This window comes from Ranitomeya variabilis, chromosome 2 (assembly GCF_051348905.1).
Source record: "Ranitomeya variabilis isolate aRanVar5 chromosome 2, aRanVar5.hap1, whole genome shotgun sequence".
Taxonomy (NCBI): Eukaryota; Metazoa; Chordata; class Amphibia; order Anura; family Dendrobatidae; genus Ranitomeya; species Ranitomeya variabilis.
The window spans coordinates 486180462-486468819 of NC_135233.1; the positions used below are offsets into that span (position 1 = coordinate 486180462).

At 45.5% G+C, this 288358-nt stretch overlaps 1 protein-coding gene across 1 annotated transcript; it reads right to left on the reverse strand.

Annotated features, from left to right (window-relative positions):
- Positions 1–52907: 52907 nt before the first annotated feature.
- On the reverse strand, positions 52908–181165 carry TSPAN32 (tetraspanin 32). Its single transcript, XM_077292687.1, has 8 exons — positions 180582–181165; positions 142938–143052; positions 137920–138017; positions 98959–99033; positions 68280–68381; positions 65249–65329; positions 63418–63501; positions 52908–54099 (listed from the first exon to the last, which is right to left on the reverse strand). The coding sequence occupies exons 1-8, from the start codon at positions 180645–180647 to the stop codon at positions 53947–53949; spliced, it is 774 nt and encodes a 257-aa protein (XP_077148802.1). The 5' UTR covers positions 180648–181165; the 3' UTR covers positions 52908–53946.
- Between the last annotated feature and the right edge of the window lie 107193 nt (positions 181166–288358).

Below are 288358 nucleotides of genomic sequence, written 5' to 3' on the forward strand. Positions count from 1 at the left end.
TTCCGTATCCCACCTGCTGGCTGCCACCGCCTCCAGTCCCGTGAAAGGACTGCCCATGTCTAGCTGGGGCCATAACCTTCAGCCAAAGGCCTATATCCTTCTGGTCCCACCTAATCTCCGGCCTTACCGCCTTTCTCTGCCTAAACTGCTCATCATACCGCAGCCACGTCTGGCCGCCATAAGTACGATGCGCCTCCCCAATTGAGTCCAGATAGCAAAACAAACCCGAGCAATTCTCGGGCGCCTTCTCCCCCACCACACTCGCCAATATTGCAAATGCTTGCAACCAATTTACAAATGTCTGCGGAATTAACCGCCACCTCCGCTTTTCTTCCTCCTCCTTCTTGCTATCGTCTTTTTTCCCTTTATCTAAGTTAAACTTCTCTAGCGGAAGAAGGGAAAAAATTTCCACGTACTCATCCCGCCAAATCTTCTCCTTCACCTCTTTTTTCAAATGCGCTCCCAGCGGCCCTTCAAAACACACATAAACTTCCCCTTTCGCTCTGTCATCTAATTTAACCGTATCGCTTTTTTCCTTCTCCGTCTGAACTGAAACCGATACACCAGACGATGCTACCTCCAACGCCCGACCAGGGCTTAACAACCCGCTCCCAGACGGGGGCTCCAACCCCCGCCCAGACACCCACGCCTCAACCGGCGATGCGGCGACACCTGAAGCTGATCCTCCGTCTAGTCTACGCAAAATTTGCGACATACTCTGCAATAAATCCTGCAGACCTGGCACCTGCCCCCCCCAGCTTCCTGAATCCCAGCCCCTGCGGGCGACACACCAGACATAGACTCATACTCACACTGCTGCGCAGGTGCTGTGTCCCCGCCAGCCGGACCTCCGGATCCCTGTCGCTCCGTCCCTTCGTGACGATTGCTGCTGCAAGCTGGCACCTCTTTGCTGCGTCGCTGCCCCAGGCCCGCGCCCCTGGCCTCCTCGTCACCAGGGGGACCCGAGCGTGCTGGGACCTCTGCGCCTCTAGCCTCCTCTGCCCCAGGCCCGCGCCCCTGGCCTCCTCATCACCAGGGGGGACCCGAGCGTGTTGGGACCACTGCGCCTCTAGTCTTCTCTGCCCCAGGCCGGCGCCCCTGGCCTCCTCGTCACCAGGGGGGACCCGAGCGTGGAGTACCTGGTGAACCGACCCGCTCCTCCGGGTACGTGCTGGACTCTGCTCAGGAGACCTCCTAGGTGACCTCGACCGATCCCCGTGCTCAAACCCGGGCGAGCCCGCCCGGTCGTGTAGACTTCCTCGCTCCCGTGCAGGCAGCTCGACACTGCTGCCTGCGTCTCCATCTCCAGCGCACCGTGCCCTGGATCCGCGTCGCTGACAAGCTCCCTGCCGCTGACCGCCTGCCGCCTGTGTACTCCTGGTGGTCATCCCAGCAGGCACCCTGGGAGGAGATGGGCTGGAGGTGCCTGCCGCCGGTAAAGGGTCCGCATTCCTCACCGCTGCCACTGCTCGTCCTAGACGTCCGCTTCTTCCGCCCGCTGCTGCACGCCCCCTGGGCGCCGTGGACCCGATGGAGGAAGGGGGAGCGGCGGCTGCGCGCCCGCTGGGCGCCGGGGACCTGGTGGAAGCAGGTGGCCCGGCTGCTGCGCGCCCTCTGGGCGCCGGGGACCTGTTAACAGCAGGGGAAGCGGCGGCTGCTCTCTGCCTGCATCGCGCCGGCCGCACTTCCGGTCCGGCGCTCACCGCTGCAGCGGCGGTGTCCTGGGCCTGACTACTGGCGCCTGCAGGCCCGGTGTGTGGATTCCTGCCGGAACGGGGGCGCCTGGAAGGGGCAGCGCCGCACGACTCACCGCCCGCAGGGTCCCTGGAGGGGCTCCGGAGCCTGCGCCTGCCACGCGCCGCAACTTCGGGGGAGAGTCTTTCTGGGGGCCTGGTCCTCCTGCCCCGTGCACTAAGTCCAGATCCGGCTGCAGCTCCAATAATCGAGGACAGCTGGGCCTCAAGCCAGCCTCCCCTCCTGGACCTAGCCATCTCCCGCAAACGGGAGATCATGGATTCGGCCGACTCCATAGCACGCGTCTTCCTCGGCCTGTATTAAGGTAGGAAATGGCGGTTTCCCGCACTTTCCCTACCAACTCCCCCTTCTCAAGCTCCTCCCCCCCCCTTGCTAATCTCCTATCACCACCATTGCATTATTTAAAAAAGAGCGCCAGGCTCAACGCAGTCATGGGGGCCTCCGCCCATCTGCGCTTTGCTCCTGCCCCATCTGGAAAGCACAAACCTCACAAACTGAATGTACGTCTGGCAGTGGTCTGGGAGAAGCTGCTCAGTTAAAGTATGCAAGACAATCACCGGGGATAGTGAACACCTGGAGACAGCCGACACCTCCCAGTCACAGATTCGATAGTCGAGCTGTCAGTTAACACACTTTCAGCATGTCCCTGTTCCAGGTTGGATGGCCATGCTATCCATCAAAGTATTGACAGCTTCAGCACGCCCCTGTACTGGATTGGATGGCCAAGCTGTCAGTAACTGCATCCCAGTCACCCCGAGGAGTGGAACCGTGACACTGTGCTTTTTAATCATAATTGCTTTACTTAAATTTGCTTACTGGTTTCAGAAAATTAAAAAACAAACAAACAAAAAAATATATGCAGTACTCAATCTCACCAGGTCCAACACTGAATCTCTACCGCTGCTCTCACTGTCCGATATTGTCTGCTGCTATTATACATACAGTGCTGCAACCAACAACTGAACTCAGTGACTATAACGGCTCATGACGCCAACTCTGGCAGAGCCGCTGTTCTCACTGATTGACTGCAGTGCTATTGACATGATGTAAGTGAGCAGACAATCACAGAAACCGGGAGCCGCAGTGGCAGTGGAAACTTAACACTGACCCTGGAGAGGTAAGTAAGGCAGCTTTTTTTAAGCAAATTGCAGCTAGTGCACAGATTTTTTTTCAAACCAGCAGAACCCCTTTAAAGTGATTGAATACTTTTAAATGTTAATGCTACATAGGTGCTGCCTCCCTGCTGCTGCCACCAGTCTTTATTTTGTTCAAAACCACAAAAAGGAAGACAAACATGCGTATAATGATGCAAGATATGAAGAATAGGTTTCATTAGGCTAACACCCACATTGACCCCTCTCCTACATGGCTTGTGGTCCTCAAGACTACTTTCTGATAGTTATTCAAATAGGGAAGTGCAGCTCAGGACTCGGTGCAGGTACTGGGAGGAGTGCCTTACAGTCTGGCGTACAAGAGACTATGGATGCAGAACCGCGTGAAGCAGATCCTGGGTGCACTGCGGGACTCTTCAGAAAATCCTTGTTGCAGACAAGAATAGTCAATGTAGGTATAGTCCAGGAGTATTTAGTGATGAGCGAGTGTACTCGTTGCTCGGGTGGTCTCCGAGTATTTATGACTGCTCGGAGATTTAGTTTTCATCGCAGCAGCTGAATGATTTACAGCTACTAGGCTGAGTACATGTGGGGGTTGCCTGGTTGCTAGGGAATCCCCACATGTAATCAAGATGGCTAATATCTGTAAATCATTCAGCTGCGGCGTTGAAAACTAAATCTCCGAACACTAACAAATACTCGGAGACCACCCAAGCGTGCTCGGGAAAACCCGAGCAACAAGAATATTCGCTCATCACTAGTAGTAATTTTGGAAGCGGACTGTGTTAAGGAACAAGAAGTGTTGTGCCCGATACGGCGTGTCACAATCTGATGAACTTGAACTGTCCATTAAACTTTTTGGTTAATCCGAATTGTGTTTCCCCTGAGTTGTGTGCGTCAGCTCTGGAAGATGGAAGCCTGCAAATAGTGGAGGCCTATGAAATACATGTGAGTGTGTTGTACTCCACACTGGGTAGCACATTGGGACTGGGACATGATTTTCCTGTAAAGTGCCGGGGCGATGTGAAGCAGCAGCTCAAACCTGCCCGTAGTGGGTTTTGGCAGATTATAAGTGGGCAAATACCCATCCCGCCTGAAAAGGGTTCAGTCTTGAGGAGGCGGCGCATAGTGAGTGGTGACCGTCCTTTCTGGGCACAGCGAGAGAAAACGAACCACGCCTGTTGGAGCAAACCAAGGGAGAATGGGCAGACCCTCCCAAGAAATGGGAAGGGAAACCATAAGTAGTCCCAAGCCAAAACGGGCGGAGTGATAGGAGAGTACACCAATGGGAGAGCGGGCCGGCGCCTTTATTGGTGAGGAAGGATTGTGAGCAGGAATCAATGAAGCAGTATGGACGGTGCTATAGCATCATGCTCCGCGGTGAGCCCGGATGGGCTGAGTGGAAGAGGAGGATGGTCCAGCTGGAGGAAGAGATATGGCCTGGAGGATTGCAAGCAATGGCTTTTCCTGTGGGGGCCACAGTCAAGGCCTCATCAAAGGCTCAGGATTTAGAGCCAGGTCCCAAGACGGAGGGTCCATCAGAGGTCCTGAAATCTTATATGAAACGAGAGTTGACCATGTTGATGTGGCCAAGGCCCTACTGCTGGGAGGAGCGGCGAAACCCATGGTGGTGTTAATTGCGGTGAGTCCACCTTAACCGCCTAAAGAGGCCCCGGCCTGGGAAACAGCTCTATTCCCCTGCCATGGATGTACAAGGAGGAGACCCCAGCCCCAAACCCCGAGAAGGCCAGATGGGTAGCCAGAGTGATTCAGGGAAAGAGGGAGTGGAACCCAGCTGAACCTTCCCGGAGAGGGAGAGGTTGGTGACTGGATGACCATAGGTTGCACCATGTATTTTGATGGAAAGGAGGTGCACGGCATTGTGCACGGGATGGCCACCACATGTATCTGAATGCCGGTTCCCTATGGTATGAGCCCACCCTACAACAAGGGGTACTGTATCAGCTTTGTAAAGGAAGATGGGACGCGTGGATGGTCGGAGAGATGAATCCCTTGGTGGCCACCCAATCCCAGCAGAGGGAACCAACAGTCAGGGCCCCCACCTCTCCATGCCCTAAGTTCTTGGGTCCCACAGAACGTACCCGGAAGAGCAGCAGGGAAACCATCACCAGCTCTGCGTCTTCCATGGGTAGCACCCAGACCTAACGGAAACTGGCCAATGCTCTGGCCGCCATGCTTGTGTCATAAAGCTCCTACTCGACCACCTATGTGGGGAAGTATGGCTTTAGAAATACATGGGTGTGAGAGCATCTGCCACGCGCAACATGGCGACATAGAGGTGACTGGTCAACTTTGGCCAAATTGTGATTGTGCTAGTTGCACATAGGAGAGGAACAGTTCCGCATTCCTGTTGCAGAAGGCCAGATAATGACCGGGATGCCCAGTGTTGGCGAGGACAGCCAAAGAAGTTTGTGTTCCCCCTCCCAGTTTTGTTTGACCACGTTTGCTCATCCCCCTGCTGGATTCATGGACTGTGGATGACCAAAGGGGTCTCGAACCCTTTTCTGTCCCTAATTACTGTTTACTTTGCCCCAAGGACTCTGTCCCATCTCAACATAAATTTTGACCACAAGGGACATCGAGCCTGGTGCATGGGTGGCATTGTGTATTTGAAAGGACTGTTGTTCAAAAAAGGGGGAGGGGAAGAAATAGATGACCCAATCTTACAGCCGGATCAGGACTTTTTTGTTGACAGTGCCTTGTTGACAGTGTCTGGAGGACTGACGAGGGACCTATGGACCGTGCTCATGGACTAATGGGCCGTTGTTGTGTTGGCCTAAGGGCCTCTATGTTTGAAGAAAAAAAATGGACTCAGATGTACATAAGTTCTACAGCCCTATCTGAGAGGACCAGTTGCTCTAAGTAATGTGCAGGGGGGGTAACAGGACATGCCTATGGACTATTGGATAAACTATTGTGTGTTGGGCTATGGTCCCAAGGAACTAGGACTCTGCATTTCAAAATCAGTGCATCTCAGGCAATGGACACTATATACTCCTGGAGACTCTTGGTTTTATGCGTTTTCCAGGTTTTAAATGTATGGGTGACTGCCAGGTTCCAGAATCGTTGAGGACGACTATTGTTTAAGAGTGGAGGAATATATGAATGGTGGATTGTGCTATCGCTTTCCTACCATAAAGACGTCAATCACATTATATTAGAGTGTGAATAATTTATGCAGTTTTCATATATAGTATTATAGGACGTGTTAGAGAAAGGTATATCTTGATAATGTGTCGTAAATGAGTAATGTAGAGGAAATATGCAGCGCCCCAGAGTCCTGGTCGTTGCAGTACTGATGCTCCGCCGCTAAGGGGGGTGTTGGTACGTCTGATGGCACTGAAGGAGTTCACCTGACCAGGTATCACAGACACCAATACACTTCACAGTCTGGCCTCCAGGGGGAGCTAAGAGTGCTATGTATTAGGCCACTCCTCACAATCTGGTAAAACTGGGGGTTAGATAGGAAGTTAGACAGAAAGCTGACTGGGTTGGAACCAGGCAACATCCTGTGGCAGAGGGTGTTGCAGGGGAAGATTCAGGGGGGTCCCTGTCAGGGGTGGGATCCTGACAGAGGCCTAGCGAACAGAGAGAACGTGACGGGACCTCGCCTGCACTTCATTGCGGCGGTACCCCAAGAAAGGACAAGAAGCGAGGTTTATTGTGAAGAGTGAGAAACGAGATCAACGCAACAAGGAGATAACACCAGTAGGAGTCGTGCTGTAAGACCGAGGCAACATCCTACTGAGGCGCACAGCCGGTGGCCGGAAACGCCGAGGAAGTATTGAGCTCCAGGCCTTACTTCAAACCTACGGCAGGACAGTCAGTTATAGGCGGGCTGTCTCACCCAAATCACCTAATAGGGGGCAACAGTTGGAGAGGGGCAACTCTAGGGTCCCGGAAGAACTCCAGGCCTACCCGTCATACGGGTGCATCCTAGCACAACAGTTGTGAGGACTATTCCGTGGTGCTAAGCAGGGAAGGACTACAACACACAAGCGCTAGAAGGAAGGCACAGATTTCCACCTGTAAAGGGAACTCTGGAGGTGCCATCGGACCGGCCGGTCTCAGACAGCCTTGTTAACCGTACTCCGGATTGAGGATCCTGAAGCCTTCGGTAACGAGGTAAAGAGACTGCAACCTGGTGTCCTCGTTATTCATTGCGACCTGCACCACACCACATCATTCTTAACTTTCACTGGACGCCCCTCAGCAGGGTCACGGACCGGGTCTAGCCACCGTGACAATCCCAGAACCGAGACAGAGAGGCCCGGTACCGGGTACCCCTCGGCCCTGCGGCAGGGGGGGCGCTCCAACTACATAAGTGCAACATGTACTGTATATTGTGAATAGGCTGTGATACTGTAGTGTAAAGCATAGGGTAAGATATAGATTAACATTAAGGACAGTAGGCTTAGTACATACCGATATGAGATAGTAAATGTAGTTAGTTGGAAACATAGGATAAGGTACAGTTAATGTTTGGGACTAGCCTACAATGGCATGGGGATAATGATAATGATACCCAATGACAGACTACTTCCTGATAGTCAGATAGGGAAGTACAGTAACCAAGGTAAAGTTCAAGGGCAGTAGACTGCTGACAGCAGCAAGGGACTATCGTCCATGGCAGTGGGAGGCCTTAGTGGAATCTCTTGCAACGTTCCTGCAACATCCAGAGCTCAGGACTCGGTCCAGATATTGGAAGGAGTACCTTATACTCTAGCATACAGAGGACGATGGATGTGCAACCATGAGAAGGGAAGGTAATGGATCCTGGTGCACTGCGGGACTGTAAAGTGCCAAGATGATGTCTTGGCCAGGGCCAGACTGGCCATTTGGCAATTCTGGCCTGTCTGGTCATGGGCTGCCTTGTCTGCTACGTTGTTAACAGAATCAATGTTCTCATGATACCCATGCTGGGCAGCACGGTGGCTCAGTGCAGCCTTGCAGCGCTGGGGTCCTGGGTTCTAATCCCACCTTGGACAACATCTGCAAGGAGTTTGTATGTTCTCCACGTGTTTGCGTGGGTTTCCTCCGGGTACTCCGGTTTCCTCCCACATACCAAAGACACACTGATAGGGAATTTAGATTGTGAGCCCCATCGGGGACAGTGATGATACTGTGTGCAAACTGTAGAGCGCTGCGGAATATGTTAGCGCTATATAAAAATAAAGATTATTTATTTAATTAAGATTACTGTTAAGAGTTATAATGGAGCACAAAGTTGCTGACTCCGTCACTTATCACAGCAGGCCACGGGTATCATTAGAAATATTTGAAAAATTACCATTCTCAATAGGCTGGTCTATGTCTGTGTATAGCAATCTTTAAATGGGTTATCCACTACTAGGACAACCCCTTCTTAAACTAAATGTTCTGCCCCGATAAAATAAATAAACCTATACTAACTTCCCATACCAGCACCGTTCCCGCGGTGTTGGCATTGGCTCTCCCTAGGGCTGTAATGCGGTGTTGTGACACGTGACTCTGGCGCCCAATCAGTGCTGTGTCACTGTCTCTGACTTTGCACGAACTGAACATGAAGTGGAAGCCAGGGATCAGCTGCAGCCTAGATTTTCTTTTCATGTTCAGTTTGTCCAAAGGTGGAGTCAGTGATGCCAGCGCTGAATGGACGTCGGGCATCTCATGTCATTCCACCACATCACAGCCCCAAGACAGCGAGAGAAGACACCACTGGAACAGAGTCGGCACGGGAGGTGGGTGTGGGTGTTATTATTTTTGCAAATTACATGCCGCTATGACAATACACCTGTCATGGCACAGTTGCAGGATATCCTGGGGCTAGGGGCTCCTTCCCTATCCCTAAAACCAGGGGGCTCTAGCTATCCCCACTCCCCATATTACTTCTGATGGGGAAGATGCCAGTGCCTCATGCCTTGCTCCTAAATGAGCCCTTATCTGTCCCCTGCCCCACCCAGGGAAGTGGGGAGTAGTAATGTATAAGAATACACAAACCAGACTAACAAGGAAAAACATACAGGGATAAATGAAAATATCAATCATACAAATATTCACTCACAAACAACAAAGTTTAACATCAGGAAGTAACGGAAGGAAAAAACAAATAGGAGAAAATGAGGATATAAATGCAGACATATCACCAAGCAACAGTCTTCTGAACAACCCTCCAAATGCCTAATCAAACAACCAACACCTCTAACTCCAGTACCAGGCAGTATGAAACTAACACTGGCAGTCCCTGATTGCCAGATGCAAGTATATTTAGCAGAGAGGAGTGGCCAACTCTGAACACCTGAGACCATCAAAGCAGGAAAGCTCCAGGAGAGCTCAACTGAACTGATTGCACTGCTAGCATAAACCTGCACTGTTTAATATGATGGTGAATTGCTTCTAATTAGAGCAGGAGTAGATGAAATCATACACCGCTGTCTTCTGGCCCTTGTCTGTGGTGGTAAACCCATGACAAACCCATGACGCTGACGATCTGGCCAATTACTTCAAAGAAAAAATTGACCACATTCGACAGGAAATCATCTCCCAATCTCTTCATACCATGCACTGTCCTCCCTCCCCCACTGCATCTAGTTCACTCTCTGACTTTGAACCAGTTACAGAAGAAGAAGTAAACAGGCTCCTTGCATCTTCTCGCCCGACCACTTGCACCAGTGACCCCATTCCGTCACATCTCCTCCAGTCCCTTTCCCCGGCTGTCACCTCTCACCTAACAAAAATATTCAACCTTTCCCTCACTTCCGGCATTTTTCCCTCCTCATTTAAGCATGCCATCATACATCCATTACTTAAAAAACCCTCCCTCGACCAAAATTGTGCCGCTAATTATAGACCTGTCTCTAATCTTCCCTTCATCTCTAAACTCCTCGAACGCCTGGTCCACTCCCGTCTTACCCGCTATCTCTCAGATAACTCTCTTCTCGACCCACTTCAATCTGGCTTCCGCTCTTTACACTCTACTGAAACTGCCCTCACTAAAGTCTCTAATGACCTACTAACAGCTAAATCTAATGGTCACTACTCCATGCTAATTCTCTTGGATCTCTCCGCAGCATTCGACACTGTGGATCATCAGCTCCTCCTCACTATGCTCCGCTCCATCGGCCTCAAGGACACCGTTCTCTCTTGGTTCTCCTCCTATCTCTCTGACCGATCCTTCACTGTATGTTTTGCTGGTTCCTCCTCCTTTCACCTTCCCCTTACTGTTGGGGTTCCTCAAGGATCAGTCCTAGGCCCCCTCCTCTTCTCTTTGTATACTGCCCCTATTGGACAAACAATCAGTAGATTTGGTTTCCAGTACCATCTCTATGCTGACGACACCCAATTATACACCTCTTCTCCTGTTATCACGCCGACCTTTTTAGAAAACACCAGTGATTGTCTTACCGCTGTCTCTAACATCATGTCCTCTGTCATGAATCCCAATGGCTAGGGATAGCACAGGACAAGCAAGGTACAAATATATAACGGACGAGCTCTAGGGTGATGGAACCTGGGCTGACCGCTGCCCTACGCCTGACAAACGCAACTAGAGATAGCCAGGGAGCGTGCCTACGTTGGTTCTAGACGCCACGCACCAGCCTAAGAGCTAACTAGCACTGCAGAGAAATAAAGACCTCACTTGCCTCCAGAGGAATGAACCCCAAAAGGTTTAGTTGCCCCCCACATGTATTGACGGTGAAATGAGAGGAAGGCACACACATAGAGATGATATATATAGGTTTAGCAAATAGAGGCCCGCTGTAAACTAGAAAGCAGAACGATACAAAAGGGGTCTGAGCGGTCAGCAAAAAACCCTAATCAAAAAACCATCCTGAGATTACAAGAACCCATGTGCCAACTCATGGCACATGGGGAGAACCTCAGTCCACTAGAGCTACCAGCTAGCATAGAGACATAATAAGCAAGCTGGACAAAAAACCAAACAACTGAAAATCAGCACTTAGCTTATCCTGAAAGATCTGGGAGCAGGTAGGCAGGAACAAAACAGAGCACATCTGAATACATTGATAGCCGGCAAGGGAATGACAGAAAGGCCAGGTAAAATAGGAAATACCCAGCCTCTGATGGACAGGTGGAAACCAAAGGCCGCAACCCACCAAAGTCACCCAGTACCAGCAGTAACCACCAGAGGGAGCCCACAAACAGAATCCCCAACAGTACCCCCCCCTTGAGGAGGGGTCACCGAACCCTCACGAGAACCCCCAGGGCGATCAGGGTGAGCTCTATGGAAGGCGCGGACCAAATCAGTCGCATGAACATCGGAGGCGACCACCCAGGAATTATCCTCCTGACCATAACCCTTCCACTTAACCAAATACTGGAGTTTGCGTCTGGAAACACGAGAATCCAAGATCTTCTCAACAACATACTCCAATTCTCCCTCCACCAGCACCGGAGCAGGAGGCTCAACCGAAGGAACAACGGGCACCTCATACCTCCGCAACAACGACCGATGGAACACATTATGAATAGCAAACGATGCTGGGAGATCCAAACGAAAAGATACAGGGTTAAGAATCTCCGAGATCCTATAAGGACCGATGAACCGAGGCTTGAACTTAGGAGAAGAGACCTTCATAGGGACAAAACGAGAAGACAACCACACCAAATCCCCAACAAGAAGTCGGGGACCCACGCGGCGACGGCGATTAGCAAACTGCTGAGTCTTCTCCTGAGATAACTTCAAATTGTCCACCACCTGATTCCAAATCTGATGTAGCCTGTCCACCACCATGTCCACTCCAGGACAATCCGAAGACTCCAACTGACCAGAGGAAAAACGAGGATGAAACCCCGAATTACAAAAAAAAGGAGAGACCAACGTGGCAGAACTAGCCCGATTATTAAGAGCAAATTCGGCCAGTGGCAAAAAAGCAACCCAGTCATCTTGATCAGCAGAAACAAAACACCTCAAATAAGTTTCCAAGGTCTGATTAGTTCGCTCCATCTGGCCATTCGTCTGAGGATGGAATGCAGACGAGAAAGACAAATCAATGCCCATCTTGGCACAAAACGTCCGCCAAAATCTAGACACAAACTGGGATCCCCTGTCAGAAACGATATTCTCCGGAATCCCATGCAAACGAACCACGTTCTGAAAAAATAAAGGGACCAACTCAGAGGAGGAAGGCAACTTAGGCAAGGGCACCAAATGAACCATCTTAGAAAAGCGGTCACACACAACCCAGATAACGGACATTTTCTGTGAAACCGGGAGATCAGAAATAAAATCCATGGAAATGTGCGTCCAAGGCCTCTTCGGGATGGGCAAGGATAACAACAACCCACTGGCCCGAGAACAGCAAGGCTTAGCTCGAGCACACACTTCACAAGACTGCACAAAGGTACGCACATCCCTAGACAAGGAAGGCCACCAAAAAGACCTGGCCACCAAGTCTCTAGTACCAAATATTCCAGGATGACCAGCCAACACAGAAGAATGGACCTCGGAGATGACTCTACTGGTCCAATCATCCGGAACAAACAGTCTTTCTGGTGGACAACAATCCGGTTTATCCACCTGAAACTCCTGCAATGCACGTCGCAAGTCTGGGGATACGGCGGACAATATTACCCCATCCCTAAGGATACCAGTAGGCCCAGCGTCTCCAGGAGAGTCAGGCACAAAACTCCTGGAAAGAGCATCTGCCTTCACATTCTTTGAACCTGGCAGGTATGAAACCACGAAATTGAAACGAGAAAAAAACAACGACCAACGAGCCTGTCTAGGATTCAAACGCCTGGCAGACTCAAGGTAAATGAGATTCTTGTGATCAGTCAAGACCACCACACGATGTTTAGCACCCTCAAGCCAATGACGCCACTCCTCAAATGCCCACTTCATGGCCAAAAGCTCCCGATTACCCACATCATAATTGCGCTCGGCGGGCGAGAATTTTCTAGAGAAGAATGCACATGGCTTCATCACCGAGCCATTAGAACTTCTCTGTGACAAAACCGCCCCCGCTCCAATCTCGGAAGCATCAACCTCAACCTGAAAAGGAAGTGAAACATCTGGTTGACACAACACAGGAGCAGAAGAAAACCGGCGCTTAAGTTCCTGAAAGGCCCCCACGGCCGCAGGAGACCAATCAGCAACATCAGCACCCTTTTTAGTCAAATCAGTCAAAGGTTTAACAATACTGGAAAAATTAGCAATGAACCGACGATAAAAATTAGCAAACCCCAAGAACTTCTGTAGGCTCTTAACAGATGTAGGTTGTGTCCAGTCACAAATTGCCTGAACCTTGACGGGATCCATCTCAATAGTAGAAGGAGAAAAAATGTACCCCAAAAAAGAAATCTTCTGGACTCCGAAGAGACACTTTGAGCCCTTCACAAACAGAGAATTGGCCCGCAGAACCTGAAACACCTTCCTGACCTGTAGAACATGAGACTCCCAGTCATCAGAAAACACCAAAATATCATCCAAATACACAATCATAAACTTATCCAGATATTCACGGAAAATATTGTGCATAAAGGACTGAAAGACTGACGGAGCATTGGAGAGTCCAAAAGGCATTACCAAATACTCAAAATGGCCCTCAGGCGTATTAAATGCGGTTTTCCACTCATCACCCTGTTTTATCCGCACCAAATTATACGCACCGCGAAGATCTATCTTAGTGAACCACCTAGCCCCCTTAATGCGAGCAAACAAATCAGTCAATAATGGCAATGGATACTGATATTTGACTGTAATCTTATTCAGAAGGCGATAATCTATACAAGGCCTCAGGGAACCATCTTTTTTTGCCACGAAAAAAAAAACCTGCTCCCAGAGGGGACGAAGATGGACGAATATGTCCCTTTTCCAAGGACTCCTTAATATAATTCCGCATAGCAGTATGCTCTGGCAGTGACAGATTAAATAAACGACCCTTAGGGAACTTACTGCCAGGAATCAATTCTATAGCACAGTCACAATCCCTATGAGGAGGGAGCGAATTGAGCTTAGGCTCCTCAAAAACATCCCTATAGTCAGACAAAAACTCAGGGATCTCAGAAGGAGTAGATGAAGCGATTGAAATCGGAGGTGCATCATCATGAACCCCCTGACATCCCCAGCTTAACACAGACATTGTTTTCCAGTCCAGGACAGGATTATGAGTTTGTAACCATGGCAGACCCAGCACTAGTACATCATGTAAATTATACAGTACAAGGAAGCGAATCACCTCCTGATGAACGGGAGTCATGCGCATGGTCACTTGTGTCCAATACTGCGGTTTATTCATAGCCAATGGTGTAGAGTCAATTCCCTTCAGAGGAATAGGAACTTCCAGAGGCTCCAGACTAAAACCGCAGCGTTTAGCAAATGACCAATCCATAAGACTCAGGGCAGCGCCCGAATCCACATAGGCATCAACGGAAATGGAAGACAGTGAAAAAATCAGAGTCACAGACAAAATGAACTTAGGCTGCAGAGTACCAATGGCAAAAGATTTATCAAGCTTTTTTGTGCGTTTAGAGCATGCTGATATAACATGAGCTGAATCACCACAATAAAAACACAATCCATTTTTCCGCCTATAATTTTGCCGTTCACTTCTGGACTGAATTCTATCACATTGCATAGTCTCAGGTGCCTGTTCAGAAGACACCGCCAACTGGTGCACGGGTTTGCGCTCCCGTAAACGCCGATCAATCTGAATGGCCATAGCCATAGACTCATTCAGACCTGTAGGCGTAGGGAACCCCACCATAATATCCTTAATGGCCTCAGAAAGACCATTTCTGAAGTTTGCAGCCAGGGCGCACTCATTCCACTGAGTAAGCACCGACCATTTCCGAAATTTTTGACAATATATTTCCGCTTCATCATGCCCCTGAGAGAGGGCTAACAAAGCCTTTTCAGCCTGAATCTCCAGGTTGGGTTCCTCATAGAGCAATCCCAATGCCAGAAAAAACGCATCCACACTGAGCAATGCAGGATCCCCTGGTGCCAATGCAAATGCCCAATTCTGAGGGTCGCCCCGCAGGAAAGATATTACAATCCTGACCTGTTGAGCAGGGTCTCCAGAGGAGCGTGATTTTAAAGAAAGAAACAATTTATAATTGTTCCTGAAATTCAGGAAGGTAGATCTATCTCCAGAGAAGAACTCTGGAATAGGAATTCTAGGTTCAGACATGGGAGTGTGAACAACAAAATCCTGTATGTTTTGAACTTTTGCCGCGAGATTACTCAGGCTGGAAGCCAAACTCTGGACATCCATGTTAAACAGCTAAGATCAGAGCCATTCAAGGGTTAAGAGGAGGTAAGAAGCAGCTAGACAGCAATTAAGGGCTAGGCAGCAAAACTCTGAAGGAAAAAAAAAAAAAAAAATTTCCCTTAAACACTTCTTTTTCTCCTGCTTCAGCCCCAACAATTAACACCTTGTGGGCCGGCTATACTGTCATGAATCCCAATGGCTAGGGATAGCACAGGACAAGCAAGGTACAAATATATAACGGACGAGCTCTAGGGTGATGGAACCTGGGCTGACCGCTGCCCTACGCCTGACAAACGCAACTAGAGATAGCCAGGGAGCGTGCCTACGTTGGTTCTAGACGCCACGCACCAGCCTAAGAGCTAACTAGCACTGCAGAGAAATAAAGACCTCACTTGCCTCCAGAGGAATGAACCCCAAAAGGTTTAGTTGCCCCCCACATGTATTGACGGTGAAATGAGAGGAAGGCACACACATAGAGATGATATATATAGGTTTAGCAAATAGAGGCCCGCTGTAAACTAGAAAGCAGAACGATACAAAAGGGGTCTGAGCGGTCAGCAAAAAACCCTAATCAAAAAACCATCCTGAGATTACAAGAACCCATGTGCCAACTCATGGCACATGGGGAGAACCTCAGTCCACTAGAGCTACCAGCTAGCATAGAGACATAATAAGCAAGCTGGACAAAAAACCAAACAACTGAAAATCAGCACTTAGCTTATCCTGAAAGATCTGGGAGCAGGTAGGCAGGAACAAAACAGAGCACATCTGAATACATTGATAGCCGGCAAGGGAATGACAGAAAGGCCAGGTAAAATAGGAAACACCCAGCCTCTGATGGACAGGTGGAAACCAAAGGCCGCAACCCACCAAAGTCACCCAGTACCAGCAGTAACCACCAGAGGGAACCCACAAACAGAATCCACAACAGTCCTCCCTCTTTCTGAAACTGAACCTGTCAAAAACTGAACTCCTCGTGTTCTCTCCCTCTACTAGCCTATCTTTGCCTGACATTGCCATGTGTGGTTCCACCATTACTCCAAAGCAACATGCCCGCTGCCTTGGGGTCATCCTTGATTCCGAGCTTTCATTCACCCCCCACATCCGATCACTGGCTCGCTCTTCTTATCTGCATCTCAAAAATATTTCTAGAATTCGCCCTTTTCTTACTTTCGACTCTGCAAAAACTCTTACTGTCTCACTTATTCATTCTCGTCTGGACTATTGTAACTCTCTCCTAATCGGCCTCCCTCTTACCAAACTCTCCCCGCTCCAATCTGTCCTGAATGCTGCTGCCAGAATCATATTCCTCACCAACCGTTACACCGATGCCTCTACCTTGTGCTAATCATTACACTGGCTACCAATCCACTCCAGAATCCAGTACAAAACTACTACCCTCATCCACAAAGCACTCCATGGCTCAGCACCACCCTACATCTCCTCTCTGGTCTCAGTCTACCACCCTACCCGTGCCCTCCGCTCCACTAATGACCTCAGGTTAGCATCCCCAATAATCAGAACCTCCCATTCCCGTCTCCAAGACTTTACACGTGCTGCACCGATTCTTTGGAATGCACTACCTAGGTTAATGCGATTAATCCCCAATCCCCACAGTTTTAAGCGTGCCCTAAAAACGCATTTGTTCAGATTGGCCTACCGCCTCAATGCATTAACCTAACTATCCCTGTGTGGCCTATTAAAAATAGAAAAAAAACCAAAACACATAATCAGGTTCCTTGCATCGTGTTCTCATACACTTTATGCAGATAATAGCCCTGTGTCTGTACTGCTACATACTTAGGCAGTTAACTGGTTCATGCAGCTTTACATGAACACCCGAGCCTTACACTATGGCTGGTCCAAATAACTAAAGCAATTGTTACCATCCACCTCTCGTGTCTCCCCTTTTCCTCATAGTTTGTAAGCTTGCGAGCAGGGCCCTCATTCCTCCTGGTATCTATTTTGAACTGTGATTTCTGTTATGCTGTAATGTCTATTGTCTGTACAAGTCCCCTCTATAATTTGTAAAGCGCTGCGGAATATGTTGGCACTATATAAATAAAAATTATTATTAGATTATTATTATGACAACACTTTAATAAGTCAGATCCCCAAAATGTCTAATGTTGGAAAAATGCTGAGGGGTTTCTGGAAAATGTAAAAGCTATTCTGGACATTGCAGTTTTCCTCCTGTGTAACACTACATTCATTGAGACCTGGATTCTATAATGAAATCTTTGCATCTGACATCATCTTTGTAGGAAAAGGACGGGGTGGGGGTTCACTGTGGAAAAATGAAAATGAGCTTAGGCAGGGAGAAGGAAGGATGAATGACATTTAGAAAGAAAGTGAGAGAACACAGGAGGGGTAAGAAAATGTGAGGATGGTATGAAAATAACACAGACATGGCTGACTGTATGAAGTGGCCAAGAAGAGCAAAATATGAGAAAGCTAGGGAGATCTGAAGGAGGATGAGTGCACTGTATAGTAGCAATAACAATGAGAAGTTTGCACATTAGGTACTCCATTCATTGACTATGGGACCCCCATTCATCGTCAATAGAATGACAGAGCTACCCTAGTAGTTTAGCGATCCCCTGTCAGTTATTGGACTGCACATCACTGCTCCATCTGTTCTGATATTTTAATTTATTAGATATTATGAACCCTATAACTAATATACTAGAGGGCAGTAAGATAACTAATTGAAGTTGGTTGTCCCATGAACAAACTACAGATGTGGCAATTCCCAACTTAACACAAGTACCATGATGCAGTGAGACATCCTATAGACCTACACAAAAGATGGAGACTCCACATAAATGTAAAATATCCATACTTTATAAAATATCAAACATTAAAATAGGTACTCAGATCATACTAACATGTTAACCATAACAAACACAAATGTCACTGTGTAGCCCTAGCCTAATGAACATGAGAATAACACCTTAAAGGAAATTTGTCAGCAAGTTATTACTATGTAATCATAAAATAGAGGGGCAGAGACCCTGATTCCAGGGATGCATCACTTACTTGGCTGTGTGATGCGCTTCAATAAAATCAGTATTTTATCAGCTGGGGATTATCACTACAGGACTAGGCGTTTCATGCCTCCTAGTCAACCTGATCTGTGTAACCCCTTCCCCACAACAGACTAACAGCTTCCTGCCTATGCACAGTGTACACAGAAAGCTGCCAATCAGTGGTATTGGCGGGGCTATACATGGGCTCAGTAATATGAGCACTTCTAGAGAAGAAAACTGTGATTGTATCAAAATCACAGCATTCAGACCAACAAGTGACTCATCGCTGGAATCAGGATCTTGTGCTGATCTCAAATTCCATTTCCAAAACCTCGTGACAAATTCCCTTTAATTGTCCAGATGCAGATGCAGTGCCCCAGGGTCCTGGTCATGGCAGTAATGTCGTTCTTCCACCAGGGGGAGTGATGTTACGTCTGAAGGCAATAAAGGAGATCTCTTTATCAGGTAACAATGCATGCAACATATTCACACTCCAGATCAGAAGGGGGAGCTCTAAGCCATTTTAAGGTGAACTCCCCTATAAAAACATCCTGATCTGGAGGGAAAGAGAGTTCAGAGTTCAGTTCCTGTCAGGAAGACAGAAGGAGAGGAAGGAGTCCTGGAGCCTAAAGTGCTGCAGCTCCTGGAAGAAGACACTAAAGTGAACATATTGCAGGGAGTGTGCAGGAAAGCAGAGCACAGGAGAGGAATATCAGAGGGAGACCAGCCAGGAGCAGGCTGCTTCCTTCCGAGGCGCAGAAATCCGGTAGCCAGAATACAGAGGGAGTAAGGATCTCCACGCTTTACTTCAAAGACAGGCAGGACAGCTAATTCCACGATACCTGCCCAACCTATATCCAGGAGGCACGGTGGCAACTTGTGGGGGCCGGGGCGTGCTAGAGTCCCTGTAAAAAGCCTCAGGCTATCAGTCATACGGGTTTGTCCTATCCTTACCATCAGGGGGACAGAGAGAAAGACATAACATCTAGAACATCTACAACAGTTGTGAGGACCTTATGAGAGGCTCAGCAGTAAGGTACTACAACATCCAGGCGCTAGAGGAAGGCTACTGATTTCCACCTGGATAAGGGGACTCTGGATTTGCCTGCAGACCGGCCGGACTCTGCCTGCCCTGTGTCATCCGAGTATCTCGGGCATGCTCGTATATTATGTCCAAGTCCCTGCGGCTGCATGATTCATGGCTGTTAGACAGACACAACACATGTGAGGGTTGCCTGTTTGTTAGGGAATCCCCACATGTGTTGATGCTGTCAAACAGCCACAAATCATGCAGCCGCGGGGACTCGGACATAATATATGAGCATGCCCAAGATACTCGGATGACAAAATACCCGAGCACACTCAGGTAAGACGTTATCCCAGAGCGTTTGTTTATCACTAATGGTCGCACGTGATCATTACGACTATAGATACCGCACTGCTAGTGGGACCACAGCCTTCGAGCATACGCCATTACAGCTTACACAGCATCGGTCCTAGCAGTTCAGTACTCCATCTCCTGCCATTTGGTGCCTCTATTAAAGAGAAGAGGACACACAGCGCACCACCCCACGTATCTGAATTTTTATAATGAAGGTGAAGGTGAAGACTTCTTTGTGCTGGCGATGTGCTATGTACAGACACCCAGTTTACAAGAACCACTTGATGTTTGAAGTTTGAGACTATTTATAATGTAGCGGCACCACCACAAATTCCAGTATTGATGTCACCACCCAAAGGTGAAGGAGAGTTATCATTTTATTAATTCGAAAGGACATTTTTTATGGTAATGTCAGATATGAGCATGCAGGAAATCTCTCTTTCATCTTAATTTCCTGACAGAGCGTCTTCAAGCATAAATTACAGTAATTTAACAAATCCTTCTCATTCATAAATCACTGGCCGCACATAAAACTGCTGTCGAGCTGGCTCCTTGCTAGGTCAAATCCTTTAATATATGACCACAGCGAGAAGCTGCCTGTTTGCGCTTTTCCACTTTCGCTAAGTGATGGAAGAAGCTAGAGGTAAGAGCTTGATTACTTGGTAATACCTCATGAGCTCCCCGGACGGCCAATGCTGAGGCTTCAAACGCATCAATCAGTCAGTTGTGTAATGTGAAAATTAGTCACTGGTTACACAGGACGATATAGAGCCTAGATTACGGCAAGAATTCCATTCTAGACATCAAAATGTTCTGCTTTTCACTTCTTTTTTTTCTGGAGCCCTACCAGCCACATCTGAACTTTGTTGAACCTTATATTTGATTGTGGAGCTGCTCCATAGACCCTAAGAACATAAATCTCCTTCAAGGAACTGATTCAATTATTCATGTTGGAAAAATGTCATAGTGTGTACTCTACTATACAAGGTAGGAATATAAGAAGTCTCCAAAGAGCTTGGAAGCCATGTAAATCATACATTCGGGGGACGTGTGGTTCCACTGTTTTGGTGGATGGTGATCATCAGATTCTTCTGTCCTACTGCAAACTAGGCTATTTAATTTTTTATGGAGTTAGGGGAGCAATGTCCTACTGAGGTTTACTGAGTCAATCCCCAAAAAACATTTCCTCCATCTATTAACTCTGGCCAATTCTGGGATTTGCACTTTAGTTTTTACCTCAACCTTCTTCCAAGAGCCATAGCTTCCTTACCTACCTGTTGCCACAGTCGTACGTAGACTTGTTTTTCCACCAGACGGATTGGGTATTTATTTTAAATTATACCATTAATTTTAGTGGAAAAAGGAAAAAACAAAACCAAGTGTGCTGAAATGGTGAAAAAACAAAATGCAATTTTGCCAAACTTGTATATGCAGCGCCCCAGAGTCCTGGTCGTTGCAGTATTGTTGCTCTTCCACGAGGGGGAGTGATGGTACGTCTGATGGCACTTAAGGAGTTCACCTGACCAGGTATCACAGTCACACACTACACTTCACACTCCGGCCACCAGGGGGAGCAAAAGGTTCTATGTATTAGGCCACTCCTCACACTCTGGTAAAACTGGGGGTCGGATAGGAAGTTAGGGAGAAGCTGACTGGGTTTTGCCCAGGTAACATCCAGTGAGAGGGGAGCGTTGCTTGGGAGGTCCCTGTCAGGGGTGGGATCCTGGCAGCGGCCTAGCACGAGACAGATCGTTACGGAGCTGCGCCTGCACTTCCTTGCGGCAGCATCCTAAGAAAGGACAAGAAGCGAAGTATTTTGTTGAGAAGTGAGAAACGAGATCACAACACAAAGGAGATAGAACCAGGAGGAGTCGTGCCCCAAGATCGGCAACATCCTTCTGAGGCGCGTAGCCGGCGGCCGGAACGCCGAGGGAGTAATAGGCTCTACGCATTACTCTGAACTATGGCAGGGCAGTTAACTTTAGGTTGGCTCTCTCACCTTTACACCTAATGAAGACAACGGAGGCAATTGTGAGAGAGGGGCGTCTCTAGGGTCCCTATAAAATAACTCCAGGCCTACCCTGTCATACGGGTGCGTCCTATCCAAACCATCTGGGGGACGGAGAGAGAGAACAGAAACATACATGACAGTTGTGAGGACTATCCCGTGGTGCTCAGCAGGGAGGTACTACAACACCCAGGCGCTAGTAGGTAGGCTACTGATTTCCACCTGCAAAGGGAACTCTGGATGTGCCTTCGGACCGGCCGGTCTCAGCCAACCCTGTTAGCAGTGCTCTGGATTGCGGATGCCGAAGCCTTCAGTAAAAAGGTAAAGAGACTGCAATCCTGTGTCCTCGTCATTTACTTCGACCTACACCATCACCATCTACTCATCAAAGGAAGCCCTGGGGACATACCTCACCTGTGGGAAGTTACACCATCTAGCTGCCATTCCATCACCCCAGCGGACCCCTAGCAGCGTCAGTCACTCTGACCGAACACCACAGGTGGCGTCACGAACACTTGACAAACTTTCACCTACACCTTTAATTGGGCGCCCCTTAGCAGGGCCACGGACCGGGTCGGGCCACCGTGACATCCCCAGAACCGAGACAGAAGGACCCTGCCCTGCGTTTGGGGGCCGCTCCATATATATTTTTGTTTATTCAAAACTCCAACATTTATTTTTATATATGTCAGTGCGGGAGTGGTGCTACTAGGCAAGTTCCTTGCCCCTATAATTACCAGCCATTGTTCATCTGTTCTCAGCACCACTCCAGTCATCATCACCAGTTTGTGACTCGCTGAATCGCTCCACTTTTTGTTCGGCAACCTGGAAGTCACAACTCAATGTCATATCTATGAATCTATGAGAGCCAGAACGAGACTCTCAAAGACTTACACTGAGAGTTTGTGACCAGTTCCTCTGTTTTCTGACCAGTCACAAGTTGCAGTTGCAAAATGGCGGATCGATAACGGAGCATTGCGAGGAAGAGCTGAAGACGGCAGCTGGAAAGTATAAGACTAGTGTAACACCCCAGGGGGCCGGTTGTTACAGTGATGTTGCCTTCCTTTCGGGGAGGGCGATGTCATGTGTGAAGGCAATGGGAACTTCCTTTTACCAGGTAAAGCACTCACATGCAACACATTCCAAATCTAGGCCAGGAGGGGGAGCTCAGGACCTGGATTAAGGGGAGGTTCCCTGAGCTTTAAGCATCCTGGTTTAGAGGAGGAGTAAGGGACAGTTGGAGAGAGACACTGAGACGGAAAGATGTCTGGAATGGACGGAGAGGCTTGGCAGCCACGTGGGAGCTGCAGCCTCTGGAAAGAGAGAGGACCTGAAGGGTCGAATGTGGTGGAGCTACAGAGGAAACAAGTAGAGGAGAAATAGAGGGCTCAGAGGGGAACAGCGGGGAGGACACCCTCAGAGCCATAGCGTGGAATCCAGGTACTGGGAGCCCAAGGCCTTAGTGGAACTGCAGGACACTTGGCAGAAGCGGAGGGCTAAAAACTGTAGTGATCAGCCTGCACCACACCTGAGACACAGCAGCACCTGAGGAGCCTGGGGCATGATAGAGTCCCTGTAAAACGGGTCAAGCTATCCGTCATGCAGGTACCTGTTCCAGGACAGGAGAAAAGAGGACCTTGCTAGTAGGCTTCAAGCAGCAGGGGTCTCACATACAATAGCACTGGTAGGAAAGGCTTACGGACCTCAACTGGGTAGAGGAGTTCCCTATTGCCTCCAAGCCGACTGGACCCTATCTACACCTGGACCTGGTATCTTGGACTAAGGCCTGTTAGAGCTACAGTAAACCAGGTAAAGGCTATCATACTGTGTCCTCCACTTATTCGTCGGCATATAACACCCTTGCCACACACCTTGGTAGCCCTGGGGACCCCACTTCACCTGTGGGAAGCGTCACCATCATTGCTGCAACAACATTCCCCAGAATACCCCTTTAAAGCAGCGTCGGTCTCCCTATTGACCGAACTCCACAGGTGGCGTCATGACAGACTTTACCACAATTCCCCTTTAAAGACCTTTCCCTTTTTATTGGACGCCCATGGCCAGGGACCGGGTCGCAGCCACCGTGACATCCCTTTTAAGAGCCACCGGACCCAGTACCGAGTACCCTGCTGTCCTGCTAGGGCGCTCCACTAGAGTCATGGAACTTAGATTAGTAGCATCACTGGAGTGGTGGTTTAAGTAGCAGAAAAATGTGGAAATTTGTAAAAAAAAAAATTAGTTTTTTGTCACCATTTTTGAGACTTTATACATTTCTGTCGATAGAGCTACAGTATATCGGTGCTTGATTTTTCCGTGGCTAGTTTATCTTTTAACTTAAATTATTTTGAATTATGTACAATGTTTTGATAATTTTTTTAGGGAGGTGTGTCAATTGAAAAACCACAATTCTGGAGTTTTGACTTTGGTTTTCTTTTTACAGCGTATTTGTAATGTATTTGTAGTGTATATGTAAATACATTTTTTATTTTCACAAAGCAAAGTTTTGTTGACTTGCCTTTACCAAATATGTTTATTTCTTTAATTGTAAAATGGGGGAAAAGCATTGATTTGAATTGTTTTTTTTTTTAATTTTTAGAAACTTGTTTGCACAATCCCCGACGTCACCCTTCTTCAGCAATGAGATAAAAACTGATATTTTTTAAGTCGTTTGGTCATATGCTGGTCCTCCAGATCTTCCGGCTAAGGCTATGTCTCCACGTTCAGGATGGCCGGCGGGATCGCCGCAGCGGCGAAGCCGCTCGGCGCTAAGCCCCGCACCCTTTCTGGGACGCGATCATGCCGGATGTGTTAACTCTTCACATCCGGGATGATCGCTCGCTCCCATAGGGCCCTGTGATATGCCTTGCGGGGACGCTGCGTCCCCGCAAGGTGTACGGACATGCTGCGATCTGAAAAGACGCGCAGCATGTCCGGAGTCGCAGGGCCGCCGCGTGCGGGTTTCCACGCATAGTGGAGATGGGATTTCATAAAATTCCCTCCACTATGCTGGAACATCTGGACGCTGCTTTTTTGACGCTGCAGCTCTGCGCAGCGTCAAAAAAGCAGCGTTTCCTGACCGTGGAAACATACCCTTAGTGCTGTCAACGAGGCTCTCGGGACTGGTTTGAGCAGCTCCGTAGGTATGTCATCAATGCCAGGTGCATTGTTTATGGGCAGGTGACTGAGCACCCAATCCACTTCACTTTCTAATAGGTCTGGTTCTGGTTCCTCTTGTCTCATGTGCACCTCATGATAGTCAGTGCTGGCACTATCATATAATTCCTTCTCATATTCCTTCTTTACTAGATGTCCTTCTGACCATGACGGGAATGAATGATGATAGCTAAAACCAGATTTGGAACTTGTATTTTTGGAGCTGTGGGTACAAGATATTCTTACATCCTTATAGGATAAAGGTTTTCCAACATTCTTTCTCTGTTCATTTCTCCACAGCCCATACACTGACAAAACAATTGCATTTTGGTTATCCTGGTTGAACAGTAATGTCTCATTTTGATTGGAAAGATATGATCAGTCCAAATGGAAATGGTAGACATAGGCCAGGAGCTGAGGACAGGGCCCAGACAGGAAGAAATAGCCTACAATCTGTTTTGATGGCATGAAAAAAACTTGTCAAATGGCCTATCATCGGGTCCTCCTTAACATTCTCATTTTACTTTGGTAAAAGGAGGGCCTTAAAACTTCACAGAAAAATAATAAAAGGCAGAGGTAGCTCAGGTGCAAACTACTGATGAAGAACCACTCACACCCCTCACACCCTTATCACCCATGGGAGGTGGTTACTTGGTGTCATAGATACTCATGCATATGGCGTTTGTCTAAGGTGCCAGTCACACAGTCAGCTTTCCTTATCACGGAACACAGCTCTGTAGCTCTCACCCCCAGGCACACTCAATGCTGAATGAGCCAGAAGGTTGTGTATTTATCTTCAGGACTCCACCCTGGGGTGGATGGAAATATGGTGAACGGCCTCCCACCCACTCTTCAGCTGTTAAGTAAAACCTAGCCCTTAACATGGCAGATTAACCTCTCTCAGCACTTAGTGTGCTGCAGCATTTACCTAGGTTCATATCACTGAAGCTAACAACTTCAGTGACACAAATCTCCCCTCCAGTACTTTACCAGTGACTTTGTCACAGTCCCTACACTAAAGTTAAAAGCAATTAACTGAAAAGAGCATCAAATCCAAAAACATTACAAAAAAAGAGGCCATATTTACCAACACCTGGTCACAATACCAGTATTCTGCAGGATGTATATTGTTCATTTTTATTTTTTGTAGGAGGCAGCCAGGCCCTGTATTGGTGGTGGGGTTAATTAGGGTGTACTGCATTCCACAAACGTGTCTATCATCTCATGACTCCCCCTGCATAAACCCCAAAATACCATTTTAATTTTTCCTGTGCTGTATGTCAATGAGGATAGTCCGGTCCGATGGCGTCCTCGCTGTGTTGTCTTGGGTGAGGCATCTCTGCCACCTCTCTGCTTCTATTCACCATCCTCCAGCTTTTCTTGACGTGGATGACATGTTCTGCGCCATACACATAGTGAAACCAAATCTCGTGCCTGCGCAGTAGCCTTGCATGCCTGAGCAGGCGCACTTTGCGCTACCCCCATTGCTGGCAGAGTATAAAACATCACCACGCGAGCCCAGAATGACCTTATTCCAGTCATTTCCAGTGCAGGGAAAAAAAACAATGAGTTCAAAAACTTATGTTGGAGCCAGAATGACGTCGCTATCCATGTGATGTTTTATAATCTGCCCACAGTAGGGCTGAGCAAAGTGCGCGGGCCGATGATGCTACTGCGCGGGCACGAGATCTCGTTTCACTATGTGGATGGCGCAGGATGCATCATCCACGTCAATCAAAGCCGAAGGATGGCGATTAGGAGGCACAGACGCCGCAGGGAGGTCGCCCATTACACTAGAACATCCTCATTTACACAGCGAGGGAGCAAATTAAAATGGTATTTTGGGAGGTGTATGGGGGGGAGTCCGGAGATGACAGGCACCTTTTTGGCTTTCAGTAAAGGAGCAGATATAGGTGGTGGCTTTTGTCCAGAGACTGCAAAACTGGTGACAGGTTCCCAATAAAATTGTGATAGATGACCCAACACATTTTGCCCTATTCTATCTTCGCCCAGACAAGTCCATCTAGCTGATAGATTGCTATACTTTACCCAAATGTGGCACACATGACCACCATGTTACTACAGAAAGAATACCTCTTACCACAGCTGTATAATACTATAATGTCTGCTTCCTGACCATCTTATGTGAAGAAGAAGCGAAACCACTGCTGAGTATAAACCTCACTGCTAAATAATGCACTAATGGAAAAGAGGGAGAGCGACGTTTGTTCCATTGTTTATAATCAGCCACAGTTATATATTGATAGTACTGCAGCCAAAAACACTGTCCAAAACGTTACTTGTATGTTCCTGCCATTGCTCAAGTGAAAATGTAACAAGCAAGGGAAATATTAGAGAACCTGTCAGACGGCCATCTTAGGGTTACATAGTCTTAATCCAACACATAAAGGGGAATCTGTCAATGGGTTTTTGATGTTTAATCTGAGAGCAGCATGATGTAGGGGCATGGACTCTGATTCCAGTGATGTGTCACTTACTGGTCTGGGGGTTGTTTAAAAGAAAAATGACTACAGGACTAGGTGTCTTATGTCAACTAGGTGTCCTCCTGCTCTGTCTAACCAAGCCTCCACCAATGATTGGCTGCTTCCTGTGTACAATCAGTGGTGTGGGCGGGGTCATACAGAGCTCAGCATTCAGAGAACTGCTAGATCTGCAGCAGAGAATATGTGATTTTATCAAAACTGCAGCAAGCAGCCCTGTAAGTGACATATCACTGGAATCAGAGTCTCTGCCTTTACATTACACTGCTCTCAGATGGGGTGGGAAAAACCTGGGAAACAGGCTGGCAATCAAAGATCTGGGGAGTGATTACAGCGTGCTCACTGTATAATGAGCAGTGACTATCAGCTTCCTGCACCACCCCGATGAATAGAAGTCTGGTAGGCTGCAGCTGCAGGGAGGATATAACTTCATTTTCTTCCAGTAGCCGCAGTTACAGTAGGCTGACTGCACAGGATTTACACAGTGTTTACTGGCTGATTAGCCCTATATCTGCAGATAAAGTGTTTATTGAGGTGACAGGTTCCCTTTAATAAGTTCAGTTCTGCACTAAAACAACTTTTAGGCTATATGCACACGTCCGGAATTGCCGTGGGTAAAATGCATGCAGAATTGGCATGCGTTTACCCGCTAAACATTAGCGTTTTCCAAGCGTAATTAGCTTTCAGAATGCTAGCACTTTCAAAGCGATCTGTAGCATCCCTTGGAAAACTGATTGACAGGTTGGTCACACTTGTCAAACATAGTGTTTGACACGTGTGACCAACTTTTTACTATTGATGCTGCCTATGCAGCATTAATAGTAAAAGATAGAATGTTAAAAATAATTTAAAAAAATAAAAAATTGTGATATTCTCAACTTCCAGCGGCCCTGGCAGCCTTCCCGCTCCCCGCGATGCTCCTGTTCCCAATAATGCCTCGCAGCAATGACCCCAGATGACGTAGGGGTCTCGCGAGACCACTATGTCATCACAGGTCATTGCCGCAAAGCATCCATGGGAACGGGAGCATCGCGAGGAGCGGGAAGGCTGCCAGGGCCGCTGGAAGTTGAGAATATCACAATTTTTTATTTTAACTTTTTTTTTTTTAACAATTATATGGTTCCCAGGACCTGGAGGAGAGTCTCCTCTCCTCCACCCCAGGTACCAACCGCACATGATCCGCTTACTTCCCGCATGGTGGGTATAGCCACATGCGGAAAGTAAGCGGATCAATGCATTCCTATGTGTGCGGAATCCCCGCGATTCCGCACAGAGAATGAACATGCTGCATTTTTTTCCGAAATATGATTCCGCCGCAGAAAAAAAGGCTTGTGCACAAAAATTGCGGATTGCATTCTAATAATAGGATGCTTAATGTATGCATTTTTTTCACGGTTTTATCGCGTTTTTATAGCGAAAAAACGCGTAAAAAACGCAAAAAATCCTGAACGTGTGCACATAGCCTTAATGTACCGCTCATCATATGGTAATTAGCCAGAACTAGATAACTTTAGATGCTGAACTCACGCCCAGGGAACGTGACTGACATCCTCCTCACTGGCCATGGTATCTTAGAAACATTACTATGCCTTCCTGGGCAAGCACTGATGATGTTGCGGAGACTACAGCCGACTTCACTGTGCTTGTTCAGAAAGGCATAGTGAAAGTTATTTCTTTGTCCATGGAACGTCTCAATTGTTCCAGCTCCGTCCAATTTAAATGCTGTTGCATTTTTTATTTTGCAGATTTTCTGCACCTATTAGCTAAACTTGTTAACCTGCATTTTTTCATAGCTTTTTTTTTTTTAATACATTTTTATTAAGCTTTTGAAGCTGCGTTTTTTTTTCCATATGCATTGTTTTAAGCTAATTTGCTTTGTTTTTGATACTTTCTGGTATTTGGGTTTGACAAAACTTTATTGACACAGTCATGTGCAGGTTACAAGCGTTTTTTAAATTTATTTTATTAAGGACACTGCTCTCTCCTGGTTCTCCTCCTATCTTTCTGACCGCTCCTTCAGTGTTCTGTTCTCCGGCTCCACTTCATCTCCTCTTCCTCTCACTGTCGGGGTACCTCAGGGCTCAGTCCTTGGCCCCCTTCTCTTCTCTCCCCACACGGCCCCAATTGGACAGACCATCAGCAGATTTGGCTTTCAGTACCATCTTTATGCTGATGACACACAACTATACACGTCATCCCCTGACCTTACCCCCGCTGTACTACAGAACACCACTGACTGTCTGCAGTCTCTGACATCATGTCCGCTCTCTATCTGAAACTCATCCTTTCCAAAACTGAACTTCTCCTGCTCCCGCCTTCTACTAGCCTCCCTATATCTGACATTTCCCTCTCCGTGGGTGGCACCATAATATCACCCCGGCAGCAGGCGCGCTGTCTGGGTGTTTGACTCCGATCTCTCCTTCAGATCCCATTTACAATCTCTTGCCCGCTCTTGCCGCTTACATCTAAAGAACATCTCTAGAATCTGCCCTTTTCTCACCATGGAAACAACAAAAACCCTCACTGTCGCCCAGATCCACTCCCGCCTGGACTACTGTAACACTCTATTAATTGGCCTCCCCCGTTACTCAACTTTCCCCTCTCCAGTCTATCCTTAATTCAGCAGCTAGGGTCGTCCATCTGGCTAATCGTTACTCGGACGCGTCCGCTCTTTGCCAGTCGTTACACTGGCTGCCCATTCATTACAGGATACAATTCAATGTACTTGTTCTCACCCACAAAGCTCTCCATAGTACAGCACCGCCTTACATCTCCTCCCTCATTTCTGCCTATTGACCTAACCGACCTCTGCGCTCTGCAAATGACTTTCGACTAACCTCTGCACTAATCCGTACCTCCCACTCCCGACTCCAAGACTTCTCCCATGCTGCGCCAATCCTCTGGAATGCTCTACCCCAAGATATTATGACCATCCACAACTTGCATACTTTTAGGCCATCGCTCAAAACACATTTGTTCAGAGCGGCCTATCACGTTCACTAATCAAAGTAATTTTAGATTTGTGTGTGTAGCCCATTCACTATCCCCATCTATCCCCCACTCCCTGAAGATGGCTGGACCATCATTGTAAATACATCATTGTAAATACACACCTGTACTTTGTATCTCCCCCACCTCATTGTAGATTGTAAGCTCTCACGAGCAGGGTCGTCTTATTTTGCTTTAATTATTGTATTGTTAAAGGGAACCTGTCACCCCCAAAATCAAAGGTGAGCTAAGCCCACCGGCATTCTGTAATGCTGTAGATAAGCCCCCAATGTAACCTGAAAGATGAGAAAAAGAGGTTAGATTATACTCACCCAGGGGCGGTCCCAGTACGATGGGCGTCGCGGTCCGGTCTGGGGCCTCCCATCTTCTTACGATGACGTCCTCTTCTTGTTTTCACGCTGCGGCGCAGGCGTACTTTGTCTGCCTTGTCGAGGGCAGAGCAAAGTACTGCAGTGCGCAGGTGTCGGGAAAGGTCAGAGAGGCCCAGCACCTGCGCACTGCAGTACTTTGCTCTGCCCTCAACAGGGAAAATAAGGTAGGCCTGAAGCCTATCTTTCAGGATACATCGGGGGCTTATCTACAGCATTCCAGAATGCTGTAGATAAGCTCCTGATGCCGGTGGCCTTAGCTCATATACGATTTTGGGGGGTGACAGGTTCCCTTTAACATTGTTACTTATGACTGTTGTGTTTGAAACTGTTAAACTGTGAAGCGCTGCGGAATTTGGTGGCGCTATATAAATAAAGATTATTATTATTATTTTATTTCCCAGAAACATTTTAGTGAATTGGCCAAAGCAATAAGGTAAATATGACATTTGTATAGAAAAAGGGGCTACTTTGGTGGTTACCTAGGAGTAGCTGCTTCTCAACAGGTTCAAGGGTAACCCACAGCAAACAACAAAGGATGTATCAGTCCTGGAAGCTGAAACACAGAATATTTTGGCATAAGTTCTTATTTGTTATAAGAGGGTGGTAGACTCATGTTAAACCCTAAAAACTACAAGAGAAAAAAGTAAACAAAAACCCTGATATAACTAAGTAAAAAAGCAAAAGTGCATTTAAATAACACAGAGTTTTTAGTAATGTTTTTTTTTTATCAAAAAATAGCACAAAAGCCATCCCACCACGTCAAGGTAACTCTGATTGGGACAGTCCTACACTGTCTAATATTAAAACCTTACTTTTTTCTCTTGTAGTTTTTAATTTTTTGTGGCCAATGTAAACATGGGTTTAACTTCTGCATGTGTACCAACTCAAGTTAAGCTCAATTTTTGTGTTTTTTTCATGTTAAACCCTGCTATATGCTCTGCTATTTGTCACACTTCTGCAATGTCGCTGTGAATAGACACCCTCCTAAGATGTACTGACTGTTATCTTGAAGACATGTTGCCGATTTTGAAAGTTTGGTTAGGGTGTTTAAAGATGGTTCTTACATCTGAAATATCCATTTCAGTTTCCCGTCATTAATGCTGGTGAATTAGTGCCCCATTTTACTTCCTTAAAGCGGTGTCCCCTATGTTAGAAATTATTGTATATCGTATGCTAAATGCTCTTTAAGGTGCTTTCACAGACAGTGTTTTTTCTTTTTTTAAATGCCACTTTTTGATGCATTGGCTTATTTTCCAAAAACTCTTTGTGAAACCTCCATAATGCAGCAGAAACACTAGAATCACAATATGTTACATATAGCAAGATTAAATGAAATATAAAAGTATTGTAACTGTAAAATATGAGACAGAGGGACACATAGTGCGGGGCATAACTATGAACTTCTCAAAGCAGCTCACCACATTCAGGACTGTCTCTTGGGAGGTAGATATTGTGTATTATTAAACATGCACTATTACAGATGGCAGACATTTCCTAGATCAACAGTTTTACCTCCATATTTTCTTGAGATAAAGCAGATAACTGGGGAGTGCAAAGTTATTAAGCTGGCAAGAGTCCACACCCAAAAATCAATGGTGGAATGTGACATTTTTATGAGTAGTTCTAACATTAGAAGTAGAAGAGCGCAGGCAGTGCGGTTACCAGACGCGATGTCACATATCAGGGCCGCTGTAAAGCGATGTCACATATCAGGGCCGCTGTAATGCCATGTCACATATCAGGGCCGCTGTAATGCCATGTCACATATCAGGGCCGCTGTAATGCCATGTCACATATCAGGGCTGCTGTAATGCCATGTCACAAATCAGGGCCGCTGTAATGCGATGTCACATATCAGGGCCGCTGTAATGCCATGTCACATATCAGGGCCACTGTAATGTCATGTCACATATGAGGGCTGCTGTAATGTCATGTCACAAATGAGGGCCGCTGTAAAGCGATGTCACATATCAGGGCTGCTGTAATGCGATGTCACATATCAGGGCTGCTGTAATGCGATGTCACATCAGGGCTGCTGTAATGCGATGTCACATATCAGGGCCGCTGTAATGCGATGTCACATATCAGGGCCGCTGTAATGTGATGTCACATATCAGGGCCGCTGTAATGCGATGTCACATATCAGGGCCGCTGTAATGCGATGTCACATATCAGGGCCGCTGTAATGCGATGTCACATATCAGGGCCGCTGTAATGCCATGTCACATATCAGGGCCGCTGTAATGCCATGTCACATATCAGGGCTGCTGTAATGCGATGTCACATATCAGGGCTGCTGTAATGCGATGTCACATATCAGGGCTGTTGTAATGCGATGTCACATATCAGGGCTGCTGTAATGCCATGTCACATATCAGGGCCGCTGTAATGCCATGTCACATATCAGGGCTGCTGTAATGCAATGTCACATATCAGGGCTGCTGTAATGCGATGTCACATATCAGGGCTCCTGTAATGCGATGTCACATATCAGGGCTGCTGTAATGCGATGTCACATATCAGGGCTGCTGTAATGCGATGTCACATATCAGGGCTCCTGTAATGCGATGTCACATATCAGGGCTGCTGTGATGCGATGTCACATATCAGGGCTGCTGTAATGCGATGTCACATATCAGGGCTGCTGTAATGCGATGTCACATATCAGGGCTGCTGTAATGCGATGTTACATATCAGGGCTGCTGTAATGCCACGTCACATATCAGGGCTGCTGTAATGCGATGTCACATATCAGGGCAGCTGTATTTTGATGTCACATATCAGGGCTGCTGTAATGTGATGTCACATATCAGGGCTGCTGTGATGCGATGTCACATATCAGGGCTGCTGTAATGCCATGTCACATATCAGGGCTGCTGTAATGCGATGTCACATATCAGGGCTGCTGTAATGCGATGTCACATATCAGGGCTCCTGTAATGCGATGTCACATATCAGGGCTGCTGTGATGCGATGTCACATATCAGGGCTGCTGTAATGCCATGTCACATATCAGGGCTGCTGTGATGCGATGTCACATATCAGGGCTTGCTGTGATGCGATATCACATATCAGGGCTGCTGTATTTCGATGTCACATATCAGGGCTGCTGTAATGCGATGTCAAATATCAGGGCTGCTGTGATGCGATGTCACATATCAGGGCTGCTGTAATGCGATGTCACATATCAGGGCTGCTGTAATGCGATGTCACATATCAGGGCTGCTGTATTTCGATGTCACATATCAGGGCTGCTGTGATGCGATGTCACATATCAGGGCTGCTGTAATGCGATGTCACATATCAGGGCTGCTGTATTTCGATGTCACATATCAGGGCTGCTGTAATGCGATGTCACATATCAGGGCTTGCTGTGATGCGATATCACATATCAGGGCTGCTGTAATGCGATGTCAAATGTCAGGGCTGCTGTAATGCGATGTCACATATCAGGGCTGCTGTGATGCGATGTCATATATCAGGGCTGCTGTGATGCGATGTCACATATCAGGGCTGCTGTAATGCTATATCACATATCAGGGCCACTGTAATGCGATGTCACATATCAGGGCCGCTGTAATGCCATGTCACATATCAGGGCTGCTGTAATGCGATGTCACATATCAGGGCTACTGTAATATGATGTCACATATCAGGGTTGCTGTAATGCGATGTCACATATCAGGGCTGCTGTAATGCGATGTCACATATCAGGGCTGCTGTAATGCGATGTCACATATCAGGGCTGCTGTAATGCGATATCACATATCAGGGCTGCTGTAATGCGATGTCAAATGTCAGGGCTGCTGTAATGCGATGTCACATATCAGGGCTGCTGTGATGCGATGTCATATATCAGGGCTGCTGTGATGCGATGTCACATATCAGGGCTGCTGTAATGCTATATCACATATCAGGGCCACTGTAATGCGATGTCACATATCAGGGCCGCTGTAATGCCATGTCACATATCAGGGCTGCTGTAATGCGATGTCACATATCAGGGCTACTGTAATATGATGTCACATATCAGGGTTGCTGTAATGCGATGTCACATATCAGGGCTGCTGTAATGCGATGTCACATATCAGGGCTGCTGTAATGCGATGTCACATATCAGGGCTGCTGTAATGCGATGTCACATATCAGGGCTGCTGTGATGCGATGTCACATATCAGGGCTGCTGTAATGCCATGTCACATATCAGGGCTGCTGTAATGCGATGTCACATATCAGGGCTGCTGTAATGCGATGTCACATATCAGGGCTCCTGGAATGCGATGTCACATATCAGGGCTGCTGTGATGCGATGTCACATATCAGGGCTGCTGTAATGCCATGTCACATATCAGGGCTGCTGTAATGCGATGTCACATATCAGGGCTTGCTGTGATGCGATATCACATATCAGGGCTGCTGTATTTCGATGTCACATATCAGGGCTGCTGTAATGCGATGTCAAATATCAGGGCTGCTGTGATGCGATGTCACATATCAGGGCTGCTGTAATGCGATGTCACATATCAGGGCTGCTGTAATGCGATGTCACATATCAGGGCTGCTTTATTTCGATGTCACATATCAGGGCTGCTGTAATGCGATGTCACATATCAGGGCTTGCTGTGATGCGATATCACATATCAGGGCTGCTGTAATGCGATGTCAAATGTCAGGGCTGCTGTAATGCGATGTCACATATCAGGGCTGCTGTGATGCGATGTCACATATCAGGGCTGCTGTGATGCGATGTCACATATCAGGGCTGCTGTAATGCTATATCACATATCAGGGCCACTGTAATGCGATGTCACATATCAGGGCCGCTGTAATGCGATGTCACATATCAGGGCTGCTTTATTTCGATGTCACATATCAGGGCTGCTGTAATGCGATGTCACATATCAGGGCTTGCTGTGATGCGATATCACATATCAGGGCTGCTGTAATGCGATGTCAAATGTCAGGGCTGCTGTAATGCGATGTCACATATCAGGGCTGCTGTGATGCGATGTCACATATCAGGGCTGCTGTGATGCGATGTCACATATCAGGGCTGCTGTAATGCTATATCACATATCAGGGCCACTGTAATGCGATGTCACATATCAGGGCTGCTGTAATGCGATGTCACATATCAGGGCTACTGTAATATGATGTCACATATCAGGGTTGCTGTAATGCGATGTCACATATCAGGGCTGCTGTAATGCGATGTCACATATCAGGGCTGCTGTAATGCGATGTCACATATCAGGGCTGCTGTAATGCGATGTCACATATCAGGGCTGCTGTGATGCGATGTCACATATCAGGGCTGCTGTAGTGCCATGTCACATATCAGGGCTGCTGTAATGCGATGTCACATATCAGGGCTTGCTGTGATGCGATATCACATATCAGGGCTGCTGTAATGCGATGTCAAATGTCAGGGCTGCTGTAATGCGATGTCACATATCAGGGCTGCTGTGATGCGATGTCACATATCAGGGCTGCTGTGATGCGATGTCACATATCAGGGCTGCTGTAATGCTATATCACATATCAGGGCGACTGTAATGCGATGTCACATATCAGGGCTGCTGTAGTGCCATGTCACATATCAGGGCCGCTGTAATGCCATGTCACATATCAGGGCTGCTGTAATGCGATGTCACATATCAGGGCTACTGTAATATGATGTCACATATCAGGGTTGCTGTAATGCGATGTTACATATCAGGGCTGCTGTAATGCGATGTCACATATCAGGGCTGCTGTAATGCGATGTCACATATCAGGGCTGCTGTAATGCGATGTCACATATCAGGGCTGCTGTGATGCGATGTCACATATCAGGGCTGCTGTAATGCCATGTCACATATCAGGGCTGCTGTAATGCGATGTCACATATCAGGGCTGCTGTAATGCGATGTCACATATCAGGGCTCCTGTAATGCGATGTCACATATCAGGGCTGCTGTGATGCGATGTCACATATCAGGGCTGCTGTAATGCCATGTCACATATCAGGGCTGCTGTAATGCAATGTCACATATCAGGGCTTGCTGTGATGCGATATCACATATCAGGGCTGCTGTATTTCGATGTCACATATCAGGGCTGCTGTAATGCGATGTCAAATATCAGGGCTGCTGTGATGCGATGTCACATATCAGGGCTGCTGTAATGCGATGTCACATATCAGGGCTGCTGTAATGCGATGTCACATATCAGGGCTGCTTTATTTCGATGTCACATATCAGGGCTGCTGTAATGCGATGTCACATATCAGGGCTGCTGTGATTCGATGTCACATATCAGGGCTGCTGTAATGCGATGTCACATATCAGGGCTGCTGTATTTCGATGTCACATATCAGGGCTGCTGTAATGCGATGTCACATATCAGGGCTTGCTGTGATGCGATATCACATATCAGGGCTGCTGTATTTCGATGTCAAATGTCAGGGCTGCTGTAATGCGATGTCACATATCAGGGCTGCTGTGATGCGATGTCACATATCAGGGCTGCTGTGATGCGATGTCACATATCAGGGCTGCTGTGATGCGATGTCACATATCAGGGCTGCTGTAATGCTATATCACATATCAGGGCCGCTGTAATGCGATGTCACATATCAGGGCCGCTGTAATGCCATGTCACATATCAGGGCTGCTGTAATGCGATGTCACATATCAGGGTTGCTGTAATGCGATGTCACATATCAGGGCTGCTGTAACTAACATTCCCTTTCTATTGTAAGAATTCAAGTCAAGGACCCTTCACTGTGACCCTATACAATGGCAAGGCGCAATTTCCAGCCTGACATGTTTAATAGACAATTGTCATGTTTGTGTAAATATTGATACATTACAATTCTAAACCAGGACAATTAAAAAAGCTTGATTTACTTCCAAGCAAAAAGGAAATCCTGTGACTGTCACCAGTTCTGTTCCCTAAGTCACGGCGTTCTCGGTGGTATTTGTATTCCACTGGGGGATATTTACTACGACTCTCAGTCTTCTGTTATGTGTCACAATTCCATTAGTCATACAGAGGATACAACACGCGCTGTGATTTTATTTACTTTAATGTATCACCTTATACCATATCTATTCCGTATTTTTGTATTAATTAAAGCGAGATGATGACACATTCTTTTTTCTAATTTCATTTTTTTCTATTTTTTTTTATAGACCTTTTTTATTCCAGTTTTTACATGATTACAGGGCAGCCATCATTCCGAGATAAGCTTTACGGCAGCCGTATGGACCGTAGGAGACATTAGACTGGAGATGTGCATTGGCTTCAGTGATGGGTGCAGTGGTCATTGTGCAGGGAGGATGAGGAGGTGAGCTGTGACCATCACCTATTGTGAATGGAGGATAACATGATAGCTATACATAGTGTACAGTAGGTGTTATCATTCATTGTGGAAAAAAGATGAGTGATGGAAATAAGGTCTCTATAGAACCGGAATTGGCACCATATTATGAATTTCATTGGCTAGAGTGAAAATAGTGCAGAAATTACCATTAGAGTATCACGCAGTGCTTAAAGGGTTTGTCTGAAACCAAATATGAAATTCATAGTAATGACGTTTTGTTTTAATATTCCAGCATGCACTAGGAATTCTCAAATGGGACGTCATCAGTCCCTGTTCCAGTTGTTGTCACCGCCATGAAACAAAGTGTCATTAGTGACGTCAGATGCAGGGGCTAGTCCCTGCGCTATTGAGTATGTATCGGTTGTCAATTGCGCTCCCTGCGCTGTATTTCTTTGAATGATTACTGACATTGCTCTTCCTCGCCGGGTCTAAAGACAAATAACGAGCCAACAAAAGAGTGCACTGTCAGTGTGCATTGGAAAGACGAGAACACAGCAAGCAAGGAGAACAGAGACCAACCCAGCCTCTGGTATGGACGTCACCATCCTCAAAGGGAATCTGTCACTAGGTTTTTGTTAGCTGATATGAGAGCAGCATAATGTAGGAAAATAAATACTGATTCCGATGATGTATCACTTAGTGTAGTGCAGCAGAGCTGAGATAGCTGCTCACGCCCAAACCACAGCTGACCTCATCCAAACCACAGCTGACCCGCCCAAACCACAGCTGACCCCGCCCAAACTACAGCTGACTCTGCCCACACCACAGCTGACCCTGCCCACACCACAGCTCACCACGTCCAAACCACAGATGACCACACCCAAACCACAGCTGGTCCCGCCCAAACCACAGCTGACCTCGTCCAAACCACAGCTAACCCGCCCAAAACACAGCTGACCCCGCCCAAACCACAGCTGGTCCCGCCCAAACCACAACTGACCCTGCCCAAACCACAGCTGACTGCTCCCAAACCACAGCTGACCTCGCCCAAACCACAACTGACCTCACCCAAACCACAGCTGACCACACCCAAACCACAGCTACCCCGCCCACACCACAGCTGACCCCACCCACAGCACAGCTGACCTCACCCACACCAAAGCTGACCCCGCCCACACCACAGCTGACCCTGCTCACACCACAGCTGACCCTGCCCACACCACAGCTGACCCTGACCGGTTTTTGTTAGCTGAAATGAGAGCAGCATATTGTAGGAAAAGAGATACTGATTCCGATGATGTATCACTTAGTGTACTGCAGCAGAGCTGAGAGAGCTGCTAATGCCCAAACCACAGCTGACCTCGTCCAAACCACAGCTGACCCGCCCAAACCACAGCTGCTCCCGCCCAAACCACAGCTGACCTCTCCCTAACCACAGCTGGCCTTGCCCAAACCACAGCTGACCTCACCCAAACCACAGCTGACCACACCCAAACCACAGCTGACCACACAAACCACATCTGACCTCGCCCAAACCACAGCTGACCCCACCCACACCACAGCTGACCCCGCCCACACCACAGCTGACCTCACCCCCACACCACAGCTGACCCCACCCTCACCACAGCTGACCTCGCCCACACCACAGCTGACCCTGCCCACACCACAGCTGACCCAGCCCAAACCACAGCTGACCTCACCCAAACCACAGCTGACTTCACCCCAACCACAGCTGACCTCGTCAACACCACAGCTGACCCCGCCCAAACCACAGCTGACTCTGCCCACACCACAGCTGACCCCGCCCACACCACTGCTCACCACGTCCAAACCACAGATGACCCCACCCAAACCACAGCTGACCCAGGCTATACAACAGCTGACCTCTCCCACACCACAGCTGATCTCGCCCACACCACAGATGACCCCACCCAAACCACAGCTGACCTCACCGACACCAGGCTTTGTATGTACACTTAATCCTAAATATCCCCAACAAAATAAATGCTAGACACTTTACTAATTAACTCACAACCTATATCTGTTACATCAAGTAAATGAGCTGTCAGATATAAAGAGATACCAGCTAGATTATTAAAAATATGATTTTTATAGGTAGATATATAAAAACAAATAAAATCAATTAATAATGACAGGGCAAATAAAACTAAAAAAAAAGGAGACACAGGCAGTGAATTATCAATCCCAGTAGTAAAATAGGCTTTATATATATATATATATATATATATATATATATATATATATATATATATACATATATATATATATATATATATATATATATATATATAAGAATATCCAAAACATAATAAACAACAAAGTGTAAATGCAAAAGTGTAAGAAGATTCATAAGAAACGATTTGTTAGGCAATCCCTGCATGTGTTGTGGCTGTTGAAATCCGCGAGACATGCAGCTGCAAGGACTCGAAAATATTTTTCGAGCACGCTGAAGACACTCAGTTAGCACCCGAGCATGCTTAGATAACACCTTATCCGAGCACGGTCTGTCATCACTAATTATTAGTTTCACAACGCTGGGCCACTGTACACTTATTATCATTGATTATCTGGCAGCTACATATGTAAAGCAGGATTGTAGTGAGTGGTACAGAACATGAGGAATTGTGCACAGATAAGATCTTACAGGATCATTTGTCTATTTGTCTTGGCAAATTGAACAAGTAATGGCCCCGTCTCACTAAGCGATTTACCAACGATCACGACCAGCGATACGACCTGGCCGTGATCGTTGGTAAGTCGCTGTGTGATTCCCCAGGGCAATCCTGCTAACCTGTTCACCTGTCAACAGAACCCAGGCTATGGTTTATGGCAGCCTTGATGTTGTAAGTGGACATGCAAGTTCTGAAAACAGGCGAAATCCGCTGATGGTCAGGCAGGAGAGCGGTGAAACCATAGGGAGTGGTACTGGAGGGCCGGGGGAGGGCCGTGATGGGCAGTGAGGCTGGAATTGTGACACCTTTATAGAGTCCACATTTTCTGCTTATCTCTTACATAAATTATTAATATTAAAAATAATAAAAATATAAAGATGTAAAACTCTAGGGAAATCTGCAAAACGTGAATAGAGGGGATGTTCTGTATTTAATGTAGCTTATCTACAGTAAATGTGACCCTGTAGAAGAGAGACTGCACTTTACTTGTTCTTTTTGTACTGTTGTTAGTGCTTTTTTTCCCTTGCAGCCCTGTCCGGGGCACATTTCCTTCCTGTAGTGTGTATATTGAATGTACAGCAGGGTGTGTGACATGGTAAATTGAAATAGTTTCATCTCTTCCTGTCCACATTTCTATCTGCCTGCATTATCTAGCCCCAACCTGCCCACCTTCTGACAATAATGAAACAACTCTTTTCGTTCTGTCCCAAGGTATACAGCAAAGCTGACAACTGAGCTGCAGAGATCAGGTAGTGCCAGCCTATTGTGACAGATAAAGTAGACAGTGTAAAAATACAAATATTTCAATATTTTTAATAAGATAAGCAAAAAATATATATATAAAAAAAAACAGCAAATAATAAATAAGGTGTTAATAAAAATTTCATTTTCTGATGATAAATTCCTTTTAAGAGTTGGATTCAGGACCAAATATATGGGTTATCTGCAATGAATACAATTATTCACTTTCTCTTATGATTAAATTGTCAAGGGCTGGACTAAAGGCAAAGGCAGTTTTGGCGACAGCTGACCTCCCCTTTATTCATTTCCACATACTCAGTACATTTTTATCTGGCTCATCACACATTTTGTAAGCATGTAAGGTGTAGGATAACAACACTTTCTGTATATTGTTAAAATATTAAATGTGTACAATATGGAAATTTGTTTTGTTATACATTGACGTAGGTGAAAACAGCACAGAGCACACATTTTTGGCTTTAAATCTGTCGCTAGGTTTTAGCTACCACATCTGAGAACAGCATGATGTAGGGGCAGAGACTCTGATTCCAGCAATGTATAACTTACTGGGCTGCTTGCTGTAGTTTTGATGAAAAAAACTTTTCTCTGCTGCAGAACTAGCAGTTCTCTAAATGCTGAGCTCGGTATAACCCCACCCACACCACTGATTGGTAGCTTTGTTTGTGCACTGTGCATAGGCAAAAAGCTGCAAATCAGTGGTGGAGGCGTGGTTTGACAATATAGCAACAGGTTTACTAGTAAATCAATGACTTTATAAAAACTATACACTACGGGGTCTCTGCCACTATATTAAGCTGCTCTTATATTGGGGGCAAAAACTAGGTGACAGATTCCCTTTAATAATAAAATGTGTAAGTAAAAATAAAAAGTGTGTACATACATAAGGCAATCTTTAGAATTACAATCTATACATTTACAACTTGCTGTGTAACACAAATAGTGACAACTACTTACAGTGATATTTGCTGAAAAAGTAAAAAACAAAGACATTAATTTGATCCTAAGGGGCAAAATTGGACTGGTCCTTAACTAGTCACCAGAGGTGTAGTTATTGGATCAGCTGGGGGGGTGGGGTGAATTAAATATATGAGTTGGCCCCTAAACAGGTAAAGTGTGTATAGGAGAACCTCAGTCAATTACCAGGCTTTCACTGAACATAAATACTATACAAAAATCAACACTGATATTACCACCACACGGTGACCATATAGTTGTAGATACCACAGCTGCAGAACATACAACTGATTACAGTATAGTTAGATATAGGGATTCACCACTGACGTTCTTTCTGATTGGATCATTAATTTGTTCTGTTTTTGCCATTTGGCCCAGACCAACATGACAACTTATCCAGCCAAGACTTGTCTGCAAAGTTTACAACAAAGACATACTTGACTTCTCATGTTTCCAGCACCATCCCCATCTATTTCCAACCTGCACAAACTCCTTATCCTACTGATACCCCAATGCTGAGCTGCAGTTACAATATGTTTCAATAAGATGGATCGCCCCCAAGGGCAGCGGGGTACTCGGTACCGGGTCCTTCGGTTCACAGGGGGGATGTCACGGTGGCTGACCCAGTCCGTGGCCCTAGGGACATCCGTGTAAAAGGGGAAAGGTCTTTAAAGGGGATGTTCATGACGCCACCTGTGGTATTCAGTCAGGGTGACCGCGGCCGCTGCTTTAAGGGGTCCGCTGGGGTGATGTTATGGCAGCTAGATGGTATACCTTCCCACAGGTGAAGTATGTCCCCACGGCTTCCCAGTGTGTAGATGGTGGATGGTGTGAGGCGCGGTGAAGAACGAGGGCACAAGGTTGCAGTCTCTTTACCTTTACTGAAGGCTTCAGCATCCACAGTCCAGGGTACAGATCACAGGGTAGGCAGAGTCTGGCCGGTTTGGAGGCAAATCCAGAGTCCCCTTATCCAGGTAGAAATCAGTAGCCTTCCTCTAGCACCGTGTGTTGTAGTCCCTTACTGCTAAGCTTCTCATAAGGTCCTCACAACTGTTGAAGATGTTACAGATGTTATGCCTCTCTCTGTCCCCCGGATGGATAGGACAAACCCGTATGACCGGTGGCTTGAGGCTTTTTATAGGGACTCTATCATGCCCTGGCCTCTCGTGGGTACCACCTTGCCTCCTGGGTATAGGGCGGGCAGGTAACATGAAATTAGCTGTCCTGCCGGTCTCTGGAGCAAGGCATAAAGGACTGTTGCTCCCTCGGTGTTCTGGCTACCGGGATCTTGCGCCTCAGAAGGAGGCAGCCTGTGTAGGGCAGAACTCCTCTGATATCCACTCCTTTGCTACGACTTCTTCACCCTCTCTACAATACAATTTTCCTTCAATGTCTCTTTCTGGAAGCTGCCGCACTCAGGGCAGGCGCAGCTCCGTGTCCTTCTGTCTCAGCCTCTGACAGGATCCCACCCCTGTCAGGGACCAACTACCTGAGCGAAGCTCAGCCAGCAACTGTCTAACTTCCTATCCAGGCAACCAGTTTTACCTAAGTGTGAGAAGTGCCCTAATAAATAGGAGCATAGCTCCCCCTGGTGGCCTGGAGTGCGAAATGTGTTGCATGTTTGTGATACCTGGATTCAGTTGTCTTTCATTGCCTCCAGACGTAACATCACTCCCCTCTAGAGGAAAATGACATTACTGCAACAACCAGGACCCTGGGGCACTGCAATTACTCAACCTATTTTTTGGCACAAAAACAGTGCTCCTCTTACAGCCCCACATAATAATGCCCACTACTAAACAGCTCCCCTATACAAAGTGTAATGGGCCCACAGCACCCATATACACAATCTAATGCACCCCTGTACACAGTATGAAGTCTCCATAGCTCCCTTATACACAGTATAATGCCCAGATACCCTATAAATAGTATGTTAGGCCCACAGCTCTCCTATATACAGTTTTTTGTCCCCACAGCTCCCCTATATACAGTATGATACAGTATCATGTCCCCAAAACTCCCTTATACACAGTATGATGCCCCCACAGCTCCCCTCTGCTGTTGTGAACTCCGTTTTCAGGCTCCCTCTTGTGGTCACAGATGGTATTGTGTGACTTTGGTTTTTTGGCTCCCCCTGGTGGTTTGGTTTATTATCCTGCGGGTCTGGCTGGATCAGCTGCCTCGTTATTCACCAGGGAGGCTCCTATTTAGCTCTGCTTCACTTCCACTTGTTGCCGGCTGTCAATGTATTCAGTGCCATTCTGATTACTCCTGATTATCTCGTTTTCTGCCTCTTCAGGATAAGCTAAGTTCTGTTTGAATATTTTTTGCTCATCTGCCTGCAATATGATTTCTGTGTATGATGAGTCTAGTCCAGCTTGCTAATATGTGATTTCTTGTTGCTGGTAAGCTCTGGGGTACGGAGTTGCTTCCCCCGCACCGTTAGTTGGTGCGGGGGCTCGAGCGATCTCTGCGTGGATATTTTGAATAGGGTTTTTAATTGACCGCACAGTTCCCTTTCTATTTTCTGCTTTCTAGTGTTAGCGGGCCTCATTTGCTAAAATCTTATTTCATCTCTGTGTTTGTGCTTTCCCCTTAACTCACCGTTAATATTTGTGGGGGGCTATTCTATATCTTTGGGGTCATTCCACTGAGGCAAGAGAGGACTTTCTTTCCCTCCAGGAATAGTCAGTTTCTCAGGCCGTGAAGAGACGTCTAGGATTTTCAGGTAACGTTCCACGGCTACCTATAGTTGTTTGCGGATAGGATCAGGTTGCAGTCAATCTAGTTACCACCTCCCCAGAGCTAGTCGTCTGTTCAGTTACTTTGCTAGTCCGACCTGCGATCCTTGCCACTAGGATCATAACAGTACAGCCGGCCAGTAAAGTGTTAATTGCATGGCAGAAGCAGGAGAAAAGAAGCTTGGAGAAATTTTTTTTTTTTTTTTAGCTGCCGTGTGTCTAGCTGCTGTGTGTCTGGCTTCTCTCCTCCTCTTAATCTTGGTGTGGCTCTGACTTCAGCTGCTGATATAGATATCCAGAGTTTAGCCTCCAGTGTAGATCATCTTGCTGCAAGGGTACAAAGTATTCAGGATTTTGTTGTGCACAGTCCTATGTCAGAGCCTAGAATACCTATTCCGGAGTTGTTTTCTGGAGATAGATCTAGGTTCCTGAATTTTAAGAACAATTGCAAATTGTTTCTTTCTTTGAAACCTCGTTCCTCTGGGGATTCTGTTCAGCAAGTTAAGATTAATATTTCTTTCTTGCGTGGCGATCCTCAAGATTGGGCTTTCGCATTGGCTCCAAGGGATCCTGCATTGCTCAGTGTGGATGTGTTTTTTCTGGCCCTTGGATTGCTCTATGAGGAACCTAATCTTGAGAACCAGGCTGAAAAAGCGTTGTTGGCCCTCTCTCAGGGGCAAGATGATGCAGAGGTGTACTGCCAGAAATTTCAGAAATGGTCGGTGCTTACTCAATGGAATGAGTGTGCCCTGGCTGCAAATTTCAGAAAAGGTCTTTCTGAAGCCATTAAGAATGTCATGGTGGGGTTCCCTACGCCTGCAGGTCTGAATGAGTCAATGACTCTGGCCATTCAGATTGATCGGCGTTTGCGGGAGCGCAAACCTGCGCACCATTTGGCGGTGTCTTCTGAACAGACACCTGAGTCTATGCAATGTGATAGAATTCTGACCAGAAATGAACGGCAAAATTATAGACGGCAAAATGGGTTGTGCTTTTACTGTGGTGACTCAGCTCATGTTATCTCAGCATGCTCTAAGCGCACAAAAAAGATTGATAAATCTGTCACCATCGGTACTTTACAGCCTAAGTTTATTTTGTCTGTTACCCTGATTTGTTCCCTGTCATCTTACCCGGTTATGGCTTTTGTGGATTCAGGTGCTGCCCTGAGTCTGATGGATTTGTCATTTGCCAGGCGCTGTGGTTTTGTTTTGAAGCCTTTAAAATTCCCTATTCCACTAAGGGGAATTGATGCTACACCATTGGCTACGAATAAACCTCAGTACTGGACACAAGTGACCATGTGCATGACTCCTGTTCATCAGGAGGTGATTCGCTTTCTTGTATTGCATAATTTGCATGATGTTGTCGTGTTGGGCCTGCCATGGTTGCAGACTCATAATCCAGTCCTGGATTGGAAAGCAATGTCTGTGTCAAGTTGGGGTTGTCAGGGAATTCATGGCGACGCTCCTGTGGTGTCAATTGCTTCATCCACTCCTTCTGAGGTCCCTGCGTTTTTGTCGGATTACCAGGATGTATTTGATGAGCCCAAACTCAGTTCTCTACCTCCTCATAGGGATTGTGATTGTGCTATAAATTTGATTCCTGGTAGTAAGTTTCCTAAGGGACGACTTTTCAATTTGTCAGTGCCGGAGCATGCTGCTATGCAGAGTTATATAAAGGAGTCTTTGGAGAAAGGACTTATTCGCCCCTCCTCCTCCCCTCTTGGTGCGGGGTTCTTTTTTGTGGCTAAGAAGGATGGTTCCCTGAGACCTTGTATTGATTATCGCCTTCTAAACAAAATCACGGTCAAATTTCAGTATCCTTTGCCATTGTTATCTGATCTGTTTGCTCGCATTAGGGGGTCTAGTTGGTTCACCAAGATAGATCTTCGTGGTGCGTATAACCTTGTGCGTATTAAGCAGGGTGATGAATGGAAAACTGCATTTAATACGCCCGAAGGCCATTTTGAGTACTTGGTGATGCCTTTTGGACTTTCTAACGCTCCTTCTGTCTTTCAGTCCTTTATGCACGACATCTTCCGCGAATATCTGGATAAATTTATGATTGTGTATCTGGATGATATTCTGGTTTTTTCGGATGATTGGGAGTCCCATGTTAAGCAGGTCAGGATGGTGTTTCAGGTCCTGCGTGCCAATGCTTTATTTGTGAAGGGCTCAAAATGTCTTTTTGGAGTCCAGAAGGTTTCTTTTTTGGGTTTCATTTTTTCTCCTTCTGCTATTGAGATGGACCCAGTCAAGGTTCAGGCTATTCATGACTGGACTCAGCCTACATCTGTTAAGAGTCTTCAGAAGTTCTTGGGTTTTGCTAATTTTTACCGTCGCTTCATCGCTAATTTTTCTGGTGTTGTTAAGCCATTGACGGATTTGACCAAGAAAGGTTCTGATGTTACTAATTGGTCTCCTGCGGCTGTGGAGGCCTTTCGGGAGCTGAAGCGCCGGTTTTCTTCGGCTCCGGTCTTATGTCAGCCAGACGTCTCCCTTCCTTTCCAGGTCGAGGTTGATGCTTCTGAGATTGGAGCGGGGGCTGTTTTGTCGCAGAGAAGCTCTTATGGCTCTGTGATGAAGCCATGTGCTTTCTTTTCAAGAAAGTTTTCGCCTGCCGAGCGGAATTATGATGTTGGTAATCGGGAGTTGTTGGCTATAAAGTGGGCATTTGAGGAGTGGCGACATTGGCTCGAGGGAGCTAAGCATCGTGTGGTGGTCTTGACTGATCACAAGAATTTGATTTATCTCGAGTCGGCCAAGCGGCTGAATCCTAGACAGGCTCGTTGGTCATTTTTCTCTCGTTTTGATTTCGTGGTCTCATACCTGCCTGGTTCGAAGAATGTGAAGGCTGATGCTCTTTCTAGGAGTTTTGTGCCTGACTCTCCTGGTGATTCAGAGCCAGCTGGTATCCTCGGAGAAGGGGTGATTTTGTCTGCCATCTCCCCAGATTTGCGACGAGTGCTGCAGGAGTTTCAGGCGGATAGACCTGACCGTTGTCCACCGGAGAGACTGTTTGTCCCGGATAGATGGACCAGCAGAGTTATTTCCGAGGTTCATTCTTCGGTGTTGGCAGGCCATCCTGGGATTTTTGGTACCAGAGATTTGGTGGCTAGGTCCTTCTGGTGGCCTTCCTTGTCGCGGGATGTGCGTTCCTTTGTGCAGTCTTGTGGAATTTGTGCTCGGGCTAAGCCTTGCTGTTCTCGTGCCAGTGGCTTGTTGTTACCTTTGCCTGTCCCGAAGACGCCTTGGACGCACATTTCCATGGATTTTATTTCAGATCTCCCTGTCTCTCAGAGAATGTCTGTCATTTGGGTGGTGTGTGATCGTTTTTCTAAGATGGTCCATTTGGTGCCCTTGCCTAAGTTGCCTTCCTCTTCCGAGTTGGTTCCTCTGTTTTTTCAAAATGTGGTTCGTTTGCACGGGATCCCTGAAAATATTGTTTCCGACAGAGGATCCCAGTTTGTGTCTAGATTTTGGCGGACCTTTTGTGCTAAGATGGGCATTAATTTGTCTTTTTCGTCGGCCTTCCATCCTCAGACGAATGGCCAAACCGAGCGCACTAATTAGACTTTGGAAACCTATTTAAGATGTTTTGTTTCTGCTGATCAGGATGACTGGGTGACTTTTTTGCCATTGGCCGAGTTTGCCCTTAATAATCGGGCTAGTTCTGCTACTTTGGTTTTGCCTTTTTTTTGTAATTCAGGGTTTCATCCTCGTTTTTCCTCGGGTCAGGTGGAGCCTTCTGACTGTCCTGGAGTGGATGTTGTGGTGGATAGGTTGCATCAGATTTGGAATCATGTGGTGGACAATTTGAAGCTGTCACAAGAGAAGGCTCAGCGCTTTGCCAACCGCCGTCGCTGTGTGGGTCCCCGACTTCGCGTTGGGGACTTGGTGTGGTTGTCTTCTCGCTTTGTTCCTATGAAGGTCTCCTCTCCTAAGTTTAAGCCTTGGTTTATCGGTCCTTATAAGATTTTGGAAATCCTTAACCCTGTGTCATTTCGTTTGGACCTCCCGGCATCGTTTGCTATTCATAATGTGTTCCATCGGTCGTTGTTGCGGAGGTATGTGGTGCCTGTGGTTCCTTCGGTTGAGCCTCCTGCCCCTGTGCTGGTTGAGGGAGAATTGGAATACGTGGTGGAGAAGATCTTGGATTCTCGTATTTCTAGACGGAGGCTTCAGTATTTGGTTAAGTGGAAAGGCTATGGTCAGGAGGATAATTCCTGGGTTGTCGCCTCTGATGTTCATGCGGCCGATTTGGTTCGTGCCTTCCATGTGGCTCACCCTGATCGCCCTGGGGGTTTTGATGAGGGTTCGGTGACCCCTCCTCAATGGGGGGGTACTGTTGTGAACTCCGTTTTCAGGCTCCCTCTTGTGGTCACAGATGGTATTGTGTGACTTTGGTTTTTTGGCTCCCCCTGGTGGTTTGGTTTATTATCCTGCGGGTCTGGCTGGATCAGCTGCCTCGTTATTCACCAGGGAGGCTCCTATTTAGCTCTGCTTCACTTCCACTTGTTGCCGGCTGTCAATGTATTCAGTGCCATTCTGATTACTCCTGATTATCTCGTTTTCTGCCTCTTCAGGATAAGCTAAGTTCTGTTTGAATATTTTTTGCTCATCTGCCTGCAATATGATTTCTGTGTATGATGAGTCTAGTCCAGCTTGCTAATATGTGATTTCTTGTTGCTGGTAAGCTCTGGGGTACGGAGTTGCTTCCCCCGCACCGTTAGTTGGTGCGGGGGCTCGAGCAATCTCTGCGTGGATATTTTGAATAGGGTTTTTTATTGACCGCACAGCTCCCTTCCTATTTTCTGCTATCTAGTATTAGCGGGCCTCATTTGCTAAAATCTTATTTCATCTCTGTGTTTGTGCTTTCCCCTTAACTCACCGTTAATATTTGTGGGGGGCTATTCTATATCTTTGGGGTCATTCCACTGAGGCAAGAGAGGACTTTCTTTCCCTCCAGGAATAGTCAGTTTCTCAGGCCGTGAAGAGACGTCTAGGATTTTCAGGTAACGTTCCACGGCTACCTATAGTTGTTTGTGGATAGGATCAGGTTGCGGTCAATCTAGTTACCACCTCCCCAGAGTCTGTTCAGTTACTTAGCTAGTCCGACCTGCGATCCTTGCCACTAGGATCATAACACTCTGCACAGTGTGATGTCACCCCAGAGCTCCGCTAAGCACAGTATGATGTCGACGACAGCTCCTCTCCTCATAGTATGATGTCATCCCAGAGCTCCGCTGAGCACAGATTGATGTCCCAACAGCTCCTCTCTACACAGTATGATGTTTCCGCAGCTCCCATATACATAGTATGATGTCCTCATAGCTCCCCTATAAACAGTATGATGTCCCTACAACTCCCCTATATACAATATGATGGGCACACAGCTCCTCTCTACACAGTATAATGTCTCATATTCTCCTCTCTACACAGTATATCTCACTTGCTCCCCTCTAAATAGTATAATGCCCACACAGCTCTATATACACAGTATGATTATTATTATTATATTATTATTATACATTTTTATGATGCCATTTATTCCATGGCACTTTACATGTGAAAAGGGGCAAATATAAACAAATACAATTAAACATGAGCAAAAAACTAGGCATACAGGTACATAAGGAGGGAGGACCCTGTCCGCGAGGGCTCACAGTCTGCAGGGGATGGGTGAGGATACACTAGGAGAGGGTAGAGCTGGTTGTGCGGTGGTTTAGTAGGTTGAGGATCACTGCAGGCTGTAGGCTTGTCGGAAGAGGTGAGTCTCCAGGTTCTTTTTGAAGGTTTCTATGGTAGGTGAGAGTCTGGCGTGTCGTGGTAGAGAGTTCCAGAGTATAGGGGAAGCACGGGAGAAGTCTTGTATGCGGTTGTGGGAAGAAGAGATGAGAGGGGAGTAGAGGAGGAGATCTTGAGAGGATCGGAGGTTGCGATCCTCTCAAGATTTATATACACAGCATAATGGACCCAGCAGCTCCCCCATAAATAATATTATGCCCACATAGCTCCCCTGTACACAGTATGATGTCCCCACAGCTCTCCAGTACACTGTATGATGTCTCACATTCTCCTATCTACACAGTATATCTCACATGCTTCCCTCAAAATAGTATAATGCCCACACAGCTCTATATAAACAGCATAATGGGCCCACAGTGCCCCTATACATAATATTATGCCTCCACAGCTCCCCTATACAAAGTATGGTGCCCCCACAGCTCCCCTATACACAGTATGATGTCCCGACAGCTCTCCTATACACAGTATGATGTCCCCACAGCTCCCCTATACACAGTATGATGTCCCCACAGCTCCCCTATACACAGCATGATGTCCCCACAGCTCCCCTATACATAGTATGATGTCACCACAGCTCTCCAGTACACAGTATGATGGGCCCACTGCTCCCCCATACACAGTATTATGTCCTCAAAATTCCCCTATACACAGTACGATGTCACCAAAACTCCTCGTTACTCTATTTGGGTTCCCCACAGCTCCCCTCTACACAGTATGATGTTCCCACAGCTCTCTTATACACAGTGTAATGCCATGCACACTGTATGATAGCCCACAGTAAACCCCACACTTTATCATGCCCCTAAGCTGTAAAATGGCTCCACGTTAGTCCCCACTGTATCATGGCCCCCACAGTAGTCCCCAAACTGAATGATGGCCTTTATAGTAGCCCAATATATCACATATGGGGTGTATCTAGATATGATACCCCTAGGGTCCTCAAGATACAATAAATAAATCAGCTAAGAGACCAACTAATATACTCTACGACCTAAAACATAACCTTTAATAAATAATGTTAAGATGTAAAATGGACAATAGCAATAAAGTGCAAAAAAAGTGCTCATGTGACCAGTGCCAGATTAAAAATTGGTTTTGTCTCACCCAATGGTCCTCATTCTTTATCCTTTTTTCGGGAGCATCCAACAATATTCTCGGGGGGAGGGGGAAAATAGGTATATTTCTATACTGCCCCAGTCGTGCCCCTGTATAGCTCCCGCCCTGACAAGGGCAGTCCCCAAGTCAGTCTGATATATTGTACCCACCAAAACAATGTAAACCTCCCTACGCGTTTCCTCTCCCTTAGTAGTGAGATCTCACCATAGGTCTGGTCCCACTACTGGGAACTCTGGACACGGGAGTTACCTGCCGATGCAGGGACTCTCTCTTGATAGGAATATCCCACATTTGGTTTTCAGTTCCCCTGATGATTCTCCCCTAAGGGAGAGGAAACGCGTAGGGAGGTTTACATTGTTTTGGTGGGTACAATATATCAGACTGACTTGGGGACTGCCCTTGTCAGGGCGGGAGCTATACAGGGGCACGACTGGGGCAGTATAGAAATATACCTATTTTCCCCCTCCCCCCGAGAATATTGTTGGATGCTCCCGAAAAAAGGATAAAGAATGAGGACCATTGGGTGAGACAAAACCAATTTTTAATCTGGCACTGGTCACATGAGCACTTTTTTTGCACTTTATTGCTATTGTCCATTTTACATCTTAACATTATTTATTAAAGGTTATGTTTTAGGTCGTAGAGTATATTAGTTGGTCTCTTAGCTGATTTATTTATTTCCTTTATAGTAGCCCCCCACTGTATCATGGCCCTCTAGCTGCTCCCATGCTGTATGATGGCCCCTTAGTAGCCTACTTTCATTCTACGCTGGAGTACACTGTAAATGGATTTGCTGCCTCTTTGAGTGATCTGCACCTCTGTGCCCTACTCCAAAAATTCTCCTTTAGTCAGAGACTGCAGTAGCATTTCTGGCATAAAAAATGCCAGCATTTTTGATTCATTTGACAAGTGGGAGTGGCTACACCCCATCCTGCCTCTGCCCCAGCTCCACCTATTTTGGTGGAGTTGATTCAAACTGGTGTGAAAACGACAAAATGCACAACATTTTGGAGTTAGCTTGGCTATTGCACTGAACCTGAGCATATCCTTTCATCATACGGTGACATACAGAGAAAGGAAGAAGCTCTCTGCCGGTGTAAAAATATATACAAAATTGGATTATAGATGACATGTGCCGATGAGCCTGACGGAAGGCTGTGGCGGTCATTCAATAAGGGGGCATCACATACAGAGCTTGACAACATCCGAGTACCCTATAATTCATAGATCAGTTATTATTAATACCAAATGAAGCAGTGTCATCTCAAAAAAAGATTGATTTATTTAGAAAGAGAAGTTTCTCATCCTTCTACAAATTTGCAAATTGAAACGTGTCCTGTTACTCGATATCTAGATTTATTTAAAGGAAACCTGTTTCTTGGACAGTCTACATCTATTAGCAGAAAATGACTGTTCAAACCAAGCACAGGTGATCGGTGCCCTCTGGTTCAGTTTCCCTTCCCACTTACTTGTTTTCCATCTATATTCATCCTCTTCTGGTTCGTGTAAAGACGGCTGTCAATCAAGGCAGAGGAAGGCGAAGAGAGATGAGGCCATGTATGTGGGAAGGTGCAGTCTTCTTTTTAGCCACAAATGCCTTTGCTTGGTTTGAACAGTCATTTTCTGCTGACGACTCCTTTCTTCACTATTAGTATGTGACCCTTGTTCCCTCTAAACTGGGTTATCTGTAAACCAGTGGTGTAGCTAGAGGTGTTAGGTGGCCCTATGCCCACTTACAATTTGGGGCCTACCCAGTGCGACATGTACTGCCGGCTCACTGGGCAAATTGGAGTACCGTTTTGGCGTGACGTAACGTGGCCATATGGGTTGCAAAAAAAATTTGCTCAATTGATGATGATTATGCTAATGGTACACACAGATTTGCCTACAGATACAATGAAGAAATCCACTTGGTTAGGTCTTCCACAATGACATTTCCACCATGCTAAATGTATATTGGGTGGGTGATGGCCCCTAAATTTGGTCTCACAAGTCAGCGTTCTTCTACATGGTCATTGTGCGGACTGGTAGGGCATCAGCTGTATCAGGGGGGTGGCTGGTGTTGATTGTAAGCCACCATTTAAGCTATATTCTCCTCTTCTCTCCCAAATGTTTCCTCTTGGTAGGGAGAAGTAGAGAAAAGATGACAGCACCATGCCATAAATCTATGGAGACACAAAACAAAAAGAATAGATTATCGAAAGAATCTGACTGTAGACATGGCTGGTCCTGCTCTCAGTAGATAGAGTGCTATCCCATGTAGGCAATGCTCTGTGAGTAATGGCCTGATCTCCAGGCAGATGTATTGTAGCCAATCAGAGATTTGTGCAGCTTCTGCTGACGTATTGAGCTCACAGAGCATTGTCTTGTTACTTAAGAGCAGGACTGGAGGTTTCCATGTACCGTGGATAGCTGTCAACCAATGGATCAATGGAGGTCTTTTTTACTTGGAAAATGTTGTCATTGAGTGCTGGACAAGGTAACCATTTTTCTCACATGCGTTCTATTATCCTTCCAATTGGAATTCAGTGTCCACTCTCATCTTGAGAGTTCAAAGTTTTTTTTCATCAGGTGAACTGAACATGTCTTTTTTTTTTGCGAACAGATACACAAAAAAAAAGAATTGTATTAACTCCTGGACTGATTGTTCATTCTCAAAAATTCTCACTTCAGGAGTAAAATCTGTCTTCAGTGAATACAGATTTTCCCATTACTGAGATAACAGATGACAATTGGAGCTCATAAGATTCTATGTAGAGGGGAGGTGCTAAAGGTGGAGGAGGAGCTCTACCTCTAGCTCCTCCCTCATCCTCCTCTACATAAAGGTTTACCAGTAGTAAGTATGATTTCCTATTTCAGTAAAGTAAAAATCTGTCTTCACTGAATACATATTTTACCCATGAAGTGAGAATTTTGAGAATGACTGATCAGTCCTGGGGGAGAAAGAAGCCGATTTCTATGATAAGATTTATTACAACATTCCTTATTTATACGTGTACTATTAAAATTAAAACGACACGCTTTAAATATTTCACATCTGGACTCAGCATTGTGGCAAAAATAAAAATAAATGCAGGAAAAAAAATCCACCAAGAACAAAAATGTCATGTAAAAAAAATTGCATTTTTCCCCAAAAAATATTGTGTGTGAAACCACAACAGAAAAACCCTTTTAGATTTTCCACTCAGACTGCACACTTATGGCATGCAGACGAAATACTGCACAGTTAATCAGTGGAATACGCCTTTAACAGAAAGAAGAAATCATTTTCTTCTTTAGGGGACAAGTGGAGGAACAGCTGAATGCAGAGCGCAGCTCCTGAGTCTGGACAGAGTTTACTCTTGTTACATGAGAACATTTTTCTTGAAGCGCCATTTGTTTCTCTCATTTCTTCCCTTTCTTTAACCCCTCTTCTGTAAACAAAGAACATTTCAAACTTTTGCCTGAAAGTTCTCGTAGAACTCTCTCCTATTTGGGAATATAATGTACAGGGAATGAGCAATGACTTACTTCGGAATCTACGTTTTTCTTGTTCCCGGAAGATGTAAACACAATTAAACTTCAAGTACACAGAGTGAGGTTGACGTGAGGATACCATTAACCAGTGAGGTCGTACAATCTGTTACAAAGGCTTTAAATGGGTTTTCCACTACTTTCAGTTGATGGTCTAACCTTAGGATAAGCCATCAATGTAAGATCGGTGGCGGTGCTGGAGATCAGATTATCAGCTCTGGTGGCTGCCGAATGTGAAGAGTGTATGGTAGAGATGAGCGGATCTTTTGAAAATGCTTGTAAATGTTCAGAAAATACACATGTGTGAGAGGAGAGAGAAAGAGACCACAAGAGCTTACACTTTACAGGTGAGAAAGAGAGGACACCGCTGACCGTAAGAGCTTACACTCTACAGGAGAGAGAGGACCCCACAGACCATAAGAGCTTACACTCTACAGGAGAGAGAGGACCCCACTGACCATAAGAGCTTACACTCTACAGGAGAGAGAGGATTCCACTGACTATAAGAGCTTACACTCTACAGAAGAGAGAGGACCCCACTGACCATAAGAGCTTCCACTCTACAGAAGAGAGAGAGAGGGAATCTCACTGACCATAAGACCTTACACTCTACAGGAGAGAGAGAGGACCCCACTGACCATAAGAGCTTACACTCTACAGGAGAGAGAGGACCCCGCTGACCATAAGAGCTTATGGAGCGCCCCCACACCGCCGCAGGGCCTAGGGGTACCCGGAGCCGGGCCTCTAGGTCTCAGTCCTGGGGTTGTCACGGTGGCTAGACCCGGTCCGTGGCCCTGTCTGTCAGTGGGGGACGTCCGGTGCAATAAGTGATGTTGTAGCGGTGCAGTTGTGGGGTGCAGGTCGCGGTAAATAACGAGGACACCAGGTTGCAGTCTCTTTACCTCTTTACTGAAGCTCTCTGGGTCCTCAGTCCGGAATACGGCTCACCAGGCTGCGCAAGTCCGGCCGGTCCAATGGCACTTCCAGAGCTCTCCTTGCAGGTGGAAATCGGTGCCTTCCTTCTAGCGCTATGTGTTGCAGTCCTTCCCTGCTGTGCTTACGGAAAGTACCCCACAACTGTTGTGTCTGTTTCTCGTGTTCCCTCACAACAACTTAATTCGCAATGATCTTCCTCGTCCCTCCAGATACTATGGTAGGAACGCACCCGTATGACGGGGAGGCTCGGAGATCTTCCGGGACTCTATCTGCGCCCCTCTCCTGTTGGTACCCCCCTTTGCCTTCCTGGGTGATGCGTGAGACAGTCCGCCTCAAGCTAACTGCCCTGCCGTAGGTCTGAGGTATGGCTTGAAACTCTTTACCTCCTCGGCGTTCCGGCCACCGGTAGTGCGCCTCAGTAAGGTGCTGCCTCTTTCAGCACAACCCTCACTGGTATCTCCTTTCGCTTGATTTCGTTTCTCACTCAGCACAATCTATCTCGCTTCTTAGTCCTTCCTTGGGCACCGCCGCTATGCTGAGCAGGCACGGTCCCTTTACGTTCTTTCCATGCCAAGCCTCTGCCAGGATCCCACCCCTGGCAGAGACCCTACAGTCTCTCCCTTCACAACACCCTCTGCCACCAGGTGTTGCTCCGTTCAATCCCGTCAGCGTTCTCTCTAACTTCCTGCCTGACCCCCAGTTTACCCACTATGGTGGGGAGTGGCCTAATGAATAGCACCCTTAGCTCCCCCCGGAGGCCCAGCTGTGAAATGTATTGGTGACTGTGATACCTGCTCAGAGAACTCCTTCCGTGCCATCGAACGCAGCATGGCCCCCCTTAGTGGCTGAACCATGCTACTGCAACGACCAGGACTCTGGGGCGCTGCACTCCCCCCTGGTTAAACACAGTACTCCGGGACTGGGAAGAAAAACAACAATACAGGTTAGCAAAAAGACATACAATTTTGTTGAGTGCAAATAACAATAAGTATACTTAAGTAGGCTTCCCTTTATGGGAGGTGAGGACACTTGTAACGTTACAAACATAATTAACCTTATAATTTACAGAGTATAAATAACTTCTGTTACCCAACCGGGTATTCTATTTAGTGCAATTTTTTTGAAATAATAACTTAACATTGCCTTTAAGAAACTCACACTCTTAGTCTATCAAAGGCCTTCCTATAATCACATTATAAGGCATTTCAACTTTACATTCTCCTTCTTGTGAACCTGCAGGACCGCCTGTCCCTACGGCACCAGACCTACTGCCTCTCCTTTCTTCTACAGGACCGCCCTGTTCAGCCAGGGCCTACTGCCTTTCGCTACTATACACAGTATAGACATAACATTCCTTTCGGTTGAAGAACTCTGAGCCAGCTCTACTCGGCCCCTTTAAGGACTCACTCTCTAACCCCTACGGGTTCACTCTCTGTCCTTAGCAATAAAGTAACTTTTCAATGGGGACGCAGGGTTTACCTTCTATCCTCACCCTCATTATTACTTCTCTTACTTTCAACTATGCAGACCTCTACTTCTACCCCTACGGGCTCTCTGCATCTTTCCTGTCTTCAAAACATTATTCAAATTTCACATTTTAACAAATTCAACACATATAACTCGGCATGTAAAACAGTTACATTTTCTTTTCAAGGCATCATTACCACATTACTGTTCTGTAACAGTATCGCTTTCAAGTACAATTCTTCACATCCCCTTTAAGAGGGGACCAGGTCTCTCTGAGGTAGCTCGTCTTCTCAGCCTACCAGTCTCATGCAAAGTTCCGGTCCGGTATCTTCACAAAGTGTCTTTAACTAGGACCAGTAGGAACGGTTTCTTCGCAAAGTGTCTTTTGACTAAAACCAGTAGGGAGCACCTTTAAGAAAGTGCAAACTATTTACAAGGGAAAGTTTGAATCATGCGCAGTTCATGATTTCTGCAGTTCTCTTTTTTAAAACTGTATAAACTTCAGGAAAACAACAGTGACCCCGGGTCAACAAAGGGGTCACCTTTAACCCTAGACGGGTTTAGCAAACAGGAACAGTTAAAGGAATGAACAGTTAACTATTTACATTTTCATGGTATCGAGGTTTATTCTCCTTCCGGTGGCTTTGGTTCCTGGACCCCGGTCACTACAGCGCCAGTGTCCTCGGTTCGAACATGCAGATGGACTCGACTGGCCAACTCCGGGGCTGCCACTAGGCGTACCGTCGCGATAGTGACAAGTTCAGGCGCTCCCGGGACCAGATCTGGGGCTGCAGGTGCCGCAGGCCCAGACATACACCGCCGAACATTTCGTGCATACCACCCGAGTGGGTTCAAGTGGCGGCTGTAGGTCACTGGATCCCCCTTTTGTAACGGTTCTCCACTTCGGCCACAACAGGGAGCCCTCACGTTACAGTGCGCAACGAAAACATCAGTATCCAGTCCCGGCTCGTGTATGAGGCCCCACCCCCTTTTTACATGGTAGGCCAACACAGTGCCCCGCCTTACCGCGTCTCTGTCATCCCATGCCGGGGGGGGTTGTTGTACTTTCGTTGGGCCCATCGACTCAGCTCCTTTCCGTCCTTTCCACTGCAGAATCAAGCACTGTCTATATTGTTCCCATGTAAGCACCGCAAGAGTGGACCCGTTCTCCCGGGATCCATCTGCTCTAAACCAGGGGGTGTCCCACCGAAGAACTACTCCATCTAAGCTCACATCCACAGGCTCCCCCACTCCAGTCGACAGCGGTGGCACCATCCTCCCCAGGTCATCGGGGGATAGCACCATTAGCCCTGCCGAGATAAGTCGCTCCCTACTGCGATAGAGGTGGGTCATGGAAGTGGGCTCGCGGAGGGGAGCAGGGACGTCGGCCATACCTGCGCCTAATATGGTTCCATCGGTGTCGCTCCGGTCCGTTAACGAGGACGCTGGAATTTGCTGCAGCCCGAACCGGGGCTCCTCCAATGGGATGCTCGGATTCGGCCCCGCTGGCCGTGGTTCCCCCTCCTCTAACTCCGAGGTCGGGATTGGTGGACGTAGCTCTGCTGTCGGGTCCGCGGCCTTCCGGTCCATCTCCGGTGAAGAAAGGCAGGCCTGAACCGCTTCTTCCTCGCTCAGGCACTCGCCGTTCATCATCGCCGCCTGATAGTCGCTGGCAGTGCATGCACCTAACTCCGCCATTTCTCCGAGGTCGGGCTTCTCCGTCGCCAGCTTCCCGCCGTTGCATCTCAGGGGGTTGTCTTCTGTTTTGGGGCAGGTCATCTCTTTGCAGCCAGAAGTGCAGGGGGCGGTAGCCATTTCTCGCGCCACACTGGGAGTCTCCGCCCATAACACACCCTCCTTCTCCTGGGGTGTAGCAATGGCGGCGCCTTTTGGCGGGAACTTCTGGCGGCCAATGGCGCAGCACAATCTTGCAATAAAGTACAGTAAATCACAGTCTCTAGGCACACATGACCTGATTCTTCAGGCTTAAGTAGATCCTGTTCGTGACGCCAAGTTGGAGCGCCCCCACACCGCCGCAGGGCCTAGGGGTACCCGGAGCCGGGCCTCTAGGTCTCAGTCCTGGGGTTGTCACGGTGGCTAGACCCGGTCCGTGGCCCTGTCTGTCAGTGGGGGACGTCCGGTGCAATAAGTGATGTTGTAGCGGTGCAGTTGTGGGGTGCAGGTCGCGGTAAATAACGAGGACACCAGGTTGCAGTCTCTTTACCTCTTTACTGAAGCTCTCTGGGTCCTCAGTCCGGAATACGGCTCACCAGGCTGCGCAAGTCCGGCCGGTCCAATGGCACTTCCAGAGCTCTCCTTGCAGGTGGAAATCGGTGCCTTCCTTCTAGCGCTATGTGTTGCAGTCCTTCCCTGCTGTGCTTACGGAAAGTACCCCACAACTGTTGTGTCTGTTTCTCGTGTTCCCTCACAACAACTTAATTCGCAATGATCTTCCTCGTCCCTCCAGATACTATGGTAGGAACGCACCCGTATGACGGGGAGGCTCGGAGATCTTCCGGGACTCTATCTGCGCCCCTCTCCTGTTGGTACCCCCCTTTGCCTTCCTGGGTGATGCGTGAGACAGTCCGCCTCAAGCTAACTGCCCTGCCGTAGGTCTGAGGTATGGCTTGAAACTCTTTACCTCCTCGGCGTTCCGGCCACCGGTAGTGCGCCTCAGTAAGGTGCTGCCTCTTTCAGCACAACCCTCACTGGTATCTCCTTTCGCTTGATTTCGTTTCTCACTCAGCACAATCTATCTCGCTTCTTAGTCCTTCCTTGGGCACCGCCGCTATGCTGAGCAGGCACGGTCCCTTTACGTTCTTTCCATGCCAAGCCTCTGCCAGGATCCCACCCCTGGCAGAGACCCTACAGTCTCTCCCTTCACAACACCCTCTGCCACCAGGTGTTGCTCCGTTCAATCCCGTCAGCGTTCTCTCTAACTTCCTGCCTGACCCCCAGTTTACCCACTATGGTGGGGAGTGGCCTAATGAATAGCACCCTTAGCTCCCCCCGGAGGCCCAGCTGTGAAATGTATTGGTGACTGTGATACCTGCTCAGAGAACTCCTTCCGTGCCATCGAACGCAGCATGGCCCCCCTTAGTGGCTGAACCATGCTACTGCAACGACCAGGACTCTGGGGCGCTGCACTTACACTCTACAGGAGAGAGAGAGGACCCCACAGACCATAAGAGCTACACTCTACAGGAGAGAGAGGACCCCACTGACCATAAGAGCTTACACTCTACAGAAGGGAGAGGACCCCACTGACCATAAGAGCTTACACTCTACAGGAGAGATAGGACCCCACTGACCATAAGAGCTTACACTCTACAGGAGAGAGAGGACTTCACTGACCATAAGAGCTTACACTCTACAGGATAGTGAGAGAGGGGACCTCACTAACCATAAGAGCTACATTCTACAGCAGAGAGAGAGACAGAGAGAGGACCCCACTGACCATAAGAGCTTACACTCTACAGGATAGTGAGAGAGAGGCCCTCACTGACCATAAGAGCTTACACTCTACAGGAGAGAGATGACCCCACTAACCATAAGAGCTTACAAATTGGAGGAGAGAGAGGACCCCACTGACCATAAAAACCTACACTCTACAGGATAGTGAGAGAGAGAGAGAGGACCCCACTGACCATAAGAGCTTACGCTGTACAGGAGAGACTGAAAGAGAGGACTCCGCTAACATAAGAGCTTACACTCTAGAGGAGAGAGTGTGAGAGAGGACCCCACTGATCATAAGAGCTTGCACTCTACAGTAGAGAGAGGACCTCGCTAACCATAAGCGCTTACACATTGCAGGAGAGAGTGAGAGAGAGGACTCAACTGACATAAGAGCTTACACTCTATAGGATAGTAAGAGAGAGAGAGGACCACGCTGACCATAAGAGCTTACACTCTACAGGAGAGAGAGAGAGGACCTCACTGACCATAAGAGCTTACACTCTACAGGATAGTTAGAGAGAGAGGACCTCATTGACCATAAGAGCTTACACTCTACAGGATAGTGAGAGAGAGAGGACCCCGTTGACCATAAGAGCTACACTCTACAGGAGAGAGAGAGAGGACCCCACTGACCATAAGAGCTTACACTCTACAGGATAGTGAGAGAGAGGACCTCACTGACCATAAGGGCTATACTCTACAGGAGAGAGAGAGAGAGGACCCCACTGACCATAAGAGCTTACACTCTACAGGATAGTGAGAGAGAAAGGACCTCACTGACCATAAGGGCTATACTCTACAGGAGAGAGAGAGAGGACCTCGCTGACCATAATAGCTACACTCTACAGGAGAGAGAGAGAGGACTCCACTAACCATAAAAACCTACACTCTACAGGATAGTGAGAGAGAGATTACTCCGCTAACCATAAGAGCTTACACTCTACAGGAGAGAGTGAGAAAGAGGCCTTGACTAACCATAAGAACTTACACATTGCAGGAGAGAGAGACAGAGAGAGGACTCCACTAACCATAAGAGTTTACACTCTACAGGAGAGAGAGTGAGAGTGAGGACTTCGCTAACCATAATAACTTACACACTACATGTTAGAATCTATTTCGTTTTGACCATCCACCATCTTGTTGTGGTTTTCTGGCTTCTGGTTTTTTTCCCCTGGTGCTGGGTTTATCCTAGGTCAGGTGATTGTATCACCCTTTACTACCCAGCACCTGCCTCCCAGTCCTTGTTGGACAACAGTGTTAATCCGCTAGTGTTCTGGCTTGGTGCCTTGTTAGCTTTCTGTGTATTATATTGTGCAGTTTTGGGATCTCTAGTTCTGCCAGTTTAGGTTTTGGTTTTCCCCCTTCTATCCTAGTCCTGAGTTGCAGATCCGTAACACTACAGATGAGAGAGATGGGACCCTACTGACCATAAAAAGCTTACACTGGTTTCAGGCAGTTTTTTTTTTTTTGCAAACCACAAATCGAATCTTAAAATGTTCTAATTTACATGAAACTACTAATTTCAATTCGGTGCATATTCGATACGCTCATCCCAAATGTACATAGCTGAATAACACACCTATGTACACTGGGTATTGCTGAAAATCTTGATATTCTGTCTGAACAGGAAGAAACATTCCTTTCTGTTCACATAAAATGCCAAGGCCGTAGTCAACGTAAGAGGGTTCCAACAAATCCGTGGGGGTGGGGGTTATGGAATGCTTGCAGCCGTAAAAACTATTGGCATCACATCTGGATCTATTAACCATATGTCTTAAAGTTGTTGAGAATCCCTTTAATGACATAATAAAACTACAAGTGTTTGGGATCCGGGCTGGTGTCTACACTTCCAATCTACATGACCACTAACGAGCTTGTTGTAATATGACTATGATAATACATTTGGAAATGTTTTCCCATCTTGTTCATTTATCCTCATATCAATCAATGTCAGCCATATCTATCTCAAGAGTGGGGCCTGTCTGCGCTTTTGGCAGAGATTCCCACACAAATTATTGTAGAATTTTGCAGTATATAACGTAGTGGGAATTGTCATAGTCTATATAATTTCAATAAGAAGAGTTTGCATTGATACATTGAGTTCTACGCACCGTTGGTCCCAATGATGATAGCAGCAAAGTCCTGACCCAATACCAGTGCATGTGCAGAACATCTGTGATTACTAATACACAGTCCTAGACAGAGAGGGATAAAACACAGAATTATCAAAATTAGTATTTAGCTCTTTTATACATTTGTTATAATCTCAATTTTGATTTATTTAACATGTTAAAGGGAATGTGTCACTAGGTTTTGGCTCTTTAACCTTAGAGCAGCATGATGTAGGGAGAGAAACCCGGATTCCACTCATGTATCACTTAGTGAGTTGCTTGCTGTCATTTTAATATAATCCCTGTTTTCTCTTTTGCAGATCTAGCAGTTCTCTGAATGCTGAGCCCTGTATAGCTCCGCCCACACCACTGATTGGTAGCTTTTCTGCACACTGTAAATTGAAGGTGGAGCTACACAGAGCAGGAGGACTGCATGGCACAAAGCAACTAGTCCTCTAGTGTTAATCTCCTGCCGATTTTCTAGAATCTACAACAAGCAACCCAGTAAGTGACACATCGCGTAAATCGGGCTCTCTGCCCCAACATCATGCTGCTCTCAGATTACATAGCAAATCTGGCTGCCAAACTCCGTTTAACCGACATGTGGCGTAATAGCCTGCAACTTTCCAGGCACATGACAGCTGATCTATACAGCTGACATGTGTCTGCAACAGCCTCGGGTGGAATCGCAATCCACCCGTAGCTGTTAACTAGGTAAATGCTGCTGTCCATCTCTAACAAAGGCATTTAACTCGTGCTTCCAGGAAGTGTAACGCTAATCCCGCCCATTGGTGACTCCATCACATGATCGCGGGTCACCGATGGGTCGGCATGACCTGCAGCAGACCTCTATGGTTGTCATTGCCAAATTGCTATGAGCGCCACCCCATGGACGGCACTCATAGCAAGTGAGAATTTCTGCTACACACAGGCAATCCGGTCATCGCCTATGTGTGGCAGAGGCGATCAAAGTACTGCAGCTTCTAGTCTCCCATGGAGAATATCCAGGTCGGGGTTTGCTTCTTGCTTCTCTTTCCCTGGCCTGGTCATGGAGGGGTTAACCTTTCCTGCCTCTCTTTGGTTCTTGGGTGGCTATTTACTGGTGCTATTTCTGGTTGCTTGTGTCAGTGATAGTTCATGCTTCCAGGCTAGGGCAGCTGACCCGTATACCCTGATGATCCTTATGCCTCTGACTTCCTGTATTGAGACCTGATCCCTACCCCTGACTTAGTGTTCGTCTGGTGGTTTTCTTAACAGTGTATGACTCAGCCTGATCTCTGTACCCTGCCTCTTGCTTTCCGTCTCTGATACCTCGTTCCCCGATCGGCTTTGACTTCTGGCTTGTACCCCGACTCCATCTTACGTCTCTCGTTTTGGATACCGCACTCTCATTTGGCTCTGACTTCTGGCTTGTCTCTGACTTCGTTCATTGTTGTTACCTCTGGTACTGCTCCTGACAGTTTCTGACTCCGCTCGTCTGACCACAATTTCATACCTATGACACCTGTGCGGCTGTTCAGCGTTGCTACGCTGTGAGTGTGCAACCTCTCTTCTCTCACAAGCACCCCCTGGTGGAGGTTGCGCTAAACTGCACTGCAGCAGCATCACAATAGATATAGGTGGGCAAAATAATATTTCAATGCTTCTTATATAACCAAGCAGATCCCAGAAATGACAAGTTCACCAGCAGAATATTATGACATGTATTGTGTCCTACTGTTTTTTTTTTCACCATTGTTCATCTTTATTTCTACCTATATTATACCCAACCTCGTAAACCCAGCATTAAAGAATAGAATTAGCAGACTGCTTGCAGCAAAATGGAAAGTACCTTGTCATCTGCCGTACTGCTGCACATAATCTGCGGAGCAGATATCACCTGCTGTTTCCAGCTCTTCCCACAGCATCGAAACTAAGAACAGAAATATACAGTATATATACAGTATACATATGTATAAATGAAAACCATCGATTGAACAAAAATTTGGGCAAACCATGCCCCTATATACTTGATTATTTTAGGCTCTTATAAAAGTGGAAGAGATATAGAAATGTTTATAGTCTGACTTAATAATAAGCATTGAAAGAGCTCAACTTTTCATTTATTCAAATATTGATTGGCTTTTTCAAAGTTATGAATTCTTGTGATAAACTTTTTCATATTTTTTGCCTCTTCCATTCCAAAAAAACATGCTACATTGCTGTTTTGCTGTCACCCTCGAAACTCCAATTAAGCGGCTTGTAGTTATATAGGAGACTTAACCCCTATAGAAATCATGCCTGTACTATAGATTTTACAGCTGTGCAGAAAAAAGTTTTATTCGATATGTAAATCAGGGCTCCCTTGGTGTGGCATCATTCTGCCCCTTCAATTAGAATAAGGGGTACTACCCGATAACTGGTTTGACAGCACTTGTTTGCCCACGGTGATGGCCACTTTAAGTGCCCTACACGTACATTGTCAGTGCGTGCGCGCTCTCCTCCCTCGCTCCTTGCTGTAGCAGCCGCTTTCTACACCCTAATAACTGTCAGTGTAGCGAGCTGCCGCTATAGTCAGGAACAAGGCAGGAAAGCGCACACGCACTGACACTGCGAGCTCTGCTGGTCTCCAAGAGTCTTAAGAATGGTCCAGTTCAGTGCCGGACTGGGATGCCAAAGTCCCGCCATTAACACTGACTCTGGCGGCCCACTGTTCAGCTATACGAAAATATCACATTACCCTCGGTCACAAATGTACCTAGTTTTCTATATAGTAATGAATGGGGTAGGTTGTTAAATAAATGTTGAGATGATGCCCTTCTCTGAACATAGTGAAACAACTACTTCTCGTATAGGTGGAGTGGAGAGCAAATTCCTGCATGAGGGCCCACCGAAGGATTCTCCTGTCTTCCAGTGGGCCAGTCCGAGCCTGATACACTTAAAGGTGTTTCAAGGACTATTCAGCTAACTGAATCGTCCTGAGACTGCTGGAGGCCAGCACAGCCCTCACAGTGTCAGTGTGCACGAACATTCCTTCTTTGTTCGAGACTGTAGTAGCCGCCCGCTACATTGACAAGTGGGTCACTGTAGCACATGGCTGCACCAACAAGGAGCGAGGAAGGAGAATACGCCCGCACTGACACTGCCAGCACTCTCCTGATGTCTCAAAAACGATTCATGACAGTGCTAGCAGTTTCGTTAAAGTTTTATGGGTGACAGACTCTCTTTAAGAGTCCCAAGATGTAAGAATCTGAACACATCCGCTGGTCAGCAAGAATCTATACTCTCTTTTTGATAGGATAGATCATCAATGTCTGATCAGTAGGGGTGCGACACCCGGCACCCCCACCGATCAGCTGTTCTCAGTTTCAGTGGCACAGTGCAGCTCTGTCTTTTGTATAGTGGCCCTGGCCAGGTACTGCATATCTGCCCCTATGGATTTAAATAGGTGACTGACGTGCAGTACCCAGCCGCAGCCACTATAGAGTTGATGGAGCTGTTCTCTGTAACTGAGCACTTCCGGCTCTACCAAGAACTGCTGTTCGGCGGGGGTACTTGGTGTCGCACCCCCACTGATCAGACATTGATGTCCTATCCTTAGAATCGACCATCAATGTTAAAGTAGCGGACAACCTCTTTAAGGCAAAATTCCCACAGTGAATATATGCTGTGTTTTTTTCCGTTGCATTTTTGCATGTGGCAAAAATGCAGCTTATTATGGTTTCAGCAAATTGAAACAGATTTTATAAAAGCTAAAGAACCTAGTTTTCTTTAAAACTTGACATACCAATAAAAAAACATCTGAAAAAAGATAAAAATGCTGTAACTAAAGCACTTAAATTACAGTAAAAAAAACACAAGTTACCTAAAGTAGCCAATTGGTGCAGAAAAACTGCTGAAAATTTCCAGCACAATTATTGCACTGAATCCATGCCATGGGGACTTTATCGGTACACAGATTAGTAGGGATTCTCACTGGTCAGCAGTAGAAGGAGCTTGAACGAAGCAGTTAACACCGCAGCACGGTGTTTGTAAGACAAAAAGGCAAAAGGAGGGAACGAAGCACATTACAAAATATCACAACTTTGCAAAGACTGATCTACATTTAACAAAGACTCACAAAACTTTTTTGCAAGTCTTAGATTCAGAAGTGACACATGTATCTGGTGTTTACTGCCACGCATGCACCCAGTGATTCTCAAATAAGCACAAGAAAAATGAATGGGGTTGTCCAGGACTTTAATGTTGATGGACTATCCTTAGGATAGGAGATCAATGTCTGATCGGAGGGAGTGTGACATCCAGCATCTCTGCTGTTCCCGGTGTCCACGGCGGCTGGAAATGCTCAGTTACGGAGCAGCACACCACAGCTCCATCAACAGAATAGTGGCTGCAGCCAGGCATTGATTTGAAGGTGGTGGATATGTGTTTCTCGGCTGCAGCCGCTATACAGTCAACAGTGCTGTGCTTTTCTGTAACTGAGCAGTATCGGACGTCGAGAACTCCGGGAACAGCTGATCGGTGTGGGCACCGGGTCTCGCACCCCCACTGGTCAGACATTGATGACCCCTTTAAATGACAAAGTTGTAATATGGCACCTTTAAAAGTCTATATTGCTGTAGCCATACTCATGCAGAAGCATCCAATCTCTCACATTCTTATGGAAATCAGATGCCACACCATGGAGATAGTCTCCACTACAACCAACAACCATTGACTGTAGAGACTCTGTGGATGGCTAGTCACGCTCTGAGAAACTTGGGATGTACGGTAATTGAATCTTTGTAATTAAACTGACCAACATCATAAAAGATACATCGGTTGTCCCAGCCAAGTAGGACATTATCTGCCAATTGTGAGCTAAAAAAATAATTTGATCTTACTATGTCATGTGCTTGCAAAAGATGTTCCTGTGCTTTCCCGGGATATCCTCTAAGAACTCGCTCGTACAGGTCATCATACACATCCAAGATGGAAGACTCAACCTGGAAGAAATTAGAATAAAATTCAACAAAAGTAAACCATGAGCAATACGACAGACTACGGCAGATGCCTTTTAGGGGTCTTCGTCTAATACAGGTCCTTCTCAAAAAATTAGCATATAGTGTTAAATTTCATTATTTACCATAATGTAATGATTACAATTAAACTTTCATATACTATAGATTCATTATCCACCAACTGAAATTTGTCAGGTCTTTTATTGTTTTAATACTGATGATTTTGGCATACAACTCCTGATAACCCAAAAAACCTGTCTCAATAAATTAGCATATTTCACCCGTCCAATCAAATAAAAGTGTTTTTTAATACCAAACAAAAAAACCATCAAATAATAATGTTCAGTTATGCACTCAATACTTGGTCGGGAATCCTTTGGCAGAAATGACTGCTTCAATGCGGCGTGGCATGGAGGCAATCAGCCTGTGACACTGCTGAGATGTTATGGAGGCCCAGGATGCTTCAATAGCGGCCTTAAGCTCATCCAGAGTGTTGGGTCTTGCATCTCTCAACTTTCTCTTCACAATATCCCACAGATTCTCTATGGGGTTCAGGTCAGGAGAGTTGGCAGGCCAATTGAGCACAGTAATACCATGGTCAGTAAACCATTTACCAGTGGTTTTGGCACTGTGAGCAGGTGCCAGGTCATGCTGAAAAATGAAATCTTCATCTCCATAAAGCATTTCAGCCGATGGAAGCATGAAGTGCTCCAAAATCTCCTGATAGCTAGCTGCATTGACCCTGCCCTTGATGAAACACAGTGGACCAACACCAGCAGCTGACATGGCACCCCCCACCATCACTGACTGTGGGTACTTGACACTGGACTTCAGGCATTTTGGCATTTCCTTCTCCCCAGTCTTCCTCCAGACTCTGGCACCTTGATTTCCGAATGACATGCAAAATTTGCTTTCATCAGAAAAAAGTACTTGGGACCACTTAGCAACAGTCCAGTGCTGCTTCTCTGTAGCCCAGGTCAGGCGCTTCTGCCGCTGTTTATGGTTCAAAAGTGGCTTTACCTGGGGAATGCGGCACCTGTAGCCCATTTCCTGCACACGCCTGTGCACGGTGGCTCTGGATGTTTCCACACCAGACTCAGTCCACTGCTTCCTCAGGTTCCCCAAGGTCTGGAATCGGTCCTTCTCCACAATCTTCCTCAGGGTCGGGTCACCTCTTCTCGTTGTACAGCGTTTTCTGCCACATTGTTTCCTTCCAACAGACTTACCATTGAGGTGCCTTGATACAGCACTCTGGGAACAGCCTATTTGTTGAGAAATTTCTTTCTGGGTCTTACCCTCTTGCTTGAGGGTGTCAATGATGGCCTTCTTGACATCTGTCAGGTCGCTAGTCTTACCCATGATGGGGGTTTGAGTAATGAACCAGGCAGGGAGTTTTTAAAAGCCTCAGGTATCTTTTGCATGTGTTTAGAGTTAATTAGTTGATTCAGAAGATTAGGGTAATAGGTCGTTTAGAGAACCTTTTCTTGATATGCTAATTTATTGAGACAGGTTTTGAGACAGGAGTTGTATGCCAAAATCATCAGTATTAAAACAATAAAAGACCTGACAAATTTCAGTTGGTGGATAATGAATCTATAGTATATGAAAGTTTAATTGTAATCATTACATTATGGTAAATAATGAAATTTAACACTATATGCTAATTTTTTGAGAAGGACCTGTATACAATAATTATATGGATATTAATATGGTTCCTGAGGGCAGAATGTAGATGATTTCCCTTATTGCTCCACAGAAGAAACACAGGATTATATAACTCCCATGTAAATCAATTAGAGCTCATCATTAAGGCCGGCTATCAGTCAGTGCAGCAGCGCAGTTACAGCTGCCGCTCACTATAAACAGAGTGGTGACTAAACCCATGCCGGTGTAACAGGAAGTGATGGTAAGGTGAATGTGTTGTGGCTACTGCATTTTATGGCCTAAGAGCTGATCTGCAGTACCTAGCAGCGGCTGCTACACATTGAATACAGCTACACAGTGTAGCTATGTTCAATGTTTACATCTGGCCACCACCAGAGCTAAAGGTACCTTCACACTAAACAACTTTACAACGATAACGATAGCGATCCGTGACGTTGCAGCGTCCTGGATAGCGATATCGTTGTGTTTGACACGCAGCAGCGATCTGGATCCTGCTGTGATATCGCTGGTCGTTGCTGAAAGTCCAGAACTTTATTTGGTCGTCAGATCGGCATGTATCGTCCTGTTTGACAGCAAAAGCAACGATGCCAGCGATGTTTTACAATGGTAACCAGGGTAAATATCGGGTTACTAAGCGCAGGGCCGCGCTTAGTAACCCGATATTTACCCTGGTTACCATTGTAAAAGTAAAAAAAAAACACTACATACTCACCCTCTGATGTCCGTCACGTCCCCCGGCGTCCGCGCTGCTGCTCAGAGCTTCCTGCACTGAATGTGTCAGTGCCGGCCGGAAAGCAAAGCACAGCGGTGACGTCACCGCTGTGCTTTAGGGCCGGCGCTTACACAGTGCAGGGAAGCTGAAGGCGAGGGACACGAATGTAAGTATGTAGTGTTTGTTTTTTTACATTTACGCTGGTAACCAGGGTAAACATCGGGTTACTAAGCGTGGCCCTGCGCTTAGCAACCCGATGTTTACCCTGGTTACCCGGGGACTTCGGCATCGTTGGTCGCTGGAGAGCTGTCTGTGTGACAGCTCTCCAGCGACCACACAGCGACGCTGCAGCGATCGGCATCGTTGTCGATATCGCTGCAGCGTCGCTTAGTGTGAAGGTACCTTTAGTCTTAGCTTCATAAGGAATTGTACAATTCACGATACACTACAATACTATGGTATTGCATTAGCAATCAAGAGCTAACAGGTTCAAGTACTAATTAGAAAATGCTAAAACATTAAAAAATCTAAACGTTTTTATCACCCCCCTTTCACCGAATGTGAATAGAAAAATATATAAAAAAAAATATAATGTTATGGTCACCACAATTACATCAAAGAATTCAATACAATTTGATTAAAACCTCATATGTAACCAGAAATAATATCAATAAATATGTTAGCTCAATGTACAGAAAAGCTAGCCTTCATGTAAATCAAAAAGGTATGTATCTAAAAAAAATGACAACACAAACCAAATTTTTTGTATTTTTGCTAATTTCCTTATTTTTTTCTTCAGCACTTAAATATAAAATAACTATACAAGGTTAGTATCGGTGTAATTGGACAGATCATTATGTTGCCAGGTCATATTTTTAAAACACGATGAATGCTGTGGAACAACCCCCCACCTATAAAAAAAAACAACTTTTTTTTCACATTTCACCACACTTGGAACTTTTCCCCCCATTTTTTTAGCACATTATATAGTAAAATGAAAAGTGCAATTCAAAACTATAGCTTTTCCTCAAAATAAAGCCCTCATACAGCTAAGTTGTCAGGAAAATAAAAAAGTTATGACTCTTGCAAAAACTAAAAATTTGCGAACCTTAAGGGGTTAATGTTCACATAACCTATTTCTTTTAGTTCTCCAGCATTAATAATTATTATAATTAGTATGATAGCAGCTATGATGTAATGGTTTCACTTGGAAGCAGATAACAATTTATATGTTTTCTGTTGAGAAGAATGTGTGATTTTTACAGCTCTGTAACTGTGCATGGATTATTGTTTATTATTTTTTTTCAGCTTTGCTTATATAGCGCTATCATATTCCACAGCGCTTTACATACGTTATCATTGCTATCAGTATGTATTTGGTGTGAGGGAGGAAATCCACACAAACATGAGAAGAACATACACACTCCTTGCAGACGTTGTCCTTGGTGGGATTTGAACTCATGACCCCAGCGCTGCAGTGCTAACCACTGAACCACCATTGGAAATGACTGGAGAAGAAAACATGGTGCAACTCCACATCCGTGCAAGAGAAGAAAGGCATTGTATTTAAGTCAAAGGACTACAGTATTTATGTTGATTTTAATTGGAAGATGTTGTTCAGAAGCAAATTCTCTGCTTCCACATCAAGCGCTGGCTAAGAATCATGGAAGTCTTGATTATTACTTGCTGTTAACTCTAGAATGTCTGCATCCCTTTAAGTGTTCCCTTTAAGTGTTCTCTTCACCCACTTTACACGTCTATCTCAGTGTATTGGATTTTTGTCCTCCACCCCCACATTTCATGCGCTCTCTCCGCTCCTCTGTTTCCATGCAGAGATTCTAGAGAATACTTTATAATCAGGAGCAATATTCACAGACGCTTATTCATCACTTCCTAGTGACATGGGATCAATACAGTGACGTACAGTTCTTGGAATAAAATATTAAATGCCCTCACGTTAAAATTGAATGTATAATACACTCACAAGTTAGCATTAAAGAGGACCTGTCACCAAGTATAAAGCTACCCAGTGGCTGCTCGCCTGAGTATTCCATGTTTTTTTGAATTTTTTAGAAATCTGACATATGGTTCCAGAGATATGGGGTCTTTGTATTTAGTGCTAATTTTGCTAAACAGATGTCACTCACAAGATAATAATGCACAGCAGCCTAAAGACACGAACACTGATTTTCATGTGAGGGTATAGCATAGGGGGCAGTATATAGTGTGAGGGCACAAAATGGGATGTAGTTGTTATGCACATACCACACTCACACACGGGTAAAGGGAGTAAAGAAGATTAGCTATAAAGATAAGTCACACCTACTCCCAACTGGTTCCTGTATAGATTGGTCAATCCCTAGTGTCAGGGATCCCTTCTCCGTGGTGTCACTAATTCGTCACTTGCCCGCTCTCAGCACGTGACTTGGGTTGTGCCTGAAAAGGTTAATCTATCTCCCCACTCTTAGTCCAGCATTCAACCTCTGTCCTATGCTGTAATGGGAGCATAAACCACACATCGACCAAGGCCACACACCTGCTCATACACGCTGCCACCACTCACCAAATACACGGGCAATGAGTCCCGGAAATATTAATACTAATAATGCCTACCACTCATAAGGCTCACACACCTTAGGCTATGGATTCTTTTAGAACATTCAAGGTTCAACTTGTTACAGTTTTATACTTTAACAACAAAAGGTTCAGTACTTACAGTAAGAAAAGGTATAAAAATATGATAATAAAAAGACATACAACTTATGCAAAATAGTATAAAATAACAGGATAAAAACTTACAGAAATAATCTAACTTGTAGTCTGCTTTCTGCTCCCTGAGTGTGGGGGGGGGAGGGGGTTAATGGAGTTGGTGGATCAGCTTCTCAGGCCGCCCTCACATGTGAACACGATTCTCTGAATACAGATCTAGTTTATAACTTTGGTCTAGAGGTCAGGTTTCTAGAACAGCCCCTCAGGTTAATATCATAATTGCTTGCTTTTTAATTGGACCATGGCCACGCCCCCAATGAATATATTATTTTTTCTTGAGATCCTGTGTGTAACAGCTCTCCCAGAGATACTATCAGGCCATAATTAACATCTCTCTTCAAAGACCTAGGAGGTGCAAAATGTTACCTTTCTTCTTGGCTTCCCGCAGGACTCCCTGGTGAGATTGGAGACAGAATTCTACTTGTCCCAGGAAAGTACATATTAACACCTGGGTGCGACATGCAGCTTTTCAAGACAGATGTTACATTATTGCCAGTGACACAGTAAATCTATACATAGTCCACTGCACACACATATATATATACACACATATTTCACCACACCTCCCTCCTTATGAACATGTGTGGGGGTTGACTTACAGGTCAGCTCCCAAGCAAGTATCTGGTTCCGCCCCACCTTGGCGAGATAGGCCATCAGCATTGCCATGATTGGCTCCCTTCTTATGCTGAAATTGTGAAATCATATTGCTGAAGTATCAAACTCCATCTAATCAATTTCCCGTTGTCCCCAACTACTCTGTTGAGCCAACTCAATGTGTTATGATCTGTGATCACGGTGAAGTTGCACCCATAGAGGTATGGTTGCGGCTTCTGCAGAGCCCACACAATTTTCAATGGTGGCATAAGCCACTTCTCTGGGCAGGAGTTTCCTGCTTAGGTACAGAATTGGGTGCTCCTCTCCTTGTTGGTTCACCTGGCTGAGAACCGCACCTAGCCCATAGGTGCTGGTATCTGTCTGCACTACAAACTGGCGAGTGAAATCTGGGGCCTGCAGGACGGGTGAACTGAGGACTCCAGGAGACAATTTTGGAAAGTTTCTTCCTGGTCAGTTTGCGGTTTGGCCAGAGCACCTTAGTTTGGTGCAAACCTCCTATAGTAGCCAGCCGTACCCAGGAAGGACAGTACCTGCTTCTTGGTTTGTGGGGTGGCCCAGGCTGTAATGGCTTCTACCTTCCCTGGCTCAGGTTTTAGCAGACCTCCCCCACCCGGTGTCCTAGGTATTGTACTTCCCGCATGGCTACCTGACATTTCCCTGGCTTAACAGTAAGACCTGCAGTTTTAAGCCTTTGCAACACCTGACAAAGATGTACGAGGTGTTCCTCCCAAGAATCACTAAAAATGGCTATGTCGTCGAGATAAGCGACGGCAAAACCATCACATCCTTCCAATAAGTGATTAACTAACCTCTGGAAGGTTGCAGGGGCATTCTTCATACCGAATGGCATCACCAGAAACTCAAACAGCCCGAATGGTGTTATAAAAGCAGACCTCTCCTGAGCTTCTCTGGTCAGGGGTATCTGCCAGTATCCCCTACTTAGGTCCTTGATGGTGAGGTACGATGCTTTAGCTAGCTGCTCTAACAGCTCATCTATCCTCGGCATGGGGTAGACCTCACATGTAGTCAGTACATTTAATTTCCTGTAGTCTACACAGAACCGGGTAGCACGGTCCTTTTTTGGGACAAGAACCACAGGCGAGGCCCAAGCACTCTGGGATTTTTGTATCACCTTGAGGTTCAGCATCTCCTCTACCTGTTCCCTCATGTGTGTCTTCACCTCTGCTGACACGGTATGCAGACAGCCATACTGGGGGATTAGTACCAGTGTCCACATGGTGAGTAGCTAAGTGCGTCCTACCAGGCTCCCCTGTGAAGACTTCGGTGAACTCGCGGAGCGCCCCCATCAGCTCAGACCTCTGACTGTGGGATAGCTCAGGGTTAAACTCTGCTGACTCCAGGGACTCCATGTACTGAGTCCCAGCCCCCATATCTAGTAACAGATCAGCCTCCCCCTCTTCAGGCAGGCTACAGACACAGGTCTTCCTGCCATGATGAGCCTTCAGCATATTCACATGAAATACTTTCTGACGCTTTGCATGCTCATCTAGTGTCACCACATAATTAACATCATTTAGCCGCTTGTGTACATTGTATGGTCCCCCCATGCGGCCTGCAATTTATTCTGTAACACAGGGACCGACACCCAAACCTTCTGTCCCTCCTTGTAGGCCCTCAGTCTGGCATTATAGTCGTACCAGACCTGGTTGATTTGGGCCTGCGTCACGTTCTCATGGGCCAGGTTGCTCAGTTTTTGCATTCTCTCTCTGAGCCGCAGTACATATTCGACCACTGAGACTCCAGTAGTTCTGGGGTCGTCCCCCCCACAGTCCTTAATCAAATCAAGTGGCCCCCTGATCCTCCTCCCATAAACCAGTTCAAAGGGGGAGAATCCAGTAGACGCCTGGGGTACCTCTCTGTAGGCAAACAACAGATGGGGGAGGTACCGCTCCCAGTCTCTCCCTTCAGTCTCCACCAGTATTTTCAGCATTTGCTTTAATGTTCCATTAAAACATTCGCAGAGTCCATTGGTTTGCGGATGATAGGCGCTGGCCACAAAATGCTGTACTTGTATTCTTTCACAGAGGCTTTCCATCAGCTCGGACATGAACTGGGTTCCCTGATCGGTCAACATTTCCCTGGGGAAACCCACACGAGAGAACACAGTCAGTAAAGCATCCGCCACTTTGTCTGCTCGGATGGAGGACAGTGACACAGCTTCCAGGTATCGTGTAGCATAGTCCACCACTGTGAGGATGTACTTTTTGCCAGAGCTGCTAGGGATTGCAAGTGGCCCTATGATAGGCACAGCCACTCGCTGGAAAGGCTCATCGAACACAGGCAGTGATATCAATGGAGCTTTCTGTATATTCCTGGACTTTCCAACTCTCTGACAAACTACACATAATCAACAGTAATTGGCAATATCTGTCCCCATCTTGGGCCAATAGAAGTTATGTGTCAGGCGAGCTTTAGTCTTTTGTATTCCAAGGTGTCCGGCCAGAGGAATTTCATGGGCAATTCTCAGTAATTGTTCCCTAAATGGATAAGGGATGATCAGCCGCCTTTCATAGTCCCAAGATTCTGTAGTATCCGTGGGGATAGTCTCTGTATACAGTCTGCCCTGGTCTCAGAATACTCTCTCTTTGCCAGAAGCAGCAGGGGGTTGGTCTGCAAGACATCTGAGCTCTTCCAGACTGACGTCTGTCCGCAGGGCCTCCTGGAAGCTCTGACTGTCAGCTTGCAGGCCCTGGCCTAGTGTGACTGCCAGGCGCTGGTCTGAAGCTGAGTCCTCAGTGTCTGTTATCAGGGACCTTGGTGGGTCTGCCGTGTGAGGAGGCTCCGGGACCACAGTATGGGCCTCCTGTCCTGGCAGTTCTATCTGAGACTCATCCTCTAATCTCTGGGCCTGAGTCTGAGCTGCAGCCTGACTCCGGGTCACAGCTGCCACATATTTACAGTCCTGTGCATTGGGACATTTTCCCTCCTCGCAAGGGATCTCAGGTGGGTCACTTGCTTCCACCTTCTTTATATCATTTACTTGCAAGGGAGGAACATAGTGGGACACCATCCTCCCCAGGTCCGTGCCTAGCAACACATTGGTGGGAATAGCCTCTGATACTCCCACTTTCCTGAATCCATTCCCTGCTCCCCAGTCCAGGTACCCACGGGCCATGGGCACGGCAGGGTTGACCCCTCCAATCCCGGTTATAGACATAGCCTTTCCTGGTATGATATCGGCAGGGGTTATCATGGCTGGACACACCAGGGTCACCTCTGCCCCAGTGTCCCTGAGACCAATGGTGACTTTATTGCCAACAGTGACAGATTGACAGTTCTCATTAGCCCTCGCATTAGAGCCGGCCACAAAGAGGACAGATGGTGGGGATACCGACAGCTTTGTGGTTGTGATTGGGCGTTTCTCCCTATCAGGGCAGACAGCGCTAACATGTTCCACTTTGTTGCAGGAGACGCACCGGCGTGCATCGCCTAGAGAATGTCTATTTCCCAGGGCCCCATAGAAGGTGGGCTTGGACAGCACTGGTGATTGGCTGGCAGAGGGAGAAGGGTCCCCGTTTGGCTTACCTCCCCTCCAGCTGAATCACGATGGCTTCCGCACCTCAGGCATCCTGTTAACCACATAGCAGTCCGCAATCCTTGCAGCCTGATCTGCAGTTTGTGGCTCTCGATCACACACAAATTGTCGTACATCCGTGGGGCACATGTGCTGAAATTGATCCTTGACCATAAGATCCGTTAAGGCCTCAAAACTGTTAACAGAAAGTCCCCTGATCCTTTGGTGGAATGTGGTCCTCAAGGTGCTCACAGCATCTGCATAGCTGTCAGCTGATCCACGTTGTAGGTTCCGGAACTTTCTCCGATACACTTCTGGTGTTAGGTTGTATTTCCTGATCAGGGCCTCTTTTATGGCCTCATAGTTCCCATCTAGCTCTGGTGGGAGGCCAGCAAAGACTTCCAGGGCTTCGCCTCAATCCTGGGGTTAGATATTGTGCCCACTGCTCACGGGGTAGATGGTATTGTCTGCAGGTTTTTTCAAACCCCCGAAGGAAAATATCTAAGTCCGTATCCTTCTCCATCACAGGGAAGTTTTCCAGACATGGTCTCCTTGGATTTATATCTTGGGAGGGGGTTATCTGAGGACTGATACCCCACTCTATTTGAGCTATCTGAAGCTGGAAAACTCTGTCCTCCTGGCGTTCTGCAACCTCTCTCTCGGCCCGGTGCCGGCGTTCTGCATCAGCAGCCTGTTGGTACTGTAGAATAAGCTGCATGCGCAAATTGGGATCACTTGTTCCCAGCCATTGTAAGTCCATTTGTAAAGTACAGTCCATAGGCTCCTCAGCACTGGCATTTCCATCAGGTATCTCCGATTCAAGAGCAGGCGTTGCTGGGTCTCTGTGAGGTGAAATCTCTCCTTGGCCAGATGCTTCAGCACTTTGCTCCATGGATCAGCATCTCCCTGGATCTGTAGGCCATCTCTATTCCTCTCTGCTCACAGAGGCCAGTCAGAGCATCTTTGATCAGCTTCTTGTACTGGGCTGCCATATCGATGAACAGCGTTTGCCAAATAAAAGAAAAGAAAAGTGGGGAGGGGAAACTGTTTACAAGTAAGTCTAAGTAAGCACTGAGTTGAACCTTGTAGAACTAGTGCACTCCTCGCAAGGATACCAATTCTTTAGTACAGGGAATAATTGCTTAAACCATGCACTAATGCTCTAATAGAAATAATTCTATCCCACCGCTCTCCACCAATTGTCACGGATCCCTTCTCCGTGGTGTCACTAATTCGTACCTTGCCCGCTCTCAGCACGTGACTTGGGTTGTGCCTGCAAGGGTTAATCTATCTCCCCACTCTCAGTCCAGCATTCAACCTCTGTCCTATGCTGTAATGGGAGCATAGACCACACACCGACCCAGGCCACACACCCGCTCATACACGCTGCCACCACTCACCGAATACACGGGCGATGAGTCCCAGAAATATTAATACTAATAATGCCTACCACTCATAAGGCTCTCACACCTTAGGCTATGGATTCTTTTAGAACATTCAAGGTTCAACTTGTTAAAGTTTTATACTTTAATAACAAAAGGTTCAGTGGTTACAGTAAGAAAAGGTATGAAAATACGATAATAAAACGACATACAACTTATGCAAGATAGTATAAAATAACAGGAGAAAAACATACAGAAATCATCTAACTTGTAAACTGCTTTCTGCTCCCTGGGGGGGGGGGGGTGAATGGAGTTGGTGGAACACATCAGCTTCTCAGGCCGCCCTCACATGTGAACACGATTCTCTGAATACAGTTCTAATTTATAACTTTGATCTGGAGGTCAGGTTTCTAGAACAGCCAATCAGGTTAATATCATAATTGCTTGATTTTTGATTGGACCATGGCCGCGCCCCCAATGAATATATTATTTTCTCTTGAGATCCTTTGTGTAACAGCTCTCCCAGAGATACTATCAGGCCATAATTAACATCTCTCTTCCAAGACCTAGGAGGTGCCAAATATTACATTTCTTCTTGGCTTCCCGCCGGACTCCCTGGTGAGATTGGAGACAGAATTCTACTTGTCCCAGGAAAGTACATATTAACACCTGGGTGCGACATGCAGCTTTTCAAGACAAATGTTACATTATTGCCAGTGACACAATAAATCTATACATAGTCCATTGCACACACACACATATATACACTCACCGGCCACTTTATTAGGTACACCATGCTAGTAACGGGTTGGACCCCCTTTTGCCTTCAGAACTGCCTCAATTCTTCGTGGCATAGATTCAACAAGGTGCTGGAAGCATTCCTCAGAGATTTTGGTCCATATTGACATGATGGCATCACACAGTTGCCGCAGATTTGTCGGCTGCACATCCCAAAGATGCTCCATACAAGGCAGGATGGATCCATGCTTTCATGTTGTTTACGCCAAATTCTGACCCTACCATCCGAATGTCGCAGCAGAAATCGAGACTCATCAGACCAAGCAACGTTTTTCCAATCTTCTACTGTCCAATTTCGATGAGCTTGTACAAATTGTAGCCTCAGTTTCCTGTTCTTAGCTGAAAGGAGTGGTACCCGGTGTGGTCTTCTGCTGCTGTAGCCCATCTGCCTCAAAGTTCGACGCACTGTGCGTTCAGAGATGCTCTTAGGCCTACCTTGGTTGTAACGGGTGGCGATTTGAGTCACTGTTGCCTTTCTATCAGCTCGAACCAGTCTGCCCATTCTCCTCTGACCTCTGGCATCAACAAGGCATTTCCGCCCACAGAACTGCCGCTCACTGGATTTTTTTTCTTTTTCGGACCATTCTCTGTAAACCCTAGAGATGGTTGTGCGTGAAAATCCCAGTAGATCAGCAGTTTCTGAAATACTCAGACCAGCCCTTCTGGCACCAACAACCATGCCACGTTCAAAGGCACTCAAATCACCTTTCTTCCCCATACTGATGCTCGGTTTGAACTGCAGGAGATTGTCTTGACCATGTCTACATGCCTAAATGCACTGAGTTGCCGCCATGTGATTGGCTGATTAGAAATTAAGTGTTAACAAGAAGTTGGACAGGTGTACCTAATAAAGTGGCCGGTGAGTGTATATCTATATATATATATATATGTACACACATATTTCACCACACCTAGCCTCACAACTAAAAACACCACCTCGGGTATGACTCCCTAAAAAGCCATCGAGGGGTATCTCGTGTCTGTTGAGGGATTCATAGTAGTGGCCGCAACACACTGCGGACAAAGGGAGAGGAAGCATGTTCATAAAGAAGAGAAAGGGAATTGTAAGGAGAGCCACAAAATAAATGAAACTAGAATTACCTTCCAGAAACCTAACAGTGTTAAAAGGAAAAGATGCTGGGAAGGTAGACAAACAGACACACAACAAGAATATAAGCGGTTTAAATCTAGCAGGGAACATCCCCTAGCTAAAGCGCTGGAACGTCTTAGCACAGACAATTCTACCTTGAAGTATAGCCAGCAAGGAAGTGCAGTGAAGGGATAATATATAAGCCCCACCCAGAACATGATAAGCCAAACCAAAATGGAAAAATGGAAGACACCTGGAAAGGAGCAAATCCAGAAGGTAGAGTAAAGACAATAAAAACAATCAGGGAAGGAAAAGATAACTATCTCAACAGAAGAACCAATTATGAAGCAACAGGTCACTGGATCGAATCCCCAAATCTAACCATGACAATAACATATAGTGTGAGGGCACAGTATGAGGGCAGTATACACTGTGAAGGCATGGTATGGAGGACAAAATATAGTGTGAGGGCACAGCTTGGGAGGCAGTATACCAATGTGAGGGCACACAATAGGGAAGGGCAGTATATAGTGTGAGGGCACAGCATATGGGCAGTATATATTGTGAGGGCAGACTATTAGGCAGTATATAGTGTGAGGCAATGGTGTAAGTAGAGTCTTATGCGCTCTGGTGCTAAATTTGGACCTGCCCTTTCTGCATGTTGCTCAGATGTATGGGCCCTTGTTATGTCCTAAATCTTATAAGGGCATAAAATTTGTCCCCCCTCCCACATTATGTAGTAATGTCCCCCAACTTGAGCTCCTTCCTGGTATATTTGTCCTTCATCCTAGTCTATATATATATATATATATATATATATATATATATACAGTATATATATATGTCCTCCATCCTGGTGTATATGATCCTCATCCTGGTATATATATGTCGGCCATACTGGTATATACATCCCCCATGCTGGTATATATGTCCTGTGTTCTGCCATGGTTCTTTAATGCATAGAAAAAAATAAACAATTCTACTCACATTCCCCTGCTCCAGTCATGCGGCTTCCTCCTCTATAGCCGGCAGCTGACTTCATAATGCAGGTGTTACTCGTATTGGTTAGAGTCGCTGAAATTGAACCATGGAGCTCTTGCATGTTTAGTGCAGATGTAAAGGGTGCACAACGACTAGCTGTGCCCACTTTCCCTGGCCCGTGTTTTTACGTCCCTGACAAGCTGATGGACGTGATGGGTAATGCTGTTACATTGTATATGCCTGTTATTGTGATGCTGTATAATGTACTGTATATATATTATGGAATACAGGGCAGCTTTGTCATGATGGTGGTCAGATACTTAGGAAGACGCCTGCGTTTCTGGTGCGAAATGGACTGGGAACTCCTACAGTTAGTCAGACTGGTCAGACCAAGTTCTGCGGTACCGGGAACAATGGTACGACCCGGTGGTATTCCTAAAGAAGAAAGGGACAGCATAGGGGCAGAAAATGTTGTGTCTTGTGAAGTTTTATATGCTGTACCTAAATGTGAACTGGACGAGCTGAGAAAGGAACTACGTTAAATAGTTTGTTTTAAGTTGGAACTTGACTCTGTCTCTCTTTATATGGATTCTCAAGAAAGAAACCTCCAGCAAAACAGAGATGACCCAGATAGACAGGAAAGTGGACAAAAAGGTATGCTACCCCTGGGACATTGTATGCATGTGAGGGAGGGCCAGGGTGCGCTGAAGCAGCCACCATTGATAGCCACGACTACAGCCCTGGCCCCTCTCACACAAACATGGTTGATCTTATGCCTAAACTGAAGTACTATTTGCTCTATCTATAGAAAAGTGTTAAGTTGTGGAATAAAATGTAAATTGGACTATGAAAAACTGATGACTTTTTTTTTTTGCTGGGGATATTATTATTATTATTATTATTATTCATTTTTATAGCGCCATTTATTCCATGGCGCTTTACATGTGAAATACGGGGCAAATATAGACAAATACATTAGACATGAGCAAAAAAAAAACAAGGCACACGGGTACATAAGGAGGGAGGACCCTGCCCGCGAGGGCTCACAATCTGCAGGGGATGGGTGATGATACACTAGGAGAGGGCAGAGCTGGTTGTGCGGCGGTTCAGTAGGTTCAGGATCACTGCAGGCTGTAGGCTTGTCGGAAGAGGTGAGTCTTCAGGTTCTTTTTGAAAGTTTCTATGGTAGGCGAGAGTCTGATGTGCTGGGGTAGAGAGTTCCAGAGTATGGGGGAAGCACGGGAGAAGTCTTGGATGCGGTTGTGGGAAGAAGAGATGAGAGGGGAGTAGAGAAGGAGGTCTTGAGAGGATCGGAGGTTGCGTGTTGGTAGGTACCGGGAGATCATGTCACAGATGTATGGAGGAGATAGGTTGTGGATGGCTTTGTAGGTCATTGTGAGGGTTTTGAACTGGAGTCTCTGGGCAATAGGAAGCCAGTGAAGGGCTTGGCATAGGGGAGAAGCTGGGGAATAGCGGGGAGACAGGTAGATTAGTCGAGCAGCAGAGTGTAGGATGGATTGGAGTGGTGCCAGAGTGCTAGAGGGGAGTCCAGAGAGTAGGAGGTTGCAGTAGTCGAGGCGGGAGATGATAAGGGCATGCACTAGTGTTTTTGTGGTGTCACGGTCAAGGAATGCGCGGATCCGGGAAATGTTTTTTAATTTGAGGCGGCAGGAGGAGGCAAGGGCTTGGATATGTGGCTTGAAAGAGAGGGCAGAGTCGAGGATCACCCCGAGGCACCGGGCGTGTGGGACTGGGGAAAGTGAGCAGCCATTGACATTGATGGATAGGTCTGGTGGAGGGGTAGAGTGAGATGGGGAAAAGATGATGAATTCTGTTTTGTCCATGTTCAGTTGTAGAAAGCGAGCAGAAAAGAAGGCTGAAATAGCAGACAGACAGTGCGGGATTTTGGTAAGTAAGGAGGTGAGGTCAGGTCCGGTAGATGGAGAAGAGTAGGGGTCCTAGAACAGAGCCTTGAGGAACACCGACTGACAAGGGGCGAGGTGAGGAGGTGGTGTGGCGGAGGGAGACACTGAATGTCCGATCTGTCAGATATGATGAGATCCAGGAAAGGGCCAAGTCTGTGATGCCAAGAGATGAGAGGATTTGTAGCAGAAGGGAGTGGTCCACAGTGTCAAAGGCAGAAGACAGGTCCAGGAGAAGGAGGACAGAGTAGTGTCGCTTGTTCCTGGCAGTTAGTAGGTCATTGGTGACTTTAGTTAGGGCAGTTTCAGTTGAGTGATGGGAACGGAAGCCAGATTGTAATCGATCAAAGAGGGAGCAGGAGGAGAGGTGAGAGGACAGTTCAAGATGGATGTGTTGCTCCAGCAATTTGGAGGCATAAGGAAGAAGAGATATCGGGCGATAGCTAGACACAGAGGATGGGTCGAGGGAGGGCTTTTTGAGGATGGGTGTGATCTTGGCATGTTTGAAGGATGAGGGGAAGACACCTGTTGTGAGTGAGAGGTTGAAGAGGTGCGTCAGGGTTGGGATGAAGACCGTGGAAAGGTTAGGGATGAGGTGAGATGGGAGCGGGTCGAGCGTGCAGGTGGTGAGGTGTGATCTCGACAGGAGGGTGGAGAGCTGATCTTCTGTCATGGTGGAGAAGCTGGTTTTGGAGGAGCAGGGGTGAGCAGCTAAGAGGGGCAGTGGGCGCTGTGGGCCAAAGCTTTCTCTGATCGTATCGATCTTCCGTTTAAAGAAAGAGGCAAAGTCTTCAGCAGAAATGAGAGGGGAGGGAGGGGGTGCAGGGGGACGGAGTAGAGAATTGAAAGTGTTGAAAAGCTGTTTAGGGTTGTGAGACAGGGAGGATATGAGAGATGAGAAGTAAGTTTGTTTTGCGGCAGTGAGCGCGGACTTGAAGCAAGCGAGGGACTGCTTGTATGCGGTGAAGTGGTCAGCAGAGCGGGATCGCTTCCATCTTCGCTCAGCGATCCTGGAAGCCCGTCTCAGTTCTTTAGTCAGGCTGGTCAGCCAGGGCTGCCTGTTGACTGTACGAGTTTTGCTATGCATGAGCGGGGCGGCCGAATTGAGTGTTGCTGTTATTGTGGCATTATAAAAAGCAGCAGCAGCATTTGTGTCATGAAGGGAGGCTATGTCGGTAAGAGGGAGAAGGGACTCAGAGAGTGATTGTAAGTTGAGATGTTTGAGATTTCTGCGAGGGAGTTCGTGGAGTGGGGGTTGCACACTAGGAGAGAAGAGGGAAGAGAATGTCAGTAGGTTGTGGTCAGACAGGGGGAGGGGTGAGTTAGTGAGATTAGTAAGGGAGCAGAGGCGGGTGAAGACGAGGTCCAGCGTGTGGCCATCTTTGTGAGTGGCCTCAGAGGACCATTGAGTGAGGCCAAAGGAGGCAGTCAGTGATAAAAGTTTAGAGGCAGCTGAGGTGGAAGTGTCAATCGGGATGTTGAAATCACCCATGATGATAGTGGGGATGTCAACAGAGAGGAAATGAAGTAGCCATGTGGTGAAGTGGTCGAGAAAGGTGGAGATGGCTATTTCTGGGGGGCGGTAGATGACAGCCAGCTGGAGGTTGGAGGGGGAATAGATGCGGATGGAGTGCACCTCAAATGAGGGAAGAGGATATATTAACTCTTCCATTGTGAGTCCATTCTGGGACCATCCATGGGATGACTAGAGTACTATAAATGAGCAGTGCAGAGGTGTGTGGCATATAAGTGAGCCACTACAAGAAGTTATTGCATGGGCAATAATGGGGTCACACAGCATAGCTGGTAATAGAAGGTAATAATAATAAGGAATGCAAGTAAAATTTCTAGAAGCCAACATTCAATATTTCAGAAATTCTGATAATCCATCTCTTGTTCCCAGCACAGAATATCATAAAAATATGGCATTTTTACCAAACCTCCCACACAACTAAGGAAAGACAAACAATTATGAGAATTATCTGCAATGTAAATTAATGACAGCATATTGTATCATACATAATAACATACTGCATGCTAACCTTTACTTTTGCACTGCCTTTTTTCTTTTATATTTAAAGAATAGCCTTTCTTTATTTTTTTTACTAAATTTATGGTATACATGAAAATAAGCAACTTTGTAATACATCTTTTCAGAGAAATCGGCTTTTTTCTCTTCTCGGACTGACCTTTCACTGTCAATTCACAAGTGAAATCTGTATAATCTTTATTTAGCAAGTGTAGATTTTCCAATTGCTGAGATAGGAGATGACAATTGGTGCCTATTAGTGATGAGCGAGTATACCCGTTGCTTGGGTTTTCCCGAGCACACTCGGGTGACAGAGTATTTTTTAGTTCTCGGAGATTTAGTTTTCATCGCCTCAGCTGAATGATTTACAGCTATTAGCCAGCCTGAGTACATGTGGGGGTTGCCTGGTTGCTAGGGAATCCCCACATGTAATTGCAGCGCCCCAGAGTCCTGGTCGATGCAGTATTGTCGCTCTTCCACAAGGGGGAGTGATGGTACGTCTGATGGCACTAAAGGAGTTCACCATCACAGTCATACATTACACTTCACACTCCGGCCACTAGGGGGAGCAAAGGGTTCTATGTATTAGGCTACTCCTCACACTCTGGTAAAACTGGGAGTCGGATAGGAAATTAGGGAGAAGCTGACTGGGTTTTGCCCAGGTAACATCTAGTGAGAGGAGAGCGTTGCTTGGGAAGACTCAGGGAGGTCCCTGTCAGGGGTGGGATCCTGACAGTGGCCTAGCACGAGACAGATCGTTACGGAGCCGTGCCTGCACCTCATTGCGGCGGCATCCTAAGAAAGGACACGAAGCGAAGTATATTGTGAAGAAGTGAGAAACGAGATCACAGCACAAAGGAGATAGAACCAGGAGGAGTCGTGCCCCAAGATCGGCAACATCCTTCTGAGGCGCGTAGCCGGCGGCCGGAACGCCGAGGGAGTAATAGGCTCTACGCATTACTTTGAACTACGGCAGGGCAGTTAACTCTACTGTCTCACCTTTACACCTAATGAAGACAACGGAGGCAATTGTGGGAGAGGGGCGTCTCTAGGGTCCCTATAAAATAACTCCAGGCCTACCCCGTCATACGGGTGCGTCCTATCCATACCATCTGGGGGACGGAGAGAGAGAACAGAAACATACGCGACAGTTGTGAGGACTATCCCGTGGTGCTCAGAAGGGAGGTACTACAGCACACAGGCGCTAGTAGGAAGGCTACTGATTTCCACCTGCAAAGGGAACTCTGTATGTGCCTTCGGACCGGCCGGTCTCAGCCAGCCCTGTTAGCAGTGCTGTGGATTGTGGATGCCGAAGCCTTCAGTAAAAAGGTAAAGAGACTGCAACCCTGTGTCCTCGTCATTTACTGCGACTTACGCCATCACCAACCACTCATCAAGGGAAGCCCTGAGGACATACTTCACCTGTGGGAAGTTACACCATCTAGCTGCCATTCCATCACCCCACCGGACCCCTAGCAGCGTCGGTCACCCTGACCGAACACCACAGGTGGCGTCACGAACACTTGACAAACTCTCACCTACACCTTTAATTGGGCGCCCCTTAGCAGGGCCACGGACCGGGTCAGGCCACCGTGACACCCCCAGAACCGAGATCGAGGGACCCGGTACCGAGTACCCCGCTGCCCTGCTTTTGGGGGCCGCACCATCAAGCTGGCTAATAGCTGTAAATCATTCAGCTGAGGCGATGGAAACTAAATCTCCGAAACTAACAAATACTTGGAGACCACGAGAGCGTGCTCGGGAAAACCCGAGCAATGAGTATATTCGCTCATCACTAGTGCCTATAAGATTCTTTGGAAAGGAGCAGAGGAGAGAGGAGCTAGAGGCCGACACAGACACTCTGCTGCAAGTTCTCCTGAAAACACAATTACACTTTATGTTTTATTAAACTATATTTGTTTATTTGATCATTTCAAATATTTCATAATGCCAGTATTATGGTAAATGGATATAAATCCTTTCTATTGTGATGACTGAGATCCTCCTTCCATCTCCCAGTACTTTCTTTGTGCTTTTAACTGTGCTGGATTTCCAGAACAGAATACACGAAAGTCGGGGCACATTTCAGGAAACTGCTAAGTATACAGGATCTACGCAAGTAATAACAAACAGCAGTTATTTGCCTGCACAAAGGAACTTTCTGAAATAAAACCCGTTCTCCACCTTTACAACATGAAACATTCAAAGGGAAAAGAAACACAATTTACTATCAACTGCTGCAAAATATACACTAAGAGGAGTCAGGGCAGTGCCAGCAAGAAGGCAAAAGGAAGAGGAAGCAGGCGGAAAGGAAGACGTGAAGAGACAGATCATTTACGTATGGTCAGAGGCAGGTCAGAAAGCCCAGGACCTCGCCAATCTGCAAAAAACAATTTGCTGTGCTTCTTTTTTCAAAGGAAGAAATCCCAAGTAGTGATGAGCGAAATTTCTGCATCCATTTACTCAATGTGTGCACATAGCCATATACTCTATAGAGAGGAAAAGGCCAGAGTGAGGAGCAGATAGGTGCAAGCTGCAGCTTCAAGCAACTGTTTTAGATGACTAAAGTGCTGGATTCACAGCCACAAAGCTCAGTATTGCTCTATAATATTGGAGCGCCCCCTCGTCAGGGCAATGGGGTACCCGGTACCGGGTCCTTCTCAGTTCTGGGGATGTCACGGTGGCCCGACCCGGTCCGTGGCCCTTTGAGGGGCGTCCAATTAAAAGGGGTAGTTTGTACGGTGTTCGTGACGCCACCTGTGGTATTCGGTCAGGGTGACCGACGCTGCTGAGGAGTCCGCTAGGGTGATGGTATGGCAGCTAGATGGTATACCTTCCCACAGGTGAAGTGTACCCCCAGGGCTTCCCAGAAGTGTAAATGGTGATAGTATAAGACGCGGTGAATAAGGAGGAAACAAGGTTGCAGTCTCTTTACCTTTTACTGAAGGCTTCAGCATCCACAGTCCAGATCACTGGTCACAGGGCAGGTGGAATCCGGCCGGTCTGAAGGCACATCCAGAGTTCCCTTATCCAGGTGGAAATCAGTAGCCTTCCTACTAGCGCCTGTGTGTTGTAGTACTTCCCTGCTGAGCACCACGGGATAGTCCTCACAACTCTCGTAGATGTTTCTGATGTTCTCTCTCTCTCTCTCCCAGATGGTATGGATAGGACAACCCGTATGACTGGGATAGCCTGGGGCTTGTTTGTAGGGACCCTAGAGACGCCCCCACCCCCACAATTTGCCACCGTGTCTTCTTAGGTATTAAGGTCGGGCAGCCAACTTGGAATTGACTGTCCTGCCAGTCTCTGAAGTAATGCGTAGAGTCTATTACTCCTTCGGTGTTCCGGCCACCGGCTACGCGCCTCAGAAGGAGGCTGCCAATCTTGGGGCAGAACTCCTCCCGGTATTATCTCCTTGTGCTGTGACCTCGTTTCTCACTCTCCACAATACAATGCCTTTCTTGTCCTTTCTTAGGATGCTGCCGCACGTAGGGGCAGGTGCAGCTCCGTAACGTTCTATCTCTTGCTTGGCCTCTGTCAGGATCCCACCCCTGACAGGGACCCTCTGTCTGCAGCTCCGATGTTCCTCCTTCCCCCTGTCTGCCTGACAGGTCCTCTATGGGTCAAACCCAGGCAGCTTCTCTCTCACTTTCTATCCAACCCACCAGTTTTACCCGTGTGTGAGGAGTGCCCTAATAGATAGAAGCAAGGCTCCCCCTGGTGGACTGGAGTGTGAAGTGTAGTGTGTGACTTGTGATACCTGGTCAGGTGAACTCCTTTAGTACTATCAGACGTAATATCACTCCCCCTGGTGGAAGAGCGACATTACTGCAATGACCAGGACTCTGGTGCGCTGCACTATCTTACATGCTGCTGCTATTGTCTGTCAGGTAGAGCGAAAGATGAGTCGGAATCTTACAACCTGCAGTAACCACCGATTGACGAAGCCGCTGCACGACCCGCTCTACCCTCACCTACTGTATCCTCGCCCATCCCTTGTAGACTGTGAGCCCTCGCGGGCAGGGTCCTCTCTCCTCATGTACCATTCCTGACTTGTATTGATTAAGATTATTGTACTTGTTTTTATTATGTATACCCTCCTCACATATAAAGCGCCATGGAATAAATGGTGCTATAATAATAAATAATAATAATAATAATCCATCTTTGTATATGTTACTGTAAAAGTCAGAAGGAAGGTAAAACCTAGGATTTACCGGTCAATCTGGACATTCACCGAGGCCATCGGTAAAAGCTCAAAATGAAAAGTAAAATTGGACTTTTACAGGTGAAGTCTTGGTAAATGTTAACATTTCTCAACAGCGTTGGTAAAAGTCAGAAATATCTGGTGTGAAGATGGAATATCTGACTTTAACCAAGCGCAGTTGGTAAATGTGCACATTTACCACGGCTTCTTGGTAAATGTAGCTGAGAAGGGTGTAATAAAAAGTGTAAGCCACCGCGGGCGAGGAAATGGAGGACAAAGTGGGAAAGGTGTCTGACTAGGCAGATACAGCACCATCATCTGCTGGTCAGAGTCAGAATTCTGTGACTCAAAGTTACTTTTACCAACACATGCTGGTAAATGTAAAGATTTACCAAATCGCCCAGGTAAAAGTCCAAAATCGTTCGTTTATATGGAATACATCTGACTTTTACCTGACTGTTGAGAAATGTTAACATTTACCAAGACTTCACCGGTAAAAGTCCAATTTTACTTTTCATTTTGAGCTTTTACCTACGGCCTCGGTGACTGTCCAGATTGACCGGTTAATCCTAGGTTTTACCGTCCTTCTGACTTTTACAGTAACATATATATGCTGTGCATAGGAGACATCATAGCAGATGGGCTCTACCCACCAGCTCAGAGTAAACTGAGAATTGGAGAGAGTTAAGAGGGTCAAAGTAGTGAAAAATGCAGGAAACAGGTCATGTAATGGTCAGAAACAGTATTGTTCCGCATGTACGTAGAAACATACAACAGTCTATTCTGAGAAGATGCCTGAAATGATAGGTATGCCTTAATTGTTCTTGTCACAAAATGCATAGAACACGTAACTTGAGAAATATTTCAGCCATTCTCATTTTTGTTAACGTCAGAAGAAATGTATTCTAATAATGCTGTATCTATATGAACAATGAGATACAACATAAGCTGTGGTTTTCAGAGAACACTCATTTATTCATGAAAGACTAAATACTGAAGTGAGGTCCCAGAGATTTGGAGAACCAGCAATTACCATCCTTTATTCAAGAGATAAAGAAGGACCTGAGACATTTGTGTCCAATTCTGGTTTTGAAATCAAGATACAATAACCCATATTTTTCAAAAATGGCGTAATTTGTCCCAAATCTTTAAATGGGTAACCACTAGTGATGAGCGAATATACTCGTTACTCGAGATTTCCGCTCGGGTGTCCTCCGAGTATTTTTTAGTGCTCGGAGATTTAGTTTTCATCGCTGCAGATGAATGATTTACATCTGTTAGCCAGCATAAGTACATGTGGGGGTTGCCTGGTTGCTAGGGAATCCCCACATGTACTTATGCTGGCTAACAGATGTAAATCAATCAGCTGAGGCAATAAAAACTAAATTTCTGAGCACTAAAAAAATACTCGGAGGACACCCGAGCGTGCTTGGGAAATCTCGAGTAACGAGTATATTCGCTCATCACTAGTAACCACAACTTTTTATTCCTGATAATAGACTTCCTAGTGTTGGGTTTAATAGCCTTGAATCAATGTTTCAAATATTACATGTCAATGCAAATATTTTCTTGTGCAAATTGTTTTTTATGCAAATTAGTTGGTACATTTCTAAAAGTTAGGAAAGAGTATGAGATGTGTCACAGGTTGCACATTATTTTATGGCAGAAAAAACAAATATTACACTCACCTCTCCTCGCCCTCCCCATTCCTCTCTCTCTGTTGTCACTTCCCACTTGGTCCTCTAATACTTTGATTGCTCCTCTTTGGTCTTTTTCACATTCGAGGTCTTTGGTGCAGCCACTGACTAAGACTTACGTGGTTACATGGGGCATGACTCACGTCATTGGTGTCATTGATGTGTGTCATACCCATGTAACCATGTAGGAAGCAAAGCACATCATTAAAGTCAATTATACCGTGACCTATGTGCCAGAGAGAGACCTATTCAGCTACAGCGCTGGAACATCCAGAATCAGAAGAAAGAGAAGAGGAGCAATTGGGGGACTAGGGGGCAGAGGCAACCGTAGGACAGTTATGAGAAGGACGAACGAATGGTGAGTATAATAGTATATCTTTCTTTTAACCTCTTTTAGGTCCCTGGAATCCAGCAATATCTGACCAGCACCATTTTGCTAGATACATTTAATTCCCAATATTATTTGGGAAATTCATAGCAAAAACAGTGAAAAATGGTAATTTGTGGCAAAATGTTTTTGCAGATGCAGTGATAAATGTTCACCAAAGTGGTTGCACAATAAAAGTGTTCTTATCTGATGGTGCGGTGCACATTTTGTATGTTCATACAAGGTGAGACATATATCATCTTGTTTCTAACAGCCATATTTAACTACGACTAGATTACCCATAGACTCAAAAAGATTTTTTATAATATTAAATCTGTATCTTCTCCCTTTCAGTTTCATTCCATTGCTTCTCGTGTTTCCATATGCATATGAGAATAAGGACAATCCCTCTACACTGTGACATCCCTTCAGATATTTGTAGATATTAAGTCTCCTCTTAGCCTTCTTTTTTGCAAGCTAAAAATTCCCAGCTCCTTTAACCGTTCCTTGTAGGACATACAGTACTTTGCAGTCCGCTTACCATCCTGGTAGATCGTCTCTGAACTTGCTCCAGTTTTTCTATGTCTTTTTGAAAATGTGGTGCTCAGAACTGGACACAGTATTCTAGATGAGGTCTGACCAACGAGGAGTAGAAGGGGATAATTACGTCATGCGATATAGACTCTATGCATCTCTTAATACATCCCAGAACTATGTTTGCCTACTTTGCTGCTGCATAACACTGTTGACTCATGTGCAGTCTGTGATCTATTAGTATTTCCAAGTGGAGCGCCCGCTAGGGCCATGGGGTACTCGGGCCGGGTCTGACGGTTTTAAAGGGGTGGTTACGGCAGCAGTGATCCAGTCTGTGGCCTTGGGGGTCCAATAAATGTGAATATTAAAGGGGAATAAAGTTTATGGGGAGATTGTTCGTGACACCATCCATGGTGTTTGGCAAAGATAATATGGCCGATGCTGCAGTTTAGATCCACTGGGGCAGTTGGTGATGCAGCAGAGTTGGTACAGCTCTCCAGGGCAGATATAGGGTTAAAGTCAATGTTGGTGAATGTCATGATGCAGGGCAGGTGACGCAGTAATAATTCAGAAGACACAGCAGGGTGCAGTTTCTACAGTTTACTCACAGTTCTTATAGGCAGTCCCCAGCCAGGTGCTGTGTCCTCCAGATTTGTGGCCCAGCCAGCTCTCAGATAATTTGGAGTACACTTTACCAGGACCCCTTCTTATGTTCCTTTCCTGGCAATCTCACTGTGCTGGCTTCCGCGTCTCCTGCCCTGCATCTTCACACACAGTGTCCCAAGACAGCAGCCTTGGGTCTTGTCGGGCGACTCTCTCTGTTGGTCCCCTGGATCCTGTATGGCTGCCTTTTCGGCGAATGTGTGTGGCTGTGGCACATACAGATGCCACAGCCTCTGGTTTGCTAGCTGAGCCTTGTAGTTCTCTACTAGTCTGGAGGCCGGTTCCCCCACCGCGACCTGGTCCCGCCACCCAACTACGGTCGGCGTGGATTCGTGCCCCACAGGCGGATTTATCACTATCCATGCCCCTAGGACCCCTTCTTCCTCTCTCTCTGTTCTCTGAAACTTCTTTCTATCCTCCTTGTTCTTTTGCTCTGTTCTCTGGTGCTGGGACGAGCTCCTCACTACTCAAGTCCCCAGCTCCAACTCTCTAACTCTCTCACTAACTAACTCCTCCCTCCTGTTTCCATGACAACACTCTCTCCACTTACACCCTCTATTTAGTTCGCTTCAGGCCTATAGAGGTCTAGTGTTGGATGCTAGTGTGTGGGTACTGGTTAGTGTCCCCTCGTTACCCAAGAGCGGAGTACCACACCTCTGGCTAAGGTGCAGTACCTCTGTGGCGACTGGACCCTCAGGAGTGCCACACAAGTCTTTTTCAGATGTGCTGTTGCTTAGTTCTATTCCTCCCATTCTGTAGATGTCATTTTCATTTTTCTTACCCCAATGTAGAATCTTGTATTTATCCCTGTGAAATACCATTCTATTAGTTGCTGCCCATTGTTCAAGCTTATCTAGATCCTTCTGAATCCTCTCTCTGTCTTCTCTAGCTTTGCATCATCTTCAAACTTGATTAGTTCACCTTCAGTTCCCTTATCTGGATCATTTATAAAAATGTTGAGCAACACTGGGGCCAGGAAAGAGCCTTGTGGTACCTCACTTGAAACACTCTTCCAATTGGGTATGCAACAATTTATTACCACTCTTTGAGTACAATCACTGAGCCAAATATGAATCCACCTAACTATAGCCTTGTCAATCCCATACTTGGTCTTTTTTTCAATAAGGATAGTATAAGATACTTTATCAAATCCTTTGCTTAAGTTGAGAAATACTATATCTACCGCATTTCCCTGATTCACCCAGTCAGTGATTCCATCATAGAAGTAAATTAGATTAGTCTGGCATGCCTTGTTTGCTAGAAACCCATGCCAGCTCTGGTTATTTACTGCATTCTTATCCATGTACTTACATACATGCTGTTTAATAATTTGTTCAAACATTTTCCCTGGTATGCAAGTAAGGCTTACTGGCCTGTAATTTCATGGCTCCACCTTATTTTTTGAAGATAGGAACAACATTCGCCCTTCTCTAATCTTCTGGGACATCTATTCCCAAGGATTTTTTAAAGATTCTGGCTAGGGGTTCTGCAATTTCCTCTGCTATCTCTTTCAGTACCCTGGGATGTAATTCATTTGGACTAGGAGCTTTAGATTCACGTAAATTAGCTAAGAGGTCCCTCACCATCTCTCTGTTTATGGATTACATGGATTCTTTTATTCCTTCGATTGCACATTAAAGATCAGTTGATGTTACACTTGTTTTCTTTCTGTCATAGTAAGAGTATCAATCAAGGGACGCCGATGGTAGGTGGTACTCTGCAAACTCTGGTACAAGCACCTAGCTAATGGTTAACTTCTTGAGAGAGGCAAATCTCTCATGTCCTTGGACCAGATAGCAAATTTCCTAGGTGCCCATCATACATATGGGCAGATAAGTCAGATAATTATTTTACTCACATATTTACTCTGCCACTTGGACAGATGTCTTAGAAACTACCCGCTGTCACCCAGTGCATGCCCGCTCAATTAATCCTCTCATACATCATTTTGTGGTCAAAGATCAAATCATAATCAGTCAATCAAAATGATCAATATTTGTGTTGATCTCATCTTTGTATTGCTTGTGTCTGACTGCTACATGTGGACATAGGGGTGAGCGGGTGTATTGCACATCGCTATGATCTGGGTTACGGAGGAAAGTGAGAAAGTGAGAAAGTGAGATTCACATGGAGGGGATGCGGGCCAGAGATAGCACAGTGCGGTTTGTTGTAGGAAACCTTCATGACATCTCCATGCACTCTTCCTCTATGCCCACTTCCCCTGCTGATTGTCAGTGCAGATCTATATATAGATTGCTTTTTGATGGTAAATATACGTAATTGTGTCAACCTGGTTTTTCATCCTATGCTGAGCAGTTGGGTTATATGCAATTTTATACTATTCTTGGAATTGCTTTGCAGAAACGATTCTTATAATTTATTTGAATATTGGTAAGGAAATCACAGTTCAATGGACTGTTGGAATGTGCCTTTGCCCGCCAAATCTCTGAAAAAGGGGAGAATTTACTGTGATGACAAAAGCCTTAGATGTCCAACTGTCCCCATTCCTGTGCTTCCCTTTGCTCCTGACACAGCAGCCTCCCTTGAATGGGGAAAGAAACTATCTGAATGGCAGTAGATCCATAACGGGCATTTGAAGTCCAGTCTGTTTATATTATTTTGACATTACGATTTGGGATCTCTATTTTTTGGAAATATCTGGTTTGGGGGTGTGTATTGTAGTATGTCAAGCAGATTTTTTTATGGGATTGTTTTTCTTTAAGGATTCATATGTGTTTAGAAATTGTGTTGTGTGGACTATGATTATTTTGTTTTGCGCATAGGGGACGATTTATACCGTTTGTGATGGTTTGCAAGGATGTTGACATAGTCACCTGCCTGGCCATGTGACGTGGCCTCGGTCGTGTCTCCCTGCTCAGTGCCTCTGTCTGTGCACTTCATGGTGGCATGCCTTGTGCACACACGTGCACTCTCCCCTGTTTTTAAAGGGGCAGGATGCATCTTGTATTAAAGGCACCCTCCCCAGTAGGGAGGTGCCTAAGCAATGTTGACTCATTAATAAGCTATTGTGGTATTATTGAGTTGTTAGGTCCCTTGACCCTTGTGTGGCCAGGTCTCAAAATAGAGCCCCTGGTCCTTATGCAGCCAGTGCTCGTACCTGCTTCCCTGGTCCTTGTTCGGCCAGTGCCCGAACCTACTTCCCTGGTCCATGTGTGGCCAGTTTCTGTACCTGCTTTTGTGGTTTTCGTGTGTGGTTAGTTCCTCAACCTGCTCCCCTGGTTTCTGTGTGGCCAGTGCCTTGACCTGCTTCCCTAATCCATGTGTGGTCAGTGCCTACACCTGCTCCCCTGGTTCGCGTGTGGCAAGTTCCTGAACCTGCTGCCCTTGTCCATGTGTCACCAGTGCCTGAACCTAGTCCATATGTGGCCAGTTCATGAACCTGGTCTGTGTATGGCCAGTGCCTGAACCTGGTCCATGTGTGGCCAGTGCTTGAACCTGTTCCATGTGTGGCCAGTGCCTGAACTCGGCCCTCGTGTGGCCATTGCTTGAACCTGTTCCATGTGTGGCCAGTGCCTGAACTCGGCCCTTGTGTGGCCATTGCTTGAACCTGCTACCCTGCTTGGTTAGTGGCCAGTTCCTATACCTGCTCCCCAGTTCCGTGTGTCCCCAGTTCATTAATATGCTCCCCTGGTCCATGTGGGGCCACTGCCTGAACATGCTTGCCTGGTCAGTGAATGCTTAGTGCCTGAGCCTGCTGCCCTGGTCCATGTGATGCCAGTGCCTGAACCTGCTCACCTGGTCTGTGTGAGGCCAGTCCCTGAACTCTGAAACCACATCTGGCAGTCCCTGAACTCTAAAACATCATTCAATTGTCCCTGAACCCTGAAACTGCATCTGGCGATTCCTGAACTCTGAAACCGCAACCTGCAGTCCCTGAACTCTGAAGCCGCACCTTCGGTACCTGAACCGAAACCGCACCTGTGGTATCCCGACCTGTAACCATTCTGTCAGTATGAGAACCTGTCAGAGCCAGTTCCAACATCCGAATCCAGCCCTGGCTGTGAGTCCGCATCAGTATCCACTCTATTTGAGGATCCACAACCTGTGCTGTCTGAACAGAATCCATATTCTGTCTCACCAAGTTGCTCCGAATCCAGTCTGTGCCAGCGTACTTGACCCTCGGAGTCAGCAGCTGCAGTATCGGGGACTGCCTAGGAGTTGTACCTTGCGGCTACCTGCAGCTCAAGCCTGACTTCACCATCAGGAGCTTCAGTAAACACAAGGTAGCCGCTTAGCTACACCCTTTCCTAGGTAGGCCCGGTTCTGTAGCCCAGTGGGTCCACAAGCTATGTATACCACCTGCAATTGTGACATTTCTATGAACAGTAACCTTCCTTTTTATGAACAGTACTCCACTGTCTATGCCCAGTACCCCGTTTTGTAAGCCCAATACATTCCATTTTAAGTACACACCATATTTTCTTTCACCACCCATTACAATGAAAAAGAAACCAGTCTAGACGGGACCCTCTACCTCCAGGGGCATCCTTGAACACACTGCTACGTACACACTTACCATATGGATAACTCATTGCCCTTCCAGGTGCAATTCTTACAGTGACTTACACCAGTAATATTATGATGTATATGTGAGTGCTGATTCCTGGATTTGGTAACTTCTGATGCTCGGTGCCAGTTTTGCCTTGTGTTGTGAATTTGCTTTTTGGCTCCCTCTAGTGGTTACTAGTGATTTGACTCTGGGTATGTCAGTCATCCCTTGTATGCTCACCTGGGCCGTTAGTTCAGGGGTGTTGCTATATAAGCTCCCTGGACCTTCAGTTCAATGCCTGGCAACGTTGTAATCAGAGCTAATCTGTTGTGCTCTTGTCTACTGATCCTGGTTCCTGCTAGATTAAGCTAAGTCTGCTTTCTTGCTTTTTGCTATTTGTTTTTGTTTGCATTTTTGTCCAGCTTGTACATTATCTGTATCCTAACCTTGCTGGAAGTTCTAGGGAGGCTGGAGTTCTCCCCCCGGGCCGTTAGACGGTTCGGGGGTTCTTGAATTTCCAGTGTGGATTTTTGATAGGGTTTTTGTTGACCATATAAGTTATCTTACTACATTCTGCTATTAGTAAGTGGGCCTCTCTTTGCTAAACCTAGTTCATCTCTGTGTTTGTCATTTCCTCTTACCTCACCGTTATTATTTGTGGGGGGCTTGTATCCAACTTTTGGGGTCTATTCTCTGGAGGCAAGAGAGGTCTTTGTTTTCCTCTTCTAGGGGTAGTTAGTCCTCCGGCTGGCGCGAGACATCTAGCGACCAACGTAGGCATGTTCCCCGGCTACTTCTAGTGTTGGCGTTAGGAGTAGATATATGGTCAACCCAGTTACCACTGCCCTATGAGCTGGATTTTTGTACTTCGCAGACTTACTTGTTCCTCTGAGACCCTCGCCATTGGGGTCATAACACCTTGGTTTGGAACATGACCAGAATATATGGCTTTTATGTTAAGTATTCAGCTCTTTTACTAGGTGCATCTAGATACATTTCACTAACATTTCAAATTGTGTTAGAAGAATATCTGTTCGATTTAACATCCCATACACCATAAGTGAGGTGTCACAGTGCGCATCTTACCTGATTCTGACAATCCTGTGTCCAAGTCAGTCCCGCCATGAGAACACAGAACAGGAAGCCAAACCCAATGAAAGCCTGCAGGATAGGAAACAGTTCTTGAAGAAATGATCTAAAAATAACCATATTCGATTCACTTTATGCTTCCAGTTTTCCCCATACTGAGAACGGAGGCAGCTCATGTTCTGTATGATTAAATAACATGTCAGGCCAGAGCGCTCCATGACCGGCATATAAGCGGAGAAAAACCCATGGAGAGCACTCTGCTTCCTATCAAATTACAGGTAAAGAGCTTGGCTAATATTGTCTGCAATGTTCATATAGTGTGACACACCAATCCAGTCCTGTAATGTGACCCCTATAGCATTAACAATTTCATAGCCAATATATAACCATCATTCACAGTATACTGCACGCCGATCAGCCAACGAGCCGTAACATAAAACTGGATCGAAATTTGGAGCATTTTTAGGCCAAGTCAATGCATTGTCATATTCCTCAAGCTATAGCGGAACAAATTTCACAATGTGGTATTGTACATTATCCTGCAGAAAGAGGCCACTACCAGTAAGAGCCATAGAGGCATGTTTTTCGTTTGTCGGAAAGTTTGCCATTTTATATGCCCTTATATTCCATGTTGTACACTTTTAGTTAATTATGTTGATTTTTATTATGTGTAGACTTTTTTTTGCCGTGAGGTCCAGATAGTTTTCTTTCTTGGCCTACTGCCATGAATATTATTTTTTGAGAAATTGTTAAAAGTCAAGGTTAAATTGACTGCGGCAATTGGTGGCGGAAGCTGGTGCTTTATTTTTTGTTATTGTGTAGTTGACAGTGACCGTATGGGGGTATATATACAGTATATTCCATGCATTGTAATACGATACGCTCACTGTGAGTTCCCCAATAACTGGTATAGTAGATGAAGCAGCCGCGGCCTCGTTCATCACTGGTCAGTGGGGTAGATGGTTCCTTCTCGAGTTGGATTTATTCCATCTGGTGCTCTTGCTTGGCATGTCGCTCAGAATCCTATCGCTTGGCCTGTGGCTCGATTCGATGCTCAGCAAACTCTCGAGATTCGCCAATTAGACCACGTGCACACCTTGAGTTTTTCGCCAGTTTTTATTTGTAAGGCTAGGTTTACATTGCGTTAGGGCAATCCGTTAAGCGCATAGTGCTAGCGGATTGCGCTAACGCAATGTTTCTTTAGGGTTCGCGTTCATCGTTCCCGCTAGCGCAGATCCCCGATCTGCGCTAGCGAGGACCGGACCTCGGACGCACTTCGGACGCTGCAAGCAGCGTCCGAGGTCCGTCACAAAAGAACGGCACATCGCTAGCGCGTGCCGAAAATGGCATGCGCTAGCGATGCGCTACAGAGACAAATCACATTGCTGTCAATGGGTGCGCTAACGGACCCGTTGCACGGCGTTAATTGCGACAATTTCGCCGTGCAACGCAGTCCGTTAGCGTTAACCCATTAACGCAATGTGAACCTAGCCTAAGCCAGAAGTGGGTAAAAAATGCAGAAGTGTTTTTTTTTATACTTTCCCTTTGATTGTTCCACTCCTGGTTTTGGCTTACAAATACTGATGTAAAAACACAAATACAGAACGTATGAACGTGGCCTAAGGCATTTTTTTTGTTTTTACTTTGCATTTTCACATTATGAAATTAGAACATTGACTTCTTTGTTATATAATCTTGTGCAACACAATAAAGTTTGGAGAACCCTTTATACTTCCATATAACCCCTGTTTGTTGTTCTTTCCAGAGACAAACATTCCCTATTTACAAGGAAGAGACAGTTGTAATACAAGGAAGGCTACTCTGACAAGTCTGTAACAATGTTTAGGTAGGTAGTAAGAGTCAAAGTAGCATCCACATGACACCAGGAGCCAAGGTCTCCCACCGCAACATTTCTCAGAGCATAATACTGATTTTGCTTGGCTGCCATTTTCTCATGATGTGGCCAGGTGCCTGTTCTTCCCCAGGTAAATGATACACACACCCAGTCATCTGGGCTGTATTAACCTACTGTATGTCTGGCTCTTGGCATTGCAGATATTTAGGACCCCCATGTTAATCTTTGAATCCACTATCCACAATCCACTCTGACAGCCTGACCTTGGGAAGTACTAGACCGCACGGCCTTATTCACACTTTATGGATCTCCTTAAGATTTCTATTCACATTACTTCTTACATTTTTATTGTGATATTTTATTGTTAAACTCTTCAGGAGGTTTTTTATTTGATGACTGTTTTGGTTGCCCTCAGCGGCCTGGCCTGTAATTTTCATGGAGGTGTACAGGAACAGGCAGCATGACGTCACAACTAGAGGGGGGTATGGATCATTTTTTGGCACCTGATCCAGTGGCCACTTCAGTAATGTATGTTTGCCGGAAGGGAGCCCTGAGAATTGTCTACTACCTGCCGGCGTCTGCAGCTCTTCTTTATATCAGTCAGCCTGGTGCGACGTCACATACATGTCACACCACAATGATGACATCCCAACAGGCCAGCTAGTTAAAAGAAGAGCTGTGGATGGCAGCAAGCATGGCCAATGTTCCAGGTCCTGCAATTCGATTTACATTAACTCTAGTCGCGACCCTAATCGTGTACTATTGCTCTGATAGGTTCAGTATATACAGCTGTGGCAAAAATTAAGAGACCACTGCACAGTTTTCTATAACTCACCATCTCTACATGTCTGACAGCCATTCCATTCCACTGTCAGTTGAATTCCAACCAGAGTACACCTCATTCTACTTCTGATTAGGTGATCAAGATGAATGCCAAGACGCATGAAAGCTGTGATTAAAAATCATGGTTGTTCCACCAAATATTGATTTCTGAACTCCTCCTGAGTTAAAACATTAGTATTGTTGTTTCTAAATGAATAAGAACTTGTTTTCTTTGCATTATTTGAGCTCTGAATGCACTGTTTCTTTTTTATTATTTTAGTGAATTTTCATTTGCTGCAAAAAAATACACAATTTTTAGCTTTGTATTTCAGAGACATGTTGTCAGTAGCTTATAGAATAAAACAAAAATGTACAATGTACGTTTTACGCAAACATATACCTATAAAGAGAAAAATCAGAAACTGAAAATGTTAAAGTGGTCTCTCAATTTTTGCCAGAGTTATATGTGCAAGTATTGCTATGGCGCTAGGGTGCAGGTAACAATAAATCAGCAACAAATAATGTCAGCCCCCTAGTCCATGCAGACCCCTTTATGAATAATACATCTCCCTGCCATTCATCCACATCACATGTAACAGGTCAGCTTCTTCCATTGTTCCAAGGTCATATCGTTGTCTTTTCCGGCAGCAGATAAGGAGAGGCATAGGTACTCCAACCATTTTGCAGTGTCGCTGTCCCATGCACAGAAAGCTGCCTAGCGCAGTGTGTTCTGACACCTTTCTATCATAAGCAGGATTAACGTTTGCAGTCCTTTATGATACCATAGCTGGGTTGGACCAGACAGGCTAGCCTTTACTCTCCACCATGACCCTTGGCCATGTTGGCAGTTCACTAGTTGTCATTCATTGAACCATGTTTGGTAGGTTCTAACTACCGCATATCAGGAACACTCCCCAAGACCTTCTGTTTTTGAGATGCTCTGACCCAGTTACTCAGATTCTTGCAATTGAACATTTTTTTCCTATTTCACATCAACTTAAAGTACTCAAAGTACTGACTGTTCATTTCCGACCTAATCGATTCAACCCTGCAAGCGCCATGATTATGAGGCATAGTTGCCAACTGTTCATGATTTACTGGGACAACTGGGCCAATAGGAGGGCAAGGTTTAACCTTACCCAAAAAAAAGTGTGGGTCCCGGGGTGCACATAGAAAGGCAGGAATAGGATAAGGGTTGGGCTTAAGCCAGGGACGGACACAAAGAGAAGAGGGCCCCTGTGCAAGAACACTATATGGGTCCTTTGCTGTCCTATTGCTCTCCATAGTGGACCCCTTTATGAGTCTGTAACAGAAGCTGCTTGCTGCTTTGAAGCTGGAAGTGTCACCTTACCTCTTGGGCCCCTGTGAGGACGCATGGGCTTGTCCAATGGTATGCCCGCACCACAGGTCAAGAAATGTTGGCAATCATACAAGACCTAATTAATGTAATACACGACACCCTTATATTACTTAGTAAAACAAGTCATGTAGTATATGCAATATGTGATACTGTTAACGAGAGATACAAGGTGATCATGGGAGATTGAAAATTACATTATTGTTTTATTACTTATCATACATATATTACTATTTGCAGTATATTCTATCTTGGTAGGATTCCCTACGTCTTACAGCCCACAGTGAATTACATAACATTGTTTGTTCCTTATTATTTTGGGCTTTCCCCTATGATACAAGTGCAGGTAAGTTGTATATGCTGACACCTAGTGTTTATTGTAAGTGTTGCAAGTTGACTCAGATACAAATATAAAAAATAAAGAAGGCTCCAAACTACACCAAGCTGACATACTGTATTATAATAATCAAGCTTGTACAATTGATGGTGAATTTATTTTGCATTTAATTTGACAGCACAATTAATCTAAAAGACATTAAAAACTATATTCATCGGGCCTGTGATAATTTTTTGTTTTTTTAGTTTCTGCCTCTTTCTGTTTCCGGTAGCGCAAAATAGCCTGTTATAAGTCCATTCTGTACCAGTGTTTCTCAAAAGTAGTGTTCAGTCTTGGGCTCAAAAGATAGATTGTAGCTCCGGCATACCTGCACTCTCCTCCCCCCACTAGGGATGCTGGCTCACTCACTGCCAAGGCCCCCATCCCGCACCTCCTCCTCCTTTGTTGTCGACGGCAGCCCGGGGTAAGTGCACCACACGAACCTCGGGCACTGTTCTTAAGGCGCGCGCACGCTCCCTCCCTCTTAAAGGGTCTGCGTGCGCAGTCCTAAAGTGCCTCCAGTGAGTTAGTTTCTACTAGTGTCTGTCTGTCCCCAACCTTTTTGCTAGTACTTGCCTTGTCAGTCTGTATTACAGCAAGATTTGCCAGCACCTGCTGAGCCAAACTGTACACCAGCCGGATCCGCCAGCACTTGCCATGTCAATCTGAATATCAGCCAGACCCACCAGCACCTGCCGTGCCAGTCTGTACATGAGCCGGATCCACCAGCTCCTGCCGTACCAATCTGTATATCAGCTGGTCCTGCCTGCACCTGCCGTGCCAGCCTGTACATCAGTCGGTCCCATCAGAGTTTGCCATGCCAACCGGTGTATCAGCCGTACCAGTCTGCACCTGCCAGTGCCTGCCTGCATCAGTTGTCCTCCCCTTTGAGGCCATTCCAACTATCCGTCTCTTGGGAGTCTGACGTGAAGTAGCACCTGGTCTTCATCGGGAACCAAGCCTAACCCCACTATGGGGCTCTAGTGAAAAGTCAGGTGCTTACCTAGTCAAAAGTCTCCAGGCTCTCCTCAGACCACGACACTGTGGTTTCCACCACTCCTGTTACATTGATGAGGTCCAGAATAATGGTTGAAAAAAAAATGTTTATTTAAAACATCTCTAAATCACAATGAGTTTTGGTGATCCAGCACAGAGATAAACAGTCTGAAACGCATTGTGACTTTTCACCTTTATTCTGGTCCTCCTCATCCATCTTTTGAGCCCAAAACTGCCCACTACTTTGGAGAAAGGCTGGTACCCAGTCTGCTGGGTACGTCTGGGTATTTGCCTCCAGTAGGCGTATGCACTCAAACATTATGCATGACAGAGCGCACGATGAGTGACTCCGTCTGCACCATTATAGTCAATGGCCCCGTCGGCACATATGTGCGAATCACATTTTGTGGGTGGTTTGGATGTAAGCCCTGACAGGGCACGCAGTGTGAAGCACCCTTATCAGAGGTAGCAACAAAGCAACTAGATTATTGAAGAAGTTGATTGCACTCCAGACACAACTGGAAGTTGAAGACTGGAGAGTGGAATAGAAAGGAAGGCCTACTATGGGGTTATCGTACAGTGTTGAGCCATCAAGCAGTGTGGGAGCAACTAAGGGGCCATTAAACAGTGTGGGATTTACTAAGGAGCCCTCATACAGTGTGGGAGCCTGTTATGATCCCAATGGCAGGGGACCTCAAAGATTACAGCAAAGTCTGCAAAACATAAATACAAGCTCATAGGGAAGTGGTAACTAGGCTGACCATATACCTGATCCTAGCGCAAACACTAACAGCAGCCGGGGAACGTGCCTACGTTGATTCTAGACGTCTCGCGCCAGCCGAAGAACTAACTACCCCTATCAGGGAAAATAAGACCTCTCTTGCCTCCAGAGAAAAGACCCCAAAGTAATACAAGCCCCCAACAAATAATAACGGTGAGGTAAGAAGAAAAGACAAACGTAAGAATGAACTAGATTTAGCAAAGAGAGGCCCACTGACTAATAGCAGAATATAGTAAGAAGACTTATATGGTCAGCAAAAAACCCTGCAAAATATCCACGCTGAATATCCAAGAACCCCCAAACCGACTAACGGTGTGGGGGGAGAATATCAGCCTCCCTAGAGCTTCCAGCAATAACAGGAATCACATATTGTACAAGCTGGACAAAAAATATGAACAATGCAAATGATCAAGAGTACGAAAGCAGGACTTAGCTTATCTTGCAAAGAACCAGGACCTGAAGACAGGAGCAAACAGAAGTGAACTGATTACAACGAAGCCAGGCACTGGACTGAGAATCCAGGAAGTTTAAATAGCAACACCCCAGGTCTAACGAAGCAGGTGAGCACAAACCTGGTAAAAGACAATCCAAGTGCCAAATCACTAGTGACCACAAGAGGGAGCCAAAATGTATAGTTCACAACAGTACCCCCCCTTTAAGGAGGGTTCACCGAACCCTCACCAAGACCACCAGGGCGACCAGGATGAGCAGCGTGGAAGGCACGAACCAAATCGGCCGCATGAACATCAGAGGCAGCCACCCAGGAATTATCCTCCTGACCATAGCCCTTCCATTTGACCAAATACTGGAGCCTCCGTCTAGAGAGACGAGAATCCAAGATCTTCTCCACCACGTAGTCCAACTCGCCCTCAACCAACACCGGAGCAGGAGGCTCAACAGCAGGAACCACAGGCACAACGTACCGCCGTAACAAAGACCTATGGAACACGTTGTGAATGGCAAACGACACCGGAAGATCCAAACGAAAAGAAACCGGGTTAAGAACTTCCAAAATTTTATAAGGACCAATAAAGCGAGGCTTAAACTTAGGAGAGGAAACCTTCAGAGGGACATACCGAGAAGACAACCAAACCAAATCCCCAACACGAAGTCGGGGGCCCACACCGCGGCGGCGGTTGGCAAAACGCTGAGCCTTCTCCTGTGACAACTTCAAGTTGTCCACCACATGATTCCAAATCCGCTGCAACCTATCCACCACGGAATCCACCCCAGGACAGTCAGAAGACTCAACATGACCCGAGGAGAAACGAGGATGAAAACCAGAGTTGCAGTAGAATGGTGAAACCAAAGTAGCGGAACTAGCCCGATTATTAAGGGCAAACTCCGCCAATGGCAAGAAGGTCACCCAATCATCCTGGTCCGCAGAAACAAAACATCTCAAATAAGCCTCCAGTGTCTGATTAGTTCGCTCCATTTGACCATTAGTCTGAGGATGGAAGGCAGATGAAAATGACAAATCAATGCCCATCTTAGCACAAAAAGATCGCCAGAATCTGGACACAAACTGGGATCCTCTGTCGGACACGATATTCTCCGGAATGCCGTGCAAACGAACCACATTCTGAAAAAAAAAAGGAACCAGATTGGAAGAGGAAGGCAACTTAGGCAAGGGTACCAAATGGACCATCTTGGAAAAACGATCACACACCACCCAGATGACAGACATTCCCCGAGACACCGGAAGATCAGAAATGAAATCCATGGAAATGTGCGTCCAAGGCCTCTTCGGGACGGGCAAGGGCAAAAGCAACCCGCTAGCACGAGAACAACAAGGCTTAGCCCGAGCACAAGTCCCACAGGACTGCACAAATGACCGCACATCCCGTGACAAGGAAGGCCACCAAAAGGACCTAGCCACCAAATCTCGGGTACCAAAAATTCCCGGATGCCCTGCCAACACCGAGGAATGAACCTCGGAAATGACTCTGCTGGTCCATTTATCAGGAACAAACAGTCTGTCGGGTGGACACGAGTCAAGTCTACCAGCCTGAAATCTCTGCAACACACGTCGCAAATCCGGAGATATGGCCGACACGATCACTCCCTCTTTAAGAATACCAGCTGGCTCTGAGACTCCAGGAGAGTCAGGCACAAAGCTCCTAGAGAGAGCATCAGCCTTAACATTCTTCGAACCAGGCAGGTATGAGACCACAAAGTCAAAACGAGAGAAAAACAATGACCAACGAGCCTGTCTAGGATTCAGGCGCTTAGCAGACTCGAGATACATCAGATTTTTGTGATCAGTCAAGACCACCACACGATGCTTAGCACCCTCGAGCCAATGACGCCACTCCTCAAATGCCCACTTCATGGCCAACAACTCCCGATTACCAACATCATAGTTCCGCTCAGCAGGTGAAAACTTCCTAGAGAAAAAGGCACATGGTCTCATCACAGAACAACCAGAGCCTCTCTGCGACAAAACAGCCCCAGCACCGATCTCAGAAGCATCCACTTCAACCTGAAAGGGAAGTGAGACATCAGGCTGGCACAAAACAGGCGCCGAAGTAAACCGGCGCTTCAGCTCCTGGAAGGCCTCCACGGCTGCAGGAGCCCAATTAGCCACATCAGAACCTTTCTTGGTCATATCCGTCAAAGGTTTAACAACGCTAGAAAAATTAGCGATAAAGCGACGGTAGAAATTAGCGAACCCCAAGAACTTCTGAAGACTCTTAACAGACGTGGGCTGAGTCCAATCATGAATAGCTCGGACCTTGACTGGGTCCATCTCCACGGCAGAAGGGGAGAAAATAAAACCCAAAAAGGAAACCTTCTGCACTCCAAAGAGACACTTTGAGCCCTTCACAAACAAAGCGTTATCACGCAAAACCTGAAACACCATCCTGACCTGCTTTACATGAGAATCCCAATCATCCGAGAAAACTAGAATATCATCAAGATACACAATCAAAAATTTATCCAGATACTTCCGGAAGATATCATGCATAAAGGACTGAAACACTGAAGGGGCATTAGAGAGCCCAAAGGGCATCACCAAGTATTCAAAATGACCTTCGGGCGTATTGAATGCAGTTTTCCATTCATCTCCCTGCCTAATGCGCACAAGGTTGTACGCACCACGAAGATCTATCTTGGTGAACCACTTGGCGCCCTTAATCCGAGCAAACAAGTCTGACAATAGCGGCAACGGATACTGAAACTTAACAGTGATTTTATTCAGAAGCCGATAGTCTATACAAGGTCTCAAAGACCCGTCTTTCTTGGCCACAAAAAAGAATCCCGCACCGAGAGGGGAAGAGGATGGACGAATATGCCCCTTCTCCAAAGACTCCTTGACATAAGAACGCATCGCGGCATGCTCGGGTACAGACAAATTAAATAATCGTCCCTTAGGAAATTTACTGCTAGGAATCAAATCTATAGCGCAGTCACAGTCCCTATGAGGAGGAAGAGCACTGGACCTGGACTCGCTGAATACATCCTGATAGTCACACAAATACTCAGGAACTTCTGAAGGAGTAGAAGTAGCAATAGACACCGGCGAAGAATCGCAATGAATTCCCTGACAACCCCAACTTGAGACAGACATAGCCTTCCAATCCAAAACAGGATTATGGGTCTGTAACCATGGCAGACCTAAAACGACCAAATCATTCATTTTATGCAGAACAAGAAAACGAATCACCTCCCGATGTTCAGGAGTCATGCACATGGTCACTTGTGTCCAATACTGCGGTTTATTTTCCGCCAGTGGCGTAGCATCAATTCCTCTGAGAGGAATCAGAACCTTTAAAGGCTCCAGGACAAAACCGCAGCGCTTGGCAAACGACAAGTCCATAAGACTCAGGGCAGCACCTGAATCCACAAATGCCATAACAGGATAGGAAGACAATGAACAAATTAAAGTCACAGACAAAATAAATAAAGGGCAATCCGTTAAGCGCATAGTGCTAGCGGATTGCGCTAACGCAATGTTTCTTTAGGGTTCGCGTTCATCGTTCCCGCTAGCGCAGATCCCCGATCTGCGCTAGCGAGGACCGGACCTCGGACGCACTTCGGACGCTGCAAGCAGCGTCCGAGATCCGTCACAAAAGAACGGCACATCACTAGCGCGTGCCGAAAATGGCATGCGCTAGCGATGCGCTACAGAGACAAATCACATTGCTGTCAATGGGTGCGCTAACGGACCCGTTGCACGGCGTTAATTGCGACAATTTCGCCGTGCAACGCAGTCCGTTAGCGTTAACCCATTAACGCAATGTGAACCTAGCCTAAGCCAGAAGTGGGTAAAAAATGCAGAAGTGTTTTTTTTTATACTTTCCCTCTGATTGTTCCACTCCTGGTTTTGGCTTACAAATACTGATGTAAAAACACAAATACAGAACGTATGAACGTGGCCTAAGGCATTTTTTTTGTTTTTACTTTGCATTTTCACATTATGAAATTAGAACATTGACTTCTTTGTTATATAATCTTGTGCAACACAATAAAGTTTGGAGAACCCTTTATACTTCCATATAACCCCTGTTTGTTGTTCTTTCCAGAGACAAACATTCCCTATTTACAAGGAAGAGACAGTTGTAATACAAGGAAGGCTACTCTGACAAGTCTGTAACAATGTTTAGGTAGGTAGTAAGAGTCAAAGTAGCATCCACATGACACCAGGAGCCAAGGTCTCCCACCGCAACATTTCTCAGAGCATAATACTGATTTTGCTTGGCTGCCATTTTCTCATGATGTGGCCAGGTGCCTGTTCTTCCCCAGGTAAATGATACACACACCCAGTCATCTGGGCTGTATTAACCTACTGTATGTCTGGCTCTTGGCATTGCAGATATTTAGGACCCCCATGTTAATCTTTGAATCCACTATCCACAATCCACTCTGACAGCCTGACCTTGGGAAGTACTAGACCGCACGGCCTTATTCACACTTTATGGATCTCCTTAAGATTTCTATTCACATTACTTCTTACATTTTTATTGTGATATTTTATTGTTAAACTCTTCAGGAGGTTTTTTATTTGATGACTGTTTTGGTTGCCCTCAGCGGCCTGGCCTGTAATTTTCATGGAGGTGTACAGGAACAGGCAGCATGACGTCACAACTAGAGGGGGGTATGGATCATTTTTTGGCACCTGATCCAGTGGCCACTTCAGTAATGTATGTTTGCCGGAAGGGAGCCCTGAGAATTGTCTACTACCTGCCGGCGTCTGCAGCTCTTCTTTATATCAGTCAGGCTGGTGCGACGTCACATACATGTCACACCACAATGATGACATCCCAACAGGCCAGCTAGTTAAAAGAAGAGCTGTGGATGGCAGCAAGCATGGCCAATGTTCCAGGTCCTGCAATTCGATTTACATTAACTCTAGTCGCGACCCTAATCGTGTACTATTGCTCTGATAGGTTCAGTATATACAGCTGTGGCAAAAATTAAGAGACCACTGCACAGTTTTCTATAACTCACCATCTCTACATGTCTGACAGCCATTCCATTCCACTGTCAGTTGAATTCCAACCAGAGTACACCTCATTCTACTTCTGATTAGGTGATCAAGATGAATGCCAAGACGCATGAAAGCTGTGATTAAAAATCATGGTTGTTCCACCAAATATTGATTTCTGAACTCTTCCTGAGTTAAAACATTAGTATTGTTGTTTCTAAATGAATAAGAACTTGTTTTCTTTGCATTATTTGAGCTCTGAATGCACTGTTTCTTTTTTTATTATTTTAGTGAATTTTCATTTGCTGCAAAAAAATATAAAATTTTTAGCTTTGTATTTCAGAGACATGTTGTCAGTAGCTTATAGAATAAAACAAAAATGTACAATGTACGTTTTACGCAAACATATACCTATAAAGAGAAAAATCAGAAACTGAAAATGTTAAAGTGGTCTCTCAATTTTTGCCAGAGTTATATGTGCAAGTATTGCTATGGCGCTAGGGTGCAGGTAACAATAAATCAGCAACAAATAATGTCAGCCCCCTAGTCCATGCAGACCCCTTTATGAATAATACATCTCCCTGCCATTCATCCACATCACATGTAACAGGTCAGCTTCTTCCATTGTTCCAAGGTCATATCGTTGTCTTTTCCGGCAGCAGATAAGGAGAGGCATAGGTACTCCAACCATTTTGCAGTGTCGCTGTCCCATGCACAGAAAGCTGCCTAGCGCAGTGTGTTCTGACACCTTTCTATCATAAGCAGGATTAACGTTTGCAGTCCTTTATGATACCATAGCTGGGTTGGACCAGACAGGCTAGCCTTTACTCTCCACCATGACCCTTGGCCATGTTGGCAGTTCACTAGTTGTCATTCATTGAACCATGTTTGGTAGGTTCTAACTACCGCATATCAGGAACACTCCCCAAGACCTTCTGTTTTTGAGATGCTCTGACCCAGTTACTCAGATTCTTGCAATTGAACATTTTTTTCCTATTTCACATCAACTTAAAGTACTCAAAGTACTGACTGTTCATTTCCGACCTAATCGATTCAACCCTGCAAGCGCCATGATTATGAGGCATAGTTGCCAACTGTTCATGATTTACTGGGACAACTGGGCCAATAGGAGGGCAAGGTTTAACCTTACCCAAAAAAAAGTGTGGGTCCCGGGGTGCACATAGAAAGGCAGGAATAGGATAAGGGTTGGGCTTAAGCCAGGGACGGACACAAAGAGAAGAGGGCCCCTGTGCAAGAACACTATATGGGTCCTTTGCTGTCCTATTGCTCTCCATAGTGGACCCCTTTATGAGTCTGTAACAGAAGCTGCTTGCTGCTTTGAAGCTGGAAGTGTCACCTTACCTCTTGGGCCCCTGTGAGGACGCATGGGCTTGTCCAATGGTATGCCCGCACCACAGGTCAAGAAATGTTGGCAATCATACAAGAGCTAATTAATGTAATACACGACACCCTTATATTACTTAGTAAAACAAGTCATGTAGTATATGCAATATGTGATACTGTTAACGAGAGATACAAGGTGATCATGGGAGATTGAAAATTACATTATTGTTTTATTACTTATCATACATATATTACTATTTGCAGTATATTCTATCTTGGTAGGATTCCCTACGTCTTACAGCCCACAGTGAATTACATAACATTGTTTGTTCCTTATTATTTTGGGCTTTCCCCTATGATACAAGTGCAGGTAAGTTGTATATGCTGACACCTAGTGTTTATTGTAAGTGTTGCAAGTTGACTCAGATACAAATATAAAAAATATAGAAGGCTCTAAACTACACCAAGCTGACATACTGTATTATAATAATCAAGCTTGTACAATTGATGGTGAATTTATTTTGCATTTAATTTGACAGCACAATTAATCTAAAAGACATTAAAAACTATATTCATCGGGCCTGTGATAATTTTTTGTTTTTTTAGTTTCTGCCTCTTTCTGTTTCCGGTAGCGCAAAATAGCCTGTTATAAGTCCATTCTGTACCAGTGTTTCTCAAAAGTAGTGTTCAGTCTTGGGCTCAAAAGATAGATTGTAGCTCCGGCATACCTGCACTCTCCTCCCCCCACTAGGGATGCTGGCTCACTCACTGCCAAGGCCCCCATCCCGCACCTCCTCCTCCTTTGTTGTCGACGGCAGCCCGGGGTAAGTGCACCACACGAACCTCGGGCACTGTTCTTAAGGCGCGCGCACGCTCCCTCCCTCTTAAAGGGTCTGCGTGCGCAGTCCTAAAGTGCCTCCAGTGAGTTAGTTTCTACTAGTGTCTGTCTGTCCCCAACCTTTTTGCTAGTACTTGCCTTGTCAGTCTGTATTACAGCAAGATTTGCCAGCACCTGCTGAGCCAAACTGTACACCAGCCGGATCCGCCAGCACTTGCCATGTCAATCTGAATATCAGCCAGACCCACCAGCACCTGCCGTGCCAGTCTGTACATGAGCCGGATCCACCAGCTCCTGCCGTACCAATCTGTATATCAGCTGGTCCTGCCTGCACCTGCCGTGCCAGCCTGTACATCAGTCGGTCCCATCAGAGTTTGCCATGCCAACCGGTGTATCAGCCGTACCAGTCTGCACCTGCCAGTGCCTGCCTGCATCAGTTGTCCTCCCCTTTGAGGCCATTCCAACTATCCATCTCTTGGGAGTCTGACGTGAAGTAGCACCTGGTCTTCATCGGGAACCAAGCCTAACCCCACTATGGGGCTCTAGTGAAAAGTCAGGTGCTTACCTAGTCAAAAGTCTCCAGGCTCTCCTCAGACCACGACACTGTGGTTTCCACCACTCCTGTTACATTGATGAGGTCCAGAATAATGGTTGAAAAAAAAATGTTTATTTAAAACATCTCTAAATCACAATGAGTTTTGGTGATCCAGCACAGAGATAAACAGTCTGAAACGCATTGTGACTTTTCACCTTTATTCTGGTCCTCCTCATCCATCTTTTGAGCCCAAAACTGCCCACTACTTTGGAGAAAGGCTGGTACCCAGTCTGCTGGGTACGTCTGGGTATTTGCCTCCAGTAGGCGTATGCACTCAAACATTATGCATGACAGAGCGCACGATGAGTGACTCCGTCTGCACCATTATAGTCAATGGCCCCGTCGGCACATATGTGCGAATCACATTTTGTGGGTGGTTTGGATGTAAGCCCTGACAGGGCACGCAGTGTGAAGCACCCTTATCAGAGGTAGCAACAAAGCAACTAGATTATTGAAGAAGTTGATTGCACTCCAGACACAACTGGAAGTTGAAGACTGGAGAGTGGAATAGAAAGGAAGGCCTACTATGGGGTTATCGTACAGTGTTGAGCCATCAAGCAGTGTGGGAGCAACTAAGGGGCCATTAAACAGTGTGGGATTTACTAAGGAGCCCTCATACAGTGTGGGAGCCTGTTATGATCCCAATGGCAGGGGACCTCAAAGATTACAGCAAAGTCTGCAAAACATAAATACCAGCTCATAGGGAAGTGGTAACTAGGCTGACCATATACCTGATCCTAGCGCAAACACTAACAGCAGCCGGGGAACGTGCCTACGTTGATTCTAGACGTCTCGCGCCAGCCGGAGAACTAACTACCCCTATCAGGGAAAATAAGACCTCTCTTGCCTCCAGAGAAAAGACCCCAAAGTAATACAAGCCCCCAACAAATAATAACGGTGAGGTAAGAAGAAAAGACAAACGTAAGAATGAACTAGATTTAGCAAAGAGAGGCCCACTGACTAATAGCAGAATATAGTAAGAAGACTTATATGGTCAGCAAAAAACCCTGCAAAATATCCACGCTGAATATCCAAGAACCCCCAAACCGACTAACGGTGTGGGGGGAGAATATCAGCCTCCCTAGAGCTTCCAGCAATAACAGGAATCACATATTGTACAAGCTGGACAAAAAATATGAACAATGCAAATGATCAAGAGTACGAAAGCAGGACTTAGCTTATCTTGCAAAGAACCAGGACCTGAAGACAGGAGCAAACAGAAGTGAACTGATTACAACGAAGCCAGGCACTGGACTGAGAATCCAGGAAGTTTAAATAGCAACACCCCAGGTCTAACGAAGCAGGTGAGCACAAACCTGGTAAAAGACAATCCAAGTGCCAAATCACTAGTGACCACAAGAGGGAGCCAAAATGTATAGTTCACAACAGTACCCCCCCTTTAAGGAGGATTCACCGAACCCTCACCAAGACCACCAGGGCGACCAGGATGAGCAGCGTGGAAGGCACGAACCAAATCGGCCGCATGAACATCAGAGGCAGCCACCCAGGAATTATCCTCCTGACCATAGCCCTTCCATTTGACCAAATACTGGAGCCTCCGTCTAGAGAGACGAGAATCCAAGATCTTCTCCACCACGTAGTCCAACTCGCCCTCAACCAACACCGGAGCAGGAGGCTCAACAGCAGGAACCACAGGCACAACGTACCGCCGTAACAAAGACCTATGGAACACGTTGTGAATGGCAAACGACACCGGAAGATCCAAACGAAAAGAAACCGGGTTAAGAACTTCCAAAATTTTATAAGGACCAATAAAGCGAGGCTTAAACTTAGGAGAGGAAACCTTCAGAGGGACATACCGAGAAGACAACCAAACCAAATCCCCAACACGAAGTCGGGGGCCCACACCGCGGCGGCGGTTGGCAAAACGCTGAGCCTTCTCCTGTGACAACTTCAAGTTGTCCACCACATGATTCCAAATCCGCTGCAACCTATCCACCACGGAATCCACCCCAGGACAGTCAGAAGACTCAACATGACCCGAGGAGAAACGAGGATGAAAACCAGAGTTGCAGAAGAATGGTGAAACCAAAGTAGCGGAACTAGCCCGATTATTAAGGGCAAACTCCGCCAATGGCAAGAAGGTCACCCAATCATCCTGGTCCGCAGAAACAAAACATCTCAAATAAGCCTCCAGTGTCTGATTAGTTCGCTCCATTTGACCATTAGTCTGAGGATGGAAGGCAGATGAAAATGACAAATCAATGCCCATCTTAGCACAAAAAGATCGCCAGAATCTGGACACAAACTGGGATCCTCTGTCGGACACGATATTCTCCGGAATGCCGTGCAAACGAACCACATTCTGAAAAAAAAAAGGAACCAGATTGGAAGAGGAAGGCAACTTAGGCAAGGGTACCAAATGGACCATCTTGGAAAAACGATCACACACCACCCAGATGACAGACATTCCCCGAGACACCGGAAGATCAGAAATGAAATCCATGGAAATGTGCGTCCAAGGCCTCTTCGGGACGGGCAAGGGCAAAAGCAACCCGCTAGCACGAGAACAACAAGGCTTAGCCCGAGCACAAGTCCCACAGGACTGCACAAATGACCGCACATCCCGTGACAAGGAAGGCCACCAAAAGGACCTAGCCACCAAATCTCGGGTACCAAAAATTCCCGGATGCCCTGCCAACACCGAGGAATGAACCTCGGAAATGACTCTGCTGGTCCATTTATCAGGAACAAACAGTCTGTCGGGTGGACACGAGTCAAGTCTACCAGCCTGAAATCTCTGCAACACACGTCGCAAATCCGGAGATATGGCCGACACGATCACTCCCTCTTTAAGAATACCAGCTGGCTCTGAGACTCCAGGAGAGTCAGGCACAAAGCTCCTAGAGAGAGCATCAGCCTTAACATTCTTCGAACCAGGCAGGTATGAGACCACAAAGTCAAAACGAGAGAAAAACAATGACCAACGAGCCTGTCTAGGATTCAGGCGCTTAGCAGACTCGAGATACATCAGATTTTTGTGATCAGTCAAGACCACCACACGATGCTTAGCACCCTCGAGCCAATGACGCCACTCCTCAAATGCCCACTTCATGGCCAACAACTCCCGATTACCAACATCATAGTTCCGCTCAGCAGGTGAAAACTTCCTAGAGAAAAAGGCACATGGTCTCATCACAGAACAACCAGAGCCTCTCTGCGACAAAACAGCCCCAGCACCGATCTCAGAAGCATCCACTTCAACCTGAAAGGGAAGTGAGACATCAGGCTGGCACAAAACAGGCGCCGAAGTAAACCGGCGCTTCAGCTCCTGGAAGGCCTCCACGGCTGCAGGAGCCCAATTAGCCACATCAGAACCTTTCTTGGTCATATCCGTCAAAGGTTTAACAACGCTAGAAAAATTAGCGATAAAGCGACGGTAGAAATTAGCGAACCCCAAGAACTTCTGAAGACTCTTAACAGACGTGGGCTGAGTCCAATCATGAATAGCTCGGACCTTGACTGGGTCCATCTCCACGGCAGAAGGGGAGAAAATAAAACCCAAAAAGGAAACCTTCTGCACTCCAAAGAGACACTTTGAGCCCTTCACAAACAAAGCGTTATCACGCAAAACCTGAAACACCATCCTGACCTGCTTTACATGAGAATCCCAATCATCCGAGAAAACTAGAATATCATCAAGATACACAATCAAAAATTTATCCAGATACTTCCGGAAGATATCATGCATAAAGGACTGAAACACTGAAGGGGCATTAGAGAGCCCAAAGGGCATCACCAAGTATTCAAAATGACCTTCGGGCGTATTGAATGCAGTTTTCCATTCATCTCCCTGCCTAATGCGCACAAGGTTGTACGCACCACGAAGATCTATCTTGGTGAACCACTTGGCGCCCTTAATCCGAGCAAACAAGTCTGACAATAGCGGCAACGGATACTGAAACTTAACAGTGATTTTATTCAGAAGCCGATAGTCTATACAAGGTCTCAAAGACCCGTCTTTCTTGGCCACAGAAAAGAATCCCGCACCGAGAGGGGAAGAGGATGGACGAATATGCCCCTTCTCCAAAGACTCCTTGACATAAGAACGCATCGCGGCATGCTCGGGTACAGACAAATTAAATAATCGTCCCTTAGGAAATTTACTGCCAGGAATCAAATCTATAGCGCAGTCACAGTCCCTATGAGGAGGAAGAGCACTGGACCTGGACTCGCTGAATACATCCTGATAGTCACACAAATACTCAGGAACTTCTGAAGGAGTAGAAGTAGCAATAGACACCGGCGAAGAATCGCAATGAATTCCCTGACAACCCCAACTTGAGACAGACATAGCCTTCCAATCCAAAACAGGATTATGGGTCTGTAACCATGGCAGACCTAAAACGACCAAATCATTCATTTTATGCAGAACAAGAAAACGAATCACCTCCCGATGTTCAGGAGTCATGCACATGGTCACTTGTGTCCAATACTGCGGTTTATTTTCCGCCAGTGGCGTAGCATCAATTCCTCTGAGAGGAATCAGAACCTTTAAAGGCTCCAGGACAAAACCGCAGCGCTTGGCAAACGACAAGTCCATAAGACTCAGGGCAGCACCTGAATCCACAAATGCCATAACAGGGTAGGAAGACAATGAACAAATTAAAGTCACAGACAAAATAAATTTAGGCTGCAAATTACCAATGGTGACAGGACTGACAACCTTGGTTAGGCGTTTAGAGCATGCTGATATAACATGTGTAGAATCACCACAGTAAAAACACAGCCCATTCTGACGTCTATGATTTTGTCTTTCGGTTCTAGTCAGGATTCTATCGCATTGCATTGAGACAGGTGTCTGTTCAGACAACACCGCCAGAGGTTTAGCGGATGTACGCTCCTGCAAACGCCGATCAATCTGAATAGCCAGTGCCATAGAATCATTCAGACTTGTAGGAATTGTAAAACCCACCATCACATTCTTAATGGCTTCAGAAAGGCCATTTCTGAAATTTGCGGCCAAAGCACATTCATTCCATCGAGTAAGCACGGACCATTTCCGAAATTTTTGGCAGTACACCTCAGCTTCATCCTGGCCCTGAGAGATGGCCAGTAGAGCTTTTTCTGCCTGAATTTCAAGATTAGGCTCCTCATAAAGCAATCCGAGCGCCAGAAAAAACGCATCAACATCCGCCAATGCAGGATCTCCTGGCGCTAACGAGAAAGCCCAATCCTGAGGGTCGCCACGCAAGAAGGAGATAATAATTTTAACTTGCTGAGCTGAATCTCCAGACGAACGAGGTTTCAAAGATAGAAACAATTTACAATTATTCCTAAAATTCCTAAATTTAAATCGATCTCCAGAGAACAGCTCAGGAATAGGTATCTTAGGCTCTGACATAGGACTGCTAACAACAAAATCCTGAATGCCCTGCACACGTGCAGCAAGCTGATCCACACTAGTAATCAAGGTCTGAACATTCATGTCTGCAGCAAAGCTTCAAGCCACTCAGAGATAAAGGGGAGGAAGAAAAAAAACAAAAAACTCAGAACTTCTTTTCTTTTAATCCCACTTCAGCAATGCATTAACTATTTATTGGCCTGGCTTACTGTTATGATCCCAATGGCAGGGGACCTCAAAGATTACAGCAAAGTCTGCAAAACATAAATACCAGCTCATAGGGAAGTGGTATCTAGGCTGACCATATACCTGATCCTAGCGCAAACACTAACAGCAGCCGGGGAACGTGCCTACGTTGATTCTAGACGTCTCGCGCCAGCCGGAGAACTAACTACCCCTATCAGGGAAAATAAGACCTCTCTTGCCTCCAGAGAAAAGACCCCAAAGTAATACAAGCCCCCAACAAATAATAACGGTGAGGTAAGAAGAAAAGACAAACGTAAGAATGAACTAGATTTAGCAAAGAGAGGCCCACTGACTAATAGCAGAATATAGTAAGAAGACTTATATGGTCAGCAAAAAACCCTGCAAAATATCCACGCTGAATATCCAAGAACCCCCAAACCGACTGACGGTGTGGGGGGAGAATATCAGCCCCCCTAGAGCTTCCAGCAATAACAGGAATCACATATTGTACAAGCTGGACAAAAAATATGAACAATGCAAATGATCAAGAGTACGAAAGCAGGACTTAGCTTATCTTGCAAAGAACCAGGACCTGAAGACAGGAGCAAACAGAAGTGAACTGATTACAACGAAGCCAGGCACTGGACTGAGAATCCAGGAAGTTTAAATAGCAACACCCCAGGTCTAACGAAGCAGGTGAGCACAAACCTGGTAAAAGACAATCCAAGTGCCAAATCACTAGTGACCACAAGAGGGAGCCAAAAAGTATAGTTCACAACAGGAGCCACTATATCGTGTGGGGCAACTGAGGGGCCATAATACAGTGTGGGGCCATCATACCGTGGGGTCATCATACAGTGTGGGGGTTATTGTGGGGCCCATCATAGGGGAGCTAAGGACCTATTGCACTGAGTGTAGAAAGCTATGGGGATAGCATACTGTGTAGAGGGGAGCTATGGGGAAGCCATACTGTGTAGTGGGAAGCTGTGGGAACATCATATTGTGTACAAAGGAGTTGTGGGCCCATTATGTTGTGTAAAGAGAGGTATGTGGACATTATACTGTGTACAGGGTAGATATGGGGACGTCATATTGTGTAGAGAAGAGCTCTGGAGACATCATACTGTGTATAGGGGAGCTGTGAGGACATTGTGCAGTGTATAAAGGAGCTGTAAGTCTATCATAATATGTATAGGGGATAGGTACGTGGTCACTTACTCTTAGGGTATGTTCCCACGGTCAGGAACCGGCAGCGCTCTGGACGCAGCACATGTCCGCACCGTCTAAAGCGCTGCCGGCTTTTGAGCACAGGTGATTCCACATGTGTTCATTGAACCATGCGGAATCACCGCGCCCAATACATTGGACGGGAAATTTATCTTGCGGAGACTGAGCGCCTCTGCAAGATAAATTGACATGCTGCGGTCTCGAAAGACGTGCCGCATATCCGTCTCTACAGGGAAGTGAGTCGCCCTGCCAGGGCCGTGGGGTACTCGGTACTGGGTCCAGTGTTCACAGGGGGATGTCACGGTGGCGACCCGGTCCTTGGCCCTGGGCACCCATGTAAAAAGGGGAAAGTCTTCAAAGGGATTTAGTGAATAGAGGTTAGAGGTTATGTTCATGATGCCACCTGTGGTATTTGATCAGTGGGGACTGACGCTGCTTTAAGGGATCCTCTGGGGTGAGGTTATGGCAGCTAGATGGTATAACTTCCCATAGGTGAAGTATATCCCCAGGGCTCCCGGTGTGTAGATGGAAGATGGTGAATGGCGCAGTAAAGAAAGAGGACACAGGTTTGCAGTCTCTTTACCTGGTTTTCTGAAGACTTCAGGCAGCCACAGTCCAGGGTACCAGATCACGGGGCAGGCAGGGTCTGGCCGGCTTGGAAGTGAATCCATAGTACCTTTTACCAGGTGGAGTTAAAAGCCTTCCTCAAAGCGTGGTGGTGTTGTAGTCCCTTACTGCCTATGGCTTCAGATAAGGTCCTCACAGTTGTTCTCTCTGTCCCCCATATAGGATAGGACATAACCCATATGACTGGTGAATTGAGGAGCCTTTTTACAGAGACTCTAGAATGCCCCAGGCTCTATAGGTGTCACCGTGTCTCCTGGGTATTAAGGCGGACAGGTAACTTGCAGTTCAGCTGTCCTGACGGTCTCTGATGTAAGTCATTGAGTCCTTACAACTTCGGTGGTCCAGCTACCGGTTATCTGCGCCTCAAAGGGAGGCAGCCATCTCTTAGCTGGTCTCCCCTGATATCTTTCCCCTGTGCTTCGCTCTCCTTCACGCTCACTCAATGATGTTCGGCTGTCGGTATAATCTCTGTCCCGGAGCTTCAGCACTTTTCTCGCTGAACGGCCCCTCCAGTCCTATAGACTACTATCTTCTGTCTCTCTGACAATCTGATCTCTCTTTCCCTCCAAACCACTATATATAGGGGAGTCACCTAGTAAATAGGATCAAAAGCTCCCCCTTGTGGCTTGGAGTGTGAACATGTTGTGTGTATGGTGGTTACCTGATAAAAGTTATCCTTCATCGCTTCCAAACGTAACATCACTCTCCCCATGAGGAAAGCAATGCTACTGTGACGAACAGGACCCTGGGGCACCACAGAAGCCACAGGCATCAGTGCACGCATAGTGGAGATGGGATTTCTTCAAATCCCATCCACTATGCTGTAACATCTGGCTGCTGCGGGTTGGACGCTGCGGATGTACATGTGGTGCCCCTGAGGGTTCAATGGCCACAAAGGTACTGCACCTCACCCAGAGGTGTGGTATCCCACTCTCAGGTAAGGAGGATGACCTTATCCCAGTCTGGATTGGGTTACTAGGTAGAGGGTGTGAGTGGAGAGAGTAGCGATGTCATAGAAACAAGAGGGAGGAGTTAGTTAGAGGGTTAGTCAGTTGGAGCTGGGGACTTGAGCAGTGAGGAGCTCGTCCCAGCATCAAAAGACAGAGAGAAAAGTTGCAGAAAGAGAGAAGGAAAGAAGGGGTCCTAGGGGCACGGGTAGTGAGCAATCCACCCATGGGGCACGCATCCACGCTGACCATAGTCTGGTGGAGGGACCAGTTCGCAGTGGGGAACAGGTCCCCAAGACTAGTGGAGGACTACAAGACTCAGCTAGCAAGCCAGAGGCTGTGGTATCTGTAGGTGCCACAGCCACATCCACACACATTTGCTGAAAAGGCAGCCACATAGGACCAAGGGGACTAGAGAGACCTCACCCGACAAGATCTGGGGCTGCTGGCTTCGGAAACTATGTGTGAAGGCGCAGGGCAGGAGAGGTGAAAACCAGCGCAGTGAGATAACCAGGAAAGGAATATAAGAGAGGAGTTCTGGAGAAGTGTACCCCAAATCATCTAGGGGTTGGCTGGACCACAGACCCGGAGGACACAGCACACGGCTAGAGACAGTAATCTGCAGAAGTGTGAGTAAAGCATTAAAAATTGCACCCAGCTGTGTCCTCTGAATTATTCCTGCATCACTTGCCCTGCACTACAACTACCACAACCACCATCATCACAATTAACACCTATATCTGCCCTGAGGACTAGCTCTGCCTGTGAAGAGCTGAAACATCTTTGCTGCGTCATCAATTACCCAAGTGGATCTGAACTGCAGCGTCGGCTATATTGACCGAACACCACGGGTGGCATCACGAACAATCCCCCTATAAACTTTATTTTCCCCTTTAATTTAATTTACTCTTTTATTGGACACCCAGGACCATGGACCGGTTCACTGCTGCCTTGAGAACTGTCTGTCCCGGTCCCAGTACCCCACGGCCCTGGCAGGCGCTCCAGGCGCAGCGTCCAACCCGTAGCATTTACTGACCGTGGGAACATACCCTTATAGGGGCACTTACGGTATTGTGAATGTTAAAGGGGCACATAGAGGGCATCAATACAATACTGAGGAGGACAATTTTATATTACAGGCGGATTTCTGGAAACTAGAAGCTTGGGCTGATAAATGGCAAATGAGCTTTAATGGGGATAAATGTAAGGTCATGCACTTGGGTAGAAGTAATAAGATGTATAACTATGTGCTTAATTCTAAAACTCTGGGCAAAACCGTCAATGAATAAGACCTGGGAGTATGGGTGGATGACAAACTCACATTTAGTGGCCAGTGTCAGGCAGCTGCAACAAAGGCAAATAAAATAATGGGATGCATTAAAAGAGGCATAGATGCTCATGAGGAGAACATAATTTTACCTCTATACAAGTCACTAGTTCGACCACACTTAGAATACTGTGCACAGTTCTGGTCTCCGGTGTATAAGAAAGACATAGCTGAACTGGAGCGGCTGCAGAGAAGAGCGACCAAGGTTATTAGAGTACTGGGGGGTCTGCAATACCAAGATAGGTTATTACACTTGGGGCTGTTTAGTTTGGAAAAACGAAGACTAAGGGGTGATCTTATTTTAATGTATAAATATATGAGGGGACAGTACAAAGACCTTTCTGATGATCTTTTTAATCATAGACCTGAGACAGGGACAAGGGGGCATCCTCTACGTCTGGAGGAAAGAAGGTTTAAGCATAATAACAGACGCGGATTCTTTACTGTAAGAGCAGTGAGACTATGGAACGCTCTGCCGTATGATGTTGTAATGAGTGATTCATTACTTAAATTTAAGGGGGGACTGGCTACCTTTCTGGAAAAGTATAATGTTACAGGTTATATATACTAGATTCCTTGTTAGGGTGTTCATCCAGGGAACTAGTCTGATTGCGCATAGACTTTCCCCTGCTCCTAGCATTGTGATGGTATGTTCATCCAGCTCTCCTACATGAAGCGCACATAATACATCACCCAGCTTTGCGCATAGACTTTCCCCTGCTCCTAGCATTGTGATGGTATGTTCATCCAGCTCTCCTACATGAAGCGCACATAATACATCACCCAGCTTTGCGCATAGACTTTCCCCTGCTCCTAGCATTGTGATGGTATGTTCATCCAGCTCTCCTACATGAAGCGCACATAATACATCACCCAGCTTTGCGCATAGACTTTCCCCTGCTCCTAGCATTGTGATGGTATGTTCATCCAGCTCTCCTACATGAAGCGCACATAATACATCACCCAGCTTTGCACACAGACTTTCCTCTGCTCTTTGCTTTCATATGGTATGCCTTTCAGCTAACCCCCAACTTGCTGTGTGATATTTATGACCTTGTTTACTTAGTCTTGATTGTATGCATCTGGTCCACCCTTAATTCTCTGACCAAGATGAGCAGAGACCACTCCTCTCTGCTCCACACCTGACCGCACTTAGTTTTCCATATATTGCATAGCACAAGTCCGCAGGACTTTAGTCTGCCGTGTGATTTCTAGAAGTGTGTTCTAAAAGTGTGGATTACATTAGAATTAAAACCTGAATTGAACCTGAAGGGAACTGAAGGTAATTGGCCAGTCACTGCAAACAATGTTTCTGTTTGTTGTCACTTTTACCCCTATAATCTTTCACTTTCTGCAACCTCCCCCAATCCCCACACCAAGTAAGGAACTGTTCATCTCCTCTTCAATCCTCCCCATCCATCTCACCTCCTCCTCAGAACTGTTCCTTAACATACAATCCTCTGTCTCAAAGCACAGGCAGCCCCCTCACGCTCTCTCCTGCTCCCACCTGCTAACACTATCTCTGCTCCTTCTCACTGCTGGTGATATCTCTCCAAATCCTGGTCCTCCTCACCATATTCCCACAGTCATTTCTACCTCCCATCCACGCTCCATCACAAACTTCCGTAACCTCTCTAACCTTATACCCATTCGCCCAGCCCCCGCTTCCCCAGTCCCACTAACAGGAGCTCTGTGGAACGCTCGCTCTGTCTGTAACAAGCTTTCCTACATCCATGATCTTTTTGTTACTACCAAACTTTCCTTCCTCGCCATCACCGAAACCTGGCTCACCCCTTCTGACACGGCCTCCCCTGCTGCACTCTCTTACGGTGGCTTCCACCTTTCTCACACACCCCGCCCCAGCAGCAAGCATGGTGGAGGAGTTGGTTTTCTCCTGTCAGATAACTGCTCCTTCACCACAATCCCACTGCCACCCTCTGTTACCCTCCCTTCCTTTGAGGTGCACTCTGTGCGCATCTACTCCCCCTCCAACCTCCAACTGGCTGTCATTTACCGCCCCCCAGGGCCAGCCACCACCTTCTTTGACCACTTCACCACCTGGCTACTTCATTTCCTTTCTGCGGACATCCCCACTATCATCATGGGCGATTTCAACATACCCATTGACACTTCCCTCTCAGCTGCCACTAAACTTCTATCTCTCTCTTCCTCCTTCGGCCTCACTCAATGGTCTTCTGCAGCCACTCACAAAGATGGTCACACACTGGACCTCATCTTCACCCGCCTCTGCTCCCTATCTAACCTCTCTAACTCGCCTCTTCCTCTCTCTGACCACAACCTTCTCACATTCTCATCTCTCTCCACTCCATGTCTAGAGTCCCCACCCCACAAACTTTCACACCCTCGCAGAAATCTTAAACATCTTGACCTACATTCATTCTCTGAATCCCTCCTCCCTCTCACAGACATAATTTCCATACACAATGCGGATGACGCTGCCGCTCTATATAACACCACAATAGCTGTAGCTTTGGAATCTGCTGCCCCACTTACACATACCAAAGCTCGCAAAATCAACAGACAGCCCTGGCACACCAGCCTGACCAAAGAACTGAGGCGAGCTTCCAGGGCTGCTGAGCGCAGATGGAAAAGATCCCACTCCAACGACCACTTAATCGCATTCAAACAGTCCCTCACTACTTTCAAGACCGCACTCGCCACAGCTAAACAAACCTACTTCTCATCTCTCATATCCTCCCTATCTCACAACCCTAAACAGTTATTCAACACCTTCAATTCTCTCCTCCGTCCCCCAGCACCTCCTCCCTCCTCACTTATCTCTGCTGAAGACTTTGCCTCATTCTTCAAGCAGAAGATTGATAACATCAGAGACAGTTTTGGTCAACAAGCCCCAGAGCCCTTCCTCCCAACTTCCCTACCCTCCACCTCCAAAACCAACTACTCCACCATTACAGAAGATCAACTCGCCACTCTACTCTCAAGATCGCATCTCACCACCTGTGCACTTGACCCGCTCCCAACCCACCTCATCCCAAACCTCACCACAATCTTCATCCCAACCCTAACCCATCTCTTCAACCTATCACTAACAAATGGTGTTTTCCCCTCAAGCTTTAAACATGCCTCCATCACACCTATCCTCAAAAAGCCCTCTCTTGACCCATCCTCTGTATCTAGCTATCGCCCTATATCACTTCTCCCCTATGCCTCAAAACTACTGGAACAACACGTCTACCTTGAACTGTCCTCCCATCTCTCTTCTTGCTCCCTCTTTGACCGCTTACAATCTGGCTTCCGGCCACACCATTCCACTGAAACTGCCCTAACTAAGGTCACCACTGACCTTTTAACCGCCAAGAGCAAGCGACACTACTCTGTTCTCCTCCTCCTCGACCTGTCGGCTGCCTTTGACACAGTGGACCATTCCCTATTATTACAGACCCTCTCATCCCTTGGCATCACAGACTTGGCCCTATCCTGGATCTCATCATACCTAACAGACCGGACATTCAGCGTCTCCCACTCACACACCACCTCCTCACCTCGCCCCCTATCTGTCGGAGTCCCACAAGGTTCAGTCCTTGGGCCCCTGCTCTTCTCCATTTACACCTTTGGCCTGGGACAGCTCATAGAATCTCATGGCTTTCAGTATCACCTCTATGCTGATGACACACAGATCTACATCTCTGGACCAGATATCACCTCCCTACTAACCAGAATCCCTCAATGTCTGTCCACTATTTCATCCTTCTTCTCCGCTAAATTTCTGAAACTTAACATGGACAAAACAGAATTCATCATCTTTCCCCCATCTCACGTGACCCCCCCAACGAACCTATCCATTACAGTAAATGGCTGCCCACTCTCCCCAGTCCCACAAGCTCGCTGCCTCGGGGTTATCCTTGATGCTGATCTCTCCTTCAAACCACACATCCAAGCCCTTTCCACTTCCTGCCGACTTCAACTCAAAAATATTGCACGAATCCGTTCATTCCTCAACCAAGAATCTGCAAAAACCCTAGTCCATGCCCTCATCATCTCTCGTCTTGACTACTGCAACCTCCTGCTCTGTGGCCTCCCCTCAAACACTCTCGCACCCCTCCAATCTATTCTAAACTCTGCTGCCCGACTAATCCACCTGTCCCCCCGCTATTCTCCGGCCTCTCCCCTCTGTCAATCCCTTCACTGGCTCCCCATTGCCCAGAGACTCCAGTACAAAACCCTAACCATGACGTACAAAGCCATCCACAACCTGTCTCCTCCTTACATCTGTGACCTCATCTCCCGGTACTTTCCTACACGCAACCTCCGATCCTCACAAGATCTCCTTCTCTACTCCCCTCTTATCTCCTCTTCCCACAATCGTATACAAGATTTCTCTCGCGTATCACCCCTACTCTGGAACCCTCTACCACAACACATCAGACTCTCGCCCACCATCGAAACCTTCAAAAAGAATCTGAAGACCCACCTCTTCCGACAAGCCTACAACCTGCAGTAACCACCGACCAACCAACCGCTGCACGATCAGCTCTATCCTCACCTACTGTATTCTCACCCATCCCTTGTAGATTGTGAGCCCTCGCGGGCAGGGTCCTCACTCCTCCTGTACCAGTTATGACTTGTATTGTTCAAGATTATTGTACTTGTTTTTATTATGTATACCCCTCCTCACTTGTAAAGCGCCATGGAATAAATGGCGCTATAACAATAAATAATAATAATAATAATAATAATAATTGCCGTATTTGGAGTTGGGAAGGAATTTTTTTCCCCAATCTGGAGCTTACTGTTTGCCTCATGGTTTTTTTTTGCCTTCCTCTGGATCAACATGTTAGGGCATGTTAGGTTAGGCTATGGGTTGAACTAGATGGACTTAAAGTCTTCCTTCAACCTTAAAAACTATGTTACGATGTTACTATGTATTATTTCTAGTGGGAAAAATGTGGATGCTGATTTTGTAAGTGCTAGGGCATTAATATATTCTAGGGGTCAACTTTACTATCTAGAGGGCACAAAGTAGGAATTTTACTCTGTAACGGGCAAAGTGATGGGCATTAATATGTGGTAGAGTAAGAGCAGCAATGTTTCTGTGCCACACAGAAGGTGCAGTAATAGGGACACTGCAGCAGCGGCTCAGTATTGGGGTATTAGAAGGATGAGTAGTTTGTGCAGGTTGGTGATACATGGGGAAGGTCCTCGAAATGTGAGAAATCAAATGTGTCTTTGATGTAATCTCAGCAGATGAGTCCTGGCTGGAGAAGTTGTCATGTCGGTCTGGGCCAGATGGAAAAGACGGGAAAAGTGAACGACTCCATCAGAAAGAATGTCAGCGGTAAGTCATTATCTGCAGCTGTGCTGTAATCTTTTACATATAAAGACAAAACACACGGCACTCAAGGATCCTGTGTGGTGCCCAAGTCAGGTTTCCAGCCCGTCAATCCAATAGTAATAAATCACTTGGCACTCAAGTGAGTGCCAAGTGATTTATTACTATTGTAATCTTTTACATGTTCTGCAGGACTTGTATCTACCACTATATGGTCACCATGTGGTGGTAATATCAGTGTTAGTCTTTGTATAGTGATTAATATTCAGCAACAGCGTGGTCATCTGCTGATGTTCTCCTACATCCACTATTAGGGTACATCACCATAGTTGTAATCAGGGTTACCTGGTTAGGGGCCTACTCAGAAGTTTTGCCCCTCTGTGCTGGACCCCTAGCTATGCTTCTGGTGAATACTTGCATTTCAAAAGGAATGAGTTACATTGTCGCCCAGTAGAGGGCAATGTAGTTTTAACTTTGTCACTTTTTGTATTTCCCGGTAAGAGATTCTTAGGGATTTGTATATTATATAGTGCTAGATGGTGGCCCGATTCTAAAGCATCGGGTATTCTAGAATATGTATGTATATAGCAGCCACATAGTATATAGCACAGGCCACGTAGTATATAAGAGCCATGTAGTATATAGCAGACAAATAGTACGTGGCCTATGCTATATAGTTTGTGGCTGCTACATACATACATATTGTAGAATACCCGATGCGTTAATACAGGCCACGCAATATATAACACAGCCCAAACAGTATATAACACAGCCCACGTACTATATAACACAGCCCATGCAGTATATAGCAGCCACGTAGTATATAACACAGGCGACGTAGTATATAACACAGGCCACATAGTATGTAACACTGGCCACGTAGTATATAGCAGCCATGTAGTATATAGCACTGCCCAAATAGTATATAGCAGCCATATAGTATATAACGCAGCCCCCGCAGTATCTAACACAGGCCACGTAATATACAGCAGCCATGTAGTATATAACACTGCCCACGTAGTATATAGCAGCCATGTAGTATATAGTACTGCTCACGTAGTATATACAGTGGGGCAAAAAAGTATTTAGTCAGTCAGCAATAGTGCAAGTTCCACCACTTAAAAAGATGAGAGGCGTCTGTAATTTACATCATAGGTAGACCTCAACTATGGGAGACAAACTGAGAAAAAAAAAATCAAGAAAATCACATTGTCTGTTTTTTTTATCATTTTATTTGCATATTATGGTGGAAAATAAGTATTTGGTCAGAAACAAATAATCAAGATTTCTGGCTCTCACAGACCTGTAACTTCTTCTTTAAGAGTCTCCTCTTTCCTCCACTCATTACCTGTAGTAATGGCACCTGTTTAAACTTGTTATCAGTATAAAAAGACACCTGTGCACACCCTCAAACAGTCTGACTCCAAACTCCACTATGGTGAAGACCAAAGAGCTGTCAAAGGACACCAGAAACAAAATTGTAGCCCTGCACCAGGCTGGGAAGACTGAATCTGCAATAGCCAACCTGTTGTGAATTCTGTTTGTGGGCTCCTCCGGTGGTGTTTTATGGTATTGCCACTTATTTGCCTTCTTCTATCCTTGATCACCTGTTGACACCCATTAGGGGAGTTTCCTATTTAAGCCTGCTTGGCTGCTGGTCTGATGCCGGCCAACAATGTATCAGTAGCATTCTGTTGCATTCTCCTGCCTCAAGTTCCAGTTCAGCTAAGTTGAATTTTGTTCCTAGTTAATGCTATTTTTTGTCCAGCTATCTGCAATGTGACTCTCTGTAGCTGGAAGCTCTCGTGGACTGAAATTGCCACTCCAGTGGCATGAGTTGTCACTGGAGTTTTAAAGTAATTTCAGGATGGTGTTTTTGAGTAGTGTTTTGAAGTTGACCGTGAAGTAACTCTTTCCTGTACTTCTGCTATCTAGTAAGCGGACCCCACTGTGCTAAATCTGCTGTTCATCCTACGTATGTCTTTTCCTCTTGACTCACCGTCAATATTTGTGGGGGCCTGCTATCTCCTTTTGGGGTTCATCTCTGGAGGTAAGGCAGGCCTGTATATTCCTCTGATAGGGGTAGTTAGATCTCCGGCTGGCGCGTGGTGTCTAGGGCATCGTAGGAAACACTCCCCGGCTACTTCCAGTGTTGTGTCAGGTTCAGGTCACGGTCACTTTAGTTTCCATCACCCGAGAGCTAGTCCGTTTGTTATTTTTGATTTCCCTGCCATTGGGAAAATCATAACAGTTTGGCCGGCCCACATGTGTTAAAACTATGCACTAAAGCAGGAAAGGATATGAAAAGGTTTTTTTTTCCTTCTGTGTTTGGAAAGTGCACCTTAGTGCTTATTTGTACTCCTTGCTTAAACTGCAGTCTTCAGCCTTTTTTTTTTTTTTCTTCCTCTCCTCTTAATCTCTGAATGGCTTTGGTTACACCTGTTTGAATCATGGATCCACAGAGTCTGGTTGCAGGTCTGAATAACCTGGCTTCAAAGGTCCAGAACTTACAAGATTTTGTTATTCGTGCTCCAATGTCTGAACCTAAGATCCCTATGCCTGAATTTTTTACCGGAGACAGATCCCGTTTTTTGAATTTCAGAGAGAATTGTAAATTGTTTTTGTCTCTGAAATCTCACTCTGCTGGTGATCCTGTGCAACAGGTTAAAATTGTTATTTCTCTATTGCGGGGTGACCCACAAAGTTGGGCATTTGCATTGTCGCCAGGGGATCCTGCGTTATTAAATGTAGATGCGTTTTTTCTGGCTTTGGGGTTGCTTTATGAAGAACCTAATTTAGAGATTTTGGCTGAGAAAGCCTTGATAGCTCTTTCCCAAGGGCAAGATGAAGCTGAGATATACTGCCAGAAATTTCGTAAATGGTCGGTGCTTACTAAATGGAATGAGTGCGCTCTAGCAGCTAATTTCAGAGAAGGTCTCTCTGATGCCGTGAAGGATGTCATGGTGGGGTTCCCTGTGCCTACAGGTCTGAATGATGCCATGAAATTGGCTATCCAGATTGATCGGCGTTTACGGGAGCGCAAATCTGTGCACCATATGGCGGTATCTTTTGAGCAAAAACCTGTGCACCATATGGCGGTATCTTCTGAGCAAAAACCTGTGCACCATATGGCGGTATCTTCTGAGCAAAGACCTGTGCATCATTTGGCGGTGACCTCTGAAAAGGCACCAGAGCATATGCAATGCGATAGTGTATTGTCTAGAGGCGAACGACAGAATTACAGGCGCAAAAATGGGTTGTGCTTCTATTGTGGAGATCCAGCTCATGTTATATCAGCATGCTCTAAACGCATAAAGAAGGTTGATAAAAAGGTTGATAAATCTTTTTCTATGGGTACCTTGCAGTCTAAATTTCTTTTGTCCGTGACATTGATTTGTACTTTATCATCTGTTACTGTGGATGCTTATGTGGATTCTGGCGCCGCTCTGAGTCTCATGGATTGGTCCTTTGCCAAGCGTTGTGGGTTTGATTTAGAGCCTCTGGAGGTTTCTATTCCCTTATAGGGTATTGATTCTACACCTTTGGCTAGCAATAAACCACAATATTGGACACAAGTGACTATGCATCTTTCCCCAGACCATCAGGAGATTATTCATTTCCTTGTGTTATATAATCTACATGACGTATTAGTACTTGGATTACCATGGTTACAAATTCATAATCCAGTCTTGGACTGGAGATCAATGTCTGTGCTGAGTTGGGGATGTCGGGGGATTCATGGGGATGCACCTTTGGTTCCCATTTCTTCATCTACTCCCTCTGAGATCCCAGCATTTCTGTCAGATTTTTATGATGTCTTTCAGGAGCCTAAAACTGATTCTCTCCCCCCTCACAGAGAGTGTGACTGCGCTATTGAGTTGATTCCCGGTAGTAAATTTCCTAAGGGTCGCTTGTTTAATTTGTCTGTACCTGAACATACTGCTATGCGGGAGTATATCAGAGAATCTTTGGAAAAGGGTCATATTCGCCCCTCTTTGTCTCCATTGGGGGCAGGGGTTTTTTTTGTGGGTAAAAAGGATGGTTCATTGAGACCTTGTATCGACTATCGACTTCTGAATAAGATTACTGTTAAATACCAGTACCCGTTACCTTTACTGACTGATCTTTTTGCTCGCATAAAGGGGGCGAAGTGGTTCACTAAGATCGATCTACGTGGTGCGTATAATTTGGTGCGGATTAAGCAGGGGGATGAGTGGAAGACCGCATTTAATACGCCTGAAGGCCATTTTGAGTATTTGGTAATGCCTTTCGGTCTCGCGAATGCCCCTTCCGTTTTTCAGTCCTTTATGCATGATATTTTCCGTGAATATCTGGATAAATTTATGATTGTGTATTTGGATGATATTTTGATTTTTTCGGAGGACTGGGAATCTCATGTTCAACAGGTCAGGAGAGTTTTTCAGGTTTTACGAGCTAATTCTCTATTTGTGAAGGGCTCAAAGTGTATTTTTGGGGTTCAGAGAATTTCCTTTCTGGGATATATTTTTTCCCCTTCATCTATGGAGATGGACCCTGTTAAGGTTCAGGCTATTTGTGATTGGATACAACCTACTTCTCTAAAGAGTCTTCAGAAATTCTTGGGATTTGCTAATTTCTATCGCCGATTCATAGCGGGTTTTTCTGCCATTGCTAAACCTTTGACTGATTTGACCAAGAAGGGTGCTGATGTTGCTAATTGGTCCTCTGCGGCTGTGGAGGCCTTTCGGGAGCTTAAGCGCCGCTTTTCTTCTGCTCCTGTGTTGCGCCAGCCTGATGTTTCGCTCCCGTTCCAGGTTGAAGTAGATGCTTCCGAGATCGGAGCAGGTGCAGTTTTGTCGCAGAAAGGTCCTGACTGCTCAGTGATGAGACCATGTGCGTTTTTCTCTCGAAAGTTTTCGCCCGCTGAGCGAAATTATGATGTTGGAAATCGGGAGCTCTTGGCCATGAAGTGGGCCTTTGAGGAGTGGCGTCATTGGCTTGAGGGTGCTAGACACCAGGTGGTGGTCTTGACTGACCACAAAAATCTAATTTATCTTGAGTCAGCCAGGCGTCTGAATCCTAGACAGGCGCGCTGGTCGTTGTTTTTCTCTCGATTTAACTTTGTGGTCTCATATCTGCCTGGGTCTAAGAATGTGAGGGCGGATGCCCTCTCTAGGAGTTTTGAGCCTGACTCGCCTGGTGATTCCGAACCTACTGGCATCCTGAAGGATGGGGTGATATTGTCAGCTGTCTCCCCAGACCTGCGGCGCTCTTTGCAGGAGTTTCAGGTGGATAGGCCTGATCGCTGTCCGCCTGGTAGACTGTTTGTCCCTGATGACTGGACCAGTAGAGTTATTTCGGAGGTTCACTCTTCCGCGTTGGCAGGTCATCCTGGAATTTTTGGCACCAGGGATCTGGTGTCTAGGTCCTTCTGGTGGCCTTCCTTGTCTCGAGATGTACGTATTTTTGTGCAGTCTTGTGATGTTTGTGCTCGGGCTAAGCCCTGCTGTTCCCGGGCCAGCGGGTTGTTGTTGCCCTTGCCTATTCCTAAGAGGCCTTGGACGCACATCTCTATGGACTTTATTTCTGACCTTCCTGTTTCTCGTAGGATGTCCGTCATCTGGGTGGTGTGTGACCGTTTTTCCAAGATGGTTCACTTGGTACCTTTGCCCAAATTGCCCTCCTCCTCTGAGCTGGTCCCTCTATTTTTTCAGAATGTTGTGCGTTTGCATGGTATTCCTGAGAATATAGTGTCTGACAGGGGTACTCAGTTTGTGTCTAGATTTTGGCGGGCGTTCTGTGCCAGGATGGGCATTGACTTGTCGTTTTCGTCTGCATTCCATCCTCAGACTAATGGCCAGACTGAGCGTACTAATCAGACCTTGGAGACTTACTTGAGGTGTTTTGTGTCCGCTGATCAGGACGATTGGCTTGATTTTTTGCCATTGGCAGAGTTTGCCCTTAACAATCGGGCCAGTTCTGCCACTTTGGTTTCTCCATTTTTTTGTAATTCAGGGTTTCACCCTCGCTTTTCGTCCGGTCAATTGGAGTCTTCGGATTGTCCTGGAGTAGATGCTGTGGTTGATAGAATGCATCAGATTTGGGGACAGGTTGTGGACAATCTGAAGTTGTCCCAGGAGAAGACTCAACAGTTCACTAATCGTCATCGGCGTGTCGGTCCTCGTCTTTGTGTTGGGGACCTGGTTTGGTTGTCTTCTCGATTTGTTCCTATGAAGGTCTCGTCTCCTAAGTTTAAGCCTCGGTTTATCGGCCCTTATAGGATTCTGGAGGTTCTCAATCCTGTGTCCTTTCGTTTGGACCTCCCAGCATCTTTTACTATTCATAATGTTTTTCATCGGTCATTATTGCGGAGGTATGAGGTGCCGGTTGTTCCGTCTGCTGATCCTCCTGCTCCTGTGCTGGTTGAGGGTGAGTTGGAGTATGTGGTGGAAAAGATCTTGGACTCCCGTGTTTCCAGATGGAAACTTCAGTATCTGGTTAAGTGGAAAGGCTATGGCCAGGAGGATAATTCTTGGGTGACAGCATCTGATGTTCATGCTCCTGATTTGGTTCGTGCATTCCATAGTGCTCATCCAGATCGCCCTGGTGGTTCTGGTGAGGGTTCGGTGCCCCCTCCTTAAGGGGGGGGTACTGTTGTGAATTCTGTTTGTGGGCTCCTCCGGTGGTGTTTTATGGTATTGCCACTTATTTGCCTTCTTCTATCCTTGATCACCTGTTGACACCCATTAGGGGAGTTTCCTATTTAAGCCTGCTTGGCTGCTGGTCTGATGCCGGCCAACAATGTATCAGTAGCATTCTGTTGCATTCTCCTGCCTCAAGTTCCAGTTCAGCTAAGTTGAATTTTGTTCCTAGTTAATGCTATTTTTTGTCCAGCTATCTGCAATGTGACTCTCTGTAGCTGGAAGCTCTCGTGGACTGAAATTGCCACTCCAGTGGCATGAGTTGTCACTGGAGTTTTAAAGTAATTTCAGGATGGTGTTTTTGAGTAGTGTTTTGAAGTTGACCGTGAAGTAACTCTTTCCTGTACTTCTGCTATCTAGTAAGCGGACCTCACTGTGCTAAATCTGCTGTTCATCCTACGTATGTCTTTTCCTCTTGACTCACCGTCAATATTTGTGGGGGCCTGCTATCTCCTTTTGGGGTTCATCTCTGGAGGTAAGGCAGGCCTGTATATTCCTCTGATAGGGGTAGTTAGATCTCCGGCTGGCGCGTGGTGTCTAGGGCATCGTAGGAAACACTCCCCGGCTACTTCCAGTGTTGTGTCAGGTTCAGGTCACGGTCACTTTAGTTTCCATCACCCGAGAGCTAGTCCGTTTGTTATTTTTGATTTCCCTGCCATTGGGAAAATCATAACACCAACCAGCTTGGAGTGAAGAAATCAACAGTGGGAGCAATAATTAGAAAATGGAAGACATTCAAGACCACTGATAATCTCCCTCGATCTGGGGCTCCACGCAAAATCCCACCCCGTGGGGTCAGAATGATCACAAGAACGGTGAGCAAAAATCCCAGAACCACGCGGGGGGACCTAGTGAATGAACTGCAGAGAGCTGGGACCAATGTAACAAGGCCTACCATAAGTAACACACTACGCCACCATGGACTCAGATCCTGCAGTGCCAGACGTGTCCCACTGCTTAAGCCAGTACATGTCCGGGCCCGTATGAAGTTTGCTAGAGAAAATTTGGATGATCCAGAGAGTTTTGGGAGAATGTCCTATGGTCTGATGAAACCAAACTGGAACTGTTTGGTAGAAACACAACTTGTCGTGTTTGGAGGAAAAAGAATACTGAGTTGCATCCATCCAACACCATACCTACTGTAAAGCATGGTGGTGGAAACATCATGCTTTGGGGCTGTTTCTCTGCAAAGGGGCCAGGATGACTGATCCGGGTACATGAAAGAACGAATGGGGCCATGTATCGTGAGATTTTGAGTGCAAACCTCCTTCCATCAGCAAGGGCATTGAAGATGAAACGTGGCTGGGTCTTTCAACATGACAATGATCCAAAGCACACCGCCAGGGCAACGAAGGAGTGGCTCCGTAAGAAGCATTTCAAGGTCCTGGAGTGGCCTAGCCAGTGTCCAGATCTCAACCCTATAGAAAACCTTTGGAGGGAGTTGAAAGTCCGTGTTGCCAAGCGAAAAGCCAAAAACATCACTGCTCTAGAGGAGATCTGCATGGAGGAATGGGCCAACATACCAACAACAGTGTGTGGCAACCTTGTGAAGACTTACAGAAAACGTTTGACCTCTGTCATTGCCAACAAAGGATATATTACAAAGTATTGAGATGAAATTTTGTTTCTGACCAAATACTTATTTTCCACCATAATATGCAAATAAAATGATAAAAAAACAGACAATGTGATTTTCTTGATTTTTTTTTTCTCAGTTTGTCTCCCATAGTTGAGGTCTACCTATGATGTAAATTACAGACGCCTCTCATCTTTTTAAGTGGTGGAACTTGCACTATTGCTGACTGACTAAATACTTTTTTGCCCCACTGTAGCAGCTATGTAGTATATAGTTCTGCCCACGTAGTATATAGCAGCTATGTAGTATATAACGCAGCCCACGTAGTATTTAGCAGTGTGGGCACCATATCCCTGTTAAAAAAAGAATTAAAATAAAAAATAGTTACATACTCAGCCCCTGGGATCCAACGGCGCTCTGGCGATGTTCGCGCGGTTGCCGCCATCTTCCGTTCCCAGGATGCATTGCGAAATTACCCAGAAGACTTAGCGGTCTTGCGAGACCGCTAAGTCTTCTGGGTAATTTCGCAATGCATCTCTGGGACCGGAAGCTGGCGGAAGGCGCGAGCGCATCGTCGGACTACAGAGGGTGAGTATATCAGGTTTTTTTTTTATTATTATTTTTAACATTAGATTTTTTTTACTATTGATGCTACATAGGCAGCATCAATAGTAAAACGTTGGGGACACACAGGGTTAATAGCAGCGGTAACGGAGTGCGTAACCCGCGGCATAACGCGGTCCGTCACCGCTGGCATTAACCCTGTGTGAGCGGTGACCGGAGGAGATTATGGAGCGAGCGGGCGCCGGGCACTGACTGCAGGGGAGTAGGGAGGGACTAATCGGACTGTGCCCGTCACTGATTGGTCGTGGCAGCCATGACAGGTAGCTGGCAAGACCAATTAGCGACGCGGGATTTCCGTGACGGAAGTTGCTGACAGAAAGACAGACAGAAAGACAGACGGAAGTACCCCTTAGACAATTATATATATAGATATTTATGGGAAGAAAACCAATGTCTTGTGTTTATCTACATTACTGTGTACTTCAATGCAATTTATGGTTTATGGTTATCAGCAATTTCAGAAGTCTGACAATTTTCTCCACACTTTTGATTACTACTTTATATCTTACATTCCCAGTTCGGTATCCCTCCAGTGACCTTAACATACATATAAATGAGAACAATTAGTGCTATTAGCAGTAGTTTGATATATATAACTTATATATAGGATTTAAAATAAAAAAATTCCATTAAATTGACAGCATTTATTTTTGCTGTGAGTTCATCCCTATCCCTTCCCAAATGTTTGACACTTACAGTTGCCATGAGGTGCTGGGATTCCCGGATAACCGCGATGGTGCTGAGCAGGAGGGTAAGAATGAGTAGCCCACATACAAAGCTGCCATACAGAACCACTGGGGAAAGAAGAGCGAATTAATTACAGAAATCTACTATATCTGTTCATACAGTTTATGCAACCAGGCTTAGGCTACATGCACACGTTGAGTATTTGCAGGAGATTTTTCTGCAGCAAAATCATTGGTACGAAAAACGCTTTGAAATGCTTTGTGAAACCTGCGTGATTTTGATGCGTTTTTTCTTGCATTTTTTTCCCATTCATGTGAAAGGATGATAAAAGCTTCAAAAACGCTGAAAGAATTGACGCAGCAGATTTGGAAAAATGATTTGATAGTTGAAATCTGCAAGGAAAAAATAAGCAGCGGGGGTGTGAGATGTCAGAAATCGCATTCACTTTGCTGGTACTGCAAAACACTCCTTGGAAAAAAAACGAAACGCTATGTGAAAAAGTACTAAAGGTCCGTTTCATATTGGATGAACGTGAGCTCATAAGAACACATGTCCCCAATCATTGGCCCAAAAAACTCTAATTGGACCGTATACGCCGGCATAAAAATCATCCTTATCGGCAGCACGTTGCTCCACCTAAATAGGGGATGTCTTACCAAAAATATCCACCCTGAATGTCGGCAAAACAAAAGTTGGAATGATCATTCTGACCCACACAGTTTGTATTGGACCATGTGAGTAAGACCGTTAACCGCTTCCAATTTTCTTTCCTTTTTTTAATTTTTGCATTTTCGTCCCCTTTTTTCCAAGAGCCATAACTGAATACCAACATTAATTTTATCATAAATTGTGCTAAAAAAAATAAATCTTTGTGGTGTGAAATGGTGAAAGAGAAATAAATTCTTCCATTGTGTTTGGGGTTTTGTTTTCTGACATTCATTGTGCTGTATACCCGACCTGGTATTATGTTTCTTCAGATTAGTTTGGTTACAACAATACCTAACTTGTTAATATAGTTTTTAAATTACTTAAGTGGTAAAAAAAAATCAGAGCCAAAATAAAATAAAAAATTGGTTTAAGCCACAATTTTCTGACACCCTTACTTTATTACGGAGTTGTATTTGGGACTTGTTTCTTGCATTATGTTCTCTAGTTTTCCTTTATATCAATTTGGGGTTAATACAATGTTTTTATTACCTTTTTGTATATTTTGGAAGATTAGTGGCAATAGAAAAATGGCAATTCTGGTGTTACAATTAAAAAAAAAAAACAGTGATTGCCTTATGAGTTGAATAATTACAATATCTATTTTCATAGATCTGACTTCTGCATATGTGGCGATACCACAAACGTTTATTTTTGTTTTACTTTTTTTAACTTCTTTATTTTTATATTGGGAAAAGGAAGGTGATTGAAACTTGTATGTTTGTTTGATTTTTTTTTTTTTTTACTTTTAACATTTTTTCAATATTCCAAGAGAATCTGCAATCAGGTTTGCATGATAATCACAAACGTAAAAAAAAATCATGGTCAACTATGAATCCTAACCCAAGGATAAGGTTCTTAGGCGTGCCATGGTGGAGGTGATAGGGCCTTCAACAGGCCACTCATTGCGATCCTGCGATTACTTATCGGGGGTCATTGAGTGTGATGAGTGTCACTGGTTATTTAAAGAAGTTTTCTGTGACTTTTGCTAATTTTTTGTATGTGGCTAAGGACTTACTGGCAGGCAGTTGCTAACTACCTGCCTATTTTGGCTGGTGACGATTTGTTTCGACAAAGGCGGTGACTCTCCTGTTACCTCATCAGAGCAGCTCTATCAACGGGACGTCACTGCCGATACCATCCTAATTGACAGCTGACTCCCCACAGTTAAGCAGCAGGGAGCAAGTTGTCAATCAGTATGACATTGGCAGTGACACGCCTTCAACAGAGCAGATTAGAAGAGAAGAAGCTGCTCTGTCAATGTGATGTCACCGGAAGCAGGAGAATCTTCGGCAGGAGTGGTCCATGATTGTTACTGGGCAGAACAGGCAGGTAATTAGAAAGTACATATGGGTAAATTCTTAAGGTACCCTTACACTAAACGATTTACCAACGATCACGACCAGCGATACGACCTGGCAGTGATCGTTGGTAAGTCGTTGTGTGGTCGCTGGAGAGCTGTCACACAGACAGCTCTCCAGCGACCAACGATGCCGAAGTCCCCGGGTAAGCAGGGTAAACATCGGGTTACTAAGCGCAGGGCCACTCTTAGTAACCCGATGTTTACCCTGGTTACCATTGTAAATGTAAAAAAAAAAAAACAGTACATACTTACATTCCGGTGTCTGCCACGTCCCTCGCCGTCAGCTTCCCGCACTGACTATGTCAGTGCCGGCCGTAAAGCACAGCACAGCGGTGATGTCACCGCTGTGCTCTGCTTTTACTTTATGGCCGGCGCTTACAGTCAGTGCGGGAAGCTGACGGCGAGGGACGTGACAGACACCGGAATGTAAGTATGTACTGGTTTTTTTTTACATTTACAATGGTAACCAGGGTAAACATCGGGTTACTAAGCGCGGCCCTGCGCTTAGTAACCCGATGTTTACCCTGGTTACAAGCGAACACATCGCTGGATCGGTGTCACACACACCGATCCAGCGATGACAGCGGGTGATCCAGCGACGAAATAAAGTTCTGGACTTCTAGCTCCGACCAGCGATGTCACAGCAGGATCCTGATCGCTGCTGCGTGTCAAACACAACGAGATCGCTATCCAGGACGCTGCAATGTCACGGATCGCTGTCGTTCTCGTTCAAAAGTTGCTCAGTGTGACGGTACCCTTAGGCCCATACCAAAAAAAAAAAAGAGAAGTCCCATACAACCCCTTACATGTTGCTGTCAAAGATTGATGGATGACTTTTAAGTGTCTAAACAGCAGTAATTGAAGCTAGCTCTGATCACTGCTATTAGATTAACATGTTGGCTTTATAACACAGCTAACAACTGCCAGTCGTAATATGGCCTCACCCAACAGGGAAGGAGTTAAACAAATGGCAGAAAGCTTCTGTATTGTCAACTGGAACTCATTTATGGCCAGAAATCTGTCCATCTAAAAGGAACAAAAACCTAGCATGCTCCGGGCAGAGCTCCATGCAGGACTCTTTTCACACAAACAGTAGATAACATATCTGGGTGGAGTGGTGGGTCCTGGTAGATTATGTACTAATCTGTCCGTCATATATTTCCTGATTAAGTTACATCTATAACGACAATCTGTTATCAGCAGGGCAACTATAACCCTGCACGCACACAGCAACGCCTGTCTATTCATGGTAAAATGGTAAAATATCTCTTGCTGGATTTCAACTCATGGAGCCATTTCTGTAGCTCACAGGTGCAATATATCAACTGCTTTAAAATCTGGTCAAAGATTTAATAGATGTTGAGTGAGCAAACATTGAAGATATACAGTAGCTATCACCACTGATCACCCCTGACCTCCCAATTATCGTGCACATTGAGCTCTGCAGTTGGACGTCATGGACGGAATTGCACATCCATTTTGGCAACGGATTCTCATAAAGGGATGTCCAGTTCCATCCAGTGAATGACACAGGGTCAGGAGCTGTACTTTTGCCGTACACAGTATGTGCTGGCTGTAATACACATCCAATATTCTATTGCAATGTCTGAGATCAGAGATAACTCTGATCTCGGCTGTTTAATGCCTTGAAGACCATAGGCTTTCCACTGTTAGCACACTGGTGCTCATGATGATGATGTCAGCAAGCAGATGGGCTGTCATGGTAGCTAAAGGCTAATAAAGACCCCCAGGTCTGTAATGTCTATATGCCTATTCGACCATGACAAAGGCAAGGCCAAATAGATTGGCTGTCAGTTTATTACTAAAAAGGCATGAAAGCTATACTGAGCATACCAAAGCGTTATAAAAGCAAAAATTATTTATTCTTTCATGAAATGTACAAAGGTAGTAAAAACAAATTGCAAAAAAAACACCACTGAAATGAATTATGTTGCACAGTATTTTTTTTCTTCTTCCCAAAAACTGTTAATAAAGCTTAATAAGTAATATGTATACAAAAATTGTACGATCCCAAAATTAAACTCAATACAAAAAACCCCCAAGACTTTATACAGCTATAAGTAAATTTCCATCAGGTTCAACTAAGGAATGGAAAAGGAAATAGGAAGGGGTATATGTACAACCACACTGCATGAACTGGTCCACCCCAGACAGAAGAGATAATCTTTCCCTACTGATCCAAATTTTCAATCCACTGAACCAAACATTCGGAAAAGAACTTTACACATTTACATAAGTATATTTGTTATTTCTTCTAAAAAAAGAATCTAAGCTTATTTTAATTAAAAAAAAAGAAACAACCCATCAATGATTCCATCTCCCAAGGTAAACTGTTCCACAGGTGAATAGTAATTATTGACTGCAAGCCACAATCATCAACATTAACAGAAATAAACACTTGAAATAGATCACTGTTTGTAATGACTATATATCATATATGAGTCTCACTTTTTGTATTTAAGAACTGAAATAAATTAACTTTGTGATGATATTCTAATTTTGTGAGAAGCAGCTGTCTTTAACTTAGCCATGTCGCCCCCTAGACGTCTCTTGTCAAGACTAAATAAATTCTTTCAGTCTTTCCTCAAAACCAAAATCCTCCTTCCCCTTACTAGTTTTGTGACTCTTCTTTTTTAGCTTTTCTAACTCTAGGAAATCCTTTCTTTGAACGTGTGCCCAAAACTGAACTGCAGCTTCCAGATGAGGTCATATTGAGCTCTGATCACTGCTAATAATAATAATAATAATAATAATGCTATATTTTACTTTCTTAGTAAATCCAGACCTGCAAAAATATGTTGTTGTACTAAAACAGCACAAAGTTTGCACTTCAATATGATGTAACACATACCACATACAGTATATGCACAATATTTCATGTTCAGTTGTAATTACAATTAAAATGATCTAAATGAGGTGACTGTCCATCAGTACTTACTGGTATAATGCAGGTCTCTGATCATATTGTCATCGGGAGAGGCCTTGGTAAATACGGTGAAGAGAGAACCGAAGCCAGTTATTACAGTCAAAATGCAGCAACCTACAGCCAGGACCTAAAAACAGACAAATGTCCAATTGAAAAGACATACACAGCTACAGTATATAAATGATGTAGAAACACTAAACACAAAGATTATATTATGTAGTATAGACACACGTTTATTTATGCTGTACGGACAATAAATTCCCTTATAGAATTGTAATCATTAGAGTGGTTTTCTAGTCTGAACATAAATTTCTGCCTCGGCAGATTGCTAAATCCTGACAGTTTGCAATATGCACACTGTCTGATTTCCCCTCTATTGCAAGCTCGAGCTGTATCACATGACTGCAAGTATGCTATTTGCAACATTTCCTGCTTCTCTCAATGTTCTATTGGGAGAAGCAAATAAGGTGCTAGTCGACATGTGACAGGACCGATCGAGCTGGTAATAGAGAGCAATCCTGGCTGTGTGTGTAAGGAGATAGAAAAGTGAGAACTTTAGTTGATGTCTAACAGAGTGGTTGCGAGCGAATACCGCCATCTGCTGGTCAAAGACAATAAAGTGAAAGCAGAAAGCATTGCATTAGTAGGAACATAAAAGTGAAGAGCATGTTCCCTGTGGCTCTGTTAGTAATTATAAAACTCTTGGCTGTGAAGGGGATGAGTTGGTGCCCACACCTGTAGCAGGACAGATGTGCAGTACAGAGAGCTGACTTACAGTTACGTCCATATATATTTGGACAGAGACAACATTTTTCTAATTTTGGTTCTAGACATTACCACAATGAATTTTAAACAAAACAATTCAGATGCAGTTGAAGTTCAGACTTTCAGCTTTCATTTGAGGGTATCCACATTAAAATTGGATGAAGGGTTTAGGAGTTTCAGCTCCTTAACATGTGCCACCCTGTTTTTAAAGGGACCAAAAGTAATTGGACAATTGACTCCAAGGCTATTTCTTGGACAGGTGTGAGCAATCCCTTCGTTATGTCATTCTCAATTAAGCAGATAAAAGGCCTGGAGTTGATTTGAGGTGTGGTGCTTGCATTTGGAAGGTTTTGCTGTGAAGTAAACATGCGGTCAAAGGAGCTCTCCATGCAGGTGAAACAAGCCATCCTTAAGCTGCGAAAACAGAAAAAACCTATCCGAGAAATTGCTACAATATTAGGAGTGGCAAAATCTAGTTTGGTACACCCTAAAAAAGAAAGGAAGCACTGGTGAACTCATCAATGCAAAAAGACCTGGGCACCCATGGAAGACAACAGTGGTGGATGATCGCAGAATAATCTCCATGGTGAAGAGAAACCCCTTCACAACAGCCAACCAAGTGACCAACACTCTCCCGAAGGTAGGCGTATCAATATCCAAATCTACCATAAAGAGAAGACTGCATGAAAGTAAATACAGAGGGTTCACTGCACGGTGCAAGCCACTCATAAGCATCAAGAATAAAAAGGCTAGACTGGACTTTGCTTAAAAAAATCTAAAAAAGCCAGCACAGTTCTGGAAGAACATTCTTTGGACAGATGAAACCAAGATCAACCTCTACCAGAATGATGGAAAGAGAAAAGTATGGTGGTACAGCTCATGATCCAAAGCATACCACATCATCTGTAAAACCCGGCAGAGGCAGTGTGATGGCTTGGGCATGCATGGCTGCCAGTGGCACTGGGTCACTAGTGTTTATTGATGATGTGACACTGGACAGAAGCAGCAGAATGAATTCTGAGGTCTTCAGAGCCATACTGTGTGCTCAGATCCAGCCAAATGCAGCCAAACTGATTGGTCGTCGTTTCATACTACAGATGGACAATGACCCAAAACATAAAGCCAAAGCAACCCAGGAGTTTATTAAAGCAAAGAAGTGGAATATTCTTGAATGGCCAAGTCAGTCCCCTGATCTCAACCCAATTGAGCATGCATTTCACTTGTTATAGACTAAAATTCAGACAGAAAGGCCCACAAACAAACAGCAACTGAAAACCACCGCAGTGAAGGCCTGGCAGAGCATCAAAAAGGAGGAAACACAGCGTCTGGTGATGTCCATGAGTTCAAGACTTAAGGCAGTCGTTGCCAACAAAGGGTTTTCAACCAAGTACTAAAAATGAACATTTTATTTAAAATTATTTAATCTGTCCAATTACTTTTGGTCCCTTTAAAAACAGGGTGGCACATGCTAAGGAGCTGAAACTCCTAAACCCTTCATCCAATTTTAATGTGGATACCCTCAAAAGAAAGCTGAAAGTCCGAACTTCAACTGCATCTGAATTGTTTTGTTTAAAATTCATTGTGGTAATGTCTATAACCAAAATTAGAAAAATGTTGTCTCTGTCCAAATATATATGGACGTAACTGTATATCTGCCTTTATGAAAGAGCAGATCCAAGTAAAGGAGTCGAGACACCAGATCTGAGTAAAGGAGGCAAGAGAGACCAGATCTGAGTAAAGGAGTCGAGGGACCAGATCCGAGCAAAAGGAGCCAAGAGACCAGATCCAAGTAAAGACCCAGGGGGAACAGAGTTGGGAGAGCTAAGCTGAGCGAGCAGAACCGGGGCAGAGAGAGAGACAACTAGGCAGCAACTAAGGGACGTGCGACTGAGCCGTCGCTTCTACTGTAGACATACGGTACAAAGTGGGGGCTGGAGCCATGTTTAAGGGGACATATGCTACCAGTTTGATGAGTGTACCTAATAACTCATCAATATGTGACATGCGGCCTAGTTGCCAGGATCGTCGACCCCCATTAGGGCCTGTGTGACATTTTGTGTTGCTTTGAGAGTGATGGCCAGTAGTACGCCATCACCTGATATTGTGCGAAAAGTACTCTTTTCATTGTGTTTAGTGATGCCTGGTTGCTAGGCAACCCCCACATGTACTTATGCTGGCTATCAGATGTAAATCATTCAGCTGTGGCAAGAAAAACTAAATCTCTGAGCACTAAAAAATACTCGGAGGACCCCCGAGCATGCTCAAGAAATCTCGAGTAACAAGTATATTCGCTCATCACTAATTGTGTTAATTGAATAAATAGTTGGTGGCTTAACCCCTTGCCGACATACGCCTTACATATACTGCTTTACAGGTGCTGCGTTCCCGCAAAAAGCAGTATAGGTACGGTGCACCAATCACGCGTCCTCACGCTGAGTACCGTGGCAATCGAGTCTCCCACTGCCACACTAACTCCTCATCCTGCCCTCTCTCTGTTGGAGTCCCTCAAGGCTCTGTCCTAGGACCCATACTCTTCTCCATCTATACCATTGGCCTGGGAGAACTAAAAGTCCCATGGCTTCCAGTACCACCTATACGCCGATGACACTCAGATATACCACTCGGGCAAAGACGTCATCTCTCCTCTCTTCAGAACTCCAGAGTGGCTATCAGCCACATCCTCCTTCTTCTCGTCTCGCTTCCTCAAACTAAATGTGGACAAACCTGAACTCATCATTTTTCCTCCATCTCACGTATCTTTTAAACCTGATCTATCTAACACAATAAATTACATCACGCTTTCCCCTGTATCGGAAATCCGCTGCCCCGGAGTAACCCTTGACTCTGTCCTGTCCTTCAATCCACACAACCAAACTCTTTACATCCTCTGTCACTTCCAGCTCAAAAATATTTCCAGAATCCTTCCTTTCCTCAATCCTCAATCTACTAAAATGCTTCTGCATGCCCTCATCATCTCCCGTCTCGACTACTGCAACATCCTCTTCTGTGGCCGTCCTGCGAACACTCTCACACCTCTCCAGTACTTCCTTAACTCTGCTGCCTGTCTAATTCATCTCTTTCCTCACTACTCCGCTGCTTCTCCCCTCTGCAAATCTCTTCACTGGCTCCCAATTCCTCAATGTATCCAGTTCAAACCACTAATACTGACCCACAAAGCCATCTGTGATGGTGTGATATGCTATGTGGGTATCATTTTGTGTATATTTCTATTTTACTTATTTTCATGGTGTTGAGTTGTTATTTGCCGATTGATATTCTCCCCACAGTTCTGTATTGTTATCTCTCCACAGGGTCAGTGAATAATGTTGTTTGTTAATATGCTAATGCCATGTTGACCTAGCTTGTTGACACAATGAGCCCCTGAGACCTTCCCCCTCCTGGCCTGAGAATGAGGGGGGAGATTTGTAAATATCAGGGAGGTGAGACACAGAGGTCAGTCTGATGTGGAACCATGATGTGAAGAGCATATCAGGGAGAAAGAAGGGAATATGGACTGTTATCCTCTGTGCTGGATTGTTGGACTTTTATCCTGTTACTGAAATGCAATCGTGTTCTGGAATATTTTATCCTTTGTGTGATGGATCGTATATATGGACCTTTCATGTTTTGCCTAAATAAAGGTCTTGGAATTGTTCACTATTCTCTTGCTCTGTTGATTGTGTGATACCAGAGAAGGAACCCGTGACAACTGGTGGCAAGCAGTGGGATCAACAGAGCGTAACCTAATGGAGAACCACACACAGAGTGAGTACAGAAATTGGACTGTATCCAGTTTACAGGAGAGAGCCAGAGACCTGGGCCTGAACTACCAGGGACTGACTGAAGAAGCCTTAATCGATCTACTGGTGGGTGCTAGCCAGACCACCTACTCCCATATGTCTGAAGGATGAGCACTGGAGACGAGGACCTCCACCCCAAAAAGCCAGTGGGTGGTGTGCTACGAAGAACAGATGGCGGTTCTGGGCCCAGGCGTCTCTCAGGAGTACAAGGAGGAGGCTGCCTGCCGGGCACAGCGGAGACAAGAATCAATGGAGCTTGAAAGAGGGAGTAATGCAATGTGGAATGTAAACCCCACGATCCGGGAGTCTGTACGGATCACCTGGACAGAGTTTAAGCCATTTGATGAGGCTTCCGGAGATGTGGAGGGGTTCTTCAAGGACTTTGAGCAGCAGTGTGCTGTGATGGAGGTGCCCCACTCTGGCTGGATGCATTTGTTAGTGGGACTCCTGAACGGTAGCCTGGCGGAGGCTTACCGAACCATTGACTCACAGCGGAATCGGGATTATAACATTGTAAAGCAGACTATCCTGGATTACCATGCTATCACCCCAGACTCATATAGGGCCAAGTTCCGAGACCTCCTATGCACTACAGGGGGATCATTTAGGATGTATGCACATAAGATGTCCCAAGCATGTCGGAGATGGCTGGAAGCAGAAAACGCCTTTACTGTGGAAGATGTTATACAGGCATTCCTTATAGAACAATTTCTTGCCAAGTGCCCCACAGAGGTACGGAAATGGGTCCGGGAGTGCACGCCGTGCACCGTGGATAGAGCTGCAGCCCTGGCCGATGAAGCCCTTACTATCCGACCGCAATGGAGGAGGCTTCTGGACAATGAACCACGGCCTTTGAACGTGCCCTGTCCCCCTCCGATTATATCTGCCCCTCCACCCAGCCGCAGGCCGATGACAATCACAGCTCACAATCCAGGGCCCCAACAGTTCCGACCACGACCTGAGGGTATCACAGAGAGGAGATGTTACGGGTGTGGGCAACCTGGACCTTTGCAGTCTGGCTGTCCCTCAAGGATTCGGAGGGAGCCCCACGCAGCCCCACCTTGTCCAGTGCATCTTGTGCACTCCATCCCGCCTGAGGAAAAGGAACCACCACCCCCACCAGAGTGGACCACCGACCACAGCACCATTGATACCCTTCCTGGAGTATATGGACTCCGGCCTTTGTCCATCAGAAATACACAGCAACGGCATTGCCACCTGCAGGATGTCTTAATTGATGGACACAAAGTGTCGGGATTTAGAGACACAGGGGCATTCCTGACTATCGCTGACCCCCGTGTGGTTTGACCCGAGGCAATTCACTAGGGCCCGGGAATTCCCATTGTCCTGGCGGGGGGTGTCCGCAAATATATACAGAGAGCTTTGGTACGTTTGGATTTCGGTTTTGGAGAAAAACTGTGTTGGATTGGCGTTATGGGAGGACTTCCTGCAGATATCCTCCCTGGAAATGACATTGGGGAGTTGCAAAGTCATTTTGTGGGAGCAGAAGGTCCGTGGGCCACTCCTTCTTTTGAAAGAACAATTGGAGGGAGATATCGCAGATACCGTAATGCCCATCATTCCCTACGTTCTAGAGTTCAGAGACTGTCTCGCCCAGCTAGCTACCTTGGCTAATGAACATCAGCGAACGGCCCAGTCCAGTCAAAAAGCCTGGTATGACCATAAAGCCAGGACCCGGGAATTTATGGACAACAAGTGCTCATGATTATTGCAACCCCTGCCACTGTACAAGGAACTATAAACAGTGGAGCAAAGTGGACTAAAGTGAGCAGGCCAGAGGTCTGTGTAGACCTAATGGCGTGCTCACTTATTATGAGGGGGAGAGGTTGTGATGGTGTGATATGCTATGTGGGTATCATTTTGTGTATATTTCTATTTTACTTATTTTCATGGTGTTGAGTTGTTATTTGCCATCTGATATTCTCCCCACAGTTCTGTATTGTTATCTCTCCACAGGGTCAGTGAATAATGTTGTTTGTTAATATGCTAGTGCCATGTTGACCTAGCTTGTTGACACAATGAGCCCCTAAAGGCCCCGTCTCACTAAGCGATTTACCAACGATCACGACCAGCGATACGACCTGGCCGTGATCGTTGGTAAGTCGCTGTGTGGTCGCTGGGGAGCTGTCACACAGACAGCTCTCTCCAGCGACCAACGATCAGGGGAACGACTTCGGCATCGTTGAAACTGTCTTCAACGATGCCGAAGTCCCCCTGCAGCACCCGGGTAACCAGGGTAAACATCGGGTTACTAAGCGCAGGGCCGCGCTTAGTAACCCGATGTTTACCCTGGTTACCAAAAAAAACAAACAGTACATACTCGCCTTTCGGTGTCCAGGTCCCTTGCCGTCTGCTTCCTGCTCTGACTGAGTCTCGCCGTACAGTGAGAGCAGAGCGCAGCGGTGACGTCACTGCTGTGCTCTCACTTCTCACTGTACGGCCGGCAGTCAGTGAGAGCAGGAAGCAGACGGCAAGGGACCTGGACACCGAAAGGCGAGTATGTACTGTTTGTTTTTTTTGGTAACCAGGGTAAACATCGGGTTACTAAGCGCGGCCCTGCGCTTAGTAACCCGATGTTTACCCTGGTTACCAGTGAAGACATCGCTGGATCGGTGTCACACACACCGATTCAGCGATGTCAGCGGGGCCTCAACGACCAAAAAAAGGTCCAGGCCATTCCGACACGACCAGCGATCTCGCAGCAGGGGCCTGATCGCTGGTACGTGTCACACATAGCGAGATCGCTATGGAGGTCGCTGTTGCGTCACAAAACTTGTGACTCAGCAGCGATCTCGCTAGCGATCTCGCTATGTGAGACGGGGCCTTAAGACCTTCCCCCTCCTGGCCTGTGAATGAGGGGGGAGATTTGTAAATATCAGGGAGGTGAGACACAGAGGTCAGTCTGATGTGGAACCATGATGTGAAGAGCATATCAGAGAGAAAGAAGGGAATATGGACTGTTATCCTCTGTGCTGGATTGTTGGACTTTTATCCTGTTACTGAAATGCAATTGTGTTCTGGAATATTTTATCCTTTGTGTGATGGATCGTATATATGGACCTTTCGTGTTTTGCCTAAATAAAGGTCTTGGAATTGTTCACTATTCTCTTGCTCTGTTGATTGTGTGATACCGGAGAAGTAACCCGTGACACCATCTATAGCCTGTCTCCTCTGTATATCTCCCAATGTATTCTCTCACGCAATCTCCAGTCCTCCCAAGACTTCCTTCTCTCCTTCACACTTATTCGTTCCTCACCCAATTGCCTCCAATACTTCTCCCGAATATCCCCATCCTCTGGAATTCTGTTCCCAAACTTATCCGATTATCCACCACATTTGGATCATTCAGACGGAACTTGAAAGCCCATCTCTTCAATAAAGCTTACAGCCTGCATTGACCCTGTTTCCGCCTCACCAACACCAGAACTCCGGCAACCCCCAACCTACTGTCTCCTTCCCCACCATCCGGTAAAATGTAAGACAGCAAGGGAAGGGTCCTCTTTCCTCTGCACCAGTCTGTCATTGTTAGTTTGGTTACTGTAAGCGATTAGAGATGTGCGAACTTGTTCAGAAAATGTTTGCCAATCTCAAATTCGGCACGATTGTTGCACTTTGGGATTCATGTTCGGATTCCTGAGCTTTTTTCCTAAAAATCGACAAAGTCGGCCAAAGTTCGGTAAGGGCTCTTTCAGGACAACTGGATTATTATCTTCTCTGTGGACAGGTGAGGAATATTGATGTTTATTATTTGTTGTTTATTATTTAAATTCTGTTCCAGGAGACCATGGCTTCTGTGGACTGGGCGATGATGTGAGTATGTTTTCATTTAGGTTCATTAAAGAAGTCTGTGTCATTCTTTTAATTAAATAAATGAACAGGTTAATGTGGATATCATCTGCGCTGCTGAATATTTGTAGGTACAGACGTGCTTCACATAGAGAATGGTGGTTTATTCAACGCATTTCATAGTCCAAGTCACTTCATCAGGAAATTCCACACAATTCAGTGTTATATAACACTCCCAAAAATGTACAGGAACAGCACCCGTGCCCTTACCAATGGGGTTTCTGGGATTGTCCACTTAACGACCAACATGTGGTCAAGCACCTGTGGCCAAAGATGCCACATTTCCCTGATGGCACACTGGGTGAAAATTGCGGAGGCCGGTGCTGAGTCCCTTCCTGGCACGGCACATGAGTTATGGATGCCAAGGATTGCTGGCCATACTTCTATCATGGTTTCCTGTTGTGAATTAGACTTTTTTGGCTCCCTCTTGTGGTCACTAGTGATATGACTCTGGGATTGTCTTTCCTCAGTTTGGCACCCACCTGGGTCGTTAGTCCAGGGGTGTTGCTATATAAACTTCCTGGATTCTCAGTCCAGTGCCTGGGATCGTTGTAATCAGTTCCTTTCTGTTTGCTCCTGTCTGCTGGTCCTGGATCTTGCAAAATTAAGCTAAGTCTTGCTTCCTTGTTTTTTTTGGTTATTTGCATTGCTATTATTTTTTGTCCAGCTTGTACTAAATGTGATTCCTGATTCTGCTGGAAGCTCTAGGGGGCTGGTGTTCTCCCCCCGGGCCGTTAGATGGTTCGGGGGTTCTTGAATATCCAGCGTGGAAATTTTGATAGGGTTTTTGCTGACCGTATAAGTCATCTTACTATATTCTGCTATTAGTCAGTGGGCCTCTCTTTGCTAAATATCTAGTTCATTCTTACGTTTGTCTTTTCTCCTTACCTCACCGTTATTATTTGTTGGGGGCTTGTATCCAACTTTTGGGGTCTTTTCTCTGGAGGCAAGAAAGGTCTATCTTTTCCCTTCTAGGGTTAGTTAGTTCTCCGGCTGGCGCGAGACGTCTAGAACCAACGTAGGCACGTTCCCCGGCTGCTGCTATTTGTGGTGCTAGGATTAGATATATGGTCAGCCCAGTTACCACTGCCCTATGAGCTGGTTTTTTGTGTTTGCAGACTTGGTATGTATTTTTGAGACCCTCTGCCATTGGGGTCATAACAGTATGCCAGGCCAAGGTTGAATGTTTAATGCATTGCAGAAGTGGGATTACAAGAAAGGAAAGTCTGAGTTTTTTTTTTTTTTTTCTTTCCTCTCTTTCTTCCTCCCCTTTACCTCTGAGTGGCTTGTGCTTGCTGCAGACATGAATGTCCAGACTTTGATTACAAGTGTGGATCAGCTTGCTGCTCGTGTGCAGGGTATACAAGATTTTGTTACCAGTAGTCCAATGTCTGAACCTAAAATACCTATTCCTGAGCTGTTCTCTGGAGACCGATTTAAGTTTAGGAATTTCAGGAATAATTGTAAATTGTTTCTATCTCTGAGACCCCGTTCATCTGGAGATTCAGCTCAGCAAGTAAAAATTGTTATCTCTTTCTTACAGGGCGACCCTCAGGATTGGGCCTTCTCGCTAGCGCCAGGAGATCCGGCATTGGCAAATGTTGATGCATTTTTTCTGGCGCTCGGATTGCTTTACGAGGAACCCAATCTTGAAATTCAGGCAGAAAAAGCCTTGTTGGCTATTTCTCAGGGGCAGGATGAAGCTGAAGTGTATTGCCAAAAATTTCGGAAATGGTCCGTGCTTACTCAGTGGAATGAGTGTGCTCTGGCCGCAAATTTCAGAAATGGCCTTTCTGAAGCCATTAAGAATGTGATGGTGGGTTTCTCCATTCCTACAGGTCTGAATGATTCCATGGCGCTGGCTATTCAAATTGACCGGCGTTTGCGGGAGCACAAAGCCGCGAATCCTCTGGTGGTGTTGTCTGAACAAACACCTGATTTAATGCAATGTGGTAGAATTCAGACTAGAAATGAACGGAAAAATCATAGACGTCAGAATGGGTTGTGTTTTTACTGTGGTGATTCTACACATGTTATATCAGCATGCTCTAAACGCCTAACTAGGGTTGTTAGTCCTGTCGCCATTGGTAATTTGCAACCTAAATTTATTTTGTCTGTGACTTTAATTTGCTCATTGTCCTCCTACCCGGTTATGGCGTTTGTGGATTCAGGTGCTGCCCTGAGTCTTATGGATCTGTCGTTTGCCAAGCGTTGTGGTTTTGTTCTTGAGCCATTAGTAAATCCTATCCCTCTTAGAGGTATTGATGCTACGCCATTGGCAGAAAATAAACCGCAGTTTTGGACACAGGTAACCATGTGCATGACTCCTGAACATCGGGAGGTGATTCGTTTTCTTGTTCTGCATAAAATGCATGATTTGGTCGTTTTGGGTCTGCCATGGTTACAGACCCATAATCCAGTCTTGGATTGGAAGGCAATGTCTGTGTCAAGTTGGGGCTGTCAGGGAATTCATGGTGACTCCCCGCCGGTGTCTATTGCTTCCTCTACTCCTTCGGAAGTTCCTGAGTATTTGTCTGATTACCAGGATGTATTCAGCGAGTCCAGCTCCAGTGCTCTTCCTCCTCATAGGGACTGTGACTGCGCTATAGATTTGATTCCAGGTAGTAAATTTCCTAAGGGAAGATTATTTAATCTGTCTGTACCTGAGCATACCGCAATGCGTTCGTATATCAAGGAATCTCTGGAGAAGGGGCATATCCGTCCATCCTCTTCCCCTCTTGGTGCGGGATTCTTTTTTGTGGCCAAGAAGGACGGATGTCATGATTCTCAATGGCGAGAGAACATAGCCCAGCATATATGAAACTAGCTCTTGGAAGATGGAAACTATACTGACCATGAACTAAACCTGCCGCACAACTAGAAGTGGCCGGGTAGCATGCCTACGTTTTTTATCCCTAGATGCCCAGCGCCAGCCGGAGAACTACCTAATCCTAGCAGAGGAAAAGACAGTCCTGGCTCACCTCTAGAGAAATTTTCCCAAAAGGCAGACAGAGGCCCCCCACATATATTGGCGGTGATTTCAGATGAAATGACAAACGTAGTATGAAAATAGGTTTAGCAAAATCGAGGTCCGCTTACTAGATAGCAAGAAGACAGAAAGGGCACTTTCATGGTCAGCAGAAAACCCTATCAAAACACCATCCAGAAATTACTTTAAGACTCTAGCATTAACTCATAACACCAGAGTGGCAATTTCCGCTCACAAGAGCTTTCCAGACACAGTAACGAAACAGCAGCTGTGAACAGGAACAAAATGCAAAAACACACAAGGACAAAAGTCCAACTTAGCTAGGAGTTGTCTAGTAGCAGGAACATGCACAGAAGGCTTCTGATTACATTGTTGACCGGCATGAAACTGACAGAGGAGCAAGGTTATATAGCGACTCCCACATCCTGATAGGAGCAGGTGAACAGAGGGGATGATGCACACAAGTACAATTCCACAAGTGGCCACCGGGGGAGCCCAGAATCCAATTTCACAACAGTACCCCCCCCTCAAGGAGGGGGCACCGAACCCTCACCAGAACCACCAGGGCGATCAGGATGAGCCCTATGAAAGACACGGACAAGATCGGAGGCATGAACATCAGAGGCAGTGACCCAAGAATTATCCTCCTGACCGTATCCCTTCCATTTGACCAGATACTGGAGTTTCCGTCTGGAAACACGAGAGTCTAAGATCTTTTCCACAACGTACTCCAACTCACCCTCAACCAACACCGGAGCAGGAGGCTCAACGGAAGGCACAGCCGGTACCTCATACCTGCGCAACAATGACCGATGAAAAACATTATGAATCGAAAAGGATGCAGGGAGGTCCAAACGGAAGGACACAGGGTTAAGAATCTCCAATATCTTGTACGGGCCGATGAACCGAGGCTTAAACTTAGGAGAAGAAACCCTCATAGGGACAAAACGAGAAGACAACCACACCAAGTCCCCAACACAAAGCCGAGGACCAACACGACGACGGCGGTTGGCAAAAAGCTGAGTCTTCTCCTGGGACAACTTCAAATTGTCCACCACCTGCCCCCAAATCTGATGCAACCTCTCCACCACAGCATCCACTCCAGGACAATCCGAAGATTCCACTTGACCGGAGGAAAATCGAGGATGAAACCCCGAATTACAGAAAAACGGGGACACCAAGGTGGCAGAGCTGGCCCGATTATTGAGGGCGAACTCCGCCAAAGGCAAAAAAGCAACCCAATCATCCTGATCCGCAGACACAAAACACCTCAAATATGTCTCCAAGGTCTGATTAGTCCGCTCGGTCTGGCCATTAGTCTGAGGATGGAAAGCAGACGAAAAAGACAAATCTATGCCCATCCTAGCACAGAATGCCCGCCAAAATCTAGACACGAATTGGGTCCCTCTGTCAGAAACGATATTCTCCGGAATACCATGCAAACGAACAACATTTTGAAAAAACAGAGGAACCAACTCGGAAGAAGAAGGCAACTTAGGCAAGGGAACCAGATGGACCATCTTAGAGAAACGGTCACACACCACCCAGATGACAGACATCTTCTGAGAAACAGGCAGATCCGAAATAAAATCCATCGAGATGTGCGTCCAAGGCCTCTTCGGGATAGGCAAGGGTAACAACAATCCACTAGCCCGAGAACAACAAGGCTTGGCCCGAGCACAAACGTCACAAGACTGCACAAAGCCTCGCACATCTCGTGACAGGGAAGGCCACCAGAAGGACCTTGCCACCAAATCCCTGGTACCAAAGATTCCAGGATGACCTGCCAACGCAGAAGAATGAACCTCAGAGATGACTCTACTGGTCCAATCATCAGGAACAAACAGTCTACCAGGTGGGCAACGATCAGGTCTATCCGCCTGAAACTCCTGCAAGGCCCGCCGCAGGTCTGGAGAAACGGCAGACAATATCACTCCATCTTTAAGGATACCTGTGGGCTCAGAATTACCAGGGGAGTCAGGCTCAAAACTCCTAGAAAGGGCATCCGCCTTAACATTCTTAGAACCCGGTAGGTAAGACACCACAAAATTAAACCGAGAGAAAAACAACGACCAGCGCGCCTGTCTAGGATTCAGGCGCCTGGCAGACTCAAGGTAAATTAAATTTTTGTGGTCAGTCAATACCACCACCTGATGTCTGGCCCCCTCAAGCCAGTGACGCCACTCCTCAAAAGCCCACTTCATGGCCAAAAGCTCCCGATTCCCAATATCATAATTCCGCTCGGCGGGCGAAAATTTACGGGAAAAAAAAGCACAAGGTCTCATCACGGAGCAGTCGGAACTTCTCTGCGACAACACCGCCCCAGCTCCGATTTCAGAAGCGTCGACCTCAACCTGAAAAGGAAGAGCAACATCAGGCTGACGCAACACTGGGGCGGAAGAAAAGCGGCGCTTGAGCTCCCGAAAGGCCTCCACAGCATCAGGGGACCAATCAGCAACATCAGCACCCTTCTTAGTCAAATCAGTCAATGGTTTTACAACATCAGAAAAACCAGCAATAAATCGACGATAAAAGTTAGCAAAGCCCAAAAATTTCTGAAGACTCTTAAGAGAAGAGGGTTGCGTCCAATCACCAATAGCCTGAACCTTGACAGGATCCATCTCGATGGAAGAGGGGGAAAAAATGTATCCCAAGAAGGAAATCTTTTGAACCCCAAAAACACACTTAGAACCCTTCACACACAAGGAATTAGACCGCAAAACCTGAAAAACCCTCCTGACCTGCTGGACATGAGAGTCCCAGTCATCCGAAAAAATCAGAATATCATCCAGATACACAATCATAAATTTATCCAAATAATCGCGGAAAATGTCATGCATAAAGGACTGGAAGACTGAAGGGGCATTTGAAAGACCAAAAGGCATCACCAAATACTCAAAATGGCCCTCGGGCGTATTAAATGCGGTTTTCCACTCATCCCCCTGCTTGATTCGCACCAAATTATACGCCCCACGGAGATCAATCTTAGAGAACCACTTGGCCCCCTTTATACGAGCAAACAAATCAGTAAGCTGTGGTAACGGATATTGATATTTAACCGTGATTTTATTAAAAAGTCGATAATCAATACACGGCCTCAAAGAGCCGTCTTTCTTAGACACAAAGAAAAAACCGGCTCCCAAGGGAGATGACGAAGGACGAATATGTCCCTTTTCCAAGGACTCCTTTATATATTCTCGCATAGCCGCGTGTTCAGGCACAGACAGATTAAATAAACGACCCTTAGGGTATTTACTACCCGGGATCAAGTCTATGGCACAATCGCACTCCCGGTGCGGAGGTAGTGAACCAACCTTGGGTTCTTCAAAAACGTCACGAAAGTCAGACAAAAATTCAGGAATCTCAGAGGGAATAGATGATGAAATGGAAACCAAAGGTATGTCCCCATGAGTTCCTTTACATCCCCAGCTTAACACAGACATAGCTCTCCAGTCGAGGACTGGGTTATGAGATTGCAGCCATGGCAATCCCAGCACCAAAACATCATGTAGATTATACAGCACCAGAAAGCGAATAACCTCCTGGTGATCCGGATTAACACGCATAGTCACTTGTGTCCAGTATTGTGGTTTATTACTAGCCAATGGGGTGGAGTCAATCCCTTTCAGAGGTATCGGAGCCTCCAATGGCTCCAAATCATACCCACAGCGTTTGGCAAAGGACCAATCCATAAGACTCAAAGCAGCGCCAGAGTCGACATAGGCGTCCGCGGTAATAGATGACAAAGAACAAATCAGGGTCACAGATAGAATAAACTTAGACTGTAAAGTGCTAATTGAAACAGACTTGTCAGGCTTCTTAGTACGCTTAAAGCATGCTGATATAACATGAGTTGAATCACCACAATAGAAGCACAACCCATTTTTTCGTCTAAAATTCTGCCGCTCGCTTCTGGACAGAATTCTATCACATTGCATATTTTCTGGCGTTTTCTCAGTAGACACCGCCAAATGGTGCACAGGTTTGCGCTCCCGCAGACGCCTATCGATCTGAATAGCCATCGTCATGGACTCATTCAGACTCGCAGGCACAGGGAACCCCACCATAACATCCTTAATGGCATCAGAGAGACCTTCTCTGAAAATCGCCGCCAGGGCGCACTCATTCCACTGAGTAAGCACAGACCATTTGCGGAATTTTTGGCAGTATATTTCAGCTTCATCTTGCCCCTGAGACAAGGACATCAAGGCCTTTTCCGCCTGAAGCTCTAAATGAGGTTCCTCATAAAGCAACCCCAAGGCCAGAAAAAACGCATCCACATTGAGCAACGCAGGATCCCCTGGTGCCAATGCAAAAGCCCAGTCCTGAGGGTCGCCCCGGAGCAAGGAAATTACAATCCTGACCTGCTGAGCAGGGTCTCCGGCAGAGCGAGACTTCAGGGACAAAAACAATTTGCAATTATTTTTAAAATTTTGAAAGTGAGATCTATTCCCCGAGAAGAATTCAGGCAAAGGAATTCTAGGCTCAGACATAGGTGCATGAACAACAAAATCTTGCAAATTTTGTACCTTTGTGGCGAGATTATTCAAACCTGTAGCTACACTCTGAAGATCCATTTGAAACAGGTGAACACAGAGCCATTCAAGGATTAGAAGGAGAGAAAGAGAGGAAGGCTGCAGCATAGGCAAACTAGCAAGTGATTCAATTAAGAGCACACTCAGAACTAGAGGAAAAAAAAAAAAAAAAAAAAAAAAAATTTGTAGCAGACTTCTTTTTTCTCTCCTTTCTCAGCCAGTAATTTAACCCTTTTTTGGGCCGGTCAAACTGTCATGATTCTCAATGGCGAGAGAACATAGCCCAGCATATATGAAACTAGCTCTTGGAAGATGGAAACTATACTGACCATGAACTAAACCTGCCGCACAACTAGAAGTGGCCGGGTAGCATGCCTACGTTTTTTATCCCTAGATGCCCAGCGCCAGCCAGAGAACTACCTAATCCTAGCAGAGGAAAAGACAGTCCTGGCTCACCTCTAGAGAAATTTTCCCAAAAGGCAGACAGAGGCCCCCACATATATTGGCGGTGATTTCAGATGAAATGACAAACGTAGTATGAAAATAGGTTTAGCAAAATCGAGGTCCGCTTACTAGATAGCAAGAAGACAGAAAGGGCACTTTCATGGTCAGCAGAAAACCCTATCAAAACACCATCCAGAAATTACTTTAAGACTCTAGCATTAACTCATAACACCAGAGTGGCAATTTCCGCTCACAAGAGCTTTCCAGACACAGTAACGAAACAGCAGCTGTGAACAGGAACAAAATGCAAAAACACACAAGGACAAAAGTCCAACTTAGCTAGGAGTTGTCTAGTAGCAGGAACATGCACAGAAGGCTTCTGATTACATTGTTGACCGGCATGAAACTGACAGAGGAGCAAGGTTATATAGCGACTCCCACATCCTGATAGGAGCAGGTGAACAGAGGGGATGATGCACACAAGTACAATTCCACAAGTGGCCACCGGGGGAGCCCAGAATCCAATTTCACAACAGACGGATCTTTGAGACCTTGTATTGACTATCGGCTTCTGAATAAAATCACTGTTAAATTTCAGTATCCTTTGCCTCTGTTGTCAGACTTGTTTGCCCGGATTAAAGGTGCCAAGTGGTTCACCAAGATAGATCTTCGTGGTGCGTACAACCTTGTGCGCATTAAGCAAGGAGATGAATGGAAAACTGCATTTAATACGCCCGAAGGTCATTTTGAGTACTTGGTGATGCCTTTCGGGCTCTCTAATGCTCCTTCAGTGTTTCAGTCCTTTATGCATGATATTTTCCGGAAGTATCTGGATAAATTTATGATTGTTTATCTGGATGATATTCTGTTTTTTTCTGATGATTGGGACTCGCATGTAGAGCAGGTCAGGATGGTGTTTCAGGTTTTGCGTGAGAATGCTTTGTTTGTTAAGGGCTCAAAGTGTCTCTTTGGAGTACAGAAGGTTCCCTTTTTGGGTTTTATTTTTTTCCCTTCTGCGGTGGAGATGGACCCAGTCAAGGTCCGAGCTATTCATGATTGGACTCAACCCACGTCAGTTAAGAGTCTTCAGAAGTTCTTGGGTTTTGCTAACTTCTACCGTCGTTTTATCGCTAATTTTTCTAGCGTTGTTAAACCTTTCACGGATATGACCAAGAAAGGTTCTGATGTTGCTAACTGGGCTCCTGCAGCCGTGGAAGCTTTTCAAGAGTTGAAGCGCCGGTTTACTTCAGCGCCTGTTTTGTGCCAGCCTGATGTCTCACTTCCCTTTCAGGTTGAAGTGGATGCTTCTGAGATTGGGGCAGGGGCCGTTTTGTCGCAGAGAGGCCCTGGTTGCTCTGTAATGAGACCATGTGCTTTCTTCTCTAGGAAGTTTTCGCCTGCTGAGCGGAATTATGATGTTGGCAATCGGGAGTTGCTGGCCATGAAGTGGGCATTTGAGGAGTGGCGTCATTGGCTCGAGGGTGCTAAGCATCGTGTGGTGGTCTTGACTGATCACAAGAATCTGATGTATCTCGAGTCTGCTAAACACCTGAATCCTAGACAGGCCCGTTGGTCATTGTTTTTCTCCCGTTTTGACTTTGTGGTCTCGTATTTACCAGGTTCAAAGAATGTGAAGGCTGATGCTCTTTCAAGGAGCTTTGTGCCTGACTCTCCTGGAGTCGCAGAACCAGTTGGTATTCTTAAAGAGGGAGTAATCTTGTCAGCCATTTCTCCGGATTTGCGACGTGTGTTGCAGAGATTTCAGGCTGGTAGACCTGACTCTTGTCCACCTGACAGACTGTTTGTTCCTGATAAGTGGACCAGCAGAGTCATTTCCGAGGTTCATTCCTCGGTGTTGGCAGGGCATCCGGGAATTTTTGGCACCAGAGATCTGGTGGCTAGGTCCTTTTGGTGGCCTTCCTTGTCACGGGATGTGCGGTCATTTGTGCAGTCCTGTGGGACTTGTGCTCGGGCTAAGCCTTGCTGTTCTCATGCCAGCGGCTTGTTCTTGCCCTTGCCTGTCCCGAAGAGGCCTTGGACACACATTTCCATGGATTTCATTTCAGATCTTCCGGTGTCTCAAGGTATGTCTGTCATCTGGGTGGTATGTGATCGCTTTTCCAAGATGGTCCATTTGGTATCTTTGCCTAAACTGCCTTCCTCTTCCGATCTGGTTCCCTTGTTCTTTCAGAATGTGGTTCGTTTACACGACATTCCTGAGAATATCGTGTCTGACAGAGGATCCCAGTTTGTTTCCAGGTTCTGGCGATCCTTTTGTGCTAAGATGGGCATTGATTTGTCGTTTTCGTCTGCCTTTCATCCTCAAACTAATGGACAAACGGAGCGAACTAATCAGACTCTGGAGGCTTATTTGAGGTGTTTTGTTTCTGCAGATCAGGATGATTGGGTGACCTTCTTGCCGTTGGCTGAGTTTGCCCTTAATAATCGGGCTAGTTCTGCTACCTTGGTTTCGCCATTTTTTTGCAACTCTGGTTTCCATCCTCGTTTTTCCTCGGGACATGTGGAGCCTTCTGACTGTCCTGGGGTAGATTCCGTGGTGGATAGGTTGCAGCAGATCTGGAATCATGTGGTGGACAACTTGAAGTTGTCACAGGAGAAGGCTCAGCGTTTTGCCAACCGCCGCCGCAGTGTGGGTACCCGACTTCGTGTTGGGGATTTGGTATGGCTGTCTTCTCGATTTGTTCCTATGAAGGTCTCCTCTCCTAAATTTAAGCCTCGCTTCATCGGTCCTTACAAGATATTGGAAATCCTTAATCCTGTGTCCTTTCGCTTGGATCTTCCGGTGTCGTTTGCCATTCACAACGTGTTCCATAGGTCTTTGTTGCGGCGATTAGTGTTGAGCATTCCGATGCTGCAAGTATCGGGTATCGGCCGATACTTGCTGTATCGGAATTTCCGATACCGAGATCCGATATTTTTGTAATATCGGATATCGGTATCGAAACAACATTAATGTAAAAAGGTGTAAAAGAAAGAATTAAAATAAAAAAAATCGCTATACTCACCTCTCCGACGCAGCCGGGACCTCAGCGAGGGAACCGGCAGCGTTGTTTGTTTAAAATTCGCGCTTTTACTTGCTTACGTGAATTCCCGGCTTCTGATTGGTCAGGGCGGCCATGTTGCCGGGACGCGGACCAATCACAGCAAGCCGTGACGAAATTACGTCACGGCTTGCTGTGATTGGTCCGCGTCCCGGCAACATGGCCGCCATTAACCAATCACAAGCCGTGACGTCACGGGAGGCTGGACACGCGCTTATTTTGAAAAGCGCGCGTGTCCAGCCTCCCGTGACGTCACGGCTTGTGATTGGTCACGGCGCCATATTGCCGGGATGCGGACCAATCACAGCAAGCCGTGACGAAATTACGTCACGGCTTGCTGTGATTGGTCCGCGTCCCAGGAACATGGCCGCCATTAACCAATCACAAGCCGTGACGTCACGGGAGGCTGGACACGCGCTTATTTTGAAAAGCGCGCGTGTCCAGCCTCCCGTGACGTCACGGCTTGTGATTGGTCACGGCGCCATATTGCCGGGATGCGGACCAATCACAGCAAGCCGTGACGAAATTACGTCACGGCTTGCTGTGATTGGTCCGCGTCCCAGGAACATGGCCGCCATTAACCAATCACAAGCCGTGACGTCACGGGAGGCTGGACACGCGCTTATTTTGAAAAGCGCGCGTGTCCAGCCTCCCGTGACGTCACGGCTTGTGATTGGTCACGGCGCCATATTGCCGGGACGCGGACCAATCACAGCAAGCCGTGACGTAATTTCGTCACGGCTTGCTGTGATTGGTCCGAGTCCCGGCAACATGGCCGCCCTGACCAATCAGAAGCCGGGAATTCACGTAAGCAAGTAAAAGCGCGAATTTTAAAGAAACAACGCTGCCGCTTACAATCGCCGAGGTCCCGGCTGCGTCGGACAGGTGAGTATAGCGATATTTTTTATTTTAATTCTTTATTTTACACATTTATATGGTTCCCAGGGCCTGAAGGAGAGTTTCCTCTCCTTCAGACCCTGGGAACCATCAGGAATACCGTCCGATACCTGAGTCCCATTGACTTGTATTGGTATCGGGTATCGGTATCGGATTGGATCCGATATTTTGCCGGTATCGGCCGATACTTTCCGATACCGATACTTTCAAGTATCGGACGGTATCGCTCAACACTAGCGGCGATACGTTGTACCTGTGGTTCCTTCTGTTGAGCCTCCTGCTCCGGTGTTGGTTGAGGGCGAGTTGGAGTACGTGGTGGAGAAGATCTTGGATTCTCGTCTCTCCAGGCGGAGGCTTCAGTATCTGGTCAAGTGGAAGGGCTATGGTCAGGAGGATAATTCCTGGGTGGTTGCCTCTGATGTGCATGCGGCCGATTTAGTTCGTGCCTTTCACGCTGCTCATCCTGATCGCCCTGGTGGTCTTGGTGAGGGTTCGGTGACCCCTCCTTAAAGGGGGGGTACTGTTGTGAATTAGACTTTTTTGGCTCCCTCTTGTGGTCACTAGTGATATGACTCTGGGATTGTCTTTCCTCAGTTTGGCACCCACCTGGGTCGTTAGTCCAGGGGTGTTGCTATATAAACTTCCTGGATTCTCAGTCCAGTGCCTGGGATCGTTGTAATCAGTTCCTTTCTGTTTGCTCCTGTCTGCTGGTCCTGGATCTTGCAAAATTAAGCTAAGTCTTGCTTCCTTGTTTTTTTTGGTTATTTGCATTGCTATTATTTTTTGTCCAGCTTGTACTAAATGTGATTCCTGATTCTGCTGGAAGCTCTAGGGGGCTGGTGTTCTCCCCCCGGGCCGTTAGACGGTTCGGGGGTTCTTGAATATCCAGCATGGAAATTTTGATAGGGTTTTTGCTGACCGTATAAGTCATCTTACTATATTCTGCTATTAGTCAGTGGGCCTCTCTTTGCTAAATATCTAGTTCATTCTTACGTTTGTCTTTTCTCCTTACCTCACCGTTATTATTTGTTGGGGGCTTGTATCCAACTTTTGGGGTCTTTTCTCTGGAGGCAAGAAAGGTCTATCTTTTCCCTTCTAGGGTTAGTTAGTTCTCCGGCTGGCGCGAGACGTCTAGAACCAACGTAGGCACGTTCCCCGGCTGCTGCTATTTGAGGTGCTAGGATTAGATATATGGTCAGCCCAGTTACCACTGCCCTATGAGCTGTTTTTTTGTGTTTGCAGACTTGGTATGTATTTTTGAGACCCTCTGCCATTGGGGTCATAACAGTTTCCCCCACCTCCTACACCAGTTCCTTCATCCCCTCCTGCTCCTCCTCATTCTCCATCTCTGATGTGTTATCTCAGAGCAAGTTGTCCACATCAGTCAGAAGCAGGAACCTCTGCGGCACTGCCTCAGCAAAGCGGCAACAGCCTCTGCTGAAGCTAATTTGTCTAGAAGACAAACTGCACACTGCGGCAGAGTTATTGAAAGGAAAAACAGACAAGACAGATCTGTGGCTCCCACCGCTGAACCTCCAACCAGGCATGGTCGGATGTGATAATGGGCATAACCTGGTGGTGGGTGTAAAGCTTGGGAAGCTCATACATACACCATGCTTGGCCCACATTCTCAACTTGGGAGTTCAGCAGTTTCTGAAAACCTGCCCAGATTTGCCAGAACTCTTGTTATGCTGCGTCAGTGCCCATTTTCACAAGTCAGCTACAGCTGCCACCGCTCTGGCAGTACTTCCGCAGCGCATGCAAGTGCCAGTTCATCGACTAGTGTGCGACTTGACACATGCTGGAATTCCACACTTTACATGCTGGCAAGGCTTTATGAGCAGCAGAAGCCAGATGTGGAATACCGGTTCCAACACACTCGTCGGTATTCTGATCAGCCCACACACATAACAACTGAAGAGTGGACATGGATGTCTGATATTTGTGCAGTTCTTCAAGACTTTGTGGACTAAACAAATATTGTGAGAGGTGATTATGCCATCAATCAGCGCAACAATCCCTCTTCTGTGCCTACTTAAACAATCACTACTGGCATTTAAACATGAAACTTTGCATGCAGACAAGGTGGAGATGGTGTAAGACATGAGACAGGGAGATAGTACCCAGCCCAGCCTCATCTCATCTGCACTGCGCAAATTGGGTAACAATGGGGAGGTGGAGGAAGAGGAGCAAGAAAGGCGAGCAAGAAAGGCAAGAAACCATACAAGTTTCATCCCGTATCTACAAGGAGAACTTTGCTTCTCTTCTAGCTGAGGTTGTGAGGTATTCTAAGGAGAGGAGAGGCAAGGCCCGAGCCACTTTCATGATGCCCTCCCAACATCCATGCCCTGATGTGTGGGTATTGTTGACAAGGAGGTCAAGCAATACCTGGCCGACCAATCCAGTGTACTCTCTAATTCCTCTACAAGCTTCATCTATTGGGTCTCAAAGCTGGACACCTGGCATGAGCTGTCCCTCTATGCCTTGGAGGTGTTGTGCTGCCCTGCTGCTAGTATCTTGTATGAGTGGGCTTTTAGTGCCATGTGGGGGGTCATAACAGACAGGCGCATTCTTCTGTCAACAGAAAGTGCTGACAGGCTCACTCTCATAGCAAGTTAACAAATCCTGGATTAGACCTGACTTTTCCACATCACCAGATGACAGAAGCACATAAAGTGCTTCTAATGTTCAATTTTTGATTGAGGTCTGCCAGTTGTTGCCTTCTAGGGTCTAGGTATGGCTGGATGACCCTATTTATACTTTGTTTCCAGGCTTTGTGCAAAGTGCAAAGCCTTTATGATTGTAGAAGTACCACAACTACACTTTCTTAATTTTTTATGAGGCACTCCAGTTGGTGCCTTCAAGGATGTATAATGACCCTTCTTGTAATTACTGGAAGGCTCTACACTGTGTGCAGTGCTTTTATGAGTGTAGGAGTACCACAACTACACTTTGTTCACAATATTTGAATGAGGCACTACAGTTGTTCTATTCAAGGGTGTATAGATGACCCTGCTTGTTATTTTTGGCAGGATTTGCACTTAGTACATAGCCTTTATGAGTCTAGGACTACCACTACATTAAAATTTGAACAGAATATGTATGAGGCCCTCCTTTATGTTTAATACAAGGTGTATCTGAGTTGCTCCGAGTCCATCATTTTTGGAACTTCATGCTTCCTTCATAAATGACACTGAAATTTCCAATTTTTTTTTTTATAAAAAATTCAATTTTGGTTTACATAAATCTTATTTTTTAAAAAATTCTTTATACATTTTGCCTTCTATAAAAGTCATCATACAGGAGAATATTTCATAACTTTTTTTTCACCTGTAAACTCCAATTTCTAGTAGATTTTGAATTTTTTATTGTCAGTTCTAAGAGTAGAGTAAAAGTGTGACAACATTTTTGTTCTCAGCATTGATCTGGGAGTCAGAGATGCTTCCAGTAGTCTTACCTATGCTGTTCTCCTTCCTTTCAGTACTATTTCCATCTATTTCCTCATTTTTACTGCCGGTCTGCCGGAAAAATGCTCGGACTGAGATGACCTGGTGGGTAAAACCAATCATGGACAAGCTCAGAGGAGGTGGCAGCTCCACAGACAGTAATCACCAATGTGACCAAGTGATTACAGAGCAGCACTGAAATGACCTAGTGGGTAAAACAAATAATGTACTAGCTCTGAGGAGGTGGTAGCTTTACTGACCGCAATCCCTACTCCTAACACCAACACTAGAAATAGCCATGGAGCGTTCCTATCTCTGCCTAGACGCCTCTTCACAGCCTAAGAACTAGCTACCCCTGAAGATGGAAACGGAAAACTATCTCGCCTCAGAGAAACCCCCAAAGGAAGGATAGCCCCCCACAGATATTGATGGTGAGTGAAGAGGGAAATGACAAACTCAGAAATGAAACTAGATTTTTAGCAAAGGAGGCCAATACTATCTAAATAGACAGATAGAAAAGGCTACTGTGCGGTCAGTATAAAAACTAAATGTCCACGCAGAGTTTACAAAAATAACCTCCACACCGACTCACGGTGTGGAGGGGCAAAACTGCAACCCCAGAGCTTCCAACTAGCCGGAATATTTCATAATGACAAGCTGGACAAAAGAGACATAACTTAAACTGAACAGAAGGTCATAAGCAGGGAAAACCCCAAAACTAGCAGAACTTATCTTAAGCTGAAATGGACTGGCCAACAGAGAACTTCCAGGAAAGGACTGAATCCACAGGAAGAAACATTGACAGCTGGCATCAACTACAGCCAAAAGCCCAGTTAAATAACAAGGCCAGGGAACCGATTAGTGAGAGCAGCTGCTAAGTTCCACTTGAAACCACCAGAGGGAGCCCAAGAACAGAACTCCCAAAAATACCATTCGCAACCACAGGATGGAGCCCAAGAACGGAATTCACAACAGTACCCCCCCTTGAGGAGGGGTCACCGAACCCTCACCAGAGCCCCCAGGCCGATCGGGACGAGCCAAAGGAAAAGCATGTACCAAATCGGCAGCATGGACATCGGAGGCAAAAACCCAAGAGTTATCCTCCTGGCCATAACCCTTCCACTTGACCAGATACTGAAGTTTCCGCCTTGAAAGACTAGAATCCAAAATCTTCTCCACCACATATTCCAGCTCCCCCTCAACCAACACCGGAGCAGGAGGGTCAACGGAGGGAACCATGGGCATCACATATCTCCGCAACAAAGATCTATGGAACACATTATGAATGGAAAACGAAGCTGGAAGGGCCAAACGAAAAGACACCGGATTGATAATTTCCGAAATCCTATAAGGACCAATAAAACGAGGTTTGAACTTAGGGGAAGAGACCTTCATAGGAACATGACGAGAAGGCAACCAGACCAAATCCCCAACCCGAAGCCGGGGACCAATGCACCGACGGCGGTTAGCAAAACGTTGAGCCTTTTCCTGAGACAATGTTAAATTGTCCACCACATGAGTCCAAATCCGCTGCAACCTGTCCACCACAGAATCTACCCCAGGACAGTCCGAAGGCTCAACCTGTCCTGAAGAAAAGCGAGGATGAAAACCGAAATTACAAAAAAAAGGCGAAACCAAGGTAGCCGAACTAGCCCGATTATTAAGGGCAAACTCGGCCAACGGCAAGAAGGTAACCCAATCATCCTGATCAGCCGACACAAAGCATCTCAAATAGGTTTCCAAGGTCTGATTGGTTCGCTCCGTCTGTCCATTCATCTGAGGGTGAAACGCCGAAGAAAAAGACAAATCAATGCCCATTCTACCACAAAAGGACCGCCAAAACCTAGAAACAAACTGGGTACCTCTGTCAGACACAATATTCTCCGGAATACCATGCAAACGAACCACATGCTGAAAAAACAAAGGAACCAAATCAGAGGAGGAAGGCAACTTAGGCAAAGGTACCAAATGGACCATTTTAGAAAATCGGTCACAAACCACCCAGATGACAGGCATCTTCTGAGAAACAGGAAGATCAGAAATAAAATCCATGGAAATATGCGTCCAGGGCCTCTCAGGGATAGGCAAAGGCAAAAGCAACCCACTAGCACGAGAACAGCAGGGCTTAGCCCGGGCACAGATCCCACAGGACTGCACAAAGGAATGTACATCCCGTGACAAAGAAGGCCACCAAAAGGACCTGGCAACCAAATCTCTGGTACCAAAGATCCCAGGATGACCAGCCAACACTGAACAATGAATCTCAGAAATCACCTTACTAGTCCATCTATCAGGAACAAACAATTTCCCCACAGGACAGTGGTCGGGTCTATCAGCCTGAAACTCCCGAAGCACCCGCCGTACATCAGGGGAGATAGCAGAAAGAATCACCCCCTCCTTGAGAATACCAGCCGGCTCACGGACTCCAGGAGAATCAGGCAAAAAACTCCTAGACAGGGCATCAGCCTTCACATTCTTAGATCCCGGAAGATACGAGACCACAAAATCAAAACGGGAGAAAAACAAAGACCACCGAGCCTGTCTAGGATTCAACCGCTTGGCTGATTCAAGGTAAATCAGATTCTTATGATCGGTCAAGACGACAACACGATGCTTGGCTCCCTCAAGCCAATGTCGCCACTCCTCGAATGCCCACTTCATAGCCAACAACTCCCGATTGCCGACATCATAATTACGCTCAGCAGGCAAAAACTTTCTGGAGAAGAAAGCACACGGTTTCAACACAGAGCCATCAGAACTTCTCTGAGACAGAACAGCTCCTGCCCCAATCTCAGAAGCGTCAACCTCATCCTGAAAAGGGAGAGAAACATCTGGCTGACGCAACACAGGGGCAGAAGTAAAACGACGCTTAAGCTCCTGAAAGGCCTCCACAGCCGCAGAGGACCAATTCACCACATCTGCACCTTTCTTGGTCAAATCGGTCAGAGGTTTAACCACAGTAGAAAAATTAGCAATGAAACGGCGATAAAAATTAGCAAAGCCCAAAAATTTCTGCAGGCTCTTCGCAGATGTGGGTTGAGTCCAATCATAAATAGCCTGGACCTTAACAGGGTCCATTTCAATAGCCGAGGGAGAAAAAATGAACCCCAGAAAAGAAACCTTCTGAACTCCGAAAAGGCACTTAGACCCCTTTACAAACAGTGTATTAGCACGAAGAATCTGAAATACCATCCTGACCTGCTTCACATGAGACTCCCAATCATCGGAAAAAAAACAAAATATCATCCAAATATACAATCATAAATTTATCCAGATACTCCCAGAAAATATCATGCATAAAGGACTGAAACACAGATGGAGCATTAGAGAGCCCGAAAGGCATCACAAGATATTCAAAATGGCCTTCGGGCATATTAAATGCTGTTTTCCATTCATCGACCTGTTTGATGCGGACCAGATTATACGCCCCTCGAAGGTCAATCTTGGTAAACCAGCTAGCCCCTTTAATCCGAGCAAACAAATCAGAAAGCAAAGGCAAAGGGTACTGGAATTTGACCGTGATCTTATTGAGAAGGCGATAATCTATACAGGGCCTCAAGGAGCCATCCTTCTTGGCAACAAAAAAGAACCCCGCTCCCAACGGTGACGAAGACGGGCGAATATGCCCCTTCTCCAAGGACTCCTTTACATAAGTCCGCATAGCGGCATGCTCTGGCACAGACAGATTGAAAAGTCGACCCTTAGGGAACTTACAGCCAGGAATCAAATTAATAGCGCAATCACAGTCCCTATGAGGAGGCAGAGGACTGGATTTAGGCTCCTCAAATATATCTTGGAAATCCGACAAAAACTCAGGAACTTCAGAAGAAGGGACGAGGAAATTGACATCAGAGGAATGTCACTATGTATCCCCTGACAACCCCAACTAGTCACAGACATAGATTTCCAATCCAGCACTGGATTATGTACCTGTAACCATGGAAACCCCAGCACAACCACATCATGCAAATTATGCAACACCAAAAAGCGAATATTTTCCTGATGTGCTGGAGCCATGTTCATGGCTAACTGTGTCCAGTACTGAGGTTTATTCTTGGCCAATGGCGTAGCATCAATCCCCCTCAAGGGAATAGGATTCTGCAAAGGCTCCAAGGAAAAACCACAGCGCTTGGCAAATTCTAGGTCCATTAATTTCAGGGCAGCGCCAGAGTCCACAAATGCCATTACAGAAAAGGACGACAATGAGCAAATCAGGGTAATAGACAAGAGAAATTTAGGCTGTACAGTACTGATGGTAACCGACCTAGCAACCTTCTTAGTTCGCTTCGGGCAGTCAGAGATAGCATGAGTAGCGTCACCACAGTAAAAACACAGCCCATTCTGACGTCTGAACTCCTGCCGTTCTGCTCTTGTCAAAACTCTATCACATTGCATAGGCTCAGAACTCTGCCCAGAGGACACCGCCATATGGTGCACAACCTTGCGTTCACGTAGGCGCCGATCAATCTGAATGGCCAGAGACATTGATTCGTTCAAAGCAGCAGGCGTGGGAAACCCCACCATAACATCTTTAAGAGCTTCAGAAAGACCCTTTCTGAAAATAGCCGCCAGGGCATCCTCATTCCATTTTGTAAGCACAGACCACTTTCTAAATTTCTGACAATATATCTCTGCCGCTTCCTGACCCTGACACAGAGCCAGCAAAATTTTTTCTGCCTGATCCACAGAATTGGGTTCGTCATAAAGCAATCCAAGTGCTTGAAAAAATGAATCTACATTGAGCAATGCAGGATTTCCTGGCTCAAGGGAGAATGCCCAATCCTGCGGGTCGCCACGCAGCAGAGAAATAACAATCTTTACCTGCTGAATGGGGTCACCAGAGGAACGGGGTCTCAGAGCAAAAAACAATCTGCAATTATTTTTAAAGTTCAAAAACCTAGATCTATCCCCAGAAAACAAATCAGGGATAGGAATTCTAGGCTCAGAAACAGGAGTTTGAACAACATAGACTTGGATACTCTGTACCCTTGCAGCGAGATGATCAACACGCGCAGACAGACCCTGAACCTCCATATCAGCACCAAGCTCCTGCACCATCCAAAAATCAAGGGGAAAAAAAAGACGAAACAAGCAACAAGAAAAAAAAAAATGACTCAGAATTTTCTTTTCCCTCTTTTGAGATGCATTTAACACATTGTGGGCCAGCTGTACTGTTATGACCTGGTGGTTACGGAGTGGTACTGAGATGACCTGGTGGGTAAAACCAATCATGGACAAGCTCAGAGGAGGTGGCAGCTCCACAGACAGTAATCACCAATGTGACCAAGTGATTACAGAGCAGCACTGAAATGACCTAGTGGGTAAAACAAATAATGTACTAGCTCTGAGGAGGTGGTAGCTTTACTGACCGCAATCCCTACTCCTAACACCAACACTAGAAATAGCCGTGGAGTGTTCCTATCTCTGCCTAGACGCCTCTTCACAGCCTAAGAACTAGCTACCCCTGAAGATGGAAACGGAAAACTATCTCGTCTCAGAGAAACCCCCAAAGGAAGGATAGCCCCCCACAGATATTGATGGTGAGTGAAGAGGGAAATGACAAACTCAGATATGAAACTAGATTTTTAGCAAAGGAGGCCAATACTATCTAAATGGACAGAGATAGAAAAGGCCAGGGCCGGACTGGCCATAGGGCACTTCTGGCAAATGCCAGAACGGCCGGTCCCTCTAATGGGCCGCTCGATCACCTCCACTCCCTCTTCAGCGTGCATGTCTGCCAGGCGCAGCATTAGCCTGCCTGCACACGCAATCACGGCGCTGCACTGATGAAACCAGCAGGACCAGGAAAGGGGCGGCACTGTGCTGTTCTGTGCTGCCCCTTGGCTCTGCTGATTTCAATTCTGCAGTGCGATCATGCACACAAGCAGGGGGCGCTGTGCAGGTCTGCCCCGTGCAGAACTTTTAGGCCTCCCAGCACTGTACTGTACCATCAAGTTGTACAAGTGCCGGCCCGGACATCCCAGGATTGCTGCAGACACACCACATGATGTGAGGGTGGACGTCACCTGCGAGCCGGCCGGGCTCAGAGGAGCTTCAGTGATGAGGTCAGCAGAGCAGGGGGCCGGGGCAGGAGGTCTCTGACTGACAGAGTCGGATCTTGTCTGGCCGTGGTGTCTGCAGTCAAGCTGAGGCCGGAGAGATGATTTATTGTCCAGCTTGAAGCTTCACACAGATGGGGTCGCGCTGTCAGTGGGGTCATCAGCTCCAGTGTGTCCTGATCTGTGTGCAGGAACAAGCTGCAGCAATAACTCCCAGCAGACAGCTGTATACAGGATCATAGGCTGACTGCTCCTGAGCCTGGCTGCAGGACATCATACACTGTGTGTGTGTGTATATATATATATATATATATATATATATATATATATATATATATATATATATATATATATTTAGCCACTCTATATTATATCATGTATGTCCTGTGGCCCGCTCCAGGAGCAATCGGTCAATGCATACATCATAATATACAATACACAGTGCACATAGTACACATACTGTACAGGAGAATATGTCACTCATATCCTATACTATTTGCACAGACATCTAATCTTATATACAGGATAATATGTGATGATATAAGATCTGATGTCTGTACTCAATAGTGTAATATACGACATGACATATAATCCTGTATATAGCATCTGATGTCTGGACACATAGCATAGGATATATCAGGGATATGATATAAGTGGTGCACAGATATCAGAAGTTATATACAGGGAACTATGTGACTGGTGTAACGTCTTATGTCTGTAGCCACAGTTTACAGCAGCACAGCTACCAGGGTGCAGAGCGGACGGTTACCCTGGGCCTCAGGGGTCGCACCCAAAGCTGCACTACCCTTAATTAATCAGCATATAATATAATATATAATGTGCATATACAGTTGAGCCCTGCAGTAGATCTCACTGCACTACCGCTCTCTGTTCTGTAGACCGCAGATCACTTTATGCCTCAGGTCTACAGAACCACCAAGGCGCCGACGCACGCTGGGGACGTCAGAGTCCTGGCGCATGCTACACTGCGTTGCCTTGCCACTGGACTTGTCAGGATCCTGGGTTAGATGAGTATATGATTTTTTTTTAATTAAAACTTGTGATGTGATGTGGGGGCATCGTAAACAATGGGAGACCCTTCTACGTAGTGTGGGGGACTCTGAAACTTTGTGGGGGGCCCTTATACAATTCAGGGACTAATTCAGCATCTGTTATACAGCTTGTGGACTAATGCAAGGGTCACTATACAGCTTGAGGACTAATGCAGGGGCCATTATGCAGCTTGGGGACTAATGCGGGGGCCATTATACAGCTTGGGGACTAATGCAGGGGACATTTTACAGCTTGGGAGGTATTGTGGAGAAGCATTATAGTGTACAGTTTGGGAGCTGATGTGCAGGGGCCATTATGCAGTTTGGTGACTAATTTAAAGGCCATAATACAGTCTGAGGGCTACTGTGGTAGTCAGTATTTTGGGGGAGCAGTGGGGACATCATACTCTGTATAGCGGAGCTGTGGGCCCAATATACTGTGTAAACGGGAGCTGTGGGCCCACCATACTGTGCATTGAGAAGCTGTGGGTCCACCATACTGTGTATTGGGGAGCTGTGGGCCCACCACACTATGTATAGTGGAGTTTAAGGCCCATAATGCTGTGTAGAGGGCAGTTGTGGGAACATCATATTGTGTATAGAGTAACTGTTGGTGTATTATACTGTATATAGTGGAGCTGTTTGCCCATCATAATGTATATAAAGGAGTTGTACATTGGGGACTCAGGGGACTTTAGATGCTAACTGGGCACTTAAGAAGCATCATTGTTATAGGGGCACTCAGAGTATTATGGCAGTCATGTGCACAAGGGGCATTATTACTTTCTAGGGGAAAAATGTGGATACTGTTTTCAAGTGCATTTGCACGGTGCATTAATATTTTCTAGTGGGGGCAATTTTACCATATAGAGGGCACAAAGGCATTATTACTATTTAAAGGGCACAGTGGTGGCATTATTATGTAGGGCAGTAAAAGGAGTGCTGTTTTTGTACCACACAGCAGGTGCAGTAATAGGGACATATACGGCCCCAGCGGCTCAGTATTGGGGTATCAGGGGCAGTAATAGGGACACATACTGCAGCAGCGGCTCAGTATTGGGGTATCAGGGGCAGTAATAGGGACACATACGGCAGCAGCGGCTCAGTATTGGGGTGTCGGGCAGTAATAGGGACACATACGGCAGCAGTGGCTCAGTATTGGAGTATCAGGGGCAGTAATAGGGACACATACGGCAGCAGAGGCTCAGTATTGGGGTATCAGGGGCAGTAATAGGGACACATACGGCCCCAGCGGCTCAATATTGGGGTATCAGGGGCAGTAATAGGGACACATACTGCAGCAGCGGCTCAGTATTGGGGTATCAGGGGCAGTAATAGGGACACATATGGCAGCAGCGGCTCAGTATTGGGGTATCAGGTGCAGTAATATGGACACATACGGCAGCAGTGGCTCAGTATTGGGGTATCATGTGCAGTAGTAATAGGGACACATATGGCAGCAGTGGCTCAGTATTGGGGTATCAGGTGCAGTAATGGGGACACATACGGCAGCAGCGGCTCAGTATTGGGGTATCAGGTGCAGTAATAGGGACACATATGGCAGCAGCGGCTCAGTATTGGGGTATCAGGGGCAGTAATAGGGACACATACAGCAGCAGCGGCTCAGTATTGGGGTATCAGGTGTAGTAATAGGGACACATATGGCAGCAGCGGCTCAGTATTGGGGTATCAGGTGCAGTAATAGGGACACATATGGCAGCAGTGGCTCAGTATTGGGGTATCAGCTGCAGTAATAGGGACACATACGGCAGCAGTGGCTCAGTATTGGGGTATCAGGTGCAGTAATAGGGACACATACGGCAGCAGTGGCTCAGTATTGGGGTATCAGGTGCAGTAATAGGGACACATATGGCAGCAGCGGCTCAGTATTGGGGTATCAGGGGCAGTAATAGGGGCACATATGGCAGCAGTGGCTCAGTATTGGGGTATCAGGTGCAGTAATAGGGACACATACGGCAGCAGTGGCTCAGTATTGGGGTATCAGGTGCAGTAATAGGGGCACATATGGCAGCAGCGGCTCAGTATTGGGGTATCAGGTGCAGTAATGGGGACACATACGGCAGCAGCGGCTCAGTATTGGGGTATCAGGTGCAGTAATAGGGACACATATGGCAGCAGCGGCTCAGTATTGGGGTATCAGGGGCAGTAATAGGGACACATACGGCAGCAGCGGCTCAGTATTGGGGTATCAGGTGCAGTAATAGGGACACATATGGCAGCAGCGGCTCAGTATTGGGGTATCAGGTGCAGTAATAGGGACACATACGGCAGCAGCGGCTCAGTATTGGGGTATCAGGGGCAGTATTAGGGACACATACGGCAGCAGCGGCTCAGTATTGGGGTATCAGGTGTAGTAATAGGGACACATACGGCAGCAGCGGCTCAGTATTGGGGTATCAGGGGCAGTAATAGGGGCACATATGGCAGCAGTGGCTCAGTATTGGGGTATCAGGTGCAGTAATAGGGACACATACGGCAGCAGTGGCTCAGTATTGGGGTATCAGGTGCAGTAATAGGGGCACATATGGCAGCAGCGGCTCAGTATTGGGGTATCAGGTGCAGTAATAGGGACACATACGGCAGCAGCGGCTCAGTATTGGGGTATCAGGTGCAGTAATAGGGACACATATGGCAGCAGCGGCTCAGTATTGGGTTATCAGGGGCAGTAATAAGGACACATACGGCAGCAGCGGCTCAGTATTGGGGTATCAGGGGCAGTAATAGGGACACATACGGCAGCAGCGGCTCAGTATTGGGGTATCAGGTGCAGTAATAGGGACACATACGGCAGCAGAGGCTCAGTATTGGGTTATCAGGTGCAGTAATAGGGACACATACGGCAGCAGCGGCTCAGTATTGGGGTATCAGGGGCAGTAATAGGGACACATACGGCAGCAGCGGCTCAGTATTGGGGTATCAGGTGCAGTAATAGGGACACATAGAGCAGTGGCTCAGTATTGGGGTATCAGCTGCAGTAATAGGGACACATATGGCAGCAGAGGCTCAGTATTGGGGTATCAGGTGTAGTAATAGGGACACATACGGCAGCAGCGGCTCAGTATTGGGGTATCAGGGGCAGTAATAGGGGCACATATGGCAGCAGTGGCTCAGTATTGGGGTATCAGGTGCAGTAATAGGGACACATACGGCAGCAGTGGCTCAGTATTGGGGTATCAGGTGCAGTAATAGGGGCACATATGGCAGCAGCGGCTCAGTATTGGGGTATCAGGTGCAGTAATGGGGACACATACGGCAGCAGCGGCTCAGTATTGGGGTATCAGGTGCAGTAATAGGGACACATATGGCAGCAGCGGCTCAGTATTGGGGTATCAGGGGCAGTAATAGGGACACATACGGTAGCAGCGGCTCAGTATTGGGGTATCAGGGGCAGTAATAGGGACACATACGGCAGCAGCGGCTCAGTATTGGGGTATCAGGTGCAGTAATAGGGACACATACGGCAGCAGAGGCTCAGTATTGGGTTATCAGGTGCAGTAATAGGGACACATACGGCAGCAGCGGCTCAGTATTGGGGTATCAGGGGCAGTAATAGGGACACATACGGCAGCAGCGGCTCAGTATTGGGGTATCAGGTGCAGTAATAGGGACACATAGAGCAGTGGCTCAGTATTGGGGTATCAGCTGCAGTAATAGGGACACATATGGCAGCAGAGGCTCAGTATTGGGATATCAGGTGCAGTAATGGGGACACATACGGCAGCAGCGGCTCAGTATTGGGGTATCAGGTGCAGTAATAGGGACACATATGGCAGCAGTGGCTCAGTATTGGGGTATCAGGTGCAGTAATAGGGGCACATATGGCAGCAGCGGCTCAGTATTGGGGTATCAGGTGCAGTAATGGGGACACATACGGCAGCAGCGGCTCAGTATTGGGGTATCAGGTGCAGTAATAGGGACACATATGGCAGCAGCGGCTCAGTATTGGGGTATCAGGGGCAGTAATAGGGACACATACGGCAGCAGCGGCTCAGTATTGGGGTATCAGGTGCAGTAATAGGGACACATAGAGCAGTGGCTCAGTATTGGGGTATCAGCTGCAGTAATAGGGACACATACGGCAGCAGGGGCTCAGTATTGGGGTATCAGGTGCAGTAATAAGGACACATACGGCAGCAGCGGCTCAGTATTGGGGTATCGGGCAGTAATAGGGACACATACGGCAGCAGTGGCTCAGTATTGGGGTATCAGCAGGATGAGGAGTTTGTGCAGGTTGGGAATAGATGGTGATGGGGCTGGAATATGAGAAGTGAAATGTGTCTGTGTTGTATTCTCTGCAGACGAGTCCTGGCTGGAGAAGTTGTCATGTCGGTCTAGGCCAGATGGAAAAGATGGGAAAAGTGAACGAGTGAATCAGAAAGAAAGTAATCTGTAAGTCATTATCTGTAACTGTGCTGTGATCTCTTATATGTTATGCAGAGCTGATATCTACTGCTATATGGTAACGATATGGCGTTAATACAGATCTTGGCCTTTGTAGAAATTTTTGGTGGCTCAGTGGTTAGCACTGTTGCTTTGCAGCGCTGGGGTCGTGAGTTCAAATCCCACCAATGACAACATCTGCAAGGAGTTTGTATGTTCTCCCCGTGTTTGTGTGGGTTTTCTCCGGTTCTCTGGTTTCCTCCCACATTCCAAAGACTTATAGGGAATGTAGATTGTGAGCCCCAATGGGGACAGTGATGATAACGTCTGTAAAGACCTGTGGTGCTATATCAGTGAGTAAAATAAATACATAAATATTAGCTCATTGGTATCTGACCCTTTGCATCACTGTCCATCAGCTACTGTGTATGAAGAGGCCGCAGCACCATGTAGAGCGCAGCATCATCTTCATTATCTATGAGACCCCACTCTGTGTGTAAAATAGCAGTTTTGCCCGCTCCTGCACCTAAGAGCAATACATAGGACTGAGCTGTAATACTGGGCACAGCTGTGACTATATGTTATATAGTCGTATTACACTCCCCTCACTTCTTGTGACCTACAGGTGCAGAAAGATATTACATATTCACCATGTGACAAGTGGGCCTGTGTAACTTCAAATGCCAGGGCTGAATTTTAGTCCCAGTCCGGCCCTGGAAAAGGCTACTGTGCGGTCAGTATAAAAACTAAATGTCCACGCAGAGTTTACAAAAATAACCTCCACACCGACTCACGGTGTGGAGGGGCAAAACTGCAACCCCAGAGCTTCCAACTAGCCGGAATATTTCATAATGACAAGCTGGACAAAAGAGACATAACTTAAACTGAACAGAAGGTCATAAGCAGGGAAAACCCCAAAACTAGCAGAACTTATCTTAAGCTGAAATGGACTGGCCAACAGAGAACTTCCAGGAAAGGACTGAATCCACAGGAAGAAACATTGACAGCTGGCATCAACTACAGCCAAAAGCCCAGTTAAATAACAAGGCCAGGGAACCGATTAGTGAGAGCAGCTGCTAAGTTCCACTTGAAACCACCAGAGGGAGCCCAAGAACAGAACTCCCAAAAATACCATTCGCAACCACAGGATGGAGCCCAAGAACGGAATTCACAACAGATATCCCATTGACTCCCATTACACTCGTTACTCAAAATGAGCATCCGAGTATTAGGAATTGTACGGTTCAAGTAACGAGCATCCGAACATTTTATCTCTAATAGCAAAGCATGTAGATTTTTTATATTTATAGAAGTCCTGGCAACATTTTTATTTCATAAACAGTCCTAATTACTTATGTAATGATGTTTAGGTTTAAGTGTACTGCTATACTTACTGATCTACATCTTTTCCAGTTTCCAGCTCTGTTCCAGTCCCATGTGACTGCTCTTCTACTTTGCCGACTCACACAGTGACTGTTATATAGACCAGAGCTACTTCCTTTTATGTAAGTCTATGGAGCCTCAGAAAAAGACTATATAGACTTACAAAGAGAAAGTGACCTCCGGATTACGCATAAACCCCTACGTGACCTGCTTAATCTGTTTGCAGGTCACGTGGGTACCGGAGCGACGCTGGAAACTCGGGAAGACGGCAATCAGTAAGTTTATTAATACACTTACTTATCATGAGATAGGTAATTAGGACAATTTATTAAATAAAAATTTAATTAAGACTACTTAAATAATTGTATTAATTGTGATGCTTATTAATGGCAACTCTCTCATCTACGCAAAAATTATTGTGAATGAATTAATGAATTGCCATCAATGTAATACATTGACGATATGGGTCTGTTCTTGCTCTAATAGGGTATGTGAATGACATAAGGAATTCCTAAAATTATATTTTTCAAAAAAATTCTAGCATGGGGCTGCACTGATAAATAACTGCACATATACTTTAGTATTGAATGGTATTACTGATTAGTAGGCAAAATTTTTTAAGACTATTCACACATCTCTTCCTAATGATGCCTCATGACTGGCATATATTTATACCAAAATTTAGCCCCAAACATTTGCTCAGGTTCGTAGTAAATTTAGCATGAATAAAATGTCTAGAGTGGTTTGTAACTGGGGCATGCCCCATTTTCCATATCATAGGTGCACACTTTTCCAGCAGATTTCTTTTCTTGAAAGCCTTCATTGTATTTGATCAGGGCTGGTCTGCTCTATACACTATAACAATGAGGCATGCACATACTGGAAGAACATTAATAACAAGTTCCTTCCTTAAAAAATATGACAAATTATGAAATAACAAGAAATGATCTCATTACCATAGTGAAGAGGCAGATGATAAGGAGCTGGCATCTGGCCACTCGTACCCACAACTTAGATCCCATGCTCGTGTGCTCCTTGCCCCACTCTCTGGGCACCTCGGCACTGCTACTTCTACGAGTCTCTCACGGAGCAAACTTCTACATGTCAAAAACATTAAGCACATTCACAAATTCCTTCCTGCTGTCGACACTGTAGATACTGATAAGTGACAAGCTGACCAGGGCAGGCATCGAAGGCATGATGGGAAATGAAGTCCTACATATGGCTTTAAAAAGTTCCTATAAATATCACACCCGCACTGAATTTTGGATGGATTTTTATGAGATTTTAAATTTTCCAGTATATAGAATAAATGATTGCAAGTTCGAGTCCTTTAAAAGAACTGAAAAATAAATAAAAAAAAAACAAGAAAAAAACTTTTTCCCAGTTTAAAATAAAGGAATGAAAAAAAAACCATATTTGTTATTTCTACATCTGTAAAAAGCCTGTATAGCAATGTTATTCAATGAGGCCATGCACATGTCCGATTTTTTGTTTTTAGCATGGTAAGATAATTTTTCTCAGATGGAGAACATATGGTTGTGTGATGGGCTGTCACTAGCACCTTGTCTCTCAGTGATAGTTGGCTCTGCAGTGCCATTTCTATATACAGTGGGTATGGAAAGTATTCAGACCCCTTTAAATTTTTCACTCTTTGTTTCATTGCAGCCTTTTTGTAAATTAAAAAAAAATTAATTTTCAGGTCTCTCCAGAGATGCTCAACTGGGTTTAGGTCAGAGCTCTGGCTGGGCCAGTCAAGAATGGTCACAGAGTTGTTCTGAAGTTGAAGTTGTTCCTTTGTTATTCTAGCTGTGTGCTTAGAGTCATTGTCTTGTTGGAAGGTAAACCTTCGGCCAAGTCTGAGGTCCAGAGCACTCTGGAAGAGGTTTTCATCAAGGATATCTCTGTACTTGTCCGCATTCATGTTTCCTTCAATGGCAACCAGTCGTCCTGTCCCTGCAGCTGAAAAACACCCCCATAGCATAATGCTACCACCACCATGTTTTACTGTTGGGATTGTATTGGGCAGGTGATGAGCAGTGCCTGGTTTTCTCCACACATGCTGCTTAGAATTATAACCAAAAAGGACTATCTTCATCTCATCAGACCAGAGAATCTTATTTATCATAGTCTGGGAGTCCTTCATGTGTTTTTTAGCAAACTCTATGCAAGCTTTCACATGTCTTGCACTGAGGAGAGGCTTCCGACTGGCCACTCTGCCATAAAGGCCCAACTGGTGGAGGGCTGCAGTGATAGTTGACTTTGTGGAACTTTCTCCCATCTCCCTACTGCATCTCTGGAGCTCAGCCACAGTGATCTTGGGGTTCTTCTTTACCTCTCTCACCAAGGTTCTTCTTCCATGATTGCTCAGTTTGGCTGGACGGCCAGGTCTAGGAAGACTTCTGGTGGTCTCAAACTTCTTCCATTTAAGGATTATGGAGGCCACTGTGCTCTTAGGAACCTTGAGTACTGCAGAAATTCTGTTGTAGCCTTGGCCAGATATGTGCCTTGCCACATGACATGCACTGTGAGCTGTGAGGTCTTATATAGACAGGTGTGTGCCTATGTCCTATCAGTTTAATTAAACACAGCTGGACTCCAATGAAGGAGTAGAACTATCTCAAGGAGGATCACAAGGAAATGGACAGCATATGACTTAAATATGAGTGTCTGAGCAAAGGGTGGGAATACTTATGACCACGTGATATTTCAGTTTTTCTTTTTTATTACATTTTCAAAAAATACTACATTTCTGGGTATTTTTCAGTCAAGATGGGGTGCAGAGTGTACATTAATGTGAAAAAAATGAACTTTTTTGAATTTACCAAATAGCTGCAATGAAACAAAGAGTGAAAAATTTAAAGGGGTCTGAATACTTTCCGTACCCACTGTATTTATCCCAAGATTTTGGTCAACAACATCTTTCCCTCAGTAAGTGCATTGAAGATGGGTCATGGATGGGTCTAAAGGTACCTTCACACTAAACGACTTTGCAACGATAACGATAGCGATCCGTGACGTTGCAGCGTCCTGGATAGCGATATCGTTGAGTTTGACACGCAGCAGCGATCTGGATCCTGCTGTGATATCACTGGTCGTTGCTGAAAGTCCAGAACTTTATTTGGTCGTCAGATCGGCGTGTATCGTCGTGTTTGACAGCAAAAGCAACGATGCCAGCAATGTTTTACAATGGTAACCAGGGTAAATATTGGGTTACTAAGCGCAGGGCCGCGCTTAGTAACCCGATATTTACCCTGGTTACCATTGTAAAAGTAAAAAAAAAAAACACTACATACTCACCCTCTGATGTCTGTCACGTCCCCCGGCGTCCGCGCTGCTTCTCAGAGCTTCCTGCACTGAATGTGTCAGTGCCGGCCGTAAAGCAAAGCACAGCGGTGACGTCACCGCTGTGCTTTCCGGCTGGCTCTTACACAGTGCAGGGAAGCTGAAGGCGAGGGACGCGACAGACACGGCAATGTAAGTATGTAGTGTTTGTTTTTTTTTACTTTTACACTGGTAACCAGGGTAAACATCGGGTTACTATGCGCGGCCCTGCGCTTAGTAACCCGATGTTTACCCTGGTTACCCGTGGACTTCCGCATCGTTGGTCGCTGGAGAGCTGTCTGTGTGACAGCTCTCCAGCGACCACACAGCGACGCTGCAGCGATCGGCATCGTTGTCGATATCGCTGCAGTGTCGCTTAATGTGACGGTACCTTTAAGCATGACAATAACCCAAAACATACAGTCAAGGCAAATAAGGAGTGGCTCTGTAAGATTTCAAGATCCTGGAGTGGCCTAGCTAGTCTGCAGACCTGAATCTAATAGAAAATCTTTGGATGGAGCTGAAACTCAATATTGCCCAGCAACAGCATTAGAACCTGAAAGATCTGGAGAAGATCTATATGGAGGAGGGGGCCAAAATACCTGCTGCAGTGTATGCAAACTTGGTCAAAAACTACAGGAAACGTCTGACATCTGTAATTGCAAACAAAGATTTCTGTATCAAATATTAAGTTATGTTTTTGTATTGTATCAAATACTTATTTCATGCCATAAAATGCAAATTAATTCTGTAAAAATCATACAATGTGATTTTCTGGATTTCTTTTTAGATTCTGCCTCTCACAGTTGAAGTGCACCTACGATACAAAATTACAGACCGCTATTATTTTTAGGTGGGAAAATGTGCAAAATCGTCAGTGTATCAAACACTAAATTTCCCCACTTTATGGTGGGTAGCCATCTTTGTTTGTTAGTGGGGAGTCGGATCCGAACTTTTGATATGCATGGAGAGCTGAACTGATAGATAATGGGACAGCCATATCTTATAAACACTAATGAAGAGGGATCTGACAGTATCGCTACGGTAATGGTTAGTGGAGCGGCCCCCAAACGCAGCGCAGCGGGGTACTCGGTACCGGGTCTATCTCTCGGTGCTGGGGATGTCACGGTGGCCTGACCCGGTCCGTAGCCCTGCTAAGGGGCGCCCAATTAAAGATGTAGGTGCAGATGTAGGTCACAGTAAATGACGAGGACACAAGGTTGCAGTCTCTTTACTGAAGGCTTCGGCATCCCCAATCCAGAGCACTGCTAACAGGGCTGGCTGAGACCGGCCGGTCCGAAGGCACATCCAGAGTTCCCTTTTTGCAGGTGGAAAACAGCAGCCTTCCTGCTAGCGCCTGTGTGTTGTAGTACTTCCCTGCTGAGCACCACGGGATAGTCCTCACAACTGTCATGTATGTTTCTATTCTTTCTCTCCGTCCCCCAGATGATATGGCTAGGACGCACCCGTATGACGGGGTAGGCCTGGAGTTAGTTTATAGAGACCCAAAGACGCCCCTCTCCCACAATTGCCTCCATTGTCTTCATTAGGTGATTAAGGTGAGACAGACAACCTAGAGTTAACTGCCCTGCCGTAGTTCAAAGTAATGCGCAGAGTCTATTACTTCCTCGGCGTTCCGGCCGCCGGCTACGCACCTCAGAAGGATGTTGCTGATCTTGAGGCATGACTCCTTCTGGTTCTATCTCCTTTGTGCTGTGATCCCGTTTCTCACTTCTCCACAATATACTTCACTTTGTGTCCTTTCTTAGGAGTCTGCCGCTATAAGGCACAGGCACGGTTCCGTAACGATCTGTCCTTTTCTAGGCCTCTGTCAGGATCCCACCCCTGACAGGTCCTCTCTCGAGCTCTCCCCAGCTACTTTCTCCCTGACTTCCTATCCAACCCCCAATTTTACCCATGTGTGAGGAGTGGCCTAGTAGATAGGACCTTTTGCTCCCCCTGGCGGCCAGAGTGTGAAGTGTAATGTGTGTCTGTGATACCTGCAAGGTGAACTCTTTTAGTGCAATCAGACATATCATCACTCCCCTTAGTGGCGGAGCAACAGTACTGCAACGACCAGGACTCTGGGGCGCTGCAGTTAGTACATTAGGTTTTAAGGGGATTGGCCCCTCTTCTTGTTATTGCAGTTTTTTTTACAAACTGACCAACACTTCTATCTATAAAATTGCTGCTGGTGGAGGAACTTATGACCAGACTTGTCCATCAGCCTCCTTCAATTGTAAAACCCTTCACATGGGAAAGAGGGAAGCTACTTTTTTATTGGAGGAGGCTGATGGACAGGTCTGGTCACACACTCCTCCATCAGCAGCCATTTTATAGACAGAAATGCTGGGCAGCTATAGAAAAAGCTGCACAACAGGAGAGCGTGTTGGACCCCTTTAAAAACATTTAGGCTTAAGACAATGAAATATTGACATTCATTCCATAATAATTGGCCTATTTTGAAACCAAATGTCACACTTTGAGACATTCCTATAATAACTATGGCATTTACATTCTGTAATTATAACTGTAAAATCTCTACAGGAGCTGGTGCTGTAAGCAAAGAAAATCCCTCTTCAGATACACTAGACCTTGATTTGTTTTTCTGTCTTTTGTACGTATGTGAGTGGAAGAATTGGACATGTTCTTCTGATAATGAACACCTTATTTCTCAAACTTACTTACAAAAGCAAATAGAGCTAGATGTTACGCTGGTGAAAGCAAGTGGCAAGAGTGGACTCACTGGACCGTGATACTGACCCTCCCCCGAGCGAGCACACCAGATGGTTCCAACCCCTATACAGGGATTGTTTGGGAGCAAGCTCAGGGACCTCTTGAACCACGGATGCCAGGACCAGGGGTCGGCTCAGGAGGAAAAACCACCCAAAGGAAAGAGTAGGGACTGAGTGGGTAGAAGAGGCACAGAACGGAGAAGGGAATCGGACTGAGGAGGACAGGGAACGGGAAACAGGAAGGAATGGAGGGAGATGGTAATGAGGCAGGCTGCGAAGCTTAGATGTGGAGGAGGTAACCGGACTGAGGAGGACAGGGAATGGGAACCAGGAAGGAACAGAGGGAGATGGTAATGAGGCAGGCTGGGTAGATTGGATGTGGAGGAGGTAACCGGACTGAGGAGGACAGGGGACAGGAACCAGGAAGGCACAGGTCAGGAGCTGAGTCTGAAAAAGATGAGCGAGAAAAATCAAAAGATAAACAGAAGCTGAGCAGGAATGAGCGAGCGACAGCAAGGTAACCTAGATATAGCAAAAGGAACGCGATAATCAGGCGCCTCCACTAAGGGAGGACAGCCTAAAATACCCGGCACCTGTCTGCAATTGGACAAGAAACTCTGCCAGGTCAGGCCACCCAGGAGCACTAGAGGGAAGAGGACGCGCGTGGCCAAGACCCAGAGCGCCTGCGCAAGTCACAGAACCGAAGACGGAAGGGCACGCTGAAGCGCCTGTGCAGACTGCCGGCAGGGAACACGGGCTGAAAAGTGAGGGAGCAAGGAAGCAGTGGCGCAAGCAGCGGGAGTCCCAGCGCTGGCGAGCAGGGAGCGCGGAGAGGTAACGCTAGACAACCATCTTTCGCTACCTAATTGTTAAGTCCTTCTCAGTCCCTGGCTTACTGGAGGTAAGCTTCCAGGTAAATGACACGCAAACAAAGTATTGTGTGATCATATACAGGGGAAGCTCAGGAGCGCGTCTGACTCTCTGGGCTTTACCCCTCCTTTATAAAGAAAAAGAGTTATGCATTTACAGACATGCGCACAAGCGCTCATTATTTCACATTCTCTTACAAAGCTTATCTATACTGTGAAATTTACAACCTCTAGTATGTAGGTAAAAGGCTATAATGACAGAAGGAATGCGTGCATAAAAAGGAAATGTCAACTTGCTCAAGTTTCTTGATATGAGCCAGATGTTTCAGGAGAAAGATACAATGGATTCTTTCAGTCTAATCTCTACAATTCCCCCCTTTGACATATTCCTTTTATTTATTACCATAGGGCCAAAGACAAAGCCTTTATTTTTGGTATTACACATACACACACTTATATTATTAATAAGAGAATCAAATCTAGTATTAATTCTTCTATTGCAAATTATTTTCTTCTTTAGCAGTATACTAAAATATAAAAACAAAAATTAGTACAGTAATATTAATCAGAATCACTAGAGGATAACATAAGAATAAAGGAGAAAGAAAAAAAAAAACTTTATACTCTTGCATCTATTACACAAAGTTTATCTGTGCATACTGAGATACCCTTGAGCACAATCTGGAATAGTACGTATATGACTACAATAATTATAACTATATGTATTATGCTCTGCATGATCCCAGCAACCCACCCACCAATCCCTCTGAACCAGTTGGCTGGGTTGAGAAAAGAGAAAGTATCAGACCACCAGCTATCCTTATTCTGGTCATTGTCTTTATCATACTGATCTCTGAGTCGTTGTACGTCCCCTAATTTAAATGTCATACTCATAGTACTATTCGGGTCTATACAATGACAGCAGGTGGGTCCGATGATTTGACACATACCTCCTTGTGAGGCAGTTAGGTAATCCAATACCAGAGTATGTTGGTTGATGACTATTATAAGCTGATTCTGTACAGCTATACTAGTGTTTAGTATATCCAATATATCCCAAATCTGATCATCTAGATAATCCGTGGCTCTAACTAATTTATCCCACATCTGTGTTAACATTATTAACATCAATATCATGAGTTTTGTACTGCTTTTTTGCAGTGGCTTGCATGTATCCATGATGCCTTTCCTTCTAGCTTGACTGATGTAGGTGTTGTCAACAGGACTTGGAAGGGTCCGTCAAATCTTGGTTCAAGAGCCTTTCTGGTGTGTCTTTTTACATAGACTTGATCACCTGGTTCCAACTTGTGACTTCCTTCAGTGTTGTCAGGATCTGGAAGAGAAGCAAAAACTTGTGCATGCACCTTAGTTAATTGTTTCTGGAGGTTTTGCACATAAGAAGTCAATGACTCAATATTTAACACAAGTTGTTGTGGAAAATAACATCCTAAATTGGCAGTCCTGCCAAACAAAATTTCATATGGAGACAGTTTAGTCTTACCCCTTGGGGTATTGCGTATTGAGTAAAGGGCCAGTGGAAGGCATTCTGTCCAAGGCTTTCCTGTTTCAGCCATGGCTTTCTGTATTTTTAATTTAAAAGTTCCATTCATGCGTTCCACCTTACCGGAACTTTGAGGATGGTATGGAGTGTGTAACTGACTTTCAACACCCAACATTTTCAGTACATTTTGAAATATTTCTCCAGTAAAATGAGTACCCCTATCTGACTCGATCACTTCAGGGAGACCGTAACGGGGTATCAGTTCGGCAACTAGCTTTACAGCAGTGTTTTTAGCTGAAGCCTTCCGAACTGGATAGGCCTCTGGCCACCCTGAGAACATGTCCACACACACCAACACATACTCATACCCATTACTTTTTGGCAGCTGGATAAAGTCTATTTGTAATCGCTGAAACGGATAGAGAGGTCGGACGTGGTGCTTCATAGGGGTCTTTGTCGTCTGTCCGGGATTATGTGCCAGGCATATAACGCATGCAGCACAATAGTCTCTTGCGTAGTTGCCAAAACCTGGAGCCAACCAGACTTGCTTTGCCAGTAGTGTCATTGCATTTGCAGACACATGAGTAGGGTGGTGTAGTCCACCAACTACAATCGGGTACCAGGCTCTAGGTAGACATATTAGTCCATCTTTCTTCCAAATTCCTGCTTGTTCTTCTGCCCCTTCCTTTTTCCACCTGTCCCTCTCCTCTTCTCCTGCATCTTCCTGTGCTTGTCTCAGTCTATCTTCAGTATTTTCTGTGGGGTTTACAGTATGAACCTGCTGTAAGGGTTTGACCGCTGCTGCCTTGGCTGCTTTATCAGCCCTATCATTTCCCCTAGATTCCCTAGTGTCGAGTCTCACATGTGCAGCTACCTTAATTACTGCTACTTCTTTTGTTTCTTGTGCAGCCTCTAAGATCTGTTTGATCAGAGAAGCATGTTTTACAGGTTGGCCTGACGCTGTCATGTAACCTCTAGCTCTCCAGATTACTCCAAAGTCAAACACAATACCATGTGCATACCTAGAATCAGTGTATATATTAGCTGTCTGATTCTCAGCTATTTTTAGCGCTTCAATCAATGCTGTTAGTTCTGCTTCTTGTGCAGACTGTTTCGGTGGAAGAGGTTCTGCTTTGAGAGTTTCAGATTCTGACACAACTGCATACCCTGTATGGAAGTTACCTGTGTCATCTGCAAACCTACTACCGTCTATAAACAGCTCTAAATCTGGATTTTGAAGTGGTGTTTCGGATACATTGGGTAAGCCTACCATTTCTTGTAAAATGAGCTCTGTACAATCATGTGTGTCTGTAGGGAAAAAATTTGCGTGTGGATCAGTGTCCTTATTCCCCCCTTCAGACTCGAGAGGTAGCAGTGTAGCTAAATTGAGAGTCTGAAGCCTTGCAAATGTGATAGTAGAGGGGAGCAGCAAAGAACACTGTAGCCGCAAATGTCTGGCCATGGAAATGTGTTTTGGTTGGACCTGGTTTAATATCCCATAAACATCATGTGTAGTTTGAACTGTGAGTGGATACTCTAGGACAATTTCTGATGCTTTGTCCAACAATAGTGAGACAGCAACAACCACACGTACACAGGTTGGCGCTGCCCTGGCTACTGGATCTAACCTTGCTGAAAGATATGCAATTGGTCTTTGTTTCCCTGCATGCTTCTGGGTAAGAACTCCTGTAGCATGAGAATCAACTTCTGCAGCCATAAGCTGAAATGATTTTGTGTAGTCTGGTAGCCCTAACGCTGGAGCTGAAACAAGGGCATCTTTTAATTGTTGGAACGAAATCTGACCTTCTTTTGTCAACAAATAAGGTTCACTTTTTACACAGTCATACAGTGGTTGCATTAGTTGACTGGCATGTATAATCCATTGTCTACAATGAGACACTATTCCTAAAAATGCTCGTAGCTGTTTATGATTTCTAGGCTCATTTATCTGTCTTATTGCTTCAGTTCTTTGAGGTGTAAGATGCTTTTTACCTTGAGAAATGCAATGACCTAGAAAGACCACTTTGATCTGACAAACTTGTAGCTTTTGTCTATTCACTTTACACCCTTCTTTTTCTAGAAAACATAGTAAACTCACAGTGGACCTTTCTGCAGTTTCTAGATCTGGGCAGCAAAGTAGTAGGTCATCCACATACTGCAAAATTACTACCTGTGATTCAGGTTCAAACCTTTGAAGAACTGTTTGTAGGGCATTTGAATAAAGAGTAGGGGAGTGTATCATTCCCTGTGGAAGGCGTGTCCACGCCAACTGTTTGCCCTTAAATGTAAATGCAAACAAATGCCAACTATCTTGGTGTAAAGGAACCGAGAAAAATGCATTTGAAAGATCTATTACAGTAAACACTTGAGAACTGGCTGGTATCTGTGATAGTAACGTATGAGGATTGGGTACAACTGGGGTGATTGGATCTAGAACTTTGTTTATTTCTCTTAGATCATGTACCATACGATATTTGGGCATGGAACCCTTATCAAGAGTTCTCTTCTTGACTGGATACAGAGGAGTGTTAGCAGGTGATTGTATCTCTACCAGAACTCCTTTCTCTCTATATCCCTCTATCTGTTTTGTAATCGCTAATTCCTGCTGGGCACTCACAGGGTATTGTCTGAGCTGTGGGAGAACAGCTCCTGGTTGCACAGATAATTTTACAGGAGAAATATGCAATAATCCCACATCAGTGTCACCCTGTGCCCACAGTGTTTCTGGGATCATTGAGAGGTCTAGATCTGTGGTGTACTCTTTTTCTTCAGTATAATCCTCAAAAGCCTGAATTCTGACATATTGTTCTAATGATTCTGCATCATCAGGGATAGTCAGCATAACTGTGCCATCGTCCCTAAATTTGATGTTAGCTTCTAATTTCTTTAGTACATCAGTTCCTAACAGACATGTTGGGGCACCTCTGGCATACAAAAATCTGGATGCAAAACATTTAGGTCCTAATGAGACCTCTAGGGGCACAGTATATGGCAGTGTTCGAATTACCCCATCATAACCCTCAGCAAAAGTTGTTTGTTCTGAAATATCTTCCGGATTCGGAAGAAAATCTTGATTCAAAATTGAGGAAGTTGCACCTGTATCTATCAAAAATGGAATCTCTCTCCCCCCCACATTCACCTGTATCATAGGTCTTCTAGCTGGTAGGGAAGTTTGTAACACATCGAGTCAATCTGAATCTGGTATGGGACCATCTATGATGGTAGATTTCTGCTGGTTGTCCGTTTGGGGAGGGTTATTTCTGGGAACAAATTTGCCTGACTTTATATCTGCCAACTTCTTCCTGCACTCTCTTTGGAAATGACCTGGCTTTTTACAGTAGTGGCAAAGAAAATTGTGTCTCACTCTTCCTCCTGTATTAGCTTGTGCTATTCTAACAGGCTTATGATTCTCTCTCATATCCATGGCTATTCCTAAACATCGTTGTTTCACAATATTTGGTTGTTCAATTGTTCTCCAATCTGGAGTAGAGGATTTAAATTTTTCTCTGATTTTCGGATCTAGCCCCTCTATTAATTGTTTTGTAAAAAGTCTCCTTACTGAAGCATCAGTCAAATCCAATCCTTCATCCCTAAAGCTATTTTCTAGTTCTTGACTATATTCTTCAATACTTTGCCCAAATTTCTGCATAATCACACCTGTAGACCCCCTTTCCCTCTGTTTTCCTCTCATGAAAATTATTAATGCCTCTGTGAACTGGGTACCTGATGCTTCTGTCTGTAAGGCACCCCCTTCTGCCACTGGTCTATTGGGCTGTAGGTGTGTCAATAATTCCTGAAAAAGTCCGGGGGACATTTTCATTCTACATAATTCTTCCCCGTCCGCCCAGACCCCAGCATGAGTCTGCATGATTTGTTGTATATACTGCGCAAACCTTATGGGGTATTGAGTGGGATCAGGCGCATTATGCAGGAGGGACATACCCTCGGCAGGGGACCAAGGAAAGTATTGTCTGGTCTGATGATATCTGGTGTTCATTACCCCGTCAGCACCAGCTTCTCTAAAAGGTCTTGGTACTACCCTAACAGGGGCAAGTACAGCGCCATATCTAGGTGTACCACAGGCTAGGCAATCATTTCTCCAATCTGGATTTTGTTGTCCACAGTGTGAACATTCCCATCCTCCTACCCCACCAAGATTGGGATACAAGGCTGGAAATTGTTTTCCTCCTTCTGCTCTTCCAGATGGTACAAATGATTGAGCTTTTGGATCTAGGTAAGGTGGCGGGATTATGTCACAACTTTTTCCCTTCCCCATGATCCATTTGGAAGTGTCTGGATCGTACTTCCAATTCTCCTCTTTAGCTGTTTTTGAGACCTCTATCATACAGTGTATGATTTCTTCCCACCCATTGTCTTTGATAATTCCACCTCGTTCTTTACTCAGTCTTTCCCATTCTGTACTAAACATAAGTGCTTCTGAAATTCCCAATTTTTCTCTTACCCTTCTAATCTGTCTTCTGACTATCTTTCCACATCTTTCCTGTATGATATCTGCTGCTTCCACTTGTCCTAAGACAGTTTTGGTCTGTTTATTTCCCATTTTTCTTTTCAATATTAGCTATGACTACCCTAGGTGACGTTTGGACAATCACTTACTCTATGGTGATGTCTCGTTGCCTTCTCTCCTAGGGAGCTAAAATATTGAAGGGCTTGTCTGCTCCGTTTCTTCTAATATGCAGGACGTACTTAAGTGCTATTATGCACACAAACAGACCCAGCAACACCATACAGATCACAAAACTTTCTGTGTCAGTTAGCATACTTGTCCCAGGCTCATGAAAACCCGCGTCCTGGGCTCATTCTATCAAACCTTATCCAGAAATGAAGGAGGTTAAGCACTTAATGAATAGTCAAGCATGGGCGGAGAAGAAGAACGCAACCACATGACCCAGTTAGGCTGACTTCCGTGTATAAGGCTTATACCCCAACTATTTCGGCTTATTTTTCTACGCACTTTTGCTCTTCTTTCACAACATACCACAACCTTCACACTGTTCACACACTGCCAGGGACAGGACTCATAAGTCTATACAATATGGTAACCCGAGTTTTATAGGTATCTACTCACTACTAGACTAACCCAGCGTGACACGGCTCATAGAGATCTTTCGGATAATACAGGGCAGATAAAAGAGAACTAATAATGTCTCTTACCTGGCCAGGTTTTTCAGTTCATTTGCCGTCCATTATCCCAGATCTCCGTTGTCCGTATCCGCAGGTAAATCTCGAGCAAATACTCTTATCTCAGGTTCGGGCGCCAAAGAAATGTTAAGTCCTTCTCAGTCCCTGGCTTACTGGAGGTAAGCTTCCAGGTAAATGACACGCAAACAAAGTATTGTGTGATCATATACAGGGGAAGCTCAGGAGCGCGTCTGACTCTCTGGGCTTTACCCCTCCTTTATAAAGAAAAAGAGTTATGCATTTACAGACATGCGCACAAGCGCTCATTATTTCACATTCTCTTACAAAGCTTATCTATACTGTGAAATTTACAACCTCTAGTATGTAGGTAAAAGGCTATAATGACAGAAGGAATGCGTGCATAAAAAGGAAATGTCAACTTGCTCAAGTTTCTTGATATGAGCCAGATGTTTCAGGAGAAAGATACAATGGATTCTTTCAGTCTAATCTCTACACTAATCATCTCAGTTTGTCAAGGAGGAGCTTCCCTCTAGTAGCACAGGATGTCCATCACTACATCCGTGATGTACTTTCCGTCTAGAGCTCTAACCCCAAGTGTGGGGCCACATGGGCTAAAGTGTTCTATTGTGACCCTAAGCACCAGAGACATGGGTTCCTCTGGGTGTGTGATGCTCTTTTTTTCCCATTAAGGTCACAGACCCTTGCTGCAGCCCGTTAGCGGCTGCTGATTAGTTTCAGAGATCACGTGACAAAACAATGTCATGAATGCGTCAGCAGACCTGGCACAAGCATTGCTGGAATGGTGCCGCTCCTTGAGGTGAGTGTAATATAATATTTTACTCAGGGGTACAACAGCACTTAACAAGGGGTTGTCCACATAGTAGACTCTGAAGTAGGCTATTCCTTCCACGGCCAGGCTCTATGAGTCCCCAGACAACTGTAAGTGTGGTGGAGTGTACTGCTGCGTTTCTACCCCTGAAGACACCAATCGCATCAATAATCAGTAATACGAGTAATGTACAGCTTTATATGTAAATATATATATATATATATATATATATATAGTAACATAGCAACATAGTAACATAGTTATTAAGGTTGAAGGCAGACTTTAAGTCCATCTAGTTCAACTCATAGCCTAACCTAACATGCCCTAACATGTTGATCCAGAGGAAGGCAAAAAAAACCCATGTGGCAGAGAGTAAGCTCCACATTGGGGAAAAAAAAATTCTTCCCGACTCCACATACGGCAATCAGACTAGCTCCCTGGATCAACGCCCTATCAAGGAATCTAGTATATATAACCTGTAACATTATACTTTTCAAGAAAGGCATCCAGTCCACTCCTAAATTTTAGTAATGAATTACTCATTACAACATCATACGGCAGAGAGTTCCATAGTCTCATTGCTCTTACAGTAAAGAATACACATCTGTTATTATGCTTAAACCTTCTTTCCTCCAGACATAGAGGATGCCCTCTTGTCCCTGTCTCAGGTCTATGATTAAAAAGATCATCAGAAAGGTCTTTGTACTGTCCCCTCATATATTTATACATTAAAATAAGATCACCCCTTAGCCTTCGTTTTTCCAAACTAAATTGTAAAGTGTAATAAGCTGTCTTGGTATTGCAGACTCCCCAGTTCTCTAATAACCTTGGTCGCTTGTCACATCATTGCCGCTCCCCACCCCCTGCCATATTCACGTGTCCTCGGCATTCCAACACGTCTCAACAGCTGCTAATCCCCACCTGGCATCCTCTCCTCTGTGCTTGCTCCTAGCTTCGGCCTCTCGTTGGCTGCGCGTGCACGCTATGTTCAGCGCTGCGAGCGCACATTTCTCAGTCCGTTCTGGCTTCTCCTTCCTGTCCTCTGTATGTCCTTGGAGGACTCCTACCTGGAAGTGCTGCGCTACGCCAGCCTTATTACCCTGCCCCTTCCTTCCGAGACTCCTTCTAGTCCAAGTTTCCTGTCCTTTCTGTTCCCTTTGAGTCCTGCCTGCCAGTCGGTGTGCTCCGCTCATTCGGCGTGCCTGTCTTCCACCGGTCAGTTTTCTTTCTCCGTCCAGTCCGTGTTTCCGTGAGTTCTTCCTTCTTGTCCATCCTTGCCTCCCAGCTGCCGTGGCGATAGTCTCCCGCGGGTCTACCCCTAACGCTCCCTGTATAGGAGGTGGTCCATCTGGTCAGCTCGCCCCTGGGAGGATCGTTGTCACGGTCCAGTGTGTCCACTCCTTAGGACCCTTAGTTTAGCCCTCACAGTAGCATAAGGCCATGGACCCCGTAGTGTTTCCACTACCCAAAAAGAACTACTTTTCCTACGGGAGAACCAGACTAGGATCATTCATGTCCTTTTTAAAAACTATGGAGTCCCGTCTCTCGGCTTTACAGTCCTCTGATCTGGGTAACGCCTCTCAGTTGGCTGCTCTTCAGCAAGAGCTCACTCAGCAACGGGACACTCAGTCCCATATTCTGAATTTTATGGCCTCGGTGGATAACCAGCTTCTCTCTCTCCAGACCGCTGCCTCTGCTCCTATCCAGGCTTCTGCTCCGCATTCCTCGCCCCGTCTAGCCAGACCACCTTGGTATGGTGGAGATCCTAAATTATGTCGCGGGTTTCTCAACCAGTGCCAGTTACATTTTGAATTGTCACCACTACTTTACCCCACTGACCGAGCTAAGGTGGCTTTTGTGGTCTCCCATTTGGAGGGTGAGGCCTTGGCCTGGGTTAACCCCCTCTGGGAGCGTGATGATCTCCTGGTCTCTCAACTCACTCCCTTTCTTGACACTTTTCGTAAGGTTTTCCATGAACCCGGTCGTCTGGTCTCTACCACTGAGTCCCTCTTCAACCTTCACCAGGGCACTCTCTCTATTGGTCAGTACACCATTTGTTTCCGTATGCTCTCCTCAGACCTGGGCTAGAACAATGAGGCTTTGGTAGGAGCATTTTGGCAAGGTCTGTCATCTTGGATTAAAAATGAGCTGGCAGGACGAGACACACCTACCTCGTTGGATGACCTTATTTCATTGGCGACCCGCATTGATTTTCGCTTCCAAGAGCGTTCCCGCGAAGTCGCCAGAGAGAAGACCTTCTCATTTGTCCTCAGCTACACGTGGCCCCTCCTACTCTCTATCGGCTTCTGTTCCTTCCTCTTCTTCTCCTGAGCCTATGCAGGTAGATCGTCTCAAACCTGCAGAACAACGCCGCAAGGAGAGACTTGCACAGGGCCTTTGCTTTTATTGTGGCAGTGCCTCTCATCTTCTACGTACCTGTTCCCAGAAGCCGGGAAACGCCTCCGCCTAGGACAGGTAAGAGAGGCCTCCCTAGGTAGCTATTATTCCTCTCCTCCTCTGATTCTTTCCGTTTTATTGCATCTCTCTCTGGAGGCTTATATTGATTCAGGTGTGGCTGGGAATTTTGTTCAACTAGAGGCAGTAAAGAGACTTGGGATACCTGTCAGACCCTTGGAGACTCCTTTGCAAATAGCTTCAGTTGATGGTCAGCCTTTGCGGGAGACCATCAACTTGGTCACCGAGGAAGTGGAACTTCAAATTGGAGCCTTACATTGAGAGAAGTTGGCCTTCTACGTCCTGCTCTCGTTGTCTCATACGTTACTTCTGGGACTCCCATGGTTAAGAAGTCACGAACCCACCCTGGACTGGCGTACCGGAGACGTTCTACGTTGGGGTCAGTCTTGTCAGAATAGGTGGCCGCTTACCATTCAGCCCATTAGACCCTCTCAGCCTGCTCAGGAACCTGCGAACCTACCTCCAGCTTATTGCTCCTTCTTGGACGTCTTCAACTAGAAAGAGGCAGAGACCCTACCACCGCATCATCCATATGATTGTCCGATCGATCTCGTTCCTGGAACTACTCCTCCCAGAGATCGTATATACCCTCTGTCTCCTTCCGAGACTCAAGCCATGTCTGAGTACGTACAAGAGAATCTGGCCAGAGGCTTTATTCGGAAGACTTCTTCACCTGCAGGAGCAGGTGTTTTCTTCGTCAAGAAAAAGGATGGTTCTCTTCGTCCTTGCATCAATTACCGAGGTCTCAATAATATCACGATAAAAAACAAGTACCCACTCCCTCTCATTCCGAAACTCTTCGATCGTCTTCGAGGAGCACGAATTTTCACTAAACTGGATCTCCGAGGTGCTTATAATTTAATCCGAATCTGCTCTGGGGATGAGTGGAAGACTGCTTTTAACACCAGATACTGTCACTATGAGTACTTGGTGATGCCCTTCGGTTTATGCAATGCACCCGCTGTCTTCCAAGAGTTAGTGAATGATGTCTTTCGGGACCTACTTTACACCTGTGTAGTGGTGTACCTGGATGATATTCTTGTATTTTCTCCTGATCTGCCTTCTCATAGAAGAGATGTTCGACTTGTACTCCAGCGTTTGAGGGAGAATCGCCTGTACGCTAAACTTGAAAAGTGCGCTTTTGAACAGTCGTCTCTTCCGTTCTTGGGTTTCGTCATCTCCAATTCTGGCTTACGCATGGATCCGGGAAAAGTCTCTGCCGTGCTCGATTGGCCGCGTCAGCTCGGGGTTAAGGCAATTCAGCGATTTCTTGGATTTGCAAATTATTATCGGCAGTTTATTCCTCACTTTTCCTATTTGTCCACTCCCATCTCTTTTCTAAGAAGAAAGGGGGCTAACCCTCACCTTTGGTCAGCAGAAGCCGAAGAAGCCTTCCAGTCTCTCAAACAAGCATTTGCCTCAGCTCCTATACGTCAACATCCTGAAGCTAATAAACCCTTCGTTCTTGAAGTTGATGCCTCAGCCATCGGGGCCGGAGCAGTTCTTTCCCAGAAGTCTTCTACTGGTCGCCTTGCTCCCTGTGTTTTTTTTCTCCAAAACTTTCTCCTCTTCTGAAAGGAACTATTCCATCGGTGACAGAGAAGTTTTGGCCATCAAATTGGCACTGGAGGAATGGAGGTATCTATTGGAAGGAGCCGTACTCCCCTTTGTGATCTATACGGACCATAAAAATTTGGCATATATTCGATCTGCGCACAGATTTAATCCTCGGCAGGCCAGGTGGGCTCTGTTCTTCACCTGTTTTGACTTTGAGCTTCGTTTCCAGCCCGGTAATAATAACTTCAAGGCTGACGCATTGTCCAGATCCTTCTTGTCGGTGGATATTGAGGAGGAACCCACGCACATCATCGATCCTTCTAAAGTCATCACTGTCGCTCCTGTCACTCTAACCTCTTTACCTCCGGTTAAGACTTTTGTTTCTGTAAAGAACAGGAGACGTGTCTTACATTGGGGTCATACCTCCAAACTGGCGGGGCATGTCGGTCTCAAAAAGACTCTCATTCTGGTGTCTCGCTACTATTGGTGGCCGACTCTTTCGCAGGATGCCTGAAGTTTGTTAGTCTCTTGCCCATCTTGTGCTAAGAATAAGGTTCCTAGGCAGTTACCTTCTGGGCTTCTACATCCTCTTCCGGCTCCTTCTACTCCATGGCAACACATTGCAATGGATTTTATTACTGACCTGCCTCGTTCTTCTGGTTGCACCGTCATCCTCGTGGTCGTGGATCGATTCTCTAAGATGGCTCATTTCATCGCTCTCCCTGGTTTACCTTCTGCACCTAAGTTGGCGAAGATTTTTATCCATCATATTTTTCGTATTCATGGTCTACCGCAACATACTGTTTCTGATAGAGGAGTTCAGTTCACCGCACGTTTCTGGAAAGCTCTCTGTAAGTCTATGAACATCTCGCTTGACTTCTCTTCGGCCTACCATCCGCAGACCAATGGCCAAGTGGAGCGTACAAATCAGATTTTGGTGACTTATCTTCATCATTTCTCCAATGCTCATCAGAACAATTGGTCAGACTTAATACCGTGGGCTGAATTTGCTTATAATAACCATACCAGTGACGCTTCTACCAAGTCTCCATTTTTTATCGTCTTTGGTCAACATCCTGGTCTTCCTCTACCGGTTCCTCCTGTCACTGCTGTACCGGCGGCTGATCTTTTGTCTAGAGAGTTCTCCGGGGTCTGGCAGGAGGCCAAGTCCGCTCTCGAACTAGCACGGGATAGGATGAAGAGACCTGTGGATAAAAAGCGCCTCGATTCTCCTCTCTGTATCATCCAGGGGATAAGGTGTGGTTATCTTCTAAGTTTATCCATCTTAAAGTTCCTATGCATAAGTTGGGTCCCCGGTATATTGGGCCTTTCGAGGTTTTAGCTCACATTAATAATGTCTCTTACAAGCTGAAGTTACCCGCCTCTCTCCGTAGGTCTCCCCCTGGCATCCTCTCCTGTGCTTTGCTCTCCTGCACGTTCACTGTAATGTATTCGGCTTTCTGAATGTCTCTTTCTGGGAACTACTGCACTGTGGCTACACAGCTCCGTAAACCCTCTTCTGCCTCACACTGATCCAGTCTGTTTCCTGGCAAGAACTGACTAACTTTCCCTATAGACTACCATATATATGCAGGATCAAAAGCTCCCCCTGGTGGTCTGGAGTGTGAATGTGTTGCATGCTTGTGTTACCTGGTTACAGTTATCCCTTCTTGCCTGCAAGCGTAACATCACTCTCCCCGTGAGGAAAGCAATGCTACTGTGATGACCAGGACCCTGGGGCGCCACAGAAAACCATGCTGATATTGGGTCATGAGGTTATTCCTCTTCAGATACTCCAGCATAGCATCTCTTAGAATACCCTAAGGATTTTACCCACAGTAGAAGTTAAGCTTACTGGCCTATAATTTCCGAGTTCAGTTTTTGTCACCTTTTTGAATATTGGCACCACATTTGCTATACGCCAGTCCTGTGGTACAGACCCTGTTATTATGGAGTCTTTAAAGATTAAAAATAATGGTCTATCAATGACTGTACTTAATTGCTGCAGTACTTGGGGGTGTATCCCATCAGGGCCCGGAGATTTCTCAATTTTAGTGATTTTTAGATGCCGCCGTACTTCCTGCTGGGTTAAGCAGGAGACATTTAATGGGGAATTTGTGTTATCACTAATGATATTGTCTGCCATGGGATTTTCTTGTGTAAATACTGATGAAAAAACGTTATTTAGCATATTGGCTTTTTCCTCATCCTCATCCACCATTTCACCCAGACTATTTTTAAGGGGGCCAACACTATCATTTTTTAGTTTCTTACTGTTTATGTAGTTAAAGAATATTTTGGGATTATTTTTACTCTCTCTGGCAATGAGTCTCTCTGTCTCAATTTTTGCTGCCTTGATTTGCTTTTTACAGAATTTATTTAATTTCCTGTATTTATTTAATGCCTTATCACTACCTACTTGCTTTAATTCTCTAAATGCTTTCTTTTTGTCACTTATTGCACCCCTTACAGCTCTATTTAGCCATATTGGTTTCCCCCTATTTTTAGTATGTTTATTCCCATACGGTATATACTGTGCACAGGTCCTATCCAGGATGTTAATAAGCATCTGCCATTTTCTTTGTGTTTTTTATGTCTCAGTATATCGTCCCAGTTAATTGCACCAAGATCATCTCTCATCCGTTGGAAATTTGCCCTCCTGAAGTTTAGTGTCCTTGTAACCCCTCTACTACACATCTTATGAAAGGATACATGAAAACTTATTATTTTGTGATCACTATTCCCCAAGTGACCCCCAACCCTTATATTTGATATGCGGTCTGGCCTGTTGGTTAATATTAGGTCTAGCAGTGCCCCCCTTCTTGTTGGGTCCTGAACCAGTTGTGAAAGGTAATTGTCTCTCATAGTTGTCAAAAACCAATTACCTTTGCTGAAACTGCAGGTTTCCTTTCCACAATCTATTTCAGGGTAGTTGAAGTCCCCCATAATAATGACTTCTCCTTGAGTCGCAGCTTCATCTATTTGCTTTACTCCGTTGCTTCCAATATTTTTGGGGACTTATAACAAACCCCTATCATCAAATGTATTATTTTTTCCCCCTCCCCTTATCTCCACCCACAGGGACTCTACATTTTCATTAGATTCACCCATATTATCACGCAGGATGGGTTTTAAGGATGATTTTAAATACAGACACACCCCTCCCCCTTGCTTATCCGTTCGGTCATTTCTGAACAGACTATAGCCCTGCAAGTTAACAGCCCAGTCATGGCTCTCATCCAGCCATGTCTCAGATATCCCCACCATGTCATAATCATGCTCCAACAACATTCATTCTAATTCATCCATTTTGTTGTAGGTTTCTGGCATTAGTATACATGCACTTTATGCATCTCTCAGTCTGTACCTCTATTCTTTCTTAAATTATTAACTGACACCCCCCCACCTGACAAAACACGGGGACTGGGACATGGTTTTCAGCACAGCGGTTTTGTCATAACTACCGCTCTCAGCCACTTTACACAACCACTTGACATGCAATCCTGTCTCTGCTTTCTCAGCCATACTACTTTTCTCGCCAAGACTTGATCACTCTTTTAAGTAGGCAACTCTTCTTCACAGCTCAACATAGTTCACTGTCATGATTTTTGACATTCAATTCATTACGTCCTTGGCCACAGCCTTCAAATGTTCCCACCTCAACCCAGGAGGACAAACTTGATCTTCATTGGTGACTAACCAGTCCCTGGTACCTCTCCTGTAACTGCCAATAAGACTTATTTATTCATGCAATCTGCATCCAGATAGCATCATAAATGCTCTAGTGCCATTGGGCACTGAGGCCTATGTTCCAAGTGACTTACAAAATAAAACTTTCAAACAGTGAAACATCACATATGGTATAAGCAGAAACATCTGGGTCAATCAGTAAATTTATAGTCCATTTAAAGCAGGAGTGAGGAATCTTATTTCTGCCAAGGACCATTTGGATATTTATACCATCCTTCAGGGGCCGTATAAACTCCGCCCACAAAGTGCATCTTGACTCTGGCACTGGCACAGGACGTAAGCTTTCATTGCATGCCCTTCAGTGTTCAGTAGTGAACACTGTGTGTGTGCTAACAGAGCAAGAAGAAAGTAATGAGCTGGTGGCAATCAAAATACACCTCCCTGCACAAGAATGCAGTCCTGAGAATCTGCTCAGGGGCCTGATAAAAGGTCAACAAGGGCCGTAAATGGCTCGGGGGGCCTAAGGTTCCCCATCCCTGATTTAAAGAAACATGAGCTGGAAATGATACATGGAAAGTCCATAGGCGGTAAATGGGTGGCAGTGGCACATAGTTTACACTTGCTACGAGCAGATGACGTCTTCATGGCTGTTTTAATCAGCAGAAAAACTTTGTAAATCAATGTGAACAGGGCGGATTTCATGAAAGTTAATTAATGAAGTAATTGAACTGGTAATCTCTGGATAAAATAACAAGGAAATTCTGAAATATGTATTATGGGAGTATTTGATTAAAAATCTGAATTAAAATTCAAAGGAACTTATAAAGTTAATAAAGTGCACAATGTAAAAGAGGAACATTCAGAATATGGCAAGAAACACAATTAACAAATATCACCAAAGTGTGGCAGTCTCTTCTAGCATGGAAAATACCAACATCCCGAGCTGAATAATAGCCTGTTCCCTGTAATGTCGAAATGAGGCTGTCACCTCAAGGACTTTAATTGTGTAATTAGCGACGATCAGGCTGTCCATCTTCAGAGAATCTGATGAATGTAAAAGTATCCAAACAAAGGTGCCTGCAGATCATTTCACTGAGCCAATCTGAGAAAAAGACTCAAGACCTCTTCAGAAAAATCGATCGTCAACAATCACAGACCAACACTCGCGGTCTAGAGCAGGAGAAAACCAGTTAAGCAACAAAATACCCTTTATCTTGTTATGAGCTCCTTGTTGCTTCACTACAAATATAATAAACATTTCTAAGAGAAGAAAGACCTTCAAAAAAGGAACATTGAAAAAATGGAATATATGAAAGGACAAATTTGCATGCTATGTAAAACTTTATTTATTTGGGCAATGTCTTCAAGTTTTTGGAGACAGGTTGGTGTTGCCTACCATCAGATCCTCTGGGGAAATCCCAGACTCAGGGCCGGCCCGAACGTATAGGCGAACTAGGCGGCCGCCTAGGGCGCCGACCCTAAGGGGGCGCCAGAGAAAAAAATAGAAAAAATTATAAAAAAATCTTTTCAAAAGGCAAAAGGTGTATGGAGCGGAGCTGAATGTGTATGAGGTGTATGGAGCGGAGCCGTGTGTGTATGAGGTGTACGGAGCAGAGCCGTGTGTATGAGGTGTACGGAGCGGAGTCGTGTGTGTATGAGGTGTATGGAGCGGAGCTAAATGTATACGAGGTGTACGGAGTGGAGCCGCGTGTGTAGGAGTAGCTATGTGTGGCTATTATACGGTACGAAGTATCATGTGCGGCCAATATACAGTATGGAGCATCTTGTGTGGTCATTATACAGTATGGAGCATCATGTGTGGCCATTATACAGTATGGAGCACTGTGTGGCCATATTTTTTGTTTATAATTATTCTTTATGAAACAGTGTGATCAGCAGTGCTAAATGGGTGTGGTTGGGACGTGGATATGGGTGTGGCTAGTTACGAATGGGTGTGGTCAGAGGCGTGGCCTAAAATTTTACGCGCCGCAAACTTTGTCCCTCTTTCCCATCTTCAAAAGTTGGGAGGTATGTTAAAAGTAGTAGGAGCGCAACAAAATAGTTTCGCCTAGGGCGCCGTAATCTCTCGGGCCGGCCCTGCCCAGACTGACACAGTTACAATTACCAGTTTCACAAAATAGTTACATAATTTTAAGCAGTTTTAAGGCAAAATTATTTGAAAAACTGATTACTAAATCAGTGCATCTCTGTCCAGTGTTGCATACTTGCAAAATTACATAGTTAACATAGTTATAAAATACAATGTCCATCAAGTTCAACCGTGGGTTTGGAAAGGGTAAATGGAAAGGGTATATGTAAAACAACAATGCAATCTGCTCTGCCCCAGAAGAGCTAATCTTTTCCCCCATGATCTTGATCCTTGTATTCTCTGATTCTGATCGCTTCTATTAGCCAAATATAATACTTTTTGTGCTGTTTTGGATAATAGGAGAGTGAATGTGTCAATCAAGAGGAGTCTTGATATCTTTATTGAAAACTATACTATTACAGGTAGTGGGTGCTAGCCTTCTAGAGGTGATCCAGAAATTTATTTTGGAATTTCATAAATGGGGATTTTGTCTTCCTCAATTTTGGAGATAGCTGTAGATCCCAGGGGTGACTTGCATGTATTAGACATATATGTTATGTCCTGAAGATATACTGTACATAATGTCAAGCCGGCAATACTGCCTATAACGGTAGTCGTGCTTGAGGAAAGGACAATGATCCTATAGACATATAGCGGTGACCTCAGCACTGACAAAGACAAAGATGGATTTGATGCAAATGTGATTTATTTTAATCTAGCATCAATAAAAAAGCAGATGTTTCCTAACGTTTTGACCAGTTTGTGGTCTTTCTCAAGGACATTTGTGTGGGTAGTGTCCGACTGCAAGGTCACTACCCACACAGAGGTCCTTGAGAAAGCACCACAAGCTGGTCGAAATGTTTGGCAATATTTGTTTTTCCATTGGTGCTCAATCAAAATAAATAAAATTTGCAGCAAATATATATATCCAGTAAGTAGATATGCCATTAATGTTTTAAAAGAGAATGCCCTCGGAATATAGAGATAAAGGCACATCTATATGGTGCACAAATGTAATTTATTGTAGGTTCTGTATAAATGGTTAATAAAATATAAGATGGTCCACACAGTCAGAAAACCAAGAGTTGAGGAAAAGAAAGAATTTCAGGTTGTACAAGTCACAAAAAGGCAGGTTTATGGGGGTTTCTGTACGTGTGACATACAGTGACACACTGATGATATTTACTCTCAGATCAGGGGATAGGTCATTGTACCCCGAGGCGCTGTATGTACCGGATGCTCAACTCTGTCCTTGCCTGCAGTGACATATAACAGGAACAGGTCTGCACACGGATACGAGAAACACTTAACTGCAGACACCAGAACAGCCTGAGGACAAAAGCAGAGATAGATCAGGATAAAGAGGGGCATGACATCTAAAATTATCATTGCAAATGTGAGCAAGCAAACGGTTTAATGCGGAGGTAAAAAACATTGATAAACTGCCAGTGATTGCACATTATTATTATTATTATTATTACTTATTCATTCATTTATATAGTACCATTGATTCCATGGTGCTGTACATGAGGAGGGATTACATACAAAATACAGATATACGGTGGGTACGGAAAGTATTCATACCCTTTACATTTTTCACTCTTTTTCTACTTTCCGTACCCACTGTAATTGACAATAAACAAACCAATAATGATAGACTGTTACAGAGGGAAGAGGACCCTGTCCTTGCAGGCTTACATTATACAGGATGATAGGTAAGGAGACAATAAGTTGGGGTGTTGGAGTAGCTCTCATGGTGTTGAAGTGACAGCGGAGTCATTACAGGCTGTAAGATGAGTTTTCAGGTTCCATCTGGAGGATCCAAAAGTGATGGATAATCGGATGTGTTGGGGCACAGAATTCCAGAGCATTGGGGATTTTTGAAAGACGTCTTGGAGGCGATTGCGTGAGGAATGAATAAGTGTGGAGTAGAGAAGGAGATCTTGGGAGGAATGGAGATTACGTGAGGGAAAATATTGGGAGATTAATTCTGAGATGTCCAGAGGAGACAAGTTTTGGATGGCTGTGTAATGTTAGTAGTTTGAACTTAATACACTGGGGAATTGGAAGCCAATGAAGGGATTTACAAAGGGGAGAAGTAGAGGAGTAGCAAGGATAGAGATGAACTAGTCAGGCAGCAGAGTTAAGGACGGACTGGAGAAATTTGAGAATGTTAGCAGGTAGGCCACAGAGGAGAATGTTGAAGTAGTCGAAGCGGAAAATGATGAGGGCATGCAGAAGCATTTTAGTAGATTTAGGATTGAGGAAAGAACGTGTAAGGAGGTGACAGAGACCCTCGGTGCTCCCTCCCGCCTTCATGCTGGTCCCGTGCACTTTATGCGGTACCCAGATGGTGAACCTATGTGTTAATACTCTTATTGTAAATTGTCTATGTATTGTCATGTGTTTTAAGCTGTTAGAAAGTACAAAAAGGCTTAGAGGGCACCGCTAAACAATACAACTGGGGTTCTCCATGACCAAGTAATGAACACTAGAATAAAAAGAAAGAGAAGGGCTGCACTCACAAAGATGGGAACACCCAAGTGTATCATATAAATAACGTGTAGTTTATTTAAAAAAATAAATAAACCACTAGACAGGACACAGCACAGATAAAAACATTTCAAATCTGCAAAGAGTGTTTTGCCTAGCCATGCCTTAATATCGAGGCCAAGGCTGCCCACACAATAATCCTCAACACAAAAAGAGATGTATATATATAATTTTAGTATGGCTCAGAAAACCACCAATTGGCTGCAGAAGTTACCACATATTGATTGAATTATACACAGTAGATAAATAGATACATCCTAAACCATATTCATTCACAGTACCATGAAAATGGACCAATTGGCCACCATAGAATCTAAAAGACCTGACATATATAAATAGATAAATAAATAAGTAAACGCACATATATGTGCATATGTCAAATTGTAAACCTAATAACGTAGTGAGGCACAAAGTAAGGCCACAAAGATAAAAAGATTACCCAATTTTAACTCTGGAATCAGAGAGACAAGAGAAGGCCTGGGCCAAATAACTGCTAAAGTATTCAGGACCTGAATGGGTCATAGGTGCTAATGGCTAATGATTTTTTGAAATAAAGTACACGTTATTTATATGATATACTTGGGTGTTCCCATCTTTGTGAGTGCAGTCTTTCTCTTTCTTTTTATTCTAGTGTTTTAAGCTGTTGTGTAATGCTATGTACCACTTATGCTTTAATGTTATCCCCTTGTGTTTTACACTGTTAAATGTGCTGTGTCTGCCATGTATAACTGTTGTGCTGTGTTTGTAATGCACATACTAGAGGCAGGGACAGAAGGGGTTAAAGAATGGGCTGGACTTGCAGCCTCAATGGAGCAGGAAGCTCTTGCTTCCTGTTCAGAGCCCGGCCAGGCTTGGCTGTGGCAGGTTGTGCTCTCCAGTGGGAAGCATGCCATACCCCAGGAGGGGGACAGAAACTGCTGCCCCGAACCCATAGGCAGTGAAGCGGCCACCAGGACTACGTAGGTGCCCCCCGAAGGGACTTTAAGCATCCAGATTCTGGCATATGGACTCTGCTGCTGCAGCCGTTGCTGTGATTAGGAAGAACAGGAATTATACGTCCCTTGTTTATTTCTTCTTCCTCATCATTAAAATACACGTTGCCACTGTTGGGCCCTATACAGCGTGAACTGTGATTCATCCGGAAGACGCTGTCCTGTCATGGAAAACAGCCACAGAATGGAGGTAACCCACTGTGACCGGGGGCTGGGATGAGAAAAGTCTATTCATGTACAAGGTACCAGACTGTGACCTAGTGGACTCGGCTATGTCTACCACCCCGTGCCACCTTGTTACACTTAGCATAGTGCGGCAGGATGGACCCCCACAGCCTAAAGACTGATGGATGGAATATGTGAAACTTGTGATTTTGAAGTGATAGAAGAAATAGAGATGGCGGCTGACTGGGACTGTGTATCTGAAATATGTGAAGTGCTGCCAAAACTGGAAGAGATGAAGCTGTCAGATGACAGCGATCCTGAGATATGTGACTTTGAAATTAGGACTTGTGATGTGTTGCCCGCCATGATAGGATTGCGGATGGCGAATGCTGTGGACTCAGGAATGACACTGACCGTGGCCGAAAAAATGGTGGCTGTTGGTGCAAAAAGTAAAGATAAGGCTTCTTATCATGGGCGTCACCCAGGAAAGTTGGCGCCAGAAGAAAGAAGGTTGCACCCCGTTGTGACAGATGCCCACCCAGAATAGGTGCAGGTGAAAAAGGAGCTGTCGCCCTTACAGCCTGAGCAGGAGAAACGGGTGGAGCAGCAGGGAATGACCCCACCCATGACTGGGTGGTACCTAAAAAAGATGGACTGTCTGTCAGATGATGAAACGCCGTTACCGGCTGGCATGGAGAGGAGCTGTATATCCTGCTGCCATTGACCGCCAGGATTGGAGGCGCTCCAAGGCACGGGCGGAGATGGGTCTGAGGGTTGAGATCCTGGAGGAGGCCTTGCAGGGGATCGTGACGGCCGCAATCACCGAGTCTGACGGCCATGCAGGAGGATTGCCATCGGCTGCGGCGGTGAGTAAGGGTCCCCTGTCTGGCCACTCCACTGCCTTGTCCTTGACCTACTCACCGTCTGTGGCTCCACCATCTTCCCCAGAGGCATCTTGGCTGCTGACCCCGCCGTCATTTCCAGAGGTGCCTCGGCGGACGACTTAGTCATCTTCCCTGACCATGTTGGCACCTGTGCTTCCCCAGGCCGCAGCTGTCCTAGCTGACAGCCACAACCTGCATGCAGAGGAGCCCCATGTTCCTACGGAGGCTGAGTGGATCCATGAGGTGATTCGGCAGAAAAGGCAGCAGGCACACATCATCTGTTATGAGCTGCAGCAACCCAGCGGAGCAACCATGGCAGGCCAGATGACCCGTGGCCTCATCAGGTATCTAAACTGGAAGAGGGGCTATGGCTTTGGACAGGGGATGCAGTTGCACTGGCCGCACAGGAGAGAGCGGTGCCTCAGGGCAGTGAGGCGGCCGCAGATGTGTCAACAGAGCCAGAGGCTCAAGGAGCTACAGGACCACCACTAGAGGGAGTGCAGAGCTGGAAGAACAGTGGGGACTCCTCCTCCACCAGTGGGTCCTCGTCTAATCTCTATGTCAAGGTGCAGGGGCCAAATGCGGCCCAGTATGCAACTCAACGGCCCTGTACAAATTGAGCGGCACCCTTTAAGATTTGATATCAGTGCCGGTTGCACCCAGAGAAAAGGACTGTAATGCGTCCCTAAGAGGGCAGTAAGCCCTAGATGGCGCCAAAGGACAAGGGCATCAAATGTGGCCACCTAGTAATGGTTAATATTGTTTGTTTTCCCCTCCTCCAAGTTTTTTGCACCTGTTGATGCCTCCCTTACTGGATCACAGGATCAAAGCCCCATGGGGGTTAGAAGCGGTGGACTCTTGATGTGGCTGCTGGACTGTGTGCTCCTGAACTTTGCCCCACTTAAACCTTTGGACTGGCCCCAGGTTTTACATGCAGTCCACCATCGCTAAAAGTGCCCGTGGTCTGCTGAAAGGAGGGAGGGGAAGACTGTCCCCAGAAGGACTATGGACATACCTGCAGAGAGACTGGGACTCTGTTGTTATATTTATTTGTCAAGGTTGCCATGGACGGGGATGGCCATGTTTAAGGAGGGGGGAGTGGAAGGGGGTGGCAGGTCCCCTCAGTTGCACCCTGCTTTCCTTCCGTGTGACCCCCCCTGTGCACTGTATATAAATATGTATTCTTAATGTATTGTGCTGTGTTTGCCTGGTCCTAATGTTTACTATCGTAATGTATGTAACTGTGTGTTAGAAGTAGGCAAAGAGTTAAGTAACTTAGGGGGCTGGGTCAGCAACCTCCAGAGCAGACAGGAAGTCTCGGTCTGCAAGCAGTAAGTGGGAAGGGGGGGTGTCATGGTTCCCAATGGCAAGGGAACGTAAGAAACATATAAGTAGCGAACGAGCTCTCGGGTGATGGAAACTCGAGTTGACCGTGAGCTAAATCTACCACACAACTAACAGTAGCCAGGGAGCATACCTACGGCTTCCTATATGCCACGCGCCAGCCGGAGGACTAACTACGCCTGGTAGAGGAAGAAACAGACCTGGCTTACCTCTAGGGAAATACCCCAAAAGATGATAGCAGCCCCCCACATGTAATAACGGTGAATTAAGAGGAAAAGACATACACAGTATGAAAGTAGATTTAGCAAAGAGAGGTCCACTTACTAGATAGCAGAAGGATACAAAAGAGGACTTCACGGTCAACTGAAAACCCTTTCAAAAACCATCCTGAAATTACTTTAAGACTCCTGTGTCAACTCATGACACAGGAGTGGCAATTTCAGCCCGCAAGAGCTTCCAGCTACAGAGAATTACAAAAACTGCAAACTGGACAAAAGGTACAAAACAAAAGGACAAAGTCCACTTAGCTGATCAGCAGACTAGTAGCAGGAACATGCAACCGAAGGCTCTGGTTACAATGATGACCGGCAAGGAAATGACTGGAGAGCAAGGCTAAATAGGAAACTCCCAAACACTGATGGAAGCAGGTGAACAGAAGAAGCAAAGTGCAAACAAGTCACCAGTACCACCAGCAACCACCAGGGGAGCCCAAAAAGCGGATACACAACAGGGGGGATTATCATCCAGGGCAGATGTGTGCTACAGAACAGACATTGCCAGACTCCTGGATGGGGAGATCTGCTGCCCCGGACCAAGGAGTTATAAGGACTGAAGGCTTACTACACAGGCCCCCAGGACTTGGGAAGGGCCTTTGCTGAAGAGGTCTCAGGCATCCAGATGCCAGTGATTGGATGCCTGTGAATCTCAGCCACTGTGGATGTTGTGGGTACAGCCACAGCATGTTCAGGGAAAGAGCAGGAAGCCAGTGTTGAAATTGTCTTTTCGTCCATCTTTCATTGTTTGTTCAATAAAGATTTCTTTTCCCTGTTGGAGTACAGCTGACTTCCGGACCCTTATTTGTCTGGACTGCTGCGACTAGAGAAAGAGACGGTAACTTATGGGGAAAAGCTGTGTTGGTCCCGTCTATCTATGTGTAAGGGACTGGGGGTGCTTACTGACCGTTTGCTCTGTGGACTCTGTCCATGTACCGTGCCTTTAAATAACCTCGGCCACTACTACCTCCCTGGTCGCCCTTGTTACAAATGGATTGTGGAAATACTTTTGAGCTGAGGCAACAGGAGGTGGAGAGACCTTGGATTTGCAATTTGAAGGACAGGGCAGAGTCAAGGGTTACCTGACCTGAAGAAGACGGCGTATGCCATTGAAACGCATTGTGGTTTTACCCTAACTGGTGCCTGTGTTCTCTTTTTGCGCTCCTGAGACCGGCTATTCTGTTCCTGTTGTAAGGATTACTTAGAGGCAGCGGATTTCCTGTACAGGGGAAAGTGTGATGTCATTTATTTTGATAGATAGATAAGGTAGGGAAGATAGGTGTGATGGAGAAAAGATAATGAGTTCAGATTTGTCCACATTGAGCTTGAGGAAGCGAGCGGAGAAGGAGGATATGGCTGATAGACACTCTGGGATTCTGGAGAGTAGAGAGGTGATGTCTGAGCCAGAGAGGTAGATTTGAGTGTCATCAGTGTATATGTGGTAATGGAAGCCATGGGACTTTATGAGTTGACCCAAGCCAAATGTATTGATGGAGAATAGTAGGAGTCATAGGACAGAGCCTTGGGGGACTCCAACAGAGAGAGGGTGGGATGAGGAGGTAGTGTGGGAGTGGGAGACAATATAAGTGCGGTTGGAAAGGTATGAGGAGATCTAGGATAGAGCAAGGTATTTAACACCAAAGGAAGAGGGAATCTGTAGTAGGGAATCTGTAGTAGGAGGTAGTGGTCAAAAGTGTTGAAGGCAAAGGACAGGTCTAGAAGGAGGAGTATAGAGAGTTGTCTGTTAGATTTGGCTGTAAGTTGTAACGTCAGCATCTCACAGTTTGCCTCCCGCTCTCAGCAGAGATGCTGACTCACTCACTGCCGCAGCCCTGCACTCCCTCCTCTGTCTCCTGCTGCTACTGCCAGGGGTCTGCACACTGCTCACAGATTGTGTTTAGGCCGTGCAAGCACTCCCGCCCTCTTAAAGTGCCAGCGTGCCATCCTAAAATGTCCCCAGCCAATAGCTGGTGGACAACTTATTTAAAGTTTGGCCTTACATGCTTGCTAGTACTCAGGTCCCCAATGCTCACATCCCTGTATACATGCTCTGTATATCACGTCTGCCATGCCTACCTGTGTAATAGTCATATCTTCCAGAACACCTGTCTGTCTATCAGCCGTGTCCACCTGCCTGTCTATCAGCCATGCCTGCCTGCCTGTGTATCAGTCTTCTCAGTCTGCCTGCCTGTATCAGCCATGCCTGCCCGCCTGCCTGTCTATCAGCAGTGCCCACTTGCCTGCCTGTACACCGGCCAGTACTTGCCAAGTCTACCATTCCTGGCTGTTCCTGTCCTCTGTCCCTTGGGGGTCAGCTGCCATCCACTGGAGATCAGTCCTGGTCTAGCACCTGGTCTCGTTTCCCTCATCCTACCTCAGATACTGGTATCGTCAGCTGTCGTGCATCCAAAGTTGGACTTGATTAGGCACCTAGTCATGCCCCTCCAGGCTCTTCTTGGTTCATGGCACCATGGTTCCACCACCCAGTCCATAACATAAGAAAATCATTAGTAATTTTGCTTGGGGCCGTTTCAGTGGAATGGTGGGGGTGAAAGCCAGATTGTGGGTTGTTGAAGAGTGAGTTAGATGAGAAGTGGGAGAAAAGTTCAGCGTGAACATCCTGCTCAAGGAATTTGGAAGCAATAGGGAGCAGCAAAATGGGGCGAAAGCTGGACATAGCGGTCAGGTCAAGGGATGGCTTTTTGAGGATAGGCATGATCATGGTATATTTGAAAGCAAAAGAGAAGGTACCAGAATAGTGATAAGTTGAAAATAAGGGTTAGTAATTGGATAAGTGAGATGGTTAGCTTGGGGAGTAGGTGGGATGCAATCTAGTCAACTGCACAAGTGGTGAGGTGTGATTAGGAGTGGAGATGAGTAAGCTCTCCTTCAGTGATCTTGGAGTGGGAGGTTATGGGGGAATGGAATTGGTCTGGTATGCAAAGGGTTGTGGTGCTCGAACAATAAAGACTTGTCTTGTTTGGTCGATCTTATTTTTGATGTGTGTAGCAAAGTCCTCAGCAGAGATGAGGGAAGTTGGAGGGGGCATTGGTGCGCATTGGAGGGAGTTAAAAATGTTGAATATCTGTTTGGTGTTGTAGAATAGGGAAGATATGACGTTTATGAAGTAGGCTTGTTTAGCAGAGGAAATGTGAAAATTCCCCAAAGATTTTAAGTCGCAATGTAGTGCTCTAAGTCAGAAAGCTGGGTTTGCATTGCAGATTATGGGTCTTCCAACAGGACAATGACCCCAAACATACTTCAAGAAGTACCCAGATATAGATGGAAACAAAGCACTGAAGAGTTCAGAAGTCGTAATTCCAGCTCCAGTAGCTTAAAGTCTCCCACCACTACCTCTTGCATACGGATACTAAAAAGAAACTGTGAATAGACATATTATATCATTTAATTTTGCCTGCCTTGATGAATTTCTGAGTACAGAACACTGTAAAAATCATGAATCTGTCAATGAGTGCATGGAAAAAAACAGCAGCAAGGCTTAGAATTTATAAGGCAATAATCCCTGACTAGATGTCTATCTTATGCTATTGCTACTGCTACACCTCACCGTAGACGAATTGCAGATAAAAGCGGAATTATTGTAAAATATAGAAGGGATTTAAATAGTCACCGAAATAATAATAATAATCTTTATTTTTAGGGTACTGTCACACAGTGCAATTTTGATCGCTACGACGGTACGATTCGTGACGTTCTAGCGATATCCATACGATATCGCAGTGTCTGACACGCAGCAGCGATCAGGGACCCTGCTGAGAATCGTACGTCGTAGCAGATCGTTTGGAACTTTCTTTCGTCGCTTGATCACCCGCTGACATCGCTGGATCGTTGTGTGTGACACCGATCCAGCGATGTGTTCGCTTGTAACCAGGGTAAACATCGGGTAACTAAGCGCAGGGCCGCGCTTAGTAACCCGATGTTTACCCTGGTTACCAGCGTAAACGTAAAAAAAACAAACAGTACATACTCACATTCCGGTGTCTGTCCTCCGGCGTCTCAGCTTCTCTGCACTGTGAGCGCCTGCCGGCCGGAAAGCGAGCACAGCGGTGACGTCTGACGTCACCGCTCTGCTTTCCGGCTATGGTGCTTACACAGTGGAGAGAAGCAGAACGCCGGGGGACAGACACCGGAATGTAAGTATGTACTGTTTGTTTTTTTTTACGTTTACGCTGGTAACCAGGGTAAACATCGGGTTACTAAGCGCGGCCCTGCGCTTAGTAACCCGATGTTTACCCTGGTTACCCGGGGACTTCGGCATCGCTCCAGCGCCGTGATTGCACAGTGTGACCGCAGTCTACGACGCTGGAGCGATAATCATACGACGCTGCGACATCACGGATCGTGCCGTCGTAGCGATCAAAATTGCACTGTGTGACAGTACCCTTATATAGCACTAACATATTCCGCAGCGCTTTACAGACGTTATCATCGCCATCCACAATGGGGCTCACAATCTAAATTCCCTATCAGTATGTCTTTGGAATGTGGGAGGAAACCCGAGAACCTGGAGGAAACCCACTCAAACACGGAGAGAACATACAAACTCTTTGCAGATGTTGTCCCAGGACTCCAGCGCTGCAAGGCTGCTGTGCTAACCACTAAGCCACCATGCTGCCCACTGAATTATTTTTCTTGCACATGGCAGCAACAATCTCTGGAGTAACACAAGTAACTCTGGTAGCTTTGATGAATTTCTGAGTACAGATCACTGTAAAAAACATAAATCGGTCAATGAGTGCATGGATAAAAAAACAGGAAGACTTAGAATTTATAAGCCAATAACCCCTGACTAGATGCCTTTCGAATGCTATTCCTTCTGCCACACCTCACCATAGATGAACTGCAGATAAGAGCCGTATTATTGTAGAATATAGAAGAAATTTGTATAAAAAGACTGCAGTATTACAGTGCCAGCAAAATTTGCCCAATAGAGATAGAGACTGCAGTATAAATATAGCAATGCAATTTATTTGACAAAACTTTTTTTGAGTGGTTTGGAGGCCCAACTGCAGTGCGCTAAATGACTTATAACATTTAAAAGCTCAAAAAATGGCTATATTACAATGCCAGGCAAATTTGCACACATCAAATGAACGTACGTATGTATGCGAGCATAGCATCACCTGTCTTATAGAGACCTGATGACGCTATGCGGTCAGCCAATCACAGTAATGCCACAATCAAGATGGCTACGGCATTATAGTGAGTGTCAGGCAATCCCCACATGTTCATTGGCTGTCTACAAAGTAACAAACATGAGGGGTGGGTCTCGAGCTCTGGATCGAACATTCAGAAAAATACTCACCGAGTAAAGAGCATCCCAAGCACACTGATGCTCAAGTGAGTCACGAGTAATGACGAGCACACTCGCTCATCACTACTATTAATTCATCGCACTCTGATCTCATCTGAGATCTCATCTCCCAAGATCTTAGTGCTGAGATCTCCATCTGCGCATGCGCTGCCCTGGCAGCCATTTTCCCGGAGTCCACCGCATAGGAAACCATGTAACTGCGGGGGCTCTCGTCTTTCACAAAATGTTGGCAGAGCCCCTCGCTGCACCGAACACCCGCAGCGGCGAGACGGACATTCGAACACCCACCCATATCCCGGCCTGCAGCAATGCTCCACTCTTGCTTCCTCCAGCAGCGACCTTGGAACCCCAATTCACTGCAGCCACCACACCGGTAAGCAATAAGACGCATGGATTATAAGAAACACCACAGTTTTATTAAAAACGTTTTTTCCTATTTTTCTCCTCAAAATTTGGGGTGCGTTATATAGTCCGCAAAATACGGTAATCAGAATGGCTTTGTTTGTTCTGTGCCATAGTAAAAATGCCTAAAAAATTAATTTCTGGGAAAACCTCTTCAGATTGATTTACTTTTTTGTGTGAAATGTTTCACTAAAAATAGCATTTTATTCTTTGAAATCCCTTGTGTTTGTATGTCTATGAGTCCAGTGGGTGGTCCTATTCAGTGATTGACAGTCTTCCCTGCATGATTGCATGCAGACTTAATCAGTGATTAGGACCGCCTACTGGACTCATGCGCATACAAACACCAGGGATTTCAATGAAGAAAATGCAAATTATACCGAATCTTTTCCAATAAACCTACATATCATTCTGCTCAGCTACTCTTTCTTTAGAACAATCATTCCACAGATTGGACTGAATCTACAAGGTCACAGATTCTTTTTATATGCTGTACCCTGTGTAAGATGAAAAAAACATATTCTTCCCTGTGGGCGTTTACTTTTTCCTTCTATGACGTTTGCCCAATCATAAGTAAGTAACATTATAGAGGGGAGAAAAGAGCAAACTAGCCTAGAGATGGTTAAAACCCGGGATTTTTAGTGTGAAACTAAAAACTTCTCTCCCATCACTGTGCATCATTACAGTGCTAGGAAAAGCTCTCTTTAAAGCCACGTGTACACGATCACTATTTGGTCAGTATTTCATATCAGTATTCGTAAAAGAAAGCAAGCCGAAGAAGAAAAAAGCATCAGTATTTGTAAGCCAAAATCAGGAGTGGGTGATAAATACAGAAGTGGTGACGTTTTTCTATTATACTTTTCCTCTGATTGTTCCCCTCCTGATTTTGGCTTACAAATATTGATATGAAATACTGACCAAATGCTGAATGTGTGAATGTGGCCTAATTGTTACTGATTAAATCATGGGTAAATGTAGAATAAAAATTGCATGTGCTGATTTTTTTTTTTTAACATTGTTTACCAGTAGTGTTGAGCGATACCGTCCGATACTTGAAAGTATCGGTATCGGATAGTATCGGCCGATACCCGAAAAGTATCGGATATCGCCGATACCGATACCCGATACCAATACAAGTCAATGGGACACCAAGTATCGGAAGGTATCCTGGATGGTTCCCAGGGTCTGAAGGAGAGGAAACTCCCCTTCAGGCCCTGGGATCCATATTAATGTGTAAAATAAAGAATAAAAATAAAAAATATTGATATACTCACCCTCTGACGCGCCCTGGTTGTAACCGCCAGCCTCCGTTCATAAGAATGAGCGCTTGAAAGTCCTAAGATGACGTCGCGGCCTGTGATTGGTCGCGGAGCGGTCACGTGACCGCTCCGCGACCAATCACAGGCCGCGACGTCATCTAAGGACTTTCAAGCGCTCATTCTTATGAACGGAGGCTGGCGGTTACATCGGTAAGGTCCAGGCTGCGTCGGAGAGGTGAGTATATCAATATTTTTTTTTTTTATTCTTTATTTTACACATTAATATCGATCCCGATACCGATTCCCGATATCACAAAAGTATCGGATCTCGGTATCGGATTTCCGATACAGCAAATATCGGCCGATACCCGATTCTTGCGGTATCGGAATGCTCAACACTATTTACCAGGCATAAGCTAGCTTGGCTATTATGTTTTTTGTACAGATAATAAGAAAGCTAGAAATGTGTTATTTGCTGTAGGTGCATGCAATAAAGTGTTTTGTTTTTAGCATTTTTTTAGTGATTTTGAAATCTGTGAATATTCCATTACATTTAGCAACTCTAACGCACTGTGATAGAACAAGCCAAGGGTCTTATTTTCTACCAAATAGCAATACATCTCAACTATTCATTATTTGCCCTATGTTTATGTATTATAGAGATCGGGTCATACATTTCCTCATGTTTATGTATGAACCACCAGCTATACATTAGTCATCACATTGACGTAGGTAAATGTGGCCAGGTTTTTGCATATTACAACTTCTGAAGCCTGAACTTTTCCTGATTTTTCTATCTGTATCTAAGTACACAACTCTATAAGGCCTCATTCACATGTCCTGGTGATTCCTGTACAGGAAAAACCAATACTGGTGAGATCCGAGGTCCATGTGCCATCCATATGTATGTACAGCACAAACCAAAAGTTTGGACACACCTTCTCATTTAAAGATTTTTCTGTCTTTTCATGACTATGAAAATTGTACATTTACACTGAAGGCATCAAAACTATGAATTAACACATGTGGAATTATATACTTAACAAAAAAGTGTGAAACAACTGAAATTATGTCTTATATTCTAGGTTCTTCAAAGTAGCCACCTTTTGCTTTGATGACTGCTTTGCACACTCTTCACATTCTCTTGATGAGCTTCAAGAGGTAGTCACCGGGAATGGTTTTCACTTCACAGGTGTGCCCTGTCAGGTTTAATAAGCGGGATTTCTTGCCTTATAAATGGTGTTGGAACCATCAGTTGTGTTGTGCAGAAGTCTGATGGATACACATCATTTATTTTTTAACAGGACAATGACCTCAAACACACCTCCAGGCTGTGTAAGGGCTATTTGACCAAGAAGGTCAATGGGTGATGGGTGCTACGCCAGATGACCTGGCCTCCACAGTCACCAGAACTGAACCCAATCGAGATGGTTTGGGGTGAGCTGGACCGCAGAGTGAAGGCAAAAGGGCCAACAAGTGCTAAGCATCTTTCAGGACTCCTTGAAGATTGTTGGAAGACCATTCCCGGTGACTACCTCTTGAAGCTCATCAAGAGAATGCCAAGAGTGTGCAAAGCAGTCATCAAAGCAAAAGGTGGCTACTTTGAAGAACCTAGAATTTAAGACATAATTTCAGTTGTTTCACACTTTTCTGTTAAGTATATAATTCCACATGTGTTAATTCATAGTTTTGATGCCTTCAGTGTGAATTTACAATTTTCATAGTTATGAAAGAGGTGACTCTTGGTCTTCCTTTCCTGGGGCGGTCCTCATGTGAGCCAGTTTCTTTGTAGCGCTTGATGGTTTTTGCAACTGCACTTGGGGACACTTTCAGAGTTTTCCCAATTTTTCGCACTGACTGACCTTCATTTCTTAAAGTAATGATGGCCACTCATTTTTCTTTACTTAACTGCTTTTTTCTTGCCATAATACAAATTCTAACAGTCTATTCAGTAGAACTATCAGCTGTGTATCCACCAGACTTCTGCACAAAACAACTGATGGTCCCAACCCCATTTATAAGGCAAGAAATCCCACTTATTAAACCTGACAGGGCACACCTGTGAAGTGAAAACCATTCCCGGTGACTACCTCTTGAAGCTCATCAAGAGAATGCCAAGAGTGTGCAAAGGAGTCATCAAGGCAAAAGGTGGCTACTTTGAAGAACCTAGAATATAAGACATAATTTCAGTTGTTTCACACTTTTTTGTTAAGTATATAATTCCACATGTGTTAATTCATAGTTTTGATGCCTTCAGTGTGAATTTACAATTTTCATAGTTATGAAAATACAGAAAAATCTTTAAATGAGAAGGTGTGTCCAAACTTTTGGTCTGTACTGTATGTGACATCCGTGTGTCCGTTTGCTGTCCGTGTCTGTGTTTCACATCTGTGTGGCATCCGTGTGCAGTCCGTATGTCAATGTGACACGTACCGGCGCCTGGGAAAAGCTGTAAAATTTGCGCATATCCCAGGCACTGGCTGCTGAAGGCCACTCTCATCATTGTCGCTTTGTCTCCCTAAGATCAGCGCAACCAGGAGACAATGATGGGAGTTGTATTCAGCAGCAGCTGTGTACCTACTGTGTAAAATAAAGAACTAAATAAAAAAAATGGCGTGGGCTCCTGCATAATTTTCAGAACCAGCAGAGGGAAAGCCCACGGCTGGGGGCTGCTGTTAATAATCTGGGAAAAGGGACAAAATCCCCAAAAAAGGTTCCAGGCTATTAATAGCAGCTAATAATGATGTAGGGTCCCCCTATAAATTCAAACCAGCAAAGGCTAAACAGACAGCTGTAGGTTAATATTAAAAGCCTGGGATGTGACCAGAGATATTGCCTCCCTCCCAGGTTACCAACATGAGCCCTCAGCCACCCCAGAAAAGGGGCATTCATAATGGAACATCCATAAGATGCACCCAATCTGGCTCTTAGCCTCACTTTTGCAACTTGCCCTGTGGCGATGTGTGTCTTTTTTTACCCTCATATAGGAGGGTAAAAAACATCATCCGATGTTTCCTTCAACTGGATGTTTTGGCCACTTGGATAGATATTAGACAATGTTGTAAGTTACAGACCTGATACTACTGATCATAAAGTCCATGCCACCTTTAAGATTAAAGGGGATGTCCTTTATTGCATAACTCCAGCTTTGTCAATAGCTTATCTTAGGACCCCAATTAAGATAAAATCAATCGATATTGTGCTCCACCGATGTTTGGCTGCAACTCATCAACTCATCAGCTAATCAGAGGCTGTTGATTGGCTGCAGTGGACCCAAAATACAAGAATATATACAGTATGTATAATGCATTATCCAGGGTCCCTAATTGATGGGTTAAAGTGAATGAACTAGCTACAAGTCCATCGGCATAAGTTGAAGATCTTTCTGCCCAATCCAAATCCTATATTAATGGGGCCTTCCACTACTCACACTGGTGTGTTTGTAGAATTTGGGGTATCCGGCAGCATTGTGAATTTATGTGCTGTATATCTATGAAGATAGAGTAATGTGTTTCTATCCGTGTAATGCCTGGTTATTGTAAAGTGTTGGAGGTTTGTCTGTAACATGACGATCTGTGTGACACTTTGTATTTGTTACGACATGTCGCCTCCGATGCACATGCAGAAGAGGATGCTGTGTTTGTCGTTGAAGGGAAGGGTGGGGGCAGTCTCTCTGGCAGATGGAGGTAATGACAGTGCTGGTGACACAAGATAATTGGCTGCTGATTGCTCGGCTGCTGTTACGAGCCCGGATGACTAAGAGCAATTAAAAGATGTGCAAAACAAGAAAGCAACAAATTGGGAATAAAGGTAGCATTTATATGTAGAATACGTTGTTCGTGGTGTTACTGTGATGACAGGTGGGCTATGAATATTGAGAGACATAGTGACATCTAGACAGAGGTGTTTATATTTTTTTCAATATAGGAATATCTACTTCAAACATGAGCAAACAAAAGAGCATACATAGAGGAAAAGAGAGTCAGAGCAAGAATTTAGAAAGGGGCCCTATAGTGGTGCTTTCTAGCGGGCTAAATAGCCTGGAAAAAGGTAAAGTGGTCTCACTAGCTATGCCTTTGATGAGTCTATTCTCCGCCCTTACTTTACAGTGTTATAGGATCCTTAGCACCCAATAAAGTGACAGACTTAAAGTTCTGCATCCCTAGTCTTGTCCTTTTCTCTCTAGGGGCTCCAGAATTCCTGCTTGGACCACCTCTATAGGTTTGGTAGCAAATTCTAAATCTCCATCACAAACTCTCTTAATATATTGAAGTCATCATATTATAAAGCAATGTACTTACAATTGCTCATTTTGCCTTTCTACCCAGGAATTCTTCTCTTTTCTCTGCTCTATGTAGAAGCAGGAAGTCTCATTTCCCCTCTTCAAAGACTGACCTAAGTGCTCCGCTCCTCCTCCATGACTGTTGCAGTGATGACTCATACAGGGAAAAGAGACTTCTTGTTTCCAAATAAAATTTAGAAGGATTCAGCTAGTTATTTTTAATCACGTGATGTCATAGACCTAATGGAAAAGAGAAGAATTAACTGGGTAGAAAGGAAAAATTAGCAATTGTAAGTACACAGTGCTATATAATTTGATGACTCCAATATATTAAGAGGATCAAAACTGTGATGGGAGGAGGGCTTCATTATCTACTTTAGAACTACGGTAATCCATTTAGGGTCTGCAGGCCAAAGCTTTTCTCAAGTTTTTCTTGTTGCATTCCAAGAGCTATAATATTTTTATTTTTTCATCAATTATAGCTGTATGAAGGCTTAGTTTTGTTTGATGCGTTGAATTGGTAAGCGGCAGCATTTTGGGGTACAGATAGCTTATTATCTAACTATTATTAACACTTTATGGGAAGAAATTTAAAAAATAAACAGTTTTGCTGTTGTTTTTTTGATAGTTTATGGTCTGCAAATATAGAGTTTACTTTGTTCGGTGGGTCAGTACGATTATGGCAATATCAAATCTATTTAATGTTTTACTAATTTTGTACAATAAATACACTGAAAATAAATCATTTTGTTTTTCTGTCGCCATATAGTGAAAACGTTTTTACATTTTTCCATCAATGGAGCTGTATGAAGGTTTATTTTATTCCCGATAAGATGTACATTTAAGCAGTATAAATTTTTGTTACATAAGACTTTTTATTTCAGTTTTTTTAGTTGCAATAAACAAAAGAATCTGTTGTGGCTTTTTCTTCATTCAGTAGCTTGTGTAATTGACATGTAGTGTTGAGCGATACCTTCCGATTAGTGTTGAGCGATACCGTCCGATACTTGAAAGTATCGGTATCGGAAAGTATCGGCCGATACCGGCAAAATATCGGATCCAATCCGATACCGATACCCGATACCAATACAAGTCAATGGGACTCAGGTATCGGACGGTATTCCTGATGGTTCCCAGGGTCTGAAGGAGAGGAAACTCTCCTTCAGGCCCTGGGAACCATATAAATGTGTAAAATAAAGAATTAAAATAAAAAATATCGCTATACTCACCTGTCCGACGCAGCCGGGACCTCGGCGATTGTAAGCGGCAGCGTTGTTTCTTTAAAATTCGCGCTTTTACTTGCTTACGTGAATTCCCGGCTTCTGATTGGTCAGGGCGGCCATGTTGCCGGGACTCGGACCAATCACAGCAAGCCGTGACGAAATTACGTCACGGCTTGCTGTGATTGGTCCGCGTCCCGGCAATATGGCGCCGTGACCAATCACAAGCCGTGACGTCACGGGAGGCTGGACACGCGCGCTTTTCAAAATAAGCGCGTGTCCAGCCTCCCGTGACGTCACGGCTTGTGATTGGTTAATGGCGGCCATGTTCCTGGGACGCGGACCAATCACAGCAAGCCGTGACGTAATTTCGTCACGGCTTGCTGTGATTGGTCCGCATCCCGGCAATATGGCGCCGTGACCAATCACAAGCCGTGACGTCACGGGAGGCTGGACACGCGCGCTTTTCAAAATAAGCGCGTGTCCAGCCTCCCGTGACGTCACGGCTTGTGATTGGTTAATGGCGGCCATGTTGCCGTGACGCGGACCAATCACAGCAAGCCGTGACGTAATTTCGTCACGGTTTGCTGTGATTGGTCCGCGTCCCGGCAACATGGCCGCCCTGACCAATCAGAAGCCGGGAATTCACGTAAGCAAGTAAAAGCGCGAATTTTAAACAAACAACGCTGCCGGTTCCTTCGCTGAGGTCCCGGCTGCGTCGGAGAGGTGAGTATAGCGATTTTTTTTATTTTAATTCTTTCTTTTACACCTTTTTACATTAATGTTGTTTCGATACCGATATCCGATATTACAAAAATATCGGATCTCGGTATCGGAAATTCCGATACAGCAAGTATCGGCCGATACCCGATACTTGCAGCATCGGAATGCTCAACACTACTTCCGATATCAGAAAGTATCGGTATCGGATTGGATCGGCCGATATTAAAAAAACCCGATACCCGGTACCAATGCAAGTCAATGGAACCAAAATATCGGAATTAAAATAAACCCTTTCTTTCCTTGTAGGTTCATTCTACATGAAGGAAAACAACTAAGAATAATATAGGATGTATTGGGGGAGGTGGCGGAGACATTAAAGGCATAGAGGTTTAGCCCAATCAAATACAATAGCAGGAATTTAAATTTTTTTTTTTAAGAAGTTCGGAGTTACAAAGATATTGACTATGTTAAGATTTTTTTTATTTTGTCAGATATTGATGTTTCACTACTTCCATGCCCTTCACCTTCTTTTTCACTTCTCCGACACTTTCTTCTTCATCATCCTCAGCAGCAGCATCTTTGACATCAACTTCTTCTTCACCTTATTCATCTACTTCTTCAACTTCTACCTATTATTTTTTTTGTTACATTCTTCATATTCTTTTTATTAAACTATTATTCTTCTTCATATTCTACTTCTTCATCATATTCTTATTTGTGACAGGCATTCCTGTAGTTGTTATCTATGACAGTTTGAAGATTACACCTTCCGTTCTGCCTGTCACAAAAGAGTTACAACAGGATTTGTCCGCATTCAGTTAGGCCTGCAGCAGCAGGCTTTTTCCAGGGGCACCACGAGGAGGAACGGACTCACCCCCATACACTGCTTAGTCTTCTGCTTATAATTTAGATAATATCTTTTGCTCTGATGTTTAGTCTAATGCTTAATGTTCTTCTGCTCTTTGTTCTGCAGCCTCTTGTTCTTCTGCTTCTCAGTCTTCCGGGTCGTTGTCTTTAGGGTCTTGAACTTGGAAATGTAGCAGAAGGTACAAGAAGGCTGAGAAAATGCTGATAACCAGCTGATGGAACTGGAACTCGGATGGCTACCCGAAGGTCCAAGAGCCAATGGAACTACCGAGGACCAGCTGACGTTACTGGAACCCAGTTACTAAGCAGGAGATACCGTGCCAGAAAGCACTACCAAGGACCACCTGACGATGGTGGAACTCGGATACCCAGAAGGAGGCACCTAAGCCAAAGGCTCTGCCCAGAACCAGCTGACGGTACTGGAACCAGGATGGGGAGCAGAAAGTACAGGAGCCAATGGAACTACCGAGGACCAGCTGACGTTACTGGAACCCGGTTACTAAGCAGGAGGTACCCATGCCAGAAAGCACTACCAAGGACCACCTGATGTTGGTGGAACTCGGATACCCAGAAGGAGGCACCTAAGCCAAAGGCTCTGCCCGGAACCAGCTGAAGGTACTGGAAACAGGGGGACCTATTCAAGATTGTCTTCCTAGAGCCCCAGCTAGCGGTGTTGGAGCCAAGGGTCAGCAGGGGGAGCAGAGTGTAGGCCGAAGCCTGCACTGGAGGCAGCTTATTGTCTGTTGTGTCTGCGTGGCATTTGCAGGACACGTTGCCAGCTACACAGCAGGGGAACAGCTGGCATTACTGAACCCCACTAACACAGTGGCGGGTGTTTTTCTCTGTGCAGCCAGCACTTCCGAGCACCAACTGGCGGTGTTAGAGCCCAGGGTCAGCAGGAGGAGCAGAGTAGAAGAGTGTAGGCCGAAGCCTGCACTGGAGGCAGTTTAATATCTGTTGTGTCTGCGTGGCATTTGCAGGACACGTTGCCGGCTACACAGCAGGGGAACAGCTGCCATTACTGATCCCCACTGACACAGTGGCGGGTGTTTTTCTCCGTGCAGCCAGCACTTCCGAGCACCAACTGGCGGTGTTAGAGCCCAGGCAATCAAGGAGGAGCAGAGTGTAGGCCGAATCCTACACTGGAGGCAGTTTAATATCTGTTGTGTCTGCGTGGCGTTTGCAGGACACGTTGCCGGCTACACAGCAGGGGAACAGCTTGCGTTACTGAACTCCACTGACACAGTGGCGGGTGTTTTTCTCTGTGCAGCTAGCACTTCCGAGCACCATCTGGCCGTGTTAGAGCCCAGGGACAGCAGGAGGAGCAGAGTGTAGGCCGAAGCCTGCACTGGAGGCAGTTCAATATCTGTTGTGTCTGCGTAGCGTTTGCAGGACACGTTGCCGGCTGCACAGCAGGGGAACAGCTGGCGTTACTGAACCCCACTGACACAGTGGCGGGTGTTTTTCTCTGTGCAGCCAGCACTTCCGAGCACCAACTGGCGGTGTTAGAGCCCAGGGTCAGCAGGATTAGCAGAGGAGCAGAGTGTAGGCCGAAGCCTGCACTGGAGGCAGCTTAGTGTCTGTTGTGTCTGTGTGGCGTCTGCTGGACACGTTGCCGGCTACACAGCAGGGGAACAGCTGCCATTACTGATCCCCACTGACACAGTGGCGGGTGTTGTTCTCCGTGCAGCCAGCACTTCCGAGCACCAACTGGCGGTGTTAGAACCCAGGGAATCAAGGAGGAGCAGAGTGTAGGCCGAATCCTACACTGGAGGCAGTTTAATATCTGTTGTGTCTGCGTGGCGTTTGCAGGACACGTTGCCGGCTACACAGCAGGGGAACAGCTTGCGTTACTGAACCCCACTGACACAGTGGCGGGTGTTTTTCTCTGTGCAGCCAGCACTTCCGAGCACCATCTGGCTGTGTTAGAGCCCAGGGACAGCAGGAGGAGCAGAGTGTAGGCCGAAGCCTGCACTGGAGGCAGTTCAATATCTGTTGTGTCTGCGTAGCGTTTGCAGGACACGTTGCCGGCTGCACAGCAGGGGAACAGCTGGCGTTACTGAACCCCACTGACACAGTGGCGGGTGTTTTTCTCTGTGCAGCCAGCACTTCCGAGCACCAACTGGCGGTGTTAGAGCCAAGGGTCAGCAGGAGGAGCAGAGGAGCAGAGTGTAGGCCGAAGCCTGCACTGGAGGCAGCTTAGTGTCTGTTGTGCCTGTGTGGCGTCTGCTGGACACATTGCCGGCTACACAGCAGGGGAACAGCTGGCGTTACTGAACCCCACTGACACAGTGGCGGGTGTTTTTCTCTGTGCAGCCAGCACTTCCGAGCACCAACTGGTGGTGTTAGAGCCCAGGGTCAGCAGGAGGAGCAGAGGAGCAGAGTGTAGCCCGAAGCCTGCACTAAAGGCAGCATATTGTCTGTTGTGTCTGCGTGGCGTTTGCAGGACATGTTGCCGGCTACACAGCAGGGGAACAGCTGGCGTTACTGAACCCCACTGACACAGTGGCGAGTGTTTTTCTCTGTGCAGCCAGCACTTCCGGGCACCCACTGGCGGTGTTAGAGCCCAGGGTCAGCAGGAGGAGCAGAGTGTAGGCCGAAGCATGCACTGGAGGCAGCATATTGTCTGTTGTGTCTGCGTGGCATTTGCAGGACACGTTGCCGGCTACACAGCAGGGGAACAGCTGGCGTTACTGAACCCCACTGACACAGTGGCAAGTGTTTTTCTCTGTGCAGCCAGCACTTCTGGGCACCAACTGGCAGTGTTAGAGCCCAGGGTCAGCAGGAGGAGCAGAGTGTAGGCCGAAGCCTGCACTGGAGGCAGCTTATTGTCTGTTGTGTCTGCGTGGCGTTTGCAGGACACGTTGCCGGCTACACAGCAGGGGAACAGCAGGTGTTACTGAACCCCACTGACACAGTGGCGAGTGTTTTTCTCTATGCAGCCAGCACTTCCGAGCACCAACTGGTGGTGTTAGAGCCCAGGGTCAGCAGGAGGAGCAGAGGAGCAGAGTGTAGCACGAAGCCTGCACTGGAGGCAGCATATTGTCTGTTGTGTCTGCGTGGCATTTGCAGGACATGTTGCCGGCTACACAGCAGGGGAACAGCTGGCGTTACTGAACCCCACTGACACAGTGGCGAGTGTTTTTCTCTGTGCAGCCAGCACTTCCGGGCACCCACTGGCGGTGTTAGAGCCCAGGGTCAGCAGGAGGAGCAGAGTGTAGGCCGAAGCATGCACTGGAGGCAGCATATTGTCTGTTGTGTCTGCGTGGCATTTGCAGGACACGTTGCCGGCTACACAGCAGGGGAACAGCTGGCGTTACTGAACCCCACTGACACAGTGGCGAGTGTTTTTCTCTGTGCAGCCAGCACTTCTGGGCACCAACTGGCAGTGTTAGAGCCCAGGGTCAGCAGGAGGAGCAGAGTGTAGGCCGAAGCCTGCACTGGAGGCAGCTTATTGTCTGTTGTGTCTGCGTGGCGTTTGCAGGACACGTTGCCGGCTACACAGCAGGGGAACAGCAGGCGTTACTGAACCCCACTGACACAGTGGCGAGTGTTTTTCTCTGTGCAGCCAGCACTTCCGGGCACCAACTGGCGGTGTTAGAGCCCAGGGTCAGCAGGGGGAGCAGAGTGTAGGCCGAAGGCTGCACTGGAGGCAGCTTATTGTCTGTTGTGTCTGCATGGCGTTTGCATGACACGTTGCCGGCTAAACAGCAGGGGAACAGCAGGCATTACTGAACCCCACTGACACAGTGGCGAGTGTTTTTCTCTGTGCAGCCAGCACTTCCGAGCACCAACTGGCGATGCTAGAGCCCAGGGAATCAAGGAGGAGCGGAGTGAGGGCCAAGGCCTAATTGGAGCAAGTTGAAAGGGAACCTTTAACCCCCCCTCAGGCGTTTGTAGCTGAAAGAGCCATCTTGTACAGCACTAATGCTGCAAAAGGAAAAGGTGGCTCTTTTAATTATGTTCCTTGCAAACGCAGAACTAGACACTTATGAAATGTGTCCCCTCACACCGTGAGACCGTCCCGGAGATGGGACTTTCCTTCGTAATGGGATGCAGCACAGCCGTCATTCCTACCCCCTTGGCGATGTGCGCTGCCTCCTCAGCGTTGTTTGATTCTGTCCCGGAGCCTGCGCTGTTATGTTATCCCTTGGCCATGCGCAGTTAGCGCTGCCCGTCTTCTGTCATCATTTGGAGTCAGGCTGGCTGAGCCTGTGTGGCCGCGCTGCCCAAGATCCCACCTCGCAGTGTCGTCTAATGTAATCACACTGTGGGCCTGGGATCCATGGGCATGCACAGTGCATATCTTCGCCTCTCACTCCCCTCCTTCCGGCTTCTTCAGACTGTGCGGCGTCACGGCCGTGGCATGCTATTAGGGATCAGCTGACGGCACACAGTCTGAAGAAGGCGGAGGGAGATGAGTGAGAGCCTGAGGTGAAGATATGCACCACACATGCCCATGGATCCCAGGCCCGCAGTGTGATTAAATCAGAAGAGACTGCGAGGCGGAATCTCGGGCAGCGCGTCCGCACAGGCGCAGGCAGCCTGACAACAAATGATGTCAGAAGACGGCGGCGCTAAATGCGCATGGCCAAGGGATAACATAACAGCGCAGGCTACGGGACAGATTCAAACAACGCTGAGGAGGCGGTGCACAGCGCCAAGGGTGTAGGAATGACGGCTGTGCTGCGTCCTATTACAAAGGAAAGTCCCACCCACAGGATGGTTTCACGGTGTGAGGGGACACATTTCACAAGTGTTAGGTTCAGCATGTGCAAGGAGCACAAAGAAAAGAGGCACCTTTTCCTTGTGCAGCATTACTGCTGCACAAGGTGGCTCTTTCAGTAACAAACGCCTGGGGGGGACAGGTTCCCTTAAATTTCAGTAGTTGTGTCAGCGTGGCGGTCGCAGGACACATTGCCGCAACACAGCAGGGGAGCAGCTGGCGTTACTGAACCCCAATAACAGAGGAGCAACTGTTGACTGTGCAGACAACACTTCCAGGCAGCAACTGGCAGTGTTGAAGACCAGGGACAGCAGGAGGAGCAGGCTGGAGGTATTGCCACAACACAGCAGGGGAACAGCTGGCGTTACTGAACACCAATAACAGAGGAGCAACTGTTGACTGTGCAGACAGCACTTCCGGGCAGCAACTGGCGATGTTGAAGCCCAGGGACAGCAGGAGGAGCAGGCTGGAGGTATTGCCACAACACAGCAGGGGAACAGCTGGCGTTACTGAACCCCAATAACAGAGGAGCAACTGTTGACTGTGCAGACAGCACTTCCAGGCAGCAACTGGCGGTGTTGAAGCCCAGGGACAGCAGGAGGAGCAGGCTGGAGGTATTGCCGCAACACAGCAGGGGAACAGCTGGCGTTACTGAACCCCAATAACAGAGGAGCAACTGTTGACTGTGCAGACAGCACTTCCGGGCAGCAACTGGCGGTGTTGAAGCCCAGGGACAACAGGAGGAGTAGGCTGGAGGTATTGCCGTAACACAGCACGAGAGCAGCTGGCGTTACTGAACCCCAATAACAGAGGAGCAACTGTTGACTGTGCAGACAGCACTTCTGGGCAGCAATTGGCGCTGTTGAAGCCCAGGGACAGCAGGAGGAGCAGGCTGGAGGTATTGCCGCAACACAGCAGGGGAGCAGCTGGCGTTACTGAACCCCAATAACAGAGGAGCAACTGTTGACTGTGCAGACAGCACTTCTGGGCAGCAACTGGCGGTGTTGAAGCCCAGGGACAGCAGGAGGAGCAGGCTGGAGGTATTGCCATAACACATCAGGGGAACAGCTGGCGTTACTGAACCCCAATAACAGAGGAGCAACTGTTGAGTGTGCAGACAGCACTTCCGGGCAGCAACTGGCGGTGTTGAAGCCCAGGGACAGCAGGGGGAGCAGGCTGGAGGTATTGCCATAACACATCAGGGGAACAGCTGGCGTTACTGAACCCCAATAACAGAGGAGCAACTGTTGAGTGTGCAGACAACACTTCCGGGCAGCAACTGGCGGTGTTGAAGCCCAGGGACAGCAGGAGGAGCAGGCTGGAGGTATTGCCGCAACACAGCAGGGGAACAGCTGGCGTTACTGAACCCCAATAACAGAAGAGCAACTGTTGACTGTGCAGACAGCACTTCCGGACAGCAACTGGCGGTGTTGGAGCCCAGGGAATCAAGGAGGAGCAGAGGAACAGAGTGTACGCCGAAGCCTGATTGGAGGAAGCTGAAAGGTAACCTTTAATCCCCCCACAGGCGTTTGTAGCTGAAAGAGCCAACATGTGCAGCACTAATGCTGCAAAAGGAAAAGTTGTCCCTTTTAATTATGCTCCTTGCAAACGCAGAACTAAACACTTATAAAATGTGTCCCTTGATCCAGTGAAACTGTCCCGGAGGTGGGACTTTCCTTCATAATGGGACGCAGCACAGCCGTTATTCCTACCCCCTTGGCGCCATGCGCCACCTCCTCAGCGTTGTTTGAATCTGTCCTGGAGCCTGCGCTGTTATGTTCAACCTTGGCCATGCGCAGTTAGCGCTGCCCGTCTTCTGACATCATTTGGTGTCAGGCTGGCTGCGCCTGTGCGTCCGCGCTGCAAGAGATCCCACCTCGCAGTGTCATCTAATGTAATCACACTGCGGGCCTGGGATCCATGGGCATGCGCAGTGCATATCTTCGCCTCTCACTCCCCTCCTTCCGGCTTCTTCAGACTGTGCGGCGTCACGGCCGTGGCATGCTATTAGGGATGCTACTAGGGATTAGCTGACGGCGCACAGTCTGAAGAAGGCGGAGGGAGATGAGTGAGAGCCTGAGGTGAAGATATGCACTGCGCATGCCCATGAATCCCAGGCCCGCAGTGTGATTAAATCAGAAGAGACTGCGAGGCGGAATCTCAGACAGCGCGTCCGCACAGGCGCAGGCAGCCTGACAACAAATGATATCAGAAGACGGGCAGCGGTAAGTGCGCATGGCCAAGGGATAACATAACAGCGCTGGCTACGGGACAGATTCAAACAATGCTGAGGAGGCGGTGCACGGCACCAAGGGGGTAGGAATGACGGCTGTGCTGCGTCCCATTACGAAGGAAAGTCCCACCTCCAGGACGGTCTCACGGTATGAGGGGACACATTTTATAAGTGTTAAGTTCTGTGTGTGCAAGGAGCTAAACTAAAAGAGCTACCGTTTCCTTGTGCAGCGTTACTGCTGCAAAAGGTGGCTCTTTCAGTAACAAATGCCTGGGGGGGGGACAGGTTCCCTTAAATTTCAGTAGTTTTTTCAGCTTGGCGGTCGCAGGACACATTGCTGGCTACACAGCTGGGGATCAGCTGACGTTACTGAAATCCAATAACACTGGGTCATGTGTTTTGACTGTGCAGCCTGCACTTCTGAGCATCAACTGGCGGTGTTGGAGCCCAGGGATTACAGTTCAGGTGGTAGAAACATGAACGCAACAGGAGACCTGGATACTGTAGCCAACCCATTATTTAATCTGGAAGAGGAGTGGCAAATTTCTGCGAGATCCAGGCCTTGTTCATTTTCAGAATAGTAAGCCGGTCAACGTTATTGGAGGATAGTCGCATGCGACGGTCTGTACAGTACACCACCTGCGGCACTAAAGACGCGTTCCGATAATACACTAGCAGCAGGGCAAGCCAGCACCTCCAATGCATACTGGCTTAGCTCTGGCCATGTATCCAGCTTAGAGATCCAATATTTGAAGGGGGAAGAGCCGTCTGGGAGTACAGTAAGAGGGCAAGACATGTAGTCTGTCACCATCTGACGGAAACGTTGCCTCCTGCTGACTGGAGCCGTCTGTGATGGTGTAGACATGTGTGGCGGGCGCACAAAACTGTGCCACAGTTGGGCCACACTGGTCTTGTCTTGTGCTGAGGCACTGATTCTGCTCTCTCTTTGTGCAGAGCTTCCTCCACTGCCTCGACGCACTGAGCTGCTTTGTAAAGCACTAGCAGCACTACTCTCACTTAGACTGGAGAAGATGATGGAATTCACCAGTGTGTCTTGGTACTCCTGCATTTTACGCTCCCGATTCAACGGTGTTATGAGGCTTTGTAAGTTGTCCCGGTAGCGAGGATCTAGGAGGGTGTACACCCAATAATCAGCCATGTTGAGAATGTGGGCGATGCGGCGGTCTTTCTCAGGCACTGCAGCATGTAATCAGCCATGTGCTGCAGACTGCCAACTGGCCAAGAAACGCTGTCCCCTGCTTGAGGCGTGATCTCTGCCTGCTCTGCATCACCCCAACCTCGCTCTACACACTGATTACTGGAGAATTGTGTAACTCCCTCCTCTGGACCGATGTCTTCCTCCTCCATTGACTCCTCCTCATCCTCCTCACAAAGTGTCCCCTGCCTAGGCATTTGTGTGGAACCACGTAGCGCTGACTGTCCAGAAGCTAATGGAATTGGTGACTCCTCATCCACCTCTTCCACAACATCATCCCTTAGCGCTTGCAGTGTTTGTTGAAGCAGGCAAATAAGGGGGACAGTCATGCTGACTAGTGCATCATCTGCACTCACCATCCGCGTGGAATCATCGAAGGAACGCAAAACCTGGCAGACGTCCTTCATAGTGGCCCACTCAGTGGTTGTGAAGTCTGAACGGCGCGGATTGCGACTTCTTTGCGCCTGATGCAGCTGGTACTCCATTACTGCTGGCTGCTGCTCACACAACCCCTCCAACATATGTATCGTGGAATTCCACCTGGTGGGTAGGTCACATATGATGCGATGTTCCGGAAGGCGGAATCGGCGCTGCAGAGCTGCAATGTGCGATCTTGCCATGCTGGAACGCCGCAAGTGAGCACACTCTAGGCAGACCTTGTGCAGCAGTGCATCAAGATTCGGATAGTCCCTCAAAAAACTCTGCACGACCAAGTTGAGCACATGTGCCAGACATGGGATGTGAGTGAGGTTGCCTAGGGCCAGAGCTGCCACCAGATTTCGGCCATTGTCACACACTACCATGCCTGGCTGGAGATTTGCTGGCACAAACCACACGTTGCTCTCCTGCTTGATGGCATTCTAGAGCTCCTGCGCTGTGTGGCTTCGATTCCCCAAAGAAATTAATTTCAAGATGGCCTGTTGACGTTTGGCCACAGCTGTGCTCATGTCGGTCGTAACAGGTAAACTTTCACGGGTCCATGTGGAGGTGGACTGTGACGGCTCCTGCAGCGATGATTCTGAGGAACTTGTGTATGAGGAGGAGTCAATGCGGACAGACTGGATTCCTGCAATCCTTGGAGTTGGCAGAACACGTCCTGTGCCATTCGCACGATCTGTACCCGGCTCAACAACATTAACCCAATGGGCAGTGAGGGAAAGGTATCGCTCCTGTCCATGGTGACTGGTCCACGCATCGGTGGTGAGGTGGACCTTGCTACTGATGGCATTCAGTAGTGCGTGTTTTATGTGTCCCTCCACATGCTTCTGCAGGGCAGGGACGGCTTGCCTGCTGAAATAAAAGCAGCTGGGCACATTGTATTGTGGGACTGCCAATGCCATCAAGTTACGGAAGCTGTCAGTCTCCACCAGCCTGCATGACAGCATTTCAAGGGACAGTAGTTTTGCAATGCCAGCATTCAGAGCCTGTGCTCGGGGGTGGTTTGCCGAGAATGGCCGCCTTTTCTCCCATGCCTGTGCTATCGATGGCTGTAGACTGGGTTGGGAGTGTGAGGATGACTGGGAACGTGGTGCTGCGGGTGAAATTACTGTGGGTCTCTGGACAACAGTGCCAGAGGTTCTTCCATGGCGATCCTGTGAGGAAGCCGAACCAGCTGTGTGTGAGCTGGAGGAAGAGGCAACAACACGAGCTGAAGAGGTGGTAGGTGCCGCTGTAGGTTGGCCTAGGTCTTCAGTGTGTTTTTGTAACTCCACCGCGTGCTTGGTCCGCAAATGTTTCCACATATTTGTGGTATTGAGGTTGCTGACATTTTTCCCTCTTTTGACTTTCTGCTGACACACCTTGCATTTGACAAAGCAAATGTCATCTGCAACTGTGTCAAAAAAGGACCAGGCACTGCAAGTCTTGGGAGCGCCCATTTTGGCTTTTGGAAGAGGCATGCTCCTAACGGGTGCCGAAGTGGAGGCTACAGGAACCGCAGTCTTCCTCTTTGGCCCGTTCGGGGAATCTCTTCCTCAGGGCTGCTCCCACCACCTTCCTGTACCTCACGCCATGATGGGTCAAGGACCTCATCATCTACACTACCCTCTGCCACCAACTGCTCCTCCTGGGTAGTCTCGGCAGCACAGTACGCACCAGAAAGTGGCACCTGAGTCTCATCATCAGATGCGTACTGTGGTGTGACTGGAGGCACTGGCCCACCCGCTTCTTCAGAGTCAGAGAGACAAAGCTGTTGGGCATCACTGCTCACTGCCTCTTCTTCCATTTTTCCAATGCTGCTTGGCTGGCCCTGTTGGCCTAATGCATATTGATCTGTATGTATTGCAACAACTATTGTTTGTTTAATATGATGTGATTTATATATCTGCATGCATATTGTTCACATGTCAACAAAGTAAAAAAAAAAAAGAAAAGGGAAGTCCTCATTTACAGACAGGATGTTCCTCCTCCCCTTCCCTGTGAGCACATTCTAGTGTGTGCAGCTGAAGCTGAAGGTCACAGCAGATCTCTCTCTCACAGAAACCAGATTGATCCTGTTCTCATGTTGTAAGCTGGATGTTCTTAATTCTTAATAAATGAACATTCTCTGTTGCTCGTTGTGGACATCACGCTGATTAACCCGCTGCTAACAGGTTATGGGCCCAGGAGTCAAAGCAATCCCAAACCTCCAGAGCACAGAGATAGAAAGACAAGAGCAAACTGAGAAGAAGTAAAATGGCCACCAGCAGCAACTCAACAAAGTTTACAGTGCCAAGCCTGAATAACCAGAACTACCAATCCTGGAAATTCAAGGTGAAGATGCTGCTGATAAGAGAAGGTACGTGGAAATACACTCAGGACCCTAAGCCTGACCCAGTACCACAGGAATGGCTAGAAATGGATCAGAAAGCACAGAGCACCATATCACTCAGTATAGAGGATGATCAGATTGTGCATGTGTGTAAGTGTGAATCTGCAAAGGAAATGTGGGAGCAGTTGCAGAAAGTACATGAGAGAATAAATTTAAGTAATAAACTCTATCTAATGAAAAAGCTCACAAAACAAGGTAATGAAGTTACATTTAAGGAAGATAGCTGCATCATCTCAAAAGAGGGTCACACATTAGCAAAAGGAAAAATCAGAGATGAACTGTATCAGTTGAAATGTAAAGAGTGTGCATGCACAGCTAAGCAAGAACTGCACAAGAACTGTATTCATGTATGGCACAGGCGGCTTGCGCATAGAGATCCAGAAGCAATAAGAAAGTTATTTCAAGAACAATTAGCTGACAATATTACAATTGATTCATGTAATCAGACAATGAGGTGTTCCAGCTGTATCAAAGGGAAAATGTCCAGAAAGGCCTTTCCTAAGAAAAGTACTACAAGAACAGAACAACCACTAGATTTAGTACACACGGATATCTGTGGTCCAATGCGTACTCAGACCCCTGGAAAGAAGAGATATTTTCTTACATTTATTGATGACAATTCAAGATATACAGTTGTCTATTTACTTCACAGCAAAAATGAAGTTCCAGAGAAACTTGGAATATATCTAGCTGAAGTACATAACAAGTTTGGAAGAATGCCAAAAACTTTACGTGCAGATAATGGAACTGAGTATACAAGTAATGAAACACAGAGCATTTTAAAGAAAAATGGAATCATATTTCAAACTACTGTACCATACAACCCTGAGCAAAATGGTGTTGCAGAAAGAAGGAACCGGACACTCTGTGAAAGCGCAAGGAGTATGTTATTTGATGTAAATTTGCCTACAGTATATTGGGGCGAAGCTATTATGACGGCTTGTTATCTTCAGAACAGACTACCAAGTAAAGCGACAGAGAAAACTCCATTTGAGCAATGGAATGGTACAAAACCAAAACTACAATACATAAGGATTTTTGGAAGTAAAGCATTTGCACATGTTCCCAAAGAAAAACGAACTAAGTGGGAATCTCATGCCAAGGAAGGCATCCTGGTAGGCTACAGTGAAACCCAGAAAGGTTATAGAATTTTACACCCAGAGACAAACAAGGTCACAATAAGTAAAGATGTAGTGTTTGATGAAAACTTTGTGTCACCCAAGTTTTATGACATTATGCCAGTAGTCCAGATGAAGCAACAACAACAATCTCAATCACAACTACAAGACAATGAAGAAAAGAATGTAGAAGTCTGGCTGGACTCTTCAACCACTGAAGGAACAACAAAAGGCCTAAGTGAACCTGAAATTAGACGGTCGTCAAGATCAAACAAAGGAATACCAGCTAAACGTTTATCCCACGTTGTGAAGGCACTGCCTGAGTCAGAACCACAGTCATGGGATGAAATGCAGAAACTACCCGCCCATGAAAGAACAAAGTGGATCAATGCCGCGAATGAAGAAATGAACTCGCTTCATCAACTTCAAACTTGGAAACTCACTGAGTTACCACAGGATAAAAAGGCAATTAAGTGCAAATGGGTATTTAAAACCAAATATGATTCTGAAGGTAAAGTCCACAGATTTAAAGCGAGGTTGGACGCAAAAGGATATTCTCAAAAATATGGCGAAGACTATGATGCTACTTTTTCCCCGGTCGCTAAGCAGACAACATGTAGAGCATTGTTGACGGTAGCTGCAGTACAAAGGATGTTTGTCAGACATTTGGATATCAAAACTGCATTTTTAAATGGTGACATTGAGGAGGACTTATACATGACTCAACCTGAAGGTAATGTAAAGAAAGGTGAACAGAATCTTGTTTGCAAACTACAAAAATCTCTTTATGGTCTTAAGCAATTGGCGAGAGCATGGAACACTAAAATGAACAGAGTCTTGTTGGAGGAAGGATTTAAAAGAGGTCAAGCGGATCCATGCCTGTACACGAGATATACAGATGGAAAATGGATGTATATTCTCTTATATGTGGATGATGTAATTGTAGTTCATCAAGAAGAAGCTGAAATTGGGAAAATTACTAAAATTTTGAACCAGCATTTTGAAACGAAAGACCTAGGAAATGTGACATATTATCTAGGAATCCACATCCAGAGAGAGGAAGATGGAAGTTTTCTTTTAAATCAAAGTGGAAAGATTAATTCAATTTTGGATCAGTTCGGAATGACGGAGGCCAAAGGTGTATCAACGCCAATGGAATCATCCTACCTGAAACTGGAAGAAGATGACCTGTTGCCTAACAATGAGAAATATCGACGGGCAGTGGGGGCACTTCTATATATATCAACTATGACTCGACCGGATATTACAACAGCAGTTGGAATATTGTGCAGATATGTGGAGAAACCGCGCCAAAAGGACTGGAATGCCGTTAAAAGAGTTCTCCAATATTTAAAAGGGACACAAGGTGTAAATTTAAAAATATCTGCAGCAGGAAATCTAAAACTCACCGGCTATGTTGACTCAGATTGGGCTGGTGATTCGCAAGATTGTAAATCCACAAGCGGATACGTATTTAAACTTGGAGAAAGTTCAATCTCCTGGTCTAGTAGAAAACAAGTATCTGTTGCTTTGTCATCTACAGAAGCTGAGTATGTGTCCGCAGCCTATGCAAGTCAGGAGATCATTTGGCTAAGACAACTGATGGATGATCTTGGTAAACCGTTAACTCAGCCAATGGTGATATATGAGGACAACCAAGGATGCATTAAACTTGCATGCAGTGAAAAGATCAGTGCTAGAACTAAATACATCGACGTCAGATGTCATCATCTACGTGATTTAATAGATCGTGGCGTAATTCAGTTTGTTTATTGTGAAACTGATAAAATGTTAGCTGATATTTTGACCAAGCCATTTCCACGACCTAGGTTCCAAGAATTGAGAACCACTATGGGACTGACAGAATAAGTCTTTGTTGAGTGGGGGTGTTGGCCTAATGCATATTGATCTGTATGTATTGCAACAACTATTGTTTGTTTAATATGATGTGATTTATATATCTGCATGCATATTGTTCACATGTCAACAAAGTTAAAAAAAAAAAAAGGAAGTCCTCATTTACACACAGGATGTTCCTCCTCCCCTTCCCTGTGAGCACATTCTAGTGTGTGCAGCTGAAGCTGAAGGTCACAGCAGATCTCTCTCTCTCACAGAAACCAGATTGATCCTGTTCTCATGTAGTAAGCTGGATGTTCTTAATCTAATATATAAAGCTGAATGTGTGTATGTGTGTATGTATGTATGTGTGTGTGTATGTCCGGGATTGGCATCTGAACCGTCGCAGCTACAGCCACAAAATTTTGCACAGTCACACGTCTGGACCCCGAGAGCGTCATAGGCTATGTTGTGAGGTGAAATTTTAACCCCGCACTTTCCAATTCACCAAACAATTTTGCCCCTATCTACATAATGGGGAAAAAATGAAAGGAAAAGTGTTGGAGGCAAATTAACAGCTGCCAGATGTGAACAAGGGGGACTTAAAGAATGAGAGCGATGGCGCCAAAGAGTATATACTGTACAGTTGCTAAGGTGGGGCCCCGACATGGGATAATCACCACACCACCACGGGGATATAAACACACACACAAAATGCGCCACACACTACCACGTGCTCAAACACATATACCACCCTCAGCGCACATTTCACCACACATACACCAACCTCGCCACATAAAAGTCGAAACACAAAAGTCGCCGCTCAAAACTCGCCACGCGCAAAACTCTCCACATGCAAAACTCGCCACACGTGCAAAACTCACCTCATGGAAAACTCGCCACACGCAAAACTTGCACACGCGGAAAAATTGCCACATGCACAAAAGTTGCAACACATGCAAAAGTTGCCTCACACAAAACTTGCACATACTCAAAAGGCACCACACATAAAACTCGCCACGCGCAAAACTCGCCATGCGCAAAACTTGCTGCACACAACTTGCTGCACACAACTTGCTACACTAACCTGTCACATGCAACTCGACACACAAAAAGTTGCTACACGCATGTCGCCACACAAAACTCATCTCACAAAAGTCGCTACATGCATGTCGCCACATGCAACTCAACACACACAACTTGACACACGAAACTCGCCCTAATACACACACAAGTCTGGTATTATCCTTCAAAAATAAAAATCTGATTAATAAGCAGACAAACTACAAGAGCAACAAATGTACCATATAGGAATCCGGCAGCTCTCAGTCACATGACCAGTCTATTATGTGTATGTGTGAGCTAATATATACTGCTGAATTATCAGGCTGCCAATTTAGCTTACAAATACTGAGGTAAAAATACTGACCAAATAACGTGTGAACGAGGTCTAATACAGGAGGAGATGACATACAGATATATACTATATACAGGAGGAGATGACACACAGGTATATACTATTTACAGGGGAGATGACACACAGGTATATACTATATACAGGAGGAGATGACACACAGATATATACTATATACAGGAGAGATGACACACAGGTATATACTATATAGAGGAGGAGATGACATACAGGTACATACTACATACAGGTACATACTACATACAGGAGGAGATGACATACAGGTATATACTATATACAGGAGGAGATGACACACAGATATATACTACATACAGGAGGAGATGACATACAGGTACATACTACATACAGGAGGAGATGACATACAGGTACATACTACATACAGGAGGAGATGACACACAGATATATACTATATACAGGAGAGATGACACACAGGTATATACTATATAGAGGAGGAATGACATACAGGTACATACTACATACAGGAGGAGATGACATACAGGTATATACTATATACAGGAGGAGATGACACACAGATATATACTACATACAGGAGGAGATGACATACAGGTACATACTACATACAGGAGGAGATGACATACAGGTACATACTACATACAGGAGGAGATGACACACAGATATATACTATATACAGCAGAGATGACACAACACACAGGTATATACTATATAGAGGAGGAGATGACATACAGGTACATACTACATACAGGAGGAGATGACATACAGGTATATACTATATACAGGAGGAGATGACACACAGGTATATACTATATACAGGAGCAGATTACCTACAGGTATATAGTATATACAGGAGGAGATGACATACAGGTATATGCTATGTATAGCAGGAGATGACATACAGGTATATACTATATACAGGAGGAGATGACACACAGGTATATACTATATACAGGAGGAGATTACATACAGGTATATACTATATATAGGAGGATCAATCAAAAAAAGAAACCTCGGAAGCTTAAATACCATTAAAAATATCAATATTTTATTAATCACAAAACATAAAAAAGAAGTCTCATAGTAGCCAGTGGTAATAACAGAAACAGAATGCTACTGTCTGCATATAGGAATATGACTATAAATCAAGTGATATATATATACATGCCAAAAATAAGAATACAGCCACAATGCAAAAATTGCTCAAATTATCTAAGTGTAGTCCAAAAAAAAAATCTATAAGGGTTAATCCCATGCACTACACTGTATAAAAAGCATGTTTACAGTCAAAGGGTTAATCTCATAAAATGCATTGTGCAGCAATCATATTGGCAATCAAAGGTTAATCCTATAAAGTACAATATGTAGCAAATATGCTTACAATAATGGGACACCTATCTGATTGAACAAAGCCTTTGGCTTATTGCATCACTAGTGTAATGTGTAACAAAGCATGTCACTGATAAGAAATACATATAGTGCATGTATATGGCATGAAGGAAAGTGCGGACATATTACCTAAGTATGCAGCACAGTCTGAGAACCCCGACGCGCGTTTCGCGGTATGCTTCGTCCAGGGGGATAGTTGCAGCACAAAGTGGCTATTTTCAGGGTTTATATAGAAGGTGTACTCAGTGGTGGCAGCGGTTTGTAATGGCGCTTGATTCAACATACCGGCTCGGACGTCACTGCCGGTCAGCGTCACATGCAGCCTACCCAATCCCCCGTCCGACGCGTCAGAACAGGGGGCGGAGCAGGCCACACTACAGATGCGTCTCCACAGCGACCCGAAAACCGGAAGTATCCACAAGCGCGCACCGCAAGTAAAAAAGATATATATAATAGAACCTGGATAATAACCAAGTGGTGGATATCTGTAGAGCATATAAAAAGACAGGGGGATGTAAGAAAGTGCAACAATAGTGCCTAAGTGTATAGTACATGTGCAAATAGCAAAACTAACCACGCTGTAAACATGTCCCCATGGCAACCAGAGACCGGAAATGTGTACACAGAATAATAAATCTAGCATCTAGCAACATTATAAGTGCATATATATGGAAAAAATAAATAAAAACATCAATAAATAATGTGTACAAAAATGGCAGAATAATTTATACTACAAATATTTCAAAAAACAAGAAATAATCAGAAATACCTATCACGGGTTGGCAAATATAAATATAGCCACCAAATGTAATCTACACTGCCAGCTCATGAAACATATCGCAAAAAAACAGTGCATGAATAGTATATATGTGTACATATTCATATATATATGAATAAAGTAAAATATATATATATAGTAAAAGAAAAATTTTGTATCATACGTGAAAGTGTGCTAAATATATCCATATGCACTATATAAGATAGGTATAATCATATTCATTATTATGTTTCAAGGAGCATATGGATTTCTAATTGCTAAACTATATATAAAAATACATATAAGTGACAAAAGTGTATACATATATAGTGCTAAAATACTGCTTGATAAATATTACATAAAGTGATAGTAATAAACTTAAAACAACATACAATTATCATATATAACATACACATAATACAACATATAAACATATAAAGATACAGATAAAAGCAGATCCCATTCCAAAGAGGAAATATCCAGGAATATCAAGGCCCAACGCACTGAGTAGGTCAAATCAGGATTTATAGAGACAATATCAGGAGCTAAAGGTTAAAAAGAAACAAAGTTAAAATCAGATAATAAAAACACCACTATAAAATATATACATTTAAAGAAAATGTACACTTAGGCACTATTGTTGCACTTTCTTACATCCCCCTGTCTTTTTATATGCTCTACAGATATCCACCACTTGGTTATTATCCAGGTTCTATTATATATATCTTTTTTACTTGCGGTGCGCGCTTGTGGATACTTCCACTTCCGGTTTTCGGGTTGCTGTGGAGACGCATCTGTAGTGTGGCCTGCTCCGCCCCCTGTTCTGACACGTCGGACGGGGGATTGGGTAGGCTGCATGTGACGCTGACCGGCAGTGACGTCCGAGCCGGTATGTTGAATCAAGCGCCATTACAAACCGCTGCCACCACTGAGTACACCTTCTATATAAACCCTGAAAATAGCCACTTTGTGCTGCAACTATCCCCCTGGACGAAGCATACCGCGAAACGCGCATCGGGGTTCTCAGACTGTGCTGCATACTTAGGTAATATGTCCGCACTTTCCTTCATGCCATATACATGCACTATATGTATTTCTTATCAGTGACATGCTTTGTTACACATTACACTAGTGATGCAATAAGCCAAAGGCTTTGTTCAATCAGATAGGTGTCCCATTATTGTAAGCATATTTGCTACATATTGTACTTTATAGGATTAACCTTTGATTGCCAATATGATTGCTGCACAATGCATTTTATGAGATTAACCCTTTGACTGTAAACATGCTTTTTATACAGTGTAGTGCATGGGATTAACCCTTATAGATTTTTTTTTTGGACTACACTTAGATAATTTGAGCAATTTTTGCATTGTGGCTGTATTCTTATTTTTGGCATGTATATATATATCACTTGATTTATAGTCATATTCCCATATGCAGACAGTAGCATTCTGTTTCTGTTATTACCACTGGCTACTATGAGACTTCTTTTTTATGTTTTGTGATTAATAAAATATTGATATTTTTAATGGTATTTAAGCTTCCGAGGTTTCTTTTTTTGATTGATTTTGTAAATAGGAAGTACCTTCTTTATTTAGGCCTAATATTTGATTAATGATTTGATTACTGTACTTTGTTTACAGTGTGTGGCCATTATGGACACTAGAGCCAGGGATCAGACTTGGCTGTCATGTATGGATACGGTCTTCAGTGGTGATACTGTGCAGAATGGTTCTATAGAAAGCGTGCAAAATATAGATCTAAAAAATTCCATTAAAACTCTCTTGAAAAAGAGAACACGTACATGGTGGAATAAAGCATCATTGGAGAGATATTTAGCCAAAGGGTTGATCCCTAGGGGACTGAGGGTGAGGATTATGCCATCCTTCCCCATAGAGGAGGAAAATTTTCGTGTACGGTGGGAAGAAGCTTGCAATATCTGCTCCAGATCTTTGATGGAGCTGTTAATTGGTAACAATAAGAAAGGATTGGATAAACTGGATTCAGATATTGATGATACCCGTAAAAAACTATCTGAAAATTTGACAACATTAGAAATGGAGATATTAAATAAAGATATTGAAGGTCAATTTCCCATATGGGAGAAAGAAGTGAAAGAGACCAAAATGAAAAAATTTCAGCGGGATCTTCAAGATTTTAAAAGTGGCACAGTGTATAGATGGCAGAGTAACCGAACTAACAGAGAAGACACCCTCTCTAGAGCATCCTCCATATCATCTATGTCATCCAGGGAAAATGATAATGTATCAACCAATCGTATCTATAATTTGAGGAAACACACTAACAAGAGGAGAAATGACAACTACAGAAGGCGAGAAAAATGGGCAGATAACTCTGGTAAAGCAAGGCTACAGGTGATTAATTTATCTGAAACACAACTAACACAACCACAATTAGAAGTGTTAAGCCTAGGCCTTACGTTCTCACCAACTTCTCCATTTAACTCCTTCTCAGCCATAACAGACCTTAATCTATTCGCACGGAAACTGGTTTTAAAAAAATTACATGGAAAATCAGAACCTGATATGGAATGGACAGAACAAGACCTAGAGATTATTACGACGCTGGAGGAATTGGGTGGAGATCAAGATGAGAATATAAACATGGGTAAGTTTACACCCCCTAAACCCAAAAAATTTCCTTCATTAAATCTATATCCTAATATAGAATTATTTGTAAAACTTGTCTCTAAGGAGTTTGATCAAATTCCCAGTAGGGTAATGAAAGACAATTTGTCTGCAGATCAAAGAAAGGCATTGAAGGAATTGAAAGGCATGAGGGATATAATAATTAAACCCGCGGATAAAGGGGGAAATATTGTTATCCAATCTATTAAAATGTATGAGAAAGAGGCGTTTAGACAGCTGAGAGACACTAGCTGTTACCGAAGACTCACTTTCAATCCCACCTTTACATTCCAGGGTGAATTAGAAGATATATTGGAAAAAGCCTTTCAGGAAGGGATAATCACAAAGGAACTTAGATCTAACTTAATCCCGAGATATCCGAAACTTGCCTGTATATATTTCACTCCGAAAATTCACAAGAGTATGACTACACCCCCCGGAAGACCAATCGTATCCGGGAATGGGAGCCTTTGTGAGATAATTGGTAAATATCTTGATTTCCACCTGAAACCCCTGGTATGTAATTTACCTTCCTATATAAGAGACACAGGAGATGTCCTGGGTAAAATCGATGGCATACCCATGGAAGATGATATGTGGTTGGTGTCATTAGACGTTGAGTCTTTGTACACTGCCATACAACATCATCACGGTATTTTGGCAGTAGAATCCTTTTTACGAACTACGGAGATGGACAGAGATCTGATTTGTTTTCTTCTTGATTTGCTTAAATTTGTTCTTGAGCATAATTATTTTATTTTTAAGGAAACAATATATGTACAGCAAAGAGGTACTGCAATGGGGGCGGCATTTGCCCCCTCATATGCTAACCTCTTTATGGGGAGTTGGGAGAGACAGATATTTTTCACCAACCCCATTGCATACATTGAGAAGGTCCTGTTCTGGGTCCGTTTCATTGATGATATCCTTATGATTTGGCAGGGCTCAGAACAGGACCTTCTTGCCTTTTTGGATATCCTCAACAATAATGCCGTGAATATTAAACTTACATGTAAATATAGTCAGGTGTCTCTGGATTTTCTGGACATTCTAATTACAAAGGGATCAGATGGTTACCTGGAAACCAATGTTTTTAGAAAAGACACGGCAGTTAACTCCCTACTGCACGCTTCGTCCTCTCATCCTAAATCCCTAATTGAAGGCATTCCAACTGGACAGTTTATCAGAATCAAGAGAATTTGCTCTAATGAAAAATCTTTTTCTGAACAGGCGGACAATCTTTCATCTAGATTCGAGGACAGAGGCTACTCTAGACGTAGTATTAAAAGAGGACTCCACAAGGCAAAAAAAGTGACACGTTCTGCATTAATGAAAACTAAAGCCAAACCAATGGCAGAACAAAAGGTGAGATTTATATCTACCTATACTGAGCAATGGAATCAGATGAGAGAGGTATTGAAGAGGTATTGGCCCCTTTTGCAAGCAGACAGGGATTTGATTAAATATCTGCCTATGCATCCATCTATTACATACCGAAGATCCAATAATTTGAAAGATCTATTGGTACATAGCTATCACGCTGGCCCTAATATCAGTAGGGCCTTTGGATCTAGAGGACAAAAATGGGGCTGTTTTCCGTGTAAAAATTGCCTTGCATGTCCGAATATTCTACAGGCTTCAACATTTACCTCAAGTGATGGGAAGAAGAATTTCAATATAACCCAACACATCACCTGTAATACATTGGGAGTGGTTTACTATGCACAGTGTCCATGCCCGAAAATTTATGTGGGACTTACGTCTAGAGCATTAAAGATTAGAGTAAGGGAGCATATTAGAGACATCACTAATGCAGAAGAAATTGATGATGTATCCATGCTCAAACCTGTACCGAGACACTTTAAGTCCCAACATGGGTGTAATGCAAAGCTTCTCAAGGTAATTGGAATCGATAAGGTATATGTGGATCAGAGAGGAGGCAATTGGAGAAAAACTCTGGCACAAATGGAAACCCGCTGGATCTCCAAAATCAATTCTGTTCAGCCGTTTGGTCTGAATGAGGTGCTTAGCTTTGCCCCTTTTCTTTAAATGTATATATTTTATAGTGGTGTTTTTATTATCTGATTTTAACTTTGTTTCTTTTTAACCTTTAGCTCCTGATATTGTCTCTATAAATCCTGATTTGACCTACTCAGTGCGTTGGGCCTTGATATTCCTGGATATTTCCTCTTTGGAATGGGATCTGCTTTTATCTGTATCTTTATATGTTTATATGTTGTATTATGTGTATGTTATATATGATAATTGTATGTTGTTTTAAGTTTATTACTATCACTTTATGTAATATTTATCAAGCAGTATTTTAGCACTATATATGTATACACTTTTGTCACTTATATGTATTTTTATATATAGTTTAGCAATTAGAAATCCATATGCTCCTTGAAACATAATAATGAATATGATTATACCTATCTTAGGCTGCTTTCACACTTGCGTTTTTGTCTGCAGCGTTTTTTGCACAAAAAACGCATGCATATTTTTTCCCTATATTTAACATTGAAAACGCATGCATTTTTTTGCACATGCGTTTGGTCGCGTTTTCAAACGCATGCGTTTTTTGTCTGCATGCGTTCATTTTCAAAAATGCTACCTGCAGTATTTTCTTGCGCGTTTTTTTGCCGCGAAAAAACGCATGCGTTTTTTCGCGGCAAAAAAATGCATTGCTGTCTATGTAAACGCATGCGTTTTTAAGCACATGCGTTTGTTTGCGCTAAAAACGCATGCGTTTTTATAGAAAAAAACCAGAAAACACACTGAAAAGCCACCCACCACCATCAAGGTGATAAAGGGATCCAAACCCTAACCCTAACTCTACCCCTAACCTCACCCCTAACCGTTTAATGAACATTTTCTGACAGTCATATTGCCACGTATTTAAGTGCCACGTATCACGTATTTCAGTGCCACGTATGCCACGTGCCACGTATTTAAGTGCCACGTGCCACATATTTAAGTGCCACGTATCACGTATTTCAGTGCCACGTATGCCACGTGCCACGTATTTAAGTGCCACGTGCCACATATTTAAGTGCCACGTGCCACGTATTAAAGTGCCACGTGCCACGTATTTAAGTGCCACATGCCACGTATTTAAGTGCCGCGTGCCACGTATTTAAGTGCCACGTGCCACGTATTAAAGTGCCACGTGCCACGTATTTAAGTGCCACATGCCACGTATTTAAGTGCCACGTGCCACGTATTAAAGTGCCACGTGCCACGTATTTGAGTGCCACGTATTTAAGTACCACGTATTTCAGTTGCACGTATTTCAGTGCCATGTATTTCAGTCACGTTTAGGGTTAGGGTTAGGGGTAGGGGTAGGGTTAGGGTTTTCTTGTTTTTTCTTGTGTTTTCTTGTGTTTTCTTGTGTTTTTCTATAAAAACGCATGCGTCTAAAAAACGCATGCGTTTTACCGCGTTTACATGCGTTTTTCACACATGCGTTTTTTTAAAAAAACGCATGCAGACAAAAACGCAAGTGTGAAACCAGCCTTATATAGTGCATATGGATATATTTAGCACACTTTCACGTATGATACAAAAAATTTTCTTTTACTATATATATATATTTTACTTTATTCATATACACTCACTGGCCACTTTATTAGGTACACCTGTCCAACTTCTTGTTAACACTTAATTTCTAATCAGCCAATCACATGGCGGCAACTCAGTGCATTTAGGCATGTAGACATGGTCAAGACAATCTCCTGCAGTTCAAACCGAGCATCAGTATGGGGAAGAAAGGTGATTTGAGTGCCTTTGAACGTGGCATGGTTGTTGGTGCCAGAAGGGCTGGTCTGAGTATTTCAGAAACTGCTGATCTACTGGGATTTTCACGCACAACCATCTCTAGGGTTTACAGAGAATGGTCCGAAAAAGAAAAAAAATCCAGTGAGCGGCAGTTCTGTGGGCGGAAATGCCTTGTTGATGCCAGAGGTCAGAGGAGAATGGGCAGACTGGTTCGAGCTGATAGAAAGGCAACAGTGACTCAAATCGCCACCCGTTACAACCAAGGTAGGCCTAAGAGCATCTCTGAACGCACAGTGCGTCGAACTTTGAGGCAGATGGGCTACAGCAGCAGAAGACCACACCGGGTACCACTCCTTTCAGCTAAGAACAGGAAACTGAGGCTACAATTTGTACAAGCTCATCGAAATTGGACAGTAGAAGATTGGAAAAACGTTGCTTGGTCTGATGAGTCTCGATTTCTGCTGCGACATTCGGATGGTAGGGTCAGAATTTGGCGTAAACAACATGAAAGCATGGATCCATCCTGCCTTGTATGGAGCATCTTTGGGATGTGCAGCCGACAAATCTGCGGCAACTGTGTGATGCCATCATGTCAATATGGACCAAAATCTCTGAGGAATGCTTCCAGCACCTTGTTGAATCTATGCCACGAAGAATTGAGGCAGTTCTGAAGGCAAAAGGGGGTCCAACCCGTTACTAGCATGGTGTACCTAATAAAGTGGCCGGTGAGTGTATATATGAATATGTACACATATATACTATTCATGCACTGTTTTTTTTGCGATATGTTTCATGAGCTGGCAGTGTAGATTACATTTGGTGGCTATATTTATATTTGCCAACCCGTGATAGGTATTTCTGATTATTTCTTGTTTTTTGAAATATTTGTAGTATAAATTATTCTGCCATTTTTGTACACATTATTTATTGATGTTTTTATTTATTTTTTCCATATATATGCACTTATAATGTTGCTAGATGCTAGATTTATTATTCTGTGTACACATTTCCGGTCTCTGGTTGCCATGGGGACATGTTTACAGCGTGGTTAGTTTTGCTATTTGCACATGTACTATACACTTAGGCACTATTGTTGCACTTTCTTACATCCCCCTGTCTTTTTATATGCTCTACAGATATCCACCACTTGGTTATTATCCAGGTTCTATTATATATATCTTTTTTACTTGCGGTGCGCGCTTGTGGATACTTCCACTTCCGGTTTTCGGGTTGCTGTGGAGACGCATCTGTAGTGTGGCCTGCTCCGCCCCCTGTTCTGACGCGTCGGACGGGGGATTGGGTAGGCTGCATGTGACGCTGACCGGCAGTGACGTCCGAGCCGGTATGTTGAATCAAGCGCCATTACAAACCGCTGCCACCACTGAGTACACCTTCTATATAAACCCTGAAAATAGCCACTTTGTGCTGCAACTATCCCCCTGGACGAAGCATACCGCGAAACGCGCGTCGGGGTTCTCAGACTGTGCTGCATACTTAGGTAATATGTCCGCACTTTCCTTCATGCCATATACATGCACTATATGTATTTCTTATCAGTGACATGCTTTGTTACACATTACACTAGTGATGCAATAAGCCAAAGGCTTTGTTCAATCAGATAGGTGTCCCATTATTGTAAGCATATTTGCTACATATTGTACTTTATAGGATTAACCTTTGATTGCCAATATGATTGCTGCACAATGCATTTTATGAGATTAACCCTTTGACTGTAAACATGCTTTTTATACAGTGTAGTGCATGGGATTAACCCTTATAGATTTTTTTTTTGGACTACACTTAGATAATTTGAGCAATTTTTGCATTGTGGCTGTATTCTTATTTTTGGCATGTATATATATATCACTTGATTTATAGTTATATTCCTATATGCAGACAGTAGCATTCTGTTTCTGTTATTACCACTGGCTACTATGAGACTTCTTTTTTATGTTTTGTGATTAATAAAATATTGATATTTTTAATGGTATTTAAGCTTCAGAGGTTTCTTTTTTTGATTGATTTTGTAAATAGGAAGTACCTTCTTTATTTAGGCCTAATATTTGATTAATATATATAGGAGGAGATGACATACAGGTATATACTATATACAGGGGAGATGACACACAGCAGGTATATACTATATACAGGGGAGATGACATACAGGTATATACTATATACAGGAGATGACATACAGGTGTATACTATATATAAGGGAGATGACAAACATGTTTATACTGAGGTGAAAATGAGAGGTGTGAGATGAAAATGAAAAGGTGTGAGTGCAAAATGAGAGGAGTGAGGGAAAATAGTGGAGTGATCGGAAAATGACAGTTGTGAGGTCGAAATGACGAGTGTTAGGGGGGAATGAGAGGAGTGAGGGGGAAAATAAGAGGAGTGAGGGGGAAAATGAGAGGTGTGAGGGAGAAAATGAGAGATGTGAGGGGGAAAATGAAAGATGTGATGGGGAAAATGAGAGGCGTGATGGGAAAATAAGAGAAGTGAGGTGCTATAACTAACCACAGATATTTACTATGCTCAGGCAACGCCGGGCTCTTCAGCTAGTTCTTAATAAATGAACATTCTCTGTTGCTCATTGTGGACATCACGCTGATTAACCCGCTGCTAACAGGCCCCCTGTTTCCAAGCCAAGAGATTCAGAGAACAGAAGTAGAGATGGCTCCTGTCCTGGGCTCTCTGACTGCCTGGGCAATTTGGCAGGTGGTGAAGAGACAGATGGGTGCTCTCCAGTGCTCTGTGCCTGAGAGGATGTGGCACTAATTGAAGTCGATGCATTAGCTGCCATCCATCCGACAATGGCTTCAATTTGTTCTTCACGCAGCAGCGGTGTACGGCGATCTCCTACAAAGCTGTGCATGAAGGACTGTTCCCTGCTGAAACTGGGTGATGATGAGTCACTGGTGCCCGCAGCAGGCACAGAATCCCCAAGTCCTCTCCCTGCTCCGCGCCCACGCCCACGTGCCTTACTCCCTGCCCTCTTCATCTTGGTTGACTGATAAAGATAAGCAGAAAAGTACTAAGGGCTTAGTGTGCTTATTCCTGAACAGCTCCTAACAGGTATAAGAAACACTAATTTTCTAAAGTGTGGACTAGACTTTAATATGTGCTAATGTGGCCTACACAACTGTAAAGTGGTGTGTTTGGTGAACTTTATTATTTTTTTTTTTGCAGAAATGACTACAGAGCGATGTGCACTCACACAGAGACCGTGCAGACAGCCGTAAACGGCTCTGCAAGGCCAAAAAAAGCTCCTCAATGTAATCCTATGTAGTGTTTACCCACAATTTAGCTGGATATGGGTGGAAAGCCACTAATAGGAAATATTTGAAAAAATGTGAAGCAGGCTGCACTAATTGCAAAAAAGGACAATGGATTTAACGGTATGAGGCAGTGACGCACCCTGATTTGACTACAACCAGCTGTGGCTGCGGACAGTCTACAGAGCGATGTGCACTCACACAGAGACCGTGCAGACAGCTGTAAACGGCGCTGCAAGGCCAAAAAAAGCTCCTCAATGTAATCCTATGTAGTGTTTTTCCACAATTTAGCTGGATACGGGTGGAAAGCCACTAATAGGAAATATTTGAAAAAATGTGCAGCAGGCTGCACTAATTGCAAAAAAGGACAATGGATTTAACGGTATGAGGCAGTGACGCACCCTGAGCTTACTGCAACCGGCTGTGGCTGGGGACAGACTACAGAGCGATGTGCACTCACACGGAGACCGTGCAGACAGCAGTAAACGGCGCTGCAAGGCCAAAAAAAGCTCCTCTATGTAATGCTATGTAGCGTTTTTCCACAATTTAGCTGGATACGGGTGGAAAGCCACTAATAGGAAATATTTGAAAAAATGTGCAGCAGGCTGCACTAATTGCAAAAAAGGACAATGGATTGAACGGTATGAGGCAGTGACGCACCCTGAGGTGAATACAACCGGGTGTGGCTGCACACAGACTACAGAGTGATGTGCACTCACACAGAGACCATGCAGACAGCCGTAAACGGCGCTGCAAGGCCAAAAAAACCTCCTCTATGTTATCCTATGTAGTGTTTTTCCACAATGTAGCTGGATAAGGGTGGAAAGCCACTAATAGGAAATATTTGAAAAAAAGTGCAGCAGGCTGCACTAATAGCAAAAAAGGACAATGGATAGAACGGTATGATGCAGTGACGCACCCTGAGCTGAATACAACCGGCTGTGGCTGCACACAGACTACAGAGCGATGTGCACTCATACAGAGACCTTGCAGACAGCTGTGAACAGCGCTGCAAGGCAAAAGCAAGGTTCTCACACAGCGGTTGCTAAATTAGCCTGGGTAAAGCACAATGAAGCAAATCGCTATCTCTAAACTGGCCCTCAGTCAGAACACAGAGTCCTGTCACTAACTGAATTCACAGCAGAGTGAGCCCAAAATGGCGCCAGCGACTTTTAAACTGCAGCATGACATCATTTCAGCAGCCAATCACAGCCATGCCAGGAGTTACATGCCCACCATGCAGAACAGCATGTGCCCACACTTCTAATCAGTCCTCATTGGCTGAATTCAAGCAGTTTGAATTCTGGGAACTTCCGATTCCGGTATCCGATATACGGAAAATATCGGAACTCGGTATCGGAATTCCGATACCGCAAATATCGGCCGATACCCGATACTTGCGGTATCGGAATGCTCAACACTATTGACATGTTGACAACTAATTTATGTACTAAGGGGGCATTCTTTGCGTCTGGAGGAGATAAGGTTCTTCCACCAACATAGAAGAGGATTCTTTACTGTTAGGGCAGTGAGAATCTGGAATTGCTTGCCTGAGGAGGTGGTGATGGCGAACTCAGTCGAGGGGTTCAAGAGAGGCCTGGATGTCTTCCTGGAGCAGAACAATATTGTATCATACAATTATTAGGTTCTGTAGAAGGACGTAGATCTGGGGATTTATTATGATGGAATATAGGCTGAACTGGATGGACAAATGTCTTTTTTCGGCCTTACTAACTATGTTACTACTTTTACAGAAAAAAAATCTATAAAAAACAACTTTTTCTGGGAGTTACCATGTTCTGTGATAACTTTTTTATTTTTTCATAGATAGAGTTATCTAAGGGATTATTTTTGTGGAACAAGATGAAATTTTACCTGTGACATTTTTGTGCACATAAGAATATTTGCTAATTTTATATTAAATTTTTTTGGGAGCCTGGATGAATCAGAAACATTCTGGCACAGTTTTTTTTCCACACATTTACAATATAGGATAAATATTAGAGTTTATTAGTAAAAATTGCAGTGATACTCAACTTAGTTTCTTTTTACATTTTACTACTGTTGCAAAAGTAAATCGCTTTTCAACCCCCCCAAAAAATAAATAACACACACACACACATATATATATATATATATATATATATATATATATATATATATATATATATATATATATATATATATACACAGTGGTGTCAATATATGTATATAAAGTGGTGGAAATTAGCATTTGATCCCTTGCTGCTTTTGTAAGTTTGTCCACTAAGACATGAACAGTCTATAATTTTAAGGGTAGGTTAATTTTAACATTGAGAGATTGAATATCAAAAACAAAATCCAGAAAATCACATTGTATAAATTATATAAATGTATTTGCATTTTGCAGTGAGAAATAAGTATTTGATCCCCTACCAACCATTAAGAGTTCTGGCTCCTACAGACCAGTTAGATGCTCCTAATCAACTCATTACCTGCATTAAAGACAGCTGTCATACATAGTCACCTATATAAAAAGACTCCTGTCCACAGACTCAATTAATCAGTTAGTCTCTAACCTGTACAAAAAAAATTGATGTCTTTGGCATTAACTCAACTCGAAGTGTTTGGAGGAAGAGAAATGCTGCCTATGACCCAAAGAACACTGCACCCACTGTCACGCTTGGGGGTGGAAACATTATGTGTTTGGGGTGTTTCTCTGCTCAGGGCACAGGACTACTTCACCGCATCAATGGGAGAATGGATGGAGCCATGTACCGTAAAATCCCGAGTGACAACCTCCTTCCCTCCGCCAGGACATTAAAAAATGGGTCGTTGCTGGGTCTTCTAGCAAGACAATGACCCAAAACATACAGCCAAGGCACCAAAGGAGTGGCTCATAAAGAAGCACATTAAGGTCATGGAGTGGCCTAGCCAGTCTCCAGACCTTAATCCCATAGAAAGTTTATAGAGGGAGTTGAAGCTCTGGGTTGCCAAATGACAGCTTCAAAATCTTAATAATTTAGCGATGATCTGCAAAGTAGAGTGGACCAAAATAATCTTCTGACATGTGAGCAAATCTCATGATCAACTACAAAAAACAAAGTCGGGCCTTTATGGCAGGGTGGCCCAATGGAAGCCTCTCCTCACTGCAAGACATATGAAAGTCTGCATAGACTTTATTAAAAAACGCATAAAAGACTCCCAGAGTATGAGAAATAAGATTCTCTGGTCTGATGATACGAAGATAGACCTTTTTGGTCATAATTCTAAGCGGTATTCGTGGAGAAAACCAGGCACTGCTCATCACCTGCCCAATACAATCTCAACAGTGAAACGTGGTGGCAGCATCATGCTATCGGCGTGTTTTTCAGCTGCAGGGACAGGTCGACTGGTTGTCATTGACCGAAACATGAATGCGGCCAAGTACAGAAATATCCTGGATGAAAACCTCTTCCAGAGTGCTCACCTTCCAACAAGACAATGACTCTAAGCACACAGCTAAAATAACAAAGTAATGGCTTCAGAACAACTCTGTGACCATTCCTGACTGGCCCAGCCAGAGCCCTGACCTAAACCCAATTGAGCATCTCTGGAGAGATCTGAAAATGGCTGTCCACCAACGTTCACCATCCAACCTGACAGAACTGGAGAGGATCTGCAAAGAAGAATGGCAGAGGACCCCCGAATCCAGGTGTGAAAAACTTGTTGCATCACTCCCAAGAGGACTCATGGCTGTTCTAGCTCAAAAGGTGCTTCTACTCAATACTGAGCAAAGGGTCTGAATACTTATGACCATGTGATATTTCAGATGGAGTGCAGAGTGTACATCAATGAGAAAAATGAAATGGCTGCAATGAAACAAAGAGTGAAAAATTTAAAGGGGTCTGAATATTTTCTGTACCCACTGTATATATATATATATATACATACAGTGCCTACAAGTAGTATTCAACCCGTCCAAATGACACAATGCCAAGTTAATTCCAAATGTGTAAACCTGCTAAATCTGCAGGGGGTTGAATACTACTTGTAGGCACTGTATATTATGTATATGTGCAGAAATATATATACAGTGCCTACAGGTAGTATTCAACCCCCTGCAGATTTAGCAGGTTTACACATTTGGAATTAACTTGGCATTGTGACATTTGGACTGTAGATCAGCCTGGAAGTGTGAAATGCACTGCAGCAAAAAAGAATGTTATTTCTTTGTTTATTTTTTTTTTAAATTGGGAAAAGTTTTTTCAGAGGGTCATTTATTATTCAACCCCTCAACCCACCAGAATTCTGTTTGGTTCCCCTAAAGTATTAAGAAGTAGTTCAGGCACAAAGAACAATGAGCTTCACATGTTTGGATTAATTATCTCTTTTTCCAGCCTTTTCTGACTATTTAAGACCCTCCCCAAACTTGTGAACAGCACTCAAACATGGTCAACATGGGAAAGACAAAGGAGCATTCCAAGGCCATCAGAGACAAGATCGTGGAGGGTCACAAGGCTGGCAAGGGGTACAAAACCCTTTCCAAAGAGTTGGGCCTACCTGTCTCCACTGTTGGGAGCATCATCCGGAAGTGGAAGGCTTATGGAACTACTGTTAGCCTTCCACGGCCTGGACAGCCTTTCAAAGTTTCCTCCCATGCCGAGGCAAGGCTTGTCTGAAGAGTCAAGGCTAACCCAAGGACAACAAGGAAGGAGCTCCGGGAAGATCTCATGGCAGTGGGGACATTGGTTTCAGTCAATACCATAAGTAACGTACTCCACCGCAATGGTCTCCGTTCCAGACGAGCCCGTAAGGTACCTTTACTTTCAAAGCGTCATGTCAAGGCTCGTCTACAGTTTGCTCATGATCACTTGGAGGACTCTGAGACTGACTGGTTCAAGGTTCTCTGGTCTGATGAGACCAAGATCGAGATCTTTGGTGCCAACCACACACGTGACGTTTGGAGACTGGATGGCACTGCATACGACCCCAAGAATACCATCCCTACAATAAAGCATGGTGGTGGCAGCATCATGCTGTGGGGCTGTTTCTCAGCCAAGGGGCCTGGCCATATGGTCCGCATCCATGGGAAGATGGATAGCACGGCCTACTTGGAGATTTTGGCCAAGAACCTCCGCTCCTCCATCAAGGATCTTAAGATGGGTCGTCATTTCATCTTCCAACAAGACAACGACCCAAAGCACACAGCCAAGAAAACCAAGGCCTGGTTCAAGAGGCAAAAAATCAAGGTGTTGCAGTGGCCTAGTCAGTCTCCTGACCTTAACCCAATTGAAAACTTGTCGAAGGAGCTCAAGATTAAAGTCCACATGAGACACCCAAAGAACCTAGATAACTTGGAGAAGATCTGCATGGAGGAGTGGGCCAAGATAACTCCAGAGACCTGTGCCGGCCTGATGAGGTCTTATAAAAGACGATTATTAGCTGTAATTGCAAACAAAGGTTATTCCACAAAATATTAAACCTAGGGGTAGAATAATAATTGACCCACACTTTTATGTTTAAAATTTATAAAAATTTAACTGAGCAACAAAACTTTTTGGTTTGTAAGATTTATGCATCTGTTAATAAATCCTGCTCTTGTTTGAAGTTTGAAGGCTCTAACTTATTTGCATCTTATTAAACCTGCTAAATCTGCAGGGGGTTGAATACTACTTTTAGGCACTGTATATATATATATATATATATATATATATATATATATAAATATATATATATATATATATATAGATGTGCATATAACTATATATATATATATATACACATACACCGTATTTTTCGCTTTATAAGACGCTCCGGAGAAATAAAGGAATTTTTTTTTTTAATAAAATGGTGGTCTTCTTTTAATCCATGCGTCTTATTGCTTACCGGGGTGGTGGCTGCGGTGAAGCGGGGTCCTAGGGTTGCTGCTGGAGGAGGCAGGATTGGAACGTTGCTGCAGGATGCAGGCTGGGATGAGGGGGTGTTCTGATGTGCGGCGCGCCGCTGCGGGTGTCTAATGCTGCCACTGTGCTCTGTCCCCAGTGTTGTCGGGTGTTGCAGTCACCGCATTCTGTGCCCCGGTGCTGCTGGGTTTTTCCCGGAAAGAATCCACCGCACACGCACAGGAAAGCATGGATGGAACGGCAGAGTCCCCCACGCAGCACGGGACAGAGTTCAGCAGCAGCACCCAGCAGCATCAGGGAAAGAGCGCGACGGCAGTACCCGGCAGCACCAGGGGACAGAGCACGGCGGCGGCAAGCACTGGACACCCGCAGCGATAGCACAGATAAGGTATATCCACATTGTAAGACGCACCCCCATTTTCACCCCAAATTTGGGTGAAAAAAGTGCGTCTTAGGCCTCTTTCACACTTCCGTTTTTACAATCTGCACATGATCCGTCAAAATGTTGAAATGACGGATCCTGTGCAGATTGTAAAAAACAGGTGCACTGGGCCCATTTTTCTGACGGACCTGTCGAGGCTATGTGCACCTGTTGTGTATGCGTCTTCGCAGCAGAAAACGCATACACAACACAACCCATGTTAAAAATAAAAAACAAAATAAAAAAATCGCAATATTCTCACCTTTCGGTGTCCCGCTCAGCGTTACCGATGCTCGCGATGCTCCCGGCAGCTAGCGTTCCCTGTAATACCTTGCGTTACAATGACATCTGATGACGTAGCGGTCTCGCGAGACCTCGACGTCATCGGGTCATTTCGCAATGCATTACTGGCAACGCTAGCTGCCGGGAGCATCGGTAACACTGCGCGGGATGCCGGAAGGTGAGAATATTGCAATTTTTTTTAACATAGTGCAGTGCCCCAGAGTCCTGGTCGTTGCAGTACTGACGCTCCGCCGCTAAGGGGAGTGATGGTACGTCTGATGGCACTTAAGGAGTTCACCTGACCAGGTATCACAGTCACACTTTACACTTCACATTCTGGCCACCAGGGGGAGCAAAGGGTTCTATGTATTAGGCCACTCCTCACAATCTGGTAAAACTGGGGCTGGATAGGAAGTTAGTCAGAAGCTGACTGGGTTGGATCCAGGCAACATCCTGTGACAGAGGGTGTTGCGCGGGAAGATTCAGGGGGGGTCTCTGTCAGGGGTGGGATCCTGACAGTGGCCTAGCGAACAGAACAGAACGTTACGGAGCCGCGCCTGCACTCGAATGCGGTGGCATCCTAAGAAAGGAAAAGAAGCAAGGTTTACTGTGGAGAAGTGAGAAAAGGAAAAGGAGATAAAGCCAGTAGGAGTCGTGCCGTAAGATCGAGGCAACATCCTACTGAGGCACGTAGCCGGTGGCCGGAACGCCGAGGAAGTATTAGGCTCCAAGCAATACTTCAAACAGTGGCAGGACAGTTAATTTTAGGTTGGCTGTCTCACCTAAATCACCTAAGCAGACATAGGGGGCAATTGTGGGAGAGGGGCGTCACTAGGGTCCCGGAAGAACTCCAGGCCTACCCGTCATACGGGTGCGTCCTAGCCATATCATCTGAGGGACGGAGAAGAACATCAGAACAGATACGAGTTGTGAGAAAGAACATCAGAAACAGACACAACAGTTGTGAGGACTATCCCGTGGTGCTCAGCAGGGAGGTACTACAACACACAGGCGCTAGTAGGTAGGCACTGATTTCCACTTGCAAAGGAAACTCTGGATGTGCCTTCGGACCGGCCGGTCTCAGCCAGCCTTGTTACTCTGGATTGAGGATCCTGAAGCCTTCAGTAAAGAGGTAAAGAGACTGCAACCCTGTGTCCTCGTTATTCATCGCGACCTGCACCACGCACCATCATCACACCTTTCATTGGACGCCCCTTAGCAGGGTCACGGACCGGGTCTAGCCACCGTGACAACCCCAGAACTGAGACAGAGAGGCCCGGTACCGAGTACCCCGCGGCCCTGCGTCTGGGGGTGCTCCAACTATATCTTGTTACTATTGATGCTCTATGCACTTCGGGCCCTATCTAACTCACTACCTGGAAACCATCAATTACTCTTCAACTTAGCCCCTCTCACTCTGGGCTAGTCCCAAATATTATATATTGATATCCCTACTTTCAGACAATTCACATTATCAACATGACTAACATCTTTAACCCACATCACAATTATACTGTATACCACATTATTATACCACATTATAATAACATGTTTCTTCAAGAGGAAATGTGGGCAATATGTCCATCTCCTTAAATATGTGAATTTCTACTCAATTCAAGACAAAACTGCAGAGGCCCAATTCACAGTGTTCTCAGGATTTGGGATAACTCTTATGGATAAGGGGTTATTTTCAGACCTGACAGTGTGTAGGTTACTGAGCACAATCCTGCTGACAGGTTCCCTTTAATGATTAGTGAAGCAATACCATATTGTCATTCTATCTCTTACTGAAGTAAATTACCTCCAATTCTCCATTCTCACTCCAATTGGATGTCAGTGAAAACGGAATTATTATTTTTGGAGAAACTATAAATATCAGTCTTCTTTTCCTTTTTTTTCAAATTCCCTCCACTATTAAAGGGAATCTGTCACCAGGTTTTTGCTACCCCATCTGAGAGCAGCATAATTTAGGGGAAGAGATGATTCCAGCTGAGCTGCTTTTTCCACTTTCACAAAATACCTGTTTTATTTGCTGCAGATCTATCAGTTCTCTGAACGCTGATCTCTGTATAACCCCGCACACACCACTGATTGGGAGCTTTCTGTATACACTGCGCATAGGCAGAGAGCAGGAAATAAAAACTACAGCAAGAAGCCCAGTAAGTGACACATCACTGGAACCAAGGTCTCTGCCTCTACATTATGCCCCTCTCAAATCAGATAGCAAAAATTTAGTGACAGATTCCCTTTAATTATATCTTCCTCATTAAAACATCTTATAATCTGCTTTCCTGTTTATTTTACCTTCATGTCACTTTTTGTGACTTCCATATCTGTTTCATTTGTATGTATCGCAGAAAAGAAATCTGTCCTTGTGTAACTGCGATGTAAGAGAATGCATGAACTCAGAATGTAATAATGATAAGTGAATCACCTCTTCATGCATCCTACTCGATTTCTAACAATTGATTCATATTGATTTGGTAGAATGTACTTTCAATATAATGAGAAATTATTTTTCACTGTCAGGAGCAAATATGAGGAATCATTGACGTGCCTGATAGAAATCGTTCTGAATTCCGATGCTGCACCATTTGGTGGCATCATTATTAAATGGCTCTGTACATGATGCAGTTTCTTAACTTCTATGAAGAGTGCCCATTTTAATAACTAAATTTAAATGAAAGAACGACCTTGAATGAAGCAACAATCATCCTTATGACCTTCTCTTCCTTCCCTTTAATTTTTAAGTTTTACATTTTCTTTTTTTTTTTTTTATAAAACCTAAAAGAAGTGAGTGCATAGAAAGCAAGAGGTGCAATAGCAAAGTTCATAATGGGCCCAGTCAAAGGACCATTTTCCCCCTCTGCAAACTTTTCATGAGCCTTAAGACAATTTTCTCCCCCTTTGTTTACCAACAGAGCAGTTCCTCTAGGGAGGTGCAATCTCACCGTACAGCAATCTAGCAAAGGGAATTTGACCAGTCGTTAATGCCCTCACAGCAGCTGTTTCTATGGTATGTATTAAAAGCTGCTACTTTATATATTTTTCTTCTATTATTTTTCTTAATAATCTTTTAGTGACCCACCACTCACTGTCTTTTGATGGCTGCCAGTGGAGGACCCTAGTCTGTATTAAAGGGAACCTGTCACCAGTTGTTTAGTTTCTCATCAGATGCCACCACTTTTATCTGCTGCTGCACAGGACACGTCAATCACATCAATCAGATCTAGAGGACAGCGATTAGGAGCAGAGAGGAGGCATAGACGCCACAGCTAGGATGCCCATCAGAACGGTCCATCCTCATTTAAATAAAACGCCGGAGCATTACTGCAGTACAACAGTAGATAAAGGTGGTGGCATTTGCTGACAGACTCAAAAACTGGTGAAAGGTTCCCTTTAATTTCCCATTAACTACTTTTTATAAGGGATATCACTTGATTATTGGAATAACCCTTTAAAGCATGCTTATCTGGGATAGATGACACCGGAGAGATCACACATATCCCACTGCTGCCACCAATATGTGAAGAACCGCACCTCTCAGCCCCACCTGAAGTCCCTAATACATCAAGTAGTCGCGTGGTGCGGTAACCCCACTTTCACCAATGTCACGTTACGCTCCCCCTGTGAATAAGTAAGATCAGCTTGGCACAGTTTTACACAGACACCCCCTCTGTCAACATGAGCACGGGGAGTGAGAGAGGGTGGCCCACCTAGCCTCTGGGGTGGCACAACACTCGCTCACAACACTGACCGTCTGAGAGACCCCTTTCACTAGTGAAGGTGGTACAGGCTCGGTTTGCTGTGGGGAAGAACTGAGTTTTGGTTGCCCTAAAACCCCTATTCTAAACAGCAGTCAGACAGGTGTATGTGGTGCTGTGGAGTTTGTTCTTTTCTTACTGTTCCTTCAGTTCTTCCTCCCTCCCCGTCCATAGGACTGGGTCCAGCTGTAGCTTCAGACAAGACAGGAGACCTTGGATTAACAGGTTCAGCTTTCCTGTGCAATTCGGCTACACATAGCTGCATCATAAAGAATAAGAAACAGTCCCTATTTAGTGATGTTCCTTTTGATTTCTGTCCTACCAGTCTTCGTCTCCATTGTGCCCTACGTGTCCATAGCCCAACTGTTCTTGCTGACCCTAGGGACCTTCCTTCCAGCATAACAGCTTCCCTGAGGACCATCATACTTCCCTTTCTCTACAACCCGGTCGACATCTTGGTCACATTGGGGACAGAGTTATCACACTCAATACTTCTTCCAGACCTCAGGCCCAAGACTTGTCCGGTGTCCAGACAAAACTGTATGTGTCCTCATGCTGTGGTGAGACTTAAACTGACAGAACCTTCTTGCCTCTGCTGCATCTGTTTTTCTTAGAGCCTGTTAGCACTGTACTGTTTAGCTTTGCTCACACTCACTTACACCTGACTAGACTCTCTCTGAACTAGATCTAGAACTCTGTTTGAACTATAGGTGAACAAAACTTTTTTGGTTTCGTCCAAAGCGCTGTTGTCACGACACTGCTGTCTGGTGATCCGGGACCTGGGGCTTCTTCCCTGTCCCTATCTCTAGGGGGTGCCCTAGCTCGCCCTATTCCCCAGGATACATTCGAAGGTGAAGATGCCAGGTCCTTCACCCTTGCCCTGTCTCCTGAGTAATCCCTCCGTCTGTTCTCTTCCTCCTCCCAGGGAAGAGGGGCGCCATTGTGAACTGCAGTACACCAACCTGACAAACAAGGCTAAACAAACAAGGGTTAGCAGAAAACTCCAGGCATACAAAATATTCACTCACATATAATAGAGGAATGCACCAGGGAGTGGAGGTAGAGGAAAAACCAAACATAGAGAAAGGAAGGGAATTATCACACACACAAACCATGCAACAGTCACCAGTAACTCCTCCAACACTCCTTCTCATATGAACACCTCTTCCTCCTGGAGCCATGCAGCAAATGCTAGCTCTGACAAGGATTTGATTCAGAATCCAGATTACAAAGGGAACAGGAGTGGCTACCTGAGCTCAGCTGCGAGCTCAGGACTTTCCAACATGGCTGATTAACCCCTGTTCTGCCAGATGTAATAAACACCATTAAAATGAAGCAGAAGTGCTTTTTCTTAACGCAGGAGTTGGAGCAATCAGACACCGCAGTCTTCTAGCTCCTTTCTGTTACAAAAAACACCATGACAGCTGCGTTTGAATCATGCAGATAAATTCATATGTGTTCACTGAACAATGCAGATTTACCGTATCCAATACATATCTAATGTGGAAATTTCTATTGCGGTGACACTGACATGTTGCGGCTCGTAAACCTGTGCCACTGGTGAGTTTACGCAGCATGAATACGCTCAAAAGGCTGTTGTTCCTGATAATGGGCATGAACCCTCACAGTCACAGCTGTGAAGTCACGCTGACATCTGACAGCGTGTCCCTACAGCGCTCTGACTGAAAGTAACGATCTTACTGGCAGTAACGTTACCCCAATCAGATCCGCCATGTGCACACAGCCTTTGTGGAAACTCGATCATTTACCGAACTTTGGCCAAATTTTTCCCAATTTTGAGAAAAATGCTCAAGAATCCGAACACGAATCCGAATGTGCAATGTTCATGACAACTTTGAGATTGGCGAATGTTTTCCAAACAAGTTCTCTCATCTCTAATCTGAACCCGGAAAACCTTTTCTTATAAAACTCCTATGTAACCTCTCCCAGACTATGGGCCAATCCCAGCACTATTAACTACCTAAAGCCCTGTGTAGTGCAAGCTATGTTATATCAAGTATGGTTCCCCTAGTGGAAAGACCTCCCGCATTCCCAGGGACGGCTATAAAGACAAGCCTAAAGGAGAACCGAACACAGCACCGGCCATAGGAATATAATAAAACATTTAATCACACATAAACCTATCAAACTTCAAATAGCACAAGTCAACCCACCTGTTGCCAAGACGTCTTCATCGACCCTTCCACCCTCTACACTAGCACCAGTGAAACAGAGCATTGCTGGCCCGGTAGGACTGCCACAGTTCATTGTTAGATATAAACCCAGATCGTTAACAGGATTGTTTTGGGCCAGAAACCAGTTTTGGTAGCATGGGATGTTAAACCGAGAACACAGACGTGTGGATTCGTGGATCGAGACAAAGAGCAGCCTAAGGTTAAATTGGATATTTAATTGCCTTAAGGGCACACTAGACAAACACTATATACACAAAGGATATATACATATACAGCTGTCAGATACACATATACAGGTGGTACATTAGGTATAAGCAGATAAAACAAATCAGTTACCAGCTTGATTTTTAGCTTTGGTGCTGACAGCCACATGGGAGATGTGGGTTGCCAGCTGTTTCCAGTTTCTTCCAACATGATACAGTGTGACCTCCCTTAGAAGTTAACAAAGGGCCAAACGACCTCACATGAGTACTTAATCCCTTGATCGGTCACTCCTTTTCCCACCCCCAGGATGGTCCTATTCCCCCTTACCTGGGCTCTTGGTAGCTGAAATTCCAAAACCTATGATGGATCATAACTTCTCTACGGAAGGTTGTAAGGTGGCAGTTTTGGCATTATCGGGTACGACAGGGCCCCCATTACGCTTGGAGACTAAATACTGCTTCGCTACCTGGCCTGGCCTGGCCAAAATTCCAGTTGAGGGGTGTAAGAAGCTTGTTGATGATTATAGGTAGCGATTAATTGCAGTTATTTATTCCAAAGGTTGTGCAACCAAACATTAAGTTGAGGGTACGAACAATTTTGTCTGGCCCATTTTGTTTTTTTTTATGTGAAATTATGTCCAGTTTGCCTTTTTTTCACTGTATTTTTTGTGTTATTCTAATACACACAAAGGAAACGTGTTATTGCAATAATATTCTGGGAGAAATACTACATTTTATGGAACTATTCCAACTTATTTGGTTAGTCTGTACATACACATGTACTGGTATATAGAGCTGTATCTTCATTAATTCATTTAACTATTCATATATACTTATTAATTTAGGGCAATACAGCTATATATATATATATATATATACACTCACCGGCCACTTTATTAGGTACACCTGTCCAACTTCTTGTTAACACTTAATTTCTAATCAGCCAATCACATGGCGGCAACTCAGTGCATTTAGGCATGTAGACATGGTCAAGACAATCTCCTGCAGTTCAAACCGAGCATCAGTATGGGGAAGAAAGGTGATTTGAGTGCCTTTGAACATGGCATGGTTGTTGGTGCCAGAAGGGCTGGTCTGAGTATTTCAGAAACTGCTGATCTACTGGGATTTTCACGCACAACCATCTCTAGGGTTTACAGAGAATGGTCCGAAAAAGAAAAAAAATCCAGTGAGCGGCAGTTCTGTGGGCGGAAATGCCTTGTTGATGCCAGAGGTCAGAGGAGAATGGGCAGACTGGTTCGAGCTGATAGAAAGGCAACAGTGACTCAAATCGCCACCCGTTACAACCAAGGTAGGCCTAAGAGCATCTCTGAACGCACAGTGCGTCGAACTTTGAGGCAGATGGGCTACAGCAGCAGAAGACCACACCGGGTACCACTCCTTTCAGCTAAGAACAGGAAACTGAGGCTACAATTTGTACAAGCTCATCGAAATTGGACAGTAGAAGATTGGAAAAACGTTGCTTGGTCTGATGAGTCTCGATTTCTGCTGCGACATTCGGATGGTAGGGTCAGAATTTGGCGTAAACAACATGAAAGCATGGATCCATCCTGCCTTGTATGGAGCATCTTTGGGATGTGCAGCCGACAAATCTGCGGCAACTGTGTGATGCCATCATGTCAATATGGACCAAAATCTCTGAGGAATGCTTCCAGCACCTTGTTGAATCTATGCCACGAAGAATTGAGGCAGTTCTGAAGGCAAAAGGGGGTCCAACCCGTTACTAGCATGGTGTACCTAATAAAGTGGCCGGTGAGTGTATATATATATATATATATATATATATATATATATATATATATACACTGTATATATACACACAGATATATACACACACACACATATATATATATATATATATATATATATATATATTGTATATACATGTACCAAGTATAAATGAATATACATTTAGCAATTTGTTTAGTTTGTACATCGAGATGTACTTGTAAACAGAACTGTATGGCTATGTACCAGTACAATGTGCCTATAAGGAAGAGGAAGATCTTATAGAGATGTAGCCATTGAAAATTCTCCTATCCTTGGCTAGGCAGTAAAGCCTGTGGCTCACAGCTAAAACTACTATCTACCATGTATGAAAGTGTGATCCTGGGGAGTACCAGACTAAGTCCCAAGAATATCACTCCATGTAACTTCAGACTGCTAAATCACAATACGCTCTTATGATTTCCCGGTGTGAGTGGGCAGTCACATGACTACATGTATGTGATTTGCATCCTTGTGTTCACATGTCAACTACACATGTTCAGCTTCTCTCCATAGAAGAGAATTGAGAGAAGCTGGATTAGAAACCACCGGAGACTAGACGGAGGTGGACATGACTTGGGGATGGGTGGACCAAGAACTCCTGCAGCTTTTGTTTGTATTGCGGTGTAGATTTTAAACTAGAGTGTTGTTGCTTTAAGAGGAAGTTTAGATGTTTGTGCCTGGTGTATTACTGTGAGGAGGGTGGGGCTTATATAGGGGAGGCAACTCTAGCTCTCCCTCTTTCTCTCACAGGATGGACAGGAGGAAACATTACCTGCTCTCCCGCCCTGTTTATAATCTTTGTCCTTAAACTTTTTAATTATTGCTTGTATAATGATAAATGTTTTATTGTATTTTTGAATTTGTCATTGTATATCTTGTACCATGTTCAATTGTATATTGGCTATAAAGAGTTATTATTTGCGGTAACCTTCTAAGCCCAAGGGAAGGGCAATCCTTCAGCCATGGTTCCCTGGAGGTTTCCTCCACAGGGGTTTTTTCCTCTCCTGAGTGCTGTAGGATGACTCTTTGTGAGTCGGGGGTTTGCCAAGTTTAGTCCCATTAATGCTTTTGCAGGGACTTCTAGTTTTTAAGTTTACAAAAATGATTTAATTATTTAAAAAAAAAAAGTGTCAAGTGAGACTTGGAATTTGTAACCCATCACGGCTTTGCGGTTTAGGAGTCAGGTGGAAGTTGCAGACAAGTTAAGGTGGACTCATTTTAACTAATAGAGGATGTAAAACCTCATGGTGGTGAGCAGGCTCGGCTTTGGTGGCCAGCCTCAAGGACGTTGTAATGGTAACATCAATCAGGGGCGGGCACAGTGGTTAAGCACAGGAATGAGGATAATAGGGTCATTGGTGTCCTGAAAGTTTACTGGCTCTGCATGAATGGCAAGCCAGTGCGTGCCACCCCTTTATGGCTGTCTGTCCTGGTGCTGTATGTCAGACAGCTAGGGATATCGCAGTACTTGTGAATCCCAATGTACTAGCACTCCACCAGACTCCTACTGTGATTATTTAATCCTGTGATTTGAATAAAAGCTGTGGCCATTTTGACAACCAAAATAATGTGTTTTGTGTATTTATTTTAGTACCTAGGTTTACAGTAGTTATGGTGGTTTTAAGAAGGAGTGGGGTCCATCCCATATCCAAAAGTCAAGTCTAGTAGGCATGTGACTGCTTGTAACTGCAAGTATGCAAATAGCATACATGCAGTCACATGACCACCCATTTGCACTGTCAATATAGTATAATCATGATAGCATGCTCACCACATGCCCTACACACGGTCATGTTTACCCAGTCAGTCTAAAGCCTTGTTGCCTATTTTCTCATGACTTTCCCATAAAATAGATTACAGTAAACCATACCATTATTCATAAAATCACCATACATTGCATCAGCTTCATGTAATATAACAGTATATCATGCAGCATCATAACAAATAGAACATTAGATCACATCCAGAGGGTGCCAAGCGGCTTCCATTCCATTATAGTGTCCTGTGCACAGTATGAAGTCACCAAAAGCCACCCACACTGTATGATGCCCACCCCCACATTATGAAGCCTAACAGCCTCCTACAAGTACTGACTGATAAAATAAAGAAAAACTAACTCACCTTGCCCCGTTCTGGTCTCTACAGGGTGTGGACTAAGGCTCCGTGCAGCAGGTACAATCTAGTGATTAAATCGCGCCTCCTGTGCTGAGAGCCAGACGCATTGGTTGATTGGTGGAACAGGGAGCCGATGTCTCTTTCCTTCACCATTGTATTCACTAGTATTTGCATCCTGAGGAATTAAGATGCAGAATGGAGGAGCGGTTCCGTATCCTATTGGGCTCCCCCAACTCACTTATCCCATATCAACTGCCTGTTCTGCCACCAACTGCATACGTATGATATCTATCGTCAGTTACTAGATTGCTAGTATAATATACCAAATAATATATTAACATTTAGTTAATGTCTCCTAGGTAAAACAATATCCGATATAAAGCAGATTAATATGTAGATATACATGGAGATGTCTGGAATACGTCATTTTTCATGGCAGCAGTAGTAGCAGTTGCCATCACAGTCCTATCACTGATATTAGGCTGCATGAGCGAGTCTTGCGTCATTCATGAGACTCTCTCTTATCACAGTTTCTCAGCTATCTGAGACAGGAAGAGATGTTTGCTCAGTTTTTCTGAGGCTCACTGATACAGCCACTGTGTATATAGAAAAGCCAAAGAGACAGTCTGGTATCAGCTTGAGGATCACAATTTACAGCAGCGAGCTAATTCAATGTTCTCCCCGACATGGAGAGGCCTGGAAGGCTCTTCTGTGGTTATAGAAATTCTGCTTCTCCTATATGGAAGGTGTTCGGTGTAATAGAGGAAATTACTTTGATACATTCCTGTACGTTTAGCACTTTCGATTTCTACCATCAATGTTAGGGGGACACGTAGTCTTCACCGGTTTCCGACTCGAATACATTGTCCTGCATCTTGTTTGGCTGTGTGACCTGTGAATTGTAATCCCTCTATTAGTTCATAAATGAAGAGCAAACTACACGCTTTCTGTAATTGGTAAGCCATGCTCTACAAGCACAGCCATCCACACTCCACCTCTGATATGTAATAATGCCATATCTGCTCAGCAGACAACCTGCATTAACTCTTCTTCATGCCATAGAAAGAAACTAAGGATCCCGGACAGGTTATAACTTGGAAACCATTTTCATGGCCAACCCAATATTGACCTATTAGCATATGACATCCTTTGCTGTGGGGCAAGTTCCATGTTGCACTAAGCATTAATTAATACTAATTCTTTATGACATAGTGCCAGGAAATTACATTGCACTCCAATATATAGAGACTCTTAGATGCCAGCCGTGGTATTCAAGGAGCTACAATGGGAGGTCAGATAAGGGTTAAAATGTGCACCCTGCAGGATTCAAAGTAGGAAAGTAGAAGTATCTGGTAATCCTGAGTAAATATCAGGCATGCGGGAGCTCCGGACATACAAATGTCAGCCTTTTATACTTGCTCTCATCCCCTCCCCGCTGCTTAATATCTCTTGCTATGCTAGTTGTACGCTGCGTTCCCCCTTTTCATTTATTTATCCCTTATTGCTACTGTTCCTGTCTTAACAGGCTTCTAAGCTGACTTTCCTGGAATCCTGTAGGTCACCGGTTTCTTGTTTTCTCTATATGGATGTTTAGTCAAGTCGCAGTCTAGAATACAGTTCATGGTAATAGTTACAAAACACATATAGGTGCTTCTCACGAAATTAGAATATCATCAAAAAGTTAATTTATTTCAGTTCTTCAATACAAAAAGTGAAACTCCTATATTATATAGAGTCATTACAAACAGAGTGATCTATTTCAAAGTGTTTATTTCTGTTAGCGTTGATGATTATGGCTTACAGCCAATGAAATCCCAAAAGTCATTATCTCAATAAATTAGAACACTTTATAACACCAGCTTGAAAAATGATTTTAAAATCTGAAATGTTGGCCTACTGAAATGTATGTTCAGTAAATGCGCTCAATACTTGGTCAGGGCTCCTCTTGCAGCAATTACTGAAAAGCCGAATACATTGCAGCGAACATGCAAGAGAGCAAAGCACAGGAGAGGATACCAGGGGGAGACCAGCCCCGAGCAGGCTGCCTCCTTCTGAGGCACAGAGACCGGTAGCCGGAACACCGAGGATCATAAGGCTCTCCACTAGTGTTGAGCATTCCGATACCGCAAGTATCGGGTATCGGCCGATATTTGCGGTATCGGAATTCCGATACCGAGTTCCGATATTTTTGCGATATCGGGAATTGGGATCGGGATGCATATTCATGTGTAAAATAAAGAATAAAAATAAAAAATAGGGATATACTCACCCTCTGACGCGCCCTGGTTGTAACCGCTGCAACCGGCAGCCTCCGTTCCTAAGAATGAGCGAGTGAAGGACCTGCGATGACGTCGCGGTCTTGTGATTGGTCGCGTAACCGCTCACGTGACCGCTCACGTGACCGCAACATCATCGAAGGTCCTTCACTCGCTCATTCTTAGGAACGGAGGCTGCCGGTTGCAGCGGTTACAACCAGGGCGCATCAGAGGGTGAGTATATCCCTATTTTTTATTTTTATTCTTTATTTTACACATGAATATGGATCCCAGGGCCTGAAGGAGAGTTTCCTCTCCTTCAGACCCTGGGAACCATCCAGGATCACTTCCGATATTTGTGTCCCATTGACTGGTATTGGTATCGGGTATCGGTATCGGCGATATCCGATACTTTTCGGATATCGGCCGATACAATCCGATACCGATACTTTCAAATATCGGAAGGTATCGCTCAACACTACTCTCCACGACGTACATCAGAGACCGGCAGGACAGCAAAATTCCACGTTTCCTGTTATGATTGAACTGGTGGTTAGGAGCACTAGAAATGACCAGATGAGCAAACTAGTAATACAGGACGAGCTCTGGGAAGTGGGAGCTCTGCTGACCGCAAGCCCTAATCCTATCACAACAACTAGAAATAGCCGTGGAGCGTTCCTGACTCTGCCTAGACGCCTCTTCACAGCCTAAGAGCTAACTACCCCTAAAGATAGAAAATACAGCCTACCTTGCCTCAGAGAAATTCCCCAAAGAAATAGGCAGCCCCCACATATATTGACTGTGAGTTAAGATGGAAGTCACAAACACAGAAATGAAACAGGTTTCAGCATAGGAGGCCAGACTTAACTAAACAGACTGAGGATAGAAAAGGTATCTTTGCGGTCAGCACAAAACACTAACAAAAAACCACGCAGAGTGTGCAAAAGAAACCACCGCACCGACTCACAGCGCAGTGGTGCCTCTCTGCATCCCAGAGCTTCCAGCTAACAGAACAAAATCATGATAGCAAGCTGGACAAAAAACAATGATAACAAATAAGCTAGCAGAGACTTAGCTTTTGCTGAAGTAGACAGGTCATCTGAAAGATCCAAGAGAACTGAACCAGTACTAGGACATTGACAGCTGGCATCAAGTAACGATCTGAGTGGAGTTAAATAGAGCAGCCAGCCAAGGCCTAAACGAGATCAGCTGGAGAAGGAACCTCAGACCCAGCAGCTCCACTCTCAGCCACCAGAGGGAGTCCATGAACAGAACTCGCCGAAGTACCATTCATAACCACAGGAGGGAGTTCGAGAACAGAATTCACAACAGTTTCCTGTCCGCCTTAGTACCCAAGAGGCACGGTGACACCCTTAGAGGCTGAGGCGTGCTAGAGTCCCTATAAACTGCCTCAAGTCACCAGTCATACGGGTCGTGTCCTATCCTATATAAGGGACAGAGAGAGAGAACATCTGTGAGAACCTTATGTGAAGCCATAGGCAGTAAGGCACTACAACACCACGGCGCTAGAGGAAGGCTTTGATTTCCACCTGGGTAAGGGGATTTTTAACTTGCCTGCAAGCTGGCCGGACCCTGCCTGCCCTGTGATCTGGTGCCCTGGACTGTGGCTGCTGACGTCTTCAGTAAATAAGGTAAATAGACTGCAAACCTGTGTCCTCGTTATTCACGGCACCTCTCACCATTTTCCATCTACACATCGGGAGCCCTGGGGATATACTTCACTTGTGGGAAGGTATACCATCTAGCTGCCATAACATCACCCCAGAGGACCCCTTAAAGCAGCGTCATTCCCCATTGACCGAATGCCACTTGTGGTGTCATGAACATAAACTTTATTCCCTTTAAAGACCTTTCCTTTTACATGGGCGCCCTGGGCCACCGACAGGGTCGCCACCGTGACATCCCCCTGTGAAACAGCAGGGCGACTCATCTTGGCGTCACGAATAGGATGGACTGACCCAGCAAAACGGGTCATGTGTGCCTAAAAGACTGTGCCTGAATTGTGCTTTATTGAGAGACTGTTTATTGTGATTTGCCACCAAAACTTGCAGCCAAAACTGCCACCATTACAGCACCTGAGAAGCCTGAGAATAAGGCCATGCCACCATGGAAGGAGACTATGGGAGCGGCGCAAACAGTGATGAACGCCCCCTACGTGTGTTATTATACGACGAGGATGTGCACATCTGCCAAAGAGGTCCGCCTCCTGATATGCTATGGCGGGAACAAGGAGGAGAAGAAGCCCCGCCCCCGGGAGACAAAGGAGCAGCGTGCGTGTGTGGCCGCAGACCCAGAAGAAGGGATGGCGAGCAACGGGTACCAGAGAGATGGCAAAGAGATCCGGGACTATCCCAGGCAGACAGAGGAGGACCCGGACCTGCTGCTGCTGGAGGATCCGACTTCCTGGGAACGCAAGTGGAGGAGCTGAGCCACCAGCTCCTGGACACAGATCTGACCGTGGTGAAGAAATGAAAGTCAGCCCTGTGCAGGAAGATCGCACTGGAGGAGTCGCAGTCCGTGCAGCAGCCGACTCCAGCAGCCTCATCAGCAGAGTGGACTGGCATCTGTGGAACCACATCAGAAGCAGGTACAGAAAAAGACCCTGCCCCGGTGACTGATCCGTCTCCAGCGACCGCTCCTCCCCCAGTCACTGACCATGCTCAGCAACAGCTCCTGCCCCAGATGAAGGCCCTGCTCCAGCAACTATTACCACCACCGACAAGGCGCTGACAGGCCCGCTCCCCACACCCATAGGCACACCACTGGAGGTGAGCCCCGAGGGGGTGGTTTTCCAATAGGACAATCTGAGAGCAGAACCAATCAGGTCCCCTAGGGAGGCCCAACCAGAAGGGTCCCATATTGAGGCCTTCACCTGGGAGGAATATCACCAGCGTCTGGTGCGCAAATGGAAGGAGGAAGGAGGGAGCGAGGCCCATTGTAAAGCGCAGGCCCATAAAACCAAACGATGTAACAAGAGCCCATTGAAATGGGAATAGTAGTGGTCTTCCATCCAAAAAGGGGTTGGGGTTTCATTAAGGAATCGGGACTGCTGGACAAGGTCTATGTCACCAGCCGGGACGTGGAATCTCATCTCCGGGAGGGACATCCTGACCGGGACCTGTGCCGAGGGGATCATGTGACCTAGACCCGTCACTGGGGTGAAAAAGGCTGGTACGCCATGAACATTATGAAATGCATACCTACAGCAGTGCCACCTAGTGTCAAAGTCGATACCATCACTATTCCTCCAGTCACAGAGCCAGTAACCCCTCAGACCATCACCATTACAACTGTGTGCATAATTACAACTAGAGTTGAGCGACTTTTACTTTTTTCGGATCTTTGTCAAAAGTCGGGTCGGGTGAAATCGGCCGATTATTGCGAAAAGTAGGGGGCCGACTGAAACATGAAACCCCATGCAAGTCAATGGGGAATCAAAGTCGTCAGTGAGTGGAGGACAGGAAAACACCTACAGTGCCCATTTTAATGCCAAAAACATCAATTCTTATTACTTAAGCTTGTCAATCTTAATTTACTTTATAATAATAGTTAGGCATTGAAAACTGGGGGGGTAGGGCTGGCTCAAGATTTTCGTGGGCCCAGGAAACGCGGAATACGTCACGGCGGTGGAGCAGGGAGAGGTAAGTATTTCAACTTTGTAAGTGCTGTGATCCTGAGCAAGCAGGGGGGCCCACTCGTTGGCACTGGCACAGGGCCCCTCATAGTACGGCGGTGTGTTTGACGGCGGATAGCGCCTCCCACTGGCAGAGACACTTTTGCATACTATGAGGGGCCCTGTGCCAGTGACGTCGCCAACGAGTATGCCCCCCCACCTGATGAAGGAACCTGCACTTTCATCTGCACCTTCCTCTTTGTCCCCATGTAAGGTGGTATAGTATGCGGGAAGGGGAACTGTTGTGAATTCTGCTTTTGGGCTCCCTCCGGTGGTTGTAAGTGGTAATGCAGTTGTCCCTGAGTTGCAGTCCTGGTCAGGTGTATCTGCTGATTGCAGTTCTGACTGGGGTATTTAGGCAGGTATTTAGTGCAGGATTCATTAGTCCTTGCCAGTTGTCCATGGTTGTTGGGAGGTTTTGGTCCTGGTTTGGTTCCTTCTGCCTTCTGCCAAATCAGCAAAGATAAGTGTCTGGTTTGGTTGGCACACATGCTGTGTGCTTAATAATTCTGTGCTATTCAGTGTTTTTTTTTGTCCAGCTTAGATTGTGTCAGTATTTTCTCAGTCTTGTTGGATTCTCTGGAGTGGCAGATATACATTCCATGTCTTTAGTTAGATTGTGGAACTTTTTGTATTATCTGCTGTGGATATTTTTGGAAGGGTTTTAATATTGACCGCTTAGTATTCTGTCCTATCTTTCCCTATTTAGCTAGAGTGGCCTCTTTTGCTGAATCCTGTTTTCTGCCTGCGTGTGTCTTTCCTCTCCTACTCACAGTCAATATTCGTGGGGGGCTGCCTATCCTTTGGGGGTCTGCTCTGAGGCAAGGTAGTATTCCTATTTCCATCTATAGGGGTATTTAGTCCTCCGGCTGTGTCAAGGTGTCTAGGGTTTGTTAGGCACACCCCACGGCTACTTCTAGTTGCGGTGTTAGTTCAGGTTTTGCGGTCAGTACAGTTTCCACCTACTCCAGAGAAAGTTCATGCGGCTCCAAAGTCACCGGATCATAACAGTACAACTGGCCCACTATGAGTTAAATGCATCTCAGAAGAAGGGAAGAAAGGTGTTGTTGTTGAGTCATTTTTTTTCTGCAGTTTGCTTTGCCTTTTCTTCCCTCTTTTTCTCTGGGTGGCTAAGGAGTCTTGTGTTAGCATGGATGTTCAGGAATTAGCTTCTCGTGTAGACCAGCTTGCTGCTACGGTACAGGGAATTTCTGATTATATTGTTCAGACTCCTGTTTTAGAGCTGAAGATTCCTACTCCTGATTTGTTTTTTGGTGACAGGTCCAAATTTTTGAGTTTTAAAAACAACTGTAAACTGTTTTTTGCTTTGAGACCTCGATCCTCTGGGGATTCTATTCAGCAGGTTAAAATCGTCATTTCCCTGCTGCGTGGTGATCCACAGGATTGGGCATTTTCCCTGGAATCTGGGAATCCGGCTTTGCTTAATGTAGATTCCTTTTTTCAGGCTTTAGGACTATTATATGATGAACCTAATTCTGTGGATCAAGCGGAAAAGACCTTGTTGGCCCTATCTCAGGGTGAAGAGGCGGCAGAATTGTATTGTCAGAAATTTAGAAAATGGTCTGTGTTGACTAAATGGAATGATGATGCTTTGGCTGCAATTTTCAGAAAGGGTCTTTCTGAATCCGTTAAAGATGTTATGGTGGGGTTTCCCACGCCCGTCGGTCTGAGTGATTCTATGTCTTTGGCCATTCAGATTGATCGGCGCTTGCGGGAGCGCAGAACTGTGCGCGCTGTGGCGTTGTCCTCAGAGCAGAGTCCTGAGCCAATGCAGTGTGATAGGATTCTGTCTAGGACAGAACGACAAGGCCTCAGACGTCAGAATAGGTTGTGTTATTATTGTGGCGACGCTTCTCATGTCATTTCAGTCTGCCCTAACCGGACAAAGAGGATCGCTAGTTCATTTACCATCAGTACTGTACAACCTAAATTTCTGTTATCGGTGTCCCTGATCTGCTCATTGTCATCATTTTCTGACTTGGCGTTTGTGGATTCAGGCGCCGCTTTGAACTTAATGGACCTTGAGTTTGCCAGGCGTTGTGGTTTCCCCTTGCAGCCCTTGCAGAACCTTATTCCCTTAAGGGGCATTGATGCTACACCTTTGGCTAAAAATAAGCCCCAGTTTTGGACACAGGTGACCATGCGCATGGCGCCAGCCCATCAGGAAGATTGTCGATTTCTGGATTATTGCATAATTTATATGATGCTATCGTGTTGGGTTTTCCGTGGTTGCAGGTACATAATCCTGTGTTGGATTGGAAGTCTATGTCTGTGACTAGTTGGGGTTGTCAGGGGGTCCATAATGATGTTCCTTTAATGTCCATCTCCTCTTCTTCCTCTTCCGAAATTCCAGAGTTTTTGTCTGATTTTCAGGATGTATTCGATGAGCCCAAGTCCAGTTCCCTTCCACCGCATAGGGACTGTGATTGTGCTATTGACTTGATTCCAGGCTGTAAGTTTCCTAAGGGCCGACTTTTCAACCTGTCTGTGCCGGAACATACCGCCATGCGGAGTTATGTTAAGGAGTCTTTGGAGAAAGGGCATATTCGGCCATCTTCTTCACCGTTGGGAGCGGGATTTTTTTTTGTTGCTAAGAAGGATAGCTCCTTGAGACCCTGTATTGATTATCGCCTCTTGAATAAGATCACGGTCAAGTTTCAATACCCTTTACCTTTGCTTTCCGATTTGTTTGCCAGGATTAAGGGGGCTAGTTGGTTTACTAAAATTGACCTTCGGGGGCATATAATCTTGTTCGTATTAAGCAGGGTGACGAATGGAAAACTGCGTTTAATACGCCCGAAGGCCATTTTGAATACCTTGTGATGCCATTCGGGCTCTCTAATGCTCCATCTGTTTTTCAGTCCTTCATGCATGATATCTTCTGGAATTATCTTGATAAATTCATGATTGTATATTTGGATGACATCTTAATTTTTTCCGATGATTGGGAGTCTCATGTGAAACAGGTCAGGATGGTATTTCAGATCCTTCGTGACAATGCTTTGTTTGTGAAGGGGTCTAAATGTCTCTTTGGAGTGCAGAAGGTTTCTTTTTTGGGCTTCATTTTTTCTCCCTCATCTATAGAGATGGATCCGGTTAAGGTTCAGGCCATTCATGATTGGATTCAGCCCACATCCGTGAAGAGCCTTCAGAAATTTTTGGGCTTTGCTAATTTTTATCGCCGTTTCATTGCTAACTTCTCCAGTGTGGTTAAACCCCTGACCGATTTGACGAAGAAAGTATTCTGTCCTATCCTTTTCTATTTAGCTAGAAGTGCCTCTTTTGCTAAATCCTGTTTTTCTGCCTGCGTGTGTCTTTCCTCTTATACTCACAGTCAATATTTGTGGGGGGCTGCCTATCCTTTGGGGTTCTGCTCTGAGGCAAGATAGAATTCCCATTTCCATCTATAGGGGTATTTAGTCCTCCGGCTGTGTCGAGATGTCTAGGACGTGTTAGGTACATCCCACAGCTACTTCTAGTTGCGGTGTTAGATTAGGGTTTGCGGTCAGTACAGGTACCACCTACTCCTGAGAAAGTCTCTCATGTGGCTCCAAGGTCACCAGATCATAACAGGGGTCCCTCGTTTAAAGGGATCCTCTGTTTAAAGAGTTTCGTTTTGCTTCAAGAACATTTGGATCATGGACGGTGAATGATTCACAAACTGTCTTGTAAATGGTTTGTGCACCTTCTTAAAGGTGTTTTCTACTGGTTTTACAAAGAAGCTTTAAAAAGACTGCTTCTAACATTGCTGTGAAAGTTGCTTTGTTTTCCAGAGACCTGAAGAAAAACCCTTTTGGCGGGGCAGGATTCCAGGTCTGGATACATGCTTTGTAGCCTGCCCAAGCCAAAGTTGGGGGTTAATGACGGGTCTTTTGCATCTTTGCTGCTGTTCTAAAGTTAATGATTGACTTGAGTATCAAATTGCACTACCTCAGAATTAAAAGACTTGAAAGTTGATTTGTTGCACGTTGTTGAACCAATGCCAAAAGTTAGTTAGAGAAGTACGTCGTATGCCAGCTAGTAGTATATTAGTGAATTAATATATTGAGTAAAAATAAAATTGAAACTTGTAGTTAGATAAGTGTTGCGAGCAGAAAGTAGTGAAAATTTATGATGTTGCCCTTTTGACTCAGATGGACTTTATGTAGCATACCTGTAGGGGTAGTTGCTGCTTGCTAGAAAAGTTCTGCACTTTGAATAAAGAAAATGTTTGTCTTGCACTTGAAGCCTTAAGATAGTATACCTGTAGCGGGTAATAGTATTTCATAGTTAGTTAGTTATTATACTGTTCTCTATTGTTAAAAGTACACGTACCATGTAAATAAGTTCCTGCAATGTTCAAGTGTTCTCACCTCCCATAAAGGGAAGCTCCAGTTCCATTATCAATTAGTATTAATTTGTTTTATAAGTTCATAGCATTTCAAAAATTGTTTGTCTTTTTGCTAATCTATATTGTTGTTCTTCTTTTCCCAGTCTGGGAGTACTGGATTTAACGAGGGGGGAGTGTGGCACCCCAGGGTCATGGTCTCCACAGTAGCATTGCTTTCCTCATGGGGAGAGTGATGTTACACTTGAAGGCAAGAAGGAATAACTGTAACCAGGTACCACAAACATGCAACACATTCACACTCCAGGCCACCAGGGGGAGCTTTTGAACCTATTTACTAGGTGACTCCCCCATATATATATGGTAGTCTGTAGGGAAAGTGAGTGAGTTCTTGCCAGGAAACAGACTGGATCAGTCTGAGGCAGAAGAGGGTTTACGGAGCTGTGTAGCCACAGTGCAGCAATTCCTGGAAAGGGACATTCAGAAAGCCGAATACATTGCAGTGAATGTGCAGGAGAGCAAAGCACAGGAGAGGATACCAGGGGGAGACCATCCCCGAGCAGGCTGCCTCCTTCTGAGGTGCAGAGACCGATAGCCGGAACACCGAGGATCGTAAGGCTCTCCACGACTTACATCAGAGACCGGCAGGACAGCTGAATTCCATGTTCCCTGTCCGCCTTAGTACCCAGGAGGCATGGTGACACCCTTAGAGGCTGGGGCATGCTAGAGTCCCTATAAACTGCCTCAAGTCACCAGTCATACGGGTCATGTCCTATCCTATACGAGGGACAGAGAGAGAGAACATCTGTGAAGACCTTATGTGAAGCCATAGGCAGTAAGGGACTACAACACCACAGCGCTAGTGGAAGGCATTGATTTCCACCTGGGTAAGGGGACTCCTAACTTGCCTCCAAGCTGGCCGGATCCTGCCTGCCCTGTGATCTGGTGCCTTGGACTGTGGCTGCTGACATCTTCAGTAAATAAGGTAAAGAGACTGCAAACCTGTGTCCTTGTTCTTCACGGCACCTCTCACCATTTTCCATCTACACATCAGGAGCCCTGGGGATATACTTCACCTGTGGGAAGGTATACCATCTAACTGCCATAACATCACCCCAGAGGACCCCTTAAAGCAGCGTTGGTCCCTATTGACCGAATACCACAGGTGGTGTCACGATTCACGAACATAAACTTTATTCCCCATAAAGACCTTTCCCTTTTACATGGGCACCCTGGGCCATGGACCGCGTCACCACCGTGACATCCCCCTGTGAAACAGCACTACCCGGTACCGAGTACCCTACGGCCCTGGCGGGCGACTCATGCTCACTTCTACTTTACTTCACTACTCCATATTTTTCAAATGTCGCACCTTAATGGTAATTTTGGCACATTCTGCACCAGCACAACATTTTAAGCATGCTTAGTACATGTTCCAATGTTAGATCACAGACCATTGTGTCAAATATAGACTGTCTCAAAGGCTCCATTCTTGGAGATTGCTGGTGGCCCCAACATTCATACTCTCACTGATAAGGAAATGATTCCTTATGTTGTCCATGTGAATAATTTGAAAATGTTATTTATTTTACAGATTTGTATAAAATCATAACCAGCGCTTTACAGACACCATCATCATCACTATTGGGGCTCACCATCTAAATTCCCTATCAGTATGTATTTGGAATGTTGAAGGGAACCCTTGCAAATGCAGGGAGAACATACAAACTTCTCACAGATGTTGTCTTTGGTGGGACTTAAAACCCTGGATCCTATTGCTGACCACTGAGCCACTATGTTGGCCTATAGCTTTGCACAAATTCTTTCATTTTTAACATGTAAAAAGTTGCAATTTATGCAAAATCCTACATTAGTGTGAAACATTTTACACATAGATTTGCATCCATAAATGTGTCGAACTTCACACTAAAAGGGTAATCATCCTCCTTTTAAAATTTGGCTTCAGGGCTATGAAATGGTTTAAAACATTAATACGTGTGGAGTATGCATTTATGACAAGGAAATGCCACAATTTCACAAATTGTCATTTTTGCAAACTATATCTTCTCAAAGCAAGGTAACCTAAGAGCAACACTAAGAAATCACTATGCTTCACTGTAGGCAGGGTATCCTCCACCAGATATACTGCTGTTCCATAGGCAGTGGCACAACAATTTCCAGTTTTGTTTCTTTGCTCCAAAATCCCCAAATGTATGTGGCTTATTTATGTGATTTTGACTTGACTTTTGGATATGGGATAGACCCCACTCCATCTTAAAACCACCATAACTACTGTAAACCTAGGTGCTAAAATAAATACACAAAACACATTATTTTGGTTGTCAAAATGGCCACAGCTTTTATTCAAATCACAGGATTAAATAATCACAGTAGGAGTCAGGTGGAGTGCTACTAGTACATTGGGATTCACAAGTACTGAGATATCCCCAGCTGTCTGACATACAGCACCAGGACAGACAGCCATAAAGGGGTGGCACGCACTGGCTTGCCATTCAAGCAGAGCCAGTAAACTTTAAGGGCTCCAATGACCCTATTATCCTCACTCCTGTGCTTAACCACTGTGCCCGCCCCGATTGATGTTACCATTACAACGTCCTTGAGGCTGGCCACCAAAACCGAGCCTGCTCACCACCATGAGGTTTTACATCCTCTATTAGTTAAAATGGTCCCACCTTAACTTGTCTGCAACTTCCACCTGACTCCTAAACTGCAAAGCCGTGACGGGTTATAAATTCCAAGTCTCATTTGACACTTTTTTTTTTAATAATTAAATCATTTTTGTAAACTAAAAAACTAGGAATCTCTGCAAAAGCATTAATGGGACTAAACTTGGTAAACCCCCGACTCACAAAGAGTCATCCTACAGCGCTCAGGAGAGGAAAAAACCCCTGTGGAGGAAACCTCTAGAGAACCATGGCTGAAGGATTGCCCTTCCCTTGGGCTTAGAAGGTTACTGCAAATAATAACTCTTTATAGCCAATATACAATTGAACCTGGTACAAGATATACAATGACAAATTCAAAAATGCAATAAAGCATTTATCATTATACAAGCAATAATTAAAAAGTTTTAGGACAGAGATTATAAACAGGGCAGGAGGGCGGGTAATGTTTCCTCCTGTCCATCCTGTGAGAGAAAGAGGGAGAGCCAGAGTTGCCTCCCCTATATAAGCCCCACCCTCCTCACAGAAATACACCAGGCACAAACATCTAAACTCCTTCCTCTTAAAGCAACAACAGACTTGTTTAAAATCTACATCGCAATCCAAACAAAAGTTGCAGCAGTTCTCGGTCCACCCATCCCCAAGTCATGTCCACCTCCATCTAGTCTCTGCTGGTTTCTATATTAGACCAGTCTTTACTTTTGCTTTTGAGTCATTAGAAGTTACTTCTTAAAGGTCGTCTTAAAGCATTTAGCGATTAGAATGTGCCTTACAGTACAAACTGAAACCTCTGCCCATGCTGCTACCAATTCTTACTACAGGTCTATTAAAGAAATATGAGTGTTTGTGACAACTTGCATCATGGGGATACTGTGACAGAGAGGAGCCAGAAGACCATGGTGTTTGGTTTCACAAACTTCTACATTGGTTAGAAGTACTTCACCATCGTATTAGTGCAGGTTTTTTCTTGCTAGCAGTGCAAGGGTTAATGTGTTCAGTTGAAGCTCCTGTAGCTTTCCTACTTGGACTGTCTCAACTGTTCAGTGTTGGCCACTCAACTCTTCTATATATGCTCACCTCTGTCACTTAGAGATATCCAATGTTTGTTCATACTGCCTAGTTCTGGAGTTGGAGTTGTTTTTCGTGGTTGAAGTTACTGTTTGGAGATTGTTCAGGAGATTGTTGCTTGGAGTTTTGTCTGTGCAAACAGGACGAGCACCACCAGCATGGTTGACAAAGACCTACATTGGTCGAAACTTTGCATCATGGCAGAATAAAGTTTATTGCGATTTTTTTCATCACCTGGACTGGATGCTGTTCCCATTTTTATGTTGGACTCTCCTGATTCATGAAGGTGTGCTTCCATTCATCATGCCAGAAATCTCACTCCAGTCCTGGACACAACACACAACTCGCCATAAATTAGTCATGATGTGGCGTCATGTCCCCGCCATGTCCTTACCACCATAGCTCTTCCCATTTCGCTAGGAGAAATTGCAGTGAAAATTCCAATAGTTGCCAACTTTTTTGCGCAACTATGAGTGTTGCAAATAAAATGCACCTTTTTAAATTAATTTATGCCAGAATTCTGTCTAAATTGATTTTATGAATAAGAGCCTATATTAGAGGTAGCAAATCGATTTGCAGAGGATCCAGTATGAGTTGAATTTCCTGAAATTCGTGGTTTCACACAAATTCAAACATTTTGAAATTCAATTCGTGGATTGGAAAAACAAAACATTCCCACACTGCTGAACCATCAGAGAGCAGGCAAATGTCATTTTGCACTGCCGCGTGGGCTTCCCCATAATGTGACATCTTGTGGATTAACAAACACTGTACAGTGGTGGTCAGTACCTTGGCCATCACATTTCAGCGATTCGAGAGGAGCATTGTTTGTACAGCAGAGTTGTTCTCCAAAGTCAATGGGTAATTCTCTTTCTCTTGTAGGGCGTAAGCCCTTATGGTCAGCAGTGTCCTCTCTCTTTCTCTGTCTCGCCTACAAAGTGTAAGTTCTAATGGTCAGCAATGTTCTCTCTCTCTCCTCTCTCCCATGTGATGTATTTTAAGAGCAATTACAAACTTTTTGGTATATAATAATAATCTTCATTTATATAGCGTCAACATATTGTGAGGACAGGTGGAACGCACCGAGTTAATATGGATGTTATAATTGGTGCGTTCGCAGCCTGGGCTCCACCGTGCAGGAGACAACCTGCTGCTAGAAAATTACGGCACTATATGGCGTTATAAGTGAACTCAGTTACTTCACTGAGTCACACAGAAAAGAACACGCTGTGCCCTGTTAGCGTTACAGGGGAACACAGCTAACTGCTGAGCTGATGGCAGTCAGTGGTCACGCACACAGAGAAGCATACAAAAACTCCTCACCGGAGGTGCCGGAATTCTAGGGGCTTATTTCAGCCGAGTCCCTGAATACAATCATACAAACTCCTCACCGGAGGTGCCAGTATTCTAGGGGCTTATTTCAGCCGGGTCCCTGAATACAATCATACAGGCGTGACCACAATTAGCAAGCTCATAATATGAAGTGATACTAGCGTATGGCCGTGCGGCCATGCAAACCTTTTATAGCTGCAGCAGCTTCAGGACCTTCCTCGAGGACCAATGGAAGCTTGCTACAATACCAGAGCAACTTCAGGACCTTCTTAGAGGACCAATGGGAGCTGCAGCAGTACCTGAACATGTGACCCCTGACCTGCAATGAGAGGTCATACCTTGGGCATGCTCAGAAGGGAAAAAGCAGGACTTAGTCCCAGAGACATCTGCTCGCCGCTGACCAGTACTGGCTACAATGGCTGAGCCTGGGAAAGCAGCAGAAACTATCCGCACAGTATGAGGCTGAGCCAGACGCTGGGACCGACGTCTCTGCTGAGCAGGTTCCACCGTGGCTGGAGAGGAATGGGAGACCGCAAAGGAGATATCTCGAGATTCCCCCTGTGCAGAGGCAGGAGCTTGACCACTAACACGTATCATGAGGCTTTGCAGTTTTCATCTCATCATCACAGGCTGGATTACAGTAAAAAAATATATATAAAACAAAGGGTCCAGCATTCATAATAATCTTTATATAGCGCTAACATATTAAGTAGTGCTGTACAGACATTATCATCACTGTCCCCAATGGGGCTCACAATCTAAATTCCCTATCAGTATGTCTTTGGAATGTGGGAGGTAACCGGAGAACCTAGAGCAAACACAGAGAGAACATACAAACTCCTTGCAGAGGTTGTCCTTGGTGGGATTTGAACCCAGGACTCCAGCGCTGCAATGCTAACCACTAAGCTAACGTGCTGGCCTATAATAGGTAATATATAGAAATGAGCAGATGTTTTAAAATTTTAATTTGACAGCTTCACCAAATTTTACTCCTCAAATAATATTTTTAATACTACAAAACCTCTAATTGCCCAGAAAATAATGTGTGTAACACTCTGACGTCTCTAATACCTGTATTGAAACCCTCTTGAGCTCTTTAAACAAACACAGCCTTATAAATGTCCAAGTGACCTCAACCTATCTGGCTGGGATAAAACGGATGGTAACGGTAGAAACTAACAGCTTATTTAACAACACTGCAGTAAGAAACTTTCTGAGCTATGTAAAAATGGTCTAAAAATTGTCCCTTTTGGGGGGTAGATGTTTTCCTTGCTGATGGTTATACAGAAGCAGTGCAAACGGAAGAAGCCGTGGGTTTTTCACATGGGTTAGTGCAATAATTATTCAAGTTGGAGAGCTTTGCTTATTGCTAAGTAAAGAAGCAATCGTTTTTTCAGAAGTCACTCAACCATTATCCCTTAATTTAGGGGGAAGGAATAAGTTAGCTGTTTAGTAATTGAAGAAGTTATCGCTTCTAAACTAGGAGTGAAAAATATCTCCCTCTTTGTTATTGTCAAAATCACTAAACAATTATGGTGGCTTTTAATCGAACTGTCCAAAAATAATCTCTTTTTTGAGAGAACAGTAATGGGCTAGCTGTTTTCAAATGGAAGAAGCAATGACTTTTCAACATGCACTGTAAAAAAAAATCCCTATTTTGGGAGCAGTTTCATGTTTCTGTATTATGAAGAGGGCATGCTTCCAAGTAGAAGTACAATACAGTACGACACAGAACAAGGGAATGTGTGTGGGCATCTAGTGGCAGTGGCCAAGATGTCTAGCAGTGTAGTACCAGCATCTTCAGTCCCGGCAGCAGCAGTGCAGTACACCACTGTAAAACACAGTGTGCAGCCAGTAGATGAGTGGCTGTTCAGTTGCAGCACCAGAAGCTACACATCCCCGGCTGCAGCACTACAGTTTTTAGCCAGAAGATATGTGGCTGTCGTCATCATTTTAGCTCTGAGTGTGAGCCTCATCACTTGCCTATGCCAACTCAATGTCCCCCTCCATATCCAGATACTGCTGCACATCTTGTTGCATATTGCAGGGATGCTGAGTTGAATACTGCTAAATTTTCTATCGGGTAACTAACGGACTCAAAAAATCCTTATGAATTTAGACAAAAATTGAGAATCATGTTAAAGAAAATGGCAAAAGGAGAATTCCAAGAATATTGGTTTGCTAAGTTACAACAAGTTTTCTTTTTGTGCCCTGCCTTGCGCAGGGACACGATCCTGCTCAGGATCCCACTGGGCAAGTCACTCCAATAGATGCTCGCCCCATCCACAAGTAATTCATATACGCCAAACGTTATAGTGAAGCAGATACCTTACAAAAATTACGAGTAGTCAAAGCCAAACAACTGTTTTCAAATTATTTTTTCCCTTTTTGCCCACACTTTTGTTTTGGGGTCTAATTTTGTCTAGGTTCCTACCTGTAGTGTTCACCTAGCTGCAGTCCCAAAAAAATGTAATTTCACAAACAAACGAAACGCGAAAAATTTGCATGAAACATTATAAATTTTATCTTTGAAAAATGTTGGCATTTTGTGCCCAGACCTGTAAAGCTATTTTCAATAAATGATGGTGGCTAGGTATCTCTCATTGAAGCCGCAATCTTTTTTTTGCAAAAGGCAGTATAATCCATATGATTTGTGGGATCAGCCTTCTAGGACCCACCTGCTGATTATGAGAATAAATGGTCTACAGCCCCGATTTAGCACTTTGTCCACATGACTGAGAGGTGGCTGGGGTTCCTCTGTGATGGCAGCAGTGTCAGCTGCGGCTCTCCGCACTGCAGAATTATTGGGAGTGAAATGTTGTAGAATCCAACTCCAAATCAGCATTGGGGCTCACGCATTCTTGGTAGGGGTTCCAGAGGTTAGACCAGCACTGATCATAAAGTGATGGCATATCCTTCTTATGCAAATAAACACGTGAACTTATATTTCCTGTGGAGTCAAGTTTCTTTTGTTCAAGATGTTCTTTTTGATATAGAAACATGTAGAGAGATTTATCCTTCATTAAATAGAATATTGGCTTTGATTAAACTTACAAGCCTGCCCCTGGACTGCAGAGCTAACTTTCAGAGAAGATTTGTTTTGTAGCAGTTGTGCCCTGCCATTATGGGTTATTAAAAGTCTTTTTGTGAATGAAAAGAGTCATCATGACAGCAAAAAGGCACCCAGGCAAAGTGGTGCTAATTACTGTGTTTGACAAAGTCTAATTACTGCAAGAGACAGCCAAGGAGGGAGAGATAGGAGACACGGATGGGGAGCAGAGATTAGGCCAAGAGAAAGAACATGAGGCTGCAATGCGAAGAACCAAGAAGAGAAAATATTTGCTAAGGAGGTCTCATAAGAAAAGAAGTGTGGCCTATAATGGCAAGATAAAAAAACATAAAACTAAAGAATACAGGGAAAAAACAGAACCTGATAGTTTATTGATGAGCAGCAGTCTATGAAATGTCATAGATGCACTGGAAGAATTGGTGCCATATGTATGATTCGAGGGCAACATTTTCAAGGGCTATCTACTGAGCCCTACTTTTGTTGTTAGAGGGATTATCATAGATTGTAATATATCAAAGAACATTTTTATGTATGCCAAAACCAGAACAAAACTAGAACTAACAATACAGAATCACAGTATGTTCTGTGCAAGTGCTGTAAGACATTTTGAAATCTGAAATTTGTTAGCTAATCATGCATGAGATTAATGTCAAAATGGACATCTTTGACCTTTCTCTCTATGTGCAAATATTTAGCATAATTGCCAACATTTTTAAGGACGTTTAAGTTCTGCACCCCAAACCCTTCCTCTTTTGGCATAAGAGTTCTGGGTAGACTTTAGTTGGTCGTCTCGACAAAGCAATCCATTATCAGATGACAAGAGCGAAACGAGCAAATATTTACTGCCCGGTGGTCCAGTGTGAGAGGGCAATGCGTAAAGAGAAATAGGCTCAACTCATCAAAGTTTGTATGCCAGAAAACTGGGATAAAAAGCTTTGAGAAGCTGCAAAACTTGAGACTGCACACAAATTTTGTGACTTTTGCCATTTTTGACCAGTTCTGAAAAAGGGAACGAAGCTGGATTGGGAGCAGGCCACGAAGGACTGTGGATACCCCTGAAAGTCAAATTCATAACAAATAGTGGTGTTCCTTAAGCTATAAATATTACTTCAGTTTCTGACAAGAGTAAGATTTGTGGTGAGGCGCATGCAGGCTAATTAATTAATGAATCAGGCACCTCATACTCCACCCTGCCCCCTCATCAAGACCAGCATTGATGAATCGGGGCCATACACTCAATGAAAAAGATAACTAATGTTTTTCAAGAAGATGTTGATTGGTTTGGACATATAATTTGATATTTCTTCTACTGCCCTGAAAAACCAGTGGTCCTAATTCTTCAACTTTTAAAACTATATTTTTATGGGAAATATGCATAGGTAAAGGCGATCGTGAGGGCTGACATTTTTCCTAACTTGCTGTAGTTGCCCCATTGAAGAGTATAAAGGAAGCTTTAAATGGCTGAAAACAGAGAGTAATAGATAACATAACAATGGTTAGGTTTGGTCTCTCTGTAAATGGGTTTCTCAGAAACAACATAGAATACAGTAGGTGAAAAATATTAGATTGTCACACAGAAGCATTTGTACAGAGCGTAGGTTGAGTGTATATTTTCTTTTGACCGATTCTATAATTTCTGTTGCCTTTGTATGGAAAAATAAATAGGTAACTTAGGACATGTGCACTAGGGATTTGCCTGGAATTTAGCAGAAGGGCCTAAGAAATTGCACATTGAAAGGTAAATGTTAGGTGGATTAATATCTGGCTTAGTAATTGGACCCAAAGAGTGGTCATAAATGGCTACACATCCAGTTGGAAGAATGTCTCAAGTGGGGTACCACAAGGCTCTGCCCTGGGCCCTGTATTGTATAACATCTTTATCAATGATTTAGGTGAAGATGATTTAGGTAGACCTAACTCTATCT

Coding starts and splice junctions, on each gene's coding strand:
- TSPAN32 (XM_077292687.1), bottom strand. CDS start 180,647: ATGGGATCTAAGTTGTGGGTACGAGTGGCCAGATGCCAGCTCCTTATC. Junction 68,382..98,958: donor CACAGGATTGTCAGAATCAG/GTAAGATGCGCA, acceptor AATTTCTTCCAG/GTTGAGTCTTCCATCTTGGA. Junction 63,502..65,248: donor GCAGTACGGCAGATGACAAG/GTACTTTCCATT, acceptor CTCTCTGTCTAG/GACTGTGTATTAGTAATCAC.